The 230,522-nt window shown below is 44.4% G+C and overlaps 10 protein-coding genes across 12 annotated transcripts; 4 read left to right on the top strand and 6 right to left on the bottom strand.

Moving 5' to 3' along the window:
- Positions 1-1,118: 1,118 nt before the first annotated feature.
- On the bottom strand, positions 1,119-6,905 carry M6PR (mannose-6-phosphate receptor, cation dependent). Its single transcript, XM_075761990.1, has 7 exons — positions 6,654-6,905; positions 5,136-5,309; positions 4,759-4,931; positions 4,559-4,668; positions 4,221-4,351; positions 3,565-3,691; positions 1,119-2,934 (listed from the first exon to the last, which is right to left on the bottom strand). Exons 1-7 carry the CDS (start codon positions 6,776-6,778, stop codon positions 2,812-2,814), a joined length of 963 nt encoding a protein of 320 aa, XP_075618105.1. The 5' UTR covers positions 6,779-6,905; the 3' UTR covers positions 1,119-2,811.
- Positions 6,906-10,819: 3,914 nt separating this feature from the next.
- Positions 10,820-19,314, top strand: KLRG1 (killer cell lectin like receptor G1). Its single transcript, XM_010302553.2, has 5 exons — positions 10,820-10,937; positions 14,596-14,688; positions 15,460-15,611; positions 17,555-17,658; positions 18,622-19,314. Exons 1-5 carry the CDS (start codon positions 10,820-10,822, stop codon positions 18,731-18,733), a joined length of 579 nt encoding a protein of 192 aa, XP_010300855.1. The 3' UTR covers positions 18,734-19,314.
- A 4,430-nt stretch (positions 19,315-23,744) lies between these two features.
- Positions 23,745-54,572, top strand: LOC104635667 (alpha-2-macroglobulin). The gene is made up of 36 exons (XM_075761894.1): positions 23,745-23,987; positions 25,385-25,568; positions 26,587-26,746; positions 27,623-27,675; positions 28,209-28,229; positions 28,582-28,750; positions 29,962-30,046; positions 30,901-31,024; positions 32,293-32,407; positions 32,647-32,756; positions 33,378-33,536; positions 34,985-35,212; positions 35,553-35,616; positions 36,110-36,252; positions 37,843-37,992; positions 38,649-38,819; positions 39,453-39,594; positions 41,340-41,448; positions 41,795-42,023; positions 42,281-42,407; positions 43,011-43,132; positions 44,478-44,529; positions 45,041-45,124; positions 45,520-45,696; positions 46,206-46,290; positions 47,428-47,584; positions 47,923-47,997; positions 48,283-48,448; positions 49,472-49,695; positions 50,270-50,488; positions 50,760-50,887; positions 51,241-51,331; positions 52,058-52,126; positions 52,552-52,654; positions 53,570-53,611; positions 54,394-54,572. Exons 1-36 carry the CDS (start codon positions 23,899-23,901, stop codon positions 54,417-54,419), a joined length of 4,452 nt encoding a protein of 1,483 aa, XP_075618009.1. The 5' UTR covers positions 23,745-23,898; the 3' UTR covers positions 54,420-54,572.
- Positions 54,573-57,583: 3,011 nt separating this feature from the next.
- Positions 57,584-95,856, bottom strand: LOC104632911 (alpha-2-macroglobulin-like). The gene is made up of 36 exons (XM_075761882.1): positions 95,582-95,856; positions 90,022-90,205; positions 88,996-89,152; positions 88,401-88,453; positions 87,681-87,701; positions 84,629-84,797; positions 82,636-82,720; positions 81,803-81,926; positions 81,322-81,436; positions 81,077-81,186; positions 80,025-80,186; positions 79,521-79,748; positions 77,825-77,888; positions 76,575-76,717; positions 76,062-76,211; positions 75,671-75,841; positions 74,866-74,965; positions 73,342-73,468; positions 72,829-73,057; positions 71,601-71,727; positions 70,873-70,994; positions 68,555-68,606; positions 67,831-67,914; positions 67,526-67,702; positions 66,560-66,644; positions 65,881-66,037; positions 65,506-65,580; positions 63,894-64,059; positions 62,647-62,870; positions 61,854-62,072; positions 61,455-61,582; positions 61,011-61,101; positions 60,850-60,924; positions 60,321-60,423; positions 59,376-59,417; positions 57,584-57,745 (listed from the first exon to the last, which is right to left on the bottom strand). Exons 1-36 carry the CDS (start codon positions 95,839-95,841, stop codon positions 57,720-57,722), a joined length of 4,605 nt encoding a protein of 1,534 aa, XP_075617997.1. The 5' UTR covers positions 95,842-95,856; the 3' UTR covers positions 57,584-57,719.
- Positions 95,857-107,360: 11,504 nt separating this feature from the next.
- Positions 107,361-137,120, bottom strand: LOC104632912 (ovostatin). The gene is made up of 35 exons (XM_075761948.1): positions 136,999-137,120; positions 136,285-136,468; positions 135,786-135,942; positions 134,273-134,325; positions 133,367-133,387; positions 132,123-132,291; positions 131,481-131,565; positions 130,797-130,908; positions 130,293-130,407; positions 129,965-130,074; positions 127,163-127,321; positions 126,573-126,800; positions 125,993-126,050; positions 125,316-125,461; positions 124,135-124,284; positions 123,404-123,574; positions 122,967-123,099; positions 122,269-122,365; positions 121,535-121,763; positions 120,102-120,225; positions 119,642-119,760; positions 119,154-119,205; positions 118,282-118,365; positions 116,938-117,114; positions 116,342-116,423; positions 115,707-115,863; positions 115,231-115,305; positions 114,035-114,200; positions 113,545-113,765; positions 112,728-112,943; positions 112,186-112,310; positions 111,747-111,837; positions 111,114-111,182; positions 107,773-107,878; positions 107,361-107,422 (listed from the first exon to the last, which is right to left on the bottom strand). Exons 1-35 carry the CDS (start codon positions 137,118-137,120, stop codon positions 107,361-107,363), a joined length of 4,425 nt encoding a protein of 1,474 aa, XP_075618063.1.
- A 14,620-nt stretch (positions 137,121-151,740) lies between these two features.
- LOC104638248 (ovostatin) lies at positions 151,741-184,919 on the bottom strand. Its single transcript, XM_075762015.1, has 35 exons — positions 184,781-184,919; positions 182,981-183,164; positions 182,133-182,289; positions 181,210-181,262; positions 180,701-180,721; positions 179,751-179,919; positions 178,435-178,519; positions 177,624-177,741; positions 176,822-176,942; positions 176,496-176,605; positions 175,305-175,463; positions 174,277-174,504; positions 174,003-174,060; positions 172,639-172,784; positions 172,132-172,281; positions 171,301-171,471; positions 170,738-170,870; positions 167,446-167,533; positions 166,500-166,728; positions 165,769-165,895; positions 164,415-164,536; positions 163,704-163,755; positions 163,313-163,396; positions 162,158-162,334; positions 161,767-161,848; positions 160,718-160,874; positions 160,170-160,244; positions 158,680-158,845; positions 157,835-158,055; positions 157,174-157,389; positions 156,909-157,033; positions 156,624-156,714; positions 154,558-154,629; positions 153,407-153,509; positions 151,741-152,407 (listed from the first exon to the last, which is right to left on the bottom strand). The coding sequence occupies exons 1-35, from the start codon at positions 184,843-184,845 to the stop codon at positions 152,355-152,357; spliced, it is 4,368 nt and encodes a 1,455-aa protein (XP_075618130.1). The 5' UTR covers positions 184,846-184,919; the 3' UTR covers positions 151,741-152,354.
- Positions 184,920-207,626: 22,707 nt separating this feature from the next.
- LOC142601421 (uncharacterized) lies at positions 207,627-208,546 on the top strand. The gene is made up of 2 exons (XM_075750741.1): positions 207,627-207,791; positions 207,890-208,546. The coding sequence occupies exons 1-2, from the start codon at positions 207,627-207,629 to the stop codon at positions 208,544-208,546; spliced, it is 822 nt and encodes a 273-aa protein (XP_075606856.1).
- A 4,378-nt stretch (positions 208,547-212,924) lies between these two features.
- Positions 212,925-213,863, bottom strand: LOC142601116 (olfactory receptor 10R2-like). Its single transcript, XM_075749720.1, has one exon. The coding sequence runs from the start codon at positions 213,855-213,857 to the stop codon at positions 212,925-212,927; it is 933 nt and encodes a 310-aa protein (XP_075605835.1). The 5' UTR covers positions 213,858-213,863.
- Positions 213,864-220,606: 6,743 nt separating this feature from the next.
- Positions 220,607-227,513, bottom strand: LOC104630018 (olfactory receptor 2A12). Of its 3 annotated transcripts, none has more exons than XM_075742903.1 (2): positions 227,505-227,513; positions 220,607-221,539 (listed from the first exon to the last, which is right to left on the bottom strand). In XM_075742903.1, exons 1-2 carry the CDS (start codon positions 227,511-227,513, stop codon positions 220,607-220,609), a joined length of 942 nt encoding a protein of 313 aa, XP_075599018.1. The 3 variants fall into 3 exon arrangements, with proteins under 3 accessions (XP_075599018.1, XP_075599017.1, XP_010310130.2); XM_075742902.1 differs by lacking the exon at positions 227,505-227,513 and adding an exon at positions 225,258-225,269; XM_010311828.2 differs by lacking the exon at positions 227,505-227,513 and having other exon boundaries at positions 220,607-221,545.
- Positions 227,514-228,647: 1,134 nt separating this feature from the next.
- On the top strand, positions 228,648-229,586 carry LOC104634583 (olfactory receptor 10R2). The gene has a single exon (XM_010301144.2). The coding sequence runs from the start codon at positions 228,654-228,656 to the stop codon at positions 229,584-229,586; it is 933 nt and encodes a 310-aa protein (XP_010299446.1). The 5' UTR covers positions 228,648-228,653.
- The last annotated feature ends 936 nt before the right edge of the window (positions 229,587-230,522 follow it).

The raw sequence follows: 230,522 nt of genomic DNA, 5'->3' as shown, positions 1-230,522 counted from the left end.
GAAAAACGAGGCAGTTGTTCTCTTCCAGAAGCACCTCTGCTTAAAACAAACAAGTAAAAAAACCTGAAGAAATTGCATGAAGAAGTGAGTGACCCCTGGAGCTAAATACCCAAAAGCAAGATGATTATAAACCATATGTCTCAGCTTTTCTGTTTTCAGAAGTTTCACAGGAATACTTGAGTGAAACAAGACTGAGGGGAAAGCACCTACTGTTGCAGGAAAGCTGTAGTGGCATGGGAGGAAGCCTAATAGCATAGGTAGGAAAACATTAGTGATCTTTGGAATGGGTTCTTTATTGACCTGTTAGAAAAAGAGAGGGGGGAAGTGCTTAGGGGATGGACAAAAGGTGGCAGCAGCTTCCTAGTCTTAACTGTACTGTTGAATCTCACTTCAATGACATCCCTGTTCCTGTGAGAGAAGACTTCAAGTCTTCTTGACTCAAAATAGGCCTAAAGGAAGCTGCCCATGCTCACACCCTGATAACACTATTTGGTCCCATGTAATTTGGGGGCAGCAAAGAGGGTGGTTAGAATCTCTAACTGCAGTCAGCAGAGGAAAGCTGCCCTTTAACCATTTTATCCTCAGCAGTGATAAAACTGTTTAGTTTGACCCTTAGCACAGGATAGGCTGGCAGCTAGCCTGCCTGTGGTACTAGCTGCTTCTGAGGACCAGATTTTATTCAGTCAAATGGGAAGGTTTCACTTCTTCATGTCATGTTCAATGTTCTTAATAAAAAATGCTTGTTCAGGCTTTGTAGTTCTGGCTGCTTTGTAATTCCCCACCACCACATACATACCTGAACATTAGTTCATTGCCAAGTACACCCTGCCATCAAAAAGTTACTTTTGATTTTTATTGCTGCAGAGAAATACATCTGTAACTACCTGAGCTTTTAAAGTTTCACTGTTGAAAGATGTTTATACCTCTCCCTCTTAGGCCCTAAGGGAACTGGAGTGATACAAGGTGGCAGCAAAAAAGTATATACTAACAAGGAGATCCATTCCTGGCAAAAGAAGTTCAGGCATAAGGCACCACACACTAAAGACCCCTCACCTTGGATAAGTAAAAAGCTCTAGCACCAAAGAAAGCTCCTGTTACATCAGTACAACACTACACTGTGGTTTTTATGGTCATTTTATTTTTGAAAGTTGTGTTTTGTACAAAAAAAATTACCTTAAACACCACCATGAAAACCAGTAACAGACCAAGTGACTTCCTATTTTTCCCATGTTATGACAAAGATTCAGACCATAACAAAAGTCAAAGAAAGCAGGAATTGTTTGCCCACTCCAAACCCAGCAAGAAAGCAGGGCCACCCCTTCTCCTTCAATGTCACTGTTCAGACTGCTTTGATTGATAGTATTAAAAATACACAAACCTTGTCTGTTCTCTGCCATTAGCAGTAATGACAGCTTGATTAATTCACAGTCTCTGCCCTCAAGACTGAGGACAGTTCTCCGCCAGTCTACAACAGGGCAGACTAGGATTGCTTAAGAGTCTAGCCCCTCACATAAAAAGCAATTAGCAATCAAGGTGCCAAGTTCCTGAAGGTTTCCATTAAGTCTTATAACTCAGCTGTACCTGCTTTTCACCAGGGCCTCAGGAGAAGGTCTCTCTCACTCCCAGCCAGCAGCAGTATGCGAGTACCATCTGCACAGGGCAAGTGTCTTAAAACTGGTCTGCACCATCTATCCTTAAGGGGACAGTGGTTTATGGAACCGACCCTGTAATTGCAGGAGTCCCTTATGCAGTTTTGAATGTGTTGGCATTCTTATCCTTGGCTTCTATGGTTCCTTTTTTATAAAAATAAATTCTGGGAGCTTCACAGGAAAAACCTCTGCCAAACAAGGAACTTTTGGAGAGCATGAAGTCACAATGCTGATAGTGACCAAGCTGTGCGGGTAGTCACCTGGGGAAGCTTGTAACAGAACTCAAGTGGCAGCTACCTTTCTAATTTTGCCTTGACGTCAGTTTCAGAAAATGTTCCCTTTACTTAGCAGCACTTTATTTCTTTTTGCTTCTCAATGATTGAGAAGACTGAGACAATATTTTGACTGAACTGGAAAGTCACAAGACTGTATTTAACTCCTACACATTTTTAGCATTGCCCCTCTCAGTCTGAGAGGATGGCATGCATCCCTTTATAACTGTTGAAGGAAACTGGTGTGAACTCTTCAACATATTGCCATTAGGAAAAGACTGCAGAGGTGCCAATGCCTCTTCCACCCCCATGGAGTCTGGCATAGAGCACACTGTGCATGTTACGCTGGCAGAAACAGTGTGTAACAGTGCAAAAGCTAGAAAAGCTGAAAATGCATTCAAAGAAAAATAATTCCAGTGTCTTAAAGATCCTGTAAACCCTAGGGAAAAAAACCCCACAAAACCAAAAGACAGACACAAAAGATCCCTCCTACTGTCTCAGCTGTTTTAACCCACTGCCTCTTCTTCCTTCTTTCTGTACCCATCCATGGCCCTTTTTTCCTCTCAGTGATTCATCTCCCATTCCTGCTCAGTGCTGAATACTCGTATTGCTTTCTTGCCATCTTCTACTCAATTCTCAGCACTTTTCCCTCCTCCCAGCTCTGCTTCATTTTTAAAAGCCTAAACCAGCATTATATTCATCAGACATGCCATCTGGGACCAGCGCTGTTCAAACCCAGAGGCATCCACGGGACTCGACACACCAGAGAGCAGCGAAAGCAAAAGTGTAAAGAAAAATCAGAAGTGAGATAAGGAGAACTGGCTGGGAGGCACCTGGCTAAACAAGCGCTGGGGAGAAGGGGAGAAAAGAACTCAAGTGTTGAAAGCCTATCACATTGGTAGCAAGTGGTCATCCCGTTCTTCTGACTCCTCACCCAGCTGGTCATCACCCACACCACGGTATGCAGCTGGTGCATTTCGAGGCTTAGATCGGCAGACAAAGTCACAGCCATCCTACAAGCACAAGATATTGCACCGGAATTAGACTGTATGCAATCCAAAGCAAAGCAGCTTCTGTAACTTTTCTTTTTCTAAGGGATTACACCTATCCTCGTGCTATCTGGGACAGGTCCCCATAACTTGTCAAGAGAAGCACACATACAAACATCCTATTCAATCTTGGAAGTTCTGAGGTAGAACGCGGTACTGATTAACAGTACGCAGCAACGTCAGGCTGAGACGAGCATGGAAGATAAATGACACTGCCTAAGGTGACTCAGGAAGGGCTTCAGGGAGTCGGACATGAACAATTCACAGTCCCCAGCTTAACAATCCTCTAATAAACATGTGTTCTAGTTTGTTATGTAGCAACCACAGGGTATCAGCAGGGAATCAGACTCAGCAAGGATTCAGAAATAGAGTACTCCAAAAAAACCCCAAACCCAACCCCCAAAAAAGCCACAAAACACCCCACCAGAAAGAAAACAAACCAACCCTCAAACCCAGATATCCTATTCTGCCTCAAGGTACACTACCCTGGTGGTAGGTCTAGCCAAGAGACATAGTCCACGAAGACAAAGCAGATGCCATTTGCTCCTGTTCTACCATATGGGCCAGGCTAGGAATACAGAGATTTTCACTCACCGCCACCAAATTGCCCAGATCTTGCCAGAAGGCAAAGTGAGGAAACTGCTCCATGCCCTTTGCTCCTACTACAAGGCGCTGGTAGAGGAACCCACCAATGATGTAGACTGCAATCAGTGAAGCAAACCTGGTGAGCAGAATTAAAATTAGAGTGGAGGAAATCCTATAGACAACCTTTTCTGAGCCAGCTACCTGCCTCAGATTGGTATTGTAGCAAGTAGTTGAGCACCACTCAAGAACAGAGATATAAACAGAGACAAGACCAGAAAACATCCCCAAAAATATTGATCTGCTAGTACAGATCTTTCAGCAGCACTACGTGAAGTAGTGCCTCTAAGCACAAACACAGAAAATGAGTCAAGACTCCTGGTCTGAATTGCCAGAAGAGTTGTACAATTTTAGGAAGTCATGTCTTCCATGTTTCAGTGCACTTGTCCGTAAACTATGAAGGAGGATGTCTACAGGGAACAGAGCAGCTCTGTAGCATCATGCCTTAAGCAAGAGTTTTTGTCCAAAAAGCTCAGAGGCGCAGTAACATCTAACAGTAGCTGTGGATAGGTATACTACATTTATGTAGTCTAGCATAGCATTTGCAATGTTTCTGAATGGCACTTGAGATCACGGCCCAGACATGAACAGCTCTTGCAATGACTCACGTGATCAGTAGAATGGAGCCAACGCTGAGGTGGGAATCCTCAGCTGGACAAGCCACACTGCTGTCCATCTCAAAGAGGTAGAAACAATCCTGCTCCTTTTCCCGCTCTTCTGAAATAATGCTGAATGAACTCTGCAATTTGGGAGAAATTAAGTCATGTGAAAATATGTCCAGGTGTGCTGACTTCACCAGAATACAGTTTTATCATTGTTGGTGCAGCTAGGCAACAGACAATGGAGGACAGAAGAAAACCTTGCTGCCTCCTCAAAGGCCTTCTACTCATAAACAAGCGTTTGTCTGGCAGCCTCCTGCTCCTGTCCCGCCTCACGTGTCACTCACCGCTGTAACTCCCCGCTTGCAAGAAATCATTATCACAGCTCGTCTCTTCTCACCACTGCAGTGCCTGCCATATGAATCACCCCCTTTATAAATCAGCATGATCCAGTCACCTGCCAAGAGAGAAACAATACAGGCTGCAAATGCAGATCAGGAGACAAGAGGTAGATAGCGAGTAAGAAAAGTACTGAGTGGAATCTTACTTCCATTGAAGACCTGGGTTTCATTGATTCTTCCTATCACCGTAGTCTTTCCATTCCGTCTATCTATTTGCACCAGGCCACCAAAATCGTGCATGGTGCTGTTGACCTCCCTGCACACTCTGAAATTGTAGACGTAGTTTTCCGTCTTGTCTTTCTCCACAGTCACATTAAACCTGCAGCAGGGAGAGGACAGAAAAACAGCCCATAGGATTACAAAGAACAATGCTCAGAGCAGCAGACACTCGAGACCTAGAAGCCAGTTGCAGCCCATACTAATGGGGGAGTCCATTCCGCAGTCTGGCCCCAAATCTTCCCCTCCCCTTGGGCTAAGGGTAGGTGCTGCGCGGCCCAGAGGCCTGCAGGATGTTGTACTATACCTCATTTGGCTCAGGGGCTCTAGTTTCTTCAGCAGGGCTCTTTCTATTTGCGACTCGCTGCTCTCATCACCAATCACATCGCAGGTCCTCTCTTTCAACTGTTCAGCCCCTGCACTGACAGCAAGAGCCATAAAGGCTACCAGCACAGCAGAGGTGCGGCAAGGCGATGACATCCTGGACACGCAGAGAACACAGAAGATTAACTGTTTCAGCCCCCTACAAACTAACCTCAGGGCCATGGAGTCAATAAGTGGTCACTTCCTCGGTCCTGACTGCAAAAAAGAGAAGTCAAAATCTAGAAACATCTCAGTTTCCAAGAGGCATGAAATCTGAATCTCTTCCATAGTCAAAGTCAATTCACTGGGCTGATTTAGGATTCTTTTCTGAATTTTGCCTCAGGACCACAAAAAGTTCTGCTGTTGAGCACATTAATTAGCATTGATTCAGCCAGAGCAGAGCCCAGCAGGCTGAACGCTGGAATAAGTTTCAGGCATAAGCCATTGTTCATTATTGCATCGCACTGAGAAGCCAGTCAGCAGAAAATGATTAACCAGACCTCTAATCAATCCTCTTTGCAGCTCGCATGTGAAGAGCTTGCAGGGAAGAACCACTGTGATTAGTCAGGCTCTGTTTTTCAAGTGCCTTAATCTTAATAATTACAACTATTTAGCTGAGAATCTGAAAGCATTTAGTAATACTAAGCTACAACTTCACAGAACAGTTTTCTTCTGTTTACATAGGAAGAAGGGAAGGAGTAAAGTGTGACGTCCTGTGTAAGATCCAAAGAGGCAGTAATGAAGATCATCACAAAATCTAGAAGATCTGGCTTTCAGGTGCATGCTAAAATCACATATGAAACATTCAATGACTGCACCAGCCAACAACAGTGGCGTAACACATTCCCCTCTGCTTGTCCCATCGAAGATTTCAGTAAAACTCCAGATGCCGGCAGCAGGCAACCGGCAGCCTGCCTGGGGGGACACACAGCCTGTTTTGCTGAACCTAACGATTACCCCCAACCCCCGCAGAGTCCGTGGCGACAGCTTACACCTACCAAGCCAGCTCTCTGATCGCCACGACGGCCCGATGCAGACACGCAGAGATTAGGTATACTGAAATGAGGAAGCGGTGACACACGAACTCGTGACCAAAAGCAGAACCCTGCCCTTCGCGCTAGCCACGGCTTCTCCGGGCAACTTACTGGCAAACACTTCACTGACAGCCAGAAGTAAAAAGCGATGGGACGACCCTGCTGTTTTCCCCCTGGCCGGTTACCCCTCCGGCTGACAGCCCTGGAGGCAGGCTGCCGCTGCCCAGCGCTGGGACCGAGCCGCCCGCCTGGGGCACAGCGCGGTCTCACCCCCACGGCGGCCTCAGGGGCCTCGGTGCCGCTGCGCTCCCCCCCCGCCCCCGCCCTCGCTCTCCACCTCCCGCCCGCCGCCGGAGCGCCACCTCCGCCGCGGACCGCGCCCGCCGGAGCCCAACCCGCCACCGCCGGCCCCGCACCGCCGCACCCACCTGCTGCCGCACCGGCCCCGCCCGCCGCGCCACCCGGCCCCCGCCCGCCGCGCACGGGCACAGGCACAGGCACGGGCACAGGCACAGGCACCCCTACGGAAGAGCGCTCCGCCGCTCACGGACATGCCATGCTGGGCGCTCGGCCGTGGCGGGGCAGAGCGGCCCGGGGATCGCAGCCGCGGACGGCACCGGCCTCCTCCTCAGTCCCGGCCGGCTCGCCTCAGCCCGCCCCGTGAACCGGAAGCAGGAAGGGCGTGGCGGAACTAGCGCTCTCCGCCAATAGGAGTCAGGGAGCCGCCAGGATGGCCGCGCCCACTAGCTATTTCTCAGCGAATGAGGAGCGAGCGATGGAAAGGGGAGGCTTCTAAAGCCTGCTCCAGCTTATAACGGGGGTGACTCAGGAACCTGCCTCCTTCCTCTTCTCCCTCCAATGGGCGGTGAAAAAAGGCGTGAAAAGCCCGCCTCCCGTCGCTTCTCTTCTAATGAATGATGAGGGCCAACAGAAAGGTGTCTCGTAGCGCGCGCGCGCAGGCTAACCCTTCCCACCCGAGAGCCCCTGCGAAGCGCGGCTCGAGGCGGGAACCGCTCATCCAATGGGGGAGAAGCACTCTCCATCGGGCCGCCCCGCCCCCCCCCCCCCGCGGCCAGAAGCCGTGAGGCGTCCGCCGTTAGCGAGGGGGGTCGGGGTTACCGAGCGGCCGTCTGGCAGTCACCGCAACCGAGGGCTTCGTAACTTTTCCACCTTGAAGCCGAACTCTCACCTCAGGCCCTCACACTCTTTCGGATCACCTGCAGGCAGGTGAGCACATCAGTAAAGACAAAAGGCTTCCCAGCGTCGTCGAGCCGTTGCCTTTCGCCTTGCTCCCACTGTCGAAGGCAGTAGAAGGCCATCGCTGTCCGTGGGCTTTGCCATCCCCACCATGTACCTCCTGAGTGACTTCTTGTTAAACAAGCAAGGGGGACCGTTCTTTGTAAAACTGCTTCATGGCCTTGATCCTTCTGATTTTGTCCCTGCCTGACATACTGTTTTGTTATACTTTGGAATAAAGGTATCTCCTTTTTGCCACAACAGAGGAATTCCAGGTTCGGCTGACCATGTGCAAAGTTGGTGGACTTGAACATCTTGAGGGTGATTAATAAAGCTATAAATTATTTGAGACTGGCTTATTTAAAGGACAGTTCTCTTCTTAAGTCATGCCCCTGCTGTGATGGTAAGAGAGTCCACTTTCCACGGCTCTGGTCTTGGAAGAGATGTAAGTTCTTTGCCAGAGCTCTGAGGCTTTTGCATCTTTTAGTGAAGAAAAAAATGCTGGATTCAGTGAACTGAACATGCTGGAGGAGCCACATGTTTGAGACGGGTTTGGGAGGAACCTTCACTAGTTTGAAGTTTGCTTCACTAGTGAGGAACTGGGAAGGAGCATTATTGGCTCCTGAAAAACTGATTGATTTAGTCCTGCTGTGATTTGTGCCCTACTGCTAATTCCACTGGGAGTACAGCTAAGACATCTCAGCTGCAGAAGTCAGATTTATTTATACTCAGCTATTAATTGTGTGTTGCCTGCATACCCTGCTATGGTGTGATTCCTTCCTCTAGTTCCTGTCCAAACTAAGAACTCAGCTTATTGCTGATATTTGAGAGAAAATAGTAAACCACATCAAAACAGAGCTCTTAATTCTTCCCTGCCAGCCTTCACTTCTCCACCTGCTCACAAATAACTCTGTCTTTGTGATCATGCTGGCCCTACAGGCAGCCTACAGTGTCTTTGGCCGCAGCATTTTCCCCTTGGTCTGGGCACTTAAGCAGTGTCTGAATCTTGGTTTCTTTCAAGCCACACAGACTGCATTCCCAGCTAAGCTCTCATCATGATTATAGCAAATTCTCCCTCTCTGGGCTCATCAGCCCTCTTTAGACGTCTCCAACATCCACTCAAAGCATTCAGGAGAGACTTTCCACCTCTTGTGTTGCTCTGCTGTTTTCTGCCTTCCCCTTCCTCTCAAGCACAGACTCCCTCTCTCGCTGTCTACAGGCCCTATCCAGGTTTGGAAGGCATCTTGTGGGTGCAATATGCCACCCTTAGAGGCAAGTGTATGATGGACAGATTTGCACAAATATACAATCCATGCCTTCCCCGACATGTGCATTGTAACAAATTGGCCACAACACTATATCAAACTAAGCATCCTCCTGTACAATCAATTTTCAAATTTGCAGCATGTCACCAGAACGGGGAGCAATGATCCCTGTCCTAGAACTGAAAACCGTTGCAAACTCCTTTGTTGAGAATGCCTGGGCAATTCTTGTATATGAACTGTACCAGTGAGGAAGATGTACACCCCGAGCCTGGCAATTGTCTCCAATCTGAATATGAACTGGAAGAGATCAGAATCTGCATCAAAACAAAAATCAGCCAACCATGTGGTTAAGAGGTTTCTCGATGCTAGAAGCATTGGTACTCGCCACCATTCTCATCAGTGATGAATCTTTACTACTTTAGAAAAAACATATCATTTCCTGTTACTGCTGACTACAGAGTCACGAAATGGCAGGGGTTGGAAGGGACCTCTCAAGGTCATCTGGTCCAACCCCCCTGCTCAAACACGGCCACCTACAGCCAGTTGCCCAGGACCGTGTCCAGATGGCTCTCCAAGGATGGAGACCCCACAACCTCTCTGGCCAGCCTATGCCAGTGTTTGAATCACCCTTGCAGTAAAAAAGCGCTTCCTGATATTCAGACTTGTGCCCATTTGCTCTTGTCCTGCCACTGGGCACCACTGAAAAGAGCCTGGCTCTTCTTGTACCCTCCCTTCAGGTATTTATATACATTAATAAGATCCTCCCCAAGATGTCTGTTCTCCAGGCTAAACAGTCCCAGCTCTCAGCCTTTCCTCATAAGAGAGGTGTTCCACTTCTGTCATCATCGTTGTTGCCTGTTGTGGTTTAGGCCCAGCTGGCAGCTAAGCACCATGCAGCAGCTTGCTCACTGCCCCCTGGTGGGATGGGGGAGAGAATCAGAAGAGTGAAAGTGAGAAAACTCATGGGTTGAGATAAAAACAGTTTAATAGGACAAACAAAAAAAAAGGAAGATAATAATAATAGTAATAATAATATATACAAAACAAGTGATGAACAGCACAATTTCTCACCACCCGAAGTTGATGCTGTGCAAGACTCCCAGCTGCCCAGCTGCCCAGCCCCAGCCCACCCCCCAGTTATAAACAGAACATGACGTCGTATGGTATGGAATATTCCTTTGGCCAGTTTGGGTCAGCTGTCCTGGCTGTGTCCCCTCCCAGCTTCTTGGGCACCCCCTGCCTTCGTGTTAGCAGGGCAGTATAAGAAACTGAAAAGTCCTTGACTGCTTAGCAACAACTAAAACATCAGTGTGTTATCAACATTATTCTCATCCTAAATCCAAAACACAGCACTACATCAACTGCCAGAAAGAAAATTAACCTATCTCTGCTGAAACCAGGATATTGTCCTTTGCTTGCTAGACTCTCTCCAGTATGTCCATGTCTCTCTTGTACTGATGCTGTTGAGATGGTGACTCAGAGGGTCTTGAGGGATGCGAGCTCTCAGTGCCTGCCTGTGTCTCAAGCACATTCACACTGGCTATTGGCTGTAGACAGAGTTCCCAGTGGAATTGTCCAAAGCTCACAAGGCTTCCTTCTCAAACCCGTGCTATCCACCTCTACTTCCCTTTTCACAGCAGTTGGGCTGCCATAGCCATTGCTAATCCCACATTTCACCTTGTACTCGCACTATTCACCTTTTTCACCTTGTGCTCTCGCTATCCACCTGCTTCTGTCCTCAGAGGAAGCTCTTCAAAATGACACATATTCTTACAATTACTACCTCAGTGTAATCACAGCCTCTTGCGTTGGCAACAGTTAGAATATCCATGCACTTTATGATTAGTCACCTCTTCCACTTATGGCTGTTCTTAAGACATCCCTCATCAGCTTAAGAAATGGAAGTTGTTGCACTTCCAGTGTTCTCCATTCTGTTGTAAATTTGGTTATTTTGAGCAGCTGGAGACAGAGGTTGCAACTTCACTTTTCTTGTCTTCTGAATGTAGCGTCAGGTTTCCTGTTTCACAGGCGTTGAGCCCTGTTGCTCAACAGCCTGATCGAAACATCTTGTCATACGCACTCTTTGCTTTGGCATGGAGGGAAGCAGATCAGAAACTTCTGCAGCTGAAGCGAATGAGGAAGTAATTTATACTTCTGTCAAATTCTCTCAGACTCCTCCGCCAAGGGCCAAAGCTGGACGAGAAAGGAGAGGTAAGGAAGCTCCATGAGGTAGGTCAACAAAAGATTTCTTTTGAGCGAAGGCAAGATCTAACCAAAACACTCTGGGTTCACCACTGACTTTGAGTACCAGCTCATGGTGCTGTTGCCTTGGTTCTAAAATACTGTGACTATTTTACTGTGATAAAAGCCAATGGGTCAGAGACCCAACATTGTTTCCTTGCCCTGTCGGACCCCTTTTAGTGTTCACTCCTGGGCATTCAACCCAGGCATCCTTTTCTCTGAAAGAGGTTTGCAGTTTTAAAGTTGTCTGCTTGTCAGCAATAAGAGATTGTCAGCAATAGTTCTTTGAAGGGCAGGCGAGATGCGAGTACAGATAAATTAGAGGCGTATGCTAATCAGAGATCAGAGATCAGAGACAGAAGAGGCATATGAGATCATCCATTCTGTCTCCCGTGGGGCTCTGCAGGATTCTTTTGTGATACATTTTTTCCTGTGTTTTCTCTGTTCTAGTTTTACATATTTCCCAGTGTGCAAATTTTCAGCTTTTGCCTTGAGACAGTTCTGCAGGGCATTGTACAATAAGGAAGATTTTCGTTGTGCTTTCCTTAAATTTTCTCTTCCCTTATTTATGCTCCATTCCCTCTGATCAGGCCTTGCACATGTCAAACTAAGCAATTTATCTGGCTCCTTAGTTGAGAAATACCACCTTTGAAGAGTGAGACTTTGCATTGATGGTCATTCTTTTAGGTATCTCCTTCCCATGAACTGATTGCTTTTTCCTCTAAATGCCCGTGTGCTTTAGACGAGTTGCGTTGCATTGGCTGCAATAGTAGTGGTTGACCTTAGCTTTTTTCAGAGCTGTTACAGCAAAGGAGGCTCTCGCTCTGGGATATGAGAGTTCTGTGTCCTGATCAGAATAACTGCATATATCTGTGGTTGTTACTGCTGCCTGGTCACTTGCTGCACTATGAAAACAAAGCTAGCACAGAAACCCACAAGCTCCTATCTGGTCATCACACTTCTGCTTGGAAGGCAGTCTTGCTTTTGCATGTGTTTTCATCAGAAATTAGGTTTTCTGTTGCATCAGAAAACACAGGGACATCCCTTCATTCCCTGCCATTTGTGTTCACTCCCACCCTGTTGGAGGTGGGGATTACATCTTGAGATGTTTGCAGTTTTCCTTTTAATACTCCTCTACCGGTTCCCTCTATGTACCCTCATCTTTTTGAGCTAAAGTCAGAGGGCCTAAAATAAGGAAGCTGATGCTTGAACACACCTTCTGTGCATATTATTTGATTATTTCCCTTCTGCATGTGAGGAGTCCCTAAGGAGTGCAGTTTAAGTTCCTTTCTTTAGAAGATTTTTATTTTCAACTCTGTCCCTGCTCCTATCACTTTTGAGAGACATGCTCTCAGATATTTCATCTCTGTTTTCAAATGCACACCCTTGCTACCGAGTCACCCCTGTGACACAGTATCATGGGTATATCACAGGTGTATAGATCAGTCTCCCACTTAAACCAACTGGTTTTGGCTTACATGGACTCCTCAAAAATGAAGAGTTGTCCCGGCTGTCTTCTGTCTGGTTTACAGAGAGCATTAGATGTGCCACGCTACCAAAATTGTCAGTCCAGCAGTTACTTAAGACAGCATTAGCCTGTGTGGCATGCTTGTAGTAGACAGCGATAGCCAGGTCTGTGCCATAGCCAAGGACAGGATCCTCATTTCTCAAATCCTCCTTGGCCCTAGGTCATCATTCTGCTCCCATACTGACGTAGGCAGGAGCTGAGGGGAGCTATTTGGGACAATGCAATGACATTCTTCAGATTGTCCCAGATGACTTGAATTATAAAATGCTAACAGCTTTCAGTTTTTGAACTGAATTTGGACTCCCAAACCTAAAAATATTGGGTCACGTTGCTTGCAGATGAATGCAGGGTATCATAGTTATTTCTCCAGAGTACTGACAGACCTAACTGGGTGTTTTGCATACTAGAAAGTTATAACATTAGATATTTACATTAAATGTCCACCAGTTCACTTCTTCCTTCAGTTGGGGAGATTCTTCCACAATTCCTCAGACAAATACATGGAAATATTTCTGGATGCTCCATTCAGATTTCCCTCCTCAGTTCCAAACTCATTCCAGGTACTTCTCCTTTCCTCTTCTACAAGAGCTTCACATGCACTTCAGGAGCTGAGGATCAAGCACAAAGCCCTGAACCTGTATTAAAAAGGTGGTACTGCAGGAACTGCCATTTGTAAGGGGTAAAAATCCTGATATATGAAAATTTTTATTCCACTTTGCTAGGTTGATCACTGCAGTTCACGTAAGTCTGAAACTCACCTTGAATGTTTCAATATGACTTTCCCCCTTCACATTCTTTTTTCCTCCCAAAATTATGTAGTGGCATAATTGGTTTGAAACAATAGAGGCTGAAATGCTCTATTCTTTGCCAGGAGGCAGCAGATCAGTTGCCCAATCCTGCCATTTAAGGATTAACCATTTCACTATCATCCTGGTCGCCTTGTCCTGGAAGTAGATTTTCCTAAAATCCAGAACAGTGATCTGGAGGATGGAGGAGATAGCTTCTTTGAGAGGCAAGAGAGTAAGGAAACCAGAAGTTCAAATTCTCAGAAATGTGGTCTAGGAGCAAAGAATTATGTTTCAACAGATATTTATCCCCTTTTACTTAGTTTTCAGTTGTAATCTGCAGAGAAGAAGCTCCATCCTACACCTTAACCTCCGGCTGACTCCACCCTCTTGAGGCTTAATCTGATGGCAAAACCTACATCACCAGAGATACAAAGGTGACCTTATAAGAGGTTTAGAGAGCAGGCAGAGAGAACACCTACCCAGTTCAAGTCCTACAGTTCTCCCATTCTCCTCTTGCATGAAGTTGAGGAGTAGGCTGTAACTGAAAAGTCTTTCTGTATTTTGTAACTGAAAAGAGATGGGATTTTGTTCTTTAATAATGATTTAAAAAATAAATAAATGTTTTAACTACAAGCGGGGCAGCTAGAAGATCCTGCAAGCTTCAAGAAACATGGCAAAACCTTTACCTCAGGAAAGATCTTTCTACCAGAAGAATGATGCTTACAACAAAGCTCCCTTACACTCACCCTCGTTATGTTAGAAATGACATTCAACCAAAACCACAGGTCTAAATATATTGCTATAAACCAGAAACTGGTCTTAAAAACTAGTGAGCCTGCAAACCACTCTAAGATCAAAATAAATTATTTTTTTATTAATTTAGCAATCTGGTATGCTTCCTGTATTTGGACAAAGATTCCAATGCTTAAAGGATGCATTCTTGTTTTTAAGTGAATTCTCTTCCCCTTCTGTTTTAGCATTGACTTTCTTTGTCCTTCTCACAATATTCTTGATACATGATGTGCATTTGTTTTCAGCCTCCACCAAGAGATATTAAAAAATGTCTCCCCTAGTGCTTACAAATATTTTATTCTTCTATCCATCCCTTTTAATTTCTCTCTGACAAACTTCTTCATTTTCCTGTAGTTTCCCATTTTTAAATTATATACAGTGCCTTTTGTAGTTGTTGTTGTTTGGCTCTGTTGAATCTCAGTGGATTTCCTTATGGAAATGCCCAGGACACAAACTACCTAAAACCAGTATCAGTTCTCATGTGGCTCCTGTTCACTGTGTTTTCTTTTCTATTTTACAGGTCCCTGTCTGTGGCCAGCAGTTGTGCCGGGCTTGGCTATAGGCTTTGGGATACTGAGCATCTCCCTAGTGATTGCTTTTATTTGGAAGATGAGTAAGTGCACAAAGGGGTGCTGAGGATGAGCAACCAACATCAAAGGAATGGAGACTCATCTAAGGACAGGAGCTCAGATCATGAACTCCATCATATGGGGTTACACCAGAAGCTGTTCTAGGTTTCTACCAGCCTTAAGTACCCACTGCCTATCCAGAATATTTTGAAGAATATATTCCTTGTGCAGATCCCAGGCAACCCATTTCAAATCCTGTTGCAAAGAGCAGTGAAACATATTGAAAGGTTTTTGTAGACTTGTCTGCTGTAATTATAGTGGTAAACTGTAGAACAAATATGCAAGGTCTATAACACTTTTGCATGCATGCAGAAAGCACTAGACCATGTGGGAGAGCTGACTTCGCTGCTTAAAATCTGTTCACTTGATGTGTAACATGATCACACCATACCCACAGAATGACGTATTTGTTTCCCTTGCTTTTTGCACACCCAGAGTGTTGCCTGCTTTCAGATAGCCAATTTTCGTTCTCAGGTATCTGAGTAGCTCAGAGGAAACCCGGGGGGGGGGGGGGGTAGGGGGGGCAGGCATTGCACCAGCGTCAGAGTGCATGCGACTCTTTTGCGAAGATTTGGAAATTGCACAGAGGATCTGAAGTTCAGTGTTGATGCGCTGTTACTTTTAGATGTTTATCCTTACTTGTGTTTTCTGCATTAAAAATATCCTTAAGAGTTGCTTTGCAGCAGGTCCTTGCTGTTAAGTGTCTTTCTGTTGGTTACTGGTAGGGAAAAGCTGGTGTGTTGATTCCTTTACAGGTGATTCCCACCCACGCTGCCCTGAGCAGTGGATAGCCTACAGAGGGAGCTGCTACTCCTTCTCCAAGGAGAAGAAGGACTGGCATTCCAGCCAGAAATCCTGCGAGGCACAGGGAGCTCATCTCCTGGTGATCAGCGATACCAGTGAAATGGTAATGGTTTTCTTATTCTTTGAGGATCTTCCATTTCCTTGCAGATACCTCAGTGATTATCATCCAAACAGTGCTGCCGCTGTAGCAATATTTTGACTTTAAAGGAGAGGAAAGATTTATGACTGTGATGTTGTAGTGCAGTTCCAGTTTCAGTATGCCCCTTACAAGTTCCCAGAAGGCAAAGCAGCAAAGGGGAGAAGGCAGAGGTGAGGGTCACTGTCAGCTACTCAGAATCATCCTATAAATGATGTTAGGAGACAGCTTTCTTCACTGCCCCTCTCCAGATCCCCTCCTAGCCCCAACAAGGCTGATATGAATGATTACAGGAAAAAAACTGTGGCACTGTGCAGTCTCTGTACTCATTGCCTACAAAACAAATCGTCCCCACTCTTCAGAAATGCTTCCTTTGCAAAAGTGATGCCTCTCCTCCCAGCAACTGCTCCAGCTCCTCCCGCTCAGTGACCCCTGCCACTCACTGTATTCATGCACAGATATTTCTTTCTCAGTCTGTTTTCAATGCTTACTTCCTCTCTCTGCCAAAAAACCTGAATTGTGCTGGGGAAATCAGAAATCATCTGTTCCACTGCTCATTTTCCAGCTGGTGTTCACTGGGGGCAGAGGCACGCATATGACCACTAAAGAAATGGGTAGAGCTGATCACTAGGGAGGTGAGGCATGTCTGCCTAAGTAGAGCAGAAATACTCGATATGGTTTTGCGCAAGCCAGGGCTTATTAGCTCGGGTCCAATGAACATGGAGAGCTTCCAGTCCCTGGACAGAGGTTTCGTTGTATGATGTTCTGGTGGGGGGATTACAAAGCCAGGTCTCTGCTTGACTGGGAGTATGTACCAGGCTCTCACACTTGCTTAGGCAAATCCTGATTCCTTAGGAAATAATACCCAAATTACCCGTTTCTCTGCATGAAGAAAGCCTCCCTAGTCTGGCTGCTTCTTACTACTGTCTCTGCTACCAGCGTGCTACCCGTTATCCCTGCTCAGACTTCCCCATATAAGCAAGACTTTCCTAGCTATCCAGTTATACATGCCCTGTGCTGCAAAGGCTGTGACTGTTCAACCTCCCTTTGCCAGGGAAGTGCAGTCACCTCCAAACTACCAAAAACACTCAAGCGTTCCTCAAGCTACTCCTATTCCCACCACTTTACCAAGCCAGCTTTGTTAATGCTTCTGTGTGAAGATGTCTGCTCTGAAGCTTTGTTTATGACAGGAGGAGACAAGGGTGGGGCCCAGCCATTATCGCTGAAAGGTTGCTGTTGTTTGGTTTCACTGCAAATGTGGGCAAGACAAAACTTTTCTTTGTCTTTTTTTTTTTTTTTTTTGAGAGGGGGATTTACTTCAGGACTGAGTTTCTGTTGCAGGCAGGCTTCACCTTTTCACAGTAAACAGGAGTTAAAGGTTAGGCAAAAGGAAATGAACATTGAAAATATGTAGGATGAAAATTTGTATAAAATTTAATGAACTTTGGTCCTGGGCTCTTTACACAGATCTGTCAGTACCCGCACTTCCTGTCCTGACCTGATTTTACCTTTAATTGTTAATATTTTGTATTAGCTTGTTAGCTAGCTGTATGATAGAGTGTTAATACTAATACTGTACACTCCTACATAAAGCTTTGTGTAGGAAACTCCAGGAGACTGGGGTGCAGTTGGTTCACAGATATTGCCCTGAGAAATGTCCTTTGAAGAATCTGCCCAGGACCCTTGAAAGCACACTTACTTCCTTGTGAATGTACACATAGTTGTTATTCCAGGCACTATCTGCAGGGCTGATCTTCCTGATTAGAAGGTGTGGAGAAGCAGTATTGTCAGTCACTGAAGGAACAATCAGGCAAGGAGATGTATCTTGCTCTCTGTTCTCTTTACTTATCCTTACGTCCATTTTTAGGCTGGCTGTCATTAGTCACTTTGTAATTCATCACTGTTTCTAGGACCTATTCAAGAGTATTCAAACAGGATGTTTTTGGATTGGACTGAGGAACAGCACAGGCTCTGACTGGATTTGGGAAGATGGCTCTATATTCAAGGGCACCAAGTGAGTTTAATTCTGTTTTAAAAACCTCAGTGCTAATTCAGATTGCCTGGTGTTGCACAACACCCAGAGTTCCTGCACCAGATCTCAGGAGCTTTCTTCCTGGGCAGATTTTCTTACCATCACCTGTACAGCACTGAACTTGAAAGACCCTACTTTTTACTGCCCTGCATCTACCAGTGAACAGCAGGGCAGTAAAAGCAGGATCTCACTCTCTACTTCCCTCCAGCTGCTCAGACCAAGGATTATTTGCCCACACAGTTGCTCAGTCAGAAAACCATACGGTCCATCTTGGCTTTACTGGGTTTAGCCACCTTGCACCCATTCTGCCAAGTGCTGGTGTCACTGGGTGTAAGGACCTAGTCCTTTGGTGCTTTGCTAGTGCCAACCCAGGTCAGAACCTTAATTTTGGCTCAGTCTTTACTTGGACAAAACTCACCAGTTTGCATGAGGGAAAACATGATTTTGTCCACTGACTTTGCCTGGCCCTTTCCTTTTTATGGCAGTTAACACAATGAGTTAGTATCTTAACACTTCTCTGGCAAGCAAACTTGCAAAAGATCTCACTGTCAGTAGGTCAGTACTCTAAGCACTTAGCTTAGTTTCCTTCCTGAATCCAGCTTTCTGTTCTTACAAACTCCTTGGAGGTGATTGTCTTTCCATGAAACTCTCAGCACTGCCATTCTCATGCTGATGGATATCACTGTCACTGAAGGGCATCGTGTCTATGTTTCGTTCTGATTTGGGTTCCACAGTGGCAAAAATTACTTAGATGTGTAATCTCCAGGTAGATAGTTTTTTTGGTATACCTTTTTTTTTTTTTCCTAAGAGGTGCCCTTTGAAGGTTGAGTTCTTTCACTTCCTCTGGGCTCCACCCTTCAAAATCAGATGTTTTTTCTTTCTTGCCTCCAGGAGACAATCTCAGCATGTTCTCTGAGTCTCACTTTTGTTCTGTGTCTCTTGCAGGGTCCTCTCTAACAGCCCTGTGCAACACTGTGCTGTCCTGATGAAAGATCACTTTCAGGCCTCCAGCTGTGAATTTTCTGCTCCATGGATCTGTGAGAAATCTCTTAGATAAATCCCATGTGCACTTTACATTTTAATCTCATAACCATCTCATCAGTGGTACATGTGGATCATTGTCCTGCAAACCAAAGCTCCACACAAGAGTAAAGACTTTCCCTTTCCACACCCTCACAAAGGTGTTTTGCAGGGACAGGTTTGTTGCCTATAAGGGTGAGTTATCCTCAGTAGTAGATCCATTCTCAGTCAACATCTGTTGGATTACTGCTGTTTGTGACCTGGGACATATTCCCTGCCCTAGTCTTTCCTTATTTGTCCTCTAAGGGCAAACAAAAGTTTTGTCACAACAGATGCTATGTCTTCAGATCTCTGAGGGTGAGCTGACCATTGTCCTCCATTCCTGAGCATCAGATTTCTTTTCCATTCCTGGCACGTCCATCGCCTGGTGCCAGCAGGACCAGGAAAACGGAGCCTGCACTTCACTGCCAGAAACATATAAATGGACTTCTCCTAGTGGCAGCCTCTGCTTTCGCATCCCAGTGCTATAAGCAGGACAGAAGAGGGTGAAATGAGCCTACAACTTCTGTAAATCCAGCAGTGCAAATAAAACTCCAGTACTGAACTGGATCAAAAGTGTGTACCCACATCATTACTTCTCTCTGTTGGAGGGAACCAGCTGCATGCTGTGTTTTACAAGCCAACTTCAAACTAGTCAAGAGGCTGGACTTCAGAAGTCATAGGAATGCAGTTAGTTTTGTGTTATTGAATCAAGCAAGAACGTATTTCCCTCTCCACTTCTGCAGTTTCGTACTGCAGAGAGAGGAAGCAGTGGACAAATCTGTACTACAAGGAGCTTTCAGTTCAAATAGAGCAGAGACTGGCTAAGAGTGTGAACAGTGTAAGGCCACAGTGAACATTAAGGGTGAGACAGTAGGTTGCATTTCCACATACCTGGAAAACTCTTTTTTTCCACCCAGTGATTTTGTTCCAACAAAGGAAGAGGAATTTTATTAATTTCCAATTTATCCTATTTATCCTAGTATATTCATATCATATTCCAATTTACTATTATCAGCAGGTTAGTGGTAGATGTTGAGGTGTGTGTTTGTTCTGGGAGAGACAGGCTGGAAAGATGGGCTGACAGGAACCTCATGAAGTTCAAGAGAAGGTCAAAGACCTGCACCAGGGGAGGAACAATCCCATGCACCAGTACATGTTGGGGTGTCACTGAGCTGGAAAGAAGCTTTACAGAAAAGGACCTAGGGTCCTGCTGAACACCAAGTTCAACATGAGCCCTTGCTGCAAAGGAGGTGAATGGTATCCCGGGCTGCATTACGCAAAGCATTACCAGCAGGTGAAGGGAGGTGATCCTGCTCAGCACTGGTGAGGCCACACCTGGAGTACTGGGTCTAGTTCTGAGCTCCCCAGTACAAAAGAGACATGGACATACTGGGGTGTCCAATGAAGGGCCACAAAGATGATGGAGCATCTCACATATGAGGAAAGGCTGAGTCAGCTGGGATGGTTTATTGAAGAGAAGAGAAGAGAAGAGAGAAGAGAAAAAAAAGAGAAGAGAAGAGAAGAGAAGAGAAGAGAAGAGAAGAGAAGAGAAGAGAAGAGAAGAGAAGAGAAGAGAAGAGAAGAGAAGAGAAGAGAAGAGAAGAGAAGAGGAGAGAAGAGAAGGCTGAGGGGAGATCTTATTAATGTATATATAATGTGTGTGTATATATATATATACACAAAAGTAAAGAACTAGGCAACATGGTGCATGGCAGGGAAGGGCTAGGGAGAAACTAATTGATCCAAACACTGGAGTTTTCTTCTGAAAATGCTAGATCAGGGTCTAATGAAGAGGATTAGAAATAAGTTGGAAGCGATTGTTATTGATACTGCTGTGCCACATGTAAATAAGTGCTACAAACAACTGTGAAACCGCAGAGAAAACAGAAACAAGATCTTGTTTCCAAAAAGAAAATTGCCGGTTTCCCCCAAAAAATTTTCAAATAATTGAAATTGTCCTTGCATCACCTGGTTGAAAGAAGTAGCTTAATGAGTTTTGACCAATCCATTTGCAACGAACCAGCAAATTCCACACACTGCCATTTACAGAATGCCTTCAATTGCATACCTCTGGTATGTGAGGCTTGACATTCGTAGAGGATGTAGCACAAGAAAGAATCAGGGCAGAGGAAGACAACAATACAGACCTTAGCATCCCCAGCTAAGTGGATGTCTGCTGAGCCTCATAGTTCGCTGACCTGAGGCGCTTAAGGTGGGAATGTTCCCAGCAAGGGTAGGTCTGCTCTTCAATAACCATGTGTGGTAGTCAAACCCCAGTAGGAAGCTAAGCACCACGCCATGCCTGCAACAGTCAGACCTGGGGAAACTGTGAGAAAACCAGTATTTTAAGCAGTGTATTAGGAGCTAAAACCCTTGAGTTTCAATTCAGATTGTCTGGGTTACTTTTGGTGAGTCATTTTGTCTGTGCCAGAGTCCCTTCAACTATCAAAAGAAGATGCTTCCCCTGACTCCTAGAAAGTTGCTAGGTCCTGTGAAATAATGCTGGAGACTTTGCCTGCTTTGTCAAAATGGTGGTAACATCTACAGAAGGAGACCTAGCTGAGAACCCCAGTGAAGAAACAGCATCTCATGTTATCACGATGTGTGTAGGTGAAGTGAGCATGTCTCTGATCTTGCCTAGTTTACCTTGTGAATAGTACAAAAGCTTTGCCTCCCCTAGGATTTTACAGTGCAGTGCATGCTAGATTATTTTACTTTTTAGCTCTCCAAACATGACCTCTCACTCTCATCCCAAGGAGATGCTCAGGAAATGTGAAAAAAATAAATAAGTACATTATTTTGCTTCAAAAGTTGACCATTCCTCAAAGGGAAGGGATTTTCAGCTGCTGATTTTACTTTCACCAATGCACATGGCGCCTCTCTGGGTCAAGTTTTCACAATACTAAAGGGATTTGAAGCATGAAAAGCAGTTGAACAAATATCCTTGGCAGAGCTTTTAATCTTCTGTCTAGAGCATGTTGATATAGCTGATTAATACATACTTATTTTCTTGGAAGTAAGTTATTTTTGGATGAACTCTGTAAGCAGTGATGAATGAATGCTGGAGGAGCATGGCTAGCAGATCGAGGTAAGTTACAATTCTCATTCTCCATGGCATTTCTGAGGCTGCACTTGCACTGTGTCTGGTCTCCTGACCCCCAGTTCAAGAGGAACATGGAGAATGAAGGTCCGAACTGGTCAGAGTATGGAGCACATGGCTCACAGGGAGTGACAGGACAAGCTGGGCTTGTTTAGACTGACCAAGAAGGGGTTGGAGTGATTAAATAGCTGCCTACAATTACTTGAAAGGCAGTTACAAGGATGTCAGAACATGACCTTTCTTGGTAGGGCAGAAGATATAACATGGGGCAATGGCTGCAACTGCAGCTTGGGGAGTTTAGGTTGGGCATGGGGAAAGATGTCTTCACCAGAGATTAGTGCAACACTGGAACAGGTCACCAGAGAAATGGTAGGTTCTCCATCCTTGGAAGTGTTCAAGATTTGACTTAACAAAGTCACGGCAGACAGCGTTGGCAGCAGTCCTGCTTTAAGTGAAAGGATGGACTAGATAACTTCCAGACCTCCCTTCCAACCAGCACTTCTGTGATGCTATCAATGAATGCAGTGGGAGTCTTGGTTCAGATGCAGGATATGTAATGCTCTTCTTGCACAATTGGGGCACCTGTCCCTTTGAGCTATGCCAAATGACAGAACTTCAGATTCACTGAGAGGAATCCAGGAAAGATATCCCTAAAACGCACTTTTCTCATGGATAGGCCAACACCTGGCAGGAGTTTTCTTGAGGAGTTTAGAGCTAAACACTTAAAATCTAGTAAAAAAACTCTAGAAAGCCTGTTGGCCTTCTCAGTTGTACTCACAGCAGATGGAAATGGCAGGAGAGAGAAGGAAAACTCACTGCCACTGCCTTGTCTGTGCCACCACCTACAAGCTGAATCACATGCAGAGACCCTTGAAATTAGGCTGCTGGGGCCCAAAGTTGCTACTGGGAATGGGACCCAGCAAGAGAGGGGAGGGACAGACAGATGATCATTTTATCCTGCAGCCTTTTTAATTTGAAAATTATGCTTTAAATCCTCTAACACAGATCTCAATTCTCTGGAGTTTGGGTTAGGACTACAAGACCGATATTCTACTTCCACTTGCAAGGGTAATAATTACCAGAGCTATTGATCCTCCTGCTGCAGATCAAGGTAAGTACAGTAAAGACAATGGTCAAAAAGAAATTTCCCTCTATGATACAACATCGCCCATCACAGTGCATTACATGGATTTTCACATAATGAAACCAGGAAGGACTCCATCAAACAGCAATAATCTGATCTAGATGTGCCAATAACTTGCCTGGGAACAAGAAACAGTACAGGAAAAGCAAGACCCAGGCCACGTCTGTTCTGTGCGAGGGCAGCTGCTGCTCTGGGGAACTGGTTAATGTGTTACATGCTGTTAATGGGTTGAACTTTTGGCAGCTCCCCATCATGTCACTGTCCCTGTTTCTGTCAGGGTGAAGGTCAGATTATCTTGGACAATTTGATTGTCCAGCCACTCTGTGGCCCCTTTTCCTGGCATTAGCCCTGGTGGGACCAGGAATGGAGAGCACAAGAGAACAGGGTGGGTGGAGGAGGAAGGTTTTCACAGAATTTGCGTTCCCGATTTTCAGATCCTGCTCATAAGTGGGGGTTAGGTGCAGCCAAATCCTAGCTCAACCTCCTGCTCCCAGTTTGAAGGAAATCAAACTGCTTCTGCGCCTCTGTGACCAGCACTGCAGCCAGCTCCATACAGGGAGGAAAGGAAGGCCTTCCCCTTATCCTCTGCTGTTGCTCCTTTTCTTTAGCTACCACCTTTCCTCCTCTGTTGCTTGCTGCCCTGACTCAAAAGACAGACAGCTCCAGCCTGCTGGGCAGCCTCCCCTCCCTCTTCCTGCCAGCACCTGGCCTTCTGCCCGGAATCGGAGCTGCTGGTTCCAGCTCCTCCTTACCGCCTCTCCCCATTTCCAAATGGGTCCTGGCCCCCAGCCCTTATCTCCTCCAGCCCCTGGGCTGTTTGCAGAGGAGAGTATAAAGGGGTTGGCTCTGAGAGCAGTACAAGCAGCATCGGACCAGACTGGGTGTCTGCTTGACTCATCACGTCCTGCTCTGCACCATGGGGAAGGACGGGCTGCTCAGCAAACCAAACATCTTCCTCCTTCTCCTCTTCTTCCTTCCTGGATACACTTCACCCACCATAGAGCCGTAAGCTACGCAGGGGGGGTTCTCTGGGCAGGCAGGAGACCTGGGTTGTATTCCTGTGTCTGTTGCTTTGTCTCTTATCTTCTGCCTAATTTCTTTTACCCAAGAATAAAGACACCAGGAATGGGTAAAGTGTCTTCTACAAACTGCAACTCTAGTGCTTCAGGGGGATCCAAGACAGTCTGTGAAACTGAAATATCAGTAAAACTTCAGAGAAAAAAAAAAAAGAAAAAGAAAGACAAAAGAGGAAAGGTCTATGAGAATACCTTTTGCTGCTTCAGTGAATTGACAGGATTTCAACAAAATTTTCTGTACAAAATTGGTTCTTTTGAAAGGCAACTTTTTATAACTGTTTACACATTAAGTTTTTCTTGAGATAGACTTCTTTGAAAAGACAACAAAAGGTTTCATTTTGGGTTGACTAGCCTACTCCCAGGTTGAAATGCCCAGGAGATGGGAGTGTTTTTGTGTTGATAATGAGGGGAAAAAAAAGAACAAATATCAGAGCTGGCAAGACCAGAAATGGCTCTATTTTTTAATTTACAGTTTTCAGCTCAGCCAATGGAATGAAAATTCCCTTCTCACCCAGGGTGACGTGTTACTTTTAGACTGTGACTGTTAAGGTCTGCGAGGGTATATTGTGCTGCATCCGTTCTTCACCCCCTTTTGCCCTGTTTGTATGTGAAGGGAGCATGTTGTGTGTATGTATGTGTGTATGTACGTATGGCACGAGCAGCACATGAGGGGCTTTTTGGCAATATCTTTTCCTCCTTAGCAAAGCAAAGCTGTGCTGCCGCACTTTCATCAAATGCAGGGTAAGCAGACAGCAGGGTTGGGATCTGAGGGGCCAGAGCTTTCTCCCTGTAGACCAACTGATGGACATAAAAGTGTCAGAGCCTCTCCTACCACTAAAGATAATGCCCTACCTTACTGCTGAGGTGTTGAGGGCTCTTCTCCCAGCTGCTTGCTGCTCTGGGGATGCCTGTCAGAGGCCAGTCCTCACTCATCCAAAAGGGAGCACTGAAAAAATGAAATTTGCTCCGGTGTTTTTGTTTAAGATCTGGCACCACGCTGTGGCAGTTTTGGGTCTCTGCAAGGAATGAGAGTAGTGGTAGAGATGGTTTGCAGCGGTAGTCAATGGCATTTATTCACTACTGGCACTTGTGCAGATCCTGAATCCTACTAGCAGTGTCTAGCAAAGGTGACAATTGACTTTTCCCCACAGGTGTTATTCAGGGTCCCAAGAGGAAGTGCTGGAAATCTTGTTATACTCCTAGAAAATGCATCTCTCTTCTTGTACAGTGAAGGCTGTAGTCATCAGATTGGTTTATTTGCTCTTTCTGTACAGCTCCTGTTACCTGCTCCTGCTCCTCTGACCTGTCCTTCCCCCTTGTTCCTAGGCAGTATATGGTGCTATTGCCCTTTCTGATACACACTGATTCTCCTGAGAAAGTCTGTGTTCAGCTGACCAACCTGAATGAGTCTGTGACGCTGAGTGCCACACTTGAGTACGAAAGGGAAAACAGGAGCCTGATTGATGATGTGGTGTCGGAGAAGGATGTGTTCACCTGCATCCCTTTCTCTGTGAGTATCTCATCCTTGTGGAATGATCCCTTGAGCTAGGGGTAAACTATAACGACACTGAGTAGTAACAAACAGAGTTAACACTGTATAGGTAGGTATTCACTTCCCTCTTGGCCAAAGGTATGTTCATGTCCATCCTCAACACCCTCTCACTGCTGAGATCTCGTTAGCACACTGCCTGAATGGGAAATGCTGAATCCTGGAAAGCCAGCCCTGCTCTAGGACAGGAGGAGGAGGGGCCAGGAGAAAGAAGTGGATTTAGTATTGACATTCCTGATGGCTGTTTGGTGAACAGCTTCTTCAAATGGCTCTCCACATCATCCTTCAACTGCCACAGATTGTCAGTTGAGTGCCTTCAAAGTGGGGTAGAGCTTGTGGACCTCAGATACTTTTTGCCTTGCGGATATAGTACACTGAATTAATGTGAGAACATAGAGCTGTGATTGCCTGTGTCTGAAAAAACAGAGTGAAGCAGGAAGTTCATAGCTTAGTGTAACTGATAGCCCCAGGGACTATAACAAGTCATGGGCAACTAGCAAAGTTGGTCATCTGGCTCAGAGCACAGATTACGTCTTTGGCTTGAAGGCTGAAGAACTGGTCTTCAGGACACTCAGCAGGTTGGCATCCATGTCTGCATTTGTCAGATACAGGCTGAAGTCCTTCTGCAAAGACTAGGGACATTATCGGAAAGAGAAGGGAGATTATTCCATTGCCCTTGTGAATGTCAAAAGGAAAAGGACAGAAAGGTTTTGGTCAGGGCAGTAAGAATTTCTCCAAATTGGGTGGCAGAGCAGGGAGTTCCTTTGCTGCACAATACTTACACAATCACTGCACGGCAGGAGGAATGAGTAGGAATATGGGTCAAGCAAATATCAGTCTCTTGTTCCTGATTAAAGTTTCCCTCACCTCTGTGTTGGGTCCATTAGAATTATATTAGATCTTTTATTTCATGAAGGCCAGTTCAGTTCAGGAAGCCTTTAACGGTGGTCCATAACATAGTTCCCTTCTTATTCTCCAGCTTCCAAAATCAAATAGCCAGTCATCAGTCACGTTTATCACTGTGACGGTGAAGGGGGCGACACTGCAGTTCAGGAGCCGCAAATCGGTGTTGGTCAAGAATTCTGAGAGCTTGGTCTTCGTCCAGACCGACAAACCCATCTACAAGCCAGGACAGACAGGTACCAGGAAAGGGGCGGAGATTTGCATTTGAAGCAAAAATTCCTACTAAAACTGTTGGATTGTGCTGGCCAGATGTCGACTGCTTTCAGTGGGGGTCAGAACTGCAACCTCATGGCTGAGGCTTATGTTTTTAATGCTCCATGTGGGAAAAATTTGGGGAATCTTAAGATACATGCATGTACTTGGAACACCTGCACACACTCTCTCTGTCACTGGGGGCTCTGTTGTTGTGGTCCATGCAGTTAGGGTCCACATTAAAATCAGAGAAAGACTGGATATTTGTCCTATAGAGAACAGGGCCAAAATTCAGACTAAGTCATGAAATAGCTTTCACAGTGGCAGCTGATTTTGCTCAATGAAGACAGAGAGAACTGTAAACCATTTATTTCTTCTAGACCATTGATTCCTAAATTTGGCCTGGACGGGAACTAATGTTCTAAAAGAGACATTGAATTCTCTATCCCTCCAGAGCCAACACAAACTTGCAGCCAAGTGCTGAAGTAATTTGCTTGCATTCATCCTTCCTAAGCAGTCAGACTGCTTATAACAAAATTAGAATACACATATGAATTCCAATGTAAAAATGTATCCTTGCAAAGTAGACAAAGGCAACTTAAATTTAACTTTGGTGCCTACTAATGAGATTCTGATGCCCATGATCAGCAAGATGTTCACACTGCCATGGATTTGCTCTTAATATCCTCTTATTCATGTAATTTCTTACATGGGTAACCTTCTAGCATGACTTAGCTTTCTAGTGAATGAATTTTCTTTAGAAGAGAGCAGCTCTGTTCTCTGTTGTACCATTTGTTTTTGCAACTGATTTATGTTGGTGACTGCACTGTGGAACCTCACTATCTGCCTTTCTCCATCAGTCCTGTTCAGAATTGTTTCTCTGGATAAAGACTTCCGTCCCTTGGACGAGGTGGTAAGTATGATACTTTTTTTCCCTAGGTATTTGGCCTTACGGCATCTATGTGGGGAAAGGGAGGAAAGAAGTGTCTTGTGGGGAGACTTCTCAGTACACTGAGATAGTTGTGCAATTCCTGGGTTACCTCAGATCTTGTTAACAGGATCTGTTCTTCAAATTTCTGCATAAGGCTGCCTTCTGCATTCTTGGAACGGTTTGACAAACTGCAAATGAACGGTGCTGGTGTAAACACCTCAGCAGTGAGCAAATCTGCCAGTATCACAGTCTACATCTGCTCTTATTAGTATTGCAGATCATATAGAGTTAGCAATTTCAGCTAACTTTTCTGCCTAAGACAAAGGATTTCCACCCCCCTGCTGATGTACCTCAAAATGCTCTATTACTGCATATTGGGGACTTTCTTCCTTATTCCATTGGGAGGTCAGCTTGTTGCCTGAAACATAGTCATAGCCCTGGTCAATTGGCTGTGTTGCTTGCACTCTGTCTAAATGTGCATTCTAAAATTGCTGTTTTCTTCCTTCTCTTTCTAGTTTCCACTGGTCTATATTGAGGTAAGTACAAACATGCCGTTCATGTTCACGTCTGTTGCACCTCAACCTAAGCAGCATAACTACCAGATGCCTCGATGATTCTTGTCTATTTTCTTTATTAAGCAGGTCCATAACATTAATTTGAATATACAGAGCTTTATCTTGTATGGTGGTAACCATGTACTCTGGGCCCAGCTTACAGCTCCTTCTATTGTCCAGCCCTGGGCACTCTGCTAGTGGCCCCCACTCCTACCCTGCACCCTCCTGAAACACTGGGGCTGGGCCTCCCATCACTGCTTTTGCTAGTGCTTTTTAGTTCTCGTTGCAGACTCCCACTATTCTCACAATCTTCTTATGGTCTAATTATCTGTAGGATCCAAAGAAAAACCGCCTGTATCAGTGGACAAAGGCAGAGTTAAAGCAGGGGTTAATCCAGCTGTTCTTCAACCTCACCTCTGAACCTATGCAAGGGACCTACACAGTGGTGGCACAGAAGGCCTCTGGGAAGAGAATTCAGCATCCTTTCTCTGTGGAGGAGTATGGTAACTGTTGCTGCAGTTTCAAGTTCCTAACAGCTAGTCCTGTGGGGCATGAAAGCTTAATTGAACAGGGTGGTAGATCTAACTAGGATGTCCAGCATGGCTGGAAAAATGTCTCTGTGTCCTCTCCCTCCCAAGCATCATCCCCTTCTGAGGACTGAAGACTGAAGGATTTGAGCGACCTATCTCCACTCCTCCCTAAGCCTCAGGCCATGAAATGCAGCTCTTCTGACTGCCCACCTCAGCAAGGCTCCCATCAGGAGGAACAAGTGTGATTGGATCAGTCTGTCCACAAGTCTCACCTCCTTTCAGAGGTGATTTAAGGCCACAGCTCATCTCCAGTTGGCTGCACACCTGCTAAATGTCATGCTATGACTCTGGGTGTCCCCTGCCTGAGGCCCAAAGTCCTGACCTTTTGGTGTAGACTGGGGCTGTCTCTAAGTTCAGATCTTGCCTTTTCTCCCTCACACTCTAAGTCTGTAGCTCACATCACGCCTTAGTGCCTTCATCTCTCTCCAGTAGTCTTTCTAAGCCAGTTCCACCTGCTTGGCTAGAAAATGGTATCCCAATACACACCTGTACATGGTCACAACCCACATAGCCTCCCACTCCAGTGAGCCAGCTGCAGCCCTTTTGACATGGTCTGACATGATCTGGTTCATGCAGCAGAGATGAGTCCTGGAAGATGAGTCTGGAAGTCCTTTGACCTCTTTCAATTGTCCCAAGGCAGTCACCATCCACTTCCCCTCCTGTGGCTGGGTTTGGATGTGATGTCACTCGGTGCTAAGCCATCAAGGAGGCTATGAGGTCTTCCTATTTTGCACATTGGTAAGACCTACATGCTTTGGAAATGGAGAGACCAGGCTGCAGTCCCAGCTCTGTATGTTTGTGGGAGACCTCTGTTGACTTAACTCTCTATTTTACTGTATCCTACTGCTGTGGGACTGATAACCCATGTGTTATCTAAGAAGCTACTGTATTTTAATAGCTGGTGTAATAATCCTGTCTCCTTACCTGGCACACTGGTTGGCTGAGTGCCTGTGGTTTTCACTGACTTCAGTGGGATGTGCAGGTGACAGAAGCCTCTAAAATCTGACGATTTAGATGTAAAAGGGTTCCAGGTAATTTGTAAGAATAGCCTTTGAGCAGCCTTCACGTCTCATTCTTATGTTGTTCCCCACTACATAGACTGTTTTCCTTTGGTTCTGCTGCAGTGCTGCCAAAATTCGAAGTAACAGTGAAAATGCCCAAGATGATCACCATTCTTGATGAGAAGCTGAAAGTGACAGTTTGTGGTCTGTAAGTGTCATTCTTTCAAGTCCTTTTTGTTTTCAGGTTTTTCTTCAGCTGCTGCTGAAACTCCAGTTGGGAGACTGAGATATGATACTTCATTATATTTCTCAATCATTTTAGGGTCCCAGGACCAAACAGACTATGTCTACCATTAGACAAAAGGCAGCAATTATTGCTTGGGGCACTTTGTATGTAACATGTAGAAACATATTGCTCTTCTGGTTTTTGGGAGGTTTTTGGGGGTTTTTTTTTGCATATTTTTTGAGTCATAGAGGATTTAAGACCAGCTGTAGTGCTAGGGAAGAGGGCTTCAGTTAAGTTTACCTGGGAATGATGTTTTAACTGTGGCTTCTGCTTGCCATTGCTGAGAGGAAACTGTAAGTGATGCAGCTGCCCTGTTTCCTTTGGGCCACCTGATTCGATTCTGTGTGGCATGTTCCACGCATCCTGCAGGCAGAGCCAGGGCTCAGGCTGAGGAACAAGCTAAAAGACCCATACATACTCAAACCAGTTCCATGAGAATTGGGCTCTGGGGTAGGTGCTCGCAACATGTTCTCCAAAATGAGGGGTACTCTCAACTAACTCAGCATTAGGGTAAATGAATTCTGAAGACTTGTGTGTTATTCCCAGGGATGCAGTCAGGACTGTAAGATTCAGTGCTTCTTCCCCCATTGCCAAGCTTGATCCTAAAATGTTACTACATTTCTTTCTGCTTTTTATTTGCTGTGATGATCCTGCTGTATCCTGGAGGCAGGTCTAGGGAAGAGTCCTGGCTCCATTTGGGGGGAGATAGTAATTTTTCTCCATCCATCTTACATTCCTAATGCCTCTGTTTTTCTTTCAATCCTCCCTGCTGGTAGATACACATTTGGGAAGCCTGTTCCTGGCCTCGTGAGCTTCCGTGTCTGCCGAAAGTTTGAACACGCAGCCACTACCTGCTACGGTGAAGAGGCTAAAGCAGTGTGTGACGAGTTCTCTGGACAGGTGAGTCATGATTACTCTTGCAGGTAGAGTGATAGGAGAAAGTATGATTTATTGAGCATGCTTTGTATGGAACAGGCTTGCTCTGACAGAGTATGTACAAGCATGAGTGTGGAGAGGGGAGAGACTCCATATATTTTAAGGAAGCCTGAAGAAGGAGAAAAGATTTGGTGCAAGATGAAATGTGAAAGGTAAAAATAGGGGGAAGGTCTGTGCAGTAAGAAAGGTGTGTGTAAAGGCAAGAAGCTGATGGAGAAGGAAGAGATGAAAGAAACAAAGAAAAAGAAGTCAGATGGAGTGTAGAGAGTATAAGAGAGAAGTGAGATAGAAAAAGCATGAGCAATGAGAGCAGAGTTGGAGTTGGCTTACACTCGAGACAGTGTGTGGGATCAGAAGTTGGTGTTAGAAGCAGTAAAGGAGCAGAAACCAGGGGAGAGGTGATGCAGCTTGAGCAAGAAGGAAATGAATATTGATATAGCAGCAGCCATTAAGACAGACAGAAAAAAATAGATCACTTTTTTCACTCTTCAGACTGGCAAGTCTACAAGAGCAAAGACAGGTGCAACAGTGCTAGCTTAACTGACAGAAGCTGGGATAATAGCAATTGTGGAAATGTGCCAGGACAAGAAAGCAAACAGAAGATGTGCTTATGGTCCTTGGGGTCTGCTACAGTATGATCCCCACAATTACCTCTGCCACTGCTGTAGTTATATGTGCTAAGACAAAATATGAGCACAGCAATGCTAACCTCTGTTCCAGGCATCTCTTCCCTTTTCTGTGGAGACTTGCGTTATACATGAAGATGCTGAAGAGAGGTGGCAAGCTCTGGAAATACTTTTCCAGCTGTCATCTTCTTTCTACACATACACAGGCTTTGGTTTATGTATCACTCATGTGGCTTGGGCATATTAAGTCAGCAGCTATATTCTAATGTGCCTGATGTCTGGCAAACAATTCCTGTGTGGCATACACTTGAATAATTCCCTATGCTTCTGTATCAAGTGTTTGGGATTTCAAACTTCACACACACATACACAAAAACCCTCAAGGTTGCAAACTCTTTGCTCTGATGTTGCTGCAAGTACTTCAAAATGCTCCTTTCCAAGTTATTTATGTGCTTTTCCAGTTTTGATAAAAACAACAGAGGGAATGATCTGTGAGGTTAGCAGCTTCTCTTCCAGATCAGAGAAATGCACAGTGATCAATTCATTAAGTTGGATAAACATTATATAAATGAGACAATAATGGTCTTGTTTGTTTTCCTCCAACAGACAGACAACTATGGCTGCATTTCTGAAATGGTAAAGACCAAGTTATTCCAGCTCAAGAGAAGTGGATATGAGAATAAGCTCCATGTGGAGGCTAAAATTAAAGAGGAGGAGACAGGTATGAAACATCTGGATCGAAGAGCCATGTATTAGACCCAGGAGAGACCAGCAGAGGGGCCTGCCAAGTAGGAATGAGGGAGAAAAGCAGACTCTTGCTTTTCTGGAATTCTAAAGTTTTCCTACCTGGAGGCCAGGAGCATCAACAAAATTGCTTGTCCAGCAAAGGAGGGTTGACCTGGAGTAAAAGTAATTCTGGTCAGGCAGAGGCAAATAAATTCTTCATGCTTCTTCATGCAGGAGTGGAGTTGACTGGAACAAGCTTCTCTGAGATCACAACCACCATTAGCAAAATCACCTTTGAGAATTCAGACTCCCACTACAAACCTGGAATCCCCTTCTTTGGGCAGGTAGGAAAACCATGAGAATGGAATGAGGCTTTGGGCAACCTGGTCTAGTGGAGGGTGTCCCTGCCCATGGCATGGGTTTGGAACTAGATGATCTTTGAGGTGCCTTCCAACCCAAACCATTCTATGATTCTATGATTCTATGAATGTCATTCCATGAGTCCCAAATGATCATGCCTCTGAACCTCCTGGACAGATAGATGCCCCACTCTGCAAAGATGCTGGACCTCAGTGCTGCTAATCCATGTGGGCCTCCTCTCCTCTGATGGTCTCAAACAAGGGAACAGCAGCTGAGAGCATAGCCCTTATTCTGCTGACCCCTCTGCCCTTGCACATCTGCAGTCAAGTAAAATTCTGTTTTTCCATTCTCCTGTTTAATAGGAGACCTAAAGCCTAAGGGGATTGCATGTCAGTCTCCACATCCACTCCTCTGACCCAGAGGTGGAGATAAGAAAGGGCCAAAGAAGATTCAGAGTTTGCAGCTCGCTCTGAGACAGATGCACATGTAAAGTGCAGTGGAGGCTTTCTTGTCTGACATGAGCCCACTGCCCTTAGCTTGGTGGTCTATCAGTCTGTTCAGGTGACAGACATTCCTTCTGTACTGTACTGTTTTTGCTCCTCCAGGTGAAACTAGTGGATGGGTCTGGTGCTCCAATCGCCAATGAAATTGTGAGGATTTCTTTTCAAGGAGGCCAGGAAACCAACTACACGACAAATGAAAAGGGCAGGGCATGGTTTGCCCTGAACACTTCCATGCTGTACTTAGATTCTGTTGGAATTAGGGTGAGTCCTATGGGCAGAGGAAGTGATAAAGTGACCCACAGGGATGGAAGTGGAGTATGTGTGATGTTTCTACTATATATGCAAAAGCACTTAGCTTCTTGTTCCTGGTTGTTTGTGCCAACCTTGACATCAGTGTGGTGGAAATAGCTGTACAACAAACCAGGTTGCCATGTTATAATTGCACTTCGCTTGTAAGTGTTTCATTTCTGCTCGGCAATAGCAATATAGGGTTAGAAGGAACATCAAGTGGACATAACAGTCCACCCTGCTCCAAGGGATCACCAGCCCTATCTAGACAAATCTGTTTCAAGGGTGAATCTAACTCCCATGGTGGAGCACTGCTAGTGCTTTGCTGTCTTTTCATTTAAATGATTTTCCAAGTATCTCATATAAATATCCTTTGTGGTCAATTAAGGCAATCTGCAGCTCTCAGGGTCTAATTTAGCATTCCGAGTTTCTAAGCTGTCGTCCTTATTTTTTCCTTTTTTTCTTTTCCCTGCCTTAAAGAGAAAAAGAGTATGAACCATTCACAGAAATTCTCTCCCTGGTGTGGAATTTGTTTATCTGGGAAAAAATAAGTGCTGCTGAGCATCTTTTTCTTAGTGGAAAATGCAATGTATGTGTAATGTGCACATTTCATAATATCTCACCATGGAATAGGGCAGATTGTCTAGAATTATATTTGCTGTTCTCCCTACAATTCTCTTGTCACAGATGAAAACCATTAAAAATTATCCAGAAGCTACCACTAGGTGCTTGAAGTTTTCAGAATTTTGCAGGGTAAAGAAAAGGCAAGAATTTCCAAGTATAGTGAGAAAGATAAGGAAATAAGGGCACGTGAGGCACTTGAAATGCCTACTTGAAAATAGCACCCTTCTAAATGTGAAATATCTTCCCCTTGCTCTCTTTTTTATGAAGACCTGTACTGTCTCGGCTCCTAAATTTCTATTCAATTTAGCTTTTGAATTCTCAGGTGTAGACTTTTCCTCCGTTTCCATAGCATCCTTAGCTTGATCTTGGCACTAGTAATGTCTGAACTGAACAGCACTATCACTTCTCCAGCACCAATAATGAGAAGAAAAATGAAAATCAGCTTCTCTTCTCTTTAAACTAACAGGATATTAGCGAGGGCAAGGTATTAGGGTAAAGAGCCCTTGAGGTGATACTGATAGCAAACAAACATCTGATGATTCAGCTTTTTTGAGACAAACTCTAGCTTCTCTGGGAGTGAGAGAATTCCCAATGATTCGCTAAGGATACCACCACCCTGTCTTGCATCTTCCAAACTCATAGTTTGGTTGGTTTTGGTTTTGGTTTTGGTTTTTTTGCAGACTAACTTGTTGCTTAAATACAAAACATACCAAACCTTTAATACTAGGGTATGAATTTTGGCTTCAGTTCAGCCACCTGTGTTTAACAATCTATGTGTGTATTTTTTCCTTTTCCAGGCAACTCATAAAGTACACCCCTACTGCTATGACCGTTCCTGGGTTGTTCCATATTATGAAGAAGGCTATCTCCCACTAAAGCGCTTTTACTCTCCTAGTAATAGCTTCCTCAAAATTGAACCCAAGTCCGAGACACTCGGCTGTGGCTCCTCCACAGAGGTCCGGGTGCACTATATCCTTACTCCAGAGGCCATAGGAGAACAGAAGAAAATCGTCTTTTACTACCTGGTAAGCTTGCACCTGCCATACAGCGAGGTTGTCACTGGTAATTGTAGCAGGGCTGGAGATGGAAATTGTGCTTTGTGGCAGCAGGCTTTAAGCACTTTACCGTCATCCTTCCAATGTTCTTTTCCCACAAAAAGGAGGGTCTGTGTCAGGACCAGAAGAGTAACGATGTCCCAGCGCCCCCTGGGTGAGCACAGGGATTCTGCTACAGGGAGGCATAGAGCAGCTGAGCAGGGTGTGAGCAACAGACATACAGCTCAGTTGCTCTACTCTCAGGTTCCCCCTCTTTAAGGTTTGGCTCATGCATAACCTCAATCACAGCAGAGTTTCTCTTTCTATTCAGGTGATGGCCAAGGGAATCATTAAGCAAGCAGGCACCCACATTCTAGATTTGGACCAGGAAAGTGGTGAGTTCCTCTCCCTTGCCAAATTGTTGCTGTCCTGGGAGGCCAGGCAACTGTGGCAGACATACAGGCTGCTTCCATATAAATGTAGGCATCCACATCTCCATGTCCTCTAAGATATGGGCAGAATTTGAGCTTTCTTTTCTCTGCGTTTATTTATGCTTTGCACAGACTTGCTCTAATTCCCTGTGCCAGCTGTCTTCTGACACTGCATTTCTGAAGCTCCAGTGCTCATAGGAGACACAGGTTGATGGTTTGTTTTTAGAAGCTGAACCAAAATTCAGCATGTTTATTCACAGGAAAACAGGACTTGAAACAGTCCTTCTCAGTCAGACAGTGAGACTTACGCATCTCTGTGAGCACCAGTTCATCCCACTTGGAGGTTGGAGATTCATCATGGATAGGATGATGTTCAGCATGAAGTCAAACCTAGAATTTTAGCTGCTCCAAGAGCAGGTTTCCTGTACCTTAATGTTTTGCTTGTTTTGTTTCCTAGCCAATGGGGTCTTCTTGCTACAGCTGCCTGTACAAGCTGATATTGCTCCAGTGGCCCAAATGCTTGTCTACACCACTTCCCCCAGCAGGGAGGTGATTGCTGATTCAACCAAGTTCAACGTAGAAAAGTGTTTCATCAATAAGGTAAGCATCCACATGTCTTATGTCATACCCATATACTTCACTCCATTTCCCACAAACTCATTCCAGCAATCAGGTGGCTGCTTGTGTTGTCATAGAGCAAAAATAAAACACACAAAGCCCCAATCCAGTGGGCGAAGCTAATACTTATATCAGATCTTTCAACTCCCGTACATCTCATCTCTGTAATTTTAATTTCTGCTGTACGTAAATGGAGATAAACCTGGCCTGAACCTGTTGAGCAATGCACAGTGGTGCTTCAGTAGCAATGGTGAGACTGAAAGGGTGCATAAAAATAAAGCATTCTTTCTGTGAGCATGTGGACCATTTTTCTCTTATAGCCCCACTTATTCCTTATGCAGAAAAGAAGATTGATGTATAAGCAGCCCTCAGAACAGAACAACCTCAAAAATTCCCATCAGGACTTCAGAATAGTAGACAGGACACTGCTAAAGGCAGTCCCTTGTCCTGCTAAAACCCAAGCTAAATGAGTTATTGAGACTGGTGTCACAGTAGGAGCTATTTTGTTCATATATTAAAGATCATATTATGCACTGCATTAAGGTCTGGGTTCAAGCCAGGTTCCAAAGTGTTTTACATGCTTAGATACTGCTTTCCTCTCTGAAAGCAGCCTGAATTCAAAGCTGTTGTCAGACCAGATAGAACAGACTTTGGGCTATCTCTGTGCTAGACAGTTTTTCTAGTAGCAAGCTTGTTACAGCTCTTGCTCTGCCTTTTCCTGAAGAATATTTTTTTTGCAGTCTCAAGATTATGAGTCCACCCTGGGACAGATGGGGGATGTCAGCAGAAGCATGCTGTGGTCTGGTTGGGACATGAAGGAGACTGGCAGCTGATGCTGCTTTGTCAGGGAACATGTTTACTCTGAGGATGCTTTGATCATTGCATGTTAGGGAAGGGTTTGTACTGCTGAGGAGAGGGAAGATTTATGCAGGTCAGCCATCTTATTACAAAATCAAGTGAGATGGTGATGACAACTTCTGCTAGCAAGAACTTCCACGACACGGGTTGGTAGGGGGTTGTTAGAGTTGTGAGTTAGGTTTTGGGGGAAGGCACACAAGTCTTGCAGGCCTCAACCAACAGGCCAGTTCTTCAGAATCATTACCAGCCAGTAGATATTGCAATATTGCTTCAGCATCATCACTGCTTCTCATGTTACCAAAATCTGCTAAGCAAAGTCTTTGCAAGCCTGTTTTCTCGCCACATACAGTATCTGGATGCAGTACAGAGACTGGACCTGGTTCAAGACCATGCCCAGCTACCTGAACAGAGCTAGCCACTATGTGGGATTATGTCATCACATTCACAGTGGCCATAAAACCCAAAAATGGCTTAAAAGTCTTATGAGCAATTATGATACTTGAAGTTGCCAAGAACTGTTAGTGCTGATTCCTCTGGCACTGCAGGAAGAAAACCCAGCTCTGCAGTAGCACAGAGGGACTTGGCGTGTGGGGGGATGTGTATGTGTGTACAAGCGTATGTGGACTTTGTAAGGCTGGAACTGATGCACTCAACTGGAGGGAAAAGTCCTGCAAGGGTAGGGCGTCTGTGACATAGCTTTTCCTGTGGCTACAGGTGGACTTGAGCTTCTCTCCTTCTGAAGGCCTGCCTTCCTCTGGTGCTCACTTGCTGTTCAGAGCCTCCCCGAACTCCCTCTGTGCTGTCCGTGCTGTGGACAAGAGCGTTCTCCTCATGAAGCCTGAAGCTGACCTGTCACCCAACTCTGTAAGTGCTTAGTCCATGGAGCAAATTGGACCCTGGTCAGAGCAGTGCAGCCCAGTGCTGGAGTAAAAACAGTGAGCAATCCCTCTTGTCAGTGATGACACGGGAAAGCTGCCCTGTCCTGTTTCTCATCTTTCTTCAGTGGGAAAAAAGCTGAGAACTGGGCAGCAGCTGTTTCTTAGTGATTTTATGTGACTGTAGGGATGGCAATTGGGAAGTTCTTTTAAGGGGAATGCTTCTCTTGGTCAGAGCCAAACCTTAATGTGTGTTTGATGATGGTTCTCTCTAGCTGTGGATTCATTTTCTTGGAGTAGTGTCTGGAAGTGTCAGAGAGTTTACTCCCCTCATGCCAAGCAGCAAATGACAATCCCAGAGTAGAGACAAAGGCTGCAGCTGGGCTGGCCAGTGTCATTTTTTATATATTTGAGCCATAATAACCAGGGTAACATGGTGTCCATAACAAAAGGGGCAGTACTTCCAAATTTGAATCTCTTTTTTGACTCCCAAATTCCCATTGCCCCCACCACAGGGAGGACCATGGCAATGCAGAGGTATGTGCAGGTGACATAACTGTTAGGATGCTTGCATTCAACTCCCTCAGTTGTGTTTTGTGACAGTGGACATTGAAAATGCCAAATACCCTGGCTCTTTCTGCCTAGGTGTATAGCTTGCTGCCAGTGAAGGAATTGCATGACTATCACTATGGTCCAGAAATGCTCTTGGAGGAGCCTCTGGAGAATTGTGTCCCCTTGAAGAAGATAATTCTGAATGGGATCACCTATTCTCCAGTAGTGGAGATGAATGAAGATGACACTTACAGCATCCTAAAGGTATAGCGCTCTTGCATGGTTAAGGAGTGGAGTGGGGGAAGGACAGAGAATGCTTAAGTCTTCTGTGGCATGATGCAATATAACAAGGGAAGGGTTTGTGAATCTGGAATGATCTGACACTAATTTTTATCCAGAGGCAAGTTCAATGAGAGTCATAAACTTCATCTGTCTTGCCAGCTTTGCTCCCAACTTGGTGGAAAAGGGATCAGTCTCAAAGTTTTCTTCTTACAGGAAAAGCTTTGAGGTTGGCTTGAAATGAGGTTCTAACAAGACATAAATAATCCTGTGCCATTACAGTTACCCCAAATAAATCAATACATCCTTGAGCTGCATCATAGCCACAGACATTTCCTTCCAAAGAGAAAACTCTATATGTACTCCTTGGCTCATCCTGACCCCTTGGCTGGAATTGGACTGGAACTGGTGTCCTAGAAACAGAGGACATCTATCCTTTGGTCTCTCTGAGCCACCCAGGCACCCAGACCTAAGGTTGGGGGGATCATCTCAAGGTCCAATCCACAGAAAGTAACAGCTTCTCTCCTTTTGAGGCAGTAAAATACCAATGTCAGGTCTGCTGTGTAAACCTTGACAGGAATCAGTAACAAAAAAACATGTTGGGTTTCTCTCCCATAGGAAATGGGTTTAAAGGTTTTCACAAATACCAAGGTGAGGAAACCTTGGTATTGCAGCACTGAGAATTACATGCCTGCAGGACTCCGCCTTGAGTCAACTTCAGTCATGTCTGGAGCACCTATGCATTCAATGAGGACAAGCGGTAAAGGAACTGGATCTTGTTATCACCTCTGTTCTGAACAGAGATTCTGTCTTTATTTTGGGGTGAATACTTCAACAAGAGCTAGGGTTGTGGATTGAATCCTTGGAAGTAGTACTGAAGTGGTGGCTTCACAGATGCCAGCTTCTGCATGCGCGTGGGGCTTACCTCTTTTGCTGGGTTCTGAAGGTCTACAGACAAGCTTTGTTAACTCTACGTTAGAAGTCAGCAAAACCAGATAGTTTTCAAAGACTCTGGCAGAGCAGAGGATATTTATTCTGCTGCTGAATTCTGTGTTCACTAGACTTTTACAGTAGACTTCTTTTCCCAGATATCACTTAAGGTGTCTCCAATACCATTTTCAGTCTGTCCTCATTGACTCATCCAGTTTTACATATGGTCAAAACCAGATGAAGTGGATGACAAAATTTTCAGTGACAAGTTGGTAGACTTTGGGGGCTTAGAATGGGAAGATGCATGTGGCAGATGTCCAGTCTGAAATGGACTCACCCTATTTCTAAAGGCTATCTCAACTTTTACACTGTAGCTGTTTGGGTGACAGAGTTGGCCCTGTCATCCTCCAGGGTCTCATATTAAGGGAAATATCCTAGAAAATCTAAGTTATTCTAGCTGGATAACTGATTGAGAGAGTTTTCCCTTGGCACAAGAACCTGTGATTTTGTACTCATCCAGTTTTAAGACAATTTAAACTTTTGACACAAGTTGACAAGATGCAGGACAGATGCTTTTTAATTATTTTAAACTGAAATAGGCAACAGTAAGAAGACTGAAATATTATGATAGGCAAATACAAGCAAGCCAGCTGTCACTCTTACTTGGAACTATGTGATACAGCTCTGATATTGATAGTATCTTTCACTTGTGCCCTGAGTCTTCCTCAGACTCTGGAGGTGCCTGTTGCACAGATAGTATGTATACTTGCTAGCTACACAATTTTTATCTAAACATGGAAATTAATTTAGCCAAAGTGAAGATGAGCAAAACCAGAATTTAGTTAAGAAATTTTCTTCTTTATCTGTTTGGGTGGATTTCTCTTTCTGTTTGTAAAAGCCAAGCAAACCAAGTCCCACTCACCCCATCTTTGTTTCCCAGATGTTCAAAACCAAAGGCTCATTTTTTACCAAATTTCATCCCAAACTCAGAATATTTTATCAGGAATAATTTTTGCATGTGAAAATTTTATTTCAGTCAAAAAGTCTTTTTTTACCCCTCCCAAATTCCAACTGCACGTTTTTAGTTTGAGCATCCTCAGCGTAGTTCTTGAAGATGCCATAGATTTGGCAGGGAGGTGGTTTTCTGAGTCACAATGACGCCACAAAAAACACTGCAAGAGAGGAATGTTCCATTGCTAGTTGGCCTGATAGGATGGGGAATGATGTCACATTAACACTGTACCCCAAAGGGAAAAGGCTGCTTGCACAGGTCATACATAGCTCTTTGCTCTAAAATCTTTGTTTTAACCTTGTGAAGTGTTGTCCCACAAACTTTCAGGTTCAATGGAGACCAGTGGGAAATAATGGAAGGCTACCCTCTTGCTAATAAGCCCTGACCCTGAAACTTCACTGCTGTTGGTACCAGTGCTTACTACAGCCACTACAGCAAACATCTGCTGCCAGCACAGCTTCTCATTGTTACATAGATTGCTGCTTTCTCAGACCAAAGTATGATGCTGACATAGATCTTGCTTGTTTGGATAGCTGATATTTTTTCCATCTCATCACATTCAGGCATTCAGGCAGATAGACTTTATGCCATGTCAAGCACTCCTGAAGAGCTGACGGAGACAGTCCGAAAGTATTTCCCAGAAACATGGATTTGGAGTTTAGTATCTATAAGGTGAGGACCTTGGGCTAGTTCCTTCCTTTTTTAACAAAACTGGCTTTATCAGATGAAAACATGAATCCCCACATGTTTGCTAAGCCTTTTCAATGCCAAAAAGTCCATTGTTTGCAGAGATCACTCAGCAATCCTCTGAGATGGAATTACCTTCAGCTATGGTTAGGTTTGTCCAAGGAGTGTTCATGGGTCTGGAAGAAGATGTGGGGTGACCCTACAATAACAAACATACTGTGCCCCATCATTCACTCAGGCAGTACTGTTCAGTAGGCCAAAAGGGGTACAGATAATCACCAAAATGCCATAAAAAATCACCCCTCTGTCCTTGCTCTCTGTGTTCCACCAGCTCTGAGGGAAATGCTAATCTAGACGTGACCATCCCTGACACCATCACCGAGTGGAAAGCCAACGCGTTCTGCACTTCGGCAGACACGGGCTTTGGCCTGTCCCCAACAGTGTCCCTCAGAGCCTTCCAGCCCTTCTTTGTAGAGCTCACCATGCCCTACTCTGTCGTGCGTGGTGAGTCCTTCACGCTGAAAGCCACCGTTTTCAACTACCTGACTGCCTGCATCAGGGTAAGGAAGGTTTAAATCCTTCTCTGTACTTGTGTACCTTCTTGTACACCTCTTCACATAGCCCCCTCATCTTATCTCTGAGTAGGCCTAGACCCTTCATCCCTGAAATTCTTATGTTATTCCTCCTATATACTCCAAATGCAGAACCCAGAACTTCAGCTCCCTGCTACTGAAGAAATAGCTATTGCTATGGCTTCCTTGCTCCCTGTCTCTCATGGTAACCCTTCCTTGATTGCACCTCTCTCTACAACCGGCAGATCAGTGTGACTCTGGCTCAGTCTGCTCATTTCCTGGCTTCTCCAGTGGAAAAGGAAGAAGAATCTCATTGTCTCTGCGAGAATGGGAGGAAAACCGTGGCTTGGCTGGTGACTCCCAGATCTCTAGGTAAAGGTCTCAAGATGCTGAAAACTGCAGGGAGGGTTTCTCTGTGCTGTTGTCCCCGTTGAGTATTGGGTGTTAGAGCAACATGGTTTCCTGGGGAGCACTGCAGCTGAGTGTCTGTCTCATCTGGGGTTATTTGGGAGACAAAGGCTGGCAGACTCAGTGTCCACAGCTCTGTCTGGCACCACATGCAGCATCATCAAGCCTTACAACATCTTCTGAAGCCAGAAACATTGCTGGCCGGGGGGGATGCTCTGTCAGCTCCATCCCTCCCAGAGAATAGACGACTGCCCCGTGGGATCTTCATACTTTGTTTTCACTGTGGTGTGCATGTGGGGTAGCTGTGTGCTGAACAGCAGTGGGACTGGTGAGTCCCAGCAGCACTGTGGTGTCCTAGGCTCTGGGAGAGTCACCACAACAGAGTCACCTTTCAATGGCAATGCAGCTCATCTGCTCCAGGATGGATTCTGATACAGATAGCTATGTTCTTGTGGGAAATACGCAGGGCTCAGGTGTGATGGGAAATCCCCACCCATGGACCTGCAGGTTGTAACTCCTGGAGGTGACAATGACTACCACTACCTGGCTCTGCCCTGTTTCCTCCAGGGCAGGTGGAGTTCTCAGTGAGCACCGAGGCCCTGCAGAACCAGCAGCCCTGTGGGAACGCCATCGTGGAGACCCCTGAGAAAGGACGGAAGGACACAGTCATCAGACAGCTGCTGGTGGAGGTATGTGGGCTGTCAGAAGGGGCGGACTGAGCTTTCCCACAGGCTAGAGTTTACACTGTGATGCAGCTGGACTGAACAGGATGGTAGATAATCTAATCTAGGCTCCCTTTCCCATGAAAGGTTGTACCAGATGTCCCTTCTAACCTGGGCTGGTCTATGATTCTGTGATTCTATGAGATCACCACACAGTGTGGCAATATGATGGTCTTAGATCTTCTTTGTACTTTGGCAGAGCTGCGTAAAGACTGCACCTTAATAATGCTGTGCAATGTGTCTCCCAGTACTCTAACTTTCCCTATCCCTTACTGTAGCAGGACTCCTACCCCAATCCATCCTTTCCTTTATCTCCTACCTGTCACCTCCTATTTCAATACACCCTCTTCATATTCTCTCTTCCTCCTTTTGAGACATCCCCAGTAAGTTTGCCAGTCAGCACATGCAGCCTCTCTGCTAGTTGAGTGGCCAAGCAAACTGCCTCTTAAACTGAGTGTTATGCAGTTCTGGTTTGCTACCATGGTCTGGCGCCAGGATGAAGGTGGGGGATTCACAAGCACCTACAGGAATTTGATGCCTGTAGAGAAGTCCCATCAAAAATCCAGATGTTATAAAAGTCCATGAAAACATATTAAAATTTTACAGCTTCTCCATTTCCTGTGGCAAGAAAAGTTGCTGATGCGATGTGGTACAGAAGGAAATATTATGTGAGAGTATTGCATAACCTTTACACGAAAATGCTAGTTTATTATACTGGGTGTGGTGATCTGGCAGGTAGATTCTATGTTCTTAGCTTTTCTCTATATCATAAAACCCTCTAATGTTTGCTGTGTCGTACGGTATCAGTGGTGTCATCAGATATTACAGTGTACAGCATCTTCCCTTTTTATTATCAACAGACACTTTTTTTTCCCCTGAAGCATCTGCAGCATTATGATAAATAGCACTGCAGACATCTCTTCAGGCAGGCCTCTAGAGCAACTGCGAGTTTTTTCTAACAAAAGCACTTGCTGTAATGCTGCAGTCCCCTTGTTACAAGGATGTTAAGTGTCTCACTGCGTACAGTAGTTGCAGGTCATCTATGTGATAGTCCTGCAGTGTGTCCATTTCCTTTTTCTGCCCTTCCTCCACATACAACACCAATCACTTATGATCATATTTCTTTTACTTGCTTAAATTATTATTTCAAAAATCTGTGTTTCAGGCAGCGTTTGTGACTACCTCTCCTTCTCCAGTTCACTCACTTTTCTTTTCATGTATCCCTCTGTCCTTGTTGAGGATTCTTCTGTCTGTCTGTACTTCATATCTCAGTAACTTCTCACCTCTCTTATTTTCCTTCATCCCACTCAAGCCTGAAGGAATTGAGAAGGAAACAGCCCAGAACTCTGTGCTCTGTGTGAAAGGTAAAGCCCCTTCTCGTCACCCTCTCCATTTGTTCCTGTGTGGTTTGTTGGGTGGGATGTGCCTGGAGGAGGAAGATAGTGCTATCATATTCCAGATAGGCTGATATTTTTACATAATCAAAACATTCCCCATTAGTTAGGAGCCTGAGACATAAGACAGAAGAAGGTCCTAGAGAATGGACCATCCTGCCTAAGCATCAGAGTATGAGCTAGGACAGATTTAGCATGACTGTTTGCATCCCTGCTCTCTTGTGTGCTGACATGGGAGTTACAAGCGCTGCCTCGTTTTCTAGTGCGCCCAGAAAAAAGCTGTAGAGGTCTGATCTACAGTGCCTAACACTGGAGGTGGTTTCATGCAGAGATTGCCTTATATCTAGGGAAAAATGCAGTGGCTGAAGTCAGGGCATTTATAATAGGAAGTGTTCCTGATGTTCCACTGAGGCCCCTTCCCCTTCCATTAGCCATTTCTTGGGATTGCACTGAAGCTGTTTGGGTCTTGTTTCTCTCTCAGGAGTGCCTGTGAAAGAGAAGTTTTCCCTGTTGCTCCCCTCAAATGTGGTACAAGACTCTGGCAGAGCATATTTCTCAGTGCTGGGTGAGTGAGCAGCCAGCAGAAAGAACTATGTGCTGTTTCTGCCCCTCTGTGTTGGCCTCCTACCTCACAGCTTTTTCTCCTGGTTTCCAGCACACCTCACTCCTGTCTTTCATCCCTTCTGTCTTGAGCACTTTCCTTTCCAGTTGTGCTCTTCCTTTTCCCCTTTCTGCATGTCCTTTTGTTCAGGGTTCTCTGCCAGTGCCCTAACCTTTCTCTCATTTCCCTCTTTTCCCTTTCTCTGCTGTTCTGTGTTTCATTCCAGGATCTTTATCAATCCAGATTTTCTTTTGTTCTTCTTTGTCATCTCCTGCTTCTCTCATTCAGTAGGTCCCCTCTGATTCTGATGACCAGTCCTGAATGTTGCTAATATCCCTCTGGTATCTCCTGCTCCCCAGGCGACATCATGGGCACTGCCATGCAGAACCTGCACCAGCTCCTCCAGATGCCATTCGGCTGTGGGGAGCAGAACATGGTCCTGTTTGCACCCAACATCTACGTCCTGGACTATCTGAACAAGACAGGGCAGCTGAGTGAGGAGGTCAAATCCAAGGCCATCGGATACTTAGTGAGCGGTGAGCAGGGACACGGCTTTTGCTTCTGCTTTGGCTTTTTTCCAGATCCTGTCTGGGGTTGTTCTGTCAAATGTTGTCCAGATGTGGAAAGAGAGCTTCTGTCATGCACAGATGGTCTCTGCTGTATGCCTGAGAAGTCCCTTTGCTGCTTTTTCCTTTATTATTTTCTATTACTTAAGCATTAGGGTACCTGACCATTGCACCCACTTTTCTCTGCTCCCTAATTGGGTTGCAATGCAGTGCAGAGCTGTCAGCTGACTTGCCATAGTGACTTCTCCATTGTCATTAATAACTCCTGCCTGCCTTCTGAAGAACGGCAGGTGTTGTTTCTCCTCAAGCAGTACAGGCAGTGCATGGAGGTGGGGATGTACCAGTCCTTCTTATCGGGTAGGCTAGGACTGACCCACTCCTCTCTCCTTTGCGTTTGCTGATACAGCTGTTTTTCTGTTTCCCCATCTCTCAGCGGGCTTTCTCTGGCATCTGAATCTTGCTTTAACTCTCCATTACAGGTTATCAGAGACAGCTGAACTACAAGCACCCAGATGGCTCATACAGTACCTTTGGACCACGTTATGGTCAACCGGGGAACACCTGGTGAGATTTCAATGTCACCTATGCCTCCTCTATATGCTTATCTTTCTCACCTACACATTTATAATAAATGCTGCATGACAGTAAATAGGAAATGATGTTGTAGACCAGCAGGCTTTCCAGAGCTGGTGTGGTCCCTGTGATGCCTCCTACTTAATGAAATAGGCTGCATCAGCCAGTTATGTAGCTAAAGCACAACCTTCCACCAGCAGCTCTGAGGACCATGACAGACAAGAAGGAAATTGAGATAAATTGGGGAAGAAGGGAGCAGGGATTTCACATCCTGACTGAGAAGGGCTGAAGAGATGCAGTGGCAGCTCTTCTAAACTAGCATCTGCTGGGAAGGCTGCTGGGAAAGGTGTTTCCATATAAGTGGAAAGGATAATAATCAAAGAGCAGTGCCATATGTTCTTTTTTTCCAAGAGTGTTTGTGTGTTACTAAGCAAAGACAGCCTGGAGGAGTGCATGTTGCCAGTGTGACTTACTGCAAAGTTGTGAGTTGCTCCAGCATATCATTGCCATGCATTTTCAATTTTAGGTGAGGGTAAGGATGGATGATTTCATCACCTTTGGTGTGCTTTTAGCTTCTGAAACAGTACTTGGCTCTTTACAGCATGTTGGCTTCTCACCACATGCCTGCTTCTTCTCTGTAACTGCTTGTAACAACTCTAGCAAAACACTTATAACATGTTCTTCTTTTCTTTAAAACTCTATGGAGTTCTGGGAAACCCATGAGCCATAGATTTCTAGTGCAAGAGTCCTGCCACCAGACCATGAGCTAGCAGGGATTTAATTATTCTTACTGTCATTTTTGAGTATTACTGTTATGCAGATGTTGAGCTAATTGGCATGCAATTCCCTACTTTTTCCAAAGAGATTTTTTTAGATACAGATCAACAATCACTGTCCTTCAAACTGTAGTCAACACAAAGGGATCACAGGGTTTTATAAGCCAAGAGAGGGACAAGAAATCAAGGTGAGAAGCAGTTTTTTGACAGATATATTCATGGCCTGACTAATTGACTGAGTTCCCCAGGCCTTCTTGCCTTTCTTCAGACAGATGATGGGCACATAGGCCCTGTCACCTGAGATGGCCAACAAGCCTGTTCAGGCCCTTTCACTGCTCTTTCACCTTTTCAGGCTCACAGCCTTTGTCCTCAAGTCCTTTGCCCAGGCCCGGCCTCACATCTTCATAGATGAGAAGCATATCCAGGATGCTTTGGTCTGGCTGTCCTACAAACAGAAGGAGAATGGCTGTTTCCGCAGTTCTGGGACACTCCTGAACAATGCCATGAAGGTAACGTGTCTGCCTGGTTGTTTTTTTGTGAGGCTAGAACTTGACTATAAGTCAGATGGGTCCAGTTGAGCTTCTTGAACATACAGGCAGATGAGAAATTCCCATGTCAATGGCAACTAGGGAGCCAGTGACCATCCTGTATGATTGCTGCAATAGGAACGAGAATGAAGGCTAACCTGCACTTTATAAGTGGTATCGATACCTCTGCATCAGCTGCAAGGGGAAGGAGGCAAGCTAAGGGTCTACAATGCAGAATGAAGTATTGCCATTGGAGTGGGAGAGAGGACTGTAGATAACAAGCTAGTGGGGTCAGCATCTACCTTTGTGTTTCCCTGCAGGGTGGAGTGGACAACGAGGTCTCGCTGACAGCCTACATCACTATTGCACTGCTGGAGATTCCTCTGCCTGTAACTGTATGTGTCTGCACCCTAACTTGAGTCAGTTATGATGTGTCAGTACGTGATGACACAATACTATGCAGAATTTGCTCCAGAATTGAAAAAAGACATGGTTGTTGAGCCCTGTGATGTAAGAATTATGTGCTGTCAATTTTGGCACTTATGGAACACATTGTACCCTACATAGTGCTAGACCTCATTCTGGCAGACCCCTTCTCACAGTTCAGTGGAATGATGTGTCATCAGTAAAGCAAAAACCTCATTTCTCCCCAGCCTTCTAATCACTGCTATCTCTCCCAGCACTCGGTGGTGCGTAATGCTCTGTTCTGCCTGGAAACATCAGCAGATGAGAAAGAAAACCACGTGTACACCAGGGCACTGATGGCATACGCCTTCGCCCTGGCAGGGAAGGAGGAGAAGCGGAAAGCATTGCTTGGCTCACTTGAAAAGGAAGCCGTGAAAAAAGGTGAGTGCTGCTGGTGGAATGTCTCTTTCTTCCAACCCACTGGCTTTACCTCTTCCCTTGTTAAAATAGCCTTTGTCGGTGGGGCAATGGCTGCAGGAAATGGCTTCTGAGGGTGGGGGAAGGTGGAGGAAGAGGAAAGACTTGTGCAAAGGGGTCACGTTTTTGCAAACTGCCTCTCAGTGCCCAGTCCTACCTCTGTGCTCCAAGGCAGTTCACCAGGAAGCACCAGGCACTGTCCCCATCGGTGCTGAACTAAAGGCGTCTCTCCTACTAGCGTCTCTCCTCAGCACGCACCTCTTGCCACACCAGGCACGGTTTAGCAAAGGCTTAGCTATGTTTATGGCCTCTCCTTCCTTCCAGTGCACGTGTTCAACCTGGAACACAGCTGACCTTGCACAGCACAAGGGATGATAAGTCAGAGAAGCGCTGCATGTGCTGAGCAAGAGAATGAACATAGAGGTCATTTCGGAGGCCATAACATAAGCTCTGAGTCTTCCGGGAAATAACGTAACAACTCAGAAGCATTCTGGAAAAGTCAGGCTGGACAGTGGGTTGGCCCAAGCGTTGGGCAGCAGGATTGTGAAGGAAGTACCCCCAGCACCTTTTTCCTTTTCCACCTGCAGCTGCCTATCAAGCCCTGCTCCCAGTCGTTGGGTCATTTTGCCTCACAGAGCTTGTCACTGCCTGACCCTGGTATCTCTGCTTAAAAAGGGAAGGGGTGCCGGCCTGGTGCCCTGGTGATCTGCTAAGGTCCCTGTTTCCTCGAGGTGCCCAAGCCCGTAAGTGCCTCCATGAATCTGGAATCTAGGCCAAAGTGGTACCCTGAGGACTGAGCCTCAGCAGTCTCAGACTAGGTGCAGCAAGCGAAGAGTTGTCTAAGCCTTCCCATTTCATCCTGCATGACAGATGCATCCTGGGGGCTCTGTCCTCCCAGCTGGATCGGCAGCAGATCAAGAACTCCCTTGTAATAACTACTAATAATTGCTTGTTGTCTTGTCTCCACACTCCCTGCCTCCTGTGAAGATGGGTCTGTGCATTGGCAGCGGCCTGGGAAAGAGCCAGAGGTTGATCTCCCGTACTATCGCTACCGAGCTCCCTCTGCTGAAGTGGAGATGACGGCCTACGTGCTCCTTGCTCACCTCTCCACGCACCCGGCACCTTCCCAGGAGGAGCTGTCATTCGCATCTCTGATTGCAAAGTGGATCAGCAGTCAGCAGAACCCCAACGGAGGCTTCTCCTCCACCCAGGTGAGCTGCTTTCCCCCTGCGACCACATCAGTGTCGGACAACGGGAAGTTGTCAGAGACTGAGATGGGAGCACAGGAAAGGCAGGCACTGTAGCCTTGCAATATATCACTGCAGTTTCTACCCTAGCTGCCAAGTTCCCAAGAGGCCAGAGACCAGTATGTCAGGTCCCGCCTCTAGGAATGACTGGTATTTTGATTAACAACCTGGATTTCTTGAGACAGTGGGGCAGAATGGCAGGGACCCAAGGGACACGCGTCTGTGCCATTGGAGAGGGCTTGCACTGCAATTTGTTTGTGCGCAAGAAGTTGCTGCTTCACCCTGCGGCGAGCGAGTGAAGGCTGCGCAGAGCTCCACGCCAGGCAGCTCAGGAACATGCAACTGCTGTGCAGAGGACACAGGAAGGGAATGGAAACATGCAAAAGCTGCTTGTTCCCTCTCTCCTTTGTACTTACAACTGGAGAAAGTGAAGAACGGAGGGGAGGGTGCCTGCCGACAGCAAAGGGCAGGCTGTGGCAGGACAGGCTGTGGCAAGGCTAACTGCATCCCCCTGGGTGCTGGGACCCATCTCTTTCAGGACACAGTGGTGGCTCTCCAAGCCCTGTCCCTGTACGGAGCTGTCACCTATGCCAAGAGCGGAGCAGCTTCCAAAGTGACCTTGCAATCTGGAGGGGACTTCAAGCAAGACTTCCAAGTGGATCCCACAAACCGGCTGCTGCTCCAGCGCGTGCCCCTGCCCCAGGTGCCAGGGGAGTACAGCACGGAGGTGTCTGGAGAAGGATGCGTCTACCTGCAGGTGAGGGTGATGGGGGCAGGTGGCATCCTGGGGGGAGAGACCCTTGCCGGGCAGGAGCCAGGGAGAGTGCAGAAGGCACAGCGGGGAGGGGAGGAGTGGGAGGGAAGAGGAGTAGAGGTGTGTGGAGGAAGAGTGGGAGGGAAGGATCTGCGATGTGGAGGAGCAGTGAGAATGGGAGAAGTGGGGCGGCTGGACGGGGAGAGGATGCTCTCTCTCACGTGCTGAGCACACACACGCACACGCTCTCACAGAGCTGCTGGCTCTCCCCTAGACAAGCCTGAGGTACAACGTGCAGCCCACGCAGGAGGATGCACCCTTCATGCTCCATGTGTACACGATCCCCGAGACATGTGAGGACTCCAAGGCTCACAAGGTCTTTGACATAGGCATAAATGTCAGGTGAGTCTGCATTTGGGTCTGATTCTTCCTGAGAAGCCATGGGAGCTGGAGGAGGTCTGGCGGTCCAGGCTGAGCCAGCCTGGAAGCCCTGGAGGGGCAGTGCATCCCTGGAAAAGTGGGCAGGAAGCAGCTGGGCCGGGAGGAAGGGCATGTTCTGCAGTGGTGGAGCTGTGTGGGCAGCCCAAGGCTGGGCTAGTGAGAGGCTGCACAGGTGACTAGGAGGCCCTGGCATAGCTGGAGAAGGAGCTGCTGGACTGCCAGGACGTGGTGGGGTGGCAAGTGCTATGGAAAACGTGGAAGTGCCCCCAGCTTTAACTTGAGGTGCACTGAATCTTTGTTGCTTGGTTCTTTAGTTACACTGGGGAGCGCAATGGCTCCAACATGGTGATTGTTGATGTGAAGATGCTGTCAGGATTCATCCCTGTGAAGTCCTCTGTGAGGAAGGTAGGACCCTATTTGTCAAGCAATCAGCATCCAACTTATCTTCAAGACACCTTCCAAGTGCCTGTAGCAAACTAGAGGGCTTCAGGGTTGGAATCAACTTGATCTTGCCATTGTCATCTGCACATTTGCTGTGTACAGTGTCTTTTCATACCTGGCTCAAGGCCAGCACAAGGGGAGACAGTGTGATGGGTCTTGGGAAAATAGACTACATAATTTTATTTAAACTGGTGGTGGACACCTTTATTATTACTGTGTTCTGATAGCTGCCTAAACCTTTGTCTCTGCAGAGGACATTTGAAAGTAGTGCTTTTTCCTTTTTCCCTCTGCTGATCTGCCACCAAATTACAGCATTATAACTGTTTAGGTCTTGGATCACTGAGATGCTGAAGAGGTGCATGGTCTGGAAAATAAAGGTGTTCATAAGATAGTGCAGAACTAGCAAGCCAGAAGGAATGTATTTTCATTGAATTTTTCCATCATTGTGCTTGAACTAGTGCACAGTCCCTGCTGGAGCCAGGCCGTACTTAATCAGCCACGTCGGCAGATTAAGGGAAGGCCCGGGGACCACGATACCTAGTGGCACACCAAGGAGGCAGGTCCATACTTCAGAATTAGTTGCCTGAGTACCCCAGTGTTTCATCCACAGTACATCCCATCCACAGGGCTGTGCAAGGGGCACAGGGAGACCGCCCTCAACACAATAACAACTTGGTCTCTTTTCTTCAGCTGGAAGGCCGCCCTGTTTTTGAGCGCACAGAGTTGAGTACCAACCATATCCTAGTGTATCTGGAAAAGGTGAGTATCTGTAGGGGGCGAGGATGGGTCAGAAACAAAGGCATCAGGACATTTGGCCACATAGGGTAAAAAATCTGGGAATCAAAACTACCATGGCTCTGACAAGAATAGGACCAAATCCCATACTGACTTTTGCTGACCTTTCAGACTTACTGATACTTTCCTCTGAGGCCTCCACATCCTTTCCCTCTGCCCCACGCACAGACAGGACCCTGACCTCCCCAGCAGCCAGAGCCTCCCCCAGTGTGGGGAAAGGCCCCAGGGTTTCCCCGTGGCCCTCGGCCAGGCCTGCAGCCCCCACGCCCCCCAGGGCCCAGGAAGGGGTGGCAGGGGAGAGGGAGGGAGCCCGGAGGCAGTGTGGAGGCATGGGTGAGCCCGGGGCAGTGTGGAGCTGCCCCTCAACCTCCACCGCTTCCCTTCCCCAGCTGAGCAGAGAGACCCTCAGCTTCTCCTTCACGGTGGAGCAGGACATCCCCGTACAGGGCCTGAAGCCGGCTCAGGTGAAGGTCTATGACTACTATGAGACAGGTGAGTGCGGGGCCGGGGCTGCCTGTGGGAGCAAGAGCGGGCAGTTGGACACACAGAGGGGTGCGGGACCTGTGGGGACCCACCACAGCCCCTGGCCTGGGCCCTTCCCCTTCCCCTTCCCCTTCCCCTTCCCCTTCCCCTTCCCCTTCCCCTTCCCCTTCCCCTACGCTGCCTGAGCTCTCTGAGTGCAGGGGGGCCTGGAGGGCTGGAGGCCACCGGCCTGCCCTCCTCCCTCCTCCCTCCTGCTCCTGCTCCTGCTCCTGCTCCTGCCCGGGCAGGCCCCAGAGACCAGGGGTGGGCAGGTCTGGGCGGTGTTCAAGGTGTGAGGATCCCTGCATGGCTGCCCCTCACACCCACTGCTGCTGGGCAGCCCTCTTCCCCTGAGGGAGAGGGCGGAGGAGGCCATCCGACCCTGGCCCTCCGACCCCGGCACCTGCAAGGCCGCTCCTGCCTCCCTGGGGAGAGGAGCTGTCCCACAGGGCAGAGCTGCGGGCGCTGCCAGTGCCGTCTTCGGGTCCGGCCCCAGGGCGCAGCCGTGCCCCTGCTTCCAGGCAGCCCTGCCGCTCCTTCCGTCTCTGCTGTCCCGGCTGCTGCGCCAGGGTGGCAGCACCAGGGCTGCGTGTCCCCCCTTGGTGCGCTGGGAGAAGCTGCCTGAGCAGCCCTTGGGCACGCTGGGGTGGAGATCTGCTGGGGCTGCCGCCGTGGGGCGGCTCTGCCTTGCTGCTGCAGCCTCCGGACGGACCCATGGCTGGGGCTCCTCCAGCCCAGCTGGGATCTCTGAGGGGGAAGCTGCGGATGGTGGCCGCAGCCTGCTGTGGGGCCTGGGAGAAGCGTCTCTCTGGCACCCATCCCTCTCTGCCAGGAGTGCCGAGGGGCTCTGACAGCCTGCTCTCTCCCTTCCCTTCTCTTTTCCAGATGAGTTTGCCACACAGGAGTACAGCGCTCCCTGCACCACAGGTAGGGTGCATAGGAACAACTGAGATGTTCCAGTATGGGTTATTGCAGGATGTCTTGAGTGAAAGAGTTTGCACACCTTGGTTTTCCTCAGCCTGTGTATATTCTCAGCATTTATATTCGCTGTGCATACTGAAGTGTCTAGCATGCCTCAGTACTGAGGAAAAGCAATGCTTCCACCTGATGTCCTGTGTAAGATCAGATACAACTTTCATTTTGGTTCACTGGCGGTGGCAATCCCAGTGTTAGTGCCTTGATTCGCACAGAGGCACTTGACTTTTCCTGTGTGTGTGTTGTAGAAGTAAGATTGCAATCTTCCTTGGGACTAAACTCCACACTCAGCTTTTGTGTCTCTGCCCTTTTCAGGGCCACATTTGCCATGCTACAGAGACAGAAGGGTACTGAGGAATTGTCTCTCAAACATCTTGTTGAAATGTTGATGTTATTGACATGCCTTCGGTGGGGACCTTTCATTCTTTCCTGGGATATTTTTTCCCTTCCTTTGGGAAACCAAGGTGCTGAGAGAGAATGTGTACTGGGATAGCTCATGTATCTCCAGGATATCTCTGCCTCTGCTCCCTTCTCTGTAGCATGGGTATCTTGAACGTGGCCAGCCATTCTCATTCTGTTATCTGTCTGCAACTGGGCATTTTTAGGTGAAGCAGTTTCCCAGATTTTAACAGGGCTTTAACTTGCATAGCCACCAGAACACAGAGAAGATGGCCTGCGCTCTGGACACCGCTTCTCCAGGATACTTTTTCACTCTGTCCTTTTCCCACCTCCAGCAAAGGCTGAACTGGGAAATGCCTGAAGAGCACATCTTGTCTGAGCCTTGCCGGATCAGATCGCCTGTCTTTGCCCCTAGAAGATCTTCTCGTTGAGGGGACCTATTGAAATGTTAGATGAGGACACCTCAACACCAAAAAGGAAGTAACACTGTAAATAAATTAAGTCTTGATTCTCATCAGATGCCTCTGGCCTTATTTTTTGTTACTGTGTCTTGTATCTCCTCCCACCCATATCTCAGACTCTGTAATGGCCTGAGATTTAAATCCAGAGCCATCCACGGCAAGGTGGTGTTTGGTAGCTCCCCAGGAATACCAAGAGGCAGACAGCTTTTGGCAGTGGGGAGGTTTGTCTCCATACTTGCCAGTTCTCCAGGAGGAGAGGAAATCATACCTGATCCATTATGCACTGGAGGCTTGGCTCCCTGCCTCTGAAAGTGTGTGTTTTCTGCAAGATAATCCTTGGACATAAACCTCTGATCACATATCGCCTTTGATCCCACTTTGAAATCCCACTGTGAAATCACTGCTATGAGTTGGAAGGACAGTGTGAACCTGTCCAATCTGATCTTTTACAGCAGGCCAGATGGAAGTGAAGGGAAGACCAGTGGGCTTTCTCATTCCAGCAGTGAATACATTGTCGGCTTGTTTCTAAAGAGTTGAAGTGAAATCAGAGAGGGACTGGGAACATAACAGTGTCATCAGTCAGAATTTCAACCAAGAACCACCTTATGCGCTGAACTGCTTGCATTTTTATGGTAACTTTATCCTCTTCCCCTCAGTGGAAGCATGGAGATCTATTTGGGTTTTTTTGAGTAATTTTAACACAGGTTGGTTTTTTTTTTCACCCTCACAACCAGGCTTACACTGCTTCAGCAGAATTCAGAGGAGAGGACCTGGATTCCCATCTGGTATTCTGGGTTACACTTTTTGCATGTCAGTTTTCCAAATGATCGCATTCTTTCTCTAGTCTAGATCTCTCCCAGGGATGCAGAGGCAATCAGTCTTAGTTCAGGAGGTCATATGGCACCCTGTGTATTTAATTTACATGATTCTGTGTGCAGAGGCACCTTTGACCCTGCCAACACAAGCTTAAGTAAATACACCTATAGGAGTCCCTCACGCAGCTTCTTTTACGTATGCAGGCTCAGGTTGTCAAAAATGTAAGTCACCAACGCAGCAAAGAACTTGTTTCAGTGACACTGAAGCGCTTTGGTTTGTCATGGTCTGCGTGGGTGTCTCAAGACCCTCTTTCCCCTTTATGAGCTAGAATTCCTTGCTGTGTGAGGAAAGCAGTTTGCTCTGGCCGCTTTTATAGCTGTCCCCCTGCTATGGGATCATGAGAGACAGGCTGTGCTGGAGAGGCACAGCCTCAGCTGAGACCATTAGTTAAGGGCAAGCAGGTTCAATAGTGCTGGGTCTGCAAACTTGCACATACAGACACAGGCCGGCAAATACAGACCCTCCTTTGCAGCAGGCTGTAGATGGCAACAGTTCATTTTCATTGACTTTTTGGTGAGTACTCTACCATGGTTATAGTGTTGAATTTTTTCTGCCTCAAATGAAACAAAGAGATCACAATAATTTAATTTAAAAGTCTGTAAAATCACTGGAGTATGTTCCATTCACAAAATTTGGATAATGGCTTTCTATCATGGAAAGAGGTAACACTATGTTTTGCTGCCACCTGGTTTTAAACTGTTGCCCATGGGCAGCCACATCATTTGTCATTTGGGGGTCCTTGGCTAGCCCATATCTGTAAAGCAGTTAAATCTCTCTGCTTGACTAAGCTGTGAATCATCAAAGCCGCATACTTGCAGGCCTTCCGTGGCATGCCGCATAGGAAACTTTAGCAAGGCTACCTTAAGGAAGTACAGGAATGTCTGAACATTGAACTTCTATCCCCATGGAGCAAGGATTGCATGCTTCAAAGGCAAATTACAATGGTCTAAAATCAAAATAGTTTCATTCAACAACCAAAAACTATGTTACTTTGGAAAAGTAATTGCCTCGTGGTACGAAATGAGATGGTTTTACTATTTCTAAATCGAAACAAAATGCAATTAGTATTCATGCTCGATTAGAAATTTTGCTCAGTTTTCACTGAAGCCAGTTCATTCCATAGACTTGTCTGAATATGAAATGTCAAAAAGGTCTTGAGTGAGTAAGCACCAAATACCACAGGAGACAAAGTGATATAATATTTATATCTAGTAAAATAGATGAAGAACTTTATTTGTTCTCAATAACGCTGTTTGGATAGGCACACTAAAACAAATTGGATGGAACAACTAGCTGTGCGTACTTTGGATACACAATAAGCCATGATACCTAACAATAACCATTTCATGAGAATAAACGTAAGATCTTTCTGCCATTCAAAAGTTAAAACCAGAAATTAATGGGACATCAACAAGAAGAGGGGAGCATTCCTGGAGATATCTAAGATGACTATGGACAGTTTCACCAAAGCAATTCTATGATTTAAAGAAATGTGCCATTTAAACTAGACTTAGGTAGGTAGCGTACTAGCAAATGCCATTAGCTTGTCCTTGGGAATCTCCCAGAAGCAGCAGGCACAAGATATGGAAATTTCCACAAGAAGGCCCAAGCTTCTGCTGGACAACAGGCCATTATAAGTTAGCAGCTGAAGGCATAATGCACGCACACATCCCTCCTGGCCCCCCATGCACGCTCTGATCTTACAAGAGGGCAGACTGTGCACCTCTTCCCACTCTTCTAGAAACAAAAAAGAATCCTGGAAGGGGTCTCTATGAGGCACATCACAGAAGTTGAATTTCATGTAAGATTAGCTGATCATCCAGGCTGCCTACCAGTGGGAGACATGGATAGGCACATGCAGAGACCAGTTCATCAAGGTTATGGTTTCTAAGCCAGGGGAAAGAAATTGTTCTCAAGATGTACCTGTCCTTCTCTGCTGATTAGACAGGATCTCAGATGACAAGTTCAGAGTACATAACGCTGAGAGGGCTGCAATAGAAAGGCTGACTCCAAATGAAATAATTTGATCTTCTTTTTTTTTTTTTCCTCTCACTTGTCAGCCTTATTGCCCTGCACATAGGCAAGGCTGGATGGGATGCTCTTCAACCTAAGAAGCCAGAGAGATTAAAGCTGTAACTGGAGGCTGAGCAGGAAGAAACAGAATTGGGAATAAACTGTTCAAAAATCATTGGTGAGTACAGTTAATTTATTTGTAAAGTTCATTTCCCATTCCTTGCAGGCACTATTCATCTGTCACTCCATCCTCTCCATAGATGGTGGTGGTGGTAGTGACGCAGGCAGGTTCCAGCAACTGGGAGTATTCTTCATGCATTGTCCTGGTCTATTTCCTCTGCAAGGATGAAAGAAGATTGGAGGGTACAGGAGTTAGATATGCCAGTTGAGTACATAACCTTTGGAAATGTTTCAGTGTCCACTCAGTGTCTATCTTGGGACTTATGCACCTTTTTTCCATGAAGGGAGGCTGTAGGGCCAGAATCAGCAGAACACAGCTGTACCTACGGACACAGCCCAGGTTAGCAAGCAGTATGGAGTAAAAGCATGAGAGCTTGGGCTCTTTTCCAAGACACCAGATAAGAACACAAAAGGAGATAAATTTCACCATTTACCACCAGCAAAAGACAAAGCTTTTGCCTTTCCCAGGTCTAAATCACTTTTTCTCTGCTCTCAGATGCCACAATCAGGCCCTGTGACAAACCACTTCCCAGGATCTCAGTGCTTTCCAGAAGCCAAACACTTGAAACTGGGCAACTGCTGGGGAGCCAGACCTGCCAGTCTTCATACTGGAAGATTCCATATAGGACAGGAGAAGTATTGCTGGTCAGGGCTTTCTACAGAAGCTCCTACATTACCTGTGCTCCTAAGCCAAACAGATGTAGCCTTGCATGCCCCCAGATCATAGCCTCTCTGTCTTGCTAGCTCAGACTCCAAAGCAAAACTGAGGGCTGGTTGCCTAGGGTCATGAGGAATAACTGCCTCCTGAGAGACCTCCCCTCCTGCTTGGGCAGCAGGGTAGCTGAGCAGGAAGCACCTGTTGCACTGGATAGTAGCTACCAAAGGCAAACTTGCCATCTCTTGGGATCCAAGGAGAATGGCATTGCTTAAAGGCATGCTGCAATGGTCTCTAACATGTAAGTTGCTAAGCAGGCTGGGGTGCCGTATTAGAGAACTATGACACCCCTCCCGTAGATGAATGGCTGTATGTACAGGTGGGGGTCTACCACCAGGGCAGTTTTCTGTCACCATACAAGAGAGGCAAGCCCAAGTTCCTACAAGAGCCAAACACCTCTTCAATAGCAAGTGTTGGGAGGGATTCCTCTGTAATGTGGACTTCCTACTGCAGGCATGGCTCCATGCTCAGAGTAGGAGGTGAGGGGTTAAGATTAGCACCTTTAGTGAAAAGGTATGCCAGGCATGGGCAGGAGCTTCTGGAACATGGCACGAAATCATTGTAGGTCAGACCGTGACATGCTGCTTTATGAGATATCTTTTGGTGGCCTTGATTTGCTCTATTGCTCTAGACAGAGTGCTTTTGGGGAGGAGTGTGCCAGGTGGTTTGAAAGACCCAAGTCCCCTCAGCATGATGCCACAGCTACACTAGCTGGAGCTCTCAGGAAGGACAAGAAGATACCTCAAAACTGAGACAACAAAAGTGATGTTAGAAACTTGAATTCAAAGAAAAAGTCCAAGGGGCATTAACAGAACAATAGGGAAGCACCCTTCATTCAAGCCAGGAGAGCCTGACTATGGAAAGCACTCTGAGAATTCAGTGATGGTGGATTTTGAATGAGTCAACAATATTCTGACTCCGAGCTATCAGTTTTGAATACAAAATCTGTCTGTTAGGCCAATCTCATCCAAATTGCCCATTGAGCAGAAACAGACAAGCACTGGCTGGAAGACCAAAAATACAATGAAGATGTAGAAAACTGTGAAGAAGGAAAGGGTTCTTGGTACCCTACCTGTGGTGCAGGGAGCGCTGTACTCCTGTGTGGCAAACTCATCTGGAAAAGAGAAGGGAAGGGAGAGAGCAGGCTGTCAGAGCCCCTCGGCACTCCTGGCAGAGAGGGATGGGTGCCAGAGAGACGCTTCTCCCAGGTCCCACAGCAGGCTGCTGCCGCCATCCGCAGCTTCCCCCTCAGAGATCCCAGCTGGGCTGGAGAAGCCCCAGCCATGGGTCCGTCCGGAGGCTGCAGCAGCAAGGCAGAGCCGCCCCACGGCGGCAGCCCCAGCAGATCTCCACCCCAGCGTGCCCAAGGGCTGCTCAGGCAGCTTCTCCCAGCGCACCAAAGGGGGACACGCAGCCCTGGTGCTGCCACCCTGGCGCAGCAGCCGGGACAGCAGAGACGGAAGGAGCGGCAGGGCTGCCTGGAAGCAGGGGCACGGCTGCGCCCTGGGGCTGGACCCGAAGACGGCACTGGCAGCGCCCGCAGCTCTGCCCTGTGGGACAGCTCCTCTCCCCAGGGAGGCAGGAGCGGCCTTGCAGGTGCCGGGGTCGGAGGGCCAGGGTCGGATGGCCTCCTCCGCCCTCTCCCTCAGGGGAAGAGGGCTGCCCAGCAGCAGTGGGTGTGAGGGGCAGCCATGCAGGGATCCTCACACCTTGAACACCGCCCAGACCTGCCCACCCCTGGTCTCTGGGGCCTGCCCGGGCAGGAGCAGGAGCAGGAGCAGGAGCAGGAGGGAGGAGGGAGGAGGGCAGGCCGGTGGCCTCCAGCCCTCCAGGCCCCCCTGCACTCAGAGAGCTCAGGCAGCGTAGGGGAAGGGGAAGGGGAAGGGGAAGGGGAAGGGGAAGGGGAAGGGGAAGGGCCCAGGCCAGGGGCTGTGGTGGGTCCCCACAGGTCCCGCACCCCTCTGTGTGTCCAACTGCCCGCTCTTGCTCCCACAGGCAGCTCCGGCCCCACACTCACCTGTCTCATAGTAGTCATAGACCTTCACCTGAGCCGGCTTCAGGCCCTGTACGGGGATGTCCTGCTCCACCGTGAAGGAGAAGCTGAGGGTCTCTCTGCTCAGCTGGGGAAGGGAAGCGGTGGAGGTTGAGGGGCAGCTCCACACTGCCCCGGGCTCACCCATGCCTCCACACTGCCCCCGGGCTCCCTCCCTCTCCCCTGCCACCCCTTCCTGGGCCCTGGGGGGCGTGGGGGCTGCAGGCCTGGCCGAGGGCCACGGGGAAACCCTGGGGCCTTTCCCCACACTGGGGGAGGCTCTGGCTGCTGGGGAGGTCAGGGTCCTGTCTGTGCGTGGGGCAGAGGGAAAGGATGCAGAGGGCTGGGACAGCTGTCTCCTATGAGACAGAGACAAGGTCAGTGACAGACACGTTTATATTTTGTGTTTACAAACCCAGAGATGCTTAGCACTGCTCTCCTCTCTGTGCATGCTATTGCCACTGTGCTGCAGGGCTCACTATGTGCCCCATGGCAGCCCTGGGTTGGTCCTCACCTGCTCTATGTACAGCAGAACATGGTTTGTGCTCACTTCTGTCCGTTGGACCTGATCAAACCAGGTGTGTGACAGCTGGAGAGAGGAGACATGGAAGAGGTTGCTGATCTGAAGGCAGTTAGTCAACCCTGCTTCAACTCATGCTTCACCCAGCATCCTACCTTCCTCACAGAGGACTTCACAGGGATGAATCCTGACAGCATCTTCACATCAACAATCACCATGTTGGAGCCATTGCGCTCCCCAGTGTAACTAAAGAACCAAGCAACAAAGATTCAGTGCACCTCAAGTTAAAGCTGGGGGCACTTCCACGTTTTCCATAGCACTTGCCACCCCACCACGTCCTGGCAGTCCAGCAGCTCCTTCTCCAGCTATGCCAGGGCCTCCTAGTCACCTGTGCAGCCTCTCACTAGCCCAGCCTTGGGCTGCCCACACAGCTCCACCACTGCAGAACATGCCCTTCCTCCCGGCCCAGCTGCTTCCTGCCCACTTTTCCAGGGATGCACTGCCCCTCCAGGGCTTCCAGGCTGGCTCAGCCTGGACCGCCAGACCTCCTCCAGCTCCCATGGCTTCTCAGGAAGAATCAGACCCAAATGCAGACTCACCTGACATTTATGCCTATGTCAAAGACCTTGTGAGCCTTGGAGTCCTCACATGTCTCGGGGATCGTGTACACATGGAGCATGAAGGGTGCATCCTCCTGCGTGGGCTGCACGTTGTACCTCAGGCTTGTCTAGGGGAGAGCCAGCAGCTCTGTGAGAGCGTGTGCGTGTGTGTGCTCAGCACGTGAGAGAGAGCATCCTCTCCCCGTCCAGCCGCCCCACTTCTCCCATTCTCACTGCTCCTCCACATCGCAGATCCTTCCCTCCCACTCTTCCTCCACACACCTCTACTCCTCTTCCCTCCCACTCCTCCCCTCCCCGCTGTGCCTTCTGCACTCTCCCTGGCTCCTGCCCGGCAAGGGTCTCTCCCCCCAGGATGCCACCTGCCCCCATCACCCTCACCTGCAGGTAGACGCATCCTTCTCCAGACACCTCCGTGCTGTACTCCCCTGGCACCTGGGGCAGGGGCACGCGCTGGAGCAGCAGCCGGTTTGTGGGATCCACTTGGAAGTCTTGCTTGAAGTCCCCTCCAGATTGCAAGGTCACTTTGGAAGCTGCTCCGCTCTTGGCATAGGTGACAGCTCCGTACAGGGACAGGGCTTGGAGAGCCACCACTGTGTCCTGAAAGAGATGGGTCCCAGCACCCAGGGGGATGCAGTTAGCCTTGCCACAGCCTGTCCTGCCACAGCCTGCCCTTTGCTGTCGGCAGGCACCCTCCCCTCCGTTCTTCACTTTCTCCAGTTGTAAGTACAAAGGAGAGAGGGAACAAGCAGCTTTTGCGTGTTTCCATTCCCTTCCTGTGTCCTCTGCACAGCAGTTGCATGTTCCCGAGCTGCCTGGCGTGGAGCTCTGCGCAGCCTTCACTCGCTCGCCGCAGGGTGAAGCAGCAACTTCTTGCGCACAAACAAATTGCAGTGCAAGCCCTCTCCAATGGCACAGACGCGTGTCCCTTGGGTCCCTGCCATTCTGCCCCACTGTCTCAAGAAATCCAGGTTGTTAATCAAAATACCAGTCATTCCTAGAGGCGGGACCTGACATACTAGTCTCTGGCCTCTTGGGAACTTGGCAGCTAGGGTAGAAACTGCAGTGATATATTGCAAGGCTACAGTGCCTGCCTTTCCTGTGCTCCCATCTCAGTCTCTGACAACTTCCCGTTGTCCGACACTGATGTGGTCGCAGGGGGAAAGCAGCTCACCTGGGTGGAGGAGAAGCCTCCGTTGGGGTTCTGCTGACTGCTGATCCACTTTGCAATCAGAGATGCGAATGACAGCTCCTCCTGGGAAGGTGCCGGGTGCGTGGAGAGGTGAGCAAGGAGCACGTAGGCCGTCATCTCCACTTCAGCAGAGGGAGCTCGGTAGCGATAGTACGGGAGATCAACCTCTGGCTCTTTCCCAGGCCGCTGCCAATGCACAGACCCATCTTCACAGGAGGCAGGGAGTGTGGAGACAAGACAACAAGCAATTATTAGTAGTTATTACAAGGGAGTTCTTGATCTGCTGCCGATCCAGCTGGGAGGACAGAGCCCCCAGGATGCATCTGTCATGCAGGATGAAATGGGAAGGCTTAGACAACTCTTCGCTTGCTGCACCTAGTCTGAGACTGCTGAGGCTCAGTCCTCAGGGTACCACTTTGGCCTAGATTCCAGATTCATGGAGGCACTTACGGGCTTGGGCACCTCGAGGAAACAGGGACCTTAGCAGATCACCAGGGCACCAGGCTGGCACCCCTTCCCTTTTTAAGCAGAGATACCAGGGTCAGGCAGTGACAAGCTCTGTGAGGCAAAATGACCCAACGACTGGGAGCAGGGCTTGATAGGCAGCTGCAGGTGGAAAAGGAAAAAGGTGCTGGGGGTACTTCCTTCACAATCCTGCTGCCCAACGCTTGGGCCAACCCACTGTCCAGCCTGACTTTTCCAGAATGCTTCTGAGTTGTTACGTTATTTCCCGGAAGACTCAGAGCTTATGTTATGGCCTCCGAAATGACCTCTATGTTCATTCTCTTGCTCAGCACATGCAGCGCTTCTCTGACTTATCATCCCTTGTGCTGTGCAAGGTCAGCTGTGTTCCAGGTTGAACACGTGCACTGGAAGGAAGGAGAGGCCATAAACATAGCTAAGCCTTTGCTAAACCGTGCCTGGTGTGGCAAGAGGTGCGTGCTGAGGAGAGACGCTAGTAGGAGAGATGCCTTTAGTTCAGCACCGATGGGGACAGTGCCTGGTGCTTCCTGGTGAACTGCCTTGGAGCACAGAGGTAGGACTGGGCACTGAGAGGCAGTTTGCAAAAACGTAACCCCTTTGCACAAGTCTTTCCTCTTCCTCCACCTTCCCCCACCCTCAGAAGCCATTTCCTGCAGCCATTGCCCCACCGACAAAGGCTATTTTAACAAGGGAAGAGGTAAAGCCAGTGGGTTGGAAGAAAGAGACATTCCACCAGCAGCACTCACCTTTTTTCACGGCTTCCTTTTCAAGTGAGCCAAGCAATGCTTTCCGCTTCTCCTCCTTCCCTGCCAGGGCGAAGGCGTATGCCATCAGTGCCTTGGTGTACACGTGGTTTTCTTTCTCATCTGCTGATGTTTCCAGGCAGAACAGAGCATTACGCACCACCGAGTTCTGGAAGGAGAAAGAGACCGAGCTGGAGCAGCCAGAGCTCACACTGAGGTCCATCTTTGAACAATAGAATCAGATGGTACTTATGGAGCCATGATATCCCCACTCCCCTGTCTGACAAAGATTGTACCATTGTGTATTCCTTCACCTCCAGGTGAAGGTGTGTATTCCTTCACCTCCCACTGGAATGAATGGGCAGCCAAAGGCTGTTCTTTATCTTGTATCTGCTTTTCTTTCATACATCTTGTTGCAATGTGTTTTTTTCAAGTTGGATTTACAGACTGCGAAGCCGTACAGACTCCAACTGTTCTGCCTTGAGAAGAATTACCTGCCTGATAGTGTTTCAGGGAAAGGGGAGTTCTCTGATACACTTCCTCTCTGTAGATGTTTCCTCCTCTAGCTGTCACCCTGAGGCTGCTCTGTGCTTTCAGCCTCTGCCCTATCCTTTCCTTTTTATTGTTTAGTTCCCCTTTTCCAGGGCCTTTTGAAAAAATTTCGTTTTGCTGGAACTTGATAACTTCTAGTTTGGAGGTAAATTCTATTTCTGTGCAAGAAAGAATATATTTTTTCCATTTTCTAGAATATTTTTTGTGACATGTTAACATCAACAATGCATGTCTTTTTGAAGCCAGAATCTCCAGTATGGTTTAAGAGCACAATTGCGACAGCAAAGCAAAATGTAGCTACTTTACATAGTGTTAAGTAACAGACACTGTGACCCCATGACCTTTCAGCAAGATGTATGACTATTCCTCATTTGTGATACAAAAACTGGTACAAAATTGAAGCAATAACACTGCAGGGGGGCATGCCATGATCTGAAGCCTAACAGCACGTTTCCAGTTTAATCAATGGTCTAGAAGGAAAAGACTTATTTTTTCAGTGGCTTTGTACTTTGCCTTCACTGGGTATGTACTGGAAGATGAAATCTTTTGTGGTCAGTTTTGGAGAAGCAATTCAGCTGCTCGTGAGAAAGCAAAGAATAAAAATAAATGTGGTTGGGTCTATGCCTTACCTAAGGTTTCCTATGCTTACTACTGTTTGTAGGGTAAGTGTTGGCGAAGAATTCAATCTAATCACAGGATGTGGCAGTAGAAATACATGCTGATGACAATACTAGTAAGTTTTTTATGAGGGGTCTAATATAGCTTATTTTACTTATAGAAATATTCTGTGTGCCTGCCAATAGCATTAAATACCTAAGGGCTGTGCTATGCTCAGGAGTTTGTGCAGCTTAACTTGAAATGCACCCATATCCCAATAAGATTCTGACAAACCCCTTTGCATTCAGTGGCGCTTTTAGGCTCAGACAGGGAGATGAAAATTGTCCTTGTTATATTCAGACAGGATTTCTTCTTTCAAAAAGTAAAGGGACTTGATAATCTGGGAGGCCACTGGTAGGGGAGGTTAGTACCATCTGTGGCTCGAGTTGAGAGTGCAGACACATACGGTTACAGGCAGAGGAATCTCCAGCAATGCGATAGTGATGTAGGCCGTCAGTGTGATCTCGTCATTCACTCCGCCCTGCAGGGAACCACAAAAGCAGATGTTGATCCCACACAGCACCACTGGCTTCTTTCTGTGCTACATATCTACATCCTGCAGGGAGTTCTTCCTAGCCTTCTTCTCATGGGAAGTTCTTCAGAAGCTGCTGTTGGCTTCTTCCTGCTTCTGTGATAACATTTATCTTCTGTGCTCACATATTTAACTCCCTCTCCTGCCCAAACCCCAAGGGCTGAAATAGCTGTGTTGATCCCAGAGTGACTTATGGTCAAGTTCCAGCCTGACAAAGCCTGTGTGGAGCCAACCAGGCAGACACGTTACCTTCATGGCATTGTTCAGGAGTGTCCCAGAACTGCGGAAACAGCCGTTCTCCTTCTGCTTTTGAGTGAGCCAGACCAAAGCTTCTTGGATATGCTTCTCATCTATGAAGATGTAAGGCCGGGCCTGGGCAAAGGACTTGAGGACAAAGGCTGTGAGCCTGAAAGTGACAGAGGGAACTGAGACATCCTGAGCAGGCCCTGTATCCATCATAGGTCATCGGGCCCATGTGGGTGTCACTGTTCTGGAGGAAAGCAGCAGAAGCTACAGGATTTGCTCATATGGGGCTGCTTGGAAACTGTGAGCTAGCTTAGTGACGTGGTGAGGTAGGGACCAATAGTAAATGGAGCCTGTCATTCATAGCCCTGAGGGCTGAAGATAGGTGGGCAATGGTGCTCTGGGGATTCATCAGCACCTTCTGCTAACAAGGGCACCCTGTAGGTCACCCTCACTTGACCTGAAGAAGGGTGTCAGAGGAGGTAAGTAGCTATCGGTGCAGCATTGCAAACCTAGAAGGCAGCTCCCTTAGCATCCTTCCCTGCTCAGTTATCCCACATGATTATCCTATAATGCCATGATTATAATTTTATCTCCACCTCCATTTCAACCTCCACAATGATCAAGCACAAGAGAACACTGAGGAAAGGGAGGGCATGAAAAGCCAGTGGTACTGAAGTCTTACCAGGTATTCCCAACTTGCCCATAGCGGGGCCCAAAGGTACTATAAGAACCATCCCAGTGTTTGTACTTCAATTGCCTTTGATACCCTGAAATAAAGAGTGGAAGAATATTTTTGTTGTCACGGTACTTTTCAAGGATCCATGCAAAGGAGATGTAGCAGACATGGGACACAGCGTCACCCTTCTTATGGCACAAGCGTAAGTTACACTGCTCAGTGTTACGATGGAAGCTCAGGTAAACCCATAGCTCTGAGTACCTCCATCCTTGTGCTCTTCCTCTCTCCTAAAACACCTGGAAACTGGGTATCTGCAGTCATTGACACTCTCTGCCCTAGACTTCATAAGGAGATGTAAATGTATCCCAGACTTGAGACAAATGGGAAAACAGTTCCCAAGGAGAACTGAATACAAAGGTGAGCCCCACACAGGATAGGGATGCAGAAAACAGGATGATTTTCATTGGAGGAAGTGCAATTTTTTCTGCGAAATAACTGAGTAAAACCAGTCCCTTGTTAGTCAGCAGATACCTACTGTGTCCATACGTACCGGTGTTATGTCTGCCAACATGTCCTAGCGAGTGTGTTAAAATTCTGGCCTAGTCAAAGGTGAGTGACACTTTCTAAATCTTAATCCTAAGGATGGTCTGAGATCTACCTGAGCAGCTGCCATGATTAATGGTTGCAGCCTGATTATCCCTTTTCTTACAGAGAGAACTCTGAGTTATTGCCAGTCCTGGACTTTTTCTGTGTTCCTGCCTGGATGCTGTTCTCTCTCACCCTGCACCTCCACCTGAGTGCAGGATTCTGTCTCTTGTAGATACTGTATTACATACACCTGACCTAACACACGTTCCCTTAATGCACCAGGACAACCTCCTCCAGATCATACCTGCTAGTGGCTAATAGTGTCCTTATCCGGTTGCCAAGGGAAGGAATGAGTAGAGAAGAAAAAGCCGCGTCCCAGCTCACCGCTCACTAAGTATCCGACGGCCTTGGATTTAACCTCCTCACTCAGCTGCCCTGTCTTGTTCAGATAGTCCAGGACGTAGATGTTGGGTGCAAACAGGACCATGTTCTGCTCCCCACAGCCGAATGGCATCTGGAGGAGCTGGTGCAGGTTCTGCATGGCAGTCCCCATGATGTCGCCTGGGGAATGGGACAATTTCCAGTGTAAATTAGCGCAGTTCAGGGCTTGCCAGTGGACCAAGCACAGCCTGAAGAAACGTGGTAGTGTTTCAAAACAGCAAGTGACACTTTAAGAATGCTTCACTTACCTAGCACTGAGAAATATGCTCTGGCTGAGCCATCCACCACAGTCTCTGGGAGAACCAGGGAGACTGGCACTGACATTGACTTTTCTGGGATAAAAAACAGATCAATTTGGTTACAATTCCAAATATATCTACATGCATGAGTACCAGCTAAGAGGGTGAGACACCATCCCTTGCACAGGGGTTTCCTGCCTTCAACAAATCTATTAATCTGTAATTTTGTTGTGGAAGCTTCCCACCCTGCAGACTTTGTGTTGGGCCTGCAATACCCTCAGACACAGACTGTCATGGACTTCTACATGGCACTATCAGCTGGGCTTGACTGAAAAATCCACTTTCCAGCCTATTTTTCTGGCCTCTTCTGCTTTGGTGGGCAGACCTGTCTTACTGCAGCGTCAGGTTTGTGATTGTACACCCATTGCATGAAAGACGCTAGAGATAACCCTATTAAATCCTGGATATTCTCTCCCTACAGGGACCTGGCCAGCCTCAGTTCCTATGAGATACGTTTCTGCCTCTGTAATTGCAGGGACTATTACAGCCTCAGTTCTTCTCCTTTAGGGAAAATTAGTTTCACTACCACTTGGATATACATCTAGTTTGTTCGATTTTATCAGATCCCTACACCTTTCTTCTCAGAGTGGAGCATTCACAAACCTGGTCTTCTCTCTTTGGTCTTTAGTGTCTACCTCAGCAAAGAAAGTTTTAGAAAGCAAAAGGCTCTTACCAGATGCACAGATCACAGAGTTGTAGGTAGTTTCCACCTCAGTCCCTTCTGGCTTGGGGAAAAAAGCAAGGAAAAAAGCAAAAAATGAGAAACAACAACAACAAAGAAAAGTAAAACATATCAAGAGGGAAACTAAAGAGGACTCTAAGAAAACAAAATACTTATAAATTCTCCTGTCATATGCAAGAACTTAGGTGGCAACTAGAACACTCCAATGCACTCACAAGTGACACATTGCAACATCCAAAATTTAAATATGTGCCACAGTTACCTGGTGATTGTATCCCTCTGTTTCAAAAACTTCTAGCCTAATTTTTGAAGTCAGCAAAGAAGCCCTGTTTCTTGTTCAGCTTGTTGAAAACATTCTGCATAAAACTCAGGAATCAAAAATTTACTAGAAAATATATTTTTTCAGAGTTTATTTTAGTGAGATCCTCACATAAAATTTTTTTAACCTCCAAATTTTTTTAACTCTCCAAATAGGAGAGTTCCCATTGCTTCATTACCAGTTCCCAACTTTTGCCAGCTGAAAATTTTTTCCAGCATGTAAACAATACCTTCACTTTCTCACACAGTTAAAAGGCATTGTCTCTCATTCTTCTGTATGAAAAGACAGAAAAAGATTAAAAGAGTAGAGGAAAAAAAAGAAAAAAAGGAAAAGCTTTTAGGATAAACTATGACAGAGCTAAATGCTTCTGTATAAAAAGGCACCTTCTTGTTTCAGTATGTCATTGTGAAATGCAACTACATGAGAAATCCATTATTTTGTTTTGTTTGATTTTGAACATTTCAACAGCAAATTAAAACATACAAACTGCAACTATTTGAAAAGTTTTCCTTTCCAGCTGAGAAATTCCTGTGTGAAAAAAATATCCTGTTTCCCAACTAGCTCTCAGTGAGGCTTGGTTTCCTGAGGGGCAAGAGGATGCCGCAGGGACTCTGGCACACTCCCTTCTCTCTCTCCAGGATGCGCTGCTGGCTGCAGTGGCATTGACATCCATGTGTTTGGGACCATGCAGCTCCACCCCAAGCAAGTTACACTGCATCCATCCCCGCTAATTAACTGTTCAGCCTTGGATGCTAATCTCCGATTCTATCCAGTCAGGGCTTGCTGTAGATTAATTACCTCATTACAATAACAAGATAAGACCAGTAATCCCTCAGATACCCTGACAGAAGTAATTTTAATGCTCATTCAGTTATTTTCACTCCCCTGCCATCTGGGAGAAAAGACTACAGTTCTGATCTTCCAGTATCTTCAAAGAACAAAATAAACTCTTTTTCCTGAAGGAATATATGAAATAGGAAGTTTTCTAGAAATGTTAACAGTTGTTCATACCCTGATACACAAAATGCACTGTACAATCAAATTAATTTGTAAATAAGTGAAATAAATAAATAAAAAAGCAGCATAACAGATAGGATTGTTGATCCATCATTGCATTCAAGCTAGCAAAACATTTTCTGAAGTTACAAATTACATGAATCTTAGCCCTGCCTTCCTGAAAATTGGAATGTCTGCAATATAAGGAGGAGTTGCAATGTTATGTATTACTCCTGACTTTTGTTAAATACGATTATTCCTTTTTGTCATGCATAGGATTGACAATATTATGACACGTGATATTATATAGATTTCACTATACAACAAGCTAGTACTTTTGTTTGCCGTTAATATCACAAGGAGTCTTATACTGTGGAATAACTTTATAACTGGCTATTTATCGTGGGAAAAGCTGTGGTTTTATAGTTGCAAAACATTGCTTAAGAAAAAAATGTACAAAAGAATGCAAAAATAAAAAGTTAGTTCCTACTGTTTTGAACATTCTGGAAAGTCTAATAAAAACAATTCAAAACAATGATGGTAGTTTTGTTTGGAAATATTTGTAGATGGTGGTGACTGTTCCATATTCCAGAGTACTGGCCGTGTGCTGGAGGAGATGTGTAAGGTTTCTGGCAAGTCTTCCATTTACAGCCTATCCCTGTGATTTATTACAGGTAAAAACAAGGAGTTCTCATTTATCTCCCAGATGATGTGTCTGGGACAAACCTGTCATTATTGCCTGCCTTATTATTTCTATGTAATGTAATACCCTGCTTTTACTATGAGATGGTAACATTATGAGTTATGGGTTCTATTGGCCTGTGTGAGATTTATCAATACTGCTTTTATAAAAGCATGCAGAATAAAAGTCACATGAGACATTATTGCTGCTATCATGGCTAAACCAGAAAACTTTTATCATACAGCGAATGTTGCTGCAGAGCATGAAATTATTGTTACTTTTCTGTGCCAGCAAACTCAGCAGCCCACATACCTCCACCAGCAGCTGTCTGATGACTGTGTCCTTCCGTCCTTTCTCAGGGGTCTCCACGATGGCGTTCCCACAGGGCTGCTGGTTCTGCAGGGCCTCGGTGCTCACCGAGAACTCCACCTGCCCTGGAGGAAACAGGGGTCAGCCAGCCCTGCCGGGCAGAGCCAGGGAAACATGGGGTTGTGTTTGTGCTGGGCAATCTCTGGTGCATTACAGAGAAGCTTTTCCAAGAGGACAATTAAACTTGAGACAGTGTTTTATCTTAATCCAGCTGCAGCCTTCCAGGCCACTTCCTTCATGATGGTCACCCGAGCAGGTGTTAGTCCATCAGCAAGGAGAGTAGTGGAGGGACAGGTCTTGTAAATCAGTCTTGTTCTGGGAGGCATCAGAGAAAGCAAGCTTTGATTAAAATGTTGCAGACCCAGCCACATTAAGCTAAGACATTCTCAGCTCCAGAACAGGAATGTCTGAGTGCTTTGCATGCATTAAGGGAATTTGTGATTTCTATTCAAATGTTAAGAGAATAATGGTTCATAAAATTTAAATAGTTTGTTTTGGACCTGGAAACTGCATCCCAGTGTAGTGTCTCAACCTCAGGGTTGGACTTCTCACTTCTGGCATAGACAAGATCTTTCCAGATAGGTTTGGAGTCACCTAACTCCTCACACCAAAGATCTGATGACATCCACAGATATCTGATCCCAGTATTTTCTTCTTGTCATGACTCTTACCTAGAGATCTTGGTATTACTGCCCAAGCCACAGTTTTCCTTTCATTCATGCAGATGCAGTAGGATTCTTCCTGCTTATCTGCTGGTGTAGCCAGGAAATGAGCAGATTCAGCCAGAGACATGCTCACCTGCCAGTTGTACAGAGAGGTGTCATGAAGGTTGGAATTGCAGAGAAGCTGGGGTTGCTGGAGGCAGTGCACTACATGGAACTGGGTAGTGGAGCTGGGTATACTGTGGGAATGAGAACTTTATGGATATTGCAGAGCAAGAACTGGGTCATAAAGTGGGAAAAGACTGAGATGTGTACAATTGTAAGAGATTTGGGAGGTAGGTGTAGGGAACGGGATGTGTATCTCTGGAAAGGAAATTGATTTTGGGAAAATGGAGAGCGTGGACCAGTCATGTAAGTGAAGGCAAAGCAATGATTACAAACTTAGTCATGAATTACGGATCCCCCTCATGATTAGTTAGGTGAAGAGGTAAAACACTAGCAGTGGGAAAGCTAGTAAGGGAAAAGTGGAATAAGGAACCTGAAAATAGCAAACAAAACAGGAAAGACAGGAACATAAATGACAGTGCATTGGAATGGCTGCATCAGTGCCCCTCCTTGTTTCAGCTTCATTCCTTTTCTGAATAAAAATCTGTATTTATAAAAAACTGAGCAAAGGTGATTGAGATTTTGTTCGAATCACCTCCCAAATTCTCTCATCTTTTTTGTTGGTGAAAGAATGCAGATAAGAATAGTGAAGTGAAATAGCTCAGCTCAGTGTCTTAGGGGCAGATACAATAAATCACAGGAAGTCTGCATATTCCAGCAAATTTGACATGATACTTTGCAAAATGTTTATATGAGATGAAACTGAAGGCTGAACACAGATATCCACTCCGGTGAACCTGGAATTTCCATGTGGGTATGCAATGATGCTGTGGTCTATGGATAACCCAGGTTTCATATTTCTATAGCACAATGACATAAATCAGTGATGACAAGGTTGAGGGCCTCAACAGTAGAGCTTTAGGTTACGAATCAAACACAGCTTTCAAAACTTTGTCAGAAAAATCTATTTCCCCATCAGTAAATACACCAAGAATTCCTACATATGTACATCTATATGAAATTACAGTCAGACATCAGTCATCTGGCTTGGGAAACCATGTCATATGTTTCAGTGGCCCACTGTAGTGCTCCCTAAGCTGTCAGACTGAGCAAAGTTGTGAATGTCTCTTACCCTGATGCAGGCAGTCAGGTAGTTGAAAACGGTGGCTTTCAGCGTGAAGGACTCACCACGCACGACAGAGTAGGGCATGGTGAGCTCTACAAAGAAGGGCTGGAAGGCTCTGAGGGACACTGTTGGGGACAGGCCAAAGCCCGTGTCTGCCGAAGTGCAGAACGCGTTGGCTTTCCACTCGGTGATGGTGTCAGGGATGGTCACGTCTAGATTAGCATTTCCCTCAGAGCTGGTGAGGGACAGAGAACAAGTTTTCAGTTATATTCTAGTGATCATCTATGTTTTTCTTAACCTAGTGAACAACATCTGCTGGCAAACTCCTGACCAGTTGGGATATGGGCGCTGGCTTTTGCATGTAGTCCCAAAGCATCCTATACTTAGTGACCTTGAAAAAATCCCTCTGTCTACTAGAAATACCTCCTCTCACTGAAATACTGATACTTCCATTGAGGCTTAAATATCTTCCAAGGTTTTTCCCCATTGACCACACTCTACATTCCCATAAACACTTACTTCACTGAAACTATGTCCCAGATCCATGTCTCAGGGAAATACTTCCGGATGGTCTCCACAGGATTGCCAGCAGCCATATGATCCACTATTTCATACTCCAAATCTTCAAGCAGATTCAATGCAGAGACTAGCAAATTTGTTCAAGGACAGGAAGAAAGGAAAAGATGTGTCAAACTCCATTCCAAATCAGGAAGATACTTTCATTCCAGGTAGCGGTTATTAGCTAAAATTTCAAAATTGAAAGAACAACTTTGAAACCTTGGCCACTGGAAACAAATGTATTTCTCTGTTGTTATCTCAGTATTTAATTTTTCCTAATGTTGCTGCTCTTCTTACAGAGATGGGATGGAGCTGAGCATTCTTCCAACTTGGCATTCCCCAACTGCCAGCAGATTCAGCAGAGCCAAAACAGCCATGTGTGATGATGTTATTGAGGGTATTGCATTTCTATTGCAATACAGAGTCAAATGTGGAACTTACTGCCTCCAAATATTAGTTGCACATAGTTTATTAAAAAATAAGTATTAAAAAATACTTAGCCCTCCCCTCCTCCATCTAAGATTCTTTTGAGATGAATATGGGTCTTTACATCTCTGGCCATTAACAAATAAATGCATTAGCTTTCTCACAATGTTGCATAGTGTTGTGCCTTATCCATCAGCCTCAGAAGACTTTGTATTTTCTCAAAGGAGCTAGCTGTCTCAGGCCATGCTCTGAAGACAAATCCTGCATTTCAAAACCAAAGATCTGATCTTCTATGAATTGAAGGCTATCACCAGACCAAAAGCTATCATTTTTTAGTAGGAGCTGAGATACTGCACCAGAAAAGACAGTGACTGGAAGTGATATAGGTAAGAGTGTTTTATATAGCCTTTCTAATCTCAGATCTAGTCAGAAAAAAAAAGAAAAAAAATCATTATTCTATCTTCACAGTCACTGAAGCTGCAGAGGAGTGATGTGATCTATCCAGCCTCTTATAGTCATGTGAGTGGGAAAGCTGGGAACAGAACCAAATTTCTCAGCCTCCAGTGGTGAAATATCTGCCCACAGAATTTTACCACCTTCTCATTTATCTTGGCCCACTTTTGCCCTAGTTGTTCCTCTAGTTATTGCTAGAATGTGACTACCTAGAAGTAAAGACTCCTTTTTTAGATTTCCATAGCTGGACTCAGATAGGATGGAAAAAAGCCACTATTTTGTGCTGGCACAGTCCATCCAATGAAGGCAGACTGTCTCAGTGCCTGCAGGATCCCTGCTGTAGAGGCTGGCATGGGAGTCACCAGGCACACACAGTTCTAGCCAGGCACATCTGTCTTGCTGGGAGAGGCAGACAGAGGTGTATCAGTTTCATATTTCAGGACTGAAGCCAGAAGGGAGTGATTCTGAATTAGGTCAGTATTATCTGACAAGAGAATCTGGTCTTCATGGTGTCATTAATATTCAAAGAAGTAGAGGGAAGGAAAGAAGCAGGGTGGTAAATTTTAGGTAGTTGTGTGGGAGGTAAAATGAAGGACATATTCTTACTAGAACTACTGTAACTTCTTTCCATCATGTGTCCTGGGTAATGCTGGCAGATTTCAGGCTTATGGATCTTGCTGCTAGTGAAGACTTTTAAGCCCAATTCCTAGTAAAAAAAGAGAAAGAAGAGCAAAAAATATGCAAACACAATTTTGAAAAGAAACTAGTTTTAATATGTCAAGAATAGATGTACTTATGCCTAGTATCAATCAGAATAACAAAGGCTTGTATATAAGTGCCAGATAGACTGGTTCAACCCAGATGTTGAGGCTTTATCATGTTATACTCAACCTAAGGCTAAATCTTGGCATGATCAGATGGAAAGCTAAGGCCACAGGTCTACCTTGGGGACATCTGCCTGAGTGAAAATGACATGTGTGAAAAGCATTAGATTGAGGTTACCCAAAAAGTTTTGTGCTTTACACAGGTATAGGTGTGTTTGTGGATTATCAAAGTAACTGGCACTTTATTAAAGACTTATCTACATCAGGTAGAGAGAGAACATACATGACTGAGGAAGGGGTTCTGATATTATGGTACCATGGGTCAGTTCTCAGGACTCTTTCCTGACTTAAGCCCATTCACAGGTATCTCTACTAGCAATGAGGAGACCCTTCAAAGTTTTAATGGTTCAGAGAAGCACTCACACACCAATGAGTTGCTACATAGGTGCAAGTCCTGGGCCCGGTTATTGTCATGCATACAAAATTATCAAGCTCAAAGCAAAGTTCACTAAAAAACCATGCAGGATAGGGAAGAAGAGGAAATTTCAAGAAGGAATAACAAATTAAAACAAAAGGCTGGAGCTTACTTTGATAATGTCATAGGCATCACCTTCACCATCAGGAGAAATGGGTATGTAGACAAATCCATTTAATAATATGTTGTCAAGCGACACACAAGGGTTTACATTGTCTTCTTCCAGGTAGTAGTCCTTGAAGCTATAACCCCGGATTTCCTTCAGTGGGAGAAGATCGTACACCTGGGGAAATGCAAACAACCAGGGAAAGGTGTGGCAGGTCAGCAGCATTGGGACACAGACATTTCTTAACACTCCTTTGATAAAAGCCAGCTTCTAAAAAACAAGTGTGGTGAATGCAGCTATAAAAATTCATGGCCCCATGTCCATAGTGGTGTTAAGTGTAGTTGAAGAATAGGTTCATTCTTATACTTGCTCATTACCAGAAATAACCAAGACTTACAGAGCTGGGAGACAGCTCATTTTCAGGCTTCATGAGGAGAACGCTCTTATCCACAGCACGGAGGGCACACAGGGACCTTGGTGAGGTATGGAGTTGCAGGTGAGTGTTGGAGGCAGGAAGACCTTCCTTGGGTACAAAACTCAGTCTGACCTGCAACCCCAAAAGGAAGTTAAATCAGCCACTTTTCCAGACGCAGTTATATGCTGTAATATTGAAATACCTACCCTTGTGAACTGAGCTCTTCTAGTGCCTTGCAGCTCTTCTAATATATATTCAGCTCTGACCAATGTAATTAATAATGACCAATGATTCTTTTTCTTATTCTGCCTTGTTCCATTTTTTATAGTTATGGATTTATAACTTATTCTGGAATTTTGGTTACTAATCTTCAGTCAACATCTGGTCAGACCATTTCACAAGCCCATTGTGAATTCTGCCTCCATTCTGGAACTGATAACTGAACTACTGGCCACAAGACAAACATGGCTTGCATAAACCCTGACTTATACTCACTTTATTGGGGAAGCAGCTTTCAACCTGGAAATCTGCTGAACTGGCGATGACTTCCCCATTGGGTGAAGTGGTATACACAAGCATCCGTGCCAGGGGAGCAATTGCTGCCTCAACAGGGAAAGTCAACTGAAATGTCCCATAAGCTAACAGAGAGAAAAAAGGCTAAGCAACATACAAGAAGTTCCAGTATTTGCATTTGCTTTCCCCAGATAAAAAAGTCAAGATCACTCATGCCGAACATTTTTTGTTAGCAGGGGCAAGAATACTGATACATGACTGCAGTCTATGGCTGCTGCTGAAGACATTGCATTCAAACAGTGATCATGTAATAGCCAAATGAGATGAGTTTGGTGGGCCTCAACATGCCTTCTAGATTGTCCCCCATTAACATTTGGCATAAATTCTTGATGTTCCCAACCCCTTTCTTCTTCAAGCTCCAATATGTTTTGCAGTCTACAAAAAATAGATGAGGCAAAGAACATAGAAATAAGGGACTGTTGTAATGGGGGGCAGCAGTCAAGGTTGCAGAGTGGCTGAAAGAATAACTTTGCAAAATTACTTCTAAGCAAGAATTTAGCTGGAACACCAACCTATCACTCCAACTAGAGTAGAAAATGCCCCTCTATGTTGAAAGACTCTTCCTAGCTGGGCCTGATATTCATATCACAATCTGGACAAAGGTGACAGAACATCTCATTATGAGCCACAGTGTTAGTTTAGTCACTAATAGTGAGTGATGCAGTGAGGATGCAGAACCTTCTATGAACATGCAGCACACAAAATCTTTTACTTGCATAAACTGTTTATACCCACTGCAGTGGAACTCCTCGTCATATAGACCTCCAAAATGTCTCCCTGGTCTCATTGTTGAAAGACTTTTAAAGATGTATCATAGCCAGTCTCAGTTATTAAAATGTGTAATCCTTGGACATTTATATGAATAAAATTAAATGTTTTAGTTAGAATATAGGTATGTGTGGTTTTGCATGCTTGTAAGGGAGAAACAATAGCAAAAAAATGAAGGAAAGTGAGAGAGAGAAAGAAAAGGAGACACGTTCTTCTTCCTGCTCACTGTACGTGTGAGTCTAAAAACACTGGTAAGCATCCACAATCTGAATAGGGTAGAGTGGTCAGCAGAATATGTTGGTTTGAGGAAGAACATTAAATGCTTGAATTGAAATAATTTCTCTACACCCCACCCTGCCCCAAAATTATCATCAGAGATGCTAAAAATGCGTAATTCTGCTCACCATCTCCAGGATTCACAGTCAGATCATAGGTGTCTGCTAATACAATGCCTCCCTTGGCCATCACCTGTGTGACAGAGAAACCTTCCTGTAATTGTTGCTACCAGTGTTGAAGTGAAGGAGAATGAAAGTTCGCTGGGTAGTCAGTTTGAATAGCACTGCCAACTGTGAGCAAAACCAAGAAGATACTAAGCAAGTGCCAGACTGGAATTTACTGTGTCTTTGGAAACAGAAATATTCACTTCCAGGAGGACCAACGTTTCCTCATTAGTCAGACTTGGCTCCCCTTTTGTACATATGGTATATATAGACCAAGTTCAAGTGCACTTTGTCTCTGAGCACACATAAGTTTGAGGGTCATATGCACATTTCTAACAATTTGGAACAGAGTGATGATCAAAAGTTCTCCTCACTCCACTCTCAGTTGCATTGTGAAACAGTCTGGGGAAAAATTTAATCAGGATTAGTTTCATAACTCACACAGAGTTGGAATAGAAGAGCACAGGCTGTCAATAAGAAGAGCTTGAATAAGGTACCTGAAGTCAGGCAGTAACCAACAGCCTGAATGCTAGCTGTGATATCCTCATTTCTGGAAAAAGTTTCTTTTTTTCACAACCCAAATGCCTTATATACAATTTCATGTAAGATATCCATTCCATAGCATCATATTCTAATTTCAAAATGTGGGATCCACACCTATAAAAATGTAAGTTCCCTCATTATTTGATTACCCACTGATCTTAAGACCAGCTTTCCCAGGCTACTGGGATAAACAGGAATCTTGTGCTTCAATTTATTGTTAGCAGTCTTGAAAATAAGAACATGGTCGTCTACCACAGGTTTCTATTCATTTTTTTGTAATCTCAGTCTAAGCCCCTCTGATGTTCTGTGCAATCCATCAGAACAGGAGTGTCTGTTCCACTGATTTCTTCTAGCTCTCCAAGGCTACTCTCATCTCTTCTGCTAGTGTCACTAAATCAGAAAACCAGAAAAACAAATTTAGGGGGAAAGAAGTTCTATTTGAATATTCATCTGTTTCTTCCTGTTCTCCCAAGCAAAACTGATAGATCATTTTGCAGTCACAACTGAATTAGTCTCTCTTCTCTGCCCCTCAAAATGAATCAATTCATGGTTCTCCATGCCAGCATGTTATAGCCTGTTCCAGTTACTATGGTATCCCAAACTTTCCATCATTGTCTGATATATGACCTAAGCTCTAAGCTTATTGGGCTTTTCTGGTGCTGTAGTTAGAGGTGTTGCTTTAATTTCAGTGGTCAGATGACTACCAAAGGACAAAACTGAGCAGGACACTGCTTTCCTCCTCATCTTTCATCTTCTTGTTGTAGGATGGTGGTTTCTGAGCTGTGTCCATGTATGAACCAGAATTTGGAATGAGGGAAACGGGGAGTGGAGTAGTATGAAAGGAGAGTCTTGGGTGGCTGCACCCAAGTCAATGCTCTCTTCATCAACATTTTGTCTGTCTTCTGTCTTCTGTTCTTAATAAAACATGAACACCCTACCCATGTCTGCACACAGATGACAACATGAGAAGCATTACGGAAATGTGTTTAAATCCCACTGCCACAGACTACAGGACTGACCATATAGCAGTGCTGTGGTTGCTCATCATGGAAGGAAGCTGTATGTGCCACAGTGCTCTCTGTGGCCATCGATCAAAGTAAGCACAAATAATTCTTACCAAATAGTAAATGACAATTTTCTTCTGCTCTCCTATGGCCGCTGGTGTGAAGATATAGTGCACCTGGATCTCCGTGGGGGAGCCACAACTTAATGTCTCAGGTTTTGGTTCAATTTTGAGGAAACTTTTACTGGGGGAGTAAAATCGACTTATTCTACGCATGGCATGTTCATATGAAGGTGTGATCCAGTCGCTGTCATAACAGTTCAGTTCAGGTTTATGATCAGCCTGATAAAGAAGAATAAAAAGTTCACAGCTGACCAAAACGAGATAACAAGTCTCATGTAAGTCCACAGAAAAACTCTTGGTATGTTCTATATTTCCCACTCTTAGAAGAAGGTAGAGAACATGCACAGGAGACACAGAGAAGAGAGGTGACCTGCCAAGAAACTTGCTTTATCTTCCAATTGGCATAAAGACTGATAACCCATGGATAGATATTTCCCCTGCTGATCAGAAAGACAGAGGCTTACCCAGTCCCTCTGCCCTGTCTCTGCCACTCACTCGGATTTCCAGGGAGGCTTGCGTGAAAGTGGTAGTGTCTATGGAAAACCAGGATTGTCCCTGTTCATCTGTAGTGTAATTCCCTTTGTATTGGTCTCCATCCACAGAAATCATGATGGTTTCATTTGCGATTGGAGCATCAGTGCCATCTACCAGCTTCACCTAACAGAGCAAAACCAAACTTCAGGTTTTAGACTAGAAACAGAAAACAATTCCCAAGTCTTAAAGCCTCTTCCCCCTTTTCCTTCTTGCCAGGCAGGATATTTCCTATGGAGAAGAATAAAAGACATGAATGTGAAAATGTGTGGGGTGAGTCCCGAGTTGTCTGAGGCAGCAACTGAGAAAATTCTCTGATCAGAGAAAATAATCTGATCAGCCCAGGGAAATTATCTGTCAGAGCCCTAAGTTCCTCAGTAGGTTTTAATTCTCCTGCCCAGCTTCATACGGGACCTCCAGCACATATCATCTGCCTCTTGGTTCAGGAACTCTAAGTTCAGGCTTGTGCCTTGCCTCAGTCCTTGACTCAAGATTGGAAGTAGACCTGCACCCAGCTCTTTCTCCTGCTGTTCCCATCTGGTTAACTGAACTTCCTTGGTTGACCTCAGCCCTGACTCACCACCTTACATTATCTGGTGATCGCTGGACAGTATGAAACAGGTGGAACCTGTTACTGTCACCACCCCTGCTCTGCTCAGTCTGGTTGGGTACTGGGGAACTGTGCCCTTGTTGATGAGGTCACTACACCAACTTGTGTTGTGGTCACTCTTTGCACCTGGATAACGTTCCCTTGTGGAATAGCCCACACTTGCTGCTCCCTGATGTTATTCTCATGTGTCAGAACAACAGGACTTCTATTCTGTACTGGGCTGACTGCCAGGATGCTCAGGACCGCATGTCTGTTAGAATGCCCCAACTGACAGTAATTTGTCTGCTTGTGCAAAGGCAGAGGAAAGTGGACCGTGTCATCTGGACACACTTATTCCATCTGATGGGATTGTGCACTTGTGAGTTTGCTATGACATTCATTGTCCAGAGTCTCAGAAGTTCCCTACCCTCCCAAAGAGTGGGATCCCTGGTCTGTACTGAGAGTCCAGCAAGTCAAAGCTGATTTTGCTCATGATGGATGTGATTCCACAGGAGCCTGTTCCAGTCATCTCTATTCCTGAGAGAGAGCACAGTAAAGAGGGATTATTAATGAATGGCAACATTTTTATACATGTCACTCCATTTTCCTCATCTTTGCCAGGCCCTCCTGTTATGGCCTGCCATCACTTTGCCATCTCCAAGTGATACATACCTGTGCCATCTTCTGTGATCTTGCCTTGTACGTCAATGCTCATCTCATAACCCCTGCGCTGGAGCTGAAATATCTTGGTCCTTACTACACTAGAAACACACCCACGAGTGTCTGCCTAAGCAGGGAATTAGAGAGAAAATTGGAATTCTGTGAACAAATTTGGTGCCTTGTGGGACAGGAATAGATATCCCAAACCCAACATGCTTAACTTCTGTCACAAACCCCCAGCCTTATGTTCTAGGGTTGTCTCCAAAGCCAGAACTTGTTTACAGCCTGTTTCCCAGTGTTTCATCCACACATTTTCTGTGTTCTGTGAGGTACTTGAGGCTCAGTACTTCCTCTGAGAACATCTGCTTTTCCCCAGACAGAGTGCTGTCTCTGATGTCCTACTGTCTCCCAACAGTCACAGATTTGGCCTCCTTTAGACAACATTGCCCATTACCCATAAGAAAGACCTCTACCTTTTAATCTTGGGACTCACCTGCCTAGTGAATTCTTCACACACAGCTTCTGCTTCTTTTCCGTAACAATTTGAAGCAGAGTGGGAAAATTTCCGGCACACCTGGACATTCACCAAACCAGGAACAGGTTTCCCATAGGTGTACCTATAATCATAAAGTGTTAAACAATGTATTAGATGATGAGACGATCAGAGAGCCACACTCAGACACATCTCCTTAAGGACCTCTGTGGATGAATTTCTAATATTTCTTCTTAAAAGATGACCAATCTGATATTTTAATGATTCTAGTGATTACATTTCCATCATTTCCATGGTGAGATTCTTCCATCATCCATTAGAATCTGTTCTAGGTGAGAGTCTCTGCAGGAATGCAGTAAAAGACTGTAGAAAATTATTTCAGCCAGGCATATCCTTGTATCACAAACTCCTGAGGGTTCAATGAAGAAGTAAAAAGGCAACCAGGGGCTCAGGAGGAGTGTTTTATGATTTAAAAATGAGAACACTAGGTTTGCACCACCTGTTTAAGTCATGTCTGATCTGACATCTCTCAGTATCTGAGGGTTCAGGATTGGCAGAGAAGCTCTAACTGAAGAAACATAAAGACAGAAAATGTACAGTAAACTGGGAGGAGAGAGTTGCAGATTGGTTTGGCATCGTGTTTTAAGGAACATAGAGAAGACCCTTCACTTTGACTGTTCAGGTCATGTAGCAGGCTCAGGTTTGATAGGGTGGAAAAAGCCTGCACTAGATGTCTGGGAAAAGTATGAAAAGCCTTGCTCTTCTTTTGGTCCTCAGCAGAAAGGAGGAGCAAAGGATGAGTGGGAGGGATTTACTCCAGCTCTGTGACTCACAGACCGCAGACGGACACTGGAAGTTCCATGTCCTTAATAGTGATCATCTTGGGCAGCTTCACCAGGACTTCGTACTTGGGCAGCACTAGATGGGAGAGAGAAAGTCTGATATGAGGAGAGTGGAAGAGAGCTGTGTACTACACAGCAACCCAAACACAGAGACAGGATAATCTTAATATAAACCATTACCTCTCGGTGGTCTGCAGTACCCCTTCCCTAGGTTTTCTCAGTCTTCACCACCATTTTGGGTTTAAAGTAAATTTAAGGAGGATTCTAGTCCTTACCTTCCCTCATTTGCAGCACATGTGATCAAGTGATCCCATTGGCACCAGACAGCTGTGTAGATCCCTTGCATATGACCCTTCAGAAGGATACACTGGCCCTGTGTGTTGTGTTCGATGTTTCATAATACATAATTTGCAACTAAGACTTGGAGTAGTGCATTCACCACCTATGTCATTTACCATATTGAAACAGCTCAAATCATTAATTCTCTCTGTCTGTTTCTTACTGTTCTGGAGATCCCAAACTGCTATTGGGCTCACTAATATGTGGCATCTGAAACTGTCCTGCATGTCAGACAGTCCTAGGGAATCTAGCCACAGACTCTCAGGTCTATATTTTCAAGTAGACAAAGAAGCAACAAGGCCTGTTATAAAAGGTGGCAAGTAAAAGGCATATTTTGCTCCTGAGTATTAAGTTACATCCCTTTTCCCATATTGCATCCTGCAACCCTAAGCCCTCAACTACTCAAGCCCAGGACTGGACTGAAGCATGTAATGGCCTGCTTCCAGGGGGTGCACCTGAGGTTTTTTTCACAGTTCAAGGAAATCAGAGCAGGGAGGGTGGACACCCAGACCCAGGAACTGGATTGCAACCCTGGATTATACAGTTAAGACATAAATTTGCCTCTAGAATGGGAGGGAAAGCTCAATGTTTCAACACCAGGGCACATTTCCTCAAAGGGCTGTAAGAGAATTAGTAACAGGGAGATTCACGGGAATAAGACTAGAGAACAAATAAAAGAAAAACAAATTTAGTGTGACGATAAGGGACATCTTTGATTTTGGGGAGGGTTCAGAATGATCTTTATGGGAGGAGGCACAGCCCACCTATCACCATGGCAGGGTGAAGCCTATAAACTGGTTTCTGTTCAAATTATTCACCATGTTCAGAGCAGTCACCATGCCTGACTTCGAACAAAACAAGCCAGCTCCCATGGACTCCAGTGGCAATCTTCTTTGGGTCTGCACCTTGCGTGTTCCAGAAACAGCAGGTTCTGAGCAATGCGCTGGGTCACTTGAGCTTCATGTACAGCTTGGGGGAGCCCAGGAGTGCGGAGCACAGCCCAAGGAGCCTCCTCAAATGCACACAGTCTAGCCAGAGTACACACCTACAAACACTTCAGAAGTTTTATTACACCTAGAGTTAGACTGCTCCCTGGGGCAGCATATTTCTCCTTACTTGGTCTCTACTACTGGACTGTTTGCATCTCCTTGTAACATTTGCGTTCTTCAAACTTAAGTTTTCTACCAAACACATTTTCTAAGCTTGTGCAGAAATGAGGAAGGGAAAAAAAGTCAGGACTACAAGTGGAGAAATGGAACTGATGCAGATGAGAGAGGCAAAACAGAGTCACCAAAATATTGTCATCTCTTACTCTGTAATCTAGTGCTGCTTACAACAAGATGCTGGACTGAAAAGTGACTAAACCAAAATCAGCTGAAATTGGTTCCACAAGCCATGCATGGGAAGCCTGTCAGACCCTGTACTCCCAAGAGCACTTGAGTGAACACAAGCTCAGGCAGGTTGTAGAGATGCCATAAAGTTAGCAATCACCTCTAATATTCAGCACCTTCTGGACTGGACCCTCTGAACCCCATTGCCTATGTATTCAGTCCCTCCTTTCTCCCTCAGGAAACCCCAAATCAAGAGGTCACAGTAAAACGCATTGTTGTCAGCCCCACTTGCAGCCCATACCTCCTCTCCTTACCGTATTCCTCCACACTGAAGGAGTGCTCCACATGGGATGAGAAGCTCTTCTGCACAACAATTTTGTAGGAGCCTTGGATGGGGTCTGATGAGAGGGGGAAGGAGAGCTGCTTAAGGCCGGTCTCTAGTTCCACCCCTTGCCATTGGTACACACGGTTCCTCTGGGGATCCTGCCGGCGAGGATAACTCAAGGTCACAAGACAGTACAGGAGGCTTCCAGGGACACAGCAGTGGAGTGCCCAGTATATATACATCCTGGCTGGGAAATGTCTAGCTGTAATTTTTCAATAATCTGTGAGGATCTGTGAGCACTTACATGTCAGTTCTGCATACCTAGCATACAAGACAGCTTTTTAACCCCGGAGGTCCTGTGTTTTCTCCCCCTCAGCTCTACCTGCATGCTTGTGAAGGATCAGGCCAGGAAGGTGGGAAGGACAGACTGGGGCAAGGTAACAAGAGTAAGAGATGGATAGCAGGAGTAAGTGGAGTACAGGGAGAAAGGAGGGAAGTTTCAGTCTCCTTCACTTGCTATGCAGCCTACTAAAAGTTTTTTTCCATGCCTGGAATAGAGACTGAGTACCAGTGCATGCTCTGCTGAGGAATGAGACACCTGATCTATCTATGGGACTGAGAAATGTACATGTGTAAGAGTCCAAAGCTTGTGGTGGGTTGGGCATGTGGGGACAGGAACAGAGGACAGTATATCCCACATATGTGCATCCAGCTGAGAGCTCTCCCTTCTTGTCTCTCCCCCTCCTAATGCCGGAGCTGAAATCTCATCACTACCACAGCTGAGTATTGCTCACTGTGAACTCACTGTCAATAGACTGTACTCCAAATTCATCAGCTTAGCCCCAAATTTCTTGTAGAAGTCACTGAACCCACGCAGCGGTGCTGCGTGGTTTGATGCACCCCTTCCAGGCTCCTCAGCAGGATGGTTAGTGTTTACAGTCTTTCATTTTCTGCCTGCTCTTTGCATTGTACCTTGGCTGTCACCAAAAGTCTATTTACTCTAGATAGGTATGTGACTCCAGGTATGTGACTGTGTGCATTTACTTCACTGAGATTTTATCTCAGGGCTTAGGGAAAAGGGGATGTGAATGACATTCCCCCAGTTGGAGGTTACTGGTCAGGGGGCAGAAAAGAGGGCCTTCTTCCCAAGAAGCACCCCAGGATGAAGGCACAGTCAGTAAAATGCATCCCATGACTCTGACCAAATCTTCTTCATCATCACGTTTCAACCCTGCTGAAAAGCTTACCACTTATTGTGAGGGACACCACCAGGCCTCCTTGGAAGAGGAATTCAAGAAAATGTTTACAGCTGGGCTTGTGAACTTGTTGCCATTTCTGTGATGTATTTATAGGGAAGGCCTGAAAGTCAGTTTGTTTGTTTTTCCTCAGAAAGGTTTTTTTTTTAAAATGACAGGAGCAATAGGTCAGGGTAATAGTTCAGAAATAACAGACTCATACCAACTTCTGCCTTTGTGGCTGACTACGATCAATTAGTGACATTAAGAGTGTGGACTGATGAACATTTATTTCCTTAGCACTGATGACTTTAAGCTGTCATCTTTCTTCACTCCTGCCACCCTTTCCTTTGGGCCAGTCCAAATTTCATTCAAGTGTGTGGTAAACTGCATTGGCAGATCTGATATGGCTGAAAAAAATACCCTAGAGAAAAATGGTGAATTTGCTGCCACATGAGTTTCCCACTCTACTATACTGCTTCATAGACATCTGTGAAAGCCAAAGAAAGGGCAGTGCTGGACTGAGAAGGAGCACTGAGGAAGGGAGAGGTGATGGTGGGGATGGAGGACAAGGCCTACATAAGCTGGCTTAAACAGCATGGACAAACACCATGCCTCACAAACTGGAGCTGAAAATACCGGATGGCCTTCCTAGCATTTTAAAATTGAAGCCTTTAATGGTACTGACACAAAAAAAAGGTTATGAAATTATTCAACTTGTTAGGCAAAGGCATATAGGATTTATTTCTTCTTTCTCTTTTCATGAAAATTCCTGCACTCAGTCAAGTGTCATCTCATTGAAATGGAAGGGACCTGTTCTACAACCCCATGGGAGAGCCTCAGCAGAAGGTAGTTCTGAGATGTTCTCCTCCAGCTGCTATCTCACACCACACACACTCTTACTCTTCTTTATCCAAATATTCACAGATATTCATCAGTGGCCCACCAGTTCTGCAGCTCTGTTCTCAAGTTTGCTGAGGGGAAGAGAGTGATAGCACTCTGACAGAAGGGTAAAAAAGGGGAACATAGCCTGTTTCTGGCCCACCTTCTGCCTCCCCTGTTGTGACAACATCCCCAGCTCTAGAGAGTGACAGTGGAGAATGGACACAGCAACTCCAAGCAGCAAGGAGCAACAACAGGACTGACTACACAGGATCCATAATCATGCAAACCAAGTTAAGATTTGTGCACACTAATTTCAGCACTGTTTGTGCTGCTATCGTGGGTTCTGGGTCCTTCCCATCAGTTTTCCACTGGAACATGTTCCAGATAATAATTGCAAATTCTGGTTTCTCAGCTGAAAAAGGTGAGTACTTGACTCGTTGGCAGAAACGTCCTTCCTATTAACTTCTGTCTGTCACTGAAGTTCAGCTGTTAAAAAGCAGACAAAAAGGGCATGCTTGGGAAGATAGAGGATGTCTACTTACATAACTTTGTTTATTTAGTTTTGCTAGTTTGTTTAACGTAGTTCTATGCTTTCCACCACACTTGGCAGACAGAAAATCTTAGTTCTGTTTGGGAAGAGGAATAAGCCATTCTGATATGACCTCTAGGCAAGTATAATTCTGTTCACAGCACAGCTTGCACTGATTAATTATTTTGTTCCTACAGCACATTCCCCAATCAAAGAACAATTGTCAGAACTTATTTTGATGCCCAACTACTCAGCCTACTTTTACACAAAGGAAAAAGGTCATGTGCCCGTGTTTTTTCACTTGCATCTCAGCCTGAAAACACCACTGCTGGAGACCAATATCTCTGTGCCTGCACATTCTGCTGAAATAAGAGATGTGGTTATATACTCACCTGAACATACACAAATGGAAACTGTGGGGAGAGAACAAAGGAAAATCAGCATTACAAATATTAGTCACATACGGATGGAAGTAATTTCCAGATTTGGACTGAAGGGCAGAAGAACAACCTTCTAAGAAGTCCTTTGGGTTCTTCCTTTTCTGTACTTGCTCTGTTTCCTTAGTTCTTGATGGTTAAGGGAATCTCTTCTACAATATTTTAGAGCCCCAACTTTTTGCCTTACCACAGTATGAAAATGTGATGAAGTCATACTTTTCAAAGAACTTGTCTGCATGAGGAACTGATTACCAAATAAGCTGAAAGGTGAACTTACACCCCTGACCAGATCCTTAAAACGAAGTCCTCGTCATGCTGTTCTCTCCACCTCTAAGCATGTGGTTGCACCCACTGCCAGAAGCATCTGCATATCTGTCACTTTCAAGGGAAACTTGTCCCACACATTTTTTTTCAGTAATGAGATCCCTGTCTACACGCTTAGCCACATACATTCCTTTGCAAATCTGGTTTTAAAGACCTATATCCCTTTGAAAAAGGGGATATGTTTCTCAGTCAATAGAAGACAGGTGAAGTGTGTCAGGGCAGGATATGGAATGGGTCAAGGATGGTGTAAGAAAGGATCATATGTTTTAAACACTGTCTTCAGTGGTTCTGGATGATGGTGTTAATTGGGAATTAAGCCTCCTGGTTAACAACAAAGAATTATGGCTCTACCTTCTCATTCAGCGGGTAGAAGTCTTTGTCCAGAGAGACGATCCGAAACAGAACTGAAGGGTGTAATGGAAAAAAAGGAAATTCCACTGTTAAATTTGTAGCCATTACCAGAAAGTGTCAGTGTTTCAATAATTTATAACTCAGATTCATTCCACGGATCAACAGGCTCTGAACTGAGATCTTGTAAGTTATGGGAGCAATTACTTCAGGCTCTTTCTCTTGCAGATGGTGAGAGGCAGATAAATTTAGAGGGATAATCAGGTCTTGGCTGAACTGAATTGTCCCTTGGGAATGCCGGTCCTGCTTTGTTGATTCAGGTGTAGCCAAGGGAGACTATGCTTTGAAGTCATACTAGATTTGTGCCTCTAGTTGATTAGAATGAATCTGAGCTGAGATGCTGTGCCTGGAAGATGGAGAATAGGAATGATGAAGGTACCACATGCCCTAGATCTCAGCTGACAGAAATAAGATTTATTGAGCACTTTAACTCCCCACATGAAGAAGTCTGAAAACTTTAATAAAAGTATGGGGCCTCTGGAGAATGAAGCCAGTAAGACTCTGCTGTCAGATTCAACACCAACCCAATTCCCTGTACCTGTCTGTCCAGGCTTGTAGATGGGTTTGTCTGTCTGGAGGAAGACCAAGCTCTCAGAATTCTGGACCAGCACTGACTTGCGGCTTCTGAACTGCAGTGTCGCTCCCTTCACCATCACAGTGAGAAATGCCACTGATGTGCTATTGGATTTTGGAAGCTAAGGAAAATTAAGAGGATAACAGCTTTACTGATTCACCCCATTGCACTAAGCCTTTGAAAGACAGAGTATTAGCTAGGTCCAGAAGTTCCCTAAAGGGACACCAAAGACTCAGTGCTGGAAGGAAGAGAAAACCATGATTTTCTGATATGAACTTGGAGGGCTTGTCTCCTCTATGTCAAGAAAAAAATTTCCTTCAAAAATTGTCGCAATGATAGATTTTCTCCATTTCTTTGAGTTTTCTCCATGTTTCTTCTTCCCCTCCTTCCAATACTGGAAGCCTTTTCCCTTCCTTCATTTATGTACTTTCCTTAGAGAAAATTGAATCTGATCTTGTTCCATCCTATGATTTATAAAAATGGAAATCAACCCAGATTCATTATTTATGGGGTGGGATCAGTTGCTTACATTACTCACCAACCAGCTTTCTGCAGGAAACAATCATGTATAAGCTCCAGAAGGACACAAATGACCTCATGGACCTCACAGTCTTTAACCATTCCCCAGCTTCTACAGTTCTCATTCCACTTCACTATTTTTCCTCTGAGGCTTACACTGATCAAACAAACATGGGATATGTTCTGTCAGTCAAAGTTCTAGGATGAAGGATCTCAAAAGAGTTCTCTAAGCCTTACATGCAGAGAAATATCATATGGGATACAGAATTTGATAACGGTGGAAAATTATTCCTCATAAGGCTACCTCAGTCAATCTTCCATATCAAAATCATTTGTGGGGTTGTTTTTGGCTTGGCTTGGCTTAGAAGTCTCTGATTGCAACGTGTCTTATTTCTCATTTCTAGATAGTTTAGACCTACTACACCACATCAATAAACACAAGGGATCAGACAAAAGGGAGGAGATACTCACAGAGAAAGGGATGCAGGTGAACACATCCTTCTCCGACACCACGTCGTCAATCAGGCTCCTGTTTTCCCTTTGATACTCAAGTGTGGCACTCAGCGTCACAGACTCATTCAGGTTGGTCAGCTGAACACAGACTTTCTCAGGAGAATCAGTGTGTATCAGAAAGGGCAGTAGCACCATATACTGCCTAGGAACAAGGGGTAAGCAAGAATCAGAAGGATCAGAAATGTGAAACAGTTTTAAGGAAACAGTATTGAGTGAAAGGAAATTAACAAATCAGCATGCCTAATCCATTACTACTCCTGTGAATTACAGTGCATATACACATGAGCATTCATTTTATTTTGGGTTTATACATATTAAACTTCCTAACTAATTAGCCTAAAAGCAGGAAAATGCTTGCAGTGGAAGGAACAATTTCTATGCTAATAGAGAGTCCTTTACAAAGGGTGTTTTGTTTGGCTTCACAGCAGGGAGTTAAGGACAGTGTGAAAGGTTCCAGGCTGCTAACTGATTTTTGTATATCCCACAATCTCCCATTGAGACTCAAAGGCATTAGCTAAAAAAGGTTGAAAATTCAGCAGTTTCAGGGTTGAAAAAACCACCCTGGTTTCTCTGGCTTCTCCTGTCTTTGCCTATCCAGGTTTCCAAATCCTTCTCATGCTGAGCAAAAATGTGAGTACTTGCAGTTTGGGACATTATTAAGATGAGCACACAAAAGATTTCAGAGAGTAGTGTTTTATTGCAACACAAGTGTACTTGCATCTTCAAAGAGCTTTTGACAAAGGTCCTTCACAAAAGACCTTTAAACTAAGCTACCATCCAATAAAAGGGATGATTTTACTGATTTTTTAACTAATAAATCAAATTATTAATTCTGACCTGGATTAATTGGTGAAAATCTCCAGAGTCTGTGTTGGGACCCCTGTTGTTCAGTACACTTCTAAATGGTCTTGGAAGTACAATTTTCTGATAATTGTCCAGGGTAAGAAAATACCTAAAACTGACTTACATATTATTTTTGTCATATGATGGGACTGTGTAGCAAAAATGGCAAATGAACTGTTCATAAAGGGAAAATAATCAATAGAGGAAGAAAAAATCACCCCAGCAGTTATCGTGTGTATGCTGTATCACTAAGTGGGCTATTGCCACTCAGACATGAGTGCTGTTGATCATTCTTGGAAAATTCTCATTCAGTGATAAGTAACAAATGGAGTGTAGGGGAGTGTTCAAAAAGGAATAGAGGACAAATCAGAACACATCATTTTGCCATTTTATAATTGCAAAGTACTTTTGCATCTCATATACGGCGTGCTGGTTTGCTCCTGTTAAAAAAATGGATTTAGCAGAAAAAATTCAGTGAAAGATAGCAGAGAAGATCTGAAATCTGGAATGATTTCCATAGGAGGAGACACTACATAGATTAGGACTCTTCAGCCTGGAAAAAGGCATGACAGAAAGCTATAAAGTCATGATGTGCAACAAAAGAAAGCACGGTTTGTTCATCACCTGTGACGATGCATGTACTAAACAACACCAGGTGAAAATATTAAGCATCTGGCTTACTAAAACCAGAAGGAAGCAGAAACTTTGTCACTAATGTATAGAATTAAACTGAGGAACTTAATACTACCAGATGCTGTAAAGTCTAAATGTTCAGTTCTGGCATGACCACAGCTTGTGGCTCTTGAGCCTTCTGGTGCTCTCTAGCAGTCCAAGCAGGGCACATACACCCAGGCTGCACCAGGTGATAGACTTCAGCCAACCGTCCTTCCCTGGGTCAGGAACACAAGGAGCAAGCAGGTACTACTGAGTTGGATAATTAGGACCTTACCTGCATGTCCAGCCGAGTGCAGGCCCTTAAAAGAAGCTGTCACGCCCCGCTTGCCATTAACTCTCCAAGGCATATGGTATCTGCCCTATGGTGCCAGCTGCATAAAATTTGGTATGAGTCTCATAGGGGCAAGAAGATCAGCTACTCCTCAGATGAAGGTTATAAAAAATGTCCTGGGTAAATTCATTGCTCAGAAATGGCTAGAAAACATAGCAGCACAGGTGTAATCCCTGCCACAATAAGATCTTGAACCTCTGACAGAAGCTCCATAAGGCTAAAGCGGATGGGAAACCCCTTTCCACAGTGCTTGCTTTGCTCCTCTACTCCGTCTCTCAGCACCTATGACTGGCCGCCAACACAGACAGAATACAGAGCTAATGTAGTCCTCTGGTCTGATATTGGACCATTTTTATGGACCTGGTATTCCTTTTTCCCTGGTCCCCTATCTAGGTGCAGCAGCTGGAGGTTCTGGTGGCAATTCAGTCTGTACGGTATGCATAGGAGGAAACCTGTGGTCAGGACTGCTCATGCCATCCATCTGCTGGGGAAGCCTAATGTGCACCTTGCCAGATGGTGCCAGCCCTGGGGCTCTCCCAGATAGCTGGGCCTGTCTAGAGCTACATTATTGCCTGGGCTCTGAGGTTCTGGGAAGTCCTAAAGCCACTGTGAAGGCAGTGGGACCCAGGCAATCCGTCCATTTTGTTCACCACCAGGCAAGGGGATAAACTGTGGTGAGGAGCCAGGTGGCAACTCTGGCCAGTCTGTGCTGCTGCAGAAGCAGTGAAAGGAGGGAGCTCCAGCCACCTGGGGACTCACTTACAGCTTGTGACTATCGACTTGCTCCAGCGCTCCCCTTCCTCCACAGCCCTCTCACCACAGCTTCACGCCGTGCCTGCTTCCCCTAATCTCATTGCCCCTGCCCCCTGGCACTGGCACTGGCAATCTGACTGTAACGTCCAGTCTGCCAAAGGGACAGCGTGACCTAGTTTGTGGGGAATTTGGCCTCATTCCTCTTCCTGTTCACTGTTCTGCTGAAATTTTGGCCAAAGCCAGAACTTTCCCCTACGCCGACTTCCCTGCCCTTGAAACAAGGATATGAAATACACTGTTTATAGACCTCCCTTTAGCTGTTTTGGGATGTGTTGGTGAATTAATTAAAGTACTATGGGAGCTTTAAATAACTTGGGTCACAAAGTCCATGTATAGACATTCCAGGACAAAAAGCATCAGGGCTGCCAAAAGAGACCTCAGCAGCCTCCCTGCATGCAGCAAACTGTTCTCACAACAGAGGCAGTCATCCTGTCAGAAGGAGGCATCAAGGAGGGACAGGAGACCCTAGAGAAAGTGGCTGAGGCAAAAATGATGAGTTTGTCTGTATAGAGAAAGCAATACTCTAGCTTAAGATGGACTAACTTCTGTGTATTGACTCCCAGCTACTTCTTAAAACAAACACCCAACCAAAGAAGCTAGTGAATTTCATCAGCTCCATCAGTCCAAATCCACACCTGCCATTCACATGCCACCATGACATTGCATTTCTGACTATATGCAGTGTATTCTCAAGCATGTACACTGCACTATAAAACAACTTGCATGCACAGCCACATACCAGAACAGGAGAACAATACCTCCTGTTGAATTCATAGAATCATAAACTGATTTGGGTTGGAAGGGACCTTAAAGATCATCTAGTTCCAACCCCCCCTGCCATGGGCTGGGACACCCTCCACTAGACCACATTTCCCAAAGCCCCATCCAACCTGGCCTTGGTTGGGGAGGGGGCATCCACAACCTCTCTGGGCAACCTGTTCCAGTGCCTCAACAACCTCACAGTAAAGAATTTTCTTCTTATATTTAATCTAAATCTACCCTCCTTCAGTTTAAAATCATTACCCCTTGTCCTATCACTGCATGCCCTTGTAGATAGTTCCTCTCCAATTCTTCCAGAGCAAACCCAGAGCAAAAAAAATACAAATATCTTGCTGCCAGTATGTTACAGAATCATAAAACTTTTGGTAGGAAGGGACCTCTGGATGACTCAAGTCTAACTTCTCTCTTGGAACAGGACTGTTGGCAAAAGACTCCATAGATGGAGTTTCCACCATTTATCTGGTTCACCCATTCCAGTGCTTTACTAACCTGGTGAATAAGTTTTTTTTCTAATATCCAGTCTGAACCCTAATTGTGTCTCCTGTCCAGCTGGCCAGAAATAACAGAACTGAAACAGAAATAGCAGCAACTGCTGCTGCTTAAAGAAACTATCTCGCTACTTGAGTTGGGCACAGGAAGCAAGCTTTGGTTGGAAGCTTCATTTTGTCTTCAGTTCAAGGGTGGCTTCATTTCTGTGTTGTACACAGCATCTGATTTACCCTGCAGCACTTAAAACAGAACTACTACCATCCCACTGACCTAGCAATTTGCTGCTCATACTCCACTGCCTCCTTACTGGGCTCCTGTCTTCATTCTGTGGATCTCAGCTACGCCTCTCTCTCTCCATCACCTCTCTCAGCCCTTCCTCTTTCTCCTCTCCCAAAATGGTGCTCAGGTCAGGGACAAAGAGCAGTATGTTGCTCTCAGGAGGCGAGGACTGAGCAGTACGGATTTATTCCCTTTCCCCCTGATCCTAGGCAGGGATACCATCAGATTGCTGTGGGGAAACCAGAGAGCTCAGCCTGACCCTGGAGCAGACTCAGCTGGCTGATCTACCCCAGAAGCATCCAAACAGGGCAGATGAATGAGGGGTTGATGCTACAGTGTGAGTCAAAGGTCCTTCGGCCTGAGCCAGTCACCACTTCACCTCTGACCACACAGTAAGTGGCAGCAGTAGCACTGCACCTTCTGCTGCAGCTGCTAGCACTGCTGCGGTGCTTGTGGGCATGAAATCTCTGCAGCAGGCATTACGAGACCTGCACTGGTGTGAACTGTGCTTCTGCCAGCACAGCAAGAGGCACAGAGTGTGACAGCAGCCGGGGTCTGAAGAGGGTTCTTGCTCCCATCCAGACTAGAGGCTCCAGAGCAACCCTCTCTGGTAGGTGAGGCTGGGGATGCCAGCCTCCCCCCTGCCATTGCAGGCTGCCCCTCTCCTCGAGGCCCTCAGCAGAGAGGGCCGCTGCAGCCATGCTGCTGGTCTGCAGAGCCCTGGGGTGGATGCCCCAGGGGAGGGAGCCAGCGCCAGGCTCCGTGCCAGAGGAACAGAATCTAGGTCACAAATCCTCTTTGGGAACAAGTACATCTGATGCTGCCAAGGGAAACAAACTGGCTTGAGAGAAACAGAAGAAAGGGGAGCAAACCGGTTTGAAAGCAACAGGAGAATGAGGAGAAATAGGTCAGTGATTGAAACAAGGATACCACAGGAAAGGTAAGTACCTGGATCCTGGCACCATGACCACAAAACCCCAGGAACCTGAAGTTTTCTAGGCAGAAATATACTTAGGCAAAGATGTTGTGAAGATCTAGGGCTGGACTAGCAGGCAGCTGCAGGGTGGGAGTATGGGCACTAGCAGAGCTGGGGGGGATCCCAGGGCTGGACAACGAGGGTGTTGCAGGTTGGGAGTGGGGAGCACTGGCAGAGCTGTGCAGGAATCTCAGGGCTTCACTAGTAGTGGGATGTGGAGCAGGAGTGTAAGAAACTGGCACGGCTGTTTGACAGAAAGGAAGAAAACTGAAGGAAAAAAGGAACACTAAGACCTCCCCCCCCCAACCCCCTCCTCCACATGTGTAGCTTACGGTTCTATGGTGGGTGAGGTGTCTCCAGGAAGGAAGAAGAGGAGAAGGAGGAAGAAGTTTGGTTTGCTGAGCAGCCCGTCCTTCCCCATGGTGCAGAACAGGTTACGGTGAGTCAAGCAGACACCCAGTCTGGTCCGGTGCTGCTGTTTTGCTGCACCTTGTAATTCCCCTCCACTCTCTGCTGGGTCAGCCTTTTTATAACTGCTCTCTGCAAACAGCCCAGGGGCTGGAGGAGATAAGGGCTGGGGGCCAGGACCCATCCGGAAATGGGGAGAGGCAGTAAGGAGGAGCTGGAACAGAGGGACAATATTTGGCCAGAGACTTTCCAAGTGGGGGAAGGGCATTTATTGGATAGCGCTTATATTAGAAAATTTTGAATGATTCATACCCTGCTTTCTTTAACCCATCAGAAATCCACAGTGTTGGGGAAATGAACTATGTTCAATGCACGGTAATAGTCCCTGTGGGCAGCATCCAATCACAGCACTCTGATGTGGGGTGCTGTGATCTTTTGAAACCAAAAGCTAGGTTTATATGTATTTTAAGAACAAAAGGAAACCCACAGACAAAAACATTGTCCATATTATGTTAACAGAATACTGCAGTAGTTTGCTGACACAGTTTCTAACAGAGCTACTATAGCTTGAACAATTAATCTTTCAGGAATATAACCCCAAAATAGGAATATAACCCCAAAATGAGGTGGGTAGATATGGAAATAGGTTCTATTTCCAACCTGAATATGCATAAATGCTTTTGGAAAACATCCTTGCCTTCCCAGCATGGTGATCATCTTCCGTCATTCAGCGTCACCTGGAGCACAGATGTTCCCAGTGTTCCAGGTGGCTTCTCCTTCCCTTTGCCAGATTCTGACCTGTGCTGCTGTGTTTGTAACAAAAGTCACACAGAAATAGTGCTGGTCACTTGACATGGTCTTTTGCAAACCTCTGGTTACAGCAACTTATCCAGAAGTTGAATCTAGTAAGAAAACAAGTGTGCTAAGTTCCAGCAGGTCATTGAATGGAAATATTTAGTCCAAACTATGAGCACTCCCTGAGAAGCCCAACTAGGTGGGGTGTTTGCACCAGTCCATGAAAAACTGCAAAATTGCAGCTGTAGGGCTGTCAGCATGCCCTCCAGTGCCTGTGCAGTGAAAGGATTTGGTAACACTCTTTAAAGAGGTTCATGATCCCTGTGAAGATTTCTGTTGTGTACAAATAACCCAGCAGAGAAAATGCTTCAGCACAAACCACCTTAAATGTGTCTGTGTGAAGCCACATTGACGGCAGTGGTTCTCTGTTCTGTGCAAGGGAGCTTATTAGATCACAGCAGCACAGGCAGCCCTATTTGCTCTTTGCCTGAAGAATAAGCTTTGAAAAAGAGGAATGTTAGCTACACAGCGTGTCTTGACTCTGATGTACTAGCCAGAAAACCGCAGGGAAGAGCAGTGCAAAGAACCAGGAGAAATGTCTGTGAATGAAAGGAAGTTTAAGAATGGTGTTCAAAAATCATGCATCTTGTGGAATAAAATTTAACACCTTTTATAAACCTCCAGAGTTAGGAAAACAGTCAGGAGGCAGCCAGCGTCTGCTGGGGGACAGTGTTATATAAATGTCATATGGAGAAGGAATGAACACATACTCACACAAAGCAAAAGATTTAGCAGATTATCAGTTAGAGATGAAAATACTGATAAAAAAGTGGTTGTGTAACTACCAAGTAATAAAAGCCATACAGATCTTTCTCCAGAAAGGCCTCCTATTGTCTGTCCTCTCACTCCCGTCTTCAACTTACCCAGTAAGTACTTGAAAATAGCAGTCTTCAAAGCAATAGTGTCCTGGGCATTTCCTGCAAAACATGACTCATCCCAAGTTGCCTGTTGTCATTCAGGCTGCTGTGAACCGAAACCCAAAAGAAATCTGAATGGACACATGCAAAGTACACTTTGAAGATGAACATGTAAAACTAAAATTCATACATCTACATGGCCATCAAAAACATGTCAATGGAGATCCTATTCATTATCACCTTCTTCCGTCTACTAACCAATTTACCATCCACAAGCTATAAAGCATGTGCTTCTCAGTCCCCCAGGAACCGCTTGCCAGCTCTCTGACACCCTAATGCCCACTTTGCTTTGCCAGCACTTACTGCCCTTCAGCTCGGGCAGTTGGTGCTTCAGCTGGTTCCTCTCTCACCAAGCTCAGAACAAGAGGTCTGAACTCATACTTAGCTTGAAAGCTTTCGGATGCTTTTTCAGACCTGAAGGAGAGATTGTGTGTCTGAAAGACTGGCTACTTCTTCCACCAAGGCTAGCTCATCTAATAAAAGATATCACTGCTGAAAATGGCATAAAACATCTTTGCCAGATGTGGTGATGGCTTCAGTGGACTGGCAGTCAGGATTTTAACTGCAGGAAAGATATTTCCTCTTATGATAATACTTGATACGTCTCTGAGGTCACTGCACACCTGGCAGATCAAGAAACAATCTGTGCGTATCTAATATCTTCAGTGACTAGTCCCCATATTAAGCTGGTACAAAACCTAAAAGTGAATCATTGTACCTAATTTTTGAGCACAAAGAATTTAAATTAGGCCACATCACAGTAAATGGTTGATATAGCCAAAATGCCTAAATCTAATTTCTTATAACCCTCTAAGCAGAGAGGATTTCTGTACTAAATTATGGCAATTAATTTTGGTTCATCCTGCTTGAAAATGAATTATTACATATGTTTACTCTTACTTTTAAAGGTAGCACATCTTTTGGCTATTCCATAGAAGGTTTTTGAAACTTATTTATTTCCAATACTAAATTAAAACTATAACATTATTCTAAAATATTATTTTGTTCCATATAACACTTGGGAAAAATTAGCTTAATTCTAGATAATTCTCAGAGAGGTCACAGTGATGTACTGGTAAGTTCCATGTGCTGACGCATTGGATTTCCTTTCCAGGTATTATCATATTGAAATGGAGCAAGACACCAGTCAGTAAGAAACGGATGCCACAGGAGTAGTTCTGCTTTGCCCGAATATATCATTATGACTATTTTTTTATTTTCTAGAGCATTTAATTCTCTAAAATATTTCCTTTGCAGGTTGCTTTACACCAGCACTTGAAAATATATTATTTTGAGTTGGACTGACTGACACAAAAGATTCCATTAATAATACAGGCCATCATCAATATTGATAAATTCCAGTCACAGCAAACCTTATTCTGCAAAGTTTCCAATAAGCCATACAGTCTTCACTGTATTGCCTAGCAAAGGAGACACAAAAATGTGAAGTGTCCTACACCTCCAAATTTATGACCACTATAGAAAACATATTTCCCCATGAAAATAAAGATATTGAGCTGTGCAATTTTAATCACCTTAACCCAATTCTGGTATATTTTCCTCTGACTTCTTTTCTCTTTTTATTGTTCATCTTTGTAGGTGTCTACCAATTGTCCAATAACAAAGTGGTTCACAGGTCACTACAAGTGCAGGAAGAAAAGGTGTCTGTGGGTGGGTGTAAAAACCCTTAGTACTATCACAAAACTCTCACTTGCAGCAATCCTTGTCTGCCCCAGCAGTTTTAAGCAATTTTGGAACCACTGTCACCAAAGGTAAATAAACCCCAAAAAGACACCTGCTTCTTTACTATGTTCCTGTTCTGCCTCCTCAAGGACTGTAGCACAATGCTGAACCATAGCAATACATTAAACTTCAACTGTTGGCTTTCAAGAAGAGGCATGTGTTGAAAGAAAGGGCTGAGGAAAGAAATGGTTCTTGGTAACGCTGGCATCGTGCCTAAGGTTGTCCATGCACTTTCACATAAGAACCCCTGGTGGAAACCAGCAGCTCTAGCAAAGGAACATCTCTCTTCAGTATCTACATCAGTTTTGCATGGGGACAGGTGAGAAAACAGTCACTGTAAAACCTGAGTCTTATATTAACAGCTCCGGTTAACAAAATCATGTTAGCTGTGCAGCTAAAGGCTGAAAAAAAGTCCTTCAGGAGGAAAAATAATTCAGTATTTTTATTTTAGAGGAAATCTGAATAATTATATTAGTTTCCCCAGCCTATGTATCTAAAGCAAACAAACCCAAAGCAATTTATTTCAAATGACAAAAAAGCATTACAAGAAAAAGTACTTGTGTAAATTAATAGGAGTAACAGCAATAGCCAGAGACATAAAAAAGGGTTTGTTATTGTGTGGGAGACAAAATATTTTACAGGACATAGTGAAGAGAAAGTCCTCTATCAGAAAACCTCAGACAATATGACCATTATACAAGTTGCAACATGCCGATAAAGGAAGATATGCAGTGAAATGAAACACCATAAAAAGGCTTCATCAGCTAAACTTCAAATTAAACTGAAAATATCAGAGTGAATAAAGATTATCCACTTCAGTGGCCTGTTGAATATCTTAACTGAGAGAAGGGCCCGGTGGCAGATTAATTGCCTTTCCCAGGCGCAGACAGCTGAGCTGTCAACTATAACTCATATTTCTGCGGTGTCCTATGAACAAATGAGTAAATTCAGGCATGGCAAAGGCATCAATGAATTACTCTCATTTTAATGCACTTTGTAGATTAAATTGCAAACCAAATTGGTAGCTGGGTTTTATAAATACTCCTGTGACTATATTTTGTGCGTTGTAAGGCTAGCCCATTTGTAGGGTAAGCCCTATTACGACGTGGAGTGTATCCACCTTCCCCAGCTCTATTGTAACAAACATTACCTCTGTGTATAAACTTTGACTTGCCTTAAAAGAAGCCTATACTGTATGTTGCAAAAAAGGCTGCAACCAAGGTTGTTAACCCTCCTGCAGAGTGTCTGTCTGATACTTACAGTGCACAGTACATGCAAAGTAGGATCAGTTGCTGAAATCCCACTATTAAATCCATTAAAGGTAATTAGTGAATGATATCCAATAATTTAAAAATATATAAACCAGAAACAAGTTGTTTGCATGTTCACAGTTTGGGTTTTGTTTTTTTTTTGTATTGGGATATTACAGAGAAGTGAAGATAATGTAGTAAAGAATGAAAAGCTATTTTCATAGTATTACTCAGACTATTGCTAAGGAAGGGGAGAGAAAAAGCCAAAGCATTTACAAATGTATCTGAAAACAGCACTTGGGACAATTAACTATACCCTTTTTGAGTCATATGACTCCTCTTTTCAGATAAAACTTTATCATATAAAAAGACATACAAAATGCATATAGACTGTGTTTATCTTTAGCTTTAGCTGTGATGTTATTGCCTGGGCTCCCGCTCTCCTCAGAGGACATACAGGCATCTCATGAAGGTCCTTCTGCTGGCCCCAAGGTTAATGTTCAAGGCAGGTGGAATGAAGCTGGAGCCATGCTCTTCTCAGAGATGTACAGTGTCAGGAGCAGAGGCAATGGGCCAAGCTGCGTACAGAGAGACGTTGAGCAGATGGAAGGAAAAAAATGCTTCCCCTGAGGCTGATGCAACAACAGAGCAGGTGCCCAGAGGTGCCATGGGATAGCCATCCCCAGAGACCATCCAAACTTCGTGGCACAAAGCCATGAGCAAGAGTGCTAATAGAGAAAAAGACTTTACTTATGTGACCTAAGCATTTCAAAGATTTTTCCCATTTAGTTTTGATGTTCTTTTAGCTACAAAAAAGTGAAACCCCAAACGGCTGCTCCTTTCTGAATGGCTTTGCCAGAAGAAGGCAGCGGAGGGTGTGCCAATGCCTGCTGGATGGACCACGCAGTACGTGCCTGGTGCAACTCCTGCTTGCTGTGGTGGCTGTGCAAGGCTGCTCACTCCTCCAGTCATGCTGGGGGGGAGCTGGCCTTGCACCGCAGCGGCCTCGGCCCCAGAGCCTGCTGGCTGAGCTGAAGCAGGAGGGAAGGGCTTTATGCTTAGCTCAGTTGCCGACTTGCTGGGTAGCAACCGGCAAGTCCAGGCCTCTCTCTGTGCCTCAGCTAAGCAAGGTGTCATTTGGTGCTCAAGACATGGGTCTTTCCCCAGTGCAGAGAGGAGCTGGAATTCGGTTTATAAGTGTCCAGATTTTTGAGATGGAGGATACTACAGGAAAACAAGAGAAGAAGTCCTAATGGAGCACAAGGCAAGGAAATCCGATATTCTCATGTTTAACCCTTTCCCCTGCACCTCTGCTTTGTTCTGTCGCACCTTGTTAGGCAGGGCAGAGCCAGTCATGTTTGGCCCTTCAGGTCAGGGATATGAGCCGTGATGCTATAATGCAGGTGGAGAACATGCCATTTTTCAGGACCCTTTTGCTGCAGTGTCTGCCCTGGCTGCATTACACCACTGCACTTCCTTCCTGTCCCGCACTGGACACAAGTGGTTGGAAGGGAACAGGAGAAGACCTCACCTAAGCAGCCAGGGGCATCCCACACTCAGCACACAGGACTTCCCAGATGAGCTTCACCATGGCACAGACCTCGGTTCACTCAGTAAGTGTGGACACACCTCGCCTTGACAGGAAGGACAGCAAGGGGAACCAATGGTGCCTAGAGCTAGCCACTTCCAGTAAAGAGAAGTAGAAAACATGTGGCGTGGTTATGCAATTGCCTCTGGTAATAACCCAGCCTTCACCTCCCCGTGGGTACAGAGCCAAAGAGTGGGAGGCTGAAAAAAATGTGCAGGGTTAGGACTTTAGTAGCACGCACTGTCAATACACAGTATGGTGATTTTTATTGCCTCCACCTCTGCCTGCCTTGTTCATATTTACCTTCACTCTCAAATAAGATTTTTAAATCTCCCAGCTGTTGGGTTATATACACAATGTGACAACATGGGGTCCAGGAGCCCTGCTGAAATCACGTTCTTAAAGGAGGTGCTGGTTTGCCCAGCAGGAACACTGGTGTGGCAGGAAGGGGGAGTGGAGGACTCCAGGGCAGGATCAAAAGGCATCAGGAGATCAGTGTGCTGAATTTGCAAGAGGATCAGAAAGGGGAAGAGTGAGAAGGAGGCTTGTAGGTCCTGTATTAAATGTAATGCCTTGCTTTTAGGATTTTCGTGACCCTCAAAAGGTGACCCTTTAGGAGATAGAGCAGAAAGAAGCTTTCTCTTGCTGTTGAGCTACAGGACTAGCTGACACAATGTTGCTTCTCCACTTGAAAAAAATTTAGAAAACTTTTCATTGTTACTCTGAATAAAAAATTAAAATGTACGTGAGTGATGTTCCTCAGGCAGCCCTTCTCTAATACTATGCGTTTCACAGCCAGTGGTGCCAGAGATGTGACCGTGCTTCTATGGCACCTGTCTGATGAATGACATGGTGGGTGTCATTTGACTGCAGACAGGGCCCTACCTCCCTAATTGCCCACCAAGTAGGTGGCAAATGAACTCAGCACAGAAATTATCAGAAAGCAAGGCTGAATTGTTTCCTCAGAGCGTTTTGACACATCATCATTTCTTGATTGAAGGTTCCCCTGGCACATTTCTGGTCTTCTCTAATCAGTGAATTGGTTGGTCATCACTCACTGTTCATATTTGACAGATGGAGGGTGGTGAGGAGAAGACCTGAACATCAACAAGTAGGTAACAAGATCTGGAAAATAAAATAAGTCCTACAGCTGAGGTCTTGCTGTGCTATTGTTTAACAGCTTGGCACTATGACCTGTGACACTGCAGGGATCACAGAGGATTTGAGCCGAAAGATGGAGCAACCAGATTCCCTGGGCCAAGGACTCCTTTGTCTAATGAGAGTGCTGGGTAAGCAATTGAGGGGCCTAAGCGAGAGAATGCTGCTACACTGGAGCTCATCTTTCTGGGGAGATGCATTTGTTTTTTTCTCTAGATTTTGCAACCTGCTGCCCACATTGTGGATGAGACTCATCATCTACAGTAAAAAAGCTTATCTTCAGTTTCCAGAACAAGTGTGGCCATTATTAAGTCCTCTTCTTCTTAACTAAGCCATGACATCAGCCTTCAGTAGATCCTTCAGTGTGAACTCCGCATGAGCAGGGAAGCAATTCCCATGGCACAAATAAACTCTACCAAGAAGGATTTGACAAAGGGAAGTAAGCTTGACAGAGCATTTTAGTCAAAGACATTCTCATGTGATTATACTCTTTGTTATCTCATTTTTATTCATAAGAACCTGCATTTCAGAATAGCTTTTAATGTGCTTCTAACAGGGCCGTGCACAGACCCATAGGAGATCCAGAAGCTGCAGAGCAGTCGCGAGGGCACTGGCAGACAACCATAGAGAAGTTCTGAATTTCCCATTTCTCGTAGTGTTGCTGACTCAGTCCAAGGACCTGCACAACAGTTTCAGTGGATATTTGTACCTGTCTCCATTCTCTGGTAGCTTTTTTAAACTGAGATGTACAATACTGAGCACAGCAAACCAGTATCTGTGCCTTCAAGGAGGCAGCATTATGGTAGCTCAGAGTGCATCTTGGGCCAGTGAGCCTGATTTTCTTGCCCTTGGGGAAACAGAGTTTGCTTAGCCTGTACATCTTGCCAAAATTAAAGTAGTTCTGTCCTTCTGAGACCCGGAACATTCCCAGAGCCTCTGGGATTGGATGATATGATGCCTCAGGTTTATTGAGTTAGAGAGGAAGAAATGACATTCAGTGTAGTGGGTGTCCCTGTCTTGCTTAGTCAACAATTAATATACTTGCTTCAGTTTCAGGTACATGGCACAAAACATAGCTGAAACAAGACATCCAGGTTCTAGAAATCAGGGAGGTGTTGGAATGCATCTTAAAGAATATTGCAGTGCCCTGTGGGAATGGGAGCCAGGGACAACATGGTCTACATGTAAAAAGCTGGAGGAAGAGTACAAGCATGGGATCTTTATTAGATCTGACTGCAACCGGCAATTAGCTGTTTGAGTCACAGGATCAAATCAGGTAATAAACATTACATTTTCAGTATGCAGAGGAAGAGTCTGCAGTGGGAAATATGCTCTCAATGTTTTAATAGTTCAGGTTTAGCCTAAGAAGAAAAGAAGGCTCCAAAAGAATGATAAAAATGCCGCTTTTTTTTTTTCCCCAGGACCTTGTTTCTTCCCAGAAAATGATGCTTGGCTGAACAGAATAACATTTGGCCAGACTTGAGGGGGATTTTTATGAGTTCCATGTGGGATGCTGAAGCCTTGGCTTAATTGGCCTCAAATCCCCCAGAAAGATGCATATCCTGTATCCACATCCACTCAGTCTGCTCTCCTTTTCAACCTTGTTGCTGTAACTATTGAATTCTCTTGCTGTAGTCCAGTCTGATGCTCGTGTAAATTGAGTCAGTTGCTACAGTTCGACGTGTGTCAGGAAAGCATAATTCATAGCCTTTCTTGCTTCCCTCCTACTACCAGTGAAGTTTTAATTTTGGAACTTAGCATGGAAATCTGCACTCTTCCCGAAGCAATTTCATGCCCCACAAATTCCTCGTCTGTGAAACTTAATGAAATGGCTTTTTCTAACATCAATATCATGCATATCCTGGATGGCCAGCCCTGTGCGATTATAAAACTCACACATGGCAGATGGATCCTGTGTGTATTTGGGTACCCTGCTGCCTGTGGAGACTCAGGCATCTGGTTTGTTGAGAGGCCAGGCTTGAGTAACTCAGAAGCACAAATACTACTGACTCAAATTATTTAGTACCTTTTGCAAAAAAAAAAAGAAAAAATTTGGGAAGATCGATATTCTGTGTTGACATGATGATTAATTTTCATTAAAAAAAAAATGCAAGTCCACACATATCTTTAGCAAATTGCCTGGTGAAATGTATCCTTTCAAAACACATACTAGTCCTCAACGCTTGAACAGTTTGCATCTTTGCATAAATTCTTGTTCATGCCCTTGCATGGCAGGTCCTTTTTTTCCGCCCACTCCATGACAGATCCATCCTTTTCTCCCTGCTCCTGTGTGGCGGATGGTCAGCCCTTGGTACACTGCAAATAAGCCAGTGTGGGGCTGATCCCACTGCCTGTGAGCGGTGGTGGCCCTGACCCTGCCGCCCCAGCTGGCCGTGGCCATGGGAGCCTGGTATGGGTGGGCGAGGGCTGCTGGTGCGGTTGTTGCTCCTGGGTAAGAGGAGCTGCATCCTCTTTGCTGAGCCCTCCCAATGCTGCTCTGCTCCCATGTCTACATCCATGCCTCTCTATCCCTTTGTCCCCTCTGTCAGGGCTTCGGTAGTGCCTGGATCGTGCTCTTTCCACCCATCCACCAACTCTGGCACGCTGTGGCCCAAAAGGGTTTGTGTTTGCAGAAACCACCATGACTTCAAATGTAATGAAGTGGGAGATGACACGAGGTGCAGGAAAATGAGGAGGCTTGTTGCTGGTGGCTGGGACAGGGCATCATGATCCAGGCTCATCATCTATTTTGGACAAACTCTGGCCAATCTGGTGGACTGGAGGGCCTGACAGGGGGAGATCCAGGATGTGGGACCAGGCATTCACCAAGCCTGGACTGAAACCTGCCCCTTTCTTCACCCCCTCCTCTACTAAGCATGATGCAGATTCACTCCATGACATCCATACATAAAACCCTACTTTTATGCCACAGGTGCAGTAGCAGTGCCCTGGCAGGACTGGGGAAAGGTGAGGGGCTCTTCAGCAGCCATGGAGATGGGTCCTACACTCCAGAGGTGGGAGAGACTGAGTATGCTGCATATTACAGTAGTGCTGAAGGCACAACAGACAACATTTCTCTCTTCATCCTCCCCCAGCCAGCAACCATAACATGTGGACTGTCATTAAAATGTCTGTTCTGTGACACCGAAAAAAAGCCAATGTCCAATGTAAAAGGGAGGTTTATTGATGGAAAAATAGATATAATTATGATACAGATCTGGAGAGAGGTGCCGCGAAAAGAAATAGAGATCAGGCACTATGTCAAACAACATCACAGACTCCCACTGTGATTAGTAAGGTGAAACGGCCCTTTCCAGAACTTAGTGACAGAAGAAAATAGGATGATTGACCACTTGTTCAACATTGATGATGGTCCTGCAGGGGAAAAACCAAACCAAAATAGCTTCAATGAGAACAAGCCAACAGCTGCAGGATATAAAATACAGTTTCAAGATACAGGGTCATCAGTTCCTTCTGCGCAAAACAGGCGCTGAACCAAGGGCTAGTAGTGAGCTGTACCCATACCCCCAGGGAACTGCTCAGCAGATAACAGTCAGAATCACTGCTGTGCTGAGCAGGACACAGACCTGGACGTCCCTTACAGCAAGACAGCATTGTACCTCTGACTAGTCAACACACCACCTCCATGATTCATGTCACGTCAAGTGTTCTCCTCAGGTAATGTGTTAGCTGGCCAGGAAGGGGTTTCTGTAAGTCCCTGTGAAGCACCCTGCTTGTGCCCATGAAGTGTAGGCTTCAGAGGGGAGGCTTTCAAGGACAGTTGTAGGTAGATTATTCCTTGCTAAGTGTCAATACTTTTGAGGAAACTCTGAAGGTATTTCCCAGTTTCTTCGTTATTCTGCACTTTGGCTGTCATCCTACAGAGAGACTGAGCTCTTCCCTTGAACAGCAGCATCATCTCCACTTGGAGTCTACTGAGTATGTGGCATGGGACAGGATCCACCCTCTGTCTCTGGCTGCTCCCTCAGAAGCCTGGTGGAGACTGAAGACTCCTTTTTCTGCGAGAACAGTTATTGCTCTATTCACCCTGCCAATCCCTCTGCTCATGCTACTTTACACTTCACCTTCCTACCTTTATTTTTACTAACTGTCCTCTCCTTTCATTCCCCAGTGCTGCACTCACATTACTGCTTGGGGTTTTTTTCTGGCTTTCACTTACCTTTTCTAATCATTAGTCCATTTCTGCAACAGCCTCTTTGCAAGGTGACATATACTGAGCAACAGCATACTCTTCTGGAAAAGAAGGAGAGAAATATTCCCATTAGCCTGAAGACCACTTCCTGTGCCTTTCCCTGGAGGTGGATGTACCCTACACATGCCTAAGCTGGACAGCCTTGAAATCTGCATTCTGCGACACGCATTTTCATAACTTTCCAGTCATGCCCACTTGTCACCTTGGCCATGAGACCATGCTCACTAAAGTTCAATGAGTCTCTCCCCTGGCACTAGCTCCAGTTCCTGGTAGAGTTCGGAGGAGTTTTGGTTCCAGGAGGGCTGGTTCTGGGTCTCCCGTAATGCACACAGTGTTTCTGCTGTCCCTGTCCCTCCCTGCCACTCTGTGCTGGTTAAAATCAAAGACCTACCTGTTTCATAGTAATCATAGATCTGCACAGGAGCTGGCTTGGGATGAGTCACTACAAAGTCCTGCTCAACTGAGAAAGTTATTTCTTTCCTTTTCTTCTGAGAGATCTGGGAATGGAGGGACAGGGATCACATAAGTCTTTTTATTTGTGTAACACCATCGCGAGCTGACCAGGGCAGTAACTGATTGATTGTATATTCCAAATCCCACTGATGTCACACATACAGATGTGGGACATACATTATCTGCCTGCCAAACTGGGATCAGAAATATGTTTGGAGAGTCCAAAGAGTGAAGCGTTACAGAATCATAGAATCATAGAATGGTTTGCGTTGGAAGGGACCTTAAAGATCATCTAGTTCCAACCCCCCTGCTGCGGGCAGGGACACCCTCCACTAGACCAGGTTGACCAAAGCTCCATCCAATCTGGCCATGAACACTTCCAGGGATGGGGCATCCACAGCTTCTCTGGGAAACCTGTTCCAGTGCCTCACTGCCCTCACAGTGAAAAATTTCTTCCTAATATCTAATCTAAGTCTACCCTCCTTCAGCTTAAGGCCATTACCCCCTGTTCTGTCACTCCATGCCCTTGTAAACAGTCCCCCTCCATCTTTCCTGTAGGCCCCTTTAGGTACTGCAAGGCTGCTCTAAGGTCTCCCTGGAGCCGTCTTTTCTCCAGGCTGAACAACCCCAACTCTCTCAGCCTGTCTTCATAGGAGAGGTGTTGCAGCTCTCTGATCATCTTTGTGGCTCTCCTCTGGACTTGCTCCAACAGCCCCATGTCCTTCTTATGTTGGGGACCACAGAGTGGGTGCAATACTCCAGGTGGGATCCCAAAAGAGCGGAGTAGAGGGGCAGAATTACCTTGACCTGCTGGTCATGCTTCTTCTGATGCAGCCCAGGATACAGTTGGCTTTCTGGGCTGCAAGTGCACGCTTCCGGCTCATGTCAAGCTTCTTGTCCACCGACACCCCCAAGTCCTTCTCCTCAGGGCTGCTCTCAATCCATTCTCCACCCAGCCTGTAGCCGTGCTTGGGAGTGCCCCAACCCATGTGCAGGACCTTGCACTTGGCCTTGTTGAACTTCATGCAGTTCACATGGACCCACCTCTCCAGCCGGTCAAGGTCCCTCTGGATGGCATCCCTTCCCTCCAGTGTGTCGACTGCAACACACAGCTTGGTGTCATCAGCAAATTTGCTGAGGGTGCACTTGATCCCATTGTCCTTGTCACCAACAAAGATGTTAAACAGCACTGGTCCCAATACCGACCCCTGAGGAATGCCACTCGTCACTGGGCTCCACTTGGACATCGAGCCATTGACTGCAACTCTTTGAGTGAGACCATCCAGCCAATTCCTTATCCACTGAGTGGTCCATCTGTCAAATCCATGTCTCTCTAATTTAGAGACAAGGATGTCATGCGGTACAGTGTCAAATGCCTTGCACAAGTCCAGGTAGATGACGTCAGTTTCTCTTCTCTTATCCACCAGGTCTGTAACCCCGTTGCAGAAGGCCACCAAATTTGTCAGGCACAATTTGCCCTTAGTGAAGCCATGTTGGCTGTCACCAATCACCTCCTTATTTTCCATGTGCCTGAGCATAGTTTCCAGGAGGATCTGCTCCATGATCTTGCCAGGGACAGAGGTGAGACTGACTGGCCTGTAGTTCCCTGGGTCTTCATTTTTTCCCTTTTTAAAGATGAGGGTTATGTTTCCCCTTTTCCAGTTAGTGGGAACTTCACTGGGCTGCCATGACTTCTCAAATATGATGGACAGTAGCTTAGCAACTTCATCCGCCAGTTCCCTCAGGACCTGTGGATGCATCTCATCAGGTCTCATGGACCTTAGGTTCCTTAGACATTCTCGAACCTGACCTCCTGCTACAGTGGGCGGTTCTGCATTCTCCCAGTCACTGCCTTTGCCTTCTGTGACTTGGACAGTGTGGCTAGAGCACTTGCCAGTGAAGACTGAGGCAAAACAGTCATTGAGTACCTCAGCCTTTTCCATATATTGGGTAACCAGGTCTCCTGTTTCCTTCTGGAGATGGCCCACATTTTCCCTAGTCTTCCTTTTATCACTGACGGACCTATAGAAGCTTTTCCTGTTGCCCTTGACATCCCTGGCCAGATTTAATTCTATATCAGGGCTTTAGCTTTCCTAACCTGATCCCTGGCTGCCTGGATAATTTCTCTGTATTCCTCGCAGACTATCTGCTCTTGCTTCCAGCCTCTGTAGGCTTTCTTTTTGTGTTTGAGTTTGTCCAGTTGGTCCTTGTTCATCCATGCAGGCCTCCTGGCATTTCTGCCTGACTTGCTCTTTGTTGGAATGCATTGCTTGGAGGTGACCCTTGAATACTAGCCAGCTGTCTTGGGCCCCTCTTTCCTCCAGGGCTTTGTCCCATGGTACTGTACCATGCAGGTCCCTGAAGAGGCTGAAGTCTGCTCTCTTGAAGTCCAGGATAGGGAGCTTGCTGTGCGCCCTCCTTGCCACCCTAAGGATCTTAAACTGCACCATTTCATGGTCATTGCAGCCAAGGCTGCCCTTGAGCTTCACATTCCCCACCAGCCCCTCCTTGTTGGTGAGAACAAGGTCCAGCATAGCATTTGCCCTCATTGTAGATTTCCTATATCACTTGTATTACCTGATTCTGTATTTATTATTCATCCTATTGCCAGAGAGGGAAAAAATGTCCCAAAGGGCTGACCTTAATTCTCCAGGATCTTCCAATAGTCAGGACCATAAAATCTGTCATTCCAACCCCTGCCGCTTCAGACATGAACATTATGTGCCACCGAGAAACAGTGTACATCACTGGGATATTGGCTTCTGTTGTTAGTTCTGCAGGGTCCCAAGCAACTGTAGTTTTAATATGTAAATTCTGATTCAGGGATTAGATTACAGGTTAGATTTGGGAGTGAACTAGTGTAAAAGAAGAAATGGAAATTTTCCCAGAGGAAGTCAGAGCAGTGTTTCATGTCCTGTTGGAAGGACTGATAGTCATAAGAAGTCTACCAAGGGGACACGCACACAAAGGAAACTTTTCTGGTGTTCATCTGCTATTGATTGAAAGGAGAAAGAATTCTGATTAATTTCTATCTGATTTTTTTTTTTTCTTAACTTATTTCTAGTCACTAGTAGGGCAGGTGTCAGTTTGAAGCTGTTTGGGAGGCTGGGATGTTACACGCAGTTTGAGGAGAAAGCAGCTTAGTGATTACAGGGGAAAACTGATGGGGAAGGCAACATGATAAATGCACTTTATTGAGTATATCCACTCTGTAGGTGTATCTGTTACAAGCTGTTTGCATCCTTTATGAAAATTAAATAGATAGTGATCAGAACTTACATTTTCCAGATAAAGGAGAATATGATTTTTCTTGTTTTCTACTTGCATCACTGTATGACCATCAATGAGCTTTAAAAGAAAGAAATGGAGATAAACCCATATACTTATAACCCATTAAAATACAAGTGCTACTTCAGACCCTACCACCACATGGCTGTAGGATTCATTCTTTCGGGGTTCCTATCAAGGGCAAGCAGCTGAATTTTAGAGTCCAAATGCTGCTGAATAAATGGAGGGGACCGAGCAAAAACTGCCACTTGACTTAGTGGGGGGTATGAGCACTTCCCACGGTGCATGAGATGCACTGCAGTTCATTAGGGGAATACTGCCTGTCTCTGGTGTTGTATAGGTTTCAGAACTAGTCTGGTAGATTTCCCCCCCTTTCCCTCCCTGGGCAGCTGCTGGCTGGTCAGGCTCTAGCTGGAACCCTTCCTAGTTTCTCATGTGGGAAGGTCTGTGTGCTCACAGCTCCCTCTAGGTGCACTCCCTCCATCCAGTAATGAAGACAGTGCAGCCATGAAAATACCATGCAGGGTTCGTGGGTGAATGACTCTTAACCAGGCCTCTGTTTTCATCATGACCAGTCTTCTCTGTGCTTGGGGCGACTCGTTTAATCTTGCTCCTATAATTTACCTTGTCCAGGGAGGACTTAACAGGAACAAAGCCAGAGAGCATCTTCACATCAATAATGACCATGTTGGAGCGGCTGCGCTTCCCTGTGTAACTGAAACAACGGAAGCCCCTGTCAGTCTAGACCGTGCCTAAGGAAGAAAAGAGCAACTCTCTGCTCCCGGCCTCGTACAGCGTGGGGAGGGTGGAGTGAATCACAGGCGCTTGCTGACGGGCTCAGATGGGAGACACTGGGGAGATCTCTAGTATGAAAGGCCAAGTATGTGCTAACACCACCAGTTACTGTCACAAGGTCTTTTGGGATATTGTGCGTTACAGGCTGATATCATCAACACATTGATCAGCTCATGGTTCTTGACTTTATAAGCAGAACTGAATACACACAGCAATCTTCTCTGTGTGTCTTGTCATCTGTGCAGCCGGTTTGTTGATGGCACATTACCTGCTTATGAGGACAATATCAAATTTTGCTGGTCCATCCAGTGGGCAGGAAGCATTTGATGTCTTTACTGAGAATGAAAATCCAAAGGCCCCCTCTGGAAGGTGAATGTTATATCTCAGTGCTATCTGGAAGAGGAAAAAAACCCTTTTGTTCAAACATGCCAGGAGTTTTTCTTTGCGTTCCAAAAAACAAGTGTCAGACTTAGTGAAGTTTTCTGGCAATGCTGCTCTTGGTTTTATGTGGAAGATCCTTGCTTACATCAATGACAGACACATCAGAGTTCTGCTCTTTAACAATGAGGGTTCTTGTACCCAGAGTCACGTCCCAGAAAGAAATCAGTTGCTAGTCAGAAAGGACTCTTCTTTTCCCATGCTGTGACTCCACAGAAGTCAGAATGTGGGATGGGAAAAAGAGTGTTCAAATAGTTTAGGGAAATAAAATAATTAGAAAAAATAAAGAGAAGTCGGATGGAGAATCATCAAAAACATGATGGTACTGTACACAGAATGTTATACACAACAAAGAGGAGAGCAGACACTTACTTGCAGAAGTACACATCCACTGCCATTCACTGTTAGGCTGTATTTCCCAGGGACCTCAGGAAGGGGAGTCTCTTGCACCAGGAGCCTGTTTGCATTGTTGACAATAAATACCTTCTCAAAAGGCTTTTTGGAAGTGATCTTGACTACGTTTTGTGTAACAGAATTGTAGGTGGCCTCACCATAAACAGCGAGGGCTTGAAGAGCAATGACTGTGTCCTAAATGAAAAGAAAATAATAAAAGACAATTAGCTACACAGGGTGACTGATGCAGAGGAGGTCAAAGCCACAGTTTCAGTACGAAGCACAGTTGCTTCATCTTGGTTAAAGAAACCCTGAATTTGTGTATAATTCCAGGGCCCAATATATAATGAGCCATTTCATTCTGGCATGCATGTTTTAGGGTGAAGGAGATGTCTACTCATATGAAAGTCTCAGAACATAAAATCTGAGCACTAGAGCATACTTCTAGAGTTTTTCATAATGGTGAAGCTTGTGTTTTCTAGGGAACTACAGAGCACTTCTTGGTGATGTAACAGCTGGGACTTGGTGTTTTCTAGGCTCATCCCCAACACAAATATCTGTATTTATTGCTAATCAAATTATTCTTGTGCGGCTTTAACCTTTCCATAGATAAGAAGGGGGGGGGGGGGGGGCGGGGGGAAATGTATTTTCTTCTCTCTAAGAGAAAGGCTTGGTCTCTGTTTGAGACAGCAGATAAAAAAGAGAAATAAGACTAGATAATCAAAGCCCCACTGGCACCCTGAACCAGTGCCCCAATTCCTAGGACTGGCTGGGGAGCAGAAGGGAGTTTCAGCACCTGGGTGGAAGAGAAACCTCCATAGGGATTCTGCTGCCTGATGATCCACTGCACAATCCCTGAGGCCTTTGTGAGATCCTCTTGATTCCGATTGGGTTTGCAGAGCAATGCCAACAGTATGTAACTGGTGATCTCAACTTCAGCTGATGGAGCATGGTCAAGGAAGGAGGGGGATTTTTCTGAGGGAGATCTCTTCTCCTGCTCCCAGTGCTGTGAGCCATCTGAATAAACAAAGAGAAGGTGAGGAGCAACCAGAACAGGTTACAGGTGTCACTGCTCTATGCTGCCTCAGTGACATACTGTGTCCTGGCCTCTGTCACGTGTACTCTCTACAGAGCAACAGATGTGCTGTGAATTGACTCCGTAGATTATTTGTGGAGGTTGGTTCGTGTGCCTATACTATCAATATTGTCAAGGTTAGACCACGTACCATTGGTGAGATCTGTTCCCTCTTCCCATGTCCCAAATTCCCAAAATAGCTGAAACTCACCAACTTCCTTTGCTGATTTCTGTAACTCTCTAAGGAATGAATCACATTTTTCTGCCTTGCCAGATAAGCAGAAAGCATAGGCCATGAGTGCCTGAGTGTAAACATCACTGATGTTCTTCTCAGATGCAGTCTCCAGGCAAAAAAGGGCATTTCGGACTACAGGGTACTTAAAAAAAAAAAAAAAAAGTAACATATGAGTTTAATTCAAGACAGTAGTCTTTACCTGATCAAATATTTATTTTCTTTAAACCTGTCCTTCATTCTGTCACTATTACAGCAATGAGAATGGGACTTCAGTTTATATAGTGACTTCAAGAGAGAGAATACAGAATTCTTTAAGGAGGAATTTCAGACTGAAACATCATACAAATCAAGTAGCTTTTCAATGTGTTCCTGAACATGTTGGTGTGTAACAGCAGACTGTTCTGTTTATTTCACAGCTAATTCTTTCTGCTTACCTCCATGATAACAATTCACTCTGCACTTCTATAGTCAAGAGTCTGTTGTCTTGAACAAATCCAACCTAGTAGTCTCTATCCTCAGTGACTCTGGCATAATTTTAATTTAACTCTGTGGAGTTGTAATAGGTTTTCACCAAGCAAAAGTTGTTCACAATTTGATTCTGTGTCCTTGCTAATGCATTATCTAATCACAGGAAGGTCCTCAAAAAAGATGTGACAAATTGGAGGCAGTAAAATTCATATATCGAAGTCTAACGTCTCTTTGTACTAGCCACTTTTAAAAAAGGACAGGTTGGCTTTTCACTCTGATGGATCTTTGTTTTCCCAACATAGCTTTTAGTTCAATTTGTAGACTTTATGGATTTAGCTGCAATAACTTTCTTGACTAAGCCATATTTGAAGCTAAGCCTAGTATGTGGGTTACTACTTGTCAGGGGTCTTTTAATCAAAAACTAAAAGGTGTCATTTAATGTCTTGGGTCTCTCAAATAGAAAATCTAATCCCACTGAGGTCTGTACAATTTCTAATTGAACACTGGTGACTGAAGAGGTATAGAGATGGGGAACTCTTCTACCACAGCAACTAGTGCAGGTGCAGAGCAGGGTCACACTCCCTGGGAGCTCTCTCTCCCTCTATCTCTCTTTTCTACCTGAACAATTTGTAGCACACACTGGAGCCAAGTCAACAGCTGGGGACCAATTCCAGCTGAATGCCAGCAGCTGAAGGTCTCCTTACCGAGATGGAGTGCCCAGCTTCCAGCATGGCAATGGTGATGTAGGCAGAAAGTGACAGCTCGTCACCTACTCCTCCCTGAAAAGGACATGGAGAGAGGAATTGTCAGTGAATGGCAAGAGTTGGAAGCCTTGAAATATGAATTGCCATATCCCAGCTGGGAGAGTGTGGCCAGCTCTGGAGGCAGTCCACAAGGAAGGAGAGCGTACACATAGCAGGGATGGCTCTTAAATGAAGAGAAGCCCACTGCTATCACTTCAAAAAAGATCACTCCCTCTAGCTTACAGTCCTGTAACCTTATCTCAGCTGCTCATAAGATGTAAAATACAGTGTGGGGAAAACAGTCATTGTAAGGTGTGGAGAGTTAGCCCTTGCCAGAGGACAGGCATTTGGAGTAAAGTATAGTTTTTGACAGCAATGGGATAGCATGTTCGTAATGATAAGAGTGTAAATTTGACCAAGAAGTAATTCTCTACCACCTTCAAGGCATTGTTGAAGAGTGTCCCAACACTTCGGAAGCAGCCATCTGACTTCTGTTTGCTTGCCAGCCACATCAAGGTTTGAACCTGGACATTGTCATCAATATAGATGAAGTGACTAGCTTGTGCAAATGATTTGTACACAAAGGCAGTGAGCCTGCAAGGGAAAGATAAAGCTGTGAGATGAGCGTTGGAGGTAGGAACAGAAAAAGTAAGCCCTTCCATTCATGCTAGGCATAAGCATAAGCAGTTGCAACCAACATGTTGGTGGCTTGCTTTGCCTCTGTGTGCTACTCCAGGAGAAGGTAGTTAAAGGAATAGTAGCTAGATGGGACGGAGAAAGGGTGTCCAGCACACTCTGGAGCTGATCCTGGCTACAGAGCACTGCAGTGCATTGAGTTGCATGGAAGACAGCAGGAATGTGAATCGAAAAGTCTGCTTGATCTTTAGGGATCACTTTCTGTCTGCGCACCCCACCTGGCAGGGGGTAGAGAGCCATTTTTCTTACTACTTACAGAGTCCCAGTCCTAGCCAGCTCTGCACATCTTATTTACCTAGTAAAGATGCCTCTTACCTGCATCATGTGAATCCAATGCAAATTCATTTCTGAGCCAGTTCTGTTCCGAGTCACTCACCAGGTGTTGCCTTCTTTATCTCTGGTGCCAAAGATGCTGTAGGACCCATCGGGATGTTTGTATGACAGCTGCTTCTGGTAGCCTGCAAAAACATGGAAGAGGAAGTGTTTCCTACTTTAAAACCAAAACCCTATTCTTTTTGCTGTCATCAGATTTATCTGAAACCACAGAGGGAAAGCATGAAAAGGCAATATATATATGCATCAAGCAGTAGGGGATCCCTGAGGAAGCTTAGGTGGAAGCATGGAACATGGTGTCCTGCAGAAACAGAGCCACAGAATAGCCAGCGCTGTATCAGCTCTGTGCTCCAACTAAGTTAATAGGATTAGGCTACATGCTGTGCCTGAGTGGAAAAAGAGAAAGGGACTAAATGACAGTACCTCAAAGGAAACATGACAGTTGAGTCTCAGCAAAATAGGATAAGGAAAGAAAGAAGATAAAGGAGCTAAATGTCTTGATAAGGGCAGTCCCTGGGGTCTCTGAGCTGTGCTACAGCAGCAGCGCCATACTGCTAGGATAGCAGTGCTGCTGCTTCTGCTCACCGGGCCTCAGTGGAAATTTCAACATACATCATAAGGAAAGCACAAAGCTCTCACCGCTCACTAAGTATCTGATGGCCTTGGATTTGACCTCGGCACTCAGCTGCTCTGTCTTGTTCAGATAGTCCAGGACGTAGATGTTGGGTGCAAACAGGACCATGTTCTGCTCCCCACAGCCGAATGGCATCTGGAGGAGCTGGTGCAGGTTCTGCATGGCAGTGCCCATGATGTCGCCTGGGGAAGAAATGATGGCAGGGGCAATTGGCACAACTCATGGCCACTGAAATAAACGGTAATTTCTGTTACATAAGCAGAGTCAGGGAAAACCTAGCTGGGGTTGCAAGCCTGTCTGGTACTACATGAAGCTACATGAAGCATGAAGCTCTCAGTATTGACTGAGTGATTTGTTCTGTTCTGCTTTGCAGTCAACAAAGAAATCATAGAATCATAGAATGGTTTGGGTTGGAAGGGACCTCAAAGATCATCTAATTCCAACCCCCCTGCCATGGGCAGGGACACCCTCCACTAGACCACGTTGCCCAAAGCCTCATCCAACCTGGTCTTAAACACTTCCAGGGATGGGGCATCCACAACCTCTCTGGGCAACCTGTGCCAGTGCCTCACCACCCTCACAGTGAAGAATTTCTTTCTAACATCTTATCTAAATCGACCCTCCTTCAGCTTAAACCCTTTCCTGCCTCTCATTACTTAGTCTAAATTGCCCACACCGAGACACTACCTATTTCAGTGCCACTTCAAGTAGATACTTCTTATTAGAAATGAAAAAAAGAACTTCCAGGAAACTCCTGCTTCCAGAGGAGGGAAGGGGAACAGAGATGCTACAGTGAACCATATATTGCAGAATTAACAACTAATGCTGAAAAGGGACATTGGTTATGCAGATGTATCATAGACCACCTCTAAATTGCTGTTTTTAGGAAAGATAGCACAGATCCAGCAAGGGATTTCTGTAATGAGCTGAAATCACCAACAGTAAAAGCAAAGATTTTATCACTACTAGTCATGTAATGAAGTCCAGGTTATTTCCTGGTAAAGACTGAAAAGATTCCACTAGCATCTCTGATTTGCAAATGGCTGAGTGGAAAAAAGTCTTACTGGCATGAGTCTGGCTGGGGTCATAACTCAGAGCTGTGCTACTTCAGAACAAAGCATTCAAATGCAATAAATTTAAACAGAAAAGTGAAGAAGGATGTAACCAATATTTAAACTTAATTTCTCTGATGCAACAAACAACATCGCTGGACAGGATGAGAATCAGTCTCTTTGCTAGCAAGTTTCCCACAGAAAGAGTGGAAACTCACATTTTGAATCCTGAAAAAAACTTTCATTTTATATTTTTACATTTTCTTTCTTTTTATGTTTTATTAGTTATATATTTACCAATAACAGAAAAGGAAGCTCTGGCTGATCCTTCCACCACATTTTTAGGTAGATCTAGAGCAACATCTTGAATGACCACATCATCTGTGGAGAAAAATATTAAGTGTGTCGTGGTCATTTGTAGGAACATTGGTTATAGCAGTGAAATGGTCCTGGTAGAAATTGCATAGTGCAAAACTGCACACAAGAGACAGCAATAGATGGAAACTCACAGGTGTCTCCAAGAACACTGAAAGAGAAGGGGGCACAGTAAAACCGAAATTGTGTGAAACAGACCACACGGTGCGGTAACTGTCATTGCTCAACAGAAATCAGCTGAACAGGGTAAGGCTGGTGCTACCAGGCTGTAGCATCTGTGAACCCTGGGGATTTCTTCAGTGCGACACTGGGAAGAGCTGATTGCTGAGGGTCAGGGCTGCTTTTGGGTCTCTTTTAGGCAGAGCTTCCAGGAAACTTTGGAAGCTGTTTGCAGTCAGCCCTGAGGTGATACACACCCTCTCCCATTCCCAGTGGAAGTAGAAAGCTGCAAGCTACAGTTATCCTTGGAACAGAGGACAGCAGTCAAACATGAGTGCATGAAACGCAGGATAGGTTTTGCACAAAAAGGTCATCTCCCATTGATAGCTTCATAGCAGCCTTCCTTCAGCATTGGAGCACTGTTGACTGCAGCACAGACACTGCCCAAATGACGTGCAGCAGATCACACAGGACGTTCATAGCAGGGAATTGAACTGTAAGCACTCACGCTAGCTGCCATTTAGGCAACTTCGGGGAAAAGGGGAAGGATAGATTCAACAAGCATTGCAGGAAAGAGTTCAAATTCCAATCTTCCTTTCAGTTCCTCTCAGGACAGCAGCTTATAAGACCCTTACCTTTTGTACAGATGAGGGAGTTTTGGGTCTTTTCCCTTCTGATGCCTTCAGGCTACATGGCGATGGGAAGAAGAGACAGATGTGGTGAATGAGAACAAAGAATGCAGAAGAAATGCAGTGACAGAAGAGCCACCCACCACCCCCTCCTCCTGCATCATGAGACAGCTGGATTAAAGCAACAATTTACAGCTTCATACTTGATGTGGCTGCTACTAAAAGGGAGTTCCCATCAGATGGAGTCCATCATTTCCAGTTTGTCCTCTGCATGAGGGAGATGTGCACTTACAGATGGAAGAGGACATCAAATGGGAGTGAACTTCAACTTAAATTGAACAGCCATAACCTGTCCAAGCCAGATGAAGGTGGAGCCAAACCAGGAGTTCTTTATGAAACCTGAAAAACTTTTACTTGCTTTTGGTACTTTTGCTGCATTTTTCTTTCCTCATGGAAGTGAGTACAGGGCAAGCAGTAAAACCTGTCAGCAGTACCTCAACCAACAGTGTTCTGATCTGAGTGTCCCTGTAGCCAATACTGATGTTCCTAGGTGCTTTGTCTCCACAAGCTCCATCATCCTGGGTCTCTGCAGTAATGCTGAATACTACATTTCCTTAAATAGTAGCAGAAAAAGAGAAAAAAAAAGGACCTCTATCATGCAGAATGATGGCTAAAGAAAGAAATTTCATCTTATAATATCTACAGATATTAAGTAGTGCAGCATAATGAATGGTCAGTCACTCTAGGGAGATATATGGGAAGAGAACTGATCTCTGAAAATGGGAATGATAAACACACTGCAGTTGTGAAGGAACTCTTTAGCCCAGACAGCTGGAAAGACCAGTGGTAGACCAGGTTCTCCAGATTGGAAGAGGATTAGGTTTTTCAGGTGAGGTATAAATTGATTAGTATCAATCTCAGGACAGAAGACTAGGTAGATTCAAAGGCACTTACCAATTTCTTTAGGGAAAATATTCCAGACATAGGTCTTTCTTTGTTTGGCACATACACATCCATCATCCTCTGGGGAGATGAGTTTGGCCTGATAATCAAGGGAATCTGACAGCAAAACATTAATCTGAGAACAGAAAGAGGAGTGTGATAGGATGCAGATTTTGTATCATAGGCAAATGGTGCTTTATTTTTAGAGGAGCATGAGATAGTCTTTGTTTATGTTCAGTGTTAACAGTGTAGAGCAGATTTAAGGCCTGGGATGATGGTGTGAGATGAATCATCCATCAGATGTAACCTTAACAGTATTACCTTTTGCTTCTCATGACATTCTCCACTGAGATGTTAAATATGCATACATTTGATTCCCTATCGTGATATTGAGTTATGTTCAGTTGACCTGGTGGTAGTTGCTTTGAATTAACTTGCAAAGCAAATCACTGATTAATGTTCTTCTATTGTTTTAAGAATACTTGAAAAACAAGGTTAAGAGATGAAAGCCTCAATAACGGAGATCTTTTTTTCTAGGATGCTTAAAACCCCAGACCTTTTTGTTTTGTTAGGTCAAACTGTTAACAAAGTTTGGAAAGAAACATTCCTAAATTGTGTCTTGATTTTTCCCCCTTTCGTGGTGATATTATTGTGAGACTGGAGAGCTGATTTTCAGCATTCAAATCAAGCAGAAGAAATCTAGACTCTACACTTGCCTCTTTTTCCAGAATTCCTAGATACAACGTAAAAACCAAGAAGCCAAACAGAAGATCCCTGTGTTTCTTTCTTCAAGTGTCCTTTAAACCATGTGTAAGCTCCCTCCATGCAGAGGTGCTTGTGCACCTGTTTTCTGGAGGAATTTTACCTGTAAGGTACTGAATATTGAGAGCACAGTCCCCCAGTGTCTGGGAGCAATAGACCCTCTAGCTGGACAGATACTCTGTAGGGCAAGTACTGGACTTTTGTGCTCCCTGTTTTGGTACTTTTGGGAATTTTCACCCCAAAGCAGAAGGGTTTGTTGGCTCTCCACTTCTTGCTCTTCCCACTTTCTTCTGTTTGGCAAGCACAAGCCCTTCACTTCTTCACACTTTCACATATCTCCCTAAAGAAAAGACCCCACTAAAACCACTGATAGCTTGCATGACTGTGGATGCTGAATGATACTCTGCAAAGCACTTGTTTCCTTCCTCTGTGGATCTCTAGAGACAGTTGCTTATACACCCACCCTAGTCACAGTTCACACAGCTCTCCCTCTGCTTTGTAGTGGCTTAGGAGGACAAATCCAGTCAGGATAAATCTATCATCAGATAGAATGAGCAGTACATCACTCAAGTGCAGGGGCAGATCCAGTCATCCATACCGATCATTTTGCTGCTTTTTTTGGTCAGACTACAAAATCTGCAGCTTCTTTGGAGATGGGGTAAAGTCTCAGAGTGTGTACACACCTTAATGCAGTGATCAAGGTAGTTGAAGACATTGGCTCTAAGCAGGAAATCTTCTCCTCGGATGATGGAGTATGGCAACGTCAAGTCCACAAAGAAAGGCTGGAAGGCTGTCAGGGTGGCAGGCACAGACATACCAAATCCAACCAACTCTTCCACACAGAAGGCACTGGCCTTCCATTCAGTGATGGTGTCAGGGATGGTATATGAGATGCTGGCTTTTCCAGTAGAGCTGATGGGAATGAATAAAGGATGACTTTAGAAAGAGTAAGTTTCATATATCTTGCTTCCCAGTAGAAGCAATGGTTTTAAAAATCAGCACTGCTCCTATTCTGTCTGCACAATCCCCCATTCAGGTCCTCCTTTGAACTTATCACCCAACTCTTCTGAGAAAAGCCCATTTGAAAGTTCTTTTGCCCTTCCTTTCCCTGTGTTTGGAAAGAAAACTCAGAATTCTTGTTTTGCACACCCATATTTTAAATAAAGGTGTCCCTCTTCCCTCATAGGAAGGGAATATGACTTATGGTACACACATTGTGGGAATAGATGTCTTTGGGGACAGGGTAATTTTGTCACGGAAAAGAGGAGGGCAGGTGGGCAGGTGATGATTGAAAAAGCTTAGTCTTCCAGGCCAAAAGGTAAGAAGAGGTGGAAAGGAATTGCCACCTTGCAGGACATTAGGGGACATATTTAGTAACTTAAAAATAAGGCAAAGAGACAGAAGAAGCAGTACTCACTTAATTAGAATTATATCCCAAATCCACGTTTCAGGGAAGAATTCCCGAATAGTCTCAAGGATGAGTCTCTTCCCACGTTCCTCTCTAGCAACTTCAGCTGGGAAGAGAGAAATGGAATTTAGTCAAGCCTGGTTCATATAATGAAGATTCTCAGAAAGGGCAGGTTCTCATACATGGGCCAGTATGAAGCATTATTAGTGTTTATCCATTTCTTTCTGAGACTACTGGTAATGCCACGCAAATATTAATGTCACTAATGTATCTCTGAGTTAGGTATAACCTAGTATCACTTAGAAAGAAAACTTTACTTGAAGTGCTTTGGTCTGCAGATATGAGCACGAGACCTAGGGCTAGAACTCAGGTCACTTGGCTCTGAGATCTGTTTGCTGTCCACACTGTTGCGCTGTCTTTTCAAACAAGCTCTGGTCAGAAGAGAATCAGTGTCAACAATGTGAGTTTTGTGTGACACTCTATTGGTTGCCAACACTTCCCAGCATGAAACTGGACATTAATCAGAAGCATAGACCTGAAAGGCTTTTTTTGGGCATTAGCCATTACCCTAAGCCATCTCATTCTGTGCCAGACCAATAGTCAATATCAATACCAATGTGATACATGAGTACTGTCGTGTCCATGTCACATGAATACTACTTCATTTAAGGAGAAAAATAGAATCTCTTTCCTGTCCCCTATATTACCTGATGATTTGACATGGTGTGTAGAAGCCATGAATCCTGAATTCAAGAAATATGGTGAAGGTCTTACAGTCTCACTAGTACACACAACTGGTTGCCGAACCTTGGCATTGGTAAAAAATTTTATGCCCATATCCTGTAAAAAACATATTCCATTGTTAGCCATAACCATACTGTAGCTGAAGTTTATTCCATTCCTCCCTCTTTTCCATTACTGACTTTCCACCACAAAGATGCCTAGACAAATCTATGCAAAGACTTGTGGGAGCTTTGTGCGTGGTGGAAAATCACAGTAGACACCAGAGTCAATTGAGAATAGATATCCATGACGACAGTTTGTCATGTATGAGTTTTACTAACAGTGTCATTTGCAGAAATATCTAAAGCTACGTAAGCGGAAACTCACTTCAACAGATTTAAGTAATGTACAGGACATTTACCCTGAGGAACTGGTATACATCTGGACCTAATCCAGACATTACAGGTGTGTAATACAAGCCTTTGTGAAAGATGTTGTCAGATGAGACACAGGGGTCTTGGGGGTCATCTTCTAGATTGATCCCATTGAAGATGTAGCCTTGAAAGTCTTGCAGGGGATGCAGGTTGTATATCTGTGAGGGGAAGGAAACACAAAACCTGTTTGTGTGGAAAGATCAATTCTGATTACACCATCATGTGCTGCAAATTGCCAGAGATGAGATGTTGGCCTCTTTGAAACAATGCTCTGTTTCCTGGGCTGAAAACTTGGATGAATGGCTGGACCCGGAGGGTGGTGATCAATGGCACGAAGTCTAGTTAGAGGCCAGTAACTAGTGCTCTACCTCAAGGGTCAATACTGGGTCAAACCCTCTTTAACATCTTCATTAATGACCTGGATGATGGGACAGAGTGTACCATCAGCAAGTTTGCTGATGACACGAAACTGGGACGACTGGCTGATAGGCCAGAGGGTTGTGCTGCCAGGGACCAAATCCCGCATGAAAGAGGACTTCCAGCTGCCAAGAAACAAAAGCTGTATGCTGCTTATTATAGATGGTTTATAACCAGCGTATGCCAAAAGCGGTAGCAGTCTAACACAGTCTAACAGTCTCAAGTGGAGAGACAGTGTAATGGAGGAGGAGAAAGCCATGCTGCAGTGGAAGGAGACAATGTGTTTGTTTGGGCAGCTTACCATTTCCTCAGACAGCTCTGTCTCAGGCTGCAGGAGCAGCACGCTCTGATCCACTGCCTTCACAGCGCAGAAGGAGTCGGCAGCAGCTCTGATGACTAAACTGACATTGGAAGCTGAGCGCATCTGCTTTTCAGAGAATTGCAACTGGACCTGAAATTTATCAAACAGATGTTCGTTATGGCTAATCCCTGCTGCTTGGGGCTGCTCTGGATGTGTGTGTGAATGAAAGGCAAGAAGGAAAGCAGAAGGCTCTTCTGTTAAAGCATGGATAGTCTGACTGGAGAGGGATGTCTGGTCTCCACTGCCTCTGTTGACCAGGCCTCCGCTATAATGGGGGCTTAATAAGAACACTTAGACTCCTGTGATAGCCTAAATGAAGCCTAACTCAAGCAATTTAAAATCAAGTGTGATTCTGTTGCTGCTATTATCAAATCAAATCTTACTATAACACATATTTTTACTAGGTCCATGGCCCACTTCAGCAAATATTTAAAACAGATTTTGTTTTGAATCTATTCAGAGCAAAACCTATTTCAAATCTGTGTGAGATAAGAGGGAAAAAATAGGAGGGGAGAAGCACATCATGTAACTGGAAACATTTTTTTTAATCATCTCACTTGTTTTGTCTTCTCGTAATGTTTCATGCTTTTTAACTTTTAGGAACTGAAGATTAGAAAAATATTAATGGTGAAATCTGATTTCAAAATGACAAATGAAAATGTACCAGTAGTAAAACATGGAAGTCAAACCTCAGAGTGCTATTTTGCTTTCTTTTCTACATGTATTTAGTTCTGGTAAACCCAAATTTCATTTTTCAACAAAAAAGTGTAAAAAAAATAGATTAAATAGTGAAGTGAGATAAGGCCAAAGTGTGTTCGCTATGCTGAAGAACAGACAGTCTAGTTAGGACACTAGTATAGTTCAAGAGCGGCAGGAACCGTCTGGGAGTAGCGTGGGTTTCCTGAAAAGTAGTCTTTAATGTTAAAAGAAGATTTACCATCTGACGATAAGGCCAGGAAGTGGTGGTAGAGAAGAAATATAAAGCCAAAGAAAAAAAAAGAATGAAGATAGTAATGTTGAGAGAAGTGGATGGAAACTGGAAACCTGTTGTGAATGTGTATGCAAAAAATTTGTATTTATCTGACAGCAGGTAAGACTCACTGTATCTTAGTGCCTCTCACCTTGTTTTTGAAACACTTCTCAACTGGAAATCGGATGCTGTCTGCCACCAGCTCCTTGGCAGGGTGTAAGGTATATACCAGCAACTGAAGGGCTGGAGCCATTTTCTCATTGACCACAAGTGGGATGGTGAAAGTGCCATTTTGGTCTGTTAAAAGAGAGAAAGAGACCATAAGGAGAGAAGCGCAAAGTTCTGCTGTATTAATAGCCATCCTCCACTGGCTATAATACTAATCAGTGGAGTAATCTGTACTTAGACAATAAACTGAAAAATCCTGGATTTGCCAGGAGGTGACATGCCTGGCTTTAGATCCAGATCCTCTCAGATTTATTGTGGGCTCAAACATATGGCCAAAATCAGATAGCCCCCTAACCCAGACACTCTGCATTCCCTATATTATCCTTTCGGAAGATCTTTACAGGACACTACTTCTTGACTCATATCAACTGAACTAGTTGCTGGACTAAATCTGACTTTATAGTGATCTTAGTGGTAGTGCTAGTATCATGCACATATGGCTGGATGGACAGAGATACGGCCCTCCCAATAGTTGCTGTATACATCCAGGAAGTCTCGCCTTGGTCCTCAGTTCAAACATCTTTTTTTTTTTTTTTTTTTTTTTTTTTTTTTTTTTTTTTTTTTTTAAATGCAGAAACATAGATTAGCAACATAACTTACCAGCTCGGATATTAACTTTAATTTCCCCTGTAAGGACAATCTTGCCTTTTGCCATGCCCTGTGCAGAGAAGAGCAATACATTTATGGGCTGGTAGAGGTTGGAGGGAGAAAGCAGCAATCAAGTTCAATGTACATTGACAGGACAATCAAGGCATATACATTGAGATGGCTTCAAATGCTTAAACATCAGTCTTAGGGCATGCTTGATGCTGCCACTGCTGCTGCTACTGCTGCGGCCCTTGTCACTGGTGAGGAAGCAGAAGGAAAAAGAAGGGAAGGGGTAGGTGGCAGGGAATACCATAAAGAGTTTCTTGGAGAGAAGAGACAAGAACCCTGTCCTGAGACATTACGAAGGTGGTTCCTTACTATGAAATAGAGTAACATGGCCAGCAATGGGGGTAATTTTTCCTGAGTGGGTAACCACCTCAGTGCTGATTCTGTTCTTGGGTTGTTGGCCATTGTGTTGGCTGGTAATCCAAAAGCCAGAAGATCAATCACTTATATAATTGCTGTGGATGGACTGCCAGATAGCTGCCCCATCAAGCCCTTTCAGCAAACCATGCAACAACCCCACACTCACCACATAGTAGAAGTTCATGGTGTTGATGCTCTTGTATCCTTCTGTGTTCAAGACATAGTGCACAGTAATCATCCTCTTCTGCCCACAGCTCAGCTCTTTCCACAAAGGCTCAATCCTCACAAAACTGCTAGTCCAGGAGTAGAAGCGCTGGACGGAGAGAAATGCATCAGGGTAGGAAGGCTCTATCCAACCTTCAGAGTGGCACTGGTCACTGGATTTATAAGTTGCCTGATCAGGAGAGGGAGTGAGGAAGAAAAGGAAATAAAAATATGTCACTAGGGAAATCATTTTCACATACTGACATCATAATTATTAGTTCAGACAATGCATATATTTAAGAACTATATCTAAAGTCAAACTGATAAGGAAAAAGAAACACAATGGTCTTGCAGTCTTGGAGTAAGCCATTGCATCAGAACAACTCAGGTGCTTTCCTCACTTCTTTTATAGTAATTTTTGAAAGGTCTAGAACATGAAATAAGCCAGAGAAAGCACATTTTTATTACCAGAGGTCAAACCTCATCCCATCTTTTTGGGGTTCAGTTCGAGAGCAGTTGGCTCTGTCTCTATTCAGCCTTGTTTTGACTCACTTTCAGATTGATCTCAGGATCAAACATTTCAGACGTGTCAATGCTAAACTCGGCAACGCCATTATCATCAGTGGTGAAGTTGTCTGTGTTCTTGTTATTGACAAATAGCTGAACAACCTCGTTGGAAATAGGAGAGTTGTCTTTGTCTACCAGCTTGATCTGTAGAAGAGAATGTGAGACACGTTCAGCGTGTTATCTTTCTGTATGTAGATACTAATGTTTTGCACTCCTTTGCTCTCCGCACAGCAGAATTGCTCTTTCTTCTCCCTTCAAAGCAATACTTAAGAACTGAAATGTCTCTCTCCACTTTCTGGCAGCTATCTCGACTATCTTATGAGATTTGGAGTAGGAGCTTCCTCAGCATCTGCTGCACCATTGGTAACATCCTTTCATGAAGCAAGAACTTCTTATGTCTCATCTCTTTCCTGCCCAGTCCCTTATGACTACACATTTCCAGTTGAAAGATGTACTTCCTTTCCTCCATTTTTTCCTTAGTTTTGAGAGTCTGCTGCTCATACTTTCAGTGTCTGAAGGCCTTTTCTCCAGATCTTTGTTTTGAACAGTTTTCTGATTCTGTCCCCACTGTCTCTGCTGTTTATGTGTTAAAAAAACAAATAAAAAGTAACAGACACCACAAGATAAATTCTAGGTTACTAGAACTGAACATTAATTTTGAGGGGATTTTTTTGTTTGTTTGGGTTTGGGTTTTGTTGTTGTTGTTTTCAGAAAAAGCTGGCAGAAGTAATACTATATTAAATACAAGCTTAAGAGACTGACTGTCCTCACTGTCCAGAAACAGCATGGAGACAAATGACCTCTGAAACAAAAACAACAACAGAGAACTGAAAGTATTCAGGTGGATGTTGACTTCAGTGGGACTGGATGCAACAGAAGTGAAGGCATACAACATGGCCAGCAACGTATGTTTCCTGGTTCATGTGATGGTACTAGGACAGGGACTGGGATCTGCTGCATTTTGAGAAAGTATCAGTGGCTTCCAGACAATAGTTCCCCTGATATGACCCTCGAGGGTTTGGTTGGTTTTTTTGTACAAAAGCAAAGAAGCTGCCTGAAGCCATCAGCAGCAGCTTTATCTCTGAGATGTGACATCCCGACCACATGTCTTTCAATGTGTTTAACCTCTAGTGTGTGTGAGAACGTGTGCATTTGAGGAATTCACTGTGGCATATGTGGGGTGCCAGACTTATCCAGGCTTGTTGGTGCCAAATACAGGGCCGTTATGACCCAGCAGAAGGGGCCCTGGGGGAGTCCAGCTTGGGCGAGAGCAGGGATTGAGCAACTTGCTTATCTTGCGCTGATAAGCACTGGACCTGAACAGGGGCAGGAGATGAGCAATTTGTTCATCTTAACAAGATGCAGCGCCTGACGGGTCTGCTCCTTAATCAACTAAGTGACGCCTGGGGTGAGGGGGAGCCTTCACAGCTTGACGTTACTTTGGTAAAACTAAACAGACCACTGCTCCTCTGTACTGAACGCCTTTGTTCTCTGCCACTTCCCCCCCCAGCCCCAATCAACTGCACAACAAGCCTTGTTAAGGGCCAATCGACACACAATACCTGACTTAGTCCCACCTCGCCGAAAGTATAAATCTGGCATTTAGAATCCTCTTTTCTGAGGACGAGAACTCCAACTATCCGGACGGGTCGACGGGCCTGGACCTCTCTCCTCCCCAAGCAGGGACGCCTCTTTGGTAAGACTTGCACCTCCGATTATGTCGGATGTTACCCCAGGAAAACTATCATTAACAAAAGCGCTGAACTATTAACTTGAGCTCAAAATTGTTGCAGTTAGTGCATTTATCAACGGCAATTCCGAACTTTTATATCTGTCGCTTCAATAAATTACCTATTTTTTCTTTTCAACTTTGCGAAACTGTTTCAGTGAAAGTCCTTGGTGGGGCTCTGACAGGCAAACGTTGACTCTGATAAGTGGCTACACACATAACCCTTTAGACATAAACCGTTGACCAAGTCTGGGACTAAGACTGGACCTAGCCGCACCTAGGCTCCTCTCTGAGAAGTTTAGAAAGCAAGGGGGTCCTTTCTGAACCTCGTGAGTCAACGGGAGGGCCTCCCTCAGCCACATATCAGACTTGTACCTTTTCACGCGACAGCATATCACCCCAGGGAGCCTGTTGACCCCCCCATTCTTCAGGAAGAGGTGGTAAGGTCCACAGCAATCTGAAGAATGGAGTGGGAGTGGGGACCAAGTGAGAAAGTTATATAGACATCTTCCAGAGGGGAAAAATCCTTGAAAGACAATCTTTTCTCTCCTTTCAGTGCTACTGGTAAGATGTCCCCTTATCCTTTCCTCATTGAAAAAGGCTGAACTGAAGGAAAGAGAGGTTTATCCCTACTCTTTAAACCACTGTGGGATTTTTCATGAAACATAAAATAATGAAGAAATTTTTTCAGACACAACTGTTGTTATTTTCTTGATTTTGTTCTTAAATTCCTGTAGCTCTTTCTTCCCTCATCCCCTAATGTTTTTATTAATCTCTGGCTGGCATATGACAGTCAGTTCTGAAGGGAGAGGCAGTGATTTTTATGAAGCTTAAAATGCAAGTTAGAAAAATGCTAGTTAACGGATTGTTTTGATTCAAAGTATTTCTGGCAGAATCAAACTCAGAATAAACTAATACTCTTCAGCATTCAGAATTATCAGTAGGGCCCTGTACTTAAAGAAACTTGGGGAGAACAGTTCCCCAAATGTTCCCATCACTGTTATCATGTGATTGCCTGTCAGTCATCTTCAATACAAGCTCTCTATGCCCTTGCCTACCTGTCCAAAGTAAGGAATTCCTCTTCTGTAGTGGCGATCCATGTTCTCAAACTGTATACTGGTCATCACCCGAGTTATGGAAATAGACCGAGTAGCTGTAAGTTGCAGGCCTGTAAGACATGTCCAGAGTCAAGAGAAGATATACTTTGTCTTGCATACAGCTTCATCAGAGTTAGTGTTTGCTTGGAGATGGTCTCTGTGCTTATACAAATGGATCTTCTTCTTTAGGAAGACATCCTTGTACTCAGCAGGCAGAGGCTGAATATCTCCTACTCTCCTTTTTGACTACACCACTGTTGCTGTTTCTGACTGTCTAGAAAGGATTTACCTGTTCCTTTCTCTGTGACAATGGCTTTCACATCGAGGTTCCTCATGTAGCCAATGCGATTTAGCTCAAAGATGTTGGAGCTGAAAACCTGGGAGACACAGCCCTCTGTCTCCAGCTGGAAAGGGAAGAAAACAAATCCTGTTACGAAGGATAACAGCTTTTAAAGGATGCTGGCAATACACAGGATCTTTCTTTAGTAAGTGATGTTTTTTCTCACTACTTTTAACATGATTTATACAGAAGTGATGGAGATATCACTGTCTACAGTTTTTGGATGGGAAACTGAGTCATGAAGAAGGAACATGGCAGTCCTTCTTCAGGCCTGTAGGAACCAAAAAGAGAAATGAGGTGCCCTGAGTTCTTGGGCAGTGATATGAGCAAATAGATGAGTAGAGTGAAGTGAAGCATCAAGGAGAAAAAGAAAAGTGCAACGAGCAAAGGGAGAGAAGCCAGAACAGAGGAGAGAGGACAAGCACAAAGAGGAATAATAATTATGTATCATACATCTTTGGTAAATGATTGACAAACTGGGCTTTTCTTGCACCTCCCATATGAATCAAAATCCCTGCACACGCTGATCTGGACTTTCCCTTCAACAGGCTGGCCATAGGTGTACCTAGGGGAAGAGAAAATAGGTCCATGAGCTTATGCTTGAAAAATTGACTTAAGCTAACATATGCAGGAAGAGACCCAGGATGAGCAGTGAGCTGGGAAGCCAGAGAATGGAATAGCTCACTCTTCAGCTTAGACTGGAGTTCTAGACTCACTAAAATCAAAGCAAAACTCCTCATATCTGCAAGGGGATCAGGATTTCAACCCTGGATTCTAAGTTACGAGATCTTGGTATTAGAGTAAGCAAGGTCCTTCTGAAGGACTAAGCTTGGAGGGGGAGTTAAAGACAGCTGGAACCCTAAGACCCCTCTGGAATTTAACAGTGCTCTGCTGTATGAATCTCCCTCTGAAGTGGGTTACTGGCAGTAGGCACATCCTACTTTTGCAGGGGACCTCTCAAAAGATTTATTCAACCCACCAAACACCAGTTGGAAGATAATACTCATATAATAAAATGACATGAGCACTGAGGCCCGATTTATTTTGGTTTCTTCTCCAAGCCCTGTTTCTTTCCCCAATCCTTAGGAAGTTCTTGCTCTTCAGCATATTTCTAACCACTCTGCACCTGGTACTTACACTCCACAGACTTTCACTGTGAACTCTGAATCCAGGACTGTAAGGCTTTCTGGTGCAGTGACTGTGACATCAAATTTTGGCAACACTAGGACAAAGAATGAAAACAAAAAAACCCAACACTTGCAAGCCCTAATGATATAAAAGAGAAAATGAGGATATATCATCAGCGTTAGTCACAGATGGAATGGGATATTAGAAGTGGTGTGCCAAAATGGTTGAGAAATGGCCTGACCTGTGAAAGCTCACTAAAGTATTTCTACAAAGATTTGAAGAGAAGTCAGGACTTCTGAGCTGAATCCCGTGATGTCTAGATGCCTTGCAGAGTTTTGGCCAAGAAAGTTCGTGGATGTGATTGGGAGAAGGTTAATTTGTCATGGTGAAATTTGAAATCAACTTATTGATTTGTTATGCAGATTATTTTCCAGGCTGAATCTGTGCAAAATGGTTAATATGGTTAATTTCTCCTCTTTGGCTTTTTATCCCCCCCCCCCCCCCCGCCCCCAATTCTTAATGACAACTAATTGAAGCTGTATTTGCCAGGAAGCTGTTTGAAGTTTTAGCAGTCAAAAGGGTTGATTGATAGGGGCTCATCATCTCTAATTAAGTTTTCTACTCTGAATAAAAACATGGGGTAGCATTTACCATATTCCTTCACAAGGAATGAGTGATTTGTTTTATCTCCCGACTTCTTTGCTACGATAATTTTGTAGTTCCCCAGGATAGGCTCTTCAGTTAGTGGGAATTCAATCTGGATAATGTTCATCTCCGATGTCACATTTTGCCATTGAAAGATCCTGTTGCCCCATGGATCCTGAACAAAAAAAGAATACAGACTCACAGTTTTTTTTTCCCTGGAAATCCTTTGCTACTTGCACACAAATCCAGAAACAAAGAAGAAAATAGGGTAAGTGGCTTTAACTCATTGGGGCAGTTGCTTAATGCATAGTGCAAATGTACTATTTGTACTTTTTTTGTACCTTTTTTTATTTTGTACCTTTGTACTGTGATTATTAATGTTTCTAGATTCTCAGCTGTTGATCTCAGATTTAGGCATGCTCTGCCAGCCTAGGTATTAGTCTCAATCTTCAGGGGAAATTGTACAATGCTGTTCTTCCCTGCTCTTTGGTATATGTTGCTCTAGTTTTCTATCAAGAGAGGAGAGTAAGAAAATCTTCATGCTTTTCCTTCATCTGAGCTTATCCCACACAAACCTTGGTCTTTAGCAACCCCAGTGTTTTTCAGCTCCCAGAGGAAGGAAGGAAGCATTTCTTCTGCATCTACTGAGGTGTCATTTGCCTCTGAGTATATTTTATGCTAGTTAGACTAAAGAAAACTCATTCACACCATTTTCTTGCACTCCTTAAAGCACTGATTGCAGAAAACCACATGTAGAGCTCAAAATATGTGTGTTTCACTGCAAACAAAATAAAAGCATCTGACTTAACAGTATAACATGAAAACTTGCAAGAGTGCTGTCTAGAGATGGACTACAATTTCTATTTTAAAGCCCACCACAAAATGCCATGGAAGTGCTAACATAGCCAGTAATTGTATCAGCAACCTATATTTGCTCATAGTTTTCAGCAGCACTTGAGTTATGAAAATATACACACCAAAATAAGTTGAGTAAACTGGAGGAGTTGGAGGGGAGTCAAAGACAGGCATAAGAACAGTACAACTTTTGACTACTGAGATGAATATAGGTGTTCTTTCCATGTTAGTAAAGCCTGAACAGCATTCTGGAATTTTATGAAGTTTCTGTTAATTTCTGCCAGTGTACTCAGGAGTACGATTTGGGTGTGTGTGGACACATACAAACTGATATAAGCACATGTGGTTTTATTTTTATATGTGTAAAACAGTACAAAGAGAATAAAAGCTCTTACCTGAACTGCAATCAAGGGGTACTGAAAGAAGAAAAAATGAAGTGGAAGAAGAGATTAAGTGGCTGAACAAACACAAATTAATTTTCCACAGGATTGTGAGAAATGTTTAACCAATAATCAGTATAATACCAGTAATCAGAGATCCTCATCTCTTATTTTAATCAGTTTAATAGCAGTTTTGCTTTGATAAGAAGATTACATAAAGTGAAGAGATGAAATGAGAATGTTGGGACAGTTTCTGAGCACACTGGATTTAGTGCAATCCCAGAGCAGGTCAGTAAGTTATAGAGGTGCATCTAAACTGTGATTTAGGCTTCTTTGATCTTATGTCCTCACTCTGCTTATTAGCACCAGCTATTTTGGTAACACTGTACTGTCTTCTGCATTGCAACTGCATGAGAAGAGGCCAGTAAAGACCCTTCTGTCTCTTGGCTTATGTACTAGGAGCATGAAGACAGCTTGCTGGTAATGAAAAGAGTGCCTCTGGTGAGGTAAGCAACTGTGGTAACAACTTTCTTTTTCATTTCCCCATTTCTAAATTAGTCCAAGTACCAATTTTTGCAGGCAGCAATTGCTGAACGGTAATAGGAGGAGACTGAACCATGGGCTTTCTGGTCAGAGCTAAAATAATGTCTGCAGCAATAAAGTGGAGGCGTTTTTGAGTGTCTTTCCCAGCAATAGCAGGAGGTGCTGTGTCAGGAATCCGATGTGCTACGCACTTGCATTCTTCCCTGTGACTCTAATGTAAGGGTGGATTATATCATGTGCTTAGGAAAATCGTGTTAATTCTTTGGCCTGTAGTCTCTGCAATATCTCATTTTATCCACAGCAACTGTTTATTTAAAATTTGAGAAGAGGTTGTCTCCCAATAATTTTAAATACAGAGGAATATTACTGGTCACTCACCATCTCCTGAACAGGTTTAAAATTGAAATCCAGGGCAACAACACGAAACATCACTGAAAGACAAGGAACAGGGTGTTAACATTAACTGTAGTTTATTTGGCTGAGCGTGATGTTTTGCATTCATTAGTACTCCCAGTTTCACTGGGTCTTCTAACAACCCCACTTGCACAGGGTGCAGGTAATAAAATGCATCTGAGGGTAAATGAATCCTACACAGACTTTGCCAAGGGGACTTTTCTCCAGCATCGAGTTCGCACACTCTTTCATGAAAGTTTGCTTAACCTCAGAGAAAGGGGATGACCGGATAAGTAAGAACTGCTGTGCAGGTCAGGCAGTCTCAAGTGACAGCCGTAACTCTTTCAGTGGCGTTCTGCATGATGAAGGCAAATTTGTTTCTCTTTGTTTCCCCATCTCTAAAGCAGGGTTTGTTGCTTTGAACATATGAAAGTTCCAAATATTACTGAAACTAGGTGAAGTGTCAGTTTTTCCTAATGCAGTGTAATTCCTCTTAGTTCAGTTTGTTCTCATCTTGCACGGGTTTTTTGTCTGACTTTTTTTTTTTTTTTTTTTAACAAGAGAAAAACTGAAAGGAGAATCATGAATTACTGCACAAGGAAAAACACAAAAATGTGTCAAAAATGTCCTTACAAAGCATTACCTTTTCATAATTTAATTTAGTCTATTGCTTCCCCTACCTCAAAACCAAGCCATTTGACAAATAATCAATTTGGCACCAGATTCTGATTGATAAGCTTTCCTTCATGCTATGTATATATGTATATAGAACTCATCCCTAGTTAAAGTATAACAGATCCAGTTGAATGGTTATATTATTTGGCTGACCTCTGGAAAGAAGTATTCTTGTAGCGTTTCCTACAGTGTTCTAGCTGTGTGCTAGAAGCCTTAAAGCCTAGAAGTGCATTAAGGAATGGATCTAGATAAATGGTTCTTGGCATACATGGAGCTGTGTTCAATGGCCACATGAGAAGTATGGGTAGGGCACTTACTGTGCAGGAAAAACGTCATGAAAATATACAGTCTAAAACTGTCAGAACCCAAAAGATAAATACCATGATTTTGTCTTTAAAAACTTATAATTAATTTTAAAATAATGGATTTGACTCTTGGTCTCTAGACTGTTTTTGATGCTGATCAGCATCACAGACAGAAGATTATGGGAGCATTGTTTTATGCCAGGCACTGAAGTAGTGATCTAATAATCATCTCTTTCCACTATCTTGACCTGTCACCAGTAACGAAACAGCAGCAGTAAAAGCTCCCCTCTTCTGTCAGCTGGGAGGAAGGGACAGAGAAAATAATAGACACCATGGGATGATAGTCTCCTGCCACGCTGAAGATGACTCTCTGAGCCTCACAGCAAATACTTGTAAAGGTTTTAACAGAAATTCTGAAGCAACTGCCTAGACTGTAGCTCAGTCTGAAAAACGCCTGGCAGAGAAATCCTATCTGTAGAAATTGCTTCCTAAGGGACATGTTATAAATAGGTATTCACCACTCTGTCCTGGTTTGTAAATGGGTTTGTCTGTCTGCACAAAGACAATGCTCTCCGTGTTCCAGATCATCACTGACCGCCGCTCTTCTAGGTTGACTGTGCTGCCCTTGGCAGAGAAGGAAATGAAAGCCAATGGGGCAGAATTGAGAGGAGGAATCTGTGAGGAAACAGAAAAACAAGGGAAGGTTGCTAGTCTTGAAGTCATCTGCTCCAGAACCTGTTGAACAGCTATACCTGTGGCCTGTGCTCCTACAAAGAGACACCCGTCCCACGTCTATCAATCACCTTCATCACCTTCCATCACCTTTCTTGGACCTTTCTTATTTCTTATGTCTATTAAAAATGCCTCCATTACTGTGTATCTCTCCTTTGCTTCCTGTTTCCTTCAACAAGTCTTATTTCTTCTGTTGCTTGTTCCTCCCTCTGTGTTCTCTGTTCTAATTTTCTTGTCTCTCCTTACATTTCTTTTCCATTGGGACATAAATTAAAATTAATTTACCGTGAAGTTGAAGCATTGTAGACCATTGCTTGCTGTCATGGTTTTCTCAAAAATAGTGGTGTTAACAGCACCATATTCTAGGATGGCTCTGACGGATATTGTCTCATTGAGGTTAAGGAACTGCAGGCAAACCTGACCTGGAGAGTCAGTTTGGAGGACAGCAGGCACCATCAGGACATACTGCCTGTAAGATCCAAACATTAAAGTGGTCACAGCATAGAGAAAGAAGAAATAGCCTCAACAGGACAAAACAAATACAAAAGTATTGTTATTATTCAGTACTCACTGATTGGTTTAGGGTAAACATAAGACACTCTGCCAGTGCCCCTCACTCCTGCCCTGCAGCTCCCAACTAGTTGACCCCTGGGTTCCCCACATAGCTCTTCTAGCACCCCCAACTGTTGCCCTTTTGCCCTTTATCTGAGTCCTGGACTCAACTGCTTTTAGCAAAGCACACTGCTGTTACTGCTGCTATTGGCTTTTCTGAACACACACGTCAACTGCTATGGAAGTTCTGCAGTAGGCAGAAGGTCTGCTCTGTATTAAATGAGAACCATTCACTTGCCATCCACATTCCATTTTAACTTAGCTCTCCAGATAGAAAAGATGAGTCATGCCAGTATTTAATATTTAAAGTAAAAGCAGTGGTACTAATTAGCACTGTCTTGAAAGCCTTACAGTCAATACTATTAGTAATAATATGGTAGTTCTTACGGCTCAGGTTCCTTTGCAGCAGTTACATGCAGGAGAAGAATAGCCAAAAGAAACTTCAGCCACATTTTTCTCACTGTGAGACAGAAGAAAGAGATAAGCTCTCTTCCCAAGAAACAATTCATTGCCTGCTAGTTCAACAGCTCTGCAACATTCCTCACCGAGCGCTCCAGAGGAAAGGAGTCGGCCCTTCAACTCCTCCCTGGCTCCTTCCTGAGATGTTAGTGCCTTTATAATTGCAGCAAGGGGTGGAGATCCCAGTCTATCCTTCTGCTTGCAAGAACCTCCCCTAAACCTACTGCAACCTAAACCAACCCACCGTCTTCAGACTTCACTGAAGTAACAATTCACTGCAGTTCTCTGAATGTCTGTACAAAATATCTTAGAAGGTCTTGTTTTCAAGGGGAGGGGCTTTGCTTTTTACACTGAGGCTCAGCATAGCACAGAAAAGCACAAAATAACCTAAATCAGAATTAGTCTGTCAAACAAGATTAACATTTGAAGGTTTTCCCCATCATTCTTGGAATTTGCTATCTGGATTCGCAGTCTCGTGAAGTAGACTAACTTTCTATACTTTGACACCTGATTCTGGATAAAATAATGTATTGGTCTCTCTTTTCCCTTGCTTCATAGATATTTTGAATGTTGGTGAAATAGAATAATAGAGGAGCCAGAAACAGAAAGAGATCTAAAAGGTCTTAATTATTTCTACCTAGCCATTGTGAGTACTGTACAGTGTTGTTGAAGTTTGATTCATTTTAGCTTGAAATTAGTCAGTTGATGGGTACATGTAAATTTGTTAGTGCCCCAGGTTTATAGTTTTCATACCTGTGTGGAAGCTAATTGTTTGGGGTTTTTAGGGAGAAAAAAAATCTGCTTTCATCCAAAAATCTTATTTTAGGATAAAGAATTACCTCCTCCTTTTCTTCTCTTGTGCTCTGAAGAGAAAACACTCTGTGTGCTGCTCTCCAGAAGAAAAACAATGTTGTAAAGCAGTTGTTTGATAACTGTATTTGATTTTTTTCCGTTCATATTGGTACCGGTCTAACTGAGATGAAGTTATGAAGTCCACTTTCTTCATAGTAGCCTGTATGGTGCTGTGTTTTGCATTTGTGGCTAGGAGAGTGTTCAAAACTCACCAGTGTTTTGGCTACTGCTGAACACTGCTTGCACAGTGTCAAGGCTTTCTATCTTCTCCACCTCCCATGCAAAAACCAGTGGGCTGGGGGTGGGCAAGAGATTGGGAAGGGACACAGCTGGGACAACTGACCCCAGCTGACCAAAGGGAGATTCCATACCATATGACATCATGCTCAGCAATAAAACATAGGGCAAAGGAGGAGGGACATCTGTGAATACGGCATTTGTCTTCTATGTACTGAGGCCCTACTTCTCAGTAAGTGGCTGGACATCTGCCTGCCAATAGGAAGTAGTGAATAAATTCCTCTTTTTGCTTCTCTTTCACGTGCACCTTTTGCTTTCTTATTAAACCATCTTTATCTCAACCGACTAGTCTTTTCACCTTCCTTCTATCCCTCCATCCGCTGGAAAACGGCAGTGAGAGAAATATAGGGTGGGTGCTTGGCTGCTGGCTTGGGTCAACCCACCACTGTATGTTATCAACATGGTTAAACTTTTTTAGAACTGAAGCCAGAGAGATATGGCTTCAAAGGTGGAGTACGTGCACGAAAGCATGCTTTTCTCTACTTCCTTGATACGTTGTGTGACCGTCTCTTCTTGTTTCTTGCTAGTGTGTGATGAAGGGAATGGTAGCTCCTGCCACATGGGGCAGATATGAAACTTTCTTCACTTATCTCTTCAAACTTTCACAGAAGTATCAAACCGTATGGAATAGGGCAGCAGCAACAGGTGGTCCCCCAGAGATCTCTCTGTGGCATTCTGTGGTTTTTTAGACCACAAACAACAGCCTGATGTTCTGCTCTGAAAGCCCAGCTCTCTGTCATTTCTATTAAAAAAAGATCTCTGCCAGCTTCTACAGTTCTTCATTCTACAGCTTCTTCACTAGGGGTCAGGATTGATTTTCTCTGCAATGGGATACCTATACCAGGAGCTGTCAGGAACTGAAATTCACTGATGAAGGTTTGAACTTGAGTTGACATTGTAAAAATAAAGTAGATGATCAGTATTGCATGTTCTTGCTCTTCCTGGTTTTCTCAGGTACTTATGAATTCGTTGCAACGTAATAAAATATTCTTCCCAAACAAGCCAATTTGATAATCATCTCAGTCTGCATCCTTATGCAGTGAGAAGTTTTCTGAGGCTATCTTTGAAAGTTTAATCAAAAGATCAAGGGGTTAGGTAACATTCAAAGGTTGTATAGATAGAGGAGAGTAGCTATATATAACTTACTGTTATCATGAGCAGGTTTTTTACCCCAAATATAGATTGGATTGTGGCTTTGGTTAGAAAGTCCACACTCGTATCTTTAAGAACTGGCACTAGTCACAATGTCTTTTGTATATATATGCCGTCTGAATGGTAACCAAATGCAGGACAAAAATGCTCTGTGCATCCTATGTCCAAATAACTCACTGCACTAGTTTAAACTCTCCACTAACCAGAATGGAGAAGATGCATCTAGTAATTAAATAAGCAAACAAATGCTGGAATAGCAAAGTTATTGGACTAATATGTTTGTAATTGAATAAATATCCTGGATGAAAAAAAAGTCACTACATCTATCACAATAAAGGAAACTAGAGATCAGCCCATCTTTTTGGCAATAACATATAATCATTTGTCTTTCACAAGAAAATCAAACATTTCACTTGATACAACAGAAGTGTTGGGTTTAGGACAGATATTTACAAAACTATCGACATTTGTTTTTTCTGTTTTTTGGTTGTTTTTTTTTCTCACTGCATCTCCTTGCTCTTCAAATCATACTCGTTTCATTTAGCTCATCTGTATATGTGCAAGAAGCTTACGGATATTGCTTTACAGGGAAATTAGAGATGCTAGTTCATCACCAGGTCAAAAGACTGTATTTGGTTTTGGTTTTGCCTTTCCTCACAAATGACTTAATTCAGATGACTGGTATTTAAGTTAACCTAAACCTCCTCACCACACATGCTCATATAGATGGCATAGAAGATGATCTCCTTAGTCCTCTGTCACTGAGATTTCTTGGAGATAGTTCTCAAGGCTTCTGTGCTTTGTAACAAGAACATGATTCCTTCCCAAGAGATTTTGGAAAAACTTGTTGATCTTTCTGGATATATATGAGTGACTGTGAAGTAATGTTGGAGAAATATCTGTATACAGGTGGATTATCTTGCATTCTTCACTCATTTTGAGTTGTTTACCAGCATAACTTTGAACGTCACCTAAGCCATAACTTCAGACCTTAGCTAGTCTTCTTTAGTAGCAGCACCAAATTCATTAGATCTGTGTGTCTGCAGACAGAGAGCAATGAGAGGGAGCCTTGGCAATGGTACAATAAGCTGATTGATTTAGTTAACTTTGGGAAGAAACCACCCACCAGCTTGGTATAGATAGCTTTCTGCCACTTAAACAGCCTTGCTGCAGGCATAGTTAGACTGTAAAAAATTGTGCCTTTATGGTTGTGGTTTGGTTTATTCAAGGCACTGGATATGTTCTATCAGTCAAAGCTTATCTTTACGAATAAAAGCTGTCTTATTATGACAGACTATAGTAATACTACTCAACTGCAAAATTTTCTTCATAGGGAACTGGTCACAGTGATTTCTGTGTCAAGAATGACCTGACCTCAGATTTCACTCACTATTATTGCAAAGAGCCCTATTTCTTTCCTGTGGGAGTCATAAAATGGCTCTAGGAAAATTCCAGTAGTCTCTGAAGCGCCATGTTTTTTCGTGTTTTTGCAGTATTTGTAGCTGCTCACATTTCATTTCATTATGGTACTCCTTACTTTCGCAGTTTATTGTCTTCACCCAACCATGCTTTGTGCTTGAGTGAAGCAGTGGAGGAGAGTAGTAATTCTGTGGGAATTTGCACAGCCTAGCAGAGCAACTTTGAACTATCTAGCTGAGCACTGCAGTAGGTAGTGTCATGACCTCTGGCAAAGCCTGTTCAAGGAGTTCCATGATTGCCTTGCTAGTAGCACCCCAGCTGGCAGTCTGAAGCCAACTTGGATATGTCTGCCAGAGCTGTAGCCATATTTTGTGGTGTAGACACTGATACCTTTCTTGTAAATGGGTTAATTGCTGCATTCAAAGGAGGATCAACACAAAGAAACTTGGTCATTACAGCTATGAAAATTAATTGAAAAGCACTGAAGCGAACTGTGACTTTGACTATGACTGCTTCCTGTAAAACCTTCTTTAAGCAGATTAGATTGCAACAATTTGTTTAGGCATAGTAAAGGTCGAAATGCTTGGTTTGGCCCAGGTGGTTGGGGAACAATGCTGAAATATGGTAACTACAGGTAAAGTCCTGCTTGGTCAATAGAGTCTTCAGTCAAGCATGCAAGATTTCTTTCATTGTTCTAAGATGTGTGGGCCCTGGCAAAGTTCTCTAGCAGCTCTGCAAGCTAAGAGGATGGTGAAGTCATTAAAGAAAATCAGTGTATCCCTAGAGGAATAGTCACAGCTTGCAGTGATTTTAATGAGTGATAGAATTTCTTTCAACAACATGGGTGAGGGAAGGACTGCCACAGTTTGTCTGAGTGGTCTATGGTGTTTTCACTCCTGGACAAGGCAGTAGTGTAAAAGGTGGTATGCAAAGGTCAGCCAGCTGCAAGGATTCTGTTACACAAGTGACTCATGTTGGTGTGGATGGATCATCCAGAATCTATTTTCAAAACTGGGACCTTTATCCTCCTACTTGAGGAGGCTGAGGTCTGAGCAGAAATAGCTCTGTTTGAAGACTGTCTTTGCTGTGCAGTTTTGGTGGCAAACGTGCCAGTCAAAGATGAGTGAGGCTGGAATCTGACTACTGTCACTGCACCTGCATAAGCCTGGGAGTGGATACCTGTATACTAATGAAATTATCTTTCATAGTTGTACACAGTTTACCTGGCAGAGCTTGCACTAAACTATAAATGCAGCAGTGCAGTTAGGCTATCAAGTTAGACTGCACTTCTTTTGGGAGTGCTTTGCTGTTTTACTGCTCTCCCTGTATGAACAGGACAAAGGGTTATTCAACCCTCTTTTCTGCGTGGTCTTGACAAGCAGCAGCAAGAATTTGGTTCAGCTGTAAACAGGTCACTAATAAAATACCTGAATAAGCCCCACAAAAAATCTCTGGTACTTACGAAGTTCATTCTTCATACTTGTAAATGTGAATAAAGTTTTGATTGGAGGTGCAAAAGAAAATACTTAACAAGAGGTACCAAGAGGAGAACATTTGACAGGTAATTCAAAAAATATAGCTAGTTAAGCCCTCTCCTCCAGTGAGACAACTAGGCTGGCTGCATGCTCCATCCCTAAACCTCCCATGCCAGCAATCAGTTTGTGGCTGGTACTGAGAAATCATCTTGTCTACCAAAAGCTGACACAAGCTGCACACAATGCTCCCGTGTATTTGCTCTCCTGCCCACCAGCAAGGTACTTGAGGCTAAAACAGCCATCTCTAGCATGCTGAAGACTGCCAAACCCATTCTCTGACCTTTCAGACTCCAAACCCTTTGTTTCTGCTTTACAGCTACACACACCTCTCCTCTCTTTCAAGCTGTAACTTCTGCAATCTGTAGGTAAAAGCATTTGCAGGTAGAAAGAAGTAGCTGTTTGAGGCTTTCATATTGCAATGGCTTTTCTCTGCTTGCTGGAAAGCCTGCTTTTCAATTTCATTCTGCAGAAATGCCTCACAAATATATTGAAACAACAGATCTATAGGTGTTTGAGACTCACTGTCAGCCCCTCTTATTCGCCTCTCCTTCCCTCCATCAGTTTACACTGGAGTAGCCTTCCCTGGATGATCACCCTTCTTCTCTGGAGTGATTTGAGAGGGGACAACCAGGAGTTTTGCTTCCCCTTGGGATCTCAACCATCAGGCTACAGAGCCTACAAGGGCTTTACTGACGTAATTGCACCCCTAAAGTCCTTTCGTGGAGTCGCAGCCACTAGTGGCATAACAGATCTGAACCGTTTCTCTGAACAGCAGGCTGGGCTGTCTGTGAGAAGGGAACTGTGGAGGAGTAATGGCTTTACATGCTTCTTTGGACGTGGCTACATGAATGCAGCTTTATGGTATGGACCTGGGCAGCTTTGGTCCGGCTGTGCCCATCCATTTCTAGAGACTGGCCAGTGTGAATCTACCTGTCTGACAGGATTCAGTCTACTGAGCCCCTACACAGGATTGGTAGGACCCATGGCTCTGCTGTGACAGCCAAACATGCCATCAAGTTTTGTTCTCAACTGACATGCTCTGTCTTAAAAAGAAGTCAGCTGAGTCATGTTTTCTTACTCTGATTGCTTTGGTTAGAAAGATGCTCCAGAACCTTAAACCTACCATGGGTCAGTTCTGCCTTTAACTTTCAGTGTCAGAAAAGGTCACCTATCTGCTTCCACTTCTTCCAGCAGTTCCTATGGGATCCATCTGCTGCAGTCCATAGGAATGTGAGAGGAGAGATTCTGGAGGTTTTCCTCGGAGGTGTAAACAGCCAGGACTTGGTCACTGCTTAAAAAACACCTAGTTCGTTAAAAGGGAAAACTATGCAAAGAGGACTTTCTCTGACTCCCTGTTTGCCTGAGGCCAGCTTGTTTGCCCTGAGCCTACTCAGAAGCCTCAACTGTTTAGAAAGAGAATAGAAGATAATAAAGAATGACAGCTCTTCATCAAGGACACATCCTTCAGCTTGTTCTGTACAGTGCTCAGTATTTCAATATACAGCTGCAGAATATATTATCACTGGAGACGAAGCAGAAGTAGCCTTTATGTGTGGGGAATGAATCCAAAAAACTTTTTAGGCATAAGGTCAAGGGTTGAACGCACAAACAGGCTCACCCTGGGGGGCATCCTTAAAGTAGTGCAATTAATATACCGGGTAACACAAGAGTATTGTTGTGCTGCCAAGTAGATAATAATAACAGATAAAGAGAGAGAAAGCTGCAGGCTCTGAATAGCATTTGCATGCCTCCCATAATGTGTCTGGAACAAGTTCAGTTTCTGGTATGTCATGGTGGAAAGAAAAAGCCTTTGCAACAACAACAAAAAATGGATTTAGAAGCTAGATGTTGGTCAACAGCAGAAAGCTCCAAGTGATGCCTTTGTACTCACAAAGGGACTGTAGCCTCCAGCATTTGGTATTATTAACCAGTTGCGACAGACTCCTATGTCCATGTTCTTTTTCACATTTAAGCCCTAGCAATATCATGCCTACACAGAAGATAGACTTGAAAGAAATGAGAAGAGGTAGCACCTGCTCTTAAAGAAGTAAGTCTCATTTCTCAGATTCATCTTCTATGAACTTTTGGTTCTGAAAACATTGTTTTACAACCTTGAAGTGACTACACCAAGATTCACACTTCCCTTTGCAGAGCAGCTGGTACAGCCATACAGCATTTCCCCCCAAAATATGTGTGAGAAATGAATCGGCAAGCCTGGCAAAGTGGTATTTCGTTTGGCCCAAGTCCATACCATAAAGCTGCATTCATGTAGCCACGTCCAAAGAAGCATGTAAAGCCATTACTCCTCCACAGTTCCCTTCTCACAGACAGCCCAGCCTGCTGTTCAGAGAAACGGTTCAGATCTGTTATGCCACTAGTGGCTGCGACTCCACAAAAGGACTTTAGGGGTGCAATTACGTCAGTAAAGCCCTTGTAGGCTCTGTAGCCTGATGGTTGAGATCCCAAGGGGAAGCAAAACTCCTGGTTGTCCCCTCTCAAATCACTCCAGAGAAGAAGGGTGATCATCCAGGGAAGGCTACTCCAGTGTAAACTGATGGAGGGAAGGAGAGGCGAATAAGAGGGGCTGACAGTGAGTCTCAAACACCTATAGATCTGTTGTTTTACAATTGTGACACCGAAGCCCATGAGAGGCAGGTCCCTAGAGCTGTGCTGAATAGACAGAGTCTGTGTGATTTGCATTCTGTCTGCTGTACCCCAGGAACTGCTGAGTTCAGAATACTCTAACATTGCTTTGCTAACAGTAAGGATAAAAAGATAAAGACGCAGTAAATCTTCTTGCTTTATCTGACAAAAATAAAATGCAGGATCCCCTATAAGTGCTTTCATTATAGACTCCAGCATGGAAGGCCTCAGAATGAGCATAACACTTTGTTGGCTTCCTGATTCTTCTGGCTCCCCTTTGCTCTGGCTTTCTGTCATTCTTTTCTATTTCAATATATACCAACAGGCTTACAGTTCTTTAAGCTGTTTTGTGATCCCTCCACTGACACTGACAGGGCTTTATATTGCTGGAAGGGATAGAAGAGGCCCACGTAACCCTATCATAGCAGAAAAAAATCTACAATTAGTTTAAAAAGAATTATTTAGCAAGCCTGCTAGTCATAACTTATGTCCTAGACTGATTACAAATCATGAAGCACGTTTTCAGAAATGCACCTAATGTCAGAACAGAGTGACCAGCTTGTTACTGAAATGGTTGAAAAGGTTGAAATATTTCTGAATACTTTTGGCAACTCATTCCATCACTTTATGTAGAGGCTGGCCTCTTCTGATAATCAAAGGTAAGAGTCATGTACATCCAAGAAACAAGCAAGAATCTACCTCAGATAATTTTATTTAGTTTCAGTGCTCTACGTCTTCTTCCTAAGTTTCACCTAGTCTTCCTAGGCTGCATAAATATGAAAGCTAGGGGCATATGTACTTTCACTATTCTCACTGTTTACAGGATCATGTCTCAGATCATGCTAGTCCTTGTCATCGCTGTTTGTTTGAGGTAAAAGCAGTAGGAGCATAACTCAAACAATGGTAAGTCACTGAATCCCCTCCAAGCATTCACATTCAACTAAACTAACTGTCAACAAGAACAAAAAAAATCATGAGACAACAATGAAAAAAAGTCATGATAGATGATTACAGCAAGCAATAAAGGTTAAAGGAAAGAAAAACTGGAACTTAATTGTTGGAGGCAAGTTGCAGAAGTCCAGAAGAGTGAAACAGAGCAAGTAATGCTGCATATGTTTGCTCTGGGACACGCTATTGAGCAGGACGGAGCTACTGGCCATGAGTTCAGCTGAGCCTCTGGCACTGATCAAGACCTTGCACAAGGTGCTGAAGGTTTCATCCTGCTGGTCATTGAGTTGGAGGCATTTCTTAAAGTCTTATCTGACAGCTAGATGTTGCTACTAAAAGGATCAGACTATCATTTAGGCTCTTAAAGAGGCAAACCATTTTGAGAACTTGTTTTGTTCAGAAAGCATACATGCACAGAAGACTAGTGCTTGTGTTCAAACTAAAGAACTGAGCATAAACATATTACATTCAGCCCCTAATAAGAAGATGTTTGGCATTTTTGGAAATGGGAGGAGACCCTTACCATTTTGTCTGATTGATTCACATGATCCTAAAAACTCAGCATTTGAAATTCCTATCTATCATTACATCTTCTCGTCTGGAATTTTAACAAGAAAATACTTTGGCTCAGGTTTTCATGTGTTTATTGCAGTCTTAAAGAGAGGTGAGGATTACTGCACCTTGCCAGTGCTTAAGGTGGAAAAGAAGAGTCGTTGCAGAAGGACACACACTGCAAAGCATGCAGAAACAAGGCTTTTTATCAACTGGCTATCGGACCTGAAAGCTGCATGCTCTCCTTGTGGAAAAAGACATCATTAACATGGCTTCTATTGATTTGTCTGAAACATCAAGAGTGAGAACCCTCCTGTGCTCCCAAATTTATCTCTCAGGCTTATGTTTCTTTTCTAGAGATTTCTTCTGTACCTGCTCTCCATCTTTTGTCTATGCTTTGCTTCACCACTTCAAGTAAGATTTTCATCAGTTCTTTCCACAGGAAGGAGTTCCCCTTTGGTAAGGCAACGCTAAGGGTTGGGTGGCTCAGCTGTGTAGAGAAGACATGGAACATGTAAGGAAAATAATTGTAGTGGACAACTGACTGAACAATAGGAAGCTTGTTACTGCATGTGACAGATTTCTGCTGTAGTCTGCTGTGCAGCATCTAATTTTTTGCATAATTTGAAAGTCAAGACTTTCTTATGGAGCTCATAAATCAATTCTAAGTAAAATTTCTTAGATAGATAGCAACATCTAAGGGGGAAGAATGTAAAACAACATAACATGGAAGTAGCCAAATTTCTCAAATTTACTAAATGAGTTGGAGAAATATATACACAGTGAACCCAGGCCAAACAGCTCCAAACCTCTATTTTTTACCTCTGTCAAACAAATAATATAAAATCTCAATGCAGTAAGAGTGTGGGACATAGTTCAACTTGTATGACTTGCATGCAGGTTAAGCAAACTCCTGAGCTCCTGCATCAGCAACTTTGCGTGATGCAAGCTCCATGAGAAAAAATTTGGGTCACTGGTTGTGCTGAAGGTAAAAGAGTTATAGAGGTAAAAAAGGCTATAAAACGCAAATTTTGCTAGATACCACTGGCATTGTCCCAGCCACTCCCTCTCAGACTAGTGTTTGGAAATTTGTGGCAAAATTTAAATGCTGTGCTTTCGAAAGAATCTGCATTTCTTATCAGTTTCCATCTGACCAGGCTTGCAGTTGGCCATTCACTGGAATGGAATTAAACAAAGGCTTTTGTTTAGCAGCAGGCTGAGTGTACACAGCTGAAGAAGGTGGTTTGAACTAGCCTGACTGACCCCTTTTGAAGCTCACACAATCTTTTCTGCTGACAGGGATGGGAGAGCAAGGGGGAGTTTTGGGTCACTGAAAAGCAGCATTGCATGTTAACATCTTCAGAATCATAGCTGATTCCTCAGTGCATGTCTGTCCATAGCAAAAGTCACCCACAGGTCTCATGCAAACATGAAAACATTGCTTTCAGTGTGACTTTCTGCGTCAAGCATTGTGCTCAGGGAGTGCATCCAATGGGAACAGAAATGCTGGGGATAGGACCTTTGGGTTTTGAGCAGAACTGAAAGAGATGAAAACCACTCACCTCATGACATCTTTTCTCAAAATAGCATTCTTTTTTCAAGAGGCAGACACTCTCATCAATTGCATTGCATGGAATTTCACCAGAATTGTCAGGGAAGAAACTACTCCTGTCCCTCAACAAAGCAAAGCTTAAATTCAACCCAAAGAGAAGAGAGCTCCGTTCCCCTATTTCTGTCCGTCCTAAGAGTACTCAAAAATATTGATGGCATGACACATGTTCATAAATGTTTTATACATCAAAGTGTCTCTTCAGGCTCGCCTGCATGCACAGTGCTACCACATGAAAAGCTGCTACGTGCCTGATGCTTTCAAATGCCACCTGGTGTATTTAGAAAGCTGAGAGAGATGTCAGAGCACAGGGTCAGGTTCTCAAGAGAGTTAAGGCACTTAGCTCACATCAGCCAGGATCTAAATTTACAAAGAGCTTTAAGGTCCTTTTCTTCAGCTGTTTAGAGCAACTGTCCAGCTGCTTCCCAAAGTTTCCTGGTGTTGCTGAATTGCTGGTCTGCTTTTTTGGCTGGACCCCAGCGCCACTCTCAAGCTGAACACCCTCCTGCTAGTTGATCTGCAGAAACTCTTCCCCTATCTCAGGCCTTCTCCAAATGGACGTGAAAGGCACCCAAGAAGAGACTTCTGGAGGCTGTTATATGTGGTTGTGCCTCAACCAGGCTAGCTATCCAGTGGTAAGGGTGTTTGTGATGATAGAAATTGTTTGTGAAGTCCCTTGTCTTTTTGGACAGAAGACCCAAGTCTGTGGGTGACTTGATGCAAGAGTCAGAGTAGCTGGTGGTGAAGCAGGCTATGGACATGTCTAAATAGACCAGTTAACCTCCAGATTTCAGCTTGTTCATGTCTTCCCCACCCAAAACTGGGCAGAAGGATTTGAATTGGTGCATGACCAAGCATCATGCATGACAGGATGGGACATGCTCAGAGCTATTCTTTGGCCTCTGTGTATGAAACCATCTTCACAGAGAAGATTGTGGAAATGGCAGATACTGGGACCTTGTGGGGAGAGGTGTTTAATGTTTGGTAGACTGGGTTATTTTTACATGCTTCACATCTTCAGAGCACAGCTCAAAATACATACAACTACAACTTCATAGGACATATGAGGAAATAGAAATAGATTTCCAAGGAGAAGAAAAGAAGGGACTTTCATATGACTAGAAATGCCATAGATTAGACTATTTCTCATTCTTGATAGTACCTGGTATTTGGGAATCAAGGCTGTCACAGGTTTGGTAAGACACATTCCCATCACGATCTTTGTGATCTGAGCAGTCAGAGCCCAGAGCTCTCTGAATCCGTTAAGTTGGGTCAGGACATTGTCTATAGGTCCATAAACACAAGCAGGTAAATTATAGCAATGGAAAGGAGAAATTATCCTGTTGCTAGAGTTTTGGATGGAGAGAGGGAGAGACCCAAGACTTGTTAAAAAAAGTTAAACTGGAGACCACAGTTGTGACCCTAAGCAGGAGCCACTAAGGACACAGAAAAGCAGGGCTGTGCTGTAAGAAGGTAAGTAGGGGTAGGAGGTGGAGTGCTGACACATTGCCTGCTCAGCTTTCTGCAAAAGCTCCCAAGGTTTGCAGCACAGCTTTCTGGTGTAGCTGAGCTGCATCCATGCCTTGCTGCAAGGGACAGTGCATTTTTTCCTGCCTGCTTCCTACCGCTTCTCTGACCCCCTTGTAAGCCTGTTCAAGCAGATACAAGGAAGAAACATACCTTTTTTACCCTAAATCTTGTCAGTTTTGACTTGGATCCCTATCTCTGACCTGCTCTCTGTGGGGTCAGTTGACCACCACTTTAAGGGTCAGAGAGCAAAGGCAGAGAAAAGTGATCAGGACCAAGACTATGCTGTTCAGCAACACCTATCTATTAGGTGCACCTATCAACTCGTCTTGGTGCACAGGAACCTCAGTGCACATCTGAACTTGCAGAAAACTGAGCAACAAGCCAAGAAATACTGGGAGTATTTCTGTACTGGGAGTAACAGATTGATGAGTAGGCTCCCTTCCTGTAGGTATGTGCACATATGCATATGTTAATGTGCGACTTAGAGGAGAAAACCCTCTGCAGAAAAATATTGCTTCACACAATGTGGCTGGAAGTTCAGCGCACATAGTCTCTAGCTTTGTGCTTTTGTTGGTCAGGGACAAGTGGCACATTATTGTCCTGGATGCAGCAAGAAAGGTGATGTCAGTAAGCCTTTGCTGACCTTTAGACTTTAGGTTCTGGGATCTTATCTCAGTGGAAATACTGGGTGCTAAATCTCTTTACAGTTCTTTTTTTAAAAGTATGTGAAAGTTGGTGAAAGACATAAAGAAGAAAGGAAGTTGTTTGGGGGATGATAGGTTACATTTTTAGAGCTTTTCACCTTTTATAGTGCAGTGAAGTACCTATGCATGATTGCTTTTGGCTGCAAGGAGAACTAACATTTAGTAAATTGTTCAGAACTACAGCAGTAAGTGTAGTGCGGGCCTGATGAACAGGTCTGCCTGCACATCTGGATGTCTTCTGTTGCCAGGGTCATGCATCTTGATACACTGCTCATGGTTGTACCTCATCTTATGGAACCTGCATCCCTCAGGCCAGTGCTGAGGTCCTGGGAAGACAATGGAGATTCTTTTGCAACTGTCTCCTGCTTTGAATTGCAGGTTTCTACTGGGTGGTTCTGCTTGGTTTCTACTGGGTGATTCTGCTTAGAACAGGAGGTTTCAGTTGATGTTCTCCACAGATCCCTTCCAAACTAACATTTATGTGTTTTTATAGCTTCCAAATTTCTTTTGCATCTTTCTGGGATTACATTGAGCCTGTGGGTCTCTGTCATGGCTGCCTCTTAGCACAAAGGTTCCTGGTCTGCTCAGTGCAGTAGGATTAGTTTCACTTGAGCCATCTCTGGGCAAGCCTGACTCCCTGCTGAACAGTGCTGTCAGGGTGTACAAGGGGCTGCTCCTCCTCTAACACCTCCTGTGCTATTGTGTGGTCTGCCCCACAGCAGGCACATTGCTGTTGAGTAAAGTGTTTGTAGGAATCAAAATCTGCTTTGAGAAGCCCATTTTCATAATAAATAAGCTAGTCTCTTCCAAGACTGTAACTAGGACTATGTCTAACACCCCAACTGAACAAAGAGCAGCACAGTGATATGATTCAATTGGCAGATGTCTGCTCAGATATGGATATGTGGTTGGTTTCTGTGTCCTTCCACCAACGTGATCGGGTCAGGAGGAAGGTCATATCAGGTCACTGTAGACTGTGAGGGACAGTAGCCACAGTGTGTAGCTGTCTGCTGTACCTCTTCACTAAATTTAGAAAGCACAATGGAAAATTTCTTGTACTTTGCCACCCATCATAAGCTCCTTGTGTCTCTCTTCATTTTTCGCTCCCTCCAAATCTTCTCATTTTTCTCCCTCCAAGGGCTCCATCAGATCCACCATTCCTTCCTAACCCTTTTTCAAAGAGTTTCTGCGTTACAGCTCTCTGATTTCCCCCACCATGAAGCTTTGGGTAGAAAGCTTCCATCACACAGGCCAGAGCCCCGATCCTGTCTGTGCCACAGGATGTCACTGATGTCAGGATGTCATTGACATTGACTGACCTGTCTAAACTATGAATTTTTTAGCTTATGAAATACCTTACAGCACCCAGTTCTAGACACAACAAGGAGTGGAGACTGGGACAAATAGCATTGCCAATCAGAAGGTTTTATTACAAAGATCAGTAAAATAATCTGAAGAAAAATTTTCTTTCAATGTAGAGGCAAAAACTGCATAAAAGTTGTCTTCCTGTGACTAGAATTCTGACATTTGTAAATGATTCAATTCAATCATTGAAAAAGGTGAGGATCAATGCCATTTCTTCAGAATCTTCCTTTGGGATAAATGGAAAGACCAAAATAAATAAAATCTATAGAAGCAGCAGCAGATTATTTTCCTAATCTTGGATTTATTAAGAGGAATCTGTGGCCAAGAATACACATTTCAGGAGTTTACCTTTACACAAAGCTCCCACTGGAATACATGTCATGAGTATGAGTTTCTAAAAAGATGGATGGTCAGGTTTAACAATTGCACAGTATCTCCCTTGTTAGGAAAAGTGCTTTATCTGGAGTTTCTGATCCACACTGACCCCAAGCTCTTTTGAAGTGTGGGCCAGAATGTGTCATTCTGATTTACTGCAATTTGAGATTTGCTTATTCCTCATTCTTCTATGTGTTTTTCATTGCCCTCCCAGAAACAACCAAGTGTCTTACACTCTTCTTCCTCTACAGATGCTTGCCTGATACCTTCTGAACCATTACCTCTCCTGGTACATATCTGATTTCAGTTGAAAGGTGGGGAGCAGGGTGTTTTGTATTCTGCGAGGGCATATTCATCTGGAATGAAGAAAGGAAAATTACATTTGCATGAGAGTGAGAAATCATTCTGACCCCAGTCCATGTGCATTAATCCTGTGATTAATGCATTATGAACCAGAAAATATTTGATAGATTTTGTGGTAGTCTTCCAGTTGTCGAGGGACCCAGCTGCAGGGGTGCACAGTCAGAGACCAATGCGCTCCTCTGGCCGTGTTTGTCAGGACATATCATTGCTGTGACCATGCAGCATGTGGATCAGGTGGCAGAACATGCACTCCAGGGGCAATTCTCTGGATACTGCTGCTCATCTGCTAGGACACAGTTCCCAAAGGTTGTGCCAAGCTTGAGAAAAGCATGGGGGAATCTGAGCCACAGTTTTGAAAACATAAATTCCACAACTGGGTAGTGTGTGATGCAATTTTAGCTCCTTGAGGCCAGATCGAGAAAGGTGATCAGGCACTTAAATTTCTAGTTAGGTGCTTAAACTCCTGTTGGGTTCAATGGGACTGTCATTCCTACTTAAGTATTTAAATTCCACTGAGGAACAGTTCTTTGACTGCAGCCTACTATGGCAATATAAAGCAAAAGTAGGAGATAAGCCAGATCAGGGAAGTCAGGAACACTGCTGCCTTTGAGTTATTGATTTTAACCATCATGTTCAAACTGTAGAAAGAAAGTGGAACCACACTTCTTTCTGTATGTAGTTTGTAAGAAAGCAACTCCTGACATATAACATTCTAATCTGCTTTATGCTAAAATCAAGCAAGAAATGAAAAGACAGGGGGGCAGAAACTGTCTATGCTTTTGCAAACCCTTTTCAGTCTAGTAACCAAAACCAGCAGAATTGCTAGCTTGCTCTCCATTTCTCTTCCTGAGAAACAAAGGCAGCAAATGCAGAAAAGTGAAGAGAAGCTTGCACAGAGAGAGCAAGGGAAAATTCACTGTCTGCACCTTGTAAATGCTGAGATCAACACTTTGACTTTACAGGTTTTGCTCCAGTCTACTGAGGTCACCTACCTGTTTCGTAGTAATCATACATATGCACTGGCACTGGTTTGATATCTGAGACAGGCAGGCTTTGCTCCACACTGAAGGAGAAACTGATTTCCTTCTGGGACACCTGGAAATGGCAAGACAAGAAAATGCATCAGACTTTTTCTTTTCATATCTACCCCTGAGGCTAAGGCATTTCTGGGGTGACAAAGTGCCATTTTACAATTCTCTTCAGATTGTAAACTTGATGTCAAATCAGATAATTGTTTAAAAGCTGTTGCACAATATGGGACTTTTTGCTAAAATTGTGTGCTCTTTTCTTTCTTCCTTTTCATATTTCCATTGCCAATTACCCCAGCCGTTCCCTGGTTACTGTGGCTTTCAGCACATCAGCATTCATCCTCTCACTGAAAGTTGCTGTTGGTTTCTTTCCTCGCCTTTTCCCAGCTAAAATCACCTTCAGCATCCCTACAAATCTTCTCCCCACTCCTCCCCTGTGGTTCTGTTCCTCATTCACAGTCTTGCAGCCAGATGTCCCAAACTTTCCTCCTTGCTCTTCTTCCTCAGCTTCAAGCTTTCTCCTGCGTGCCTGGGAATGTGTCCCTGCTCTCTTCTCCCTTTGTCCTTTGTTTTATCTCGTTGATCTGTTCATAGGAATGGAGCCATGGACAGGGGCTGTGGACACCTTTCTGTATCACTGCCACCCTGCTGGGTAAACTTTTCACATCTCAACATCTTGGTTAATTCAGAGTACTGACTCCAATCTTCCTCATTACATCCTTGGAGACTAACTAATACAAATTAGTGTTTGAGAGGTAGATATTATTACTATTTATTTTTGCTCCTCTCTCCCTCCCTTCTTGGTATTTTAAGATCCCTTGTGTTTTGATTTTCATCTTTCTCCTCTTTCAATTCCCATTTTTATGTAGACTGGTAACTTTTGCAATATGGAATGAAACTTAGCTATGTTTGTAAAATGCTATTTAAAAGTAATACCAAATATATATCTCTTCACTGTAGACTACAACTACTGTGTGTATAGATTTTTGATGTCTGAGTAAAGTCCCTTTATGTCTTGAAGATGTGTATTGATAATCTGCTATTAATGAGATTATTCTTTTATCTGTTTTAAACTTCCAGTTTAATAAAACCAAAAAGAAACCTCCCAAAATTACCTTCTGAAGGTAGAAGAGGATGTGATTGTTCTTGATGTCTACGCGATCCACAACAGAATTCTGGTACTGGAGCTTTAAATAAGGCAAATGATAGCAATGTTAGCATAGGAGACTTGCCAAGGAGACTTATGAATAACTTTTCAATTGCAAAATATGTTTAAAGTGGCTACCATGCTCCTGCTGTGCCACCCTGACATCTCGTGGCCAAAATAGAAATGCAAGTTGAGTATTTTCATAACATAACGAGTGCAAACCAATCACAATGAAAAACAGTTTTAATAGTCAGCTTTGCCGTGTGTGACTTTTATCATCGAGTGCTCTCATTTCAATGAGAATTACATGACCATTTCTGCAGCTTGAGCTGACTCACTTTCTACTGCATTGTATATTTTTAAAACCAAAAGTTAAAAAACTTTTAGAAAAGGAATAAAGTCTGACTGGAAGGTAAGAGGGTGGGAAAATGGGATAAAAGGGTAGGAAAATGGGATAAAAGGGGCTGGTTGCATGTAAACAGGTTGTTGGTTTGTACACTTGTCTGGCCATGCCCTGTACCTGGTCACTGCAGTCTTTCCTCTCTTCTTATTAAACTGTTCCTGATTATTTTCCTGGGTAAGGGGCTCTCTATTCTGTATGCTCGTGTGTGTATGGAGTGCAAACCACTGAAGAGGGGACCACAGATCACAGAGACTGTGTGTCTGGGGTGCCAGCATCTTGAAAGACCAGACTTGAGGCCTGTTTTCTGTGGATATGTGTGTCAGCGGATGGTCACTAGTGAATATAAAGCCAGACCAGCTGGTACATTAAGTAGCTTGGAAGCCACCTACCAAAGCAGGAATAAGTCTGGGCCAAATATTTAAGGTACCATTCATGAGGCCACTGGGAGACTGGGGGGATCCAAGCCCAGCTGCTGCAGAGACTGCACGTCTAAGGCTGGTCACTGGAGGTACCCACCATGCACATATGTGGGTGCTGCAGGGCTCAGTTCCAGCCGCTGGAGTGGGGCTGCAGCCTCGAGGGCGTGTGTGTCCAGGTGCCAGTGACTGGGTAGAACAAGGATCCAGGAGCAGCTACTGGACAGACTGAGTGTCTGAGGTCACCTACCAAGGGGATCCACATTGTGTATTTGCATGTATACATGTACATGTGCATGCGCACACACATGCATACATATATTTCGAGTCCAGAGGAGGGCCATGAAGCTGATCAGAGGGCTGGACCACCTCTCCTGTGAGGACAGGCTGAGAGAGTTGGGGTTGTTCAGCCTGGAGAAAAGGTGGCTCCGGGGAGATCTAATTGCAGCTTACCAGTACCTGAAGGGGGCCTACAGGAAAGATGGTGAGGGACTGTTTACAAGGGAGTGTAGTGACAGGACAAGGGGTAATGGGTTTAAGCTAAAGGAAGGTAGATTTAGATTAGATGTTAGAAAGAAATTCTTTATTGTTAGAGTGGTGAGGTACTGGAACAGGTTGTCCAGAGAGGTTGTGGATGCCCCATCCCTGGAAGTGTTTAAGACCAGGTTGGATGGGGCTTTGGGCAACGTGGTCTAGTGGAGGGTGTCCCTGCCCGCAGCAGGGGGGTTGGAACTAGATGATCTTTAAGATCCCTTCCAACCCAAACCATTCTATGATTCTATGATTCTATGATATTTATCTTTTCCACAAATGAGCTTTCAGTCTGATCAGTCAGAAAGGGGAACAGGATAGGCCATTCGTGCTGTGTTTGTGTACGTGCTGTTTGTTCTATCTCTGTTGATTTGTATGGCCAGCCATGTATATGTATCTATGTATATATAAGTGTGCACATCTGCCTATTGGGAATACACACTTAGTCTTGCTTTGGGCTGGGGAAGTGAAGCTGCAGCAGTCTCACCTCTGTTGAGCTACTGGATTTGGCAACTCCTAACAGATTTGTCATCAGCTACAAGTCTGAGACACAGAATAGGCTATTGGGAGGGACCTATAGCCTTTGCAGAATTTCCATTAGGCTCCAATTTATTAATCACAGACTATTTTTATCAACTTCCTATCTTTTCAGGGTTTACCATTCACTTTTCTCCCATTCTTTACCTTTTTCAGGGAAGATCTTACAGGAACAAAACCTGAGAGCATCTTCACATCAATAATAGCCATGTTAGAGACTTTGCGGTTTCCTGTGTAACTAAAATGAGAAAAGTTCTGTTAGTCTGGTCTGCAAATGGAGAGGAGACCAGTGAATGACATTTTCAGCTCCCAATGATCCTGTTTGTCTTGCTGCAGCTGCACAGTAGCAGTTAACTGCCTGTACTTAAATCCTTCATTGGATGCTTTACCAAACTGGGAATGCAAGGAGGTAGGTCAATAAGAGGAAGTTACCTGGCGGAGAGGACAAGGTCGAACTTTGGTGGGAAATTGCTTGTGCAGGATACATTGGCCAGCTGTACCGAGAGAGAAAATCCTGCAACTTTTTTCGGCAAATGGACGTTGTACCTCAGGGTGGTCTAAAAGAGATGGGAAGTGTGACATGGTCACAGACTTACAGGCTTTTGTGGCTTTGGCATGAGGTATGAAGGAGAATGAGGTATGGAGGACCCCCTGCTTAGTTCTCAGAGGGGTAGTGCTGAGTTTCCAGCTTGCTTACCTGCAGATAGACACAGCCGGTGCCATTCACTTCCACACTGTATTTCCCTGGAATAGTGGGTAAGGAAGCCTGCTGCAGTAAGAAGCGGTTCTTGTCGTTCACCTGGAAAGCCCTACTAGGGGACTCCATGAAGTTGACTTTGACTGTGTTAAGACTTTCTTTAGAGAAGGTGAGGTATCCATACTGGGCTAAAGCTTGGAGAGCAACAACAGTATCCTGAAAAGAACAACATGATCCCTAATTAGATAGATACCCAGCTGTCAGATGGTGCATGAGATTAGCACAGCTCCTATTTCCCTGATGCTTTGTCAGTGCTCATAAATGGAGGGGGACTTTGCAAAGAGCTAAGGGGACAAGATACAAGTTCTGGGGCAACAGATTTGAATTATTCCAGAAAACCTGGGATAATGCTGTATCCACAGTGACTGCTATCTACTGATAACTTGAAATTCAGGTAAATTCCCATTTCCTAAAACTAAAATACATATGAAGCTGCCTATGATGAGCATGATGTGCCCTGACAAGGAGACTTATGTGAGCACCATTTATCAAATATTATTCAAATGAATATACAATCAGGAAGATATGCCATGCTATCGAGATCCAACTTGCAGGCTGGACTGCTCCCAGAAGCTTTCTTTTTACCATACTCAGTTGTTACCTGGCTGGAGGAGAAACCACCATATGGGTTCTGTTGTTTGACAAGCCAGTGCACAATGCGAGAAATGTAAGATAAGTCTTCTGGAGTGAGTTTGGCTTTGTTGAGTAAAGCCAGGAGCACATAGCTGGTCATTTCAATCTCAGCAGAAGGAGCACGGGAATAGAAGACAGGGAAATCGTCTGCTGGTGGCTTTTTTTCTCTCTGCCAATGAACTAAACCACCTGAAAACAGAAAAGTGGAGTGTAAAAAGCATGGAAAAATTACCTACTGGTTAATTCACTACAGTATCATGTGGGAGATGATAGGCATACTATCTGCCCTCTCTGCCTTTACTCAAAAGTTTTTTCAGCCATCAGTGTCCTGAACTGGATAAGTTTTAGTTCCAGGATGGAAAAGAAAACAGGAAGGGATGGAAAGGGAATTAATAAAAAGGGATTGTATAAGTCAAAGAGCGGTTGAAGTGAGGGCAGTGCAGCAGAAGGATGCTAAGGCAGTTGCAGACTGGAGCACATGACATAGTCAAGGGAACTGGGTTTGTTCGGTGTGTAGAAGAGAAGGATAATGGGGAAACTAGGTACAATCTTCTACTACCTTGAACTGAGACTTCCAGGCATCTCTCCCTACCTACATTATTTCATAATTCCAAGAAAATCAGGCCACAGCTCAATCTTATGTGAAGCCGAAAGACACAGACACAGTTCATAGAGATAAATTCAGTAGCATAGTAGGCATGAAGTGGGAAGGGAGCAGCATGAATGAGAAAACTGTACATCAGAATAGCTTACATCATACCACAGGCCATTCCATCAGCTGTATTGCCTGTATCATGGCCATACTGCACTTACCATCTCTGGTAGCTGTCTTGTCCAGCTTCTCAAGGAAGAACTGGCATCTTTTCTCATTGTCAGCTAAGCCATAAGCATAGGCAAAGAGGGCCTGGTTATACAGGTTGTGGACTCCATTGTCAAATGCAGTCTCCAAACAGTTCATGCCACTCTGAATGACTGGATGCTAGTAATGCAAAACATAGTAGGGTTGTCAGGTACTTGGATTTGTGTCTCAGCTCCTCTTTAAACACTTCCATCACTGCTTAAGCTGCCATCACTGGTCCTTCATGCTAAAAATATACATGTTCCATGGCTGTTTAAGGGCCTACAGTTTGTATCCTGTAAAAAATGCCTTTCCAGTGGTGCTGCCTTCTTTCTGCATTTATTTAGAGGCAACATGGCTAGATTAACAGAGCACTGTTTTATTTCCTGACTTGCAAGATGACCTTATGCAGGTGAATCCTTTGTCCCTTAGGTTGCTTTAGCTTTAAAATGTGGATCATTTTTACAGAACTATGTAAAGCGTATTGAGACTTCATGATGAAGCAGGCTCTGTCAGATGGATGTTACTACTCATTTGCTAGCTATAGCTATCAAGACAACTTTTCACTCTTTTAGCCTTACAGACTATCTCTGTGAGCTCTAATTCAGCTCAGACATCACCAGCACACTACTAACCATGTCCTGTCTATGCAGCTTAACTTATAGATGTGGCACCAGGTTTTGGAGTTTCTTATGAAGATATTGGGAAGTAAATTCATGTTGCTGAAGAACCATTTGATTCTGCACAATGTTTTTATCCTGCTGGTCTGGGGTACTTAAATGATGCCCCATACCACAGTATCTCAGGAACCTGCAAAACTCAGCATGTCTAGAGCATATTTGTCAGATTGGGAACAATTCTCATCTTCTACATTTTACAAAGAACAAAAAATCAGGAAAAAAAATAGGGTCTCAAGGATATGCAGGAAGTGTATTACAGAGAACAGAACTTGTCTCTTATTCCCTCTTGTCTACCAAATATTCCAACCAGCAGCTCATTGTTTCCTTCCACTATTAACAATGACATAGGGAAATGGAAACACAGCTCGGATCTAAATGCAGAGAGAGTTTGTAGGACTGAAGATTTGGATAGCTTGGACTTTGGACTGGGCAAATTCAGAGAAAATTCCAAACTGGACTCTGGATGGAGGGGGCAAATTCAGTCTGGATTTTGCACCTACTTAGACTACCATCTAAGTTTAACACAACCAGTTTAACACAACTGGATTCCTCAGGAATTTTTCAAATTAATCCATAGGAAATGGATACAAAACTGATTTGTAACACTCATCAAATACTAACGGCAACTGCAGAGTTCTGGACACAGATTTCTTCAGCTGATCCTACTGTCCTACAATAGGTATTTACCACTTTGTTAAAGAATACGGGTGTGAGGACTATGACTTGTGCACTGTTTGACGAATGGCTGACTGGGCTAATAGAGCATCACAGCATCAAATACCTACCGCAGCAGAGTGTCCAGCCTCCAGCAATGCTGCCACAACATAGGCTGTGAGTGAGTATTCACCTTCTTCTCCACCCTGAAGAAAAAACAAGCAAAGAACAAGTCAATACAAATGTCCTAGAAAGAAACAAAATATGAATTAATTCATAGTTCAGATACCAGTTAGATTTGAGATCAGAAGTAATTTCTGTCTCCCTGTGTGCATGGGAACAAGAAAGATCAAGTTCACTCAGGATTAGAGCCAAAATTATTTCATGCATTTTCTTGGCTTTTGCATATATGCAATAAATCACATTATAGCCTGTGGCTGAACACATAATGCAGTGATAGAAAATAAAACTTGAGACTTCTGACTCAGAAAGGTCTACTTGTTTCTACCTCATCATCAATAGCAGACAAAAGAATCATGCCCTGCTTGTATATTAGAGACAGAAGAGAACCATACTAGGAAGAGTAAGGGTGTGGTGATAAACTTGTGTCTAGCAGAAATGATCCAAATCAATCCCAATGTCAGGACAGGAAGTGTGGGACTATACTTGTCTCAGTTACCTTCAAAGCATTGTTGAAATGTGACCCAGCATTTTCAAAGCAGCCATCTGACTTCTGCTTGCTTGCCAGCCAGATCAAAGTTTGAGATTGGACATTGTCGTCAATGTAGATATAGCGTCTGGCTTGTGCAAATGACTTGTACACAAAGGCAGTGAGCCTGCAGGTGCACCAGAAACACAAAGCAGGTGAGGTGTGAACAAGACCAATAAGGTTTACCAGCCACTGGATATGCATAGAAAATGACATAAAATAAACTCCATAATGTCTGAAGTAAAAGAAACAAGTGCTTTGTAAGTTTTAAATAAATAAGACAGTTAAAATCCTGATATTAAAAACTGACCTGAGGTTTCTCCATTACTGTGCTGAAACCATTCTTTTAGAGCAGGGGTTAAGTATAGTCATATAGCTTGGGGATTGCTAATAGTAATTTCTAATATTAATTAATAGAATTATGAAATAAACTAGGTTGGAAGGGACCTGTGGAAGTCTCCAGTCCAACCACCTGCTTAAACTAGGGCCAACTTCAAGGCTCACTCAGGTTGCTCAGTCTCTTGTCCAATTATGTTGTGAAAATCTCCAGGGACAGAGACATCCATATCCTCCCTGGGCACTTGTCTCAGTGCTGCAGCCTTCTCCTGGGGAAGATTATTTTTTTCCTTCTACCCAGTCAGAGTTTTCCCTGTTGCAATTTCAGTAAGGACAAACTCCTGTCTTTGTGCACCTCTGCAAGAGTCTGACTCTCTCTTTTTACAGTCCCCATCTAGGTAACAGAAAGTTTTACCTAGGTTCCTCATTAGCCTTCTCTTCTACAGGCTGAACAAACACAGTTCCTTCAGCCTCCTCTTGAACATTACGTACTCCAGCCCTCTATCATCTTATCATCCTTCTGTTGCACTATCTCCAGTTTATTAATCTCTCCTTTACTAGGGGATCCAAATTAATTGAGCTATGTGCATTTAGTCTATTGAAAATAAGAATCACTTCATATTTTGATCATTTTCAAACCCTAAAGATCCTGTGCTAGGGAAATAGAAAATGTTATCACTTACCATACATTCCCTTCTCTATCTCGTGTCCCAAAGGAGCTATAGGATCCATCCCGGTGTTTGTATGACAGCTGTTTTTGGTACCCTGAAAACAGAATAAAGAATATTTTCTAATCACATAAAAGGACTAGTTATGCTGTTCATTCAACTGAAGCAGTAAGATTTTTGGATTTAATATTAAGTAATGTACGTTTGGTGAAGAATATCAGCCACTTTGAAGTCTAGCTGCTTTTGCTCCTTGAAGTACAACATGCTTCTTTGGGGTGTTGTCATTGCCTGCTCCTATGCAAAAAATGTGGTGCTAGAATTCAGAGATCAGTGTTCACCATGTAAAGCTTTAGAATTCAGTGCATACAATCACAATATTAGATGGAAGAATCTGAAAGCCTCTCACCTGTGGATAAATATCCAGTACCCTTGACTCTAATCTCTTCAGTCAGCTGCCCAGTCTTATTCAGATAATCCAGGGCATAGATGTTGGGTGTGAACAAGGCCATGTTCTGTTCTCCACAGCCATAAGGCATATGGAGGAGGTTCTCCATGTTCCTCAGGGCTGTACCCAAAATGTCTCCTGGAGAATGAAAGATAGAAGGAGTCTGATCAGTTCAAACATGTTTTTCTTATACAGCATTATACATTGCTTTATGTTACCTTATTATGAACCCAAGGACAATGAGCAATATAGAGTCACCACAGTAACCAAAGACACAGCTTAGAAGAAAGGCTGAAATGTATTTTTTTTTTTTTTTAAATTTTTATTTTTAATTTTGATGCTGGACAGCTGGGAGAAACTGAGAATTTGAGAAAAAACTGAGCACCAATACTGGTTGGCATGGGTTCTGAGAAACAGGTAAGAATGAACAGGTAACCTTAGAAGGGTTAGGCTTCCCTGCCCTTTACAACTGGCTTCCTGTTTTGTGTGTACATGTGAGAATGAGGTGTGGTGCTGATGAGCTACAGAGGCTGTATTGCACAGTATCAACACCACTCACACTGACCCAGCCATGCGAAACAATTGCGTTTAGAAAGCAATCTGAGTTCAGAACCTCCAAAAATTTTCACTGAAGAGAACTGTTAGTCTTAATAATGACTTTAAGATTAGTAGAGTTGATTGGGACCTGAAAGTCTTTTTCTATGGGAACTTACAAACCGACGAATGCTTTTCATTATGCAAAAGCATAAATTTGAAATGAGGCAGTCAACAAAGTTCTGAAGTCTTCTTTCCAAGTAATCAAAATATTCTTTCAAAGAAGTTCGCTTTATCTTACTTTTCAGCTGAATTAACTTACTATACAGAACAGGATATGCTAATTCAATATAATGTGAAATTCAATATAAATTGAAATAATTTTACTATTTTGTCCTCTTTTGATATAATATGAGAGAATTCTGACTAACTTTTGTCTTTCATTGCCATTTTGCAAAGTAGGAAACATTTTCTCTAAAATCAAGATTAAGTATCTCCTCAACTTTTTGCGTATGTGTACATGGGGCGCAGCACAAGAGAAATGCAATTTACTTTTGGTTTTAATCTAAGTGCTAAACTTACCAATGACAGAAAAATAAGCTCTGGCTGATCCCTTCACTATGTTTTTTGGCAGGCTGAGAGAGACTGGTTCAGAAGTCGTTATGCCTGGTGAGAAAATGTATCAACAAGAATTGTTAAAATAATCTTTTTTTTCCAGAAGTCTTCACTTTGTAAGCATTGCTACAGTGACTGGGTCTCAATAAAGACACTGCTGCAGAGAATTGCCCAGTGAGTCAAAGTTATATCTGAAAATCTGGAATTGTAGCCCAGCACCTTGACCCTGAAACCCTCTTTTCTTCCCTGGAAGGGTCTCTGGTTTTGTAGGACAAAACCTACAAGACAGTGAAGAAAGTCCCCTAACTTCCTGGAATGAATGAATGAACAAATGAATGAATGAATGAACTTGCCTTACCTTTGGTACAGATGAGAGAGCTCTGAGTCAATTCTTTTTTAATTCCTTCAGGCTGTTTGATTGCAGGGAAGTTGTCAGGAAGAGGAAGAAAAGTGTAGAACATCACCATTAAACCGTGAACAAGTTAATGGTGTAAAACAGTATGTGGGTGTAGCCATCTGGACAGTGCACGCCTTGTACCCAGTCCTGTCCTATCTCCACTAGAATCTCTCCTGGTCCATGGCTGCCTCTCTCTTTTACCCAACACCCTGTCCAGAGCACCCTCCTTCTTAGAGAGCAGTTACAAAATAGACATTTCCAGCCTCGGAGAGGGATTCTATCCATCTAATCCAATGTGGCTGTTGCTTTATGATGCTCAAGATAAATCCTTTTCCATTCAGATCTGCCCTCAACCCAACTACCCAGTATTAGAGTCACAGGCTAAAGGCACTTGCAGGTAAGGTGTGGAATCTCCCCCCTTCTGGCTACATCTCTATTGACATCCATGGAGTGTCAGGGCATGTATGCTCATGATCTCAGGAAGGAGACAGTGACAGGAGGACAGTGGATGCCGCCGACCTTTGTGATTTACACTCTCATTTTCACGTGGAGAAGCCTGCTGCACACAGCTCCATCTGTGTCAGCTGTCTTGCCTCCTCACACTTCCAACCCACAGCTATAGGAACTGCAGATTCCACAAAGCAGAAAGCACATGCAGATTTCCTACTGTACCTCAACAAGTAGGGTTTGAATCAGGGTGTCCCTGCGAATTGTCTCCTCTTCCGGGGATGTGCTGTTTCCAGTACCTCTGGTATTCAGTTTGGCCTCAGCAGTAATTGTGAATTTCACTTCACCTGGAAAGCCACCCATCGGCCCAAGAAAAGAAAGTTATCTTCAATGTCTACAGTTCCCCCTAGTTTTCACTGCCTCTTCCAGGCTGATGGATTGCTGAGAAATGTATTCTCTCTGAAGGCAGCTCAGTAGAAACACATTTCATGAAGGCTCCATGTCTGTCTGCTAGTGGCAAGGAGTGATTGCCTGGGGCCCTAGCATGAGGAACAAAATAGGAGTGATCCTGTACTCACTACCGATTTCCACCTCTTCTTAGCCTTGTGCTGAGTTTTCGGTGGCCTAGGGCAACGTTACAATAGTTATAGCTCTGCTGCCTGTTTCCTTCAGATGGAGTTTGTTTACTGAGGGACAACACAGAGGAGCAGCCTTAGTGCTGCTGCAGCACTGAGGAGCAACCCTGAAGTGAGCAGCTTTGCAGGCATTACTCACATCACCCCTGCAAGTATTGCAAACTGGAAATCCAAAGGAGTTTTTTACTTGGAATAAAATGCATTATCATCAGAGTTACAGGGAGAGACAGCAGCTTTCTTTTTTTCAGCTCTGCAGTATTATTTCACTGATTATCCAGATTTCATCTCACTAAAACTTTGCATCTTTCTCAGTGAGTTTGAAATAAATCAGTCATACTCACTACAGGATTTTAGAAACAACCTTTTAAAGAAAAGGTCTATCTGTGGTTCATTTTGAGAAGAATCTTTGCTAATTAAACTTTTTTTGTACTTCATCTTTTGGGGCACTTACACATGCAAACTATTGTAACTGCTTTTTTCAGAAGACAATGTTGACTTGAAGGCAGTGTGAATTAACACAGCTGCAAAATCATGGAGGACCAATGTCCTCTTCGCCTGTTGAGAATCCAGTCCAAAATTATTAGAAAATTTTATTCTTACTGAATACAGTTGGTTAGGTGCGAAACTGTCAGCTGAAAGATCATAGGCACATGAAATCCTGCCAGTATTTCATACATAATGCAGCAAACGAAAAGTTCTTTCTAAAATTGACAGCAAATGGACTACCAAAAATCAGAAGAGAGAAAATACCAGAAGAATTCACCCCTCATTCAGTGCGTCTAAGGGAACTTTAGCACAGGTCCAATATTAAATTTGTAGAGCAAGTAATGGAGCTGCCCAGAAATGCCTGCCTGTGGATTATTGATGATGCATTAAAGGGTGGGAGTGACAGAGGTGGAAAGATCAAACAGGGTTATATTAAGGTGATAAAAAGACAAACTTACCGAGTTTGAGGGGGCTAACAGCCCAAATATAGGTTTTTCTTTCATTGGCACACACTGTTGCTGTGTTGCCCTCTGGTGAAAGGATTTCTGCCTTGTAGTCACTTGACTTTGCCAGTAAGGCACTGATCTGAGACAAAGAAAGAATGAGCAAGATTACAAATGAAGTAAGCTGCCCCTAAAGTTAGGCTGCAGGCAAGGGAGACTTGCTGGAGAAGCTATTTGTCATCTGAATCTGTGGGATAGTACCAGAACTGAAGGATGGGGCATTTCTCTGCAGAAGTGGAAAACCTGTCTCTTTTCTGCCCACCGTTAATGTCTGGTTTTGGAAGAAGTATACCATGACAGAAGTATACCGTGTCTGTGCTCATTAGTCAAGTCTTCTTATGAGTTACTGCTGCACACAACATACTCAGTATGTCTTGTGTTTTGCACAGCACAGTACCCATACCCTCTACTCAAGTTCCTCCTTCATGAGCAAAAAGAACTAAATTATGTAGGGATAAGGAGCAGGTTCTTATCTTCTGTGGTCCAGCCACAGTGATTGTCAGCCACATTTTCCTAATGTTATGACACAGGAACGGGTCCAGGGAGAGAGGGGGAGAGAGTAATGTGTCAGGCTAAAGCATAAGTTAAGCACTTAATTCTGCATTTCTAACACATTATGCAGGAGAATGCTGGGATCTCTGGGAAACAGACAAACGGTATAGGAAGTAAAAGGGAACTTGATGTACCTGGATACATCTGTTGAGGTAGTTGAAGACGTTGGCTACTAAATTAAATTTTTCCCCTCGAATGACAGAGTACGGCAAGGTGAGATCCACAAAGAATGGTTGGAATGCTGTCAGTGAAACAGGTGAGGAGATGCCAAACCCAGCATTATCCTGCACACAGAAAGCGCTTGCTTTCCATTCTGTAATGGTGTCAGGAATGGTGTAAAAGATATTGACCTCTCCCTTGGAACTGAGGAAAATGAGAAAAACAGAATGAGAAATGATCTTTGGCATTTTTAAGCCAAATTGTAGGAAAGGCTCCCTACTTGAGTTAGTACTTCTGTTTTCATCTCACTTTCTGAAAGATACCTCTCCATATTTAAAAAATATAATAAAACTGGAAGTAAAGATGAAGGTGCTAGTGAACTAAATGTTGAAAAGCACTTGGAAGAATACTCAGCTATTTTAATTTAGAAATAACATTTGTTTAAATACCATAATGCCCAAACATACAGATTAATCCAATAAATTTGGATTAATGTTCTAGAGCAGCCCTTGGATACATAGTTAAGATGGAGATATTCTCATAGCAGATGCTATGATAGCCTGCAAAGAAAAACAGAATAACCTGAGTTTGCTGCTGCTGAATTAAAAATATGATGAAAAATACTAAGTTTTGCTCTGGCTCTCTCCTAAACAAATGCTCCTATTTTACTCTTAGCCTTAATTCTTTCTCCTCATGAGAAGTACAGGGGCAGAGGACAGACCAGATGTCATTGACAGCTTAAATAGTTTTGACACTGTGCACAAGGTCGGGAGCTCAACATTCATTGAGCAAGATGGGAAGAGGAGACCCGCATCTACAAAGCAGACATATATTCTATGGTTTCTTCCCAAAATTCATTTCAGCAGCATGTATCAACTCAAAAATCCACGAGAGGTAAGACTTGAAAATAAAAATACTCACTCAGTATGAACCAGATCCCAAATCCAGGTCTCAGGGAAGAATTTCCGAACAGTGTTAACTCCACCCCCAGCAGCAATCCTTGACTCATCTAGAAGATTGTGTATGGTTGAAGTATAATATTAGAGAATTCAGGCCAGAAATATCTGAACTGCTGTCAGACATGGTCAACACCATAAATGAACACTAAGTATTCCATTTGAGCATTTTTCCATTCTTTTCCCATAAAAAAGGAAAATTCAGATATAGGGTAAGGGAAGAAACAATTTCTTATCCTCTCTTTCCATGGGAAAATACTAGAAAATTTAGTTATTTCACCTCATTTCATATTGAAAGGTCTCATCATCCAGTTAGAAAGGCATGTTCCCTGTCCTCTCTTACTAGCTCTCTATGATTTGCAAATGGGCAAGAGTAGCCAGTATTGTCACCAAAACTTATCATGCTTTACAAACCTCACTGAGAACTCAATCATTTTTACCCTGTTCAGTAGTTAAAACTGGAGCTGAATATCCAGTCCATTGGAAAAATACTTTTGTCCATATAGTCAAACTACAGGTCTGCTATTAGGAACCAAGGTCCTCTTTCTTGTTTTGCAATGGACTCCCTTGTGATGTCCAATAACTCATTTAGAATGGAGGTACCTCAGATTTCCTAGCCATATAATGGAAATTACAAAACTTTCTTACTTTGTTGGACTTAGAATCATAGAATCATAGAATCATAGAAAAAATCTAGGTTGGGAGGAACCTCTGGAGTTCTCTAGTCCAAACTCCTTGAAGTAGGACTAACTGCAAAGTCAGATAATTTTGCTCAAGGGTCTTGTCCACTTCAGTTTGGAAAACCTGCAGCGATGGAGATTCCAAAACCTCCTGGAGAACTTCTTCTAATTCTCGGCTTGGTAGAGTACCATTGGACAAAGCCCTGGAGGGAAGAGGGGCCCAAAAAAGCTGGCTAGTATTCAAGGATCACCTCCTCCAAGCTCAGGAGCGATGCATCCCAGCAAAGAGGGAGTCAGGCAAAAATGCCAGGAGGCCTGCATGGATGAACAAGGAGCTCCTGGGCAAACTCAAACACAAAAAGGAAGCCTACAGAGGGTGGAAGCAAGAGCAGATAGTCTGCGAGGAATACAGAGAAATTGTACGAGCAGTTAGGGATCAGGTTAGGAAAGTTAAAGCCCTGATACAGAATTAAATCTGGCCAGGGATGTCAAGGGCAACAGGAAAAGCTTTTATAGGTACTTCAGTGATAAAAAGGAGACTAGGGAAAATGTGGGCCATCTCTGGAAGGAAACAGGAGACCTGGTTACCCAGTATATGGAGAAGGCTGAGGTACTCAATGACTGTTTTGCCTCAGTCTTCACTGGCAAGTCCTCTGTCTACACCACCCAAGTCACAGAAGGCAAAGTCAGGGAATGGGAGAATAAGAACCACCCACTGTAGGAGAAGATCAGGTTCGAGAGTGTCTAAGGAACCTGAAGGTGCACAAGTCCATGGGATCTGATGAGACGCATCTGAAGGTCCTGGGGGAACTGGCGGATGAAGTGGCCAGGCCACTCTCCATCATATTTGAGAAATCATGGCAGCCCAGTGAAGTTCCCACTAACTGGAAGAGGGGAAACATAACCCTCATCTTTAAAAAGGGAAAAAATGAAGACCCAGGGAACTACAGGCCGGTCAGTCTCACCTCTGTCCCTGGCAAGATCATGGAGCAGATCCTCCTGGAAACTATGCTCAGGCACATGGAAGATAAGGAGGTGATTGGTGACAGACAACACGGCTTCACTAAGGGCAAATTGTGCCTGACAAATTTGGTGGCCTGCAATGGGGTTACAGCATTGGTGGATAAGGGAAGAGAAACTGATGTCATCTACCTGGACTTGTGCAAGGCATTTGACACTGTCCCACACAACATCCTTGTCTCTAAATTGGAGAGACAGATTTGACAGATGGACCACTTGGTGGATAAGGAATTGGCTGGACAGTGTCCCTCAAAGACTTGTGATCAATGGCTCAATGTCCAAGTGGAGCCCTGTGACGAGTGGCGTTCCTCAGGGGTCAGTACTGGGACTGGTACTGTTTAACATCTTTGTCAGTGACGTGGACAGTGGGATCAAGTGCACCCTCAGGTTGGCATGCTGGAGGGAAGGGATGCCATCCAGAGGGACCTTGACAGGCTGGAGAGGTGGGCCTGTGCGAACCGCATGAAGTTCAACAAGGCCAAGTGCAAGGTCCTGCACATGGGTTGGGGCACTCCCAAGCACAAATGCAGGCTGGGCAAGGAATGGATTGAGAGCAGCCCTGAGGAGAAGGACTTGGGGGTGTCGGTGGACAAGAAGCTCAACATGAGCCGGCAATATTGGCTTGCAGCCCAGAAAGCCAACCGTATCCTGGGCTGTATCAAAAGAAGCGTGACCAGCAGGTTGAGGGAGGTGATTCTCCCCTTCTACTCCACTCTCATGAGACCCCACCTGGAGTACTGTGTCCAGCTCTGGGGGACCCAGTATATGAAAGACATAGACCCGTTGGAGTGAGTCCAGAGCAGGGCCACAAAGATGATCAGAGGGCTGCAACACTTCTCCTATGAAGATAGGCTGAGAGAGTTGGGGTTGTTCAGCCTGGAGAAGCGAAGGCTCTGGAGAGACCTTACTGCAGCCTTCCAGTACCTGAAGGGGACCTACAGGAAGGCTGGAGAGGGACTGTTTACAAGGGCATGTAGTGACAGGACAACAGGTAACGGCCTTAAGCTGAAGGAGAGTAGATTCAAATTAGATATTAGGAAGAAATTCTTCACTGTGAGGGCAGTGAGGCACTGGAACAGGTTGGCCAGAGAAGTTGTGGATTCCTCCTCCCTGGAAGTGTTCCAGGCCAGGTTGGATGGTGCTTTGAGCAGCCTGTTCTAGTGGAGGTTGTCCCTGCCCATGGCAGGGGGGTTGGAACTAGATGATCTTTGAGGTCTTTTCTAACCTAAACCATGTTATGATTCTATGATAATAATGACTCTTGCCGATCTATAAAGTGTTTTGGAGAGTATATGCTGAAAAACCCTGCGAAAATAATACCAGTTTATGAAAGAAGTAGCATGCAAGTATTCCCTGTCTCTTCTGTATGCACCCTGTACCTAAGTGAGAGTGAAATGACTCTACTGCAAGGACTGTCAGAAAGAGGTTGCTAGAGGCAAATTGGGACACATAGTCGTATTCCCCCCAAAAAAATATGCTGGCTGTTATTTTACACAGGCAACAGTTTTGAAGACCAGGCAGACTAGGACTGGAGATACAGTATGAACCTTCTTTTACCTATGCCGTAGCCACTTGCATGGGCAACACCATGGTCAAAGTAGATAGGATGGTCTTCCAAGTCTGATTTGTCTTCATTGCACAGAACTGGCTTCCGTAGCGCAGAGTTGGTGAAAACCTTCAAGCCCATATCCTGAATGTGAAGGAATCAATCATGTCACTCAGGGTATGCACTAGCCACCAGTGCATGCCACTTCTCCCACCTGGGTTATACCTCTTCTCTCTCCTCCCTCCTCACATCCTATCCTTTCAACTCTGAATGTCACAAATGAAACTTCTTCTCCAACCTCTGTGTCTTTCTCATGGAGCAGTGACACCTAGTGTTCTGTGTCTACTGAAGCATGGGCAGGATCCCAGAAATATATCTAATAGTGATTCTCAATCTTCCTGAATAAGAGGTGGGGATGAGAAGCCAGAAACTGGGTGATCAGAGACTTTAGACAATTCCAGCCATCAGCTACCTTCTGTTAGCAGTAAGAACCACCACCTGCAAAAATTTAATGCTAGCATGCCTGAATTCATCTGGACTACCTCCCACTTAAAGAACCACACAGAGCACAGACCCTGAAAATCCTGTAGACATCGCCATCATGACTGACATTCACAGGTTCATAGTACAAGCCATCAAAAAAGGTGGTTTTGATTGGGGTACATTCCTCTGGCTTGTCGTCTTCCAGGTTGATCCCATTGTAGTAATAGCCATATAAATCGTTCAAACGAAGTTGGTAGTATACCTGGGAGATGAGAATGACTAGTGTAAACACAAGGGTGTCCCAGGCAGGTGCAAAATCACATATATTCAAAGCTTATGGTGGGTCTTGTGCAATCTTGGAGATTGCAGTGGTTTTGACTAGTGATGCCTGTCTAGAGATGAATAAGCAATTCAGCTGGTGATACACAAGAAGGACTGGACTCTACTACCGCCCCCCCCCCCCCCCCCCCCCCCCCCGCCTTCTGAGCTGCAATGGCTTTGTGGGGTGAACTTGAGCAAAAAGCATGGAGACATACTCCTGAGTAATGCAGAGAGGAGGCTGGAGTCCAACAAGATACTAGCTGACATCTACAGATTTTGTTCTGGGCCCAAGGCCTACTTGTGTCATAAAATGCGATTTTGACATAATCATTCCCCAGGGTGGAACTATGCTTTCAAGGATTTACATTAGGCATATTCTTAGGACATGCTTACACTGCCATGCTTTGCAAAAGTAAGTATTCCACTATCAGTTTCTGGCTTTGAAGTGTACAACTGCCATAGACCTTTCTTTAATCACTGAGATGTCTGCTTCCAAGGGAAAAATAAAACCATGGCCAGCAACAGAGAGATCACAGATGGGAATTGGAATGCTATTCTGGATATCCCTAAGTCAAAAGGAGGGACTGGGGATGTGGCTTACACTCTCAGCAGTTAACTCTCGCTCAGGCTGAAGAAGAAGGACGCTCTGATCTACAGCTCGCAGGGCACAGTAGGAGTTGGCAGCAGCTTCAAGGTGGAGACTGACTTTAGAGCCTGGGAGACCCTGCTTCTCAGAGAACTCGAGCTGGAGCTGGAAATTAATAAATCCAATATAAACACACAGAAATTAGGAGAATCAGCTTGGCACACAGATCTAAATCTCACCTTTCACCAGCACTCACTCTATTCTCTGTGGGGCAAAGATGCTACCGCTAGATGGCCCTTCTGAATCCCTCTTCGGTAAAAATCCACAATCTCTATAATCCCATAGTCACTAGGGCAACTTTGAGCATATGTGTCAATTTCTCGTGTTGCCAGGCACATCTGTACCTTTTCCATTCCTAAAGGCCATCCTGAGTGCAGAGCTTTTCATGAAGTCATTCCCTAACTGCTCCCTCAGCAAAGAACCAGCTCATATAACCCTTAATAAGAAATCAAAGGTTTTCACCTTGTTTTTGAAGCATACATCGCTGTGTATCCAAGAGCTGTCAGCCACTATCTCCCCATGAGGATGCACTGTGTAGAGCAACAGCCTGTTGCTGGGGGCAAGTTTCTCAGTGACAGTCAGTGTGATGGAGAATGTACCTCTTGGAGCTGTGGAAGTAACATGGAACAGGGGAGAAGGAGCCAACAAAATTGATTAGACAAACCTCAGCTTTGCTGGAAGGACCACATATTTATCCATAACCTACCAGCACCTTTTAAAACTGGGAAGTTGGGTTTAGTCCCATCAGCAAGACAACAGATACAAACTGGAAGATGCTGAGAGCAGACTCCTTTGCAGAGAGGGGTCTGAGCTGAGCAGAAGTTGGACAGGGAAATATGTGAATGATTGCTACTAGATGAGGAAAACATTGCCTTTGGGTCTCAAAACTGGAACCTCCCACACCAGAGGAGATAGGCCAATCTCCTGAGCTAAGGGAGAGCTTTCTTAACACTAGGAAATATGAAGTTCTTATCTACATGGATGACAACTATTAAATCAGGGACAGGAAATTAAGCTTTCACGTCAGTTTTGGTGAGTCACACACTCTCCCGCACCTTCGTGTTAGCTCCCAATAATATGGAAAAACCACATGGCTTCAAGTTGATTTCATGAAGGGAAAATCATGTGCCATAGCTACCTTTTGATGAATGGGATGCCTTTCTCTAAACCATAGGGGAACCTATACTGTGCAGCCATAGTGCATGAATACTGAGAGAAAGACCAAAGATGACAAATACTAAATAACAAGTCCTATATGGGGAGTGAGGCTTACTTAAGCCACCGACTGAAGACTGAAAATAGACCAGGTTCTGCACGAAAATAAATTTTTTAACAATGAAAGAACAAAGTTCAGTTTGCTGAACATCATTGTCATTTGTGGGTATTTGGAGACTTCTGAAAGTATACTGAATTCCAAGGAGTTAACTGCTAAATATCTCTGTCGAAGGGGACACCTATTATTTCAAACTTCAAAAAGATTTAGTCTTCTAATCAGTGAAGACTTGGATGTCACAGAATAACTGTGAAACTGCAAATACTCCTTGGCAAGAAATGAAACAGAAGAAGGTTACATTCCTTGGTGTTTGAACACCACAAAGTTTTCATCTTTCAACTAATAAGATCAATTTGATTATGGTATGGGGATTGGCTAGATGCTGCAGCAAACACAGATGGTACTGTCAGTGGTGACAGGTCATGGGGTTTAGGAACTAGTACCTGATTTAACTGCAGTTCCCTGCTTTCATCCCTTCTTACAAAACTTACTAATGCTATGGTGCTCAGAACAATGCTCTGAAGTATCAGTAGTAATACGGCCTAGAACTTACCACCAGAGATGCTGACTTGCTTCTGGCCACTGAGAATAATTTTTCCTTTTGCCATCACCTGGGCATAGAAAAAAACTTATGAGAGAGGATCAAAAGCACCTCCTCCCTTTTCCCATGAAATCATGGATTTTTAGTAGTGTTCTGAGAGGCTTTAAAGGCCATCAAGTCAAACTGTGATCTGTAACCACTGTCTGGCCTGGAGATTTCTGCTTTATATAGTCTTCAAGGGAAGGTGAAAGAAAACAGATGTTTTGGTAGTCAAGGTAGCACCTACCATGAAGTAAAAGTTCGTGTGGCTGGCATTCCTGTAGCCCTCTCTGTTCAGGACATAGTGAACATTGATCATTTGCTGCTGGCCACAGCTGAGCTTCTCCGTCACTGGCTCGATTTTCACAAAGCTGTTGGTCCGTGAGTAGAAACGTCGGACAAAGAATAAGGCTTGGGGCTCATTATCATTCCTCCACATGAAGAAGTCTGCACAGTCATCTGGTGCCTGTCTGGCCTATGAAGCAGAAGAGTTATATATGGGGAATCAACAAAGTGGAAAATAAAAAAATGGCAGTCAGCTGAGAAGTAAAGACATCTTCCCTCTAAAATATTCTGTTGGGAAGCTGGTTTTGTGGGGCTGTTTAAGCCAAGAGCAAGAGCTGTTGCGAAAAATTTGTGTTTCACCAGTCAAGAGCGAGGGGCCTTCTGGACACCTTAATGTATCCGGACATCTATGGCATGTTGTGGTAGGGAGGTTATTTCAGATTGTTGCAATCTTGGGACAGGTTGTATAAACTGCTAGGACTCATTGTGAGTTAGAATGGCATTGTTCTCAAACAGCCTTCTTTTTTTCAGGTCTTCCCATCACACCAGAGAAAAGACATGAGAACATGAGATGATCATGTGGTAGTAACAGGCATGAGTCTCTGCCAGCAGAAATGCAGGGAACAGGCAGCAGCAGAGAAAGAGGCTGGCATGCATCCAGGCTGGCTGGGGAAGGCAGGGCAGTCTGTGAGGAAGGTTCTCCACAGAATAAAGAGAAGGAAGATGGCTGCAGAAAGGACTTCTGAGCAGAGGGAAAAGTAGGGCAGTGCTGAAGATCACTGCAGCCAAAACACGCCTGGGGTGCAGTCTGCCACTTTGTAGGCACCAGTGTTTTCTCATACTAGTTTTACACAGGCTGCAGGTGTTGGTGGACTGACTGCCTACTTTCCTCCTCTGGAACAATCCTGCCAGTACTCACTGATTGCTTCTAATGCCTCTCTCCAATGAAGTATTTTTTCAGGAACTAGACTGAAGCTTGTATTTACTTACTCTCAACTTAAAATTGGGATCAAAGAAGTTGGATGTGTCAATGGAAAAAGCAGCAGTGCCATTCTTGTCAGTGGTATAGTTGGCCAGGTATTTTTCGTTGAGCTCCAGCAGGACAGTCCTATTGGCAACGGGCTCACCATCCACATTCGTCACAGTGATCTAAACACAAATACCCAAGGGATTCAGAAAAAAAAAAACAACAAAAGAAGGGGAAATGCTCTGCTCTTCAGAGGATGCTCACTTAAGCACTGAGGACAATTGCAGGGAGTAGAAATCAAGAATGAAATGTATTTCAAGGCAAATGCTCCTCAATATTTTGAAGGAGCAGAGTTCTGTGACAGGCAAGGACAAACTATATGTCACAGAGAGAGAAGGAATTGTTTATATATATGATCTCGTATGAAAAATTCTTTCAATGAAAAGTCCTTTTTTTCTTACATGATCTCATACAAAAGTCCTCTGTTTCTCTTCAGCCACCATTAGTTCAGTGCGCCATCACATAAGTTATAAACTACTGAGTGAGAGATGACAGTTTAAATTCTTCCCTTATGCTCTCCCTTCCTCAGCAAACACAAACAGAGGGACTCCAGAGCACACACTCTTTGGAGGGTGCTGATTAACAACCCTAAAGCAGTCAGATGACTTCATGGCCACAGGTAACCTGCGGAGCTGAGTAGCACCTGCCCAGCTCCTGGGCATCTGTGCATACCCTCTTGTCCCCATTGCGTATCAGGATGCTGCTGTGTGGCCCATCCTCCTTTCTGTGCCTGGGTTTATCCTGCATGTGCAGGTTGGTAAGAATGTGGAATGTGCTCCAATACCTATACTGCTTTCAGTAAACATCCCTGGGACTGTGTGATGCAACACAGGGTAAATTCTACTTTCAGTTTAGGCACAGCTGTTGCTGAAGTAGTTTCTTGCAGGCTCTTCTTCCCCACTCATGCAACCTTTCACTCACCCACCTTTTAGGTATTCTCTAACTATGGCAGAAGAGAGACCCTAACACTCCAAGTATGCTATAATTGTCTTATTTTCCATAGGAACGTCTAACGTAATAAGAGCAGTTATGCAACATTATCATGGGAAGTTGTCAGCATAGAATTAGGAGACAGCCATAAATGGGGCAACACAGAGATCATCATGCTGCACCTCAGGGAGTTTTGATCTAAATGTATCCTCTCAGATACCCACCTCACCACAGTAAGGAATTCCCCTCTTGTAGTAGAGATCCATATTCTTGAACATAATTCTGTCATTTTCTTGGTTGACTGCAATGTAGTCATAGTCTTTCATCTGGATACCTGTGAGACACACCCAGTATAAAGGGGAGGAAATGGAAATCAGACATGGACAGAAAACTGTTTCTTTTGAAAAGCTACATGGAGCAGTAATGTTCTGGAGGGAGAGCTACATGAAGAAAATGCTGATTGTTGGTTGTTTGCTGCACAGGAGATTCCTCTCAGAAAGTACCACCTATTAAATTTAATCAGCTACTCCCAACCTCCACTTGGTGTTACCTGTCCCATTTTCAGTGACAATGCTTTCTACATTGAGGCTGGTATACATCCTGGCATAGCTGCGGTACAGCTGGAATGTTTTGATGGAGATGACAGTGTTGAGGCAGCCATCCTTCCCCAGCTGAAAAAGGAGCACAAAAGGAAAGGCCCATTTTTCTCAAAGTTTAGAATATTGCTCCTGAATCTCTATTAGTGAGTCTCTGAAGTGCTTCATGCCTCTGCTTACATCTTCAGCTACTACTTTCTATTTGCTCCGCTCCTACCTACCTTACACTTCTCACTCCTGGCTCCCTTCCCAGCTCATTGTTTCAATATCATCTACCCTTGCACCTGGAAACCTCTCTCCTCATTCCCCCAAGTCCTCTCTATGCTCACATCCCTTCTCAAACCCATCTTGCATGATGCCTGAGCTCTATGACCGGAGCACTTTGAGTCTGATCTAGTGGAGAAATTAATCATTAGTTTAATATTAAGTATCCTTGAAGACTGACAGTATAGATCTACTGATTACACTTGGTGAGAACACAGCTCCAGTGTTTTAGGAATGATCACAAATTTATAGTTTCATAATCTTCCCTCCCTCCTACTGACTCTTTCTGAAGGAAAAACCAAAGCATCCTAATAAGGTCATTGGTCAAAACTACCTTCATGGTCTTTCAACGTTGTCTGTGAAATAGTGAGAAAAAAACCATGCCTCTCGGATTGTGTCTCTTGTGTTCCCCAGGAAATGAATGAGGCCGCCAAATGCTGTGCTGGGTAGTAAAGCTGAAGGAAGGAAGAAGGGCCTTGCCCTGTATCATACCGGTCCAGTGACAGCTTTGCAGTTTTCTTTCTGCTTTTGCTCACATCGTGGACTATAAAAGTGCTGCTGACACACATTGATTTGGGCATTCCCTTGCACCGGTTGGCCATAAGTGTACCTAGGAGAGGAAGAGAAACAAGAACCCAGTTATGTGGACTTAGCATGAAACCTGCAAAGATTGCAGAGCAATGCAGACTGCAAACTCCTCAGGAATGCCCAGAGCACAGACAGAAGAGCAACTGGGAATTAGGACCCGTTACCCCTAGCAGAATTCCCTTCAACTATTTTTAGGCTGTTTCTGTCATCTTGTTAAAAAAGCCATTGTCTTGGTATAGTCATTCTTCAAGGTCTGAATCTGAAAAGTGGTGCTGGTCTCAGGGTTGGGATGTCATTCCCTGTTCCTTGTTTTTACTCATTAGTGCCTTGGGCAAAGCAGGACGTATTGCAGAAAGATCCCTGTTCACCCCTTTGGCTCATGCCACCGAGCCCTTTGGCAGTGTCACAGCCAGCAGTCTTAATGGTAGACTCTCCTGTACTATTTCTCTCCTTTTCTGTAATAATAAACCCCAACAGCTAGCGAGTATGTACTGCTTGATATCTTCGAACTGTTGGACACACACCAGTTCTTCCAGTTCTAATTCTGCTGTGTAGCAGAAGGAGAGCTATTGTATTTCATGTCATGGAAGTCATAGCTGAAGGAATTGCTCATACTCTGATTTAGCAGCAGGGTCCCTGCTTCCCAGCATGGCACACCATCCTCTATCCATTTTTTCTTGTGCACAAATGGATCGGTCTCAGCTCTGATACTTACGAAGCACAAACATTCACCCTGACATCTTCATCGAAGAAAGAGATCGTCTTTGGCACACTGGTTGTCACTTCAAATTTCGGCAGCACTGGGAAGGCAATGTGAATATGACTGATCAGCAGTTGCATGCCAGAGGCAGGTGTGTATGTAAGACAGTAAAAAAAAAGGTTGACAAAGGCATTTTCTCCAACAAGGGGGAGGAAATGGTTCAGAGAAAAGTCTACCTAGGAACTGTCTGTAGGATGTTATCGGAGAAAAAATAACCTTGAGTGGCAAATGAATACCTAGTTTAAAATATAATAATAATCATACTAATAATGATAACAGCCACAGTAAGAACTGTGATAAATCACTTTAATTGGCTATATATTTTCTTCAAGAGAAAGGTGGGAGTAATGCTTATGTCTCAAAATTGCTAAGCCCTGGAGAACAGAAGTTATTGTGCAATCCAACCACACTGAAGGAGAAAGGCAACAGATTAAGTGAAATAGTAAAACCAAATAGATCACTGTCACTCCCTCTTTTCAGCTTATCCTTTGTCCCAGGTCACCAGCAATAATGACAACATAGCTGGAAAAAGCCTTTTTCTTGTGCACCTGTACACAGGAGACTGGAAGGTATGAAAAAGCTCTGGAGGGTAAGTAGGAAAGGTGCTTTATTGCCCTTAAAAACCCAAAACAAATAACTAGGAGTTGTCCAGTCCTTCTCTGGGGACTACTAAGGAAAACCTGCCACTAAAAGATGAGAAAGCTTGTAATTTTGAATTTAACAACTCCCTTGATACGGTCTATTCCAGAGAGTAAGCAGATCACATGAGGGCTTTGGAACCTCCATTACCTACTGTTTTCCATCTTGAACTTCCACTGGCTAGCCAGCCTCTCCCAGTAACAATCTGGTAGCTGTTATTTAATCTGTCTGATAGATAATATCTTCAGATTTCTACTGTATATTTTAACCTAGTGCTCTTCATACAGTGATGACCTCCACAAAATGACATGCCTGACTCATTCATTTTTCCTCTGAACAAATGGAGAGTGTATGGCCTGAGTGGTAGGATGTGGATTCCAAAGTCATACAGTGACTTTGCGCCAAGCCCAGAAAAGAATTAGACTCTTAATCTAATTCCTGAAAATGCTGCCTTTCTCATAATTTCTTTTTTCTCTTCTTGCCTTCACTTTCTCCACCCAGCTCTCTCTGCCTCTTTCTTTCTCAGGCATGAAGTGGAGAATTCAAAGCACTTAAACTCTGCACTAGCAGCTCCTGGCTGACTTAGAGCTAGCCTCATTGCTGGCGCAGGTCAATTCACAGCCATTGCTTACCATATTCCTCCACAGTGAAGAATTGGTACTGTTTTTCACCTGACGACTTCTCCACAGTGATGTGGTAGGTTCCCAGAATAGGCTCTGGGATTAGTGGAAAGGAGAGCTGGACAATTCCATGCTTAGATGTAACCTCCAGCCATTGGTAGATCTTGTTTTGCTCTGGATCCTGGAGAGTGGGAGAAAGATGTACCAAAATCTTTATCACCTTGTTTCTTGTCATCTTGCTTTCTTTTAAGGTTTGTATCCTGGCATATTGGCTAAGTAAGTGCATCACAGTGTGAATGTGAGTTCGGGCTGATGACATGTGCTCTGACTTCCCATTAATTTTCCAGATCTATCTGTGCATTAAACAAGCCTAAGTTTATGTTTAACTTGAAATTAGTTACACTGCCAGATGATCTCAGATCATCCAAGAAGAGTTGGATTGGGAGTCAGGTTGCTTATCTGTAACTTTTCTAGCATAAGTCTTTCTGACTCGACTCCTTCTGTAAAACAGGAATATAATGCTGGTCTGCTTTAGAAAGTGCTTTGAGATCTAGTGATGTGAAATGTAGTAGCAGACTGATTCATTGTTAGCCTGTCCCCCAGCAGAACATGACATTTCAGAAAGTTACTATTCTTACATCTGTATGAGAATGAGGCTATTTCTTCAGCCCATTTACAGTAATCCTACGCAAGTAAGACTATACTGAACACTCTTGTTTGAGTTGTAATGAAAGACACAGCAACAACACTATGCCATCTTTGAGTAACATCTTCAGTTCTGCTAATGTCTTCTCCTCTAGTTATTGATAATGAGTACTGCCACTGGTCAGCCTCAAGTTCATTGGCTTCAGATGGTGTGCTTCGGGTGAGTTACCCTCAGCTGTTGACACTATGGCAAACGATGAAGCATACATAGCCTTTCCAAAGCAACTTGTGCTTTCAAGACATGTTGCATCTCTTACCTCAATGATGATTTGGGGATACTGGAAGAGAAAAGAAAAAAAGAGAAAAAAAAAGAAATTATCAAAACACCAAGAAATTAAGTGTGGAGCTTGAAAAATACTAGAACATAAAGACGACTGTGAACAGCTTTCTCTGGATACAGAAGACTGGGTCAAGGAAACAATTTGAAACTGATGTCTTTAAATAAAAAGATAATTTTAAGGGAATAACCTGTTCATGAATTTATCTTTTCTACAAAAAACATCCAGTCTCTTTCTACATATCTGAGGCAGGTGAAGTAACTATAAAATCTGAGTGTTGTGAGACATTTCCAGGAGAGTTTTCAGATGCTTTGCCCTCTATAAAGACAGGGAAGGGATGGAGTGTGAACTTAAGGAGTTAAAGCAGTTCTCCAAAAACATCAGGAGGCCTATCCCAGGCCCTTTTTATTCAATTTCTAAGTGAAAGTCTCAGCAAAGAGGTACCCCAAGAGAGTGCTTGAAAAATCTTGACTGTCACTCATACTTACTGTCTCCTGAACAGGTCTGAACTGGCTGTCCAAAGTGACTATACGAAACATCACTGAAAAAGATGTAGGACAAAAAAGGATCATTCACTTTAGCATTGGTAAGTCACTTTCAACATACAACTGAAACAAAGTTTGCCCAGGCTTTTAGGGAGAAATAAAGAGTCCCTGGAGAACTAGAAAGGATTTGATTTAGCCAGTGAAAAAGAAAGCTAAAATAAACTTGTCCGCTGAAATATCTTCAGTTCTGAGCCACTGGGACTAAAGTAACCTCTAAAGTAAATACAAATAATCTGTATTGCCTTCAATTCTTCTTGAAGGACTCAGTTCTTTGGAGCATTTCCTAAAAAAACCTGTTTATAAAAAACAATTCAATGTAAAAATCAAAGAGAAGGAAGAATTTGTCTTTATTCTAAGTGTAAACCCTGTGCAGCACTGAAGTAAAATTATACTAAAGAGATAACTAACTATACCACAGCTAGTACTGTCATTTAAATGTCGTGATGGAATCAGTGCTGTGAATAAGATTAGCAGTTAAGTAGAAAGAGCTGTCAACAGAAAATTACACGCTTACTTTATATTTATATGAATTTTATTTATTCCAAGCTTAACCTATTATTTTCTATATTTTTAAGGACACTTTATGTGACTGACCTCAGTAAACCTGGCAGAACTTAAGATCCTATAAATGCAATTAACTCAATAAAAACACGTGAACTCTACTCATTTGTTGCAATTTTGTGAATTGGTTCTACTTTTCACTGACTTTTGATGAGCCCAACCTCAGGTGACAATTATCCACTATCTGAAGGATTGCTCATGGCCGTCACAGTCCATGATCTTTTCTTCCACAAGAGGAAGTCCTTGTCATTCTAGACCCACCCTCAGGTTCCCAGTTCACTAGCTGACTCAAACTCCCCAGCCACCTTTTTGCCCTGGTTTGTAGATGGGTTTGTCCGTCTGGATGAAGACAGTATTATCCACATTCTGAATCGCCACTGATCTTCTCTCAGCTAAGTTGACTGTGGTGCCTTTGGCAGAGAATGAAACGAATGCCAGGGGGTCAGAAGTAGCAGGAGGAACCTGGAGAGAAACAAAACCCCAGATGCAAAGTGGTAAATAAGACATGTTGAGGTCCTCTGATGCGCAGGGTACTTCAGTAAGATACTGACTGTCAAGTGAGTCATAAATAGCTTGTGCAAAGCCATGAGAAGCCTCGTTTTTACCAGTGAGATAGTATCTGGGAATTTATGCTGTGGAATTCCCATAATCTGTCACCAGGTACTAACGTTTTAAACTATGCCCTGCCCTATGCATTTCCTCATCTCATGTAGCTACCTGACTATATGCAGGTTGCTCCAGCCATATAGCTCAATTCTGAAGTGTTTTCTCCTGCTTCATTCTGGAAGACCTAACCTTGTGACTTGTTTGTCATATCTATCCAGATCTTGCTGAGTTACAGGAAACGGAATGAGCGTGTCCCAGCTGTCCTCTCCAGTGTGACAATTACAACAGTCCCATAGGGCACATGCACCTGTGATGGCAATCAAAAGCTTTTTTCTATTCACTGTGTGGAGATGGAAAGTCTTTCTTTAGCTCCCCATATGTCTGTCTTTTTCCTGTCTATATTGTCAGCCTTTCCAGCAGTTTATCTTTTTTCATCCTATTCCCTGCCTGCACTCTTCATCTTCTTGCCCTCACTGACAAGAAGAGTTGCACTCAGAAGTATTTCCAACTTTTACACCTTCTTCAGTAGTCTCAGAAGAGAAAATACCTTGAACTCGCAGCACTTGAAGAAATCATTCTTTGTCACGGGTTCCTCAAATATAGTCTTCTGGATACTGCCATATTCCAGGACAATGCTCAGGGACAGAGGCTCACTGAGGCTGTGGATCTGCACACAAGCAGTCTGTGGGGAGTCGCTCCGCACTACTGTGGGGACCAGCAGCACATACTGACTATAATAATAAAAGACCAGATTGGAGAGTTCAGTCATGAAGGAAAATCAGAGCAAACAGGAGAGGAAAATACCACAGAAATGCCATATGTGGGAAGGAAGACATGGTCCAAAGCTTGCTCAAATCAGTGGAAGGATTTCCATTTCTTTTAATGAATTTTGAATAATATGCTAAGAATGTACAGATGACAATTTTTTGTCCCTCACAATTCTTTCTGAGCTGAAAGCCTAGCATGATTCTATGCAGTCTCTTACCCATGCATCTTTTTCATTCCAGGTATTTACACAGCTCCAATTTCTAAAGTGTCTGAACATCTGACAAGCATAGCTGCATTTATCCTCCCATGACCTATATGTATACTTAAACCACTGGAACCTCCCATAAGGAGGAGTGATACTTAGCTTCTTTCTGAGATCAATGACAAAAATACTAGTTAATGGTTGCAACAAATTTTTAATTTATTTTTTTCTGGATATCTCTCCTTCCAGATAAGAACTGACATATTGTAAGTCAATCAGCATAATACAAGATAAATGATCCTGCTTTTCCATTTTGCAGAATATTGCAGGGAATGCTCAATCTAACCTGCATGCTCTATTCTGTTTCCATGCCTCTCCCTGTGTGGCTTTCTTCCATGGCTTTTTTAGTTACGCTACTCTCTATGATTAGGGCAGCCTTCCTTCCTCAGATTCTTCCTCTAAAAAACCATTCCTTCAGATTTGCTATATTTAGCTAAGGTTCTGTTGCTGGCTTCCCATTCTCTGCTGCCCCAACTTGGTCTTTTCGAATACTGTATGACAGAATTGACGAGTTGGTTCTGCAGCACAACATGAATCACACAATCTTTTCTTGGTAATCTGATCTTTTTCCTTATTTTCTCCCACAGCTTTGCTTGCTCCTATTGTCTTTATTGTTATTTTCACTTGCCCAGTTCAGTCTGTATGAGATTCAAAGACCAAAAGTAAAATGATTAAAACCAACACCATATCTGAGAAAGCTAAACCCTCTGACTTTCCTTTAGAACTTTTGAGAAAGGGATTTAAGCTCTAATGTTGATGTATTTTTGTAAATTCTGGCTGAAATCTTCTATTTGGATAAAGCCATGGACATTGACAGTGTTGTACAAGCCATGACAGCACAGCAGGTATAATGCTAATACTAATACGAATATGAATACTAACACTGATACCAATACCAATACTAATATTAATTAGGATTGCTATTCAGCATGTTCCCTAGAAGCAGCCATTATCTGGTCTGTAGCACCTCCTCATACACCACGCTCTCTCTGTACTGCTGATGCATACCAATCCTGATCATTAGTATTACTTGTCAGTCCAGTCTTCAATCTCCTCCCCACTTTACCCATGCACTTCCGAATTCATCTACTCCAGTTCTAGTTTCTGTCATTCAAATCAGATTTCATAGCAGTTTTACAATGGAGAGCATCATTCCAAATTATCCTTCAATATCATCTACTTCCCTTTCAGATACATTTCAGAAGCTAGGTCTCAAACATCCAGTTTATTATATAGCAATATGTCCCAGAAAAAAATAACTGATGAGAAATACAATAAAATATTTTATCATAAAAACACAGAATATAAGATTCTTACGGTTCAGAAGACACTGTAGCAATCCAGTTCAAGGACAGAATACTCAGAAAAATCCTTGACCACATCTCTGTCCGTGAAGAAGAAGAAGAAGAGAGACCGATCTCAAGTGGAGAGCCGGTCTTCTGGCTTTTAAACTGGCCTGAGATGGTGCTCCTCCTCCACAACATCAATCATATTCTAATAAAAGCTATCTACATAAAATTTGCATAGGTTCATCTTCCTCTCTCCTGTCTGTTCTCACACTCCTTGAACTCTCAAACAATAGCTTAGGAAAGTTCTCATATTTCACATAGCTTTGTGAGGTATTGCAAGCCAAACCGGTTCCTGCCTGTCTGAATGTTTTATTGAAGCTTACCTCTCTGATTATCATGTCATTGGCTAAAGGTTTCTTAATGTTTCAACCTGTTAGTATTTGCGGCTGCATAAGTATTTCCTTGTTCTGTGAAGACATCCTGTAGATACATCTCACAAAACAGAAGTAATCATAACACAGTGCTATTGTATGCCTGCACAGGGGCCTGGGCAGTAATAATACAGCATCAGACTACATCTGCATTCAGTATGGCACAGAATGAAACTCCTAATTGTAATCTGGATTTCTTACTGCACACAGTAACATTCAGCAAGGAATGGTGTTGGCTAGTTGCCCACCATTTTTGCCAGTGGTCAGGACAAGCATATCTCTAGGGAAAGAAATCTTACAGCATTACTTCATTTGTTCATCATCTATCTGTAAGTCTGCTTTTTCCCATCATCCCTGCTCACCCCATCAAATAACTTGTAAGCCTGCTGGTGAATTTTAAGTAAATCTGACTGATAAGGAGTTTCAGAATAATCAAGATATAGAATCATGAAATAATTTAGATAGAAAGGACCTCCTGACATTAGGTGGTCCAATCTCTTCTTTCAAGCAGTGCTAGCTTCAAAGCTTGTCCAGTCATATTTTGAATATCTCTAAGGATGAAGAGTCCACACCATCTCTGGACATCTGCTCCCATGCTTAACCAACCATGTTTTGAACATTTTTTTCCTTAAATCACAATTACCCTAAACTATAACTTGGGACCATTGCTTTTTGTCCTTTCACTGGGCATCCTTAAGAAGAATCTGTCTGTCTTCTCTGTAATCCCACTTTACATAGCAGAAGACTGCACTTATGTTCCCTATTAGCCTTTGTTTGTCCAGGCTGAATAAATGAGACTGTCTCAGTTTCTTTCTGTAGGTTTGTTCTAGCCACTGACCATCCCAGTGACCTTCCACTGGACTCCCTCCAGTCTGTCAACACCTTTTTTGTACTGGGAAGCCAAATCTGGACACAGAATTTCATCTGTGGTCTCACAACTGCTGAATAGAGGGGAAGAATCAATTTCCTTGATGTGTTAGCTACACTCTTGGTAATATAGCCTGAACACAGGAAACTAAATAATGGAATATAAAATATGCTATTATAAATAATAGTAAATAAAATACAACAGTGGGAGACTGCATTCACACTTTTACATAGGAAAAGAAAAGAAAAAACAAAAACAACCAAACAAAATAAGGTAGCCAATCAACATGTGTGTAACTGCAACCTAGGGGAAGTAACAGGCAATTTCCCTTCCTCTTCCTCAGCCAAACAGGTGGTAAGAGGAAGCTGAGTATACTGTAGGAGTAATTAGGGACATGAATGAGAGCTAGAGGCACTGAAAAAGGTTTTAGACAATGCAGAGTGGGCCTGAAGTTATTTCAGTGGTAAGAGGTAGGAGAAGGAAATGAGGACTCCTCTAGTGAAGTGACTGTTGAAAGCCAGATTCTGTCCATTTCGCTTCTCATGATATAATGCATTCTTGCTAATGATTCAGCCATACAAGGACTATTCTTTCCATCAGCATAGGCAATACCCTAAACTACCCATGCCTAACCAGCTTACCTACCCATCTTTCACAGAAGCTTTCTGATGACCAATTTAGGACACAAAGAAAACTGCCCCGGGGGCTATTGGAGCTACTGTCTATTCCCACTGAGTTACTAGTAAGAAATATTACACAAAGCTTCCCAGAATGATCTGACATTAAGGTGACAATGCTGCGTGGCAGATGGGTGGTGTGCAAACAGGGCGGTCACATTGTGAAGAAAGCTGCTGCATTAGTTGTAATAAAGGCAGAAGACAGCTGAGGATATGTCGCAGAAATGTTTGTATTTGCAGCTTTGAAATGCCTCAGACCCCACGTCTTACTTCAAACAGTACTGAGTAAGAGGAAAAAAAGAATTAAGGAGGGAGAAGGAAATATTAATCAATTCCAGGGCCCTGGTGCAAATTGCTTCAGAAGCTCATCCTTTATTTAAGTGCAACATACCTTTAGCATAAATGTAAGAAAGTTTTCTTGTTGATACATAGACATGGAAAAGAAAAAGCATTTGAAAAACTGAAATCTTAGAAGGCATTATGTTCAGACCAATTAAAGAGCACATGTTTCTCGAAACAAGCTATTGAATTCATTAGTGAAATTACTGATCCCAGAGGACCTCTTTGTATTGTAGCAATGTTGTGATAAAAAAGTAAGCTCAAATTTTTATGCACTTCACTACTATGTCAGGGATAATTCTTAAGAAGACCACAATGCAATGGGGAAATTATTCCAGTTGTCTGTGGTAGGAGGGAAAAAGAAGTTGTGTGTTGCATAATTAAGAAATTAGGTGCAGGGGGAGATTAATCATCTAGAAGCATGAAGATCAAGATTTAACATGGGGTAGATATAATGAACCTCACACTAGGCAGCTGTTACAAGACAGACGCACAGAAGATACCTTGATACTGCATGTCATATAAACCAATATGTTGACCTTACACTGGCACTGCTTTGTATTGGCATAAGGAAAGATGTAATTGGAGATCATAGTTTGGCTAGAAAATTGATGAAATAAGGAACAGTGCCAAATGCACTTGAAGACCAAAACTATGTAAATACAGACTTAAGTATCACATGTATACTTGGTTTTCAAAGTAGAGTCATGTTGCCTGCTCTTTGGACAGCAGAGAAGCAAGATTTCTTCAGCTTATTCAGTCCCAACTTCAGAAAGTTACTGCATTTGCTCTCTCTTATGAAGAAATTTTATTTACACATACATTTTTGTCTCCATTCTTTCTCTAAATGAGTCAGAAGGATGATTGTTGCAGTTGCATTGGAACCATATGTTTTTCTCAAGTTAATTTTCTTTCAAATAAAGCTTAATTTTCCAATCTATTTTATCACATCAGATGCACCCGTCCTCTTCTTCTCTTTTACAGTGGACACACTATACATGGCAAGGCAATGTAAAGTTTTCCAACTAACACTGATCCCACTCACTTTCTGAGAGCAGTTAAGTGTTTTGCATGTACACTGCAATTACAACACAAAATTCTGTGAGGTTGTGACAAGCTCACCTCTGAGACTCCAGCTAGCTTGTGTAGAGCATCTCAGATGTTCCTATGTTGTCCCAAAATGCCCAGTATAGCTGTATGTGCAGAATTTAGACACTAGATGTAGTCACAAATTAGAAAATAAAAATATCAAAGAATGTCCATTTGCCCTGCAGAACACTGCATAGTCTGAAAGTGGAGTTGAGGCACTCAAATTCTCAGTGTAAGTTTGTGTCAGAGAAATAGCAGGAAGTTCAGTGGAAATATGAGCAGCTTTCAGCAGAGAAGCCTTGGATTTTCCAGAAGAATGAGTAATACATAATTACTGTTTTCTGTTCTATGGCTCCACTTCACATTTGCATAGCACTTAAGGCCTGAGAGTACTTTCTACGTCATGACTTTACCTGAGATGAAGTGCAAACAATCCACCCCACACTACAATGCCCATTTTTTTGTCTGGTTTCTTTCTCTCTCAACAGGTAGATGTGGAGCGAGAGCCTCAGCTTTCATTTCGCTTATGCAAATACCCTCATCATCTGTGATCTTCTCACAAAATTCTATCGTAATCTGAGAAATGCTTCCCCACAACACATTTATCAAACCCACTGTGACAAAACATTTTGTTTTAAAAAGTTGACATATCTCTGAATAGTATTGTATAAGTCTCAGAGTTTGGATGCTTTGGATGAATTTGCCTACACAGCCTTCCACTGTTCCAGGGCATAACCCCACCTGCAAGCTTTTAGGTTTGCAAGTGATGGTATTCCTAAGAATGTTTGCTGGCAACAGGCAGCTGGTAGTGCGGTTGGTACAGTATAGTGTATAATTTCATGTTGAATAGATGGAACATTTTTCTGATAATGCTCATTTTCTGTAATAATAAGGATCAAGTAATATTATGCATTGTAACACTGTTATATTGAGAAGAGTAAACAGCACGCTGTTCCGTCCCTGCAAGATCTTTGTTACAGATGGACTGAGAGTAAACTAACTAGTAAGCTGTCAACATCATCTTCCTGGAACATATTTTAGCCCTGCCTATGAAAAATGAAGTATTGCAACTTCATATGGCATGAAAAACTTGAAACACTATCCATTTTTCTTCATCTAGAAAGTGCAACATATGTAGACATCCTTGAAAAATCCCTGCTGTGTTTAAATGATGAAAATAGGAGGACATAAACAAGCAAGGCAGGCCAAAAAAAGATTCTAAAAAGACTAGCAAAGACAACCAAAACTAACAATCAATCTTTCTTCAAAAACAACAAGAATTGGAAGCCTGTCAGAGAATCCACAGGAACACATAATCAGAAGGATAGAAGAGGAGGTCAAGAAGAGTGCAGGAGCAGTACAAACAAAAACTGTTGTTCCCTATTGTTTTAGTTAATCTAATAAGTATTAAATATTCCTGTATGTAAATGAATCATTTGATATCAAAATTTAATTTCTCAAAAAATGTAATACCCAACAATCTATGGACAAAGTAATTCTGATGCAGTAATTATATTGCTGCCATTCTGAATTAGCTCAAAATTTTGAACAAATGACATATCGATTTAACTTAAGATTTGGTTATTACAGACCTTTGCATTAAGGAACCATGAACATGTATTTCACTTGATCACAAGGGATGAAAATGTGTGTCAGGGAGCCTTTTAAAGGGTAAAAATATTTTTTTTTCCTTCAGTAGAAAAAAATTTCCTGTCTTCATTTTTTTCCTTGTTCCCTTATTCATATTATTCTGCCATTTTAGGGGGATATAGGCAGGCTGAGGCACAGGCCTTTAAAAAAAAGGCAAACAGTAATTGAATTAAAATGAAGAAACAGATTTGAGAGCTTCCTTTTTGAAATGTCAGTATGTCAAATTTTAGATTCTATTACAAAGTAAATGAACCAGACTAATTCCCCTCCAGATTCAGATTCTAAATAACTTCCCACTCCCTATGGTTCATTTGGGTTTCATATCTATTTTTTTTAAAAAAAAAAAGAGAACAATAGACCAGCCCCTACACTAGCCCACTCAGCAATCTCCCATTTCATGGGATCCCCTTGCTTTCACCCTCTTAGAAACATCCAAACTCTCTAAGTTAAAGGTATATTTCACAATGACAGGAAAGCCAGGCTTTGAGACCTAAAAATATTGCTGCTTTTCCTGCTCTGCGATGATCCTTGCCAATAGAGATATGCTCCACTTCACAAGGTATGCTCAGGTTGAAGTTGTAGTTGGTTCATAAGGAAAGACTCCCACTGCTCACTCTATAGCATCAACTAGAATCGAGTTGGAATAGATGCTTAAGAGTAGCAGCTCCCCAGTTGCACAGTGCAATGAACCACTACCAAACAATCATAAAGACATGTGGACTACCACGTGCAGGTAACCAGGCATCTCAATCATGAAACTTGTAATTGAAAACACTACAAAGGCTAGATGATCTCATGGATAAGCTGAGAATTAGTTAACACGGTCTTATGGGCCACCAGTGATTCAGGAGAATCAGTAGTTTAAAGATGTAAGAGATACCGTATAAAGTGATGTCATCCCTCTTTGTATTTTAAGACCTGATTTTCCCAGTCTTTTGAGCAATGTATGAGTAATGACTCCAACACATGCCTTGCAAATCCAAGACCTCCATTTAGTGCTAGACACTTTTTAGGTGTGTTATTTTGTCTAACAAAGACTTACGGGCTCCTGAAATCCTATTCCTGGTGATAATGAAACAACTGCAGTAGCCACATGCACTTGCTGTGGTACCTACTGCAATTTTGCAAGGGGCAGCAGTCAGTGAGCTAATCTGTAATCAACAGGAAGCTGGAGAAACCTTCAAGAATGACTCTTCAGGCAACAAAAACAAGGCTTTTACATCCTTCCCCATTCAGCCTGAAGATCCAGTCATTCTTGCAGGGACCAGGGACCAAAGACTCTGCAGCTCAAATCACTTTGTGTGTACACGTCACTTTTTCCAATGAGTGGGATCACCCTGCAGCTCATCCCCTTGAAGAATTTGCATTTTCCAGGAGAAACACTTTAGATGCTACAAAATGCTAAGCGGGTTTTACAACCTTTCCACCCCTGTGTACCATCATGCTACACCACTGCCACAGGTACAGCTCACATGGTCATCCCCTGCCCCTTCAGGTAACACCTCACCTTCTGGGTATTATCTACACTATCAGATCACTTGGCTTCCATGACCTGGATCCTAGTTTGTCCACCCTGTATGGGTGTCAGTTCACCACAGGGAAATAGTGTGGGATGAAAGACCCCATTCCTTCCAGGAAGAAACCTAGATACAGTTCTGGAGATAATTCATGGCAAGGAGTACTACTGATAGTCATGATGGGTATCCTAGGTCTCCTTTTTGCTTTGTCAGTAGGTTTTGCACTTGCAGTCACCCCCACATGCCTCCATTGTGCGTCTCAGGACATGCAACATCTAACCTTGTGGACTGCAGCAAAGCCCTGTTACTTCTGGATTTACAGAGAAGACCTGGGCCTAATACTGTGCAATTCAGCCACTCCAATCTGCTCTAGAACCCTAAATTGGTGGACACAGGACATTTAGCATCATGTGGTCTGATCAGAGATCCCTCCCTAAAGAGGATACATTTAGCAATAGAGATACTGTCTCTGTTGTCCCCTTTTGACTGTCCTTTGGTTACAGCAGGAAATAAGGGAGCATAATGTATGATATTCAGGATGGTTAGTTTTCTCTGCAGCAGTGGGGGGAATCTATTTACATCCCTCAGTGGAGTCACTCCTTCCTGTTGCTCAGCTGAAAAACCTGTGTTCATACTGAGTAATTTGAGCTCTGCAGGTCCACTTGTGGGGTAGTGACCAACAGCAACTAACCAGCAATGACCTCAGAGGGAAATGCTTAGATAAGATGTGCAAGCTCCAAAGTGTAATATGGGTCACCCTAATTTTATTGTCTGAAAGAAAAAAATCAGCCTATAGACTGGGAAAGTGAAACAGTGCAGTCAAGAGTCTGGATCTTGATCACAATTGTGTCAAATATAAAGTATAAAGCAGATTCCCATTTCCATGCTTTAACTACCAGAATGTTCTTTCTCAGTCAGCCTGTAGTTGGGACCTGGTGTTAGAGGAGCACTAGGTTGTACCACAGCTGATTCACGACAGCAGCAAGAACTTGATGAGTAGCTCCCTTCACTAGGTAACAACAGCAACCCAATGCTGAAACTCATCTGATGTTGGAAGCTGGATGTTTTCATTCTTACAAGAACAAAAATCTACTTTCTGCTGGTGAGATCTGAAACGGGATCAAAAGTGAATTTTAAGTCCCAAAGTTAATTTTGGAATGTTATCTATCTTTATATAGCACATTCAAGACATGGAGAGCATCATCTATCTGTTTTACCTGACCTAGTAATATTTGATTTGCAAGAGCCCAGCTGCTGATGGGATCCACATTGCACATATACATATGCACACACATTTCACATTAGTGGACCTCTATCCTGCTCAGCCAGGGAGGAAGAAAGAAGGAAGGCTGTTGATGCCGTTTATGTTTATGGGATTATGCTCTCTGTGTGTGTAGATCTGTGTGTATGTATATCTGTGATGTGCATGTGCATTTGTGTGCATGTGCCTGCAAGGAATAACATGCTCAGCCTCGCTACTGGTTGCACCTGGGGGCAAAAAGCTTCAACAATTTCACCTCTGTGAAATTGTTCACTCTGCCCTCCCTAAGAATCTTTTGCCATGTGTCCATTATAAGGTACATTTAAAGATTCAAGCACAAGCAGAGGCCTCTGTCTACTGTCTGATTAAGGAAGATATTTCACTAGAGAGAGGATGTCAAAGACATGAACGGAGCTTAAAAGTATGTTACATTATTTGAAAACTGTGTAAACTTATAATTCAGGTCCTTTCCTAAGAGGAAAAGAAGATGAGCAGAAGTACCAATGTCCCAGTCTCTCTCTATTCACTGGCGTAAATCTTACGAATTTATTAGCACTCCTAGCTGCTGAGTTGCTAAAAATAAGGCTACAACGCCAAAAAAAAAAAAAAGTTTCCTTAAATTAGCAAAAAAATGCTTTGAAGCATAATTTGTATTCAGTGTTTCTAGAGAACCCTCACATGTAACTGCATAACTGAACCGAGGGAGGCCTTATGTTGGAAGCCATGTCTCTAGAGGTAGCTTACCACTAAGCAGAAGCTTTATTTTTTTGTAGCTGAGAAACACCTCAGAAAGACATTTGCAGCAATAGCTAGAATAAGATAATAAGTCTAGGTGTGGCCCAAGTCTGCATTTTATTGTATGCATCTTTATTTTCAGTAGAAGTGCTTTAAATTGTATAAACAAGACCCAAACCCTTCACTTTGTTAGATTAGTAATTGCTCTAATTTTCAGTGTGCCTGAATCTGATAAGGACAAATCATCTCTCAGTCAAAGCAGTGAATAGAGTTTGATCAGTGCTGAAAGCAAACGCTTCAGGCCACTGACAAGTGAAGGAAAATCTGAAGATCCCTAGAATTGGGCTATGTCATCTTCCAATCTACAACCAGTCTACTTGGGAATTGGTACTGCTGTGGAAAAGGAGGCTACTGAATTTAGAGTCCCTCTGGCAAGAGTCAGACAATAAAAGAACATCCTGAAACCGAAAGAATAAACCCTTGTCACCACAGAGGCACCAGCCACTATGTGGTTTACCCATGCTTCTGTGAATGCCAGATGTATATTCATGATGATCCTGGATTACACTGTTGTGTTGCAGCCTTCTGACCCTTGTTCAGGCTGCATAGGAGGAAATAAAAATAGCAGTTCCCAAGGGAACATAAGAACGAGTCCTGCCACATAACTCAGGACTCTCCTGCACAGAGGGGAACGAGGCCCTCCAATCACAGCCCAAAGTAGAGCTGGTATGGAGATGATGCTGCAGCCATAGGATCTTCCCCTGGGACAACAGTGCCAAACCACCCTTACAAGATGTGCAGGAACAGCAGCACTATAAACAATGATTACAGTTTCCATAATCTGGGGATGATTACACTGTTATTAAGGAGCAATCACGCACAGCTCTTCAAATGACATCCCTGACTGTCCTGGGACTGCCAGGAATCGGGAGTGGTGGCCATGGGTGTGGCACAAGGCGCACAGACAAGCAGTCAGGAAGCAAAGGGAAACTAAATGCAAAGCTGTCCCTGGATAGATGCTCCTGCATCATCAAATAGAGCAGGTTAAATACTGAGAAACGCTGAAGATAATGGCTGATAAAGAGACAAACGGGGAAGTGTGCCGAGGAGAGAGAGGAGAGTGACTGACGTCACATTGGTGGGGATGACCGTAGGCACATCTCCTGTCAGCAGACTGGAGCAGGCAGCGGGCAACTGATGTCTCAGGGAGACCAGGATCCACCTGAAGACATCCTCAGCAAGACCATGACATCTCCAAACTCCCTACCCTGTGCCTATGGGGAGGCTGGCTTTCCAGGCAGTCGGCAGAGCTTTTTGGCCAGAATCAGGGAGAAGCATGTGTTGTACCATAGCAGTACATGGAGTCATCAGTCTCCCTAATTTGTCTACTTCTCTGGTCCTTATGGCCCCCAAAGGGAGCTGTTGGGGTACGGGGAGTCACCAGACTTGACGTCAGTGCTGGTCTTCCATGTCTGGCTGAGGAGAGCCGAGGGGACAGAGCCCCATGAGGTCCCAGAAGGAGTGGCCAGGCGGGCAGACTCCCCAGGGGGCCCTGGGCCAGCTGCCATGACTGCTACTGCAGGGAAGTGCCCAGTGGGACCACCAAAAATTTGAGAACATTGTATTTTGCAAGGTAATTGGAGTGGCCAGGTCACTGAAGAGAGCCAAGGAGAGGGTTTGCAGGGTGGGCACCAGCTGATGAAATGAAAGTTCCTCCTGCTGTGAGGAGATCTAAAATTGCTCTTGTGCCCTCGCTAGCCAAATCAGCATGAAAACCCAGAAGTGCTGCTAGCGAAATTACTATGCACCTTTCTGGCATCAGTGGGCAAGCAGTGTGTCATGCCCAACATGAAAATGCTCTGTAAAATCATGGCATGAGAAGCTGAGCCAAGGAGTAATTAAGATTTGGGTTCGTCTATGCTAGGGAGGGAGCTAGGGAGCATTTCAGTGAAAAAGGGTAGATCTGAGAACTAAGCAGACCAAAATTTCCAAAGCAGTGAGTCGGGTAGGAAGCATCACCCCTCAGATAATTTACACATTTTTCTCATTATTTGATGCACTTTATCTTAAATGTCTCTGGCAGCATATTCAGGCTCTCACAAAGACATCCCAGATGTCAGCTACTCTCCAGCAAATGTAACCAATCACTAATTCATAGTCCTGCACTAAACTCTGCTGGCAAGATAAAAGCATGTCTTTATTAGAAAACCCAAAACTGATGTGTAAGCTTGTCTCTGCTGCGCTCTACTGAAATTAATAATCTTCATTGAGTCAGGTAATTCATCTTTCCATGTGTACATTTCTTCCTAAAGCCTTGCTCTGTACTGTTGGGCCTGCTTAAAAGGACATTTGGTCTTTTTTGGAACAGGATGGTTCTTCTGCTTTCACTTTTCACAGGTGGGGATTGCTCTCAGTGAATGAGTTTTTCCAGGCTGATGCCAACTTGGAATTTATATGATGTATTCTATAGTGTTCCTCTATGCTGCTGAATTGCTGTGGGGTGCACTGCGCAGTGAACTATATCACTATGTGCCTTCATAATATGATTTTGGCCCCATGAAAGGGCAAATGTAATATAATAACTAGGCCAACTAGTTTCTCTAAAGATTTACAGCACAGCCTGTCTTACTTGCAGCATTTTGAGGGAAGATGGAAAATTCTCTTTCGAACTCAGCAGCTCTCTGCAGTCGCTAAAGCGTGCTTTTGACTTCTGCGTTTCAGCCAGCTTGGATTCTGATATGCTTTCTTAAGGCTGATTCAAAGTGTGTTTTGGGTAAAAGCTGCATCTGTAATCTGTTTCACATGCAGCAAAAAGATGCTGCAAAGATGGTTTCCCAGAGACTTAATGATACTGAGTTGTATTCTGGAGTTTGATCTCTTCATCCTGCTGGAGAAGGAGAACTTGCATGTCAGTTAGCTGAGCTCTGATTTCTACACATCAAGTCACTGTATCTCTTTTCAACACATGTGGCATTCATCGAGCTCTTCACTTACAGCTTTAGACAAGTGAGGCTTTGAATAGGACCACATAAAAGTAATTGCCTTTTCAGCTGGTGTCTCTCTAAAATGGAATCGAAAGGTGGGAGAAACAGGGGAAATTGTTTCTGCTGAGTTTATATTCAGAAAATAAGTTGTATCACACAGTTCTTAATGCACTGCATTATTGCCAGACTGTAATATTTTCCTCTGAGATCCAAAAGCAGATGCCAGCAGGGCAATCTCCAAGTAGTACAGGGGTGGCCCAGTTCTGAGCCTAGTGCTTTTTAGCAGGTTGGGGAGTTGCCTGGTAGGTGTTTCCCTGAGCAGAAAAGACGACCAATTCTCAGCATTAAAACTTTACAGACTGAAAATCACTCTTTTTATCTAATAATGATTCTTGAGTGGTAAAGTTCACTGGGAGGCACTTTTCTCTATGTTTTCATGTAGAGCTCTGGTGTGTGATGAAGGCTCTTCAAGATTACAGAACTAAAAAATAATAATTAACATTTTATTTTCCTTCTCCCACCCTTTCACATAACCATGTGTTATTTTCTTATGCTGTAGAGCTTTGTGGTCTGATGGCCATATTGTAAAATTTTTCTCTTGGATAAAAGGTTGGATGGAAAAAAAAAAAAAAAAAAAAGCAAGCAACATTTTTTGGTGTTCCTGCAGTTACATAAGGATCTGTGAACTAGAGAGTAACTGCAACAGGGATATGGGTCCCATGCTGAGTGCTGTGATCTAGGTGGAAAGGAGGTACACTTTTCAAACACCCAGCTCATTGATCTGGTGTTGGGTTTTAAATTTTCTGTCCTGTTTTAAATTTTGATTAAAATAGCCAGTTTTATAAAACCATTAGTGTTCCATAAAAAAGTGAAAGAGATCTGCTCTGTACGCTGTCTAATTTTGATGATTGTAGATCTGTTCTACACATTTCAACACCTGTGGTGCTGATGGATTTGGATTTTCCGTATTTGGCATACTTGATTGTCTGCTTTGAAATGTGCAACAGTAATCATCTGAGTTGCTTTTGTCACTGTCTTAAAGTATTAGCATCCAACAAGGATGGCTGTTCCACTGTTCTGCCGCTTGCCGTCTGAGAGGAAGCAGATTGAAGCCCGAACAATGCTTACTGTCCAGAGCTTGTAGTCTGAGCTGCACTTGTGTTTACATAGCAGGAGAAGTGTAACTGTGAATATGTGATTCTTCAGTACAGGTAGGTGCTCCAGCATCCAGCTACTAGCTCTAAATGAGCATGACCTACAGAGGGTAAGATGTGGGTCCAGCAGGAGTTTTGTCATTTCATGTGCCTTTAGTCCTTCTGAAAACATGCACTGTTTTAAATCAGATTTTGAAAATGGCAATCTCATTTTTTCTTCAAGAGAGGGAGGTAGCATTGGCAACCAAGTCCCACCTTTCTCATAAGTGTATGGAAACTGTAGTGGTGTAGGTAAACCTGCAGCAGGCCAGCAGCTGCACATCCTCACCTTAACTTCCTTCTAGGTATAGTAGCAGTTTTCCTGCTGCAAATTGCTCCTAACCCATTGGAACTGGGATATGACTGATGAGGGACATATTGACAGTCTTTGAGTTTGAATAACTGAGATTTCCTGAGATCCAGGAAATAGAATAACAGGGTGTCTGTGCCAGGCTTGTACATGTCATACCTCTTGTGCAAGTATATTTTGATCCTAGAGATACTACCTCCTCTCTGAGTGACTGATGGAACCAAGTCACAACATGATTTGAAGTTGGGAGCTAAGATATAAGAAAAGATTTCGTTTCAGTTGGCTTTTAGTTTTTCAAGCCTGATGACCGTAGGCTGCTCTTCTGAAGGCATTCTGGAGTCAAACCTGTCTCGTTCAGGCAGGAATCAAAGTGTTAGATGCAGGCTGATATCTTTGTAAGACTTGTTGGTCTGCCATGTTTATTAGAACACTTATCTAGCATATCCAAAATTTTGTACATTCAAATACTGTTCTGAAAATAGCTAGTTTTAAGTAAAATCATCTATTCATGCATGGAAGTGAAGGAGGGAGCAGAAATATAGGCTCAAACCCTTTCTTTTTTCCCTGGAGCTAGTCTGTACCACATGAGATTAATTAGAAGAGCAGTGTTTTTATAAAATTTCAATGTAAGAAGTTTCAGATGTCCTCTTGGCCAAAAGCATAAATGGCATCAGTTTCTGAACTGATGGCAAAATAGAATCACAACATCATAAATCATTTTGGTTGGAAAAGACCTTAAAGATCATCAAGCCCAACCATTAACCTAACACTGCCAAGTCCACCACTAAACCACGTCCCTAAGCACCACATCCACACGTCTTTTAAATACCTCCAGGGATGGTGACTCCACCACTTTCCTGGGCAGCCTGTTCCAATGCCTGATAACCCTTTCAGTGAAGAAATTTTTCCTAATATCCAATCTAAACCTCCCCTGGCACTTGAGGCCATTTCTTCTTGTCCTATCACTTGTTACTTGGGAGAAGAGACTGGAACACCTGGCTACAACCTCCTTTCAGGTAGTTGTAGAGAGCAATAAGTTCTTCCCTCAGCCTCTAAATCTAACTGGATAAGGAAGGACATAACAAGGTTGAAGAGATGAGGGACTATTTGTCTGTTACAACTAGAAACTATGACTAAGAAACCTTTTTCCTTTGCTCATCCTTCAAGATGAAAAGATTATTCTGAAGAAAGAGATTGCTTGTTTTTATCCCAGGGCCAAGCCACTGTCAGAACAATAATGGGTCTTGCAGGAGCAGCATGTGCCAGGCACTTTTTGAGATCGGACTAACTGGAGTTGTGGTCTTGGTGCTAAGTGAATGGAAAAGTTAATTAATACTGACTTTGGTCTACTATTATTGATCTTCTCCCTTCCTCCACTGCCCTTAAGATAAAAGGAAAATATTTTCTAGTTTTCCCAAGCTCTGGATATTCTTCCTATTTGAAAATCAGACCATTAATTTAAAGAGAAAAATAAGCATATATGTGGCAATAATCTAGCAACTTTTTCAGTTTTAAGATTCTGGCAGACTTTTAACAAGGAAATTTGTAAGTGACATGGATTTCTTTGTAATTGGAGTTGAGCTTCTCTGTCATTTCAGTCTAGCTTTCTGAATGTAACTGAAAATCTTGGCAAGGGACATGCACGTACTTCCCCCATCTGAAGCAGCTGTTCTCAGGAAGTATTGAGGCAGAGCTGGGCTTGTCCTGCCCTGGATTGCTCCAAGGCCTTTCTTGGCAGTCAAATGCTGAGTGCCGCCAATGCTGCAGGCTGGGTTTGCAGTCTGAGTTGAACTGGAAGGAGTAAAGGTATCAGGGGCACTTGGGTGCTGCAGACAAATCAAAAACGGACCCGTCTTGTAGTATTACTGGGGGCTGAGTAATTTGGAAATCTGACCAAGTTACCTTGTCCCTGAATTTTGGAGGCTGATTCTGGGCTTTGATGCTGCTTTTTCCATTTTCAGCTGAAAAAAAGAGACACATTTTTGCCAGCTAGTTCAGCTGAAAAAAGCTAAATCTTTGCAAGTAGGAATGTGCATATATGTGTGTGATAGTGCATGTTTTACACCAACTGGGATTAGCTAGAATCATGGTTTTAAATAAAGCAAAATAAAACCCAGTAGAGGTTAAATGCTAACAGTTTTTAACCTTGTTTTCAGAGGTGGAAAAAGCTCATTTGAACTTGATGCAAAATTCCCTTTCTATTGCAAGTATTCAAGTCTCACTGTGTCTGTGTAAGTACGCACATAGGCATCTGCCCTCTAATATCTTTTCAATTTTAATGGAGACAGTAAAAACCTCTGAAAGATTAATGAACTTTCTTATTTCAGTCCCCAAATACTGTGTGCTTCATGGGATCTGCAATACGATTGTGCCATTTACAATTCAGAATTTTCTGTAAGACTATTCTTACACAGCGGGCACAGATGTGCTCAGTACTGAAACAGAAGACAAAGACTTACAGAGTGCAGGTAGCTTTGGAAGGGAGGGAAAAGATATTATCCCAAAGGGAATGATACTTTGTTACTCCTTGAGTATTCTGTTTTTCTTGAAAACCTGAATTCATACTTCCAAATGTACACCTGTGTTTGTTCAGTGGTTTGCTTTATAACAGCACGTTGTTCTTTTGAGGCTGCTTGTTCCAGCTATATTTGCATAGCTAAGTGTTCGCTGTGCCCCAGACATAAATTTTACTCTCCTATCACGTTATTGTAGCCCCAAAGAATCAAAGTGTTTCTAGTGAAATGAAACCTAGGGTAGGAAGTTACACAGAATTTCTGAGAGTACTGTGGTCAGAACTGTCCTGGTGTCCTCCTCCTGTGCCAGCATATGTATTTGCATATGCCCTGCGGTTAGCCAGACAGAGCAATCTGGGGTAGAATGAAGTCTTGTTCTAGTTCTAGGTTGGATCAGTTCACCAATACAGCACCCAGTTCGTTTTGTAGCTTTGTAAATGTTTGTAGTGGCACACAAAGGGCAGCATCAACTGCTTTTAGTGGCTTAACCTGGTCATGGAATGGCAGCCATCACGTGTGAGCCCCCAGTGGAAATTTGGTTGATGAGACTAAGCACCTTTTTGTATGTATGTCCACTTTCTAACTCTTGACTCTTGGGTTATGCTGTGGGGAGATTTTTCCAACACACAACAGATGACTTAATAGCACCTGTTTTGAAGAAGTCTGTTAAGTGTAACAACCAATTCCAGGTGACTTGATATTTTGGTGGGACAATATCATGATCCCATTTCAGGATCTACGCTGAACTATTAGACACATCATCTGCACCGCTCTACGTAGGGGGAAGGCAACACACAGTCTGAGGCCATGCTTTCTCTCAAATAGAAGAAATTATAGAAAGTAACACTGACATGCACAATAGTATCTGGTGTCCTTCCCTTTCTTCCTCCACAGCTGGAATAGACCAGGGAATTTATTCTCCCACAGTTTTCAATACTTTGCAGTGCCTTTAAGAATAGGTCTTGCACTATTTTCACACAGAAGATGATTGCATAGTCAAGTAAACCTTTACTTCTAGGAGATGTTTTCTGGTTTTACATTTGTGTTTCCTTGACTTGTGTTTCCTTGATCTTTCTGAACCTTTCTGTTGCATGGAACTTTGGACACTGAGGCACAGAAGCATGGAGGAGAAAATAGGTAAAATGAAGGGAGTAAAGATGGAAGCAGTAACTTATTCTCAGTTCTCTTCCAGAGAGAATCCACTTTAATTTATAAACATGCATAATGGTGAGTAGCCTTTTTAAATGAAAGCCTTTGTAATGGTGTAGGATAAAATGGAAAAGGAAAGAAAACAGGAGAAAGTTATGGGGTAGAAGTTGTGCTTTAATTTTTTATGCTAGTTTCCTAGATGTGAAAAAACAAATACTATGTTCTCTGTAACGTCTTTTGTAGGAAGGCTCAATGCAAATCCTTATGGAAGGGGAAAGTGATTTTTATTTTAAACAAAACTGATTTTGCTCATGCTCCTTCTGCCATGGATTTCACTTACTCATTCTCTCATATTCACAAGTGCCACGACATGTATATCCAAGTAATCTGGGAAGGAATAATAGTGCCACAGGGGAGAGGTGTCAGCAGCTGCTGAGTCCTCATCATGTCTCTAGAGGTTCTTTTTGATCAGCAATAATTAGTAGTCATTATTAACTGAATTTCCATTTTACGTCTTCCATGAGTAGAGATTTACTGAGATCTTTTTCCTGACTATCCTGCCTTGCACTTTGCAAAGCTGAGGAAAAATTGCTGGGTCTTAGTGTTCTTTATTTTCCTCCTTGAGTATTTTATGGCTTCAAGCCTGTTTTCCTGTTCCTTGTCTCCTTATCTTTATGGCTTTAAATTGCTGCTCTTCTTGTTCTCTGGTTGTTTGAATGACAACATCCTTCACCAATTAAGGCATACCGTGTCTTTATCTCTTGTTCCACTCTTTATTCAGATGCCTCTTCATACATGTTTCTGTTCAGATGCCATTTATTCCAAACTCAAGGTTTCTGTTACAACAATGGGCAGTTTAATGCAGTATTTGCCTCAGAAAAATACAGAAGGCACACATGGATAGCTTTTTATTCCTGTGGATGCCAACTATAGAAAGCTTATATTCAGAGGATCTGCAAGCAAATGTGTAACATACTTGAAAAGTAGTGTTTACTGAAATGGGTATGTCAGTGATAAAAGGAGGATGAGGGAAAATGTGGGTCCCCTCCAGAATGAAACGGGTGACTTGGTTACCCAGGATATGGAGAAGGCTGAGGTACTCAATGATGTCTTTGCCTCAGTCTTCACTGGCAAATGCTTGAGCCATACTGCCCAGATCGCAGAAGGCAGGGACTGGGAGAATGCAGAACCGCCCACTGTATGAGAAGATCAGGTTCAAGAATATCTGAGGAACCTGAAGGTGCACAAGTCCATGGGACCTGATGACATGCATCCGCGGGTCTTGAGGGAAATGGCAGATGAAGTGGCCAGGCCACTCTCCACTGTATTTGAGAAGTCCTGGCAGTCTGGCAAAGTTCCCGCCGACTGGAAGAGGGGGAACATAACCCCCATTTTTAAGAAGAGTAAAAAGGAAGACCCAGAAAACTACAGACTGGTCAGTCTCACCTCCGTGCCTGGCAAGATTATGGAGCAGACCCTCCTGGAGACTGTGCTCAGGCACATGGAACATAAGGAGGTGATTGGTGACAGCCAACACGGCTTCACTAAGGGCAAATCATGCCTGACAAACTTGGCGGCCTTTTATGATGGGGTTACAGCGTCAGTGGATAAGGGAAGGGCAACTGACGTCATCTACCTCGACTTGTGCAAGGCATTTGACACTGTCCCACACGACATCCTTGTCTGTAAATTGGAGAGACATGGATTCAATGGATGGACCACTCGGTGGATAAGGAATTGGCTGGATGGTCGCACTCAAAGAGTTGTGGTCAACGGCTCAATATCCAAGTGGAGAACAGTGACAAGTGGCATTCCTCAGGGGTCGGTACTGGGACCGGCACTGTTCAACATCTTTGTTGGCAACATGGACAGTGGGATCGAGTGCACCTTCAGCAAGTTTGCCGACGACACCAAGCTGTGTGGTGTGGTCGACATGCTGGAGGGAAGGGATGCCATCCAGAGGGACCTTGACAGGCTGAAGAGGTGGGCTCGTGCAAACCGCATGAAGTTCAACAAGGCCAAGTGCAAGGTCCTGCACGTGGGTCGGCGCAATCCCAAGCACAGTTATAGGCTGGGTGAGGAATGGACTGAAAGCAGCCCCAAGGAGAAGGACTTGAGGGTGTTGATTAATGAGAAGCTCAACATGAGCCGGCAGTGTGCGCTTGCAGCCCAGAAAACCAACTGTGTCCTGGGCTGCATCAAAAGAGGTGTGACCAGCAGGTCGAGGGAGGTGATCCTGCCCCTCTACTCTGCTCTGGTGAGACCCCACCTGGAGTACTGCATCCAGCTCTGGGGGCCCCAGTACAAGAGACATGGAGCTGTTGGAGTGAGTCCAGAGGAGGGCCACGAAGCTGATCAGAGGGATGGAGCACCTTTCCTATGAGGACAGGCTGAGAGAGTTGGGATTGTTCAGCCTGGAGAAGAGAAGGCTCCAGGGAGATCTAATTGTGGCTTACCAGTACCTGAAGGGGGCCTACAGGAAAGATGGAGAGAGACTGTTTATTAGGGAGTGTAGTGACAGGACAAGGGGTAATGGGTTTAAGCTGAAGGAGGGTCAATTTAGATCAGATGATAGAAAGAAATTCTTTACTGATAGAGTGGTGAGGTACTGGAACAGGTTGCCCAGGGAGGTTGTGGATGCCCCATCCCTGGAAGTGTTTAAGACCAGGTTGGATGAGGCTTTGGGCAACGTGGTCTAGTGGAGGGTGTCCCTGCCCGCAGCAGGGGGGTTGAAACTGGATGATCTTTAAGGTCCCTTCCAACCCAAACCATTCTATGATTCTATAATTCTATGAAAAATACATTTTTTATAACATAGCAATTAAACCAGCAGGATTTTATACTTTAAAACACATCCCGTAGTTAGCAATTCTTCATTATTTTAAAATTACACTATGTTATAGTATAATAATATAGTAAGTTTAGTATACTAAAATTTGTTGCTAGAATGTTATCAAACAGAAACTGAATGCAGTATGTAATCTCATGTGCTGACTTTTAAACCAACGTAGATTACTGCATAGCTAATAAGGGCAAAATTCTTATTTAGATAAAACCAAGAGTGTATGAAGGATGAAATAGGAATTGCACTTTTAAGATTAGGATTTTCTTTATTCCCGTGCCCTGCTTCTAAGTGCCTGTAGCACAGACATCAATGAAGTTTGCCTTTGTAGGACAGCAAAACCACCACCCATCTCCTAAAGGAAATGGAGGGACCTGCTGCCACCTTCTGGTCGTAGAATCATAGAATCCGTTTAGGTTGGAAAAGACCCTCAAGATCACCAAGTCCAACCGTTAACCTAGCACTGCCAAGTCCACCACTAAACCATGTCCCTAAGCACCACAGCTACACGTCTTTTAATTACCTCCAGGGGTGGTGACTCAACCACTTCCCTGGGCAGCCTGTTCCGGGGCTTGATAACCCTTTCGGTGAAGAAATTTTTCCTAACATCCAATCTAAACCTCCCCTGGTGCAACTTGAGGCCATTTCCTCTTGTCCTGTCATTGTGCCACAAACAGGTAAGGGCACTTTGCCAGCATGAACTGTGACAAGGTTTGCTCCTCAAAACCATCGCTGTGGCCGCTGTCGTCCCGTTCATATTTCAGAACACCCTTAATGCTCTCCCCTCTTTGTGCCCCCCCCCCCCCCCCCCCGCCCCGTGAGGTCTCTGCAAGGAGATTTTTAAGGCAAGGGGTTTTTTTCCGAATGAATAGTAAAATGGGATGTCTTAACCCTTGTGCCCCAGATTTGAAGGGATTTCACACTCCCAGACTGGGTGGCTGGGTCCCAGCTGTCTTATCCAGAGAAGTAGCACTGTCTCCCTGTTGTGCTTTCTACTTAGAAGCAGCTACTTTTTGATAAACAAGTGAACTCAGTTCCATGAGAGCTGGGGCAAAAGCTAAGCTGCAGACCGTTATCTTCCCAACAACTAGAAATTAGCGATACCCGTAATAAACAGGTGACTTCTATGAGCAGAACTACTCAAGAACAGAATTTTAATTTCTGTTGTGGGTTCATAAAAGTATTGGCATATGAAGTCTCCTACAATATTTGGTATTTCACCCAAGCTGTTTGAATCATATGATATCGGGAATATTGGCTATTAATTTTAAAGGTAGATTTCTAGTTTCCAGTATGCTAAAGAAATCTAGGAAAACTTAATCCAATGGCTTTGTAAGATACTGCCACACAAGCATTTATTCTATCAAGAAGTTCCTGCTCTTTGCGAGATGATCATGGATACCAGGAGCCTCAATGTGTGGAGTACATGTAAGGAAAAATGCCATAAAAGTAGCAGGGTTCATAGATATTAATGTGGATCTATGACTGCTTACACTGACTGAGGCATTAAAAATCAGATTATATCAATAGTAAGAAGTCTGGGGAAATTGGAAAGCAACAAGAATTTACTATCTATACCATAAGCCAAAGATAAAATTGAATGCATTCCTGCTAGTGGTACAGGCATTGAAAACACTCTATTTCTGAAATGACCTCATGCATGGAGGCTATTCGTCTTTCCATCATCCCAGAGAGTGGTTCCAAAACTTCATGACTATTCTCAGAACACTAGGAAAGGCACAGCTCTGAGTCCATGAGATATTGCTCTTATACGAAGCAGCATGATTTACCTCCTCCACACCTCTGCAAGAGCTAACCTGGAAAAAGGAAATCAAGTCCGGCTGCCACACTTTGACAGGAACAGCCTCTGCATCTTGCCAGGCTGACACGTACACTTACAAAGGTGCCCCTGAACCAAGGAGTGTAAGAGCAAACAGTGGAAAATTTGAAAAGTGTCCTGGTTTTTGGTTGGGATAATTTTCACAAGAAGCTGGGAGGGAACACAGCCGGGACAGCTGACCCAAACTAGCCAAAGGGGTATTCCATACCATATGATGTCATACTCAGTATATAAGGGGAGCTGGCCGGGAAGGAGGGGTTGCTGCTGGCAGATGGGCTGGGCATCAGGTTCCGGGCAGTGAACAAATTGCATTGTGTATCACCTGCTTTGTATATTCTTTTATTAGTACTGTTGTTGTTACTTCCCTCTTCCTCGGCTGTCCTATTAAACTGTCCTTCTCCCAAACAACGAGTTTCACCTCTTTCTTCCAATTCTCCCCATCCCAACATGGTTGGGGCAACCCCTAGTAGCTGGCTGGGGCTAAACCACGACACAAAGGCGTGAGAGAAAGGTGGGGCCAAGGGGAAGACCCAGCTTTACTATTTGAGTTGAAGTGTGAAAACTACTTTGGGCAATGTGAGGAGGAAGTGGACTTCCAAAGTACCTAAATGATATGTTATAAAAAAAATTACTCCTCTGTGCCATCTGAAAAACTACCTCTATTTCTACGAACAGCCCAAAAGGCTGAACGTTCAGAAATCAAAAGTAAATGTCTCTAACACATTTATCTTGATGGAAGGTACTTGAAGAGACCTCAGGATACAAATCCCGACAAAGCCCATTGCCTCTGGGGTGAAGTACAGGAGACACGGTGCTGCAAACTGGAATATTCTGCAGTCCTTGAGATGTTCTCAAGGCATTTCTGCTCCGCAGCCTTGCCCAGACACACCTGCCCCAGGCACCTGTGTCTTTCTTAACCACAGCAGGCATCGGGGCAGGTTTGGGATTCCTTCTGCCTGGGTCACTCTCCACCCTGCCCTGCCAAACAGGGGGCAGAGAGGGAAGGGAAAGGGAAGGGGCATTGGAAGAGGAAGGCACAGGACAATGTGGGCTTCGGCTGGACAGAAGAGCTGAGACAGCTGAGGCTGTTCAACCCGGAGAGGCAAAGGCTCACGGGGGTTGCATGGAGAGGATATGGAGTCTCCACCTGCAGAGCTACTCAAAACCCAAGGGGACTCAAGTCTGGGCAACCTGATCTAATTGAAACTGCTTGGGAAAGGGGTTGGTCTGGAGGATCTTGAAGGGCTCCTTGTGACTTCAGCAGTTCTGTGGCTCTGGGATCCCATGACATGGGGAAGGGCAAGGGGAAGGAGGTCCTCTCCCCAAGAGTGCAATGTGGGTTTGGGTGGGAGGGCAGAGGCGAGGGCTGAAGGGAGAGCTGTTGCAGGGCAGGGCCAGGGAGGAGAAGGCAGAGGAGAGCGCTTGGCCCTGTAGCAGCTCCCCCTCCCTGTGCCAAGCGCTGGGAAAGCCTCTGCCATGGAAAACAGGAGCGGAAGTGGGGAGCAGAGCTGCTCCCTGAGCTCACCCGCAAAGGGTGGGGCCAGCTGGGATGATGTCACAAGCAGGGAGGTGAGGTCGCAGAGGAAGTCCTTTCCTATTGGTCCCCGCCACTCTGGAAGAGCCCTCACCGCTGCTGCCCAGGTAAGCGAAGGGCCAGAGCCTGCGCAGGAGAGGCCCTGAGCTGAGCCCTTCAACCGAGGGGTGGGTCCTGGGAGAGCACGTGGGGACGCCCTGCCCAGGCAAGGCTTGGCCAGGCCCTGGCAAGCCGAGCCTGGAGACAGGAGCCACTAGCGAGGGCCAGCAAGGAACGCAAGGACAGGCGGGCAAGGCAGGCAGGGCAGGGGAAAGGCGCAGCGTGGAGATTCCTGCGTGAGCAAGCTGCGAGCAGCATGTCTGGAGCAGAGGAGGTCTGCACGGTGCCCGAGCAGGAGAGGGAGCCCGAAGCGACAGGTTCTGGGGACCCCTCCGAAGGCAGCGAAGCAAAGGCCAAAAAGAGCCGCTCCTCCCGGTCCTCCCGGGCCGGGCTGCTCTTCCCTGTGAGCCGCGTAGACAGGCAGCTGCGCAGAGGCCGCTTTGCTGAGCGCTTTGGAGCCGGGGCCCCCGTCTATCTGGCTGCGGTGCTGCAGTGGGTGACGCACAAGACCATGGTCGTGGCTGGCAAGATTTCCAAGAAGAGCAAGCAGCAGCGCATTTCTCCATCGCACTTGCGGACAGTGGTGCAAAAGAACTCCGTGCTCAAGCAGCTCCTGCGAGTCAGCGTGCCCAGGGGCGGCGGCAGGGCTGTCCCCCACAGCCAGCGCGTGGCCTCACCCTCCAAAAAGAAGACGACCAAGAACAGGAAGAGGTGCCCCAGACAAAGGGATGCACCTGCCCGCGCCACTGCTGCTGTCAAGTGAGCAAAAAGCAGAAGCTCTTGCCCCACACCAGCAAGGCAAGGCAAGGGTTTTCACATTTGCAGGGCTCTTGCCAGTTCCGTATCTATGATGTAAGGGTACAATAAACGTTTTTGCCATGCCATGCGGAACATGGGGCCTTTTGTGCAGTGTGTTGGACTAGCATCTCCTGTCTGGACAAGGGCACGCAGCTGGACATGGGGATAAAGCTCTGCAAAGGGAGGCAGTAGGGCTGCCCCTACAGGCACGGGTTGTGAGGGATGGTGAGGGTGAAGGCTTCTGGAAGAGCAAAGGTCCCAAGTCCCACAGCTGCCTGCCCATGCAGAGCCCGGCGGCCGGTCTGTTCCACACCTTTCTTCCCACGGCTCCCGGAGAGCCCTCAGGTTCTGGATCCAGGCTGAGCACGCTCCCCACCTTTCTTCCAGGGGAAGCACACAAGGACTCTCCTGTGGGAACTTCCCATCGGGCGTATCCCCACTCAGGACGCAGGGAAGGCAGGAAAAGCCACTTTCTGACAGTGACTGTTACTCATTTTTCCCCACTTTTCCAATCTATTTCCACACTGCAAGTGGTGTTAAGTATGTATCCTGTATGTCTAGGCTGACGTTAGTTTTCCCTGGAACTCCACGAGAGGAGAGGAAGAGAAAGGAAGGGCGTACGTGCCATAGGGACGTGTGTCGTCTGGTTTCCATTTGGCAAATGCATCCCATTTAAAACTGCTACAAACAGGTGACCCAGCTCATTGCAGGACTCCATAGAAATTCAGTGCACGAAGTGCTTTGGCTCAAGGACAATTAGGAACACACTTTTCTTTCACTCTTGTTTATCAACACGTGCCAAAAGTGGTTTCCACCAGAGACAAGGGGAGAGATACCTCCATCTCCCGTCGCCTTTAAACCTCAGAGACAATAGGTAGCACGTAAACACATTTCTAAGACACCTGGGAAACTATCTCCGTGGCACCACAAACCTCTTGTTACTGATGTAAATGATGATACTGATATAAATACTGATCCTATGGGGAATTTATAAAACAAACAGGTATTGCTGACTAATAATGAGAGCTCCAAAGGCAACAGTCACCTGCGGCAGTAGTAAGAGATTTAAAACATTTCCAGTGTGTTAGGGCAATCAAAGGTTACAAAGCCCACCCCAACACCTGACATGTGAAAATAAGCCAAGGGTAACCAGAGTTTTGGGCCTCTCCTTTCCTGGTGTTGAGGGGTGTGGCACAGGATAGCCTGCCATGAGAAAGAGATGCAGGAGAGCATGTCCCTAAGCGTGACCCATCCTGAGGTGTGTTAAACATCTGCGCTAGAATTTCTGTCTGTGAAAGGAGCCATATTCCGCGTTTGTTTGTTTAATCGCAAGGTACTTTTTCCAGCTATGGGGCAAGACTGGAGTGGAGGAGGGGTGAACGGATGCCCCCTCTGAAGCTTTCAAAGTCCCGGCCCTGTCACTGCTTGCAAGGTCTCTGCTACTGGCCCTGCTGGCTCAGCAGCTTCCAGTCCCCTCCGCCAGGTTGTCCCCGTTGGACGCCACATGAGAAGAACAGCGCTCTTTCTCAGTCACGGGGGTGACAGGAGGAAGCAGGCATCTCCAAAGGAGTGGGGTTGTTTCCACTGGGCGGGGCGCTGCGGGAGAACCCTGATCAGTGGGACCGAGCCCTGAACGGGGGACGTGGGCGTGGGCAGAGCCGAGGGACTCGCAGGGGGCACCTGCAGACCTGCTGTAAATCGCAGCAGGGATTTTCAGAGCCTTCAAGGCACGTGACGGGAGAGAAAATGGATGCAAAAAAGAAGAAAGGAAATGAGTGCAGAGAGGGAAAGGGGTCAGCAATGGCAGACGGCTGCAGATGCAATGTTTTGGATGAAAGGGGATCCGGGAGCTGTAGAGAGAATTATCACGGCCGACACGGGAAGGCGGGAGAGGACAAAAAGTCAGACGGAGGAAGAGCTAGAGGTGGTGACCGGGAAGAGCCCTCTGTGTTACACCGATCATGCATAAAGAAATGAAATGGGGCGCTTTTGGTCCTTCCAAAGGGGTGACCCTTGGTTTCTGTATCCTGATCACAATCTAGCCACCCCAACCACAGTAACAAATTTTCGGATTCAGCGTAACACCAGCAGGAGCTGAGCTTTTATTCCTGACAAGCTGCCACTAAAAGAAACGTGTAGATACATTTGTGCCTGTGCCTGCAAGCAGAAGAAGGGTTGTATTTATTATGGACGTGTGAGCGGACAAGGCAAGTGACCAGGAGCGTTCCCCTGTGCACGGGCGGTACGAGACTGATGAGGATCGCTGGGTACGTGGGCAAGTGGGAGTCACAGCGAAAGCTGGGAGCTGTCTTCCCCCGCTATGCCTGCCGCGCCTGCGTTCCCTGCACCGATGGCTGCAGCGGCTGTGCCGAGAGGCCCTCGGGCTGTGGCAGAAGGGGAGAGCTGCAGACTGGGTGGTGCTGGCCGCTGCGGCCAAGGCAGGCAGAGAAGCCGAGGTCACCGTCTGGCCTTGTCTCGGGGGAGGAACTGCCTGTTGTTGCAGTTGCCTTTGCTCGCAGCCCCGGGGGCTTCAGCGAGTATTTGCTGGCGGCCCTGTGCAGGCAGCCCGTAGCATCGTCACCAGCAGAGGTGTACATGCTTTGCAGAACAAGAAGTCTTAACTTCTAACAGCCCTCACTGTGGCCTCAGTTGCAGCACAACAAGGGCACTGGGAATCACCCGTGCCACTTGCAGAAGCTCCCTCAGACTTGCTATCATTGAAACACTGACTCCTTAATGAAGCCTCGTGCGGCTCCTCTCCGGGCACCACGGGACCCTCCCCTGTGCCGTTTGGGCCAGAGGCGCTACCACCGTGGCTGATGGGCTTGGCCTTGGCCAGCGGCGGATCCATCTTGGATTCAACTGGCATTGGCTCTATCAGACACGGGGGAAGCTTCCAGCAGCTTCTCGCAGAAGCCGCCCCTGTCCCGCTACCAAAGCCTTGCCATGCAACCCCAATACACACCCACATGCTCGGCTCAGGCTCTGGCAGTGCATTCCCTGTATGGCAGGTCAGGCACAGCCACCGCTGCTGCTGAAGCACTTGTTGCCCGATCGCTGTCAGATGAAAGTTGGGATTTCACCCTTTACTTAGCTCAGGCTCAGTTCCCTTCTCAGCCTTTTCCTTCTGTGTTCTTCCACCCACTTCTCCATCTACAGCTGCTCCCTGGAAGAGCCATTGTCACCTGCGTCTCCCTTCCCTGGGGTGCTCTTCAGCTGTGCTTCCCTTGCCATCTTAGGGAGGAAGTGACTGTTGTCTGGTACTCACTGTGAAATCCCTCCCCAAACCCCAGACCCCTGAGGCTGCCCCTCAAGATCCAAAACAAACAGAGATTGCTGCTGAGAAAACCGCAATCAGCTATGGGGAGGTGGAGATGGGAAAAAGCACCTGATTGCACAGCATACCAAAAATTAGATGCAATATAGATGCTGAGATGCCCCTGTGGGCATGGACTTTACTGACCACTGAAAGCTGAGGCTCCTGCAGTCCTGGCCTGTGATGGCCATCATGCCCTGTGATTTGAAGGAAGGTCTGGAAAGAGATGCACCCGCATCTTGTGCCCTTGGCTTGAGTCAGCCACGGGGAGTCCAGGGGAGCATAACAGTGGGGTGAAGCACAGGCTCACATATTGTGGCCAAAGGGAGACAGATTGTCAAGGACTTCAGCTCAGGGGGGGCTTAAGCTGACAGATAATTTCAAAAGCAAAATGTGGTTGAAAAGGAATAGGCAAAACCTTGAGGGATGCTTGGAGTTAGCAAGATTGTGTGCTCTGAGAGAGTTACTCTAACGCGTTTTGCGGTGCGGTTGGGAAGAAGGTGATTTTAGCGGGGCGTAGATTGCGTGTGTGCAGGAAGGGAGAACATGAGATGCAAACAGCACCGTTCTCAGACGGGAAAGAGGTACTCACGTGGGCGCCGAGCAACTTGGTGTTTCCCTTTAACCTTTCTGAATCTGACCAGGGAGGAAGAACTTGAGGGAGAGAAGTGGAAATAAGCCTGGGGCACGAGCAGAAAAAGCCCCAGCCCCTGAGCAAGATGTCGTTGAGACATATGCTGCTCCCTCACACTCTAATAGGCGTGTGCGCAGGCAGCCCAGCCATGAGGTAGGGCCATGTTTTGCTGTGTGGCATAACTAGGGCAGATGCTTTCTGATAGAGGAGACTCAGAGACAGATCAGCTCCCTGGCCGGACCTTCTCCTATTACGGATTATCACAGGATTATCCAGGTTGACATCCAGCACTATTCCAAATTGAATTGTACCCCGCTTTTTCAGTGCCAAAGTACAAAAAAGGCCTAAGGGGAGAGCCCATTCACACCAGAAATTCAAGGAGCTCCCTTCACCTCATCCAGTGCACAACTTTCTTCCCAGGCCTTCCCGCAGGGCCAAGTGCACATCCTTGTTCCTCAGGCTGTAAACCACAGGGTTCAGCAAGGGAGTCACCACGGTGTAAGTGACAGAAATCAGAGTGTCCTCCTCTAGGGAATAGGTGGATTTGGGCCTCAAATAGATGATGGAGGCGCACCCAAAGTGCACCACAACCACAGTGAGATGGGAGGCACAAGTGGAAAAGGCTTTACGTTTCCCCTCAGTAGAGGGGATCTTGAGGATGGTGTTGAAGATCAAGACGTACGAGAGAAGAATCAACAGGAAGGAGCCAAACACAACCACAATACAAAAAATAAAAATTACTATCTCAATGCCATTATTTTCCGTGCAAGCTGCCTGAATGACGGGACCCATGTCACAGAAGAAGTGATTAATTTCCTTCTCTCCACAGAAAGGCAATGTGAATATAAAGTAAGTAACTATCAGGGACAAGGTAAAGCCAGTCACTATTGCAAAGGCCACTAGCTGACTGCAGACCCTGCCGTTCATGAGGACTCTGTAATGTAAAGGTTTACATATAGCCACACATCGGTCATACCCCATTGCTGTTAGAAGCAGACAGTTAGTGCCTCCAAAGCCAATGAAGAAACACATCTGAACAGCACACCCAGTGAAAGAAATGGACTTTTCTTCCGTTATTAGATTTACCAGCATCTTGGGAATGATAGCAAATGTATAGCAGGTTTCTGAAAAAGAGAGAATGGAAAGGAAGAAATACATGGGGATGTGAAGATGACGATGAAGCCTGATGATTGTCATTAGCAGGACATTCCCAGTGAGGGTGACCAGGTAAGTCAGGGAAAAAAAGACAAATAACGGAATCCGCAGTTCTGGCAAGTCTGAAAATCCAATCAAGACGAACCCCATCACTTTGGTTTGATTCATCATGAAGTTTCTGATCTAGAAAGAGGTGATTGACAAAAAGAAATGTGGCATGAATGGTGAGAAAAGTATCAAAACCATTTCCCCTTCCTAATCCCCCAAGGACAGTATAACAGCAGGGAGTAGTCCTCCGACACAGGTGGACAGTATTTCTACAGTGAAGCCATAATAACACTGAGCAAGAGAACTTTGTTTCCTTCTGAGTTCCCTGCTTCTTTGCAAATTCTCCTTTCATTTTAGGAATATTATTAAATGTAGTATTATAAAACATTTCTTTGCTGTTCCTTCAGCAGGAAGTAAAATGGTAAGAAAACCAAGTTTGATACTTACTCCATAGTCAGAGCAGCAGCTCAGTCTAACAGCACTGAACGCGCAGGGTAAAAATCACTTGAGGCTTTTTTCAGGCTGAAACTCCCGTGGTTTTTATCTCACTGCATAATAAAATTTGGCATGCGGGGACTAGCCTGTCTTGAAATGCAACAGTCTTCAAAACCAGACATTTTAAATACAGGGGAAGGAAAAGATGGTTTTACGCTTGGACAAGACCTTCACTGTTCATCTAGCATTGCAAATACAGTCCAACAAACCATTTCTTTCCATGGTTCAGTATTTAAAAGCTAGTGATGTCAGATAAAACAAACTGCTGGTTCATTCAGTGTCAGTGTCAGTGCTATTTAAATACGTGTTAGTTTTTGGAGTAAAACATAGCTGTAATTAACTGCTTCATCGCAATGCAGAGTGACATACGAGGAAAGGCAAAACAGGGAACTGTTTCTTTCATGCCCGTAGTGCCGTAAAAGAGAGAAACAGGGCCAAATCCTTCAGCCCTGACACTCGTTGCACTGCTCTAGAGAGCACTCTTAACTTTGTAGTTCTCAGGACCCTACGGTTCCCCTTACCTGCATGTGCAACACCAGAAACCCAATGCTGACCTGCAGAAGCTGCTGGAATTTCTTACCTAAAGAAACATAGCTTTGATGACCGCTCTGAAATCACGGCTTGATGCCAACTTTGCTCAGTCTTGCCATTAATTTCATTCCTGAGATGTCAGTAGCAGTCTTCCCTATCTCCTCGACAAGGACTGGGAAGAAAAGGGGATAGACATCGTAACCACATTCCTGTCAGGAGAAAAACTAGCTTTTAGAAATGCAGGGCGTAGAACAAGTCTTCTTAATATCTGCAATTCAAACAAGTCACACCTTTATATATCCTGTGAGACCTCTGGGGCATAGTCTTTGTGGTAAATCAAAACCCAGGACTAATTGGTAACAGTGTCATCAATGGGACATAATGAAATACTACGAACTTCACGGTTTTAATTCATAAAAGAAAACCAATGAAGCAAGGCTTCAATGCAATTAGAATTAAAAGCTCTTCTCGCTAAAAAAGGAGGAATTTTTTCCCAAATTATCAGAAGTGTCTTGTTTAATATTATGACTGGAAAACGGTTTGACTTTCAAGTGGGGGCTGGGGAAGACTCCTTCCAGGCAGTCTCATTCTTTGAAATTACTTGTAAATAGCAAAGAAGTACCTTCACATGGGAAATTCTTGTCAGCGCAATTGGAGTTCTGAGTCACAAGGCAAACTTCTGGGCCAGGAAATCAATGAGTCGACCAAAGGCAATACGTCATTATGACATAAAATGGAAACCTGGGAGTTACCTCTGTCGGAATCGTCATGGAAGGGTTCAGAACATGAAGAAATGCCATCTCTCAGACCTTGTTGTTTCGATCTGATAGTTCATAATCTCAGCCTTCCCTGGAAGATTAGACCTGGTTTCATTAGTAACTCCTTGGTTAAATTTTTAGCAACATACGTTTTTCCTTGATTTCCATTCGAATTTTCAATATTCCAAAACTGTATGGACTGAAAAGGAAATAAAAACCAAAATCAGCATAAAATATACAGCATTGTTCTCTGGGTTAATATAATTCAATAGCAAGAAATGTAAGGATATGTGTTATGTCAGAGCTCCTACAACGGGGGCGGTATTCCACAGGCTTTAGTGGCACCAAGTGGGAAGACACCGAGAGTGGTAACTGAGAAGTTTGTTCTGAACTGAGGTGGTGATGTGGCAGATGGAGAGTGGCAAAAGACAACAGACAAACTAAATCTTGTGTAGTGCCCCAAGCAGAATAATAAGCGGAATCACATATTTTGAAGCCGCTGGAAGTGAAAGTAAGTCTTTCCTATGAGCTTAGTGGAAACAGGACTTGGGCTCCAGCCCTGCAACCAGGTATCCAAGGGGTTAATCTCACTCCCATGAGAAAAAGTATGGGTGGACCAGATGTAAAGTTCCACACGTGTAGTGTGCCCAGGAGTGCCAGGCTTAGGACTCAGCAGTGTGCCTTTCACAACATGCAAAACTGCGGTCAAAAACGTGATCTGATACGGACTAGGATGATGAGATTCAGTAACCTCTCCTGCCACCAGCTGAGACTTTCTGAGATGAGGGTAATCGTTTGATGTGCATTGCCGTGTCTGTGAATGACAGTTTGTGTTCGACCCACAAGGCTGACCAAGCACCAGGCCACGGTGTTACAGTCCTAAAATCCCCAGTGTGCTTTTTAGGCTTTAGCTTTCTATTGGAAACCGTTGTGCAGCACTGCTGTACTCTGAGGGACTGTAGTCCAGAAGAAGCTCCTGGACTGGGTGGGTGCAGGATCAGGTTCCAGTCACTATTTCCAATGCCCTGTGTCACGGCCTTCCTATTCCCAAACACAAGTCTTAAAACCATGAGATGCATTTTGCAGTAAACACGCACTCACACCACTGATTATCACCACAATAGTTACGGAGCTGAGGTCTGAGGCACTGTTGAACCTCACCTGTCTCCTGGGTTCTTCCAAAATATCAAAGCTAGGGCTAGAAACCAGTCAAGGAGAAAGAGATACACCTTTTTTCCAGCTCTGTCCCCAGCCCTGGCTCCAGGCACTTAGAAACCCTTCCAAGGTAGCCCAGCCTGCATGCACCAGTGCAGCTCATGTGGCTGCACTGACTACCAGAGGGGCCTTGTGGGACCTTGGTTAACCTTTGACCTGTAACAGGAGGCATTCTGGATGGGGCTGTGCTCATTGAAGTGGTATGAGCCTCGCTGGCAGTCCCTTTTTGGAGGGCAAGAGCTACACTGAGTAGGTGGCCCCAGTGGCAGGGCTGAGGGGGAGTTAAGCACTTCAGTGGGAGTCTGGGGCATGCATAAGAGTCAGCGGAAGTCTCAGGTGACGTTGCATGCCTGGGAGTAGAGGAGCTGTAAAGCTTTTCATGTGAGTCTTTGATTGTAGGGTCACTGTTTGATTGTAGGGTGGGGGTAAGGCCAGGATACTTCAAAAGCCGAGTTAAATTGTGCTATGGAACACTGCAGCAGACTGATGGAGGACAGAATGGGACTAAATGTCCTGGAAGGTCATACGGTATCTTAGACAACCTCATCTCCATCACAGCTACTTTTCCATCACTAATACCCTGCAGAGAGCATCCGAAAGTTACCCTTGGTAGGCTTCGCTAGAACACACATGTTCTGCACTGAGGAGGGGCATGAGGTGAGAGACGGAGACAGTGCAGGGTTCTTTCTGGATCTCACTAAGAAGGAATTAATAAATGACTTAATAAAACAGCTGTTTCAATAAGATAGAATAAGAAGAGGCAGAGAAGATCCAGATCTTGAGGGGATGGTTAACCAGAGGGCCTCAAATCAAACCTCCTCTAACCCCTTCCTGTGCTTACAGGCTTCTTGATCCTCTCAGGCATCTCCCATTCTGCCCTATCACACCAGCTCCCCCATTCCTGTGTTTTCTTCCCTCCCCACTTTGGCCTCTGCAGCAGCCCTCAGCCAAGCATCCTCAGTTGCTCATGGGGAAGAAGCATCCTCCTTGCTCTCCATGGCATTCCCCTAGCACAGGGTGCTGTAGCCAGGACAAGGCAGTGAGGCACATACACAGCCTGTTTAACAGAGCATATTGCACACAGTCACGGTGCTTCTTATAGAGCAGCTCAGGAACATAGCTCGCTAGGTTTCCTGCCTCTCACAAACAGCATTTTACATCAACGACCTTCAACACTGGACCCTCCCCAGCCTCTCATTTTCCCAGTCCTGTCGGCGTTACGTTATGTGGTTACATATTCATCCCCATAAACACAAAGGAGTACAAAGGAGCAATGGCAGGCAGAGGAACCCCAGTCACCTAGGCAGAGGCAACGGAGTCCCCCGATGTGGCTTTTCCCAGGGCTGTCACAGGAGAGAGATCGACTGCGCTGTCTGTGTATGAGACCCACCAGACGAGTATTGACTCTCCACTGCTCACCTCACAGACTGAAGGGAGGAACGCACTTCTTTGGCCATGTCCTGCATCTGAGCACCTGTCGTAGACAAAAAAATAGCTTAAACAGTGACTGTTCAGGCAACACATGACTGGGTGCATGTGTATGGCAAGGTCTGTGTGTGTCAATGTCTGAAACTGAATTCTGAACTCTCAGACAGAAGCCTCCTAGTTGCTAACCACAACCAGTATGGGCTGGTTGTAAATTATGGTAACACCTGGAATAAGCAAAAGTGGCGTGTCCTGAACCCTACAATTAATAAAGGGATGGGAGACAGAACCATCCATTAGGAGGCTGATCAGACATTGTACTACTCACATAGACAATTTAGATTGGGAAAACTGGAGGCATGGTGTTCCAGAAAGAAGAGGTGGCGCCAAAAAGAAGGGTTCCCCAAAAGAACAAGGGATCTTGAGAAGAAGAAGTAGGGGACCCAGAAAGAAAAAGATGAAGATCCTGGCTGGAGGAAATACCCTGGAAGTGGGGCAAGATCTCAGGGACCAGAGAGCTGCACGGAGACAAATGCCGGGGGGTGCCCAGGGACCTTGACCAGCAACCTCTGAAACTGGTAACAATGAGCAGCTGCACAGCAGGAACCAACGCAACTTTCTGCCTGACCTTCCCGGACATGTGGTAACCTCCCTGCTGGGAAGGGAAGTTGCAGTCTCTGGGCTGTAGAACCGTGCATGTGCTGAACCTCATCAGCTCACATGTGTGAGTGTGTGTGTGCATGTGCATGTGTGAGAGACAGAAATAATCAAATAGGGGCTAATCTTGTTGGTTGTCAAATAAAACCTAGGAACTGAAAGCCACCATGGGGATAAGTAAGGGTAATGAAGGCAGTGAAGCTCTCTTACAGGTCCAGTTATCCAAATGTTATAGGTACCGTGCTAATGGTAATGCTTTTTGTGCTGATATCAAGAATGATCCTCTTTAGGGAAAGGTGATTTTTTTATTCTCACCTCTCTCTCACTTTTAAAATTCTGTAAGATTTTTAATATCTTATAATTTTGTTCATTGCATGAGTACCTTAGAAAAGGGAATTTGATCCCTCAGTCATCTCAGTGTTCCAGAAACAGCTATAATTAATGTCTATCTTTCTAAATTTAACTGTGGCTATTGTGGTTTGAATTTCAAGTGCTCTTTCTATTTTTTCAGTTCTGCTTTTCTTGTGTTCACTAGAAAAAGCCGAACTTCTACAGGGTTCAAGTAGGAACAGACTAATGTATCTGCTTTATCAGCGCTCATCATTAGAATATCTGCAGTAGTCTCCTCTGGTAGATGAACATCAGTTCAAACCAAATGGTAAGTGGCTAATCAATTTTTGACATTTAGTGCTTTCACATTAGTGAACACAGCCATGGCTGGCTCCTGATGCTGAAGGGGGTGCCAGCTTTCACATTTCCCTTCTCTTCAAAGAGGACAGCTCTCTCAACTGCTACATATTTCACAGGGGATTTTTTTCTTCTCCTCTAAACTTCTATCAGGTAGAAAGATCTAGAGTAATTACATGTTGTAGTCCATTATTTTGACAACTCCATCCCAGTTAGTAGCCTTATTTCCTGGAAGGGATGATCCTACAGGCAATTAATTCCATGAAAGCTGATAGACCGGTGGAACATATAACACATTTTAACCATTAGACCTCCTAGTTAGATGTGTCAACCCAGAGACCAAGGAAGATTTTCTAAAGCATAATTGTCAGCAAATGGAGCTGCAGACAGACATTTGAAATGTGGGTAAATGAGAAAGTGCTAAGAGACTACACCCTGAGTCAGGATTAGTGCAAGAACTATATTGCAGAGCGCAGATACCTCAGCTAGCTCAGGCTGAGGAACTGCTGTGGGTAACAGCCTGGCAAAACCACAAAGCTAGGTTCTGCACTGCATTGGTCATCATTTTCACTTCCTACATGAGAGGTATCAGGCTCAAAAGTGTTCACAGGCTTGTTCACACTCCTGAGAAGCAAAGCCCACTAGCATCATGTTTTCTCTCTTTTTCTTTATAATAATAGAGTTGAAGCTCAAACATCCTCAGGATATAGAAAATACAACTATGGCATAGAAAAGTAATATCTCATTAGATCAATTGATATATTCAGAAAAAAATCTGCTACACAGTAGTTCATTCTGACTGCTAATTAGAATTGAGAAGACAAACTATTTTTTCCAGCAGGGTCCATAGTTCTGGTAAAGCATTCTACCTACCTAGGATGGCTGCATATGAGGAAGAATAATTAGTTATCTCTAATAAAAGGAATAATCATTAGTCATTTTGTGTTGTGATATTCATTAGACTGTACAGAGAAAATGAGATAAATGCATTTGAATAATATCTTGTGTTATGTTTTAACCACTTAAAATTCACTGAGAAATACCCGAAGAGCTCAAGAAGAAAGAGCAGAAAGACAGGAGACAGGTGAAAGCCTAGATCTCAAACTACATGGAATGAAAAACTCTTTTCCTTCTCTGAAGCTTCAGTAAGGCTTCCTTCACCTGCTTGTTCCTCAGACTGTAAATCAGAGGGTTCAAACTTGGGCTGACAAGACTGTAGAAAAGGGAAAGAACTTTCTCCCTCCCAGATGAGTTACTGCTCCCAGGCCCCATGTACATGAAGATGGCATTCCCATAAAAGAGACCCACCACGATCAGGTGGGAGCCACAGGTGGAGAAGGTTTTGTGCCATCCAGCTGCAGAGCGGATGCGCAGAATGGTGGCCAGGATGTGCAGGTAGGAAATTAGGATCAAAGCTAAAGGGAACAGGAGGAAGCACACGCAAACAGCAAAGATCAGGACTTTATTGGCAGCAGTGTCAGTGCAGGCCAGCTTTAAGACAGCAAGGATTTCACAGAAGAAATGGTCAACCTCGCAGGGGCCACAGAAAGGCAGGTGTAAAGCCAGAGAGGCTTGCAGTGTACCAAATAGGAACCCAAAAGCCCATGAAACTGCAGCAAGGGTGAGGCACACCCTCTGGTTCATGATAAAGGCATAGCGGAGAGGATGGCAGACTGCCACATAACGATCATAAGACATCACGGCCAGCAGCACACACTCTGTAAGTGCAAAGATTAAATAAAGATGTATCTGTGTCCCACACCCAGCAAAGGAGATGGTTCTGCCTTGTCCAAGGAGGTTCCTCAGCATATGGGGGACATTGTTGGAGGCATAGCAGATGTCCACGATGGAGAGGTGGCAGAGGAAGAAGTACATGGGGCTGTGCAGGTGGTAGTCCAGGCAGATAAGCACAAAGACAAGTGCGTTTCCCATCAGAGTGACAGAGTAGAGGACTGAGAAAGCACCAAAGAGGCAGAGCTGCAGGGCTGGATTGATGGAGAACCCCAGGAGGATGAATTCTGTGACAGATGTTTCATTCTGCATGCTGGGCTGGAGGTGAGACAGTACAAACTGCGACCACGGGGATCTGGAAGGGAAGGAGCAAGGCAAAGGAAAGAAAACTGAAAGTTTTCCTAAGAATGTTGCATCCTTTACTCCTTACGCTGCAGCTCCCTTCTCCCTGTTTTTCCCTCTGACTCCAGTGGAAGGTGCATACTACCCTTACGATGCTGAGCAATGTAGATCTGAATTGCAAGCTCTAATCTCTGCACAAAATTGAGCAGTTTTGAGCAATCTCACATGGCTTTACTGCCTAGCTTGCCCATGATGCTTTTCTTTTTCTGGGTTGGTTTGTCTGGGGTTTTTTTGGGGAGGTGTGGAGTTTCTTTGTTAGAGAAAATAACAGTGCTCTTTCACGATGAAGACTGCAGGTGTTGATTCAGATGAAGTCAGAACATCTTCAAAACAGCTATTTTAAATTAAGTCTACATTAAAATTAATGCACAGTTTACAAAATAATTCTAGTTTACCATTAAACCAACTGGCATTTCTAATCCATTGCTGTGTCCTCTTTACCTTAGTGAAATGCATTTATATTGAATCCTGCAGTTGCTTGATCCATTATTCTATACCTAACTTCACTTCAAATTGCTGAACAAACTGAGAGCTACACTTTGAGGTACAGCAGATAATTATCACTAAAAGAATGTTACGAACACTTATACACAAGAGTTTCCTTACCTGTAGCATCTGGACAAATGTGATTTGCTCAACTCTGTGTTTTTTGATTCGGGAAACCTTATAAGAAAGTTCTGTGTACTTTCTCAGACCACAGGTGAAACGAGCTGCTCCACTCTGTTCAGCTCCCTACATTCATTTGTTTTTAAACCCAAAGTTTTTTGTGTAATGTGTCTGAAGGGACGTTATTTTGATTGCCAACAGGCAGTACAAAAATTAATCTCAAGTATAAATCCCCAGAGTTCCATACTTGAACTCTGGGGATCCTTCCAGAAAGTAAACACCACTTTATTCTGAAATGGACATGGCATTATACTTGCTGGCCCTTCATTCATATGGGTTTTCTTCTCTGTTAAACACAATCGCCATCACTTTCCCCTTTATGCCTTCGCTGCCTCTCAGTATTTCCCCTTCCTCCAACAGTGTACAGAACATTTTGTTTCTGAGATACCAGTATAGGATAAATCCTACTGCTAGGAGTTGCCAAATCCAGCATCTCAATGCAGTACAACACTACTGCAGTTCCATGTCCCCATGTTCAGCCAAGTAGTGAGGCTGAGCATGTGTTTTCCAACTGGCAAATGTACACATGCATACATATATACATGGCCTGTCATGTAGATCCACAGTAATTGAAAACAAAGCACTCACACAAATACAAAGAGCACAAAGAGCCTTGATCCTGTCCCCTCGCAGACTACTCAGGATGAAAGACACTCGGTGGAAAATATATACGTACACACAGAAGGAATATGGGTCCCATCAGTAGCTGGCCTTAGACAGTTAATCTATCCAGTATTTGGCCCCAGGATCCCAGGGTCTCCCAGCTGCCTCGGGTAAAAAACCACACAGATGAAAAGGATCTCTTCAGTATTTGTTCCAGACCTACAACCTTACCAGATCCACTGGTCTCTCCCATAGCTAGCTTGAGCCTCCCAGTCCCTCCAATACCTGACTTTCAGACCTTCTGGTTTCTTCAGTATCTGTCCCAGACCCATGGCCACTCCAGTCCCTGGGTCCTAAGCCGCTTATTCTGCTTGCTGACTAGTCCAGCTTGATGCTCACTAGCAGTTACACACACTGACATACACAGCCCCACAATATCCACACACTGTGGTCTCCACAGTTGCTGGTACCTCAGGTCCATGGTCCCCTTTTTTGGTTGCTGGCACTTAGACCTTACACACAAAGTAGAGACCTACTCACTCAGGAAAATAGAAATGGAGCTTAGTAAGAAGATGGGACAGATTGTGGTAATATCATGGGGAAATCAGAATAAACAACAACCTGTAGTGTATCTGGGTTCTAGGTTTTATTTGACAACCAACAAGATTAGCCCCTATTTGATTATTTCTGTCTCTCACACATGCACATGCACACACACACTCACACATGTGAGCTGATGAGGTTCAGCACATGCACGGTTCTACAGCCCAGAGACTGCAACTTCCCTTCCCAGCAGGGAGGTTACCACATGTCCGGGAAGGTCAGGCAGAAAGTTGCGTTGGTTCCTGCTGTGCAGCTGCTCATTGTTACCAGTTTCAGAGGTTGCTGGTCAAGGTCCCTGGGCACCCCCCGGCATTTGTCTCCGTGCAGCTCTCTGGTCCCTGAGATCTTGCCCCACTTCCAGGGTATTTCCTCCAGCCAGGATCTTCATCTTTTTCTTTCTGGGTCCCCTACTTCTTCTTCTCAAGATCCCTTGTTCTTTTGGGGAACCCTTCTTTTTGGCGCCACCTCTTCTTTCTGGAACACCATGCCTCCAGTTTTCCCAATCTAAATTGTCTATGTGAGTAGTACAATGTCTGATCAGCCTCCTAATGGATGGTTCTGTCTCCCATCCCTTTATTAATTGTAGGGTTCAGGACACGCCACTTTTGCTTATTCCAGGTGTTACCATAATTTACAACCAGCCCATACTGGTTGTGGTTAGCAACTAGGAGGCTTCTGTCTGAGAGTTCAGAATTCAGTTTCAGACATTGACACACACAGACCTTGCCATACACATGCACCCAGTCATGTGTTGCCTGAACAGTCACTGTTTAAGCTATTTTTTTGTCTACGACAGGTGCTCAGATGCAGGACATGGCCAAAGAAGTGCGTTCCTCCCTTCAGTCTGTGAGGTGAGCAGTGGAGAGTCAATACTCGTCTGGTGGGTCTCATACACAGACAGCGCAGTCGATCTCTCTCCTGTGACAGCCCTGGGAAAAGCCACATCGGGGGACTCCGTTGCCTCTGCCTAGGTGACTGGGGTTCCTCTGCCTGCCATTGCTCCTTTGTACTCCTTTGTGTTTATGGGGATGAATATGTAACCACATAACGTAACGCCGACAGGACTGGGAAAATGAGAGGCTGGGGAGGGTCCAGTGTTGAAGGTCGTTGATGTAAAATGCTGTTTGTGAGAGGCAGGAAACCTAGCGAGCTATGTTCCTGAGCTGCTCTATAAGAAGCACCGTGACTGTGTGCAATATGCTCTGTTAAACAGGCTGTGTATGTGCCTCACTGCCTTGTCCTGGCTACAGCACCCTGTGCTAGGGGAATGCCATGGAGAGCAAGGAGGATGCTTCTTCCCCATGAGCAACTGAGGATGCTTGGCTGAGGGCTGCTGCAGAGGCCAAAGTGGGGAGGGAAGAAAACACAGGAATGGGGGAGCTGGTGTGATAGGGCAGAATGGGAGATGCCTGAGAGGATCAAGAAGCCTGTAAGCACAGGAAGGGGTTAGAGGAGGTTTGATTTGAGGCCCTCTGGTTAACCATCCCCTCAAGATCTGGATCTTCTCTGCCTCTTCTTATTCTATCTTATTGAAACAGCTGTTTTATTAAGTCATTTATTAATTCCTTCTTAGTGAGATCCAGAAAGAACCCTGCACTGTCTCCGTCTCTCACCTCATGCCCCTCCTCAGTGCAGAACATGTGTGTTCTAGCGAAGCCTACCAAGGGTAACTTTCGGATGCTCTCTGCAGGGTATTAGTGATGGAAAAGTAGCTGTGATGGAGATGAGGTTGTCTAAGATACCGTATGACCTTCCAGGACATTTAGTCCCATTCTGTCCTCCATCAGTCTGCTGCAGTGTTCCATAGCACAATTTAACTCGGCTTTTGAAGTATCCTGGCCTTACCCCCACCCTACAATCAAACAGTGACCCTACAATCAAAGACTCACATGAAAAGCTTTACAGCTCCTCTACTCCCAGGCATGCAACGTCACCTGAGACTTCCGCTGACTCTTATGCATGCCCCAGACTCCCACTGAAGTGCTTAACTCCCCCTCAGCCCTGCCACTGGGGCCACCTACTCAGTGTAGCTCTTGCCCTCCAAAAAGGGACTGCCAGCGAGGCTCATACCACTTCAATGAGCACAGCCCCATCCAGAATGCCTCCTGTTACAGGTCAAAGGTTAACCAAGGTCCCACAAGGCCCCTCTGGTAGTCAGTGCAGCCACATGAGCTGCACTGGTGCATGCAGGCTGGGCTACCTTGGAAGGGTTTCTAAGTGCCTGGAGCCAGGGCTGGGGACAGAGCTGGAAAAAAGGTGTATCTCTTTCTCCTTGACTGGTTTCTAGCCCTAGCTTTGATATTTTGGAAGAACCCAGGAGACAGGTGAGGTTCAACAGTGCCTCAGACCTCAGCTCCGTAACTATTGTGGTGATAATCAGTGGTGTGAGTGCGTGTTTACTGCAAAATGCATCTCATGGTTTTAAGACTTGTGTTTGGGAATAGGAAGGCCGTGACACAGGGCATTGGAAATAGTGACTGGAACCTGATCCTGCACCCACCCAGTCCAGGAGCTTCTTCTGGACTACAGTCCCTCAGAGTACAGCAATGCTGCACAACGGTTTCCAATAGAAAGCTAAAGCCTAAAAAGCACACTGGGGATTTTAGGACTGTAACACCGTGGCCTGGTGCTTGGTCAGCCTTGTGGGTCGAACACAAACTGTCATTCACAGACACGGCAATGCACATCAAACGATTACCCTCATCTCAGAAAGTCTCAGCTGGTGGCAGGAGAGGTTACTGAATCTCATCATCCTAGTCCGTATCAGATCACGTTTTTGACCGCAGTTTTGCATGTTGTGAAAGGCACACTGCTGAGTCCTAAGCCTGGCACTCCTGGGCACACTACACGTGTGGAACTTTACATCTGGTCCACCCATACTTTTTCTCATGGGAGTGAGATTAACCCCTTGGATACCTGGTTGCAGGGCTGGAGCCCAAGTCCTGTTTCCACTAAGCTCATAGGAAAGACTTACTTTCACTTCCAGCGGCTTCAAAATATGTGATTCCGCTTATTATTCTGCTTGGGGCACTACACAAGATTTAGTTTGTCTGTTGTCTTTTGCCACTCTCCATCTGCCACATCACCACCTCAGTTCAGAACAAACTTCTCAGTTACCACTCTCGGTGTCTTCCCACTTGGTGCCACTAAAGCCTGTGGAATACCGCCCCCGTTGTAGGAGCTCTGACATAACACATATCCTTACATTTCTTGCTATTGAATTATATTAACCCAGAGAACAATGCTGTATATTTTATGCTGATTTTGGTTTTTATTTCCTTTTCAGTCCATACAGTTTTGGAATATTGAAAATTCGAATGGAAATCAAGGAAAAACGTATGTTGCTAAAAATTTAACCAAGGAGTTACTAATGAAACCAGGTCTAATCTTCCAGGGAAGGCTGAGATTATGAACTATCAGATCGAAACAACAAGGTCTGAGAGATGGCATTTCTTCATGTTCTGAACCCTTCCATGACGATTCCGACAGAGGTAACTCCCAGGTTTCCATTTTATGTCATAATGACGTATTGCCTTTGGTCGACTCATTGATTTCCTGGCCCAGAAGTTTGCCTTGTGACTCAGAACTCCAATTGCGCTGACAAGAATTTCCCATGTGAAGGTACTTCTTTGCTATTTACAAGTAATTTCAAAGAATGAGACTGCCTGGAAGGAGTCTTCCCCAGCCCCCACTTGAAAGTCAAACCGTTTTCCAGTCATAATATTAAACAAGACACTTCTGATAATTTGGGAAAAAATTCCTCCTTTTTTAGCGAGAAGAGCTTTTAATTCTAATTGCATTGAAGCCTTGCTTCATTGGTTTTCTTTTATGAATTAAAACCGTGAAGTTCGTAGTATTTCATTATGTCCCATTGATGACACTGTTACCAATTAGTCCTGGGTTTTGATTTACCACAAAGACTATGCCCCAGAGGTCTCACAGGATATATAAAGGTGTGACTTGTTTGAATTGCAGATATTAAGAAGACTTGTTCTACGCCCTGCATTTCTAAAAGCTAGTTTTTCTCCTGACAGGAATGTGGTTACGATGTCTATCCCCTTTTCTTCCCAGTCCTTGTCGAGGAGATAGGGAAGACTGCTACTGACATCTCAGGAATGAAATTAATGGCAAGACTGAGCAAAGTTGGCATCAAGCCGTGATTTCAGAGCGGTCATCAAAGCTATGTTTCTTTAGGTAAGAAATTCCAGCAGCTTCTGCAGGTCAGCATTGGGTTTCTGGTGTTGCACATGCAGGTAAGGGGAACCGTAGGGTCCTGAGAACTACAAAGTTAAGAGTGCTCTCTAGAGCAGTGCAACGAGTGTCAGGGCTGAAGGATTTGGCCCTGTTTCTCTCTTTTACGGCACTACGGGCATGAAAGAAACAGTTCCCTGTTTTGCCTTTCCTCGTATGTCACTCTGCATTGCGATGAAGCAGTTAATTACAGCTATGTTTTACTCCAAAAACTAACACGTATTTAAATAGCACTGACACTGACACTGAATGAACCAGCAGTTTGTTTTATCTGACATCACTAGCTTTTAAATACTGAACCATGGAAAGAAATGGTTTGTTGGACTGTATTTGCAATGCTAGATGAACAGTGAAGGTCTTGTCCAAGCGTAAAACCATCTTTTCCTTCCCCTGTATTTAAAATGTCTGGTTTTGAAGACTGTTGCATTTCAAGACAGGCTAGTCCCCGCATGCCAAATTTTATTATGCAGTGAGATAAAAACCACGGGAGTTTCAGCCTGAAAAAAGCCTCAAGTGATTTTTACCCTGCGCGTTCAGTGCTGTTAGACTGAGCTGCTGCTCTGACTATGGAGTAAGTATCAAACTTGGTTTTCTTACCATTTTACTTCCTGCTGAAGGAACAGCAAAGAAATGTTTTATAATACTACATTTAATAATATTCCTAAAATGAAAGGAGAATTTGCAAAGAAGCAGGGAACTCAGAAGGAAACAAAGTTCTCTTGCTCAGTGTTATTATGGCTTCACTGTAGAAATACTGTCCACCTGTGTCGGAGGACTACTCCCTGCTGTTATACTGTCCTTGGGGGATTAGGAAGGGGAAATGGTTTTGATACTTTTCTCACCATTCATGCCACATTTCTTTTTGTCAATCACCTCTTTCTAGATCAGAAACTTCATGATGAATCAAACCAAAGTGATGGGGTTCGTCTTGATTGGATTTTCAGACTTGCCAGAACTGCGGATTCCGTTATTTGTCTTTTTTTCCCTGACTTACCTGGTCACCCTCACTGGGAATGTCCTGCTAATGACAATCATCAGGCTTCATCGTCATCTTCACATCCCCATGTATTTCTTCCTTTCCATTCTCTCTTTTTCAGAAACCTGCTATACATTTGCTATCATTCCCAAGATGCTGGTAAATCTAATAACGGAAGAAAAGTCCATTTCTTTCACTGGGTGTGCTGTTCAGATGTGTTTCTTCATTGGCTTTGGAGGCACTAACTGTCTGCTTCTAACAGCAATGGGGTATGACCGATGTGTGGCTATATGTAAACCTTTACATTACAGAGTCCTCATGAACGGCAGGGTCTGCAGTCAGCTAGTGGCCTTTGCAATAGTGACTGGCTTTACCTTGTCCCTGATAGTTACTTACTTTATATTCACATTGCCTTTCTGTGGAGAGAAGGAAATTAATCACTTCTTCTGTGACATGGGTCCCGTCATTCAGGCAGCTTGCACGGAAAATAATGGCATTGAGATAGTAATTTTTATTTTTTGTATTGTGGTTGTGTTTGGCTCCTTCCTGTTGATTCTTCTCTCGTACGTCTTGATCTTCAACACCATCCTCAAGATCCCCTCTACTGAGGGGAAACGTAAAGCCTTTTCCACTTGTGCCTCCCATCTCACTGTGGTTGTGGTGCACTTTGGGTGCGCCTCCATCATCTATTTGAGGCCCAAATCCACCTATTCCCTAGAGGAGGACACTCTGATTTCTGTCACTTACACCGTGGTGACTCCCTTGCTGAACCCTGTGGTTTACAGCCTGAGGAACAAGGATGTGCACTTGGCCCTGCGGGAAGGCCTGGGAAGAAAGTTGTGCACTGGATGAGGTGAAGGGAGCTCCTTGAATTTCTGGTGTGAATGGGCTCTCCCCTTAGGCCTTTTTTGTACTTTGGCACTGAAAAAGCGGGGTACAATTCAATTTGGAATAGTGCTGGATGTCAACCTGGATAATCCTGTGATAATCCGTAATAGGAGAAGGTCCGGCCAGGGAGCTGATCTGTCTCTGAGTCTCCTCTATCAGAAAGCATCTGCCCTAGTTATGCCACACAGCAAAACATGGCCCTACCTCATGGCTGGGCTGCCTGCGCACACGCCTATTAGAGTGTGAGGGAGCAGCATATGTCTCAACGACATCTTGCTCAGGGGCTGGGGCTTTTTCTGCTCGTGCCCCAGGCTTATTTCCACTTCTCTCCCTCAAGTTCTTCCTCCCTGGTCAGATTCAGAAAGGTTAAAGGGAAACACCAAGTTGCTCGGCGCCCACGTGAGTACCTCTTTCCCGTCTGAGAACGGTGCTGTTTGCATCTCATGTTCTCCCTTCCTGCACACACGCAATCTACGCCCCGCTAAAATCACCTTCTTCCCAACCGCACCGCAAAACGCGTTAGAGTAACTCTCTCAGAGCACACAATCTTGCTAACTCCAAGCATCCCTCAAGGTTTTGCCTATTCCTTTTCAACCACATTTTGCTTTTGAAATTATCTGTCAGCTTAAGCCCCCCCTGAGCTGAAGTCCTTGACAATCTGTCTCCCTTTGGCCACAATATGTGAGCCTGTGCTTCACCCCACTGTTATGCTCCCCTGGACTCCCCGTGGCTGACTCAAGCCAAGGGCACAAGATGCGGGTGCATCTCTTTCCAGACCTTCCTTCAAATCACAGGGCATGATGGCCATCACAGGCCAGGACTGCAGGAGCCTCAGCTTTCAGTGGTCAGTAAAGTCCATGCCCACAGGGGCATCTCAGCATCTATATTGCATCTAATTTT

This window comes from Balearica regulorum, chromosome 1, assembly GCF_011004875.1.
Source record: "Balearica regulorum gibbericeps isolate bBalReg1 chromosome 1, bBalReg1.pri, whole genome shotgun sequence".
Lineage (NCBI taxonomy): Eukaryota > Metazoa > Chordata > Aves > Gruiformes > Gruidae > Balearica > Balearica regulorum.
This window is presented reverse-complemented; position numbering and strand designations above follow the sequence as displayed.

What these genes read in the sequence shown, in the direction of transcription:
- M6PR (XM_075761990.1), bottom strand. Translation starts at nt 6,778, where the DNA reads ATGTCCGTGAGCGGCGGAGCGCTCTTCCGTAGGGGTGCCTGTGCCTGT. An exon ending in AACCCAGGTCTTCAATGGAA is followed by an intron (nt 4,669 to 4,758) that starts GTAAGATTCCAC and finishes CTCTCTTGGCAG; the next exon opens with GTGACTGGATCATGCTGATT. An exon ending in GGCTCCATTCTACTGATCAC is followed by an intron (nt 3,692 to 4,220) that starts GTGAGTCATTGC and finishes TCTGCTCACCAG; the next exon opens with GTTTGCTTCACTGATTGCAG.
- KLRG1 (XM_010302553.2), top strand. Translation starts at nt 10,820, where the DNA reads ATGGAGGGAAGCAGATCAGAAACTTCTGCAGCTGAAGCGAATGAGGAA. An exon ending in AGCTGGACGAGAAAGGAGAG is followed by an intron (nt 10,938 to 14,595) that starts GTAAGGAAGCTC and finishes TCTATTTTACAG; the next exon opens with GTCCCTGTCTGTGGCCAGCA. An exon ending in TGCTTTTATTTGGAAGATGA is followed by an intron (nt 14,689 to 15,459) that starts GTAAGTGCACAA and finishes ATTCCTTTACAG; the next exon opens with GTGATTCCCACCCACGCTGC.
- LOC104635667 (XM_075761894.1), top strand. Translation starts at nt 23,899, where the DNA reads ATGGGGAAGGACGGGCTGCTCAGCAAACCAAACATCTTCCTCCTTCTC. An exon ending in TGGAGTTTAGTATCTATAAG is followed by an intron (nt 41,449 to 41,794) that starts GTGAGGACCTTG and finishes GTGTTCCACCAG; the next exon opens with CTCTGAGGGAAATGCTAATC. An exon ending in CATCGGATACTTAGTGAGCG is followed by an intron (nt 45,697 to 46,205) that starts GTGAGCAGGGAC and finishes TCTCCATTACAG; the next exon opens with GTTATCAGAGACAGCTGAAC.
- LOC104632911 (XM_075761882.1), bottom strand. Translation starts at nt 95,841, where the DNA reads ATGGGTCCTGGCCCCCAGCCCTTATCTCCTCCAGCCCCTGGGCTGTTT. An exon ending in TCAGACAGCTGCTGGTGGAG is followed by an intron (nt 68,607 to 70,872) that starts GTATGTGGGCTG and finishes TTTTTCCCCAAG; the next exon opens with CCAGAAGGGACTGAGGTGGA. An exon ending in GGGCAAGTTGGGAATACCTG is followed by an intron (nt 66,038 to 66,559) that starts GTAAGACTTCAG and finishes TGTCACTTTCAG; the next exon opens with GCTCACAGCCTTTGTCCTCA.
- LOC104632912 (XM_075761948.1), bottom strand. Translation starts at nt 137,120, where the DNA reads ATGAATTGTTTCTTGGGAAGAGAGCTTATCTCTTTCTTCTGTCTCACA. An exon ending in TACAATGCTTCAACTTCACG is followed by an intron (nt 135,943 to 136,284) that starts GTAAATTAATTT and finishes GTTTCCTCACAG; the next exon opens with ATTCCTCCTCTCAATTCTGC. An exon ending in GAAATCAGCAAAGGAAGTTG is followed by an intron (nt 113,766 to 114,034) that starts GTGAGTTTCAGC and finishes TTGTTTATTCAG; the next exon opens with ATGGCTCACAGCACTGGGAG.
- LOC104638248 (XM_075762015.1), bottom strand. Translation starts at nt 184,845, where the DNA reads ATGTGGTCAAGGATTTTTCTGAGTATTCTGTCCTTGAACTGGATTGCT. An exon ending in AGGGTGAATGTTTGTGCTTC is followed by an intron (nt 177,742 to 178,434) that starts GTAAGTATCAGA and finishes TTCCTCTCCTAG; the next exon opens with GTACACTTATGGCCAACCGG. An exon ending in TACTGGATATTTATCCACAG is followed by an intron (nt 161,849 to 162,157) that starts GTGAGAGGCTTT and finishes TTCTGTTTTCAG; the next exon opens with GGTACCAAAAACAGCTGTCA.
- LOC142601421 (XM_075750741.1), top strand. Translation starts at nt 207,627, where the DNA reads ATGGAAAACAGGAGCGGAAGTGGGGAGCAGAGCTGCTCCCTGAGCTCA. An exon ending in CCCTCACCGCTGCTGCCCAG is followed by an intron (nt 207,792 to 207,889) that starts GTAAGCGAAGGG and finishes CGCCCTGCCCAG; the next exon opens with GCAAGGCTTGGCCAGGCCCT.
- LOC142601116 (XM_075749720.1), bottom strand. Translation starts at nt 213,857, where the DNA reads ATGATGAATCAAACCAAAGTGATGGGGTTCGTCTTGATTGGATTTTCA.
- LOC104634583 (XM_010301144.2), top strand. Translation starts at nt 228,654, where the DNA reads ATGATGAATCAAACCAAAGTGATGGGGTTCGTCTTGATTGGATTTTCA.